General features: G+C 41.7%; 25 protein-coding genes across 36 annotated transcripts; 11 read left to right on the top strand and 14 right to left on the bottom strand.

The window, feature by feature from the left end:
* Window positions 1-16343: 16343 nt before the first annotated feature.
* Window positions 16344-27123, bottom strand: LOC141011648 (uncharacterized). The gene is made up of 15 exons (XM_073484874.1): window positions 27069-27123; window positions 23819-23872; window positions 22522-22577; window positions 21985-22051; window positions 21133-21258; window positions 20230-20426; window positions 19925-20065; window positions 19185-19350; window positions 18885-19071; window positions 18658-18802; window positions 17945-18547; window positions 17753-17851; window positions 17470-17607; window positions 16877-16931; window positions 16344-16783 (listed from the first exon to the last, which is right to left on the bottom strand). Exons 1-15 carry the CDS (start codon window positions 27121-27123, stop codon window positions 16344-16346), a joined length of 2529 nt encoding a protein of 842 aa, XP_073340975.1.
* Window positions 27124-34276: 7153 nt separating this feature from the next.
* On the bottom strand, window positions 34277-40151 carry LOC141011383 (uncharacterized). Its single transcript, XM_073484529.1, has 3 exons — window positions 40096-40151; window positions 36733-39111; window positions 34277-35337 (listed from the first exon to the last, which is right to left on the bottom strand). The coding sequence occupies exons 2-3, from the start codon at window positions 39085-39087 to the stop codon at window positions 34981-34983; spliced, it is 2712 nt and encodes a 903-aa protein (XP_073340630.1). The 5' UTR covers window positions 39088-39111; window positions 40096-40151; the 3' UTR covers window positions 34277-34980.
* Window positions 40152-40372: 221 nt separating this feature from the next.
* Window positions 40373-49825, bottom strand: ntd5 (ntl-dependent gene 5). The gene is made up of 8 exons (XM_073485360.1): window positions 49697-49825; window positions 47871-48005; window positions 47323-47514; window positions 43267-43390; window positions 42699-42775; window positions 42021-42203; window positions 41021-41218; window positions 40373-40913 (listed from the first exon to the last, which is right to left on the bottom strand). Exons 1-8 carry the CDS (start codon window positions 49761-49763, stop codon window positions 40831-40833), a joined length of 1059 nt encoding a protein of 352 aa, XP_073341461.1. The 5' UTR covers window positions 49764-49825; the 3' UTR covers window positions 40373-40830.
* Window positions 49826-50605: 780 nt separating this feature from the next.
* Window positions 50606-60552, bottom strand: dbpb (D site albumin promoter binding protein b). The gene is made up of 5 exons (XM_073485711.1): window positions 59937-60552; window positions 59473-59754; window positions 58339-58782; window positions 53923-54179; window positions 50606-53030 (listed from the first exon to the last, which is right to left on the bottom strand). Exons 2-5 carry the CDS (start codon window positions 59660-59662, stop codon window positions 52815-52817), a joined length of 1107 nt encoding a protein of 368 aa, XP_073341812.1. The 5' UTR covers window positions 59663-59754; window positions 59937-60552; the 3' UTR covers window positions 50606-52814.
* A 1889-nt stretch (window positions 60553-62441) lies between these two features.
* Window positions 62442-72230, bottom strand: LOC141011800 (uncharacterized). 3 transcript variants are annotated; one of them, XM_073485095.1, is made up of 4 exons: window positions 71915-72230; window positions 71388-71500; window positions 68191-68862; window positions 62442-66087 (listed from the first exon to the last, which is right to left on the bottom strand). In XM_073485095.1, the coding sequence occupies exons 3-4, from the start codon at window positions 68405-68407 to the stop codon at window positions 63713-63715; spliced, it is 2592 nt and encodes an 863-aa protein (XP_073341196.1). In that variant the 5' UTR covers window positions 68408-68862; window positions 71388-71500; window positions 71915-72230; the 3' UTR covers window positions 62442-63712. The 3 variants fall into 3 exon arrangements, with proteins under 3 accessions (XP_073341196.1, XP_073341195.1, XP_073341194.1); XM_073485094.1 differs by having other exon boundaries at window positions 71911-72226; XM_073485093.1 differs by having other exon boundaries at window positions 62442-68862; window positions 71911-72226.
* Window positions 72231-80530: 8300 nt separating this feature from the next.
* Window positions 80531-84287, bottom strand: shisa7a (shisa family member 7a). Its single transcript, XM_073484546.1, has 5 exons — window positions 83521-84287; window positions 82646-82800; window positions 82123-82188; window positions 81654-81839; window positions 80531-81444 (listed from the first exon to the last, which is right to left on the bottom strand). The coding sequence occupies exons 1-5, from the start codon at window positions 84285-84287 to the stop codon at window positions 80531-80533; spliced, it is 2088 nt and encodes a 695-aa protein (XP_073340647.1).
* A 6203-nt stretch (window positions 84288-90490) lies between these two features.
* Window positions 90491-94387, bottom strand: ube2s (ubiquitin-conjugating enzyme E2S). Its single transcript, XM_073484565.1, has 4 exons — window positions 94219-94387; window positions 93095-93242; window positions 91466-91656; window positions 90491-91378 (listed from the first exon to the last, which is right to left on the bottom strand). The coding sequence occupies exons 1-4, from the start codon at window positions 94219-94221 to the stop codon at window positions 91019-91021; spliced, it is 702 nt and encodes a 233-aa protein (XP_073340666.1). The 5' UTR covers window positions 94222-94387; the 3' UTR covers window positions 90491-91018.
* A 2419-nt stretch (window positions 94388-96806) lies between these two features.
* Window positions 96807-102235, top strand: josd2 (Josephin domain containing 2). The gene is made up of 5 exons (XM_073484895.1): window positions 96807-96985; window positions 97256-97384; window positions 99235-99360; window positions 99929-100123; window positions 100427-102235. Exons 2-5 carry the CDS (start codon window positions 97263-97265, stop codon window positions 100536-100538), a joined length of 555 nt encoding a protein of 184 aa, XP_073340996.1. The 5' UTR covers window positions 96807-96985; window positions 97256-97262; the 3' UTR covers window positions 100539-102235.
* Window positions 102236-102295: 60 nt separating this feature from the next.
* Window positions 102296-129314, bottom strand: ttyh1 (tweety family member 1). 3 transcript variants are annotated; one of them, XM_073484890.1, is made up of 15 exons: window positions 127809-129314; window positions 123418-123582; window positions 121787-122016; window positions 118139-118250; window positions 115396-115733; window positions 110494-110589; window positions 110299-110371; window positions 108795-108870; window positions 108542-108597; window positions 108190-108282; window positions 108012-108104; window positions 107784-107923; window positions 105957-106124; window positions 104378-104456; window positions 102296-103387 (listed from the first exon to the last, which is right to left on the bottom strand). In XM_073484890.1, exons 2-15 carry the CDS (start codon window positions 123550-123552, stop codon window positions 103304-103306), a joined length of 1773 nt encoding a protein of 590 aa, XP_073340991.1. In that variant the 5' UTR covers window positions 123553-123582; window positions 127809-129314; the 3' UTR covers window positions 102296-103303. The 3 variants fall into 3 exon arrangements, with proteins under 3 accessions (XP_073340991.1, XP_073340992.1, XP_073340993.1); XM_073484892.1 differs by lacking the exon at window positions 127809-129314 and having other exon boundaries at window positions 103304-103387; window positions 106064-106124; window positions 123418-125034; XM_073484891.1 differs by lacking the exons at window positions 104378-104456; window positions 127809-129314 and having other exon boundaries at window positions 106064-106124; window positions 123418-125034.
* Window positions 129315-129383: 69 nt separating this feature from the next.
* Window positions 129384-137383, bottom strand: leng9 (leukocyte receptor cluster (LRC) member 9). Of its 2 annotated transcripts, none has more exons than XM_073484893.1 (8): window positions 137292-137383; window positions 136845-136997; window positions 135475-135568; window positions 134641-134765; window positions 134200-134526; window positions 133862-134090; window positions 132740-132863; window positions 129384-132637 (listed from the first exon to the last, which is right to left on the bottom strand). In XM_073484893.1, the coding sequence occupies exons 2-8, from the start codon at window positions 136987-136989 to the stop codon at window positions 131981-131983; spliced, it is 1701 nt and encodes a 566-aa protein (XP_073340994.1). In that variant the 5' UTR covers window positions 136990-136997; window positions 137292-137383; the 3' UTR covers window positions 129384-131980. The 2 variants fall into 2 exon arrangements, with proteins under 2 accessions (XP_073340994.1, XP_073340995.1); XM_073484894.1 differs by lacking the exon at window positions 137292-137383 and adding an exon at window positions 137209-137253.
* A 214-nt stretch (window positions 137384-137597) lies between these two features.
* flcn (folliculin) lies at window positions 137598-145814 on the top strand. 5 transcript variants are annotated; one of them, XM_073485588.1, is made up of 13 exons: window positions 137598-137861; window positions 138028-138240; window positions 138383-138529; window positions 138654-138875; window positions 139008-139174; window positions 139581-139672; window positions 140928-141091; window positions 141268-141381; window positions 142187-142310; window positions 142415-142540; window positions 143780-143882; window positions 143991-144207; window positions 144676-145814. In XM_073485588.1, exons 2-12 carry the CDS (start codon window positions 138028-138030, stop codon window positions 144196-144198), a joined length of 1680 nt encoding a protein of 559 aa, XP_073341689.1. In that variant the 5' UTR covers window positions 137598-137861; the 3' UTR covers window positions 144199-144207; window positions 144676-145814. The 5 variants fall into 5 exon arrangements, with proteins under 5 accessions (XP_073341689.1, XP_073341691.1, XP_073341688.1 ...); XM_073485590.1 differs by lacking the exon at window positions 144676-145814 and having other exon boundaries at window positions 137600-137861; window positions 143995-144625; XM_073485587.1 differs by lacking the exon at window positions 144676-145814 and having other exon boundaries at window positions 137600-137861; window positions 143991-144625.
* Window positions 145815-146139: 325 nt separating this feature from the next.
* On the top strand, window positions 146140-150212 carry LOC141011391 (uncharacterized). The gene is made up of 5 exons (XM_073484537.1): window positions 146140-146671; window positions 147039-147145; window positions 147574-147645; window positions 147929-148075; window positions 148326-150212. Exons 1-5 carry the CDS (start codon window positions 146659-146661, stop codon window positions 148677-148679), a joined length of 693 nt encoding a protein of 230 aa, XP_073340638.1. The 5' UTR covers window positions 146140-146658; the 3' UTR covers window positions 148680-150212.
* Window positions 150213-151367: 1155 nt separating this feature from the next.
* Window positions 151368-159361, top strand: grwd1 (glutamate-rich WD repeat containing 1). The gene is made up of 7 exons (XM_073486189.1): window positions 151368-151614; window positions 151707-151824; window positions 155130-155292; window positions 155409-155619; window positions 156747-156892; window positions 158142-158333; window positions 158791-159361. Exons 1-7 carry the CDS (start codon window positions 151392-151394, stop codon window positions 159097-159099), a joined length of 1362 nt encoding a protein of 453 aa, XP_073342290.1. The 5' UTR covers window positions 151368-151391; the 3' UTR covers window positions 159100-159361.
* A 1134-nt stretch (window positions 159362-160495) lies between these two features.
* cdc42ep5 (CDC42 effector protein (Rho GTPase binding) 5) lies at window positions 160496-163286 on the bottom strand. The gene is made up of 2 exons (XM_073486035.1): window positions 163157-163286; window positions 160496-162343 (listed from the first exon to the last, which is right to left on the bottom strand). The coding sequence occupies exon 2, from the start codon at window positions 162339-162341 to the stop codon at window positions 161439-161441; it is 903 nt and encodes a 300-aa protein (XP_073342136.1). The 5' UTR covers window positions 162342-162343; window positions 163157-163286; the 3' UTR covers window positions 160496-161438.
* Window positions 163287-166489: 3203 nt separating this feature from the next.
* Window positions 166490-176793, top strand: leng8 (leukocyte receptor cluster (LRC) member 8). Its single transcript, XM_073484611.1, has 15 exons — window positions 166490-166847; window positions 167569-167701; window positions 168029-168238; window positions 168394-168471; window positions 168606-169035; window positions 169839-170007; window positions 170087-170257; window positions 170459-170704; window positions 170793-170957; window positions 171093-171387; window positions 171586-171687; window positions 171807-171875; window positions 171965-172094; window positions 172183-172390; window positions 172483-176793. The coding sequence occupies exons 1-15, from the start codon at window positions 166807-166809 to the stop codon at window positions 172643-172645; spliced, it is 2610 nt and encodes an 869-aa protein (XP_073340712.1). The 5' UTR covers window positions 166490-166806; the 3' UTR covers window positions 172646-176793.
* Window positions 176794-179421: 2628 nt separating this feature from the next.
* Window positions 179422-194285, bottom strand: rbfox1l (RNA binding fox-1 homolog 1, like). Its single transcript, XM_073485474.1, has 12 exons — window positions 193856-194285; window positions 186984-187220; window positions 183161-183340; window positions 183010-183063; window positions 182493-182585; window positions 182340-182409; window positions 182197-182256; window positions 181965-182100; window positions 181829-181868; window positions 181673-181740; window positions 180625-180706; window positions 179422-180524 (listed from the first exon to the last, which is right to left on the bottom strand). Exons 1-12 carry the CDS (start codon window positions 193940-193942, stop codon window positions 180480-180482), a joined length of 1152 nt encoding a protein of 383 aa, XP_073341575.1. The 5' UTR covers window positions 193943-194285; the 3' UTR covers window positions 179422-180479.
* A 521-nt stretch (window positions 194286-194806) lies between these two features.
* Window positions 194807-197139, top strand: rps9 (ribosomal protein S9). The gene is made up of 5 exons (XM_073485170.1): window positions 194807-194831; window positions 195597-195709; window positions 195824-195946; window positions 196123-196309; window positions 196878-197139. The coding sequence occupies exons 2-5, from the start codon at window positions 195613-195615 to the stop codon at window positions 197053-197055; spliced, it is 585 nt and encodes a 194-aa protein (XP_073341271.1). The 5' UTR covers window positions 194807-194831; window positions 195597-195612; the 3' UTR covers window positions 197056-197139.
* Window positions 197140-197366: 227 nt separating this feature from the next.
* mboat7 (membrane bound O-acyltransferase domain containing 7) lies at window positions 197367-206398 on the top strand. Of its 2 annotated transcripts, none has more exons than XM_073486210.1 (9): window positions 197367-197498; window positions 199010-199089; window positions 200059-200188; window positions 200563-200689; window positions 200780-200936; window positions 201293-201488; window positions 202263-202415; window positions 202554-202730; window positions 204199-206398. In XM_073486210.1, exons 2-9 carry the CDS (start codon window positions 199014-199016, stop codon window positions 204608-204610), a joined length of 1428 nt encoding a protein of 475 aa, XP_073342311.1. In that variant the 5' UTR covers window positions 197367-197498; window positions 199010-199013; the 3' UTR covers window positions 204611-206398. The 2 variants fall into 2 exon arrangements, with proteins under 2 accessions (XP_073342311.1, XP_073342309.1); XM_073486208.1 differs by having other exon boundaries at window positions 197409-197498; window positions 199007-199089; window positions 204199-204702.
* Window positions 206399-208019: 1621 nt separating this feature from the next.
* tmc4 (transmembrane channel-like 4) lies at window positions 208020-215327 on the top strand. The gene is made up of 16 exons (XM_073485553.1): window positions 208020-208192; window positions 208388-208574; window positions 209813-209961; window positions 210062-210211; window positions 210892-210977; window positions 211174-211319; window positions 211430-211577; window positions 211715-211873; window positions 211959-212116; window positions 212653-212779; window positions 213451-213548; window positions 213644-213827; window positions 213904-214034; window positions 214243-214398; window positions 214535-214613; window positions 214707-215327. The coding sequence occupies exons 1-16, from the start codon at window positions 208144-208146 to the stop codon at window positions 214797-214799; spliced, it is 2100 nt and encodes a 699-aa protein (XP_073341654.1). The 5' UTR covers window positions 208020-208143; the 3' UTR covers window positions 214800-215327.
* A 78-nt stretch (window positions 215328-215405) lies between these two features.
* On the top strand, window positions 215406-219747 carry leng1 (leukocyte receptor cluster (LRC) member 1). The gene is made up of 4 exons (XM_073485554.1): window positions 215406-215975; window positions 216762-216950; window positions 217627-217934; window positions 218694-219747. The coding sequence occupies exons 1-4, from the start codon at window positions 215844-215846 to the stop codon at window positions 218911-218913; spliced, it is 849 nt and encodes a 282-aa protein (XP_073341655.1). The 5' UTR covers window positions 215406-215843; the 3' UTR covers window positions 218914-219747.
* Window positions 219748-246269: 26522 nt separating this feature from the next.
* prpf31 (PRP31 pre-mRNA processing factor 31 homolog (yeast)) lies at window positions 246270-252102 on the top strand. Its single transcript, XM_073485256.1, has 14 exons — window positions 246270-246426; window positions 247781-247996; window positions 248086-248146; window positions 248267-248350; window positions 248450-248547; window positions 248758-248864; window positions 249025-249194; window positions 249323-249480; window positions 249585-249674; window positions 249987-250114; window positions 250307-250379; window positions 251045-251173; window positions 251279-251377; window positions 251798-252102. Exons 2-14 carry the CDS (start codon window positions 247781-247783, stop codon window positions 251909-251911), a joined length of 1527 nt encoding a protein of 508 aa, XP_073341357.1. The 5' UTR covers window positions 246270-246426; the 3' UTR covers window positions 251912-252102.
* A 1259-nt stretch (window positions 252103-253361) lies between these two features.
* cnot3a (CCR4-NOT transcription complex, subunit 3a) lies at window positions 253362-262047 on the bottom strand. Of its 2 annotated transcripts, none has more exons than XM_073485308.1 (18): window positions 261957-262047; window positions 261233-261303; window positions 261033-261100; window positions 260867-260941; window positions 260691-260780; window positions 260459-260587; window positions 260098-260193; window positions 259761-259980; window positions 259533-259666; window positions 259287-259343; window positions 258083-259004; window positions 257869-257974; window positions 257623-257764; window positions 256679-256787; window positions 256015-256213; window positions 254522-254654; window positions 254277-254402; window positions 253362-254176 (listed from the first exon to the last, which is right to left on the bottom strand). In XM_073485308.1, exons 2-18 carry the CDS (start codon window positions 261255-261257, stop codon window positions 254078-254080), a joined length of 2730 nt encoding a protein of 909 aa, XP_073341409.1. In that variant the 5' UTR covers window positions 261258-261303; window positions 261957-262047; the 3' UTR covers window positions 253362-254077. The 2 variants fall into 2 exon arrangements, with proteins under 2 accessions (XP_073341409.1, XP_073341410.1); XM_073485309.1 differs by having other exon boundaries at window positions 253982-254176; window positions 256688-256787.
* Window positions 262048-262472: 425 nt separating this feature from the next.
* On the bottom strand, window positions 262473-266154 carry tfpt (TCF3 (E2A) fusion partner). Its single transcript, XM_073486157.1, has 7 exons — window positions 265966-266154; window positions 265020-265121; window positions 264343-264465; window positions 263874-263944; window positions 263723-263792; window positions 263261-263419; window positions 262473-263083 (listed from the first exon to the last, which is right to left on the bottom strand). Exons 2-7 carry the CDS (start codon window positions 265119-265121, stop codon window positions 263009-263011), a joined length of 600 nt encoding a protein of 199 aa, XP_073342258.1. The 5' UTR covers window positions 265966-266154; the 3' UTR covers window positions 262473-263008.
* Window positions 266155-266248: 94 nt separating this feature from the next.
* ndufa3 (NADH:ubiquinone oxidoreductase subunit A3) lies at window positions 266249-267597 on the top strand. The gene is made up of 4 exons (XM_073486158.1): window positions 266249-266281; window positions 266543-266617; window positions 267211-267288; window positions 267404-267597. The coding sequence occupies exons 1-4, from the start codon at window positions 266275-266277 to the stop codon at window positions 267493-267495; spliced, it is 252 nt and encodes an 83-aa protein (XP_073342259.1). The 5' UTR covers window positions 266249-266274; the 3' UTR covers window positions 267496-267597.
* A 3637-nt stretch (window positions 267598-271234) lies between these two features.
* LOC141012331 (BAR/IMD domain-containing adapter protein 2) lies at window positions 271235-279038 on the bottom strand. The gene is made up of 14 exons (XM_073485781.1): window positions 278991-279038; window positions 278779-278854; window positions 278610-278696; window positions 277485-277546; window positions 276591-276662; window positions 276123-276260; window positions 275403-275555; window positions 274487-274663; window positions 273718-274357; window positions 272935-273136; window positions 272480-272542; window positions 271833-272001; window positions 271673-271713; window positions 271235-271307 (listed from the first exon to the last, which is right to left on the bottom strand). Exons 1-14 carry the CDS (start codon window positions 279036-279038, stop codon window positions 271235-271237), a joined length of 2001 nt encoding a protein of 666 aa, XP_073341882.1.
* Between the last annotated feature and the right edge of the window lie 1049 nt (window positions 279039-280087).

Raw genomic sequence — 280087 nt, 5'->3', positions numbered from 1 at the left:
CTGCAAGCATGTCCTTGTTGCAACACCATAACAGCTCCCAGCCCCAGACCACAACGCGGCATAAACAAACATACACCCTCGCGCTCACACAAACATGTCCACGGACTGTTTCCTCTCAGTCTTTCATTTGTGCGGCAGCGTTGTACGCTCATTATCTACACTTAAATATTCACTCAGTTCGCTTGGTTGACACCCAACAGAAAGTACAACCGATATTCCATTCTTGTAGCGTAGCGTTGCAGCCGAGTATAACACAGCTTTTTTGGGTCTGACACCTCAGTCAGGTGGAATAAGGAGGAAGAATGTGCCTGCAGCCTGTTCCTCTTTAACTGTCATAGAAAGGGACAAACGATGTCAGACTCTGTTGCCACTGCCTCAAAGATGCACATGTCCTTTTAAAAAGCCCTGGAGCTCTGGCATTTAACATTAACACAAGACAGGTGCCGTCATGCATTCAGCTCTGTGTCACCAGCGAGTCCTTGTGTATTTATGCATGCAATCTCATCCGCTGATGTACGATCACGTGCATACTGTATGCGTGAATGCATAGTTATGTGTGTGTGTGTGTGTGTGTGTGTGTGTGGGTCTGTGCTGCCATGGCATAAATCACTGGAGCTGAGCAGGGGGCTGGTGCTGCTCCCTCCATCTGTCTCTGTCTGCAGGGGTGAGGTATTTTACACTGATGATAGGGGCGAACGGAGGGAGGCGAGAAAAAGTGAGCCATGCTCGAGTCGTGTGGGATGGACAGAAAAATAAATGCTGTGGTATCGAAGGGCAGCGGGCAGCATGTGCATCATGCGAGTATGTGGAGAGACCTGGGGGGTGGGGGTGCGTCGAAGCCTTTTAGTTCAAATAATCTGCATCTCTGCAGGGCCTGTTACTCACCACCTAAGATCTGCTTCTGTGAAACAGACTCTGTTATCCAGCGCTGAGAAATAATGCTGCCCATATAATGTCTCTGCGAGCAGTCCTCTCTCTCCTGCTCACTGCCTCCTGGATACATATGAATGAATGCACCTGCAAGCTGGAAACTCAATATCTGTTTGGTTATTTCGAGTCAGTGATACAAACACATTATAGGGCCATTTATGAGCTGCATTTCTTGTTCCATCTACATGCAACATGATTCTTAAGCCTTGGAACTGGCTCCATCTGTGGGAGAGCAACTGGCTGTCCACTGGATTCCTCCCCTCCATCAATCCTGCTCACCTCCTCTTAACAGGATAAACCGAAGCAGAACAGCTCCTGAACAAATGTATCCAGTACTTCCTAATCAGGTTGTCACACTGACGAGGGAAAACACCCTTCAACTCTGAAGCACCGGGATTTTAACCGGGATTGTTCTGCTGAAGTGTCCTTGAGCAATCCAGAGATTTTTTCCAGACTGACCGCGCAGAGAGATGGCAATCGTGCAGAGAATCTACATGTAACAAACTCCCTCGCAGCTGGTCTGCACATCATTCAGCTCTGACAGCAGCACCACTGGACACTTTGCCTCGTTGAGCAGCCTGAGCTCCAGATACACCCACAAGAAACTGAGAGAGCTTACTGGAAAAACAATTCAAAAGCTGGAATGGGTTTTGAGCCCCCATTTACGACTCATGTTGCATTCCTCATCCCTCCTATCAATTTGGATTACTGAGTTTCGAGACTGAATGACAAAGACAGACACGAGGAGAGAGCGTTGGCATATATGGGCCTTCCATTGAAGGGGAGGGGGTCATGCTTGGTTGGCTTGGTTGTTAAGGTAGACGGAGCAGAGTCTCTCCTGACAGACAACCAGTAGCTTGCCACAGAGCGAGATTTGGTTCTGGGTTCTGAGATTAGCTCAAGCATGGCAATCTCTCCTTGGAAGCATTCTGGAGGGCTTAAAGAGGCAGCCATGGAGCAGCAGCACGACTGTGGAAGAGACAGAGCCATGCCAGGATTTTTGTTGCACAAACTCAGAATTGGCAAATGAACACGGCATAACACGGTCGCACGGCATGTAGCCTGGTGCTTAAACAAATAGCTCAATGTTTTGGGAAATAGGATTTTATTTTAGAGTGAGATAAAAGGATCAGTACCACACTCATATCTGTACAGTTAATATGAAATTACAAGCTCGTAGTTCAGCTTAGTATTAAAAAAACTGGAAACAGAGAGAAGCAGCTAATCTGGATCCGTCCATAGTTTAAAAAAATCCACCTACCAGCTAAGGCTCTAAAGAAATGTCTTATTGTTTTAAATGCACAGTATGTGATTTCTGCCACCAATGATCTTGGGATCATGGGAGCTGTTGTCTTCATTGCTAAGCACCCCCCATCACTGATTTAAGTCTATCTATGCAACTCAGACGTGTTCAAGGATGAGGTAAGGTTTTAAAGTTTTATTCAAGTCACGTTTGGTCATGTACGCTGACTTCCTTCCGCGCTTTCTGACTCTCTCCTGGATGTTATACAAGAGGCCGTCTGTCCTGGAGAATATGTCTTCAAGAAAATGCAGAGACTGCAGCTTGACGTTCAAACGAGTTTATTTGCAAAGAAACTGAGACAAAGTTGTGCGTGAGTTCCTCTTATACAGAATTAAACAAATGATGATGTGATCATGGACAAACACCTCACATGTTTTTAGATCCCAAAGGCGTAAACTCCCTCCCTGTTATGCAGCCAAAAGGCCCAAATGAAAGGAAACAAACCTTCATGTTCATTTTGCTTCAGCTATTTTCTTACATGATATAATCCTCCACTTGACACCCAACCAAACAGTCAGTGCAAGTAAGGGCAACAAACCTAACTATAATATCCTTAGGAAAATTCACTTACGACCCCCAAAAGCAGAAGTGTGGGTGATCACGTTTCTGCTTGCACTGATTAATATGTAGAGTGCAGCTTTTGCACACCTTAAGGTCGACAGGTGCGTAGGAGAGATCGAAGGCCGACAAAATCAGGAAAAAGACTCTTGCACACTGTCCTCTTCACTTGCAATTAAGTTTATTGACAACAACGTTTCGGTACTTAGACCTTCATCAGGTTATCTTTGAAGAAGCGAGTCTTTTTACTGACTAATATGTAAAATATATACCTGATATAAATTGTTCGAAACATGCTACAAATGCAAATGAAATGCACCATTACCTTGAATAAAATTATGGATTTCTCTGGGTCTGGCCTTGTAGTTACGTACAGACATGTGACTGGTATCTATCTATTCTTTCATGGCTATGTTGTTTAAAAGGAGTGATGTCAGTTTGTAAAATCTCAGTTTGTTCCCTGTTTTATACATTTACGCACTCACATTTACGATGAAGAGTGCGATATACGTGTTTGCGCAGACAGAAACACAGAAATCGACAACGTCAATCTAATCAGAGTGCCCACAGTCATATTCAGAGCAAACGAAATAAGGATGCAGGTGGTAGTTAATCCCTACAGTACCTCTACAGTGAGTCTGACCTTGGAGGGATGGGAACCCTTATCCTCATTAACATGGATGAAGCATGGCCACAGGGTGAACACATCTACCAGCTCACCCTGATTCCCACAACCAACAGAGGAGGTTAACGCTTGTACATGAACGCACATGTATACATGCACACACACTCAAAGGAGCAGCCAGGCATGCACAAACCCCCAGCATCTATTTTTCATTATTACAATACAGTCAGCTGGAGGCAAGGTTGGGCTGTGTTACACTGCAGCTGTACGCAGGCTGAGTGTGCAAGGTGGGCTGTCACTGACACTCGGCCTCAAACATGAGTCGTAACGAAGAAGTACAGGAAAGACCCAGCGGGGAGCAGAAAGAGAGCAAATGTAGTCTAGTACACATCCCACGCTAGGCCTCAGCTGTGTCCTTGTGGAAACAAATACACTCAGTCAAACACACACAAGACTGCTTGTGGCACAGGCTTTGTTTTATCTGATTTGGCTGTAATCTTGCTTCTATAAGACGATGGCCCAATCAATCCCAATTTCCAATTTTTACCCCTACCGCTCATTTTCAAGCCCGTCAGAACAGACTAGTGGCTGACATCTCAGTTTCCACCTGTAAATCTAAAAATGTCTCAGCAAACTGTTTATAATCATATGGATGCTGTGATAAGGTGTTGTGATTGAGATCCTCACCCACCATGCATTGTGGAAAGTAACAAAGATGAGTTTTTTGCTCTAAATTATATCACATTATCCCCATCAGTCGATCGGAGGGATGCTGTTCTCCGGGAGGAAGTTCGCTGAAGACTCGGTCGGGAAGAGCGGACCATCGCGGTGACTTTTCCTCATTAAATATGGTGATTTTTTTCTATTTAAGTTGCCATCGACTACAACAACACAACAGTGGAAGGCGACAAAGACATGGTGAGTTCAAGTTTTTTGCTCTAAATTACGTTACATAATCACCGCCATTCACCTGCTGGAGCCACCTGGCTCTCGCTGGCGGGGACAGGCGCTGTTTTTCGGGCTGAAATGTGACAAAGAGTCGGTGGGACAGACAGGATGACAGCCACTTTACCACGTATTTGATGAGTGAAGGATCTGTTTAGCTGTCAGGCTAACTTTTGCTCAGTTACCTGCCTGTTTGTCTTGCGTTTGGGTCCCTTTTAGTTTACACGTTAACAAGAAGCAAGTAAAGTAAGTAAGGTAGAAGTGACAGGCATGTAGGAAACAATAAGTTAATACAGCTGTTAAAAAATGCACTTTTGACTGCTGGAAGAATGGGACGATTGTGACGTTAGACGGGCTGTGGAGTTAATAAAGTAACGTAAATAATGATGATGAGAATGAAGTGTCATTTCAAAAATCTTTCAACTTTGATTGTTGGAAAAAGTGCCAGCCCTAGTTAGCTAACTAGCTATGTAACTAACGAGACATCAGCAAACCCCAATACTTCACCCTGCCCCCCTATTCTAACAAGAACAGGTACCCTAGGTGTAAAGGCGGGATAGGGGTGTATTGGGATCGGGCCAATAACTCTCAAGAAGACAAATCTACACTTCTGGTGCAGGCAGTTTGACAAAGTCTGTGTCATGATGAGCCACTTTTTAATTAACTGATGTGACATGTCTAGTAATAACCTGCATCTGTTTCCAAAACAGGTGACGGAGTAGAGAGGACAGAACACAAAATTATCGAGCAGAACACAAAATGCAGGAAGATACATTTTCTGAAACCTAAAACATAAAAAACATCTGCCGCAATTACCATCGTGCATCATTTGTTGTCGCAATTTTCATGAAATATTGGAGCAAGTGCTGGTGATTTAGAGAGTACAGTACATTATTTGTAAAGTTAGACCTAATGTGGGTCACTTAGATCTGCACACACACACACACACACACACACACACACACACACACACACACACACACACACACACACACACACAAACACACACCTCCAAGAGAAAATTGGTTCTGAACACTCCCTCATGTGATTTTTGAAGTGACTTTACAGAGACTTCTGATGATTTTTGTTGGATCTCTGCCCTTTATTATAAAGATAAAATAACTGCATTATTAAATTTGGATTTCAATTTGGACTAAATTGACTCTCATGGCCGTGGTTTCTAAAATTAACATCATTGTTATGCAGAGTTAGTTGACAAGAAGAACTTCAGCACTGAAAAGAAGGAAGAATCACCTTTGAGGATACACAGCACCGCAGTGATAATTTAATGTCATCTTTCTTCCTGTCAGCTCTAAAATAAAAATGTCCCAACCTGTTTGTTTGTTTCTTTGGAAACAAAATTCACCTCCTGTCTGCTCTGGTTTCTAAAACTTGCTTTTTATCTGGCTACTGAAGACGGAGGTCATTGACTCCAACACGGCGAAGCTCGGCATCTGTGGAGCTTTCTTTCCTCCCAAGGCTTACATAAATTGTTCAATTCAAAAAATCAAATTACTCATCCTCCTGTCCTTCTGCTCGTTGACCTTCTTCCTCATGGGTTTAAAGAGATTTGGGCCTTTTCACATGATTTGAAAGGCATTTAAATTCTTATCACAAAACAGAGCAACAACAGGTTCACCTTGTTGGATGGCTAGTCATTTGACAAGATTATGTATTGCTTATGTCAGAGTGTATGGTCTGACATCACAGAGACTTGGGACGCAAATGAACATGAATACATTATTCGGTTATGAAGCGATAATGCGGTAGAACAGATGTGAGCAGCATCCAAATATTTACAGTGATATTCAGATTGAAGGAATCCACCATGTCCAAACGTAACGGTAGGAAGGTACAGCAGCCAATATTTGGAGGGCGATGTCGTTTGTGGCACATTTCTAAAACCAAAAACACCAGAACAACAGTGCAAGGGATTAAATAAAGGTATAGTCATTAATGCTAATCTAATATGCTGTTTGTCAAATTCAGCGTATATCTCCTTATGGTCCGCTAGCTCTCCGTTCTGTGAACTGAAAAAAAACCCAGTCTTCATACTCACCCCTGGCTCTGTAAATGGAAGACAAAACAAAGTGGCTCGGAGCGGGCCACTCCGGTCGTACCAGCCAATCAGCAAAAGGGGGGTTATGTACTCGTGCACAAGACATGGGGGAGGGGGAGCTGTGGGAAAGCCATAAAGTGAGTAATTGGACTGGCCGCAAGGTACCGCGTGTATGAAGACAGAGAGATGGCCGAAAAAACGCCAAAGAGGAGAAGGTCAGAAGAACAAAAATTGAAAAAGACGGACTGTAATAAGGCAAGAGCAAAGACCCGTGTCAACATCGGCGGGGCTTGACCGGTGGGTAATTTTTAATGTTGCGATGTTTCACAGAACCGTCCATGAATTTGGGTTTCTGAATGAGCACTGATGGGATTGGTGCGTTTGTTTGGCCACAAATTCAAATCAAAGTCTTTCCCAAGAATCAATGACTTATACCTTTATACTTTGTTTATGCTGTGATGTGTAAGCTGCAAGCGTTAGCATACCTGGCCAACGGGCTATGGTGGTAACTTAGTATTATTCCCAAAAGAAAGAGGGGAATGTCATGAGCTAACTATATTATTATGAAGGGTTACAGGTTAGAAAAACACCTCCTCAAAGCTGGATAATAGGTAGCAATGATTGCTATATTCCAACAGCTCTCCGAGGGTCCTGTGGCGCTTGTGACTATTAACTAACAAACCAATACCAGCTCTGTCCTCGTCCTATTCTGTGGAAGACTGGATTTAAACATGTAGCTACATATGAAGAGTGTTTATATGCCTTACAGTAGAAAACAACTGAAAACCTCTGACACATGTTTTTATTACATAAGCAGATTCAGATCCAGACAGTAGCTTTGTGTAACACCTCCACATCAGTGCACTGAGGCTCACAATCACGCTGTACTATCGGTTTTTAATTGCCTTATTTTACATAATACAGGTCCCGTCACTGGAGCAATGTCCTGAAGAAATTATTTTTTGCAACAATGTCAATTTTATATTTAAATATTCACAGGATCCACGAAAGCTTCTCAGTCTTTTATATTGTAATGAACCACTATAATGGAAAGTACTGTCTATATTTGTCCCACGCTAAGCCTACAGCATGCTTGTAAGATTTTCAAGATAGAGGTACTTACCAAAAACCCTCTGGGTCTACTTTTTTTGTTGGTGCGAGACAATGTAAGCGCTGCACAGTGGAGTCATTTTGGGGCTGATAACACAAAGCTCTCGAGCAGCAAACAGTGAAAATGAGGCACAAAATCTTCGGGTGATCCTAATACTGATTTTATGTGTCACGTTAGGGAGTAGCCCTCACATACATACTGCATAAACAAGCATTACATGGTGTACTTGTCCAAACTCCACTTTGTGGGTCTATATGTAGAGCTGTGTAGTCTTCATGAAGTCTTGGGATTACAGCTGGAAGCTTCAAAGATTTTTTTTTAAGGTAACACAAAGCCCAGAAAAAAACCACAGTTCAGACGAGGAGAGTGTAAAGTTGTGTAAGCTTTCATCCCACAGGGTAGTGCGCCTCAACTACTGACTGTCAAGAAGCTCAGTTGGAGTTGTCGAGGCTCCCGCTATTGTGTCAAAGGTCAGTTAAAAGCACCAGTACATCAGAAACATGTCTCCCCGCCCGCTTTGTGCCTGCACAGAGCCCGAGATTGCCACACTGGGTTAGCCTTGAAAATGAGGCTCTTTTCTTCCTGCGTCTTTTTTTCAAACTAAAAAGAGGCAAAACATCTGTGTTACAGAAAGACTGTTCAGTCAAGCCTTGTTTTGGTGCTAATTAGTCCAATTAGCCTGCCCCATCTCACATAGTTTTAAACAAAGACGAGCAGCAGCTCTGCTCAGCTTAACCAGCCCTGCAGTTTGATGTGTGGTACAGCGCTGGAAAGCTGCAGAAGCCCCTAGTTACAGACAGAGACGCAGGCTACTTTAAACAGTTTGAGGGCATCCTTGCTTCACAGGATAAAACTGCACCATCCCATGTCTTTTGAAATATTCTGTGTGTGTCCCATTAGCAAGATTTTAGCACAGAAACATGTTTTGTGTGTGTGTGTGTGCAGAAGGAGTCAGACTGCGGTGTGGAAGTAAAATTCCCACAGCCGTAATTTCATGATTAGCGATGCTGAAGGGCAAGTTCCATATTAGTCGCGTGTGCTGTGTGATTACAGCTTTCAGGGGGAGGTGTAAATGAACCAGTTAGATACAGTTGAACAGAAAGTACAAGGAAATTAGTTATTCTGAACATAAGAGGAATAATTAATCATTCCTCAACAACAGCCTCTTCACCGAAGCAGTTTATCATCAGGAATCAAGCCACATTTTCTCTCAATTATTTCTGTTTTTAAATACAAATCGTACAAATTACTGTTTAAAATTATATCAATTACGTACAGTAACAGACGCTGCTGATACGGGACTGCTGTCACAATGTTATTCCTACCTTCTGGAGGCGCAGAGAACAACAAGCGAGAACAACATTTGAATTTTTCAAATATTTTCCTCCTTCAGGCAGAGCAGCAGTAATAATTCACAAGTTTTTGCAGCAGCAGATTTCTGCAGTGGCTTCATTGAATTCCCAAGTTTTTAGGAAATTAAACATTCAGATGTTTTTTTTAATTTTCTTTCTATGGACTTGTAGAAGCAGTCTGAGGCTCCATAAAAAGTACAACGCCGTATCTGCAAAGAGAGGTCCACATCAAAATCTAAGACCAAGAATCTATCCAGCTGTTTCAGTTTCTTTCTTTTCTTTCTTTTCTTTCTTTCTTTCTTTCTTTCTTTCTTTCTTTCTTTCTTTCTTTCTTTCTTTCTTTCTTTCTTTCTTTTATTATTGAAAAATGGACTGTTTTAAAACCATTGCATGTAAACATTTAATGTAAATACAGCATATTATTTAGTTTTTGTTGTGTCTTTTTTGATGCTACAACTGGGACATTTTCAAATTTATACACAAATAGTGGTTTTAAATAAATTAAAGGGACTTTTTTAACAATTTATAGCAGTAAACATAAATTAATCTTCTTTTTTTTGCCATATAAGAGCAGATTGTAATGTATTGTGAAAAAAGAGATCTATAACAGGTCTCTCTCGGTTGTCTATACAAGCCGGTGGACGATTTGTTGAAGTTGTTTAATGCTGCTGGACTGTGGATTTCTTCTGAAGGACGGTGTCTCGTCTCAGTGCCTCTCTCCGCTCCGCTAACAGAGAACAACAGTCACTCACGTTAGCTTAGAAAACTAACAACCGGCTTCCGACTCAACAGGAACGTTTCACAGAGCACCGTTAATAAATAATAATAATAATAATAAATAGTTCATGGTGTTAGTATGTTATCACTTATACAGTGGGTTTATGTATATTTTGCTTGTGTAGTGCGTGATGGCTGCAGTGCTGCGGCAGCACGGTTCCTGCCTGCCCCATCTGTTGACATGGAGTTTGCCTTTGATAATTATCAATAAATATGATGATGTGATGAGAAAGCGGGAGCGGGAAGAGACGGAGGGAGGGAGAGAAAGATAAAAACACCCTTCACCTGTTTTGTGTATTCTCTTCATGCCTGTGACGTATTTTACAGATACAGACGTTAAAAACTGTAGTGAAACGCTGGCACGATGTCGACATGTGCATTTTTGCCAAGAAAAGCGCTTGTCGCATTAAAAACAGGTGAGACTGGGGCGCTCTGGTAGCTCGGTTGGTGGAGCGTGCGTCCCGTAAACAGAGGCCTCGTCCTCACTGCAGCGGCCAGGGTTCAAGCCCGACCTGCAGCTCTTTGCTGCTGGTCATTCCCCTTCTCTCTCATCCCGTTTCCTGTCATCTGTAGAAGCTGTCCTACCAGTAAAGCCATGAAAAGGCTAAAAAAAAAAAGAATAGGTGAGACTCCAAATCTAGATGAAGCACCACGTGTTGACACACTCCAGCGCTCTAACCTCTAACACGCAGAAATGAAAACGATGTTACGCCACACACGTGCTCCTCACGCAGCCAGTGTGGCCAGCCTGTAATGCACATTTGCGATTCTCTTTACGAGCTAGAACACAGGTGCATGTTTTGTTATTTTTCATGATGGATGACGGAGTCGTGAGGCTGTTTATTGTAACAAAGTCACAACTTTACTGTTTTCGGCTCTCTCTTCGCCTGCAGAAGGCATCTATTATCAACAAGAAAGCTCTAAAAACTCACTTTATGATGCCTGCCGAGCACCAAATAGTAGAGGGACAATGTTAGTGATTAGCCAGTGAAGACTGTGCGTCAGCAGCTCAGCTTGCATGTGGATGTTGGACTTGTATTCATTGGTTCGGCAGAAACATGACACGAATGCTAATGTTTCTCTGTATCTGCTGGTGCGTAAACAGCAGGCTGTCCTCACCAAAACTACGGCCAAATACTGTAAGTAATCTGTGCAAGCAGCTTTTTTGACAGGCAACAAAGCCTGCATGACAAGGAGGTTGGGGTGGGTAGATGGGTCAAACACATATCTGTACCAAACCCACAGGAAGAGTGCCAGGCTCTGAAGCCAGCGTTCATCGTGGCCAAGCTATGTAATTACAACGTCACGTGATGCACCGCGACCCAAAAAGTCCTTTTCCCATAAGCTTATATTGTGAAAGAAGCGTCTGTAAAACAATGGATATATTTGTATCACAAGTGCCCCCCGCGAAATGACTCGTTTGACTGTTGCCATTAAAATTGGGAAAGTGTCGAAGAGCCACACGATTCCATTATTTTATCCCCATTAAAGTTAGCCGGCTCGGTCGTTGGAAGCTCTATGGGACACACAACACGGAAGATCCGGGTAATTTCATGCCCCGGAAAGTCGAGCTTTTTGGCTTCAAAATGCCTCTGAGCAGCTTTCATGAGAATGAAAGCTCTGCCTCCAACGCTGTGTCCAGATTTATTGAAACGTTCTTGATCTTCTTCTCTACCTGTATCCGTACTGACGATCTGACATTAAATTAAAGCCTGAAATTTAAATGGGTCAAAATCAGAAGTTGGTTGGCAATAATTTATTAGAAATGTATTGACGGACCAGCCCCAGAATTGAGCCTCAGATAAATGCTTTTTATCACAACTTTTTAATGAACTTGAACAAATAAAATTCAGTCAGCTACAGAATGAGGATTTTCCCCAATAACTCGGATGACACTCGTACTCTAATGTAACTGCGGTGTTAAGAGCTTGTTTTTGCTGACTCTAAGAGTCCATAAAACCAGTTATTGCAGGTTTAAGTAAGTACTTCATGTTATCTACAGTATGTACAGTGTGGAGCTGAGGATGGGGAGCCAGCAGAAGTTCAGCGCCTCATGCTCGTAAGTCCTCCAGTGAGTCTCTTATAACCATACAGCTCACATCGTAAAGAGACTATTTAATGGATCTTACATCCCATGTATTGGTTGCTGTGGTGCCAAATGCCTTTTTTCTGCCTCATACTGTAAATGTGATTCATGTTCACTGTTGGCTAACTGACACACGGGCTACAGTAGCTGCTGAGAAATTAACATCCCTCTGCCTTCTCTCACATGGTTTATAATTGCAGAGCAAACCTCTCAGAGGAACGCCACAGAAATCGAACCATAGCGACCTTCTGCCAGTGATCAAAGCCTACCTCAACCAGCCACCCCCAACACCCCACCCCAACCCCGACCCAAGAGACGAAACGAGAGAGCGAGCAAGAGAGCGGGAGAGATGCGGGGAGGGAGGGAATGCACACAAACCATCTCACGTCTCAGCAAGAGCTACCTGCTTTACATATGAAACACACCTTTCTCCCTTTAATTCCCATGAAATCACGCAGGAAGCGGTTATTGCAAAGGGGGGACGAGGAGGAAGTGATGTGGAACGGCTAGAGGGGCCATTACAGAGAATCCCTCATTACACCCTGGTCACAGCTTTGGAGTATTACCCCTGTGAAAACACACTCTTGCCCCTGGGTGGATAAGTCAAAGAGAGTAGATTGTCTCATCTTATTTCTTCCCTTTGTGCCTGGTCTCTAGACAGGTACTGTAGGGTTAAACTTATCAACATATGCAGCTTTAGCTCGCTGTAGAAACAGCAGACAGGCTGGTCTAAATCTCTCCAAGCTGTAAGTGAGTCTGAGGAAATGTCTGCTGTATCTGAAAATTCCCGTCTTTGATAGGAAATGGAGATGGATCCTCTCAACACATCTGGGTCTCTGTGATCAATTAATCAATTAATCAACCAACCTGCTTTTGTAGAGGTAGCTAATTTGCACCAACTGTGTCTTAACAACTGAAGAGGACTATATGAAGTCATCAAGCCCGATGAGAAAAAAGGAGACTCTTAAGTTGTCTTCTTGCATTGCAGAGCAACATGAGTTGTTTGTTAAGACATCAGAGAGGAAAAACATCCTGACTCATCCATCAGATACGTGTGGATCCATTAAGCCGAGTTTCTCCGTTCATTAGGAGATGCAGCTCACAGTTCAGGCAGTTAGCAGGAAAACTGACAGCTGCAAAAAAACATAATGGATTATAAAATACAGAATATATCGCCATCACGAAAAACACATTTATTTTATTCAAATTTTTAGTCATATTAATGTTAATCTTCAGCAGTCCCAGTGGCTTCTGTGGATGGCAGTGTGGGTCTGTCCGATCCACTTCAGTCCAGACACAAAGATCTAAACAACTATTGGATGAATTTCCATTAATTTTGGCGCCCAGAGGATGAATCCTTCTGACTTGTCATTGTGAGTACGTCAGCTAATGTTAGCATTTAGCTCAAAGGACCACTGTGCTTTAGTAAAGTCTAAGATAGCTGCTGGCATGGCTGTACACTCATGTTGTCGCTAAAGTTGACCAAGCTACCATGATGAACCCATGGATATAACATTGAACGAACTGCTTGCTCTCTGCTGCCACCCACTGGGCAGTGGTGTGTAAGTTTAGATGGTGGAAAAATGTGACCAACAAGTGAACTGTGTATGTACAACTTATTATTATAAGGAGATGGGAAAGATTTTTGCGCCACTGGTCGGTAATACGTCTCCTATATCTAACTTTAGAGAACGTAGAACATTTTTAATTGACATTTTTACTGTAGATTATACGCTCTTCTCACTAACTATGTCATACTTACATTACACATTTTAAAAAACATGGATCATAAAGCTATTTACTAAACTCTTATTCAATGAAGGTCTTTGTAATTCTTCTTGTGGGGAGAGCATGGTCGTAAGGGGGAGTCCGTCTTCCAGCACCCTCATTGTGAAGATTAACCATCAAGCCATGTGGATGTTAGTGCTGTTTAATGGATATTTAGGCAGCATATTGGTACAAATGAGTATTTAATTTACATTGTGATCATCAATATTTGAGAAGACATAATTCTGGACAGTTTCTTGTGAAATATATGTTATCAGTTCAGATCTTCGTGAAACAATCGACATGTTAATCCTTTCAGCGTGCCATATCACAATACTGCTAACTTAATCTAGATAAAAACAAACAAAACACATAGAAAATCTATTAAGACTTTAATTTTCTCAATCTTTTTAAATACATTTTGGACAGGTTGATATCTTTTGCAGTAATAAGTCACATAATAAATAAAAGCAAACACATTTATAGCAGCAGAAGTGGCCAACAGAGTCTCCGTTACCTCAAACACTCGACTAACCACTAACCATCTACATCAGGTCAGTTTTAAACCATGTTTACAACAGAAACTCTGCACCAGTGTTCGGAAATTAAATTAAAAAAAGAGGAAAACACTGGTGTTGGCCCTAAAGCACTGGAAGTCACAGGAGGTAGCATCTTACTCTCCTGCCTATCAATTTTCATTTTTTCTTTTTTTTATTTGTGCAGCAGGCAATGTTTATTGATCGCTATGATTATCAAAGCCATCCATCCACATTTAACTGCACTTTTCATAGTCTGTACAAGAATTGCTTCAACATAAAGCCGTGTTGAAGTTTGCATATAGACAGATACCTTCTTCCAAAGATTAACCGTCTGTCTCCGGCTAATCATCAGAACAGGACCTGGCCGGAGCAACGCTAAAAAGTGTGCATACAAAAAACATGACATGAACATACTCAGTACTATGACCTCAGATCTGCCAGTTTATGTGCCCTTTACACAATCATATTGCACTCAGCACTTTTATTAACACAATACTTTGCAGACTGAGGATAAACCTCTTGTTTTTTAAAATAAAGTAGTCTTATGGAAGGACTTCCAGTTAGTTATCAAATTATGAAATGAGCCAATCAGAGCTCTCCAACGTGATTGATGGAACATGCAGCCAATTAAGGGCAGAATATACGTTCATGTAGATGAGATCTTCTATCTAAATTACATTTATCTGTCAAGGCAGAGGTTAATGGCAGCTAACCCCTGTCAGATTTTTTTCATTAATGTCATTATGTTAAGTGGGGTTGAGAATGGACATAACTCACTGAAAGTCTATTAAGCAAACAAATAATGTACCCATTTCTGCATGAACACTAAATCATGTAGAATATAAAAGCAAGATCACTGTCACCATTAAGAAAATGTGCAGCATTTACTGGATCAGCCTCAGCTGACGAGCTCACCTCTGGTCATGTGACATGTTACATATTCTCCACACATATACATTATGTTGCATTAATTCTATAGTGCATTTTCTCATAATTAAATTAATAAAATTGTAGTGTACAGCAATGATTTAACAATGTCAAATAAAACATTTGTGGAATTAATTTACACTAAGTGAACAGGTGTGGCCGTCAGGTTCCGGCTATAAATTGTGCTAAATCTAGCTTTCCTGGTAGCAGAGTAAGCACCGTGCTGCGGGCCAGACGCTGTTGGGGGTTAATCAGGGAACAAAATGACCACCTGTTTTTGCAAAGCGATGAGGAAACTCTCACTTGTCTGATTGGTGCATTTGTATGGGGGGCTATTTTTGGGGCGGTTGCCTGATTGCTCTTCCTGGAGAACGGTGACTCGAACAAGGTAATGTGGCTGTTCTGATGATTACACTGGATAACTACACTGGAGTTACTGCCCGCTGGCAGTGAGACTACAATGAAATATCTGGTCTGAGATGTGGACACAGAAATCCACAGCGTCTTGTCCGTGTCGTTCACACACATCCTCTCACCGATCAATCATACCCCGCACACACAAACACGCACACTTAATTGTAAGCAAATAACCGCAAGTGCATTTGGCATTACCGCTTATAAATATACATGGAAGCATTTGGCTGCTGACAAATACAAACAAAAGCAGCCTTGTTTGCGCAGTCACACACAGTTACATACTGAACACACACATACTTAACACACAAACGTACACACAAGCACGCCCTCACACCGCTTGTTTGTAGCTTCTGCCAGCTCTCTCCCTCTGCATGCCGACTGTGTGTCTGGCACCGGGGTGAAGGTCTGGAGCCACACACAAGCTGTGTGCTCTGTCTGGCTTTTACACACTCTAAATGGGTTTTATGAATGGCTAGGACTCAATGACTGAGTCAACACCAGGGGCCACACTCAACCCAATCCGACAACGGGTTTTGGAGATAAGTCAGAAACAACATTCTCCCAGCGCAGCCAGGAAGCATGTTTAAATTAATATGCCACCAGGTTTCCTTTTGTTTTGCACTGCAAACATTGTGCTGTGGAGTGTGTCAGTCCACAGATGTGTTGCTTGTTTGCTGTTCCTGGCTGAGCCCAAGTGCTTTTAAACAGCGCTCTGCAGTGTCTGTGTGTGTTTGTGCTCTTGTTGCCCCCATCAAAGCTCGCCATGAATCCAGCTCTCGACATTGCGTGGAGCCAGAGACTCTGACAGCCTTTTAATGATGGAGGCCACATTTCACAATCTTGTGCCCTCAGTGGGATGGATACAGTTTTCCCCATTCATGACCAAAAACAATACAACACTCACCCACTGTACATACAGTTACAGACAGATATGCGCACACTAGTCCTCACCACTGCTCTATCATTAGATCCAACACCCGACTGACATTCAGATCTGAATCCAGACTGAAGTCTGACTCAACAAAAGGAGCTGACGGCGGAGTGAGAGGACGGAGGCCAGATGTAAGAGTTTCAAGCCAGTCGGCAGCGTCAAACAGTGTCGGAGCCCGTCGTTTCCTTGATTTCCCACTGGACGACAGAGGGGAGGTGCAGATGGAGGGTGGGGGAGGAGCTGGGATCACCTGGCTGGGGTTTATTACAGCAGGAGATGGAGGGAGCTCCAGCAGGAGAGAGGAGCAAAGAGGTGAGGGCAGGAAGTTGTCATCCTTGGGCGGCTGGGAAGCCTGGGACTGATCAGCTTGAGGAGGAGGAGGAGGAGGAGGAGGAGGAGGTGACGGGCCGAGGACTGAGCGCTCAGGGGATTTATGATCAGAGACATTGACAGAGTCTGGAAGAGAGGTATTTAAAAGGATTAGACACGGAAGAAATATGAGCGCCATTTACTGCAAGTTTTATTGTTTATTAATTATGAGATACTCACCGACACAAGTCATGGGCTCATCCAGAATGTCGTCTATGGACTGCCGAGGGTCCATCTATGGCCAAAAAAACAGAAAAACACTTAAATGCACAGTATGCTCTGCTGAGAAATACAAAACTAAAGACAAACTAATGAAAAAATGAAACACGGGTACAGAGAAAGAGGCCAGGAAACAGATAAAGACAGGAAGTGGAAGTAAAAGATGACACATAAGGGTATCCTTTCAACATAAAACAGGAAATTGAATTGAACTAAAACCCAGGACCATGACAACTCAGGCAGAAATGTTCCTGGAGGAGGTAATGTATTACAGTTTTATGCTGTGTTGAGTCACGTTAGTCGACTTCCTTCCTCACTCTCTGACCTATCGTCTGATGTTCTCCTGGAAGTTATATCAACAACGCACCGTTACCTTGAATTAAACTATGGATTTCTCTTGGTTTGAACATTATTGTAAATATGTGGCATCATGCAAGTAAAAGTCTTACTGTTTTTAGACATTTTATGCAGAAGTGTTACATATTATATCTCTAAATCCTGCTGTAGAAAAAGCACTCTTAGTCATCTCTTTCTGTTCATCCACAGACTCTAACCTGAGCTTTCTGGATCGCCTCCTGTAGTTCTTCCTCCAAGCTGCGAACACCGGGCAAGGTCTGAACAGGACTTGCTGTAATCTGCACTGGCAGCTCAAAATCCTGGCCAATCACATCACACGGTTGGCAGCAAAACACCTGATTAGAAAGCAGGGGTAAACGAGTTGACAGATGGTGATGACAGTATGCTCACATGTCTGACCAGTTAACAGATTGAAGGTTCTGTAGTGTACCCTTAAAAAGTGATTATCCCAGATATGTGTGCATTGATTAGTGTGTTTACCTGTGTAAACAACACCTCTGTCTGTGCGTCCATCTCTGGTTTGCCTCTGGAGCATCCAGGATCCTGTTGCAGGAATGGATGAAGGGATCCTCCACAAGACTAGAGGATTAAAAAAAAAAAAAAAGTATTAATAGTGTCTGTTAAATGAACTATTCTCCAACACATCTCAGATCAGAGGCTGTGATTGTTCACCTCATTGCCGGTGTTGGTGGAGCGGTCCCTGGGCCTGCTCCTCAACCTCTCCCTCATCTCAAGCTCCACACTCAGCTCCTGCTGTTGCTGCTGCTGCTGCTGTTCGCTCTCGGTTCTCCACGGAGTCCCACACTGCAGGGGCGAGGAGGACGACATGGGTAGACTGGGACTTGGAGTTCCTGAGGCGGTGCTGGCAGAAGTCAGGAAGACAGCGCTGGTAAGACCGCACTGTTCACCTGCCAAACTGACCGACGCAGCATTCGAGAGACCATTCGGCACAGCGTTGAGAATCACATTCGGAACTCCATTTGGAGCGTCACTGAGAATCCCATTAGGAATTCCTCTGTCCGGGATGTACATCTGTTGGTTCGGGCTGCTGCTGGGCGAGTCTAGTCCAGAGCTGGAGCTTGAGCCCGGGCTCTGGCTGGGTGGGAGCGGGGGGCAGGGGGTGATTGGCCCCAGGCTGGTACCCAGCTGGCAGAGGGGAGCAGGGATGAGTTGAGATTGGGGAAGCTGAAAGGGACGGAGACGCTGCAACAGAGCGGGCTTCGTGCCGGAGACAGGAAGGCCACGCTTGCGCAGCTGCTGCCGCAACTCTGACACCTGAGGGAAGGGAGAAGGGCACTCAAGAGTTTGTCTTCACCATGAATTGTAAATAATAGTTATCATTTATCTGCATTTTCTGCCTTTCAGTGTTTTCATGCTTTTCTTACTGTAAGGTCAACAAGATTTGCAGGGAGGGGTTCAGGTTTGGATGCAGGGTTTGTGTCCAGAGGGGTGTGGCTTGTTGTGGCAGGAACAGGTTGGGGATTCAGAGGCATGGCTCCAGAGGACTTCACAAGATCACTGTGATCACCACTGGAGGAATGGCAGAAGGATTTATTCACCTAATCTACCTGAGGGCTCTTGCTGATAAAATGTTGACGCCATATCAACATACCTGGGCACAACCGCGAGCTGTTGTTGTGGTTGTAGCTGTTGCTGTTGCTGTTGTTGTTGTTGTTGTTGCTGCTGCTGGTTCTGGAGGATTTGCAGCTGAAGGAAGACCTGTTGTTGCTTCAGGATTTGGGAATAGGCCGGGTCTAAAGGCTGGGCAGGGGCAGGGCTCTTCTGTTTGGCTCCCCCACCTGAAAAGAAAAATGTTTTTGGCTCATTGAAGCCTCTCAACACAAGACCAAGTTGTGATAGGCCAAACAAACACATTTTTGATCAAGGCAAAAAAAAAGCACTTTATTAGTACCTCCTGTCCCAGACCCTCCTCTCTGGTCTGGAGGAATGTACTGGTGATACTTGAGTTTCTTCATTTTAGGTTTGGTGTCCCGCGGTTTCCGTGGGCGGGAGAGGTGACTAAAGGTGAGGGAGGTGGGTAGGGAGGAGGAGCAGGCGGGACTGGGAGGCCGAGCTGTCTGTAAAGACACATAATGACCACATAGTTAGTAATTTCAACAATAACGCGTAAAATATCACAGAGAAACTGTCAAGTCGTTTCCCGTTGTTGGACAGTATTTGCCCCGTGTCAAGGTTAAGTTCTTACATGAAATGTACAAATGCCTCGCAAATCTCCAAATGACAGCATGTGCTGGTTCTGTCATAGAGCCACGCTGCTTGTGTGTGAATGTGTTAACCTACAGGGCAAATACTGAGCTCCCCCAGAAGTGCAAATTGACAGTAATGAATGCAGAGCAGCTTAGAGCGGAGCATTGTGTTTGACGAAACAGAGGAGTGACCATCCTGTTAGGTTGAAGACCTCTACAATGCTCTTTTATCGCTTATGCTGTATACCTGTCACTGTAGCAAGCGTGCGCACACACATACGCAATCTAAATGATGTTTTACAGGATGAAAATGTCATATTACCACATTTTTATCTGCTTGCATTCTTTGGTGTTATAATTTTTATATACAAGATAAAAAAGACCCTTATAAAATTTAAATGAGATAAAAAATGCAGGGTTTTAGCATGAACTAACCCCACATTACCTTTGGCAGCAGGGGTGTGGTCTGAGAGGTCAGATACATCCCATTTGGTCTCCCAGTTGTTGCCATGGAGCTTGACTCACCCAGCGTTACACTCATTGGTTGTCTGATGCCCTCGGTTACCGGGAGCAACGCCAAACCAGACTAAAGGCAGAATATTAGATGATAAGAGTTGACATAGGAAGCTATTTAAAAAACACATCAGCCTATTAATATCCACTTTGATGTGTTTAGTAGAGGTTACTGGTGGGAAGTGATCACAATGTATAAGTCTTAATCAAAAGCAAATGTCAGTGTTGTTTCCTCACCTGAGCGTGACTGGGGCTGTGGTTAAGAGGCGGACCCACAGCTGAGAAGTCACTCAGTAATTGGTCGCCTGAGAGCCCTGGCAGCGAAGAAAAGGCCGGTGATTGGTGTACGCCATGTTGCTCAGTGGGCGAGGAGGAGGAGCAGGAGGAGATGTCATCTTCGAAGACATCAGATGAAAGGGGGAAAGCGGCAGGACCTGAGGACATGGGAAGAGAGAAAGAGGAGAATGTCATGGTTTTGGTTTAAAGTTAATCGTTCCCTGTTTTATTTTGTAGGTTACGTCCCTGTGTGTCACTTCCGACTTTACACTTCCTGTCTTTGTCTTTTTTCCCTTCTGTTTTCCTGTTCACCTGTGTTTCATTTGCTAATTAGTCTTTGTGTATACTTTGGTGTGTTCATTTGCGTCGTGTTGGAATGTGGGAGCAACATGGACGCTAAAAAGACTTTATTTATTTATTTTATTTACTAAAGATTTTAGTTGAAATCTCTCAAAAATTAACAGCAGAATGTGAAGGAATCACAGTTTTGACTCTTTTGACATCTATGTATCGTGTTTTATATCTACGGCAGTCAGTATGCTAACCAGCTTCCCAGTCGTTAGCAATGTAAACACCAACACTCCCCAGGTGCTCCTACACAGTTAACTGAGCTATCTGGCTAACGACAGGTACAGTTGGCAGCAGTTAGTGGTGATATGCTGCCCCCTATTTGTTTTAGATATGAATTTGGCAGGTGGCAGATTCTTACATATGGCACCTTTAAAGCTTTTTTTGTTTAGCCTCTTTTGTGTTCGGTTCCTTTTTTGCTTTACCACATCAGAGAAGAGGAGATTGCATGGGAATATTTTTTTTTAAAAATGTCCGTCTGTGTGTTCCAGTGCGTGCCGATGCATGTTGACTCACGGTTCTCCAGGGGCAGTGTGTGTTCGAGCTGTTGCTCCACTGGTCCAGGCGGTCGCTGGATCCTCTCAGTGAGGTCCTGCGCCTGACGAGCCTTCTTCTGCCTGTGGGCCCCACACACAGTCCTCTCTGCGGGGGAGGGAGGAGCGGTGCAGATAAGTGGAGAGAAGGGGACAGATGGGAGAGAGGCGAGAAGATGGGAGAGAGAGAAGCAACAGGATTTCAGAACATATGTGATGTGAGTGTGCACAACAGTGTTGCCACGGGCTAACAGTCCCAATTCAAACCGGCAGAGGCATCAAAAAATAGTAAACACTCATGCCCAAGGGAGATGTATTATTACCCTTGAGATTAACACACAAACACTCACACACACAACATTTTTAAAAGGGCACTTTGGGAAATCAGACTGTTCGAATAGCCAGATATTATAATAATAGTCTTTTGAAATTAAAAGGAAGGTCAGAGGGTGAGGAGAGCAGGAGGAGAGATAAAGGTAGATGAGAGGGAGAGATGTCAGTAATGGCAGAAAATGATGATCCCTGGATGGGCGGGTTTATCATGCGCTGTCAATCACTGATATGTTTGCAGGCTGCTTAAAATGCCGAGTTACAGCGTGCAACAAGGTCACATTTCTATTTAACTGACAGCTGATGAAACACTAAGCCCAACGCCAGAGTTACACGCTTCATTTCCTCGCACAACTACTGTACAACAGGGAGCGGAGAGCAGCACAGATATGATACAACACAGACAGAAAGAGAGAGAGCGGCAGGGAAGCACTGCGCACTTTGCAGGGAGCATACAGGGTGAAACAGGAAGGAGACAGCAACATGACTGTAGGCAGGGCATCACCTTGTGCAGTTTCAGTGTTCAGACCACTTGGGGGCAGCTTCTGAGCGGCACCGTCGTCAGTTAGACGCTGCATCAGGAAACAGCAGGTCAATCCAACAGCCAGGGCCCAGAGATTACAATGCAGTTCATTCAGGGGGAAGTTAATTAAAAAGTGTACTTCAATGTCAGTGTAGCCCAAAGAAATAACTAATTTACACCAGAGTTTCCCCAGAACATTTGCAAGGTCTTTGAAGGAACACTTGGATCTTGTGCCTCAAAGATTCATCCATAGAAATGTGTTCTTTCTAAGGTGAAGTGGCACCACACAGGAGACCACATAACTCATTCATTTCATTGGTGATCTACAATTATAGATTCTCACAAAGGTCAAGTAAACTGCAGTCTCATTCTGTTCTATCAAATATAATGTATATAAATGAGAAAGATGTGACATGTGGGGGGGAAGTGTCTTTACATGGAGGCTCAAAATCAGTATTTGATCTATAGTGTGGGATTTTCATGCTGTTGTTTATTACTGAAAAACTGGATGCTACTCACCAGAGCTTCACTCTGGTCTTTTTCTGCTTTTGGAGTGGGACAAGTAGATTTCAACCCTGTAGAGACATGAAAAGTTGTGGTTAAATTACATTGCAGTAACATTTTTTTCCTTTTGATAAGACTAGCCTTGTAGAGGGGCAACTGAGGTGAACTAGTGCATCAACAAAGCGCTTTGAGCCTTCAACTCATCCCTCAGAGTTACAGCACGGAGGATCTCAGGTGCTCTTTTGTGTCGGCAAGCAACAGAATGCTAGTTGTGCAACCTGCTTCAGCCTCAGACAAAGAGGAGGGAACTGAAGCAAGAAGCTCTGCCTGTCGACAAAGTACCTGAGATGGTTTTTTTGTTTGCTTGTTTGCTGCACGGATCTGGATAAATTATCTGTGTTTTGAACAATTTATTAACACCTTTATCTTAGCATGATGCATAGTTTTAAAGGATAAGTTCACCCAAAAATGAACAACCGAAGTAAATGGGGACTTGTTTTAAAACCTTTAGAAAAAACAACTGAAAAAAATAATAAATTATGTGATCTCAGGGCTTCCAGAGACTTGTATTACATCAGATGAGCTGCTTGGAGCCTTTTTATGTATTTTATTTATTTATTTATTTATTTTGTTTGTTTGTTTTCTGTCTCCATCTACTTCAGTTGTTTAGGAGAATGCTGCAACACAGTTTTGCTGTGAAGCTCCAGAAATGTTTCGTGGACTATGAAACTTCAACTGACTTTCTAGTGACTGAATTTTCATTTTTGGATGAACTTTATTAAAACACTGTTGTTTTTGCACATGCATGTACGGTACCTCTTTGTATTCACGCTTGTATCCACATTGGCAAAAAACTTTTTTTCTCCAAAAGCTTTACTTTTAAATTTCCGATACCTGATGAATGTGTTGCCTTGTGGAGACTAATTAATGTGAAGATAATGTTCATTTTGCACATCATCCTTATTGTTCATAATGAAAAGTTTGCATTAACAATGCCTGGTTAATGCTGGAATTATTCGGATACACAGTTGATGTAACAACCTCTATAGATTTAACTAAAGTAGGCTCTTATAATCTTAATCTTAATCTCAATCGAATAATCAGAGGGTTTAAGGCACATAATTAAATACAAACTTTAGACCCCAAAACTAAAATCAAAGGAAAGTAAAAGCTGGTCGATCCAGCAAAAGCTACAAAGTCAAATCAATAAGCAATCATCTATCAGTGGAAAGAGGTGACCTGAAGATCATTGATATGAAACCCAACCTGCAGTCAGGATCAATCACAATGTTAATGATACACGTAGACTAACCAGAGTCTGCATTGATTTCACTCTGCCTTCGGTTCTGAATCCTCAACTGCAGAACTGAAAGGAAAGAAGAAGAAAAGAAGTCACACAGATGGAACAGTGAGTTAGTTTGATTTTCTCACTGAAGGACAAAATGATCTAAAGCTGGCGCAGAGATGTACAGTAAGAGTTGAGCAACACAACACAGCACGATCTCTGGTAAACGATATAGTCTCCTAACTTATATTACCCCATGACTTTGCGGTGCTTGTACAATATATATCTCCTACACACAACATGCATGCACATTAGCATTCAGCACACACACAAACAGGTGACGCAGGGCAGGGCTGGGCCCGTTACACCGAGTGCTCCCCCCCACTGAGTTTTGAGACCTGACGGGGGGGGGGGGCTGATGGCTATTTATCTCTCAGTGTGTCTATTTCTGTTGGTCCCATCCCCCCTTCAGCTGTCCCACTCTCTCCACAAACCTCTCATGCATCCCCTCCTCCTCACGTCATCCTCATTCGCACTGCTAACTATACTCTTCCTGCTCTCCCGTCTCTCTGACAACTCAAAACAAAAGTTAAACGTTGTCAAAATGTGGATTTAAAGCAGATTGACACGCTGAGCGCTGTCAACGTGACAATGCAGGGAAGCAGTGCTAATAACACCAGAGACTATGTTTGATTTCACTGTGTGTGTACCATTAGATTGTTTTGTTTTCAAGTGGAGGCCAAACATAAGTCTTAAACTCCACTTTAAAGGTGCACTATGTAATTTTGGGAATACATTTTAATCAGAAGAGAAAGAGCTTCACCGGCTTATTTTTTTTTTAAATGCCTAAACAAACTAAATAAACAAACTCTCTTTGTTTTGATAACTGAATAAACAAACTGACCTTAAAGGACAACACAATTTCATGTTTTACTTTTACTGTTTATATGTGGCGGACCCTGCCACCTTTCTAGCTTCAAACAGTGTTCTGGGGACCTTATTTTCCTCAAATTAAACAATGTTAGAAGGATATTTTGGTTAAAAGCTCAGACAAACACAATGTTTTTGAGGGGTGTTGGAAACCATTATTTAAACATAAGGATTCACACCTTTTCCTTAACATTGACCTTAACTTCAATTTATGTCAAAGGTCAACAAAAACTGATAAAATCAGCTTGTTTGCATTAAAACAATGACTTAACAATTCAAACAAACAAAAACATGATCGTAAACATCAGCTGACAGCAGCTCATGTTTATTTCACATCAGTGTGGTGTACTGTCAGACTTATATATTCTTCCAGCTCAGCTATGTACATACATGATTTCAAGCAGAGCAGCTGCCCGAAAGAATCACGTTTTCCAGCAGGTGTTTGCACACCTAGGGGACTGTCTCCATGTCGTTTCCTCGCCTTTCTATTTTACCAGCCGTTAACGACAGCTGCCTGGGAACACAACAGCAGCCGCTACAACTTGTAGGGAAACTTGCATTATGCATTTATAGGGTGTTGTTAAAGTGCTGTTCGTCACAGAGTGCCGGGTGTCTCCTGAAGGCTGTAATATATTGGATTAGTAAAACTCAGCAACATTATTTAGAATTCATTTCAGCTTTCTTGGACTATTATTTACGGACTGTGGTTCGATGTCATCAGTCTATTCTACTACAGTATTTACATTTTTATATACAATAACTCAGGATCCTTTTTCCAAACTAACTCTGACTGTTGCTTATTCACAGATAAATATTTATTGTTATAGAGATGGTGACATACTTTACTTGTATATATTCATTTTATGCTACTTTATACTTTTACATCTACATTTCGGAGGCACATTTTTTACTTTTTACTCCAATACCTTTATCAGCTGTAATATTAAAGTGATGTACACATTGTTTACAATGATTTGTTTAAGTTGCTTAATGCTGCTGGACTGTGGATTTCTTTGTAAATGACTCGGATCAGATTTTCTGCGACAGTCCAATAATGTGACTTTATCTCAGAGAGAGAGCAACAGTAGCTAACGTTAGTTTAGAAATGGAGTCCGCTAACATAAAGTGACAACTGGCTTCCAGAACAACAAAGAACTAACACAGAGCTCCTTTAAGTACATATTGTTACTAATACGTTTGTACTTTTATCTAAAGCTGCTACAAGGAACTTTCAGTTTTTGTCGATTCTGGCGACCCTGTGGACAAAAGCAGTTTGAGCACCTCCGCCTTGCCTCAAAACATCTCGATCTGGCTAGCGCTTGTATCTGTTTTAAAAGCAAGTGAAAGAAAGACACAAGTATTTTTAATAGGCCTACTATTTTTCTTTTTATAAAACACATCACTTTACAGGATGGATGGCGATGACCGTGCCTCTAGACTACAGAGCAGCTTCTTTCCTCAGGCTGTGAGACTCCACAATTCATCCTCGGCACTCCGTAAATTTAATTTAATTTAATGACTTAATCGACCCAGACGCGTCGGAATGCAACCCGATGACATTAAGGATTAAGAATAACGTTTACACCTATGAATAGCCAGTCTTCTTGCTGGTGGTCTTGTTTGCTTATATAGGTCAAATAGATGCATCAGTATTAAACTGTGACTGTGTCATAACCGATTAAAAGTTCTGTGCAGGACGTTTAAAAATGACATTTTTAATAAAGGAGTTGATTATTTTTAGTAAAAGATTTGAGCTCTTCTTCCGCCACTGGATTTGAAACATCTCAGTCAAGATAATGAAGACATAAGACAGGGTTTGATGATGTCATGAAGCACCGTGGGGTCATGGGAGCTGGTGAAATCCTATCTGATGTGAGTCAGGCTGAAATGTTCACAGACGAGATAATGTGTTAAAGTTTAATGTTATGTTTACATTAGCCGACTTCCTTAGCCGACACATCTCACACGTAAATGTTACATATTATATCTTTAAATAAAAAGGAGTCTCCTATTAAAGGCCCTCTGTCTGTTTTAAGAGGCATATCAGCATGTTTTGGTTCCAGCGTCACACTGTAACATGCAGAGATTTCCCAGCTGTCCTCACGTCCATTCAACACATCTGTCTGTGGGCAGCGATCACTAAATCCATTCACCATGATCGATACCTTCACTCAATCGATCACATGACTGAAAATGTGAGTGACCGGCCAATAACCTCCAGAGACACTTCACCTCTGCATATCGATGCTAATGTTGCCAATTATGCCTAAGATGTAAAGCCATTGTTGTGGGAAAATAAATCCTCCTCTCCTTTAATTGGCGTGAGTTGAGACTCCAGGATCCTCACCTGAGCGGAACTTGTTCCGGATGAGAAGCGACCTCTCGGAGGCCAGCAGCGTCATGGTGGTATAGAGGTGAGGGAGGGAGGGAGGCAGGGAGGGTGGTGGTGGAGCCCGGGAGTGGAGCAAAGAGAGAGAGGAAGTTCCTGGTGTCGCTCTACCAGGAGGAATGGCCCCCTCTCCTTCTGTCTCCAGAAAGAGGAAGCAGAGGAGGGAGAGAGACAGATGCTTGTTAATCCACTGATAGACACAAACCGATATTGATAGAGGCACACAAAGCACAGCGGAGATAGATTGAGGGGGAAATAGAGACACGAAGCCTCTCAGACCTACAGGCAGACTGAACGCTGCGGTGAGCTGCTCTGGCAACAGCAGGCCTCCCTATAGACAGCCTGTCATAATCACACAGAGAGTCACAGAGGCCCACCCACGGAGACAGAACTAACGACACAGAGAATTAAACAGACAAGGAGGCTTTTGGAAAGACAGATCGAGGAGGAAGAGGAGGAAGAAGAGGCCCGGCAGATACTCAAGACGTCAGGACTGGGGGACACTGATTGTGGCGGACAAACATGAACTGGCAACACCTCCAGCATGGCTCCAGCACACTTGCACTGTGGCAGCAGGAGCAGCGATGTGTCATGCACTAAAAGAAGAGAAGCTGCCTCTGAAATAGAGCGAGAGAGCTGGGAGATCTACATAAGCTGCATTAGTGCACACACACACAGCCTATTAACAATATTGATTTGAACTGGCCGGCCACAGAACACCCAGAGGAAGCCTGTTTGAAGGGAATGGACAAACACATACATACACAACCACCGCACACACACTCTGGAATAGCTGAGGTTATGCATACTAAATCACCACAGCGCTCGTCCGATTCCCAAACCCATAAACGCACAAACACACACACACACACACACCTCGCTTATTTACAACAGGAGGAGCCCAGAAGAAGGCCACCCGAACTCATGAATGCAATCAAATAACGAGCAACTGATTGAGATTTCTTGTCTGGCACAGGCATTATTTCACACTGAGGCACGCCGACAACACTGAGAGAATAGCAGCAAGAGAATGAAAGAGAATACTTACAGGAAGAGAGAGAATTGAGTCCCTCGGGGGAAATTGGAGTGGATTTAAGATTAAATTGAGAGAGGTGCGAGACGGAGGAAGAGAGGGGAAAGAGAGAAGTTCGTAGTGCGTTTAATGACGATTTCTTTCTTTCATGTTCTTTTCTTATCCTTTTTTTTTCTTCTGTCGCCTCCTTTTTCCACACTTCTCACTTTCTCTTTTTTTTGTGTCTTCCCAAAGGTGAAATGCAGAGAGGAGAAAATCTGTGGTTCCTTCGTCCCCTTGCGATAGACACTCACCCTCTCTACCTCTGCCTCGCTGTCTCTGCCCCTCTCTCCCCCATCCGCCCCAAAGCATCCTGGATCCTTGGTGCCAACTGTGAGCGACTGTCAAAGTTTACCCCCCCTCCCCCCACGGCCTCCCTCTCTCCCTCCCCCTCCCTTAGCCATTAACTTAACCCCCCTGATATGTGCTGACTGATTGACTGAGGGGTACATTCAAAGACAATAAGCACTTTTTTCTCATTTGTTTGTGCACGTCTCTGACAAGAGTAGAGGAAGTTAGTGCAGCTCCTTAATGTTTGGAGCTGTGTTGCCACATAATGTGACGGATCGAAAAGTGAAGGCAGGATAAAGAGACGGTTTATTACAAGGCAGCGAGAAAAGCCCGGGAGTGTTTTGGACTCACATCAAATCATGTACTGCAGCAGGACTGCAGGCTCATATGCACCTGTCAAGATACCTTTGGGTCACCCTCTTAAAGTGATTTAGATCTGTTTGCGTGCAAGTATACGTGTGTGTGTGTGAGTGTGTGTGTGAGCGTATGACACCACAGAGTCACAGGTCAGTAAGCCAGTGTCCGTCAGCATATAGTTTACAGTAGGTATCAGCACCTCAAGCCTGCAACGCAACTTGGGTGAACATGTAGGAGTGTTTGATTATGTGCGCATGCTCTCTACATGTATATGTGTGTGCGTGTGTGTGTGTGTGTGTGTGTGTGTGTGTGTGTGCCTTCAGGCTGCAGAGAGGGGGGAAAAAGATGGGGGAAGTGAGGTCGTTGCTGGAGCACCTGTTCTGTCGATTTGACAGACAGGCCGGTGTGTGCTGGTTCAGCAGGTCATAGAGAGGGGGAGACAGAGAGGGGAGGGAGGTAGAAGGGGTGAGGCAGAGGAGACTGCAAAAGTTGGACTCAACACAAGAGGGGGAAGTCTTTAGGAGGAGGACAGGAAGAGAGCTGCGGCCGCGGGGGAAACAGTTAAAAAAAAAGAAAAAGAAAAAGAAAAGGAGGTTGCTGCCATTTTATCTGATGTGGAAAAGAAAGAGCCCGACGTCGAGGTCCACTAATCAGAGGAGAGATAGCACCGCATGGGCCTATTACGGTTGCCATGGAACGAGATGGAACAACTAATGGAACGCAAAGTGAATGGGAACCTTAATTTAATACGTGGTTACAGACGGACGGCTCTTTCAGGTGCCATTTGCAGTTTTTTTTTTCATTATTATAAAATCTCACCTTTGACAGCCTCTCCTCTTGTGCAGTGTAAATACATTTCACACACACTCGTACACACACACACACACATATACTGTATAAACACAGACTGCATGACAGCGTGGCACATTATTGAGGGAAAGGTGATGTAATTGGTTCCCCCTCCACAGCTCCTCTACAGCCTGGACTCCCTTTCTGATTAACACCTGTTACCCTCCTTCTCTCACTCACTCCCTCCCTCCCTCACACACACACACACACACACACACACACACACACACACACAGACTCACAGTCTTAATCCTGCACTGTGTCTGGTGAGCGAGGCTTGCACGCTGTTAACCTCTCCCTTGTGAAATATCATATTTCTCTGTGTAATTCTGGACACACATGCAGCACACAAGCTGACAAGCATCACATAGCTTTGAATCAAAGTGTGCTAAATGGTCGATTTCATATTTGTGTCAAATCTGCCTCCTTTCCTGCTGAAGCTGCAGAGTTTGAATGTAGATCCAGCTGACTCTCTCTCTCTCTCTCTCTCTCTCTCTCTCTCTCTCGCTGGGCTCTCTGTCTTCTGCCTTTCACCCTGGTGTAAGTATCCCTCCACCTCCACCATTTGAGAGAGCTGAGAGACAGCACAGGGAATAAGGCAGCACATCACAAGTGTGAGTGTGCCCTCACATGGCCGAGCTGCGCAATGACAACGCCAAAAACAAAATCCATCCACGGTTAGTTTAGCTTTCCATCATTTTGCCTCTCAGTGGCAATAATGGGACGTCTGTGATGCAACAGAGCGGATATACAACAAACATATCAAAGTGGCGAATGTATCAAAGAGAATAAAAAGCTGAAACATAGCAGTCTAACACACTTCATTACATCTGCTGCCTCTCCCTGCAGCTCGTTCATCACTGCATCTATTCCCGTCCCCTTGCTCCACTCCTCCTCCTCCTCCTCCACCTTTATCACTTCAATCACTTGGCCGTGTGCCTTGTGCCACTCAGAAGCCCTGCTGCCCGTTCCACTTCACGCAACACAAACACAGGCACACACACACACACGCAGAGAGACAAGGCTAGATTTCAAACACACACACAGACTCCACAGATTTCTGTCCTCTCTGTCTGTCATCCACCTGTCTGTCTGTCTGTCTGTCAGTCACTGCACTTTGAAGCTCAGTGCAATCTGGACAGCTACCAACTCTGCACACACACATATATATACAGTACAGTACACACACATCTCCAGCTGGACTGCTGATCTCACACACACACACACGCCGGTTGAATATTCATCATCATCATCGTGCACTGAGGACCTTGTAGGCTCAGCGACGGCCCAGTGGTGTCAATTAAGGGATCAGAATCTGTTTTGTGTCAATTTATTCTCTTTTTTTTTTTTTACTGACAGAAGAGCATTTATTTAATGACTGAACCTTCAGAGTGACCTCAACAATATGTATGAAACATTTCAATGAGCCTCAACAACAGGAAGGTGAGGAGCATTTGTTAGTTCAGGCTTCATCTTTCATGGGATAGATGAGGGAGACATGGCCTTGTAGGGTGAGTGATGAGTGTAAAATGTTCACGGGCAACATAAATAAAATCTATCGTGGTATGAGTGACATTATAACATGATACCAACATACAGTATACAGTGATGCAGTCAGCTATTGACAAAATAACCAGATGGGAATGTTTTGTTTTCTTCGAAGTAACATATGTATTCACGTAGAGAAAATCCTTCCTCTATTAGTAAATAATAGAGGAAACCTACAGAAAGTACTGACGTGTTTATGTCTGTAGATCATAGAAAGTTTATTAAAAGACATTTTTAATACTCTGGTTCATTGACTTACAGGCAGATGTGGACCTTTAATAAAAAGGGATAAAAACAAGTTTGTGTAGAAGTATTATTTGTTGAGAAAAAGGACCCAAATGCAGCTTTAACGATAAGCTGATATGAAAAAAAAGAAACAGGAAGGCAGCAAAAACTAAGAAAACAGGTAGAACCGAGGAAGAAACACAAAAACTGTGCCAGGCATATGCCAGGCACAGTTTTTGTGTTTGTTTCCTTGTTCCCTTTCATCTGCATGAACTATGTCATGCCAAATAAAGCGTGGGAAACACAGGCGGGAACGCAGATGAAACACGAGGCACAAACTCCAAGTCAACACAGATGAACTGACAACAGCAAGAGGGAAAACACATGGGCTAAATACACAGGAGGCTAATCAAGGACAGTCACAAGGGAGGGACACCAAGACAAGACAGGAAGTCACAACATGACACATGAGAATCAACCTTCCAAAATAAAACAGGAAACAATGAAACAGGATCCAAACATCATGACAGTAAGTAGTGAAGCTATGTATTTTTTTTACAACCTTGAACTGTTTGATAGTAATATTTTTAAAGGTGATTATCACTAAAAATGTGTATTTATTTATATGTGCCTGTGTCGTTTTTCTTCATATTCTGGGTTCCTGGCAGCTTTACACTTTGTTAAACTGATGAAATGATAACTCAGACTTAAAACTGAGTTTGTACTGACAACAATGATACCAGTGTGGGTTAGGATAGTTTTAAAAAAAAAGGGGCTGCCCAAACCTTAAGGCAGGTTATAAGGTTCAATTTGGCCCACTAGATGTTTGTGTAAAAATTATTAAATTATAATCTTTCTGCTCTTTTGTGTGTATTTCCTGTGAGGTAAAAACAGGTAGGGTAGGTAAATATGTAGGATTTGTAATTAATACTTATTTTAAATGCACGGCACAGGATCTTGGTCAATTAAAGCAACATTGTGTAACTTTTGTACCTTAAAAATATCAGCTTCAAATCATGATGATGGTAACATGTCATGTAATAGGGTGAATGGTGTCTCTGTCTCAGCCACCAAAAGTTTGGGCATCCCTGGTTTAAAAGGAGCTAAACAAAGAAAAAAATGAATAAGTCGAATAAGTTTGCAAAAATGAACCTCTACACCTCAAAATCAAGGTATTTCAACACACTGATGCAACAACCCTGTAAGTTCAATCTCGCCATAAAGCAGATCTGCTCTGTTATTGGCAACTTTACCTTGAACGGCCTATAAGAATAAAGGATAGGTTCACACTCCTTCAAGTCTATCCAAAGCCCATATGTAGAGAAATGTGTTTGTTGCCTCCAGTGGAAGAGTTCGGGGATAAAACTGCTTTTTTGTACAAAAAGTACTTCTAAACTTCAGCTGGAGCTGATAAAAGGCTTAAACAGACTGACTTAGTCAAATCAAAAGTTCTTTTTAGTACACAGTGTCTCCTTATTGAGTTATGGCAGTAAAACAAAGAGGAAATGGTGTGCCAAAAACGACTGTAACTTTGATAGATACCCACTTGTTTTATCACACACACTGCTGAAGATTTATCTCACTTTCCGCTGAAGTTGGGAATGCATTTTTTGCACTAGATCAATTTTTTTTCTCCCTTTTCGTACTTGAAATCACATTCGGAAGGAATCCTGGTACAGCGAGTACGGACTAAAGAAACAATTCTAACAAATAAAATGTACATATGGGCATGTGAATACTGTTTTAAAACTAATGTAATGTAAACCAATCCATTACATGACGAGCTACTTTGCTTTAAATGGCAAAATCTCTGAAAGTTGAAAATGTTTATTGTATTTAACTTTCATTTGTCCCCAAAAATATTTTTGCAACTAGCATGATTAAGGTAAAATATGCATTAAAGGGAAACTACGTAGTTTTGTAGAAGAAATTCAAACTCAGAATTGTAATATTTATAATATCAATGAGGTAAAAATACAAGCTCAGGTGGCAGGGTCCGCCAAATTGTGTTTGTCCTTTAAGGTTAGTTTGTTTATTAGAGTTTATTAGATTGTATAGGCTAAAAGAAAAACTGTCAATGAAGAGCTTTCTCTTCAGAGTAAAAAATCATCCCCAAAACGACATTGTTCACCTTTAAACGTCTGCTCTTACTGTTTAACCAGAGAAAATAGTCCACTATGTCCCAGAGAAGGCCGTCTCTCAGCACCACATGCTCCATTCTCACACAGACTTGCTCGGTTAATCTTTGATCTGCACCTCCTTCCTTCCACCGACCCAAACTCAGCTACAATGGAGCTCAGTGCAGGCCCTTTCAGCATGCTAAAGCTTCTCTACACACACAATGGCCAGTGCAGAAATAAGGAATTGGACGGCCATGAGGACCCAGTCAGGTCATTTGAGCGATACAGTATTTAATAACTTATCTGGAGCTTAGCTCTGTTAGGCTCCGTGGCTTAAATGGAGCAGAAAATTGAGAGAGTGCAAAAAACAGAGGACTGTCTTACAAACTCAATTACTCCCTGGAGGCAGTCCAGCAGATATATATCAAGTATCTCCTCTTTTTTTCTTCTTTCACAAATATCCGTGTAAAGTCTGGTCTCGTCTTTGGTGATTAATGTAGAAAAGAGAATCAACCGTGAGGATCAGCTTAAATTAAAGGACAGATATGGACCCTGGCCCTCGCATTCATTACCAAAGAGTTATATTAGATTAAAACCTTTTCATCAAAAGCCAATTTAAATATAATTCGGTTCTTTTAACATCGGCATACAAAAAGACACCAAAGAGAACGAACACTGAAGAAGAAGATGGGACAAAGATTCAGTTATAGTTGACAGAATTTAATCCAAATAAGTTAACATAATTCACATTAAACAAAAAAACTCTGAATATAGTGTTTGTTAGAATAAATCAATCTCTTACATGATATGAATCAAATACATAAAATCGACAGCGGCAACAGAAGAAGAAGTAAGCAGTTTCCTTCACAATATAAAAAAGTGAACATTGAGTTCAAATATAACAAGTGCAAATGACTCACAGTGTCTCTCACGGTACGAAAGATAGATCACATCTTTCACATAATATAGTGCAGAAGTGCAGCTCTTACAAATAGTTCTCTTCATATTTACACAGCTAGAGCAGAGAATATTTTAGAGTTAATAATTTATCCTTCTTTTTCTGAGCACTTGAGGGTTTTTATCGTGAATTTTATGGGAATGCAACTTCGTGTCGGCGCGTTTAATTCTCATTTTGAACTCTTGACTTCAAACATGAGCTTTCCCCTTCAGCTTTTTTCTCACGGGAAAGCTCGAAATCATGTATGACTTTTTGAAGGCTGTATTTTTGGACCACCAAAATGGAATGGGAATAATATACATTCTTATAAATAAATTAAAATTATAATAAATATTGCAAGTGCTCCCTTCTTTGAATGTTAATAAACGAGGACAGTTTAGGGTCCAACCAGAGTTACATATGATCGCCCTGCTAATCTCCTCCTTCCCTTCACTATGTGCAGACAACTCTTTAAGTTTCCACCTCAGAGTCTGAGTTATCCAGATGAGACACAGTAGAGCTGTACCATTCAGCGCTCTCCTCTTCCTCCTGCACCCCTGACCCGCCGCCGCCCCCTCCGTCTCCTCGAGCACCTCCTCTTCTCTCGTTTAGCATTTCCATGGCTACTTGGTGGTAAGGGTGTTTGCGTTTGGTGTGTCGGCGTAGCGTGTTGCGCTCGGCAAAGCGCGTGTGGCAAAGTTGGCACTGGTAGGGTTTCTCTCCGGTGTGGACCCTTTGGTGGCGTTGGAGCTCACCGGCCTCCCTGAAGCGTTTGGCGCAGATGGGGCACACGAAGTTCCTCTGGCCTGTGTGGATGTGCTTGTGTCTCTGTTGAGGAAAAAGAGTAAACATTTTACTAAAGGATCTGTGAAAATATCACTCAACATTTTTATTTATTTATACGGTACAAAGAAAAAAACGGCGACCACAAAAACTGTTCAAATCGCGATGTTGTGGTTTGTACCAAACAAACATGTTTTCTTGTTCATCTGAAGAACGAGATTTTAAGGCAACAACATCTCTGCAGTGTTCAGTTCTTCATTTTAACGCTGATTTGTCAGACATTTTTCCCTAGCTGCGCCTACCAATTACTTTCAATTAATCTTTTAGTCTACAAAATGTCAAGAAATTGTGAGAAATGCTCATCGCTATTTTATAGAGCCCAAAGTGACGTCTTAAACTTGCTCCTTACAGTCCAAAGACTCTTCATTAATTCTAATAAATTGCAAAAGACAATTAGCAAAATAATCTTGAATCAAATGTTTGAGATTTTTGTTTGAAAAGTACGTGAAACTCATCCAGATAGCTGGGGATTCATTTTCTTACAGCATCGAGCATGCACGCAGCGGGCAGCTATTTTCAGCTAAAAAGCTCTAAAAACCCAACTGTTCCCCTCCTAGTGAGTATTTAGTTGCAGACAGACACGGTTAGCAATTAGCTGGGGAACATTGTGGAGTATTTCCCAGCTGGAGAGCCAAATATTTCCCTTAAGAGTTTGTGGAAAAACCAAATCCAGAGATAAAAGGAGAGCAAACTTATTTATCAGATGGCCACAAACTTTTTTTTTTGTTTTTCGAATGCATAAGTTGAAAAGGGTACATCCCAGTACATCTACAGAAACTGAAGACATGTCATCATGACGTCCTCGAATGTCCATAACCAAAAGATATTCAGTTCACTGTCATAGAGGAGTAAAGAAAACTGAATTTTGACTCAAACCAATTAATCTATTATCAAAATAGTTGGCAACTAATTTAATAGTGGAGTGTTTTTTGCAGCTCTAGTGCTTTCGTTGACAAAGTAGTTCTGTTATTTTGCCCAGTAAATGTGCACGTTTGAAAAGCAGCAAAAGTGGGGCGGTCATAATAACATCTTACTTCCACTACAGGAAAGACTTGATGTTCTCTGCGATCAGGTGAAAGAAATAGGTGCGTGTATCAGTATCGGCATCAGCAGTCAGCCGAAGTTAGTTGGAAAATATTGGCAAAAGTCCAACATTGTGCATCTCTACTTTAAATAACTGCTCGTGTTGCTCCATGTCTGCTCGGTGCGTAAATAAGCAGCTGTTTGCCAACATATCAGCTCAAAAGGTGATGAAATGTCAGAATTGTGCTCACAGCTTGAACAGTCACTGCACTAATCATTTGTAACATCTGCTCAGGTGATTTGTGTTATTATTTAATACTGCTGATGAAATGATGGTTGTAATTAGCTCGCACCGACCTGCAGATGGCTGGAGCGCTTGAAGGCTTTGCCGCACTGCTGGCAAACGTGCGGCTTCTTCTGCGAGTGAGTGATGGCGTGGCGCTCCAGGTCGGAGAGGTAAAAGAAGACCCGCGGGCACAGCTGGCAGTACAGCACCCTGCGAGGGCCCATGGCGTTGGGCGACTCCTCCGGAGAGAGGGGATCCAGCGGGTCGAGGGGGTCCAGTTTGCCGGAGGAAAGAGCGGGTCCGATGGGAGGCGAGGGAGGAGCGGCGGCGTTGGAGAAGTAAAGGTGGTCATCCAGAGGTAAATGTTGTGAGTGCAGGTCAGACGGGTCGAACTGGGGCTCGGAGGCTGGTGACTGGGCCTCTGAGCTGGGCTGAGCTGAGGGGTCGTAGGTCGAGCTCGCAGACTGCGGGTGCGGAGAGGATGCTGTAAAAGTTGATGGCTTGTTGTTTTCGTTTGAGACTTCTTCAGCAGATATGGCTTCGCTTCCAGAGTTTGAATCGGAAGAACTCATTTGAGGATGAAGGAGAGGAGTCGTGCTGTTGTTGTCGTTCTGGGACGTGGTGAGAACTGAGTTTACATTATTCACTCCTGACAGGATGACGGGGGGGTTGTTGGGGCTCAGTCTGATGACGGGGTGGGAGAGAGGCGATCCTAGCGTGCCGACCTGACCGGAGGACAAAGGGAGGGAGACCGGGGCTGAGGCTGCTGTGATCTGGGACAACTGACCAGTGGAGGGGTCGAGGACAGCAATAGGGGTGGAGGTAGTGGCAGCGTCGCCGGAGGAAGAGGGCACAGATGAGAGGAGGAGGAACATGGGGGTGGAAGCACCAGGTGAGGTAACTGAAAGGGGAAGTGTGAGACCCATCGGAGCCGACGAAAGCTGGGGGGAGGAAACGGAGGACGACAGGAGGAGAATGGGAGCGTTAGCCGAGGGGTTAGTGAGGATCTGAATGGGCTGCGTGGGGACTGATATCCCAGAGGAAGAGGACAGAACAGCATTAGCCTGAACAGATTTAACACTTGGCTCTGCGGCTTTAGAGGGATCTGAGTTTGGAGTCAAACTCGTGTTGACTTCTGGAGTCTTTGTCTGATCGACGACTAGTGATGGAGAGTCATTCGCAGGGGCGGGTGAGGGGGAAACATCATCAGAAGGTGCTTTTAGTGCATTATCTAAACTTTGGCTGAGGCTAGGATCACGTGGTGACCCCCTCCCCTCCACCTCCGCTGCTGAATTAGCCTGATCCGACTGAGGATCCTCCGACGTGCCAGCATCAACTTGCGGCACTTTGAGTCCGTCTGGACTGAGAGTGTACGGGATCCCCTGGTCGTCTATGAGAAGAAGGTTTTCAGTGTCGCCGTCAATCGAAGAGAGGGAGTTGAAGACAGAGGAAGAAAAGAAAGAGGGAGACAGCAGAGAGTCTTCGAGTGTATCTGTGCCGCCACCCTCATCGTCCTCTTCTACTATGTCTCTGTCTCCTTCGCCCTCGTACTCATCAACCTCCATGATCAGCGAGCTCTCGCAGCCAGAATCATCCAGAAAGCGTCCACACCTCCTCTCTCGACTTTCTCTTTTCTTGGGCAAACTCAGGTCCAGTGGTTCTGTCTGTTCCTCATCAACACTTTTACAAGACTTCAAATCCGTTTCTTGCAAAATCAGGGGGATGCTGTCCTCAATTTCTCTCTCTGTTGTTTCCTCTTTAATGGCTTGCTTGCTCAGTATCTTAATTGAATGTGTTTCTGAGAGATCAGTGTGGATTTTAGCACCCGAATCATCTCTCTTTCTGCACATTTTCTCCTCTGTCTCGTGGAATGATTCTGGTTTACTGTCCTCAGTCTTTTCATGAGCCACTTCTTTGATATCTCCTTCACTCTTCACAGCAGATATTTGGATTTTACTTCTGTGTTTGTCTGTGCTCACCGCTCCAGATGAGACCGAAACAGGTCTTCTGACATGTGAGCGAGCAAAGTCTTTGGTCAGGCTGATGGCAGAGTTTGTGATTGGCCTCTTGCACCGTGGGGGGACGACAATTTTGAGTCTGATTGGTCGGCTGCGCGACACAGGCACTCCAGTCTTGACTGTAATTGGCTGTCTCAACCCACCAATCTTGCTTGTTTCCTGAGAGGCTGGCTTAGAAGTCCCACCCACCTCTGGCTTTTTCCCATTGATTGATAGAGCATCTTGCCTGATGGTCACTGCTGCTTTGACAGGGCAGGGCTGGAGGTTACCTGGTACAGTACTGGGTGAGGCTTTTTCCTTTGCCTCCAAAAAAACCTCTGTCACTGGCCCTGATCCCTCTGTGCACTGGCTGCCATTTTGGACATCCAGGCTGCCACTGGTCAGGACTGAAGCCAACTGAGAATCCATTTTGGGGCATACCCATTTATATGTCTATAAAAAAAAAAAAGGAATAACATGATGAATTAGAAAAATCAGCATTGAAATAAGCACATTTAATGGAAGCAAAAAAGGGGATTTAAATAAATATCCTGGGATGGGAGGATAAGCTCAGTTTGAGTTGTGATTATTGGGGTCAAGTTTAGTGCAAAAGCCTTTTTTCCCCCTGATTTGTCACATTACTAACAGCCTGTAGATGAGGCAGACTGTGCCCCCTTAACTCCTCACTCCGACATGATGATCGACTCATTTGACCCTCCTCCTCCTCCTCCTCCTCCTCTTCCTCCTTCACACACCGTCCTGTTAATTGTTACCTTGCGTGATCTTTAAATTCTAGCTCAGCGGATTTCTTCTTCTTCTTCTTCGAGCCGAGCCGTCGATCATTGAGAGAAACCGGGTCCGAAAAAAACAACATTTCCTGTCTCACATGCAGCTTTGAGATATTATCACGGCGTCACATTTCAAATTGAAACATCAATACTGGTCCGATTTGCAAAAAAAATTAAATTAAATAAATTAAAAAACACACATGCCTGCTCTGGATAATATTTGAGAGAAGGAACGAGCAGCTCTGTCCGCGGAGGACGCCATTACGCACAGTCCCCGGTCCGAAAACGCCAATATTATTACGGTGCGTGTGCGCCGTGACAGCCCTCGGACCTGGGACAACGCCACCGCTAAACGCGCACGGGAGCAGAGAACCGTGTATATTTACAGACGGTCGCGGTGTGGAGCGGATCCGTCCCTTTGCTCCGGAGCTTCCTCGGACCTACAGCCAGCCATTTTAGAGCCGAGGGTCCGAGACAGCGAGAGCGCAGCCCGCCGGCTTTAGGACAAACTTTCCCGGCGCGCTGTCATTCCCCGCAGCCCTGCTGTCAGAGCCGGCGTAGGACGCGCCGGACGCCCTGTCGATACATTTAAAAACTGTATTTTAAACTATACTCCACCCATACACTCGCTGCATAGGGACTGGCTTACCCGTGCTGAGGATATTTCCGGAGGACCAAATATGACTGTGCAGTGTAAAGGGTGATGCTGCGAATGCCGAGGGAGGGAGGGGTCAAGGGGAGTTGCTATGGTGTCGCAGCCTACCGGGTCCGACCAGCAGCCATGTTCAGCCTATGAGTACGGTTGAACCTGCAGCCTGCAATGAAAGGCTCTCTGTGCGCCTGAGAGTCAGAGAGAAGGGAGGCAAAACACCCCGGGCACAAAGAGGATGGAGAGCAGTGAACTTGAACTCACACAGCCTGCATGGTTTTTGTTTTTTTTTACTTTACTTTATTCCAAATGAACACTTACAAGCCTCGAGACTTGGTGCGTCACGTTCAAACAGAGATCACACAGTGAAACATCACAGAGTCATTACAGGGAGGTATCATCACATAGCATGTGTTAATGCATCAAATATACATCGTGGACTGCATCTACAGTGTGCTCAAGCAGGAGGAGGATCGGAGTAATACTTGAGAGGTTTTGCAGATTATAATTACGCCCCGCAGTTTGGAGAGAGTGACAGCGGGGGCCACGAGCACAGGATAGACAGCTTAGCCTGCTGATCCACGAGAATGTGTCAGCGTCGTAATCATTGCATAGATAGTGGAAGCAGAAGCTGCAGAGTGGAGAAGGACGCCGCTGCGGGCGATGGGTGCTGCTGGTGTGAGTCAGGAACGGTTTAATGAGTGTCGGACGGGTCGAGGTCACGCGTCCAGGTCATCACTCCACATCACCAGGCTCACATGCTTCAATCTCTGAGACCAGCCGGTGAGGGAAGAGTTTATACTGCAACCACGTGGGCTCTGAAAAACAAAGAAAAGTATTGTAAATATTGCAAAAATCTCCACCCGTCAATCGTGTTCTGAGACAGGAAAAGGACGGCCTGTGTGTCTTTGTGGTCCAGGTTTACCAAGGTAGCAGGCTGCTGGCTGCAGATCTCCGTCAAAGCAGGTCTGGTTTGCAGTGAAGCTGCACTGCTTGCGAGGGTGTTTGCAGAAGAACATCACATTTTCCCCGTGAGGAACCACGCCGTCTGTCACGTCGAACGGCCAGCGCTTCACTCCACCAATCACCACACGGCTTCGCCCAGCGGGGATGAGACAGCGAGCTGTGCAAATGATCAACAGGGTATGAAAGTAGGATGTAAGCATCACACGCAAAATGATTTGTGTGTAAGTATCTAGGAGCAATGTTTTTTGGGCTTACACACATCCGTAATTAAACACTGTGATAAAGACAACCCCATTCACACGGCGGCCATTTTCCTCTGACGTCATATTCAGGCTGAGAACATGTTATGTTGCTGTGATCCAGGTTGCAAGTCGTAAAAATGTAGGGATTCTGACAAGTAGTTTTCATTTCAGCACTTCCTGATTGATCACCAACTAAGAAACATGATGGAGAGCCAAAATCTGGAGGACATCGGGCCATATTTCAAAGTAAAACGACACATTTGATAACCCCTTGCGCTAATGTTAGCGCACAACCACTTCCTAGCTGATTTGATTACATCCAGTGCGTTTCGCTTCCAGGCTGAATTAAATGTGTCCAAGATGTTTGTTGATAGTTTAAGATGTATTTATGCCTGCCTATCTTATCATGTTATGCTATCAACAAGAGGTTGAATGCTAACAGAAGCTAACGGGCTATTGAAAATATTGTTTTACCTTGAAATAGCCAATGGCCGCCATGTGAATATGGTCCATGGAGGCAGGATATTTTACAGTTTAACAACTTAACTGAAAACAGTTCCCACCCCAAGCATCTTTTCTACTTTATATTCCTTATAATAATTATTATTATCGGCACATACTGGACAACATTTATGCTGATACTAATCTGTGATGAGCCAGTATCGGCCGATAATATCGGCTCTAATTTCTGGAGTGTCCTTTTGAAACATGCCTCACCTCTGCAGTGTGGAGGCGACGCACTCCAGTTGCCATTCGACAGGCAGGTGACCTTCTGCGGTCCGTCCAGCAGGAAGTTCTTCTTGCAGAGGTAGTGGATGTCAAAGCCAACTTCATATTCTGTCTTCTGGACGGCCACCACGTAGCCCTGCTCCACCTCTGGAGGAGGCTGGCAGTACACTCCTGAAAGAGTGAGAGAAGCAGATCATTCAGGAGATCCACACAGAAGAGTGGAGCTACTTCTAAAAGGCACAGAAAGCTTGAAACTGCAACGATGCCTCTGTCCTTCTTTTGTTATCCTTTCTCTATTTTGTTTCAACAAAAGCCAGGGTCATTATGGTGTGGTCTGTGGAGCAGGCCATGCAATCCCACATGTGGCCACAAGATGGCAGAAAAGCACCATGAAACAGAGCAGTAGATCTCGAAAAGACTACAGTATTCTTGAAGAGGTTTGTGTGTTTCTGTCTGTCTCCTTCTTTGATTCACTCTTTTTTAACATATCAGCACACACACACGAACACATGCACACAATGAATGCATGTCATCCCTTCACAATAAACACACGCAGGTCTGTCAGTCCAACCAACAACCACTCCATCTTCTCCTGCTAACCTTGAAAGACGCATGAGGTCGAAGCAACACACACGGCCGGTGCAAAACACACAGCTGCACACTTACTTTTACAGATGGGGTGAGGATACTGCCAGGTCTGATTATCCTGGCAGAAATTTTCACTGCTCCCCACGATATCCGCCCTGCAGGAGAGAAGGGAAAGAGTGATGGAGACAGATGGCCGTGTGACATGTACAGTATTGACAGCTAAGGAGCTCCGTCTAAATAAAAGTGATGAAAAAGGTGTAAATGATTCCCTTTTCCACTCTGTCTCTCTTTCACAGTGTCTAAATGTTGTGTGCACAGTTCTGGCTGACACATCCACTCAGGCTCATCTTATTCTGCGGATGAGTCAGTGTGTAAAGGGGAGTCAATACAAGATTAGACTGTAATGACCTAGTTAGCTCAATGGAGGGATCGTCAGCTGGGAGATCAAAATGAATTCCCTGCCATTCATCGCCCATCATCCGTCGTTCCCCAACACCTCTCCTGTAATCAAGCCCTCCCTCTTCTTCACACTCCATCCCCGTCTTCTCACTTCCTCCATTTCTACCTTCGCATCATTTCAGGTTTTCATAGCCTCTGCCTACACACTCCCAACTCTAACCTCCCATCGCCCCCCTCCCTCTCTCACCCAGACAGGCAGCTGTAGCGGATGGATGTTCCGACTGTAGCGTCGCCCTGGATGCTGAAGGTGTCGGTGACTTCCTCAGGCAGAGGGCAGGTTCGGGCAGCGGCAGGTTTGGGTGACTCAGCCTCTGAAGGTCCAAGCAGAACAGAAGGTTCAAAGATCTTTTATTTAAGTAAAAGTAGCAACACCACACTGCAGAAATACTCCAACGCAAGTCCTGCATTGAAGAAAAAATACCCAAGCCAGAAGAAAAACAGTCAGACCAACCTTTTGTTTGTTACTTTTATGCCAATTCTTCAACAACAAAAAATGCATCCCCACATTGCAATGGTACATTTACTCCAGTACTGTACTCGAATACAATTTTGAAGTGCTTGCACTTAATACTTCGCCTCACTTCTCCTAAACTTCAGATGCAAATATTGTACTTTTTACTCCACATAATTACTAGCAGGGTTGCAGCAATATACTGCATTCAAGGTTAGAAAAATATTAGATAGGTTAACATGCTTTAATGCTAAAAAATCACATCAGTCACATCAAAACTATAACACTGGCCCATTCTGTGGTTAATACTTCTCTACTTCTACCTTAGGAGAATCTTTTTAGTAAGTAAAAGATCTGAAAACTTCTTCCATCACTTCCCTCTCATGACAGTAATGTGTGTAAAGCTCCTCAGATTGAAATGCAGCAACACTCAGTGTGCAGAAGAAGTAAACACATCCCAATATATTCGCACAATTACCCACACAAACACAGAAAACACATTAGAATCGGTGTGTAACTGATGGATGATGACGTGATTTTACAGGCAACATCCATTAGCAAGAAAAGAAGGAAAGAAGAATGAAAGGAAATGTGACAGAACATGAAAGAAGGGAAGAAAAACGGATGGATTGAGGAAAAATGTCCGTCTTGCTACCTCATTTGACTTGTATTAACCAAGGTTTGTATTTAGTTTGTGACCCACAGAGGCGTTTCACCCAATGTCTTGTTCTATTTAAGTTAAAACAACTCTTCTTAGGTAATAAATCAAAGTTCGATGAGCAGGTAAATCGCCGCCCCACACCTCTCTCCGATCTCACAGCTATATCTGTGATTGTATAACACCTGGCACTGTTCTTTCCTGGATGTTTGAGTACCTCACGCTCGTGGAAATATAAATATCAAGAGTGGTGCTTGGAGAGAGGCTGGAGTGACCCGGGCTCCATCAAGCGCGGGGTTTCGGAGCTGAACGCGGCTTTGAAAGGCAGAGACAGCTCTCGCCTGAGGGCTGTCTTAGGTATCTGAAACCGAGAAACGTTAATATAAGAATGCAAAGGGACCTAAGGGAGAGGGAGAGTTACGAGTCTGTTTGGCTGTGGATGAGAGCCCGAAGCCGAGTTCTGTTTTCACATATCGCCCCTTCTTCTGCCTCGTACTGCTGCCACCCACACAGGCTGCAGCACCAAACTGCTATGAAGCAGGTACATCAAATTCATCTTTTATTTAAAAAATTACCACACAGTCATTTTGTGTGAGCCACCATGTTAAATATGCAGCAATCCGATCGAGACAAAGATGTAAAGGTTGTGATTTTTACTCTGTTTTCCTCCCAAAAACATGCACACAGATGCATGCACACGGCACAAACTAAATAGCCCGAAGCTGCATGCATGTCCTTGGCTCCCATTGTAGAGAGAGACCTTATCAGAGGCCTCAGATGGAAGAGGATGAGAGGAGAAGGAGATGAGAGGAAAAGAGGATGAGAGAAGAGAGCAGAGGAGAGGAGAACAGGGAACAGAAAGGCCTGGAGCAGCATGAGCAAGAGAGCTCTCTGACTCTCCTGACTGTGATGTCGCCCACACACACACACACACACACAGAAACTCTGTAACACATGTGCAATCCGCCCCCTACACATACACATCTAATGTATACAGAAAAAAATCTACCTCTCTACCTCTCTCCCATAAACACACATTCTCCCGCACTCGCTCACACTCACACTGTGTGCATGCAGCTCGGTGCCACTTTGACAGTGATCTGCCGCCCACTGCCTCTCAACAGGCATGAAGGAGCTCGACTCACACATGCAAAGGACACACAATACAAACGCTCTCACACGTTCAAAGCCCACCTACCTTCTGCCCGTCTCTCAGCAGGAGGATACACTACGAGAGAGCTGATAATCGTATCCTTATTTCACATCTTTGTAAAGATACAAAAATCTGAGGGTGACACAGGGACCCAGCTGGGTGGAGGATTCCTAAGAAAGCATGTTTACTGTAGCTCCAGGTGTCTTTTAAAGTTGAAATTGTATTGTCTTGTTTTTTTTTTTACCCCAGCTGTTAAGCGATAAGCAAAAACCATATTTCCAGGTGCTGTATGATGATGAGATGTGTTGAGATACAAGGAGGAATTGATGGCATTACTTCATGTACTGCTGTGCAGCCTTACAGCACAGCGGTAGAAGTAATAAGGCTGCACAGCAGGAAAGCACATTTTGTCTTTTGAGAGCTACATATTCAGATTTATCATTTTTGTTCTATATTTAGAGCGACAGAAAGAACAAATGTTTAAGACTGTCTGGGGGCACAGTGGTACTTTGTAACTTGTAATCACTGTAAAGCCCTCTGTAGTTTCATGAAGAATTGACTTCAGCTGCTCGTGCATTTGTTTAAATGTGATTACAGATCTGTTCTGGCCACTGCAGCCTGTGTGAAGTAGGTGCATTTTTAAAGCAGCCCTGGTGGTCAGATGTCAGTTTAAGGTCAATAAAGAGATTGCAGAGGAGCTCTAACACAACACAAGATTAGACACAACATGAGTGAAGCCCATAATGATCGTATAAACTGTGTTCAAGAGGCTGTAATTTGGGTTTTTGTTGTGTTGTATTGCTTTATGCAGTACTGTTTAGTATATTTAGGATGGTTTCCTTATGGGGGCAACTTTAAAAGTAACTTAAATTAAAATATCACTAGAAAGAGAAAGAGAAGAAATAGCAGTTTTGACATTATGATATCTATGTATTGTGTTGCGGAGATATCAACTAAAGTGAGCATGCTAGCTAGCTTGCCCAGGTCCCCTGGTCCCCGAGCTCCCAACACGAACTGCTAGCTGCACAGCTAACTGAGCTACCTAGCTAACGGCATTCACAGCTACAGTTAGCGGTTACTATGGTGATTGACCTCTATTTGTTTAAGTATGATTTTGACAGGTGGCTGATGCTTACATATTGCATCTTTAAACAACAAAACAATATTACTTTCAATATCAGATGCAATATTACCTTTTATTACTCCTCAGTATCATTGTATATACTACCTTCTCTCTTTAGTTTTTATAGAGTACTTATTTTTGTGTATTTTGTTTTATTTGTATTGTTATTCTATTAGGCATTGACGTCAGCATGTACTCTTTTTACACTTTTTTTATTATAAGTCAGATTTATTCTGATTCTGTTTCGAAACACATTACAATTTAATGTTGTCTTAGAGTAGACTACATAATGCAAGCTATTGTAATAGCACCACAAACTATGAAAAAACAAACACATATAATTTCCGTGCCGTGGCGCACATACAAAAAGCACACATAAATGCATGTTCATCCATGTGATTTTCATGAACACACACGTATGTGTATGCTTAGTTTCCCTCTATTTAAACTTATCAGCAGTTCACCAGTGAAATCTGCAGACAGCCAATATGAACAACTGAAGCTCTGGTTGCTATGGCAATGAGAATAGGCCCCAGTTGTGCAATGTCTCAGTCGGCACAATCACAATATCTCCCTGTGTCTATCTCTATCAGTCTGTCTGTCTGTCTGAGTGACTTGCATAAACCCAATAAATAAACCCAATAAATGTTCAATTCTGGATAACTTCATTGACGCAAACACACAAACTGTGCACACTCACATGCAGTGACCTGCTGATGATTCTGTTAAATAAGAGAGAGAATATTTAACACAGCAACATTCCTCCAGATGTTCATTACCTGTGGTGTGAATTCCCTGTTATAAAAGAACAAGAACACGCAGCGAGAAAGAACATTTTTCTGCTCAACTCAAACCCACCTGTGCAGATGGGCTCATCCCCACTCCACTGTCGGTCACCTTGACAACGGCGAATAGTGACATCCAAGCCGCTGGGCAACGTGAATCCGGGCTTGCAGCGCACTTCAAGCAGGGCAGAAAAGGACTGAGTGGGAGAGAGGAGACGAACCACTGAGTTTTCACTGGGGGGTAGAGGCCAGGGACAAGTTCGACCTGAGGAGAGAACCGAACAATCCTCAGATTGTGCTGGATTGTTCCTTGTATAATACAAATTAAACACTTAGCACTAAAACCACTAATGAGGTTGTATAACCAGACTGGATCCATGCACACTGCCCCCTCTTACAGTGCACAAGCATAATGACAAGCTTCGGTTCAGCCCTCACATTTTGAGCCCAGATTTTGTGCATGAGCAAGGCTTTTATTTCATCCTCCAGGAAAAACACACACAGATGTATGTTGGCACAGCTGTGTATAAACACACACACAAACACATTTTATGGCTGACTCCACAATGCTGCTCACAGTGACTACTGAGGGCACACACACACATGCACACAAATAGGTACCTGGAGCCACACAGCTGAGACCACACTGGCCGTCACACAGACACTGCCGTTTGTTGCCACAGTCTTTGTCAGCTTTGCAGGGCCGAGGGCACGTCCTCCTCCTCTCCTCTCCCAGGAGTCTCTCCGGACACGACCCTGTTGTGACACCACACACACTATCACACCTTCAAAGTAATTGTCCCTTTGTTTGCTTCTACTCCATTCATGGCCCCTTGTAAAAATAAAAAAAAAACGACACGTAAATGCTGAGGGCCGTAATAGAGATTTTGTTTGCCAGTTCTGCCTTGTTTTTGTGTTAGGAGGAGAGTAAGTTCAACGTGGGTGGCCGGGCAAACATTTGCCACCTGGGTTGCCAGATAAGTAAGTATTTAGACGACAGGCTTTATCACTCTTTGCTATTCAGCTATCAATCTCGTTTTAATAGAAAAGTGACTGTTCTGTGAGTAGTTTCTTTGAGGGGGGTTTCTCACTGGAGTAACTTTGTCTTGAAATGCAATTCACATTTGAGCAGTATTCTTCAATAGGCGTTGTATAGTGTATTGTAACAACACCTCCCCATTTCCCTCACTTCTCCATATGTATCCCATCACACATCATTAAGTTATATTACATTGGACGCCAACATCGACACACCCTCAACGTCCAGAACATTTGAGGGGGAAGAGGGGGTAGGAAAAGGGGGCGTTCGAAAGGGTTCCCCAGTTTTCATCTCTCAGAATGAAAACATGTGTGTTACTGTATTCAGTCTGCCCACAGCACATGTCAACACACATGTGCAGCACTCCTGGAGACATGGTGTACAGTACATACTTGGCATATAAATAACGACTGCATGTCTTAAGTATGGAGGACCCAGAATCACCTATGAAGGTGTGAGAAAGGTCGGAGATGACCCTGCAGAGGTATCTGCATTAAAATGTTTACCACAATGGAAAGACTCAAAATCCTACGAAGGATTTTTGTCTAATTTCAAGTAAAAAATATCTCATTACACCTAATATAAGACACACTCACCTAAAAAGACGCATTTCATGGAGATAAATGGGACTTGTGTTCAGAGGTGGCAAGAAACTCAGTGCAAATAATTCTTTACTGTACTTAAGTAGATTTTTCAGGTATCTGTACGTTACTTGAGTATTTATTTTTCTGACAACTTTCTACTTTTACTCCCTACATTTTAACACAAATATCTGTACGTTCTACTTCTTATTTCTTCAAAACAGGCTCTTCACTTTTGTTTTAAAGCAATTGAGGGGAATTATTTATGGCACTTTACTGACCCAAAATGTCTGTATTTGACATCCTTGAAAGAGGACTCAACAATCAACTATCTTTCTGGTGTGTTCACGAACAGCTCGGACAAATCCTACTGATTCCACCTTTAAGATTAATAGTCTGTGAATGACATTAATATGACGTGAGGTTCAGTTAGCTTTGCACATAAATGACCGGTAGAAATGTCCTTTAGAGGGATACTTTTTACTTTGAGACTTTGAGTGCATTTCACACTCATACTTTCTTACTCTTTTTTCAATATCAACCATCCAAAATGCACACATATATTGCACAGTCCTAGCATAAGTCATGCACTTGCATTTTAAAGTCCTAATGGTAATGAGTGCAGCTGTATAACAGATTAATTGCACAGTTGCATGATCATCTTTATATTAGAATACAATCTATAGAGCAACTAAGCATGCAGGGGAAAGTGTTTAATAATTTGCACTGCCTGAGGACGCTCACTTAGCGCTGTGTTTATTGTATATGCAGCGTTCAGTGACCTGTATCTATCAGGTGTGAGTGATGAACGCAGTCAGAGGGCTTACCTGAAGCCTGCGGGGACACGGTTCCAGTCAGAGCCCACAGGGACAGCAGCAGCAGTGCACAGTCCATCCTTGAAGCCAGGCCTCAGACGATATGAGGGAGGGACGCACAGACACAGCAATTTAAGGAAGGGGGAACAACGGGTGGGAGGGGGTGAGAGCTAGAGGGTGGGGGGGTGTGGGTGATGGTGGGGGAGCTTGGGGGAGAGAAGTGGATGGGGGCAGAGCCCAGGAGCACACATCTGGTTTGCGTTGGGGAGGAGAGATTTGGGGAAAATTCCACTCTGAAGGACCTTTCACCCATTTCTGTTGAGACAGCAGATAAAGGGGATGACATGTGCACACGCACACCAAACAGACAGGAAATGCTAACCGGAGGAAATTGATGGACTTTACCTGAAGTCATGAGTGCTCCTCTTATACATCCAATCATGCCCCGACCTCTGACTTCCTGTATATCTTTCACTGTTACTGATTTACAGGCCAGTCCATGCTTTTATTATGTAATCAAACCTGCTTCTCTTAGAGATTTCATCCTAAGCGTGAGGACCTTATTCAGGGTGCATTTAATTTAGAAATGTGTAAAATACTCCTTAAATATCCAGGGGGAGCAGCATTGCCTTTTGGTGTGCAAGATTGCATATTTGGAGCGCTTCGTCCATTAAAGGAATGTACACAATGTGAACAAACAAGGAGGATTATCAAAACAACTGGTCTCATGACATTTCACTGCATATTCTAGTCTTGTTATCAGGCTTAAGTAAATAAATAAAGAAGTACTCCTCTGGAAATCTGACCTCTGTTGCCCATTCTCTCTGTTGAAACACTGGCACACAAATCTGAAGAGAAGCATGCAGAACCACTAACAAAACAACAAACATGCGACGAAAACACCTGAGAAAGGCAAAGCAGTAGTGAATGAGAACAATCTTTTATTGGTGTATTTGGAAAAATCTCGACTACATCCAAATAACCAGCACCGAGTGGGGCTGGGCACCACGGACACCACTGATGCAGCAGGGCAGTTGTAGTTCAATTAGAGTCACTAAAAGATTTATCAACCACATCTGTGAGGATATTAGAGACTAAATCCTGTTGGGAGAGCAAACAATCACTGATTGAGGTGATCAAGGCGGAAATAAACCAACAAAGAGCATATTGATGGTGTGCATAGTCCGTACACCGCTGGAGGAACAGAGGAGGTCATCATGAAAGGTAAAAGTAAGTCCGCGTGAACATCATGTTCAAGTTACTGAGCCACGCTCATGAGGTCCATGTTCAGAGAAGGTGGAAGTAGTGTCCGAGTAATGTCTGGAGGTCTGAGACGGGATGCAGATAGCGGACAGTGAGGGTTTGTTTTCTTTTTGAATAGTCTTTCTGAGGAATACTGGAGATCAAAGATGTTTCAAGGTGCAACAGATAATGTTCATCCAAAGAAAGAAAATCATTCGATAATATAGAACAGCAACAACAAGAGGGATAATCATCATAACCATAACAATAATAATAGCAGAAATGGTAACTATTCATCATGGTCGTTAAGGGGATTAAAATCACACTCTATTACTAGTCATCCCTTCCCCCAGAAACATAACATAGTGTACCATGCCCCTGTGTAGGTGTTGTGGGTACACAGAGAAATTTATAGATACAGTTAAAAGTAATAACAGGAGTAAACAGTAAGGAAAAAAAGCACTAAATAGCAACAAGCTTTGTGGATCAACATAGGAAAATTTTGGCTTTTATTTCTCCCAGAAATCTGAGAAATTAACACCATTCCACTCAACGGGGGTATTAAAACCCATTTCCTGGAATACATCAAATACACAAAATAGTATAGGCCTATCCAATATACACAACATTCCTCCCCCACCCATAATAATGCTAATTAAAGTGTGTTCATGAAAGTACAGTAAAGTAACAATGTGCGTTTTACTGGGAAGATTGGTTACTTTTTCAGAATACGTCTACAACACTGAGATTTGAAGTACTCTGCACCGTCGAGGTACAAGAGAGACACGGGGACAAAATGTTGTGGGAAGAGTTTGCACATAGCTGCGAGGGGATTGGCTGTAAGTGAGAGCGGACAGAAATAGAGCGGTTGGATTATAGAAACAGAGGAAAAAGAGAGAGAGAAATGTCCCAACAATTCAAAGAGAAGGATCAAGAGGAGCAGAGTCACCCGGGGCATCACAACAGCAGGCTTTCACCAGCTTAGGTAAGATACGAAAAACACCAGAGCAGATTAAAAGCACTCAACTGGGATAGAGAAAAAGAGATAGAGTCAAAGATACAAGTATGGACTAGAGGAAGATGTACCAATCGCATAAAGTTAAGCTCAAAGTACAAAGAACTAAAAATTGTCTGGGATTTTAGTTAGAAAGGATGAAGTTGTTCTATTAAAAAAAAAAAAATGCACAAGACGAGTGCTGAAGATAGTGCTGGACTGTTTACATGGTGTCTCCCCTTGTCTCTCTCTAGCATGCCCCATTCCCAGTGACAGAAACATAAACAGGAAAAAAAATTAAGTGCTTGAGTAAAATCCACAAAAATGTTGAACTATACGATTATAAGATCATTTTTGCTCTCTATATTACAATTGTTACATGCGTCCTCGCCCCCACTGCTGCATCCTGACTACGATAATCAAGTCGAAAAATACCCATCGATGGCTGACCACCTGTTAAAACATCTCCGGACTCATCTATAATAAAAAGATATTCACCATAGCTTTGCCCCCATCTCTATGTCATGTAGAAAATATACAAAATTATTCTCCAAATTTGCTCTCCCTCTAATTTTTCTTTAAGTATTATAAAAATATACAATTCTCCAATAACAAAACTCTTAAAAGTCACATCTGTTCATCTGTTAAATTATTCTCTCTGTCTTTCACTTTTAAGAGCCGACACCTCAACGAAACAAGACACCTGAGCTTCATTACACAAACTTTCCTCCTTGTCTTATACATTCATCATCATAATCATCAGCTTCGTCATCATCATCATCTCCATTTTTCTTCACCCCATTCTGTCCATCGTGCCACCCTGCGAAATAGTCAGAGTCTTAAATTTAATCCAGCTTTTGCTCCTCCTCCTCCTGATTTCGCTCCACGCCGTCATCACTGGTCAGCAAGACGGTTCTCGTATTTACTAAGGATGTTGCGACAGCGGCCAAGTTCCTTCCGTATCTCGGCCACTTCCTGTCGGAGGGCGGCGTTCTCTCGCTCCAGGTAGGCGGCGCGCACGGATATCTGGTTCTCCTTGAGACGGCGAGCATCTCGGGAACGCTTTGCTGCCTCGTTGTTTTTATATCTCCTGGTCCAGTATTTCTCATCCTGAGAGAGGACAGACAGAAATACCACACACTGATTAGCTCGGTTGATCAGGATATTAAAGCAGTTTTATTAGAAAGTACTTCAATAAAATAATCAATGAATGGTCAGGCTTCTTTCTGAAGAAGTGTGTAGTACTCCTGTACAGCTTAACTTTTATCCTGTTCTTGGTATTGTGGGTGTTTTGGCCGTGAATGAGCGTGGGACATGTTCCTTTCAGGTTCTTCAGTTTGGTCTGTACTGAGTTAGTGTCTGAGAGCAAATAAAGTATGCAAACAAACTACATCCGACAACTGGAGAAATAACAAACACCTTAAAAACACTGAGTGTATTTTGTGCTTTTCCACCATTTGTCAAGGTGTCTTGTGTTTTTGTTTTCTGTTTGTTACTATCCTGCTTTGTCGATATTTAATGTTTTTATTCTGAATCAGTTTGTAATTTTTATTTCGAAAAGGGTTATAATAGTGTAAAAAAGTGTTATAATATAAGTTAGTCTTTACTTCCTTACTTACAGCTTTTTGTCAGTGCCTATATTGATAAAAAGGTTCCTCAAGTTTGTTATTTCTGCTCTTGTATTGCCAATTTTTCTGTTAGATATGCACGCTTCCTTTAATCAGGTCATGTGTACCTTAGAATTGGAGCTATAACAAATAATCAATTGAAAGAAACTCAATGTGCATCACTTTTCATTATCTGTTTAAATTAATTATCAAGAAAAATAATAAACATTCTCTGGTTTCAGTTTCTCAAATGTGATTGTTTGCTGCTTTGTTCTTTTTGACATCATTCTAAATTAATCATATTTGAGTTTTGAACAGCTGGTTGGACAAAATAAGCACTTTAAGACAGAACTAATTAATTTATGATGCCCTCAATAATCGCAGTGAAGACTCACCTTCAAGCTGTCAGGCACCAGGATCTTGCGGGCCTTCTTGATCATCGGCTGTGGCTTGAGCTCCTCTTCGCTGAAGGAGTGCCTAATGCCGTCAAAGTTCTGCTGGCCAGAGGAGTTGGACATGGTGTCCGAAGTATCCATGTCAAACAGGCCAACAACATCGGGCCCGCTACCGGTGGGCGTCAGCAGAGGTGGACAAGAGGACCCGGAGGAGGAGCAGGGTGACTCACAGGAGTCGTTCATACTCGTCTGACTCCCTGAAATTAAAAGAAAGAAGAACAACATGTATTACAAGCTTTTCACTGCACTGTGTTGAATAACACTGTCAGACTTGGATGGGGCAGCTGCTCAATGAGACAGCAATATAAACAGATGCAGTATTACATGATGACGGCCACCAGATGGAAGCAGAGAGCTACTTTCTTAGTGTTATAAACAAGCAACAACATTCCTTTGCCCTTCACTGCCTCCAAAGACCTGAGGATGTGTTTGTATCTGCTATCAAAGACAGGACAGTTTTTGGGGAAAACATAACTTCTAAAGAATATTTTGTCAGTATACCCTGCAAATACATATATTACATTACATCTACATTACATTTTACCATACAGGTCAGCAGATAAAATAGAGTTACAGGTTGCTGTAGTAAGAAGCTTTTAATATACTTTTCTAACAGAGCCCCTCTACCTCTTTATATTGAGAATCATTGATATACATAATCTATTACACACCTGCAAGCAGCAATGAAAACCATAATCAGAATGGTTAATGTATATCTCTTATTGTGTGTACTACTGTTAAAGAAACATAACTACAGTCCTGAAGTTCCCGTAGAATCTCCTGTGTGCATTAACAAATCACAACCACATGAATTCAATCGGTGCATGATATTGGCTATTATCAATAATCAAAACCACAAATTCTGGCAGACCACAGCCAACATCCTGTGCTAAACAGGATAGAGAAATCTAAAAGTGGAAATGTTATGTAACTTTCTACCCCTCCCCTTTCAAACCAGTTTCTTTAAGTGGGGCCACTATAGGGCTATACCTCACCCCACCCCCTTTAAGGCCCAATGCACCTCACTGAACTGACTTTCCTTCCCTGTGAGAGCACAAATCTCCACCCCTCCCTGTTTCTTATCACAGCTCAATCAGCACTCTTGTCAGAAAAATGATCAAATTACAGACTAATGCTAGTCAGGAGTGGTGTTAACCTAAAATGTATCTGATAAATTCAACTTATAACCATTTAACACACTTAGAAATGACCACAGGATTGCATCAGCACAGCCTTAACTAAATCTGTACTGTAAGTTCCACAAAGCTGGTGATTAATGCAGACTATGAGGAAACGCTAATTAAGAACAATATAAAAGCACACTATGTGATGTAATGTGCAAAAAAAATGCAATGCTAAGCACTGTTGGTTGGAGAAAAGCACCAGCATGTCCTCTCTATGTGATATGTGTTGCCGGATGTGTAGTATACGAGCAGCTATCACATGAGTGGTGATTGCGTAACGGCCAGGTAATAGAGGGACACCCAGCAACCAAGTGTTTCATTGTGACATTAACATGTTCCACAAAGCAAAACAAATGAAAGAGTGCCTTCAGACCCCAAGATGAAGTCAAGCACGTCCCCTAATAAATAATCAGCGGGTCTAAATATGGATGAGTCTTGGTGGGGAAACTGTAGGCAACCAAGTACCACCAACGATAGAAAATATGCATATTTTCCTTTGTATGTATGACAAAACCAGAAGATTTCAATCATTTCTGCTGCTTAAATCCCACAGCAGGAGCTCAGTGATGTGTTTTTGTTGAAATGAAAACCTGAAGCCTTCAGCCCACCTGTGGTAGGAGGTTGCCTCTACCTGCTTTTTGGGAACACAGACGTACTGAGTTGATTTGGCTCATTTCTGTCCACGTGTTTCAGCCTTCAGAGAACAGGAGGCTTTTACTTTTGGAGAACTGTCCAATACGTGACTACACACATTTCAGGACTCGTACAACAACATTCCTGACGATGTTGTGATGGCCAGAGGTAGCCCTGCTCCTTCCTCAATACCTAATATGACCATATGTTGTTAGGTGTTGCCTCATTCATCACTGACGAAGCAGCTGTGGGTTGGGCACCTTAATGACACTACAGATTAGAGTACAAAGTTGATGAGTTATTCACTCTTCAGCAAAGTCATCTCATGCCCTCAAACTTGCATTCTTTCCAATGGCCAGCAGGGGGAGGCCTCACTGGTTTCAAAAAGAAGTATGAGTGTATGTAAGCTTATGAGAAAATGACCCAACTTCTCAGTGCACATCTTCCTGTTGAGTTTTTGTCTGAATCACTAGTTTCAAGTCTACTTCAACACAACATAATTTTTTTTAAATCACGGTCCCATTTAGAGTAAAATAGATGATAAGGACAGGTTCTGAATCCGATCCAATCAATATCGTCCCCACCTCCAGCCTCTCATCCAAATATGGTCGCTTCTGGCTCCAACAAATAAGATTGCGATGGCTGTAATGTCAAGGCTTCAAAAAATGCCCTTCTGGCAGTGAGAGTGTTTTAACGATCACTGTCAGCTGTCGACATTCTTTACTGAAGAAGACGTGAAACTAGCACTTGAGACCAAAAACTCATTAGGAAACTGTTTACTGAGGTACTAACTCAAGTGAAAGTAGGGTCATTTTTTCATAGGCTTACATACAGTTGGGCCTCTTTGCCTCCAGATAATCACTTTCTATTTTTGACTGTAATCCTGTTCTATAGTTGCTTCCCCTTTCAGCTCTGTCAAACCAATCCTTGCTGGCTGATTTAAAAAAAGGTTGCTACTGATGCACCAGCATGAGAAAGTTGTCATGGATATTTTTATATCTTGATATGGCATAAGTGGGGGTTTTTTTGTTGGTTTTAAAGGCTGCATTACAGTAAATTAATACAATTTTCTGAACTTATCAGACTCTTCTCCTTTTTCTAATAGTTGACTTTACCACCTTCATTCTTCAACTTAAATACAGTCATTATATCCACATTTCTTTATGATTTTTAAATCAAAAATCTTGTTGTGTTAATATTTTGTGAAAGAACCAATAATCATCCCTACAATACTGTCGCAATATTGAGTTGTTAGCAGGTGCAAAAATATATTGTGATATTTAATGTTGTTGCTCACTCCTAGCATTTATGAAGTGCTATTGAAGATATTTCAAAACATTGAGATATATATTGCTTATTGCTAATAGCCTAAAAATATCACAATATTATTCTAAAGCCTTATCAATGAGGATGTTTTGTAATTATAATCTCAAATTTTAAAGTAAATCAAGTATTTTATATAGAGAGGTTGTAATTCGAATGTATGTGACAATATAAATGCGATGTCAGAGTTAATAAACATGCACTTTGACACTGAAAGACCGAAGGAAAGGTCCTGTTTAAACATCCCACACAGTATAAAATTATCTTGTGGATATCAGTGTACTTAATGTCATTCATTGTTGATCAAATGTTCTGTTTGAAGTCCAGCAGCAGCAGCAGCAGCACAGGGAAACTCTTCCTGTTGCTCCGCCTGTCCCTCCCCCTGTGGGCTCCTCCTCCCCGTCCACTGGCCCTGCCTCTAGTTCTCTCACTCCAGTACTCTCATCAGCCTCGGCACGTGTACTGACGCGTACACATGGCTGTGGCGTGTGAAGTGGGGAGAGATTTAAAGACACGCAACCGCACACACTCACACACATCTCTCTCTCTCTCTCTCTCTCTCCCTCTCTCTTAGTACTGTTTTGACCCTGCCGTACATAAATAATTGGCTGGGGCTGAATGCTGATTCTGTTGTACACTCCAGCACACAGATCACATGCCAAACTGAACCAAACCACTTTGTCATTACTATGACGTTGACTCATCAAATAGCTCAAGACTTCTTTCTTCACTGCACATGTTTCTGTCAAATCCTCTGCCTCATCCAACTTTTCAACTACAAAATGAAAAACTACATCTCAAGTCACTGCTCAGCAGCCATTTCAAAACTCTGCGTTTTCTCTGTCAAGTTGACTTTGCGTTGCGCGCCATGTGATTGTACCTCCTGCCTTCAGTTTGTCCCCACAGGACAGAGAAATGCTTGGTCACCATGGTGTTTGTGTGAGTTAAAATGCTGACTCACTAACCCATGGGAACATTGTAAGCACACCATCCTGTAACCTTGATTACATCTCACCCATTATTGAATTGTAGGGTCTACTAGTCTCATATCAGGGGACAATTTGTCTCTTTCAGCTTGTCAACTCTGCAACGTTTGCACAAGCCTCTTCCATGATATTGCTGCTTTGAGCTGATATGGATAAAAAAAAAAAACCTTGAAGAGTAAACTGTCCTTGTTCATATTTCACTGAAAATGGTTCCATGCAAGTGAACTCACCATGCAGACAGTCGCTCCCTCCCGAGAGGCTCTGCGGCTGGGCCACCTCCAAGCCAATGAGTGATGGAGAGGAAGAGGAAGAAGGTGATGAGGATGTAGAGCCTTGTGGGGATGAGGGCGGTAGGCACTGGGAGCTCTGGTTGGGGACAGCTGACTGGGAGCTCTGTGAGGGGATCTGGGCTGAGCTGGAGCTGTTGTTGTTATGCATGCTGCCCATTCCATTTTCTGTCAGAAACTCCTCCAAGTCCATGTACTGCAGCTGGAAGAGGCCCCCATCGGCAGGCAGGGTGCGATCCCACAAGAGGGGCCCCAAGAACTGGTTGAAATTTCCTGTGCCATTTCCACCACCTCCACAGCCATTACTGCTATTGGTGCCTGTTCCACTGCCATTCCTCATGGGGCACACTCCCAATGAGTCCTCATCAAGGTCCAGCCTCTCTTTTTCTGCCAGGGATAGAAGAGAAGGATTAGTATTAGTACAGAGTGAAGATGATGAAGAATAACTTTGGTGTGACATCAACTCTCCATATTGGTGGCAGGTGTATCCATAAGAGACGCTTGTGCAAAATCTCCCTGCCATTCTAAGTCTCACACTCACACAACCACACACAAAAACACACTCACAGATGGACCAGATGGTAGCTGAATTGCGGCATTAAGCAAGAGCCGAAACCAATTTGTTGTCATAACATATACATAAGCTCCTGAGCAAATCTCGCAATAGTTGAAGGTACGTTTTGGCACAGCCAGCAACCACAACGCATGCCTTCACAGCATTACAGCTAAACCAAAACATGTTATCACTCAGTGTAGTCTGGATCCCAATTTGGAGTCGCAGCAGGGATTATAATCCAGGTGACTACTCATCAGGGTCAGGGAGGAGGCAACATGAGTGTATGATTGTGCGTCAGACTTTTGTGTGGAGTTCTGTTCAGCAAAATATGACAAATGTAGTGTTTGTTACATAATTATGTTACATATTTGTATTGCAATAAGAGCAGCAGTGGGTGGAACAGCCCCAGTATGATTTCTTCATGCTCTGTCATTGCACACATTGAAGAAAGGTGCTGCTGCTGCTGCACATAAACAACACTGTGAGATAGTATTAAGTCATCAAATGAGAGATTTCCTCACCTTTTGCATCACACAGGGTTTTTAAGCGTTGGTCTCCCTTCATGGGGTGCTGCAGGAGGGATTTGAGACCTGTCATGGAGTTGAGATGTCCTCCTGTGAGGGAGCCTGCAGGCTGAGTACAACTTCCAAACTGGGGGCTTGCGCCTGCTGGGAGGTCGGGGGTCGGAAGCTGGGTGAGCTGCCTAGACATCCTGGACCAGTCGGGGTCGCAGAGAGACACCTGGGGCACTTGAAGGGGTGTGGCGAACTGACCGGAGTACCTACCAATAGTGTGCTGGATGACTGTGCGTGAGTGTGCAGGAGGGGTGGGGGTGGAGGGTGGAAAGAGAGAGAGAGAGAGATAGTTTTGAGAAGTGCCCGTGCAGAATAAAGCAACCATTGTAACGTATTAAGCATTGAATTAATGACGCAGTTTGATTACACTTTGACAAGTTCAGTTGAAAAGAATCGCATGCAACTTTTACCTTTCACTCGCAGTTGTGGAGAGTTGCTTATTTCCTCGTAGAAATATTTTCATCGAAATATTCCATTGCTGTTGAAGCTGCTCAGTGGATCAGGCTGTTATTCTCAGTGGACCAGTGTGGGAGGGACACTCAGACCATCTGAGTGAGAATACTGTCCATAATAAAATATAATAAAAAAGGCAAAAAGAAAATGCCAATAAAATCCGCACACTGCACGGACGAGAAAATATTACAACTTAAGGAGTAATATCCCGCGATATCGTCCGGTGATCAATAAGAAGAAGAGCCCCAAATAGTTGCAAATCAAGTCTCCGATAAAACAAAACAACCGAAGCGAAATAGTGTGTATAGAAAAAAAAACACACACACACTCAGCGACGAGGGCAGTGGCTGTGTTGGTCAGATGACAAGTTGTATTGGTGTTTCTCTCCTCTGCTGTCGCGCTCTGCTGTCCGTCGCAGGGGGAGGAGGGGTCGTTTCCTCTTTCTCTGTCTGTACTTTTTTTTGTATCCGGTGGATCCAGTCACGGGCGCACGAGCCTCGGTCTGTGTTTGGGCCGTGCGACGTCCACGTCCGACCGTCCTCTCTCTCTCTCTCTCTCAGCTGGAACGGACACGGGCAGTTCACGTGACGTCACACCTCGCGGAACAAACGAGCGAGGCGCGAAGGGGGCGGGGCCGGGCTTTAACAGACCCCGCTTATTATTTATGAGACACACCTACCCTCGTGCCACACTTCGAGGAGAACAGCGTGTTTGTTTTGTCTGACAGGTACCAACACTGTGACTGATCATAGTTTGTGTATGCTGCAGTGATAAAGACAAAAACACATGTCAGCCCTGATGTGATCAGAGACGATCTTTACACCAGCAGGCCATTATAAATAACTCGTGTGTTTCTGCTCGGTAATAACAACTCTTAATAATAACTCTTGTGATTCTGCTCAGTAATAACAACTCTTAATAATAACTCTTGTGATTCTGCTCAATATTACTGGTTCAAAACTTTGTCCATCTCCATTAGGGCAGAGTTTTGGCTCTCTGTAATAATCAGGTAGTGCAGCATGGCTTTTCCAGTTTCCTTGTAATCCACAGAAAACGTGAGTGTGCCGTTTTTTCAGGCGAGAGGAACGCTTCAGCACGTTGCCTCCCGGCGTACAATAGCTGTTCCAGCTCACGTGTATCCAGCACGCGGAGACCAGGCCTGTCCGCTCGCGGCGCCGCCTCCGATTGGCTCTGGGAGCTCGTCGCTCCGCCCACGACGAGCGCCTATTGGATAGAAATAGGTCGAAAAAACCCCCGCCCGCTCGGATCCCCCCCCCCGTGCATGCCACTGCCGCGTGAGACCAGTTCGAAACACAAAGAGCGCGAGGGCTGTCTCGTCTACTGTACACATGAAAAACATAGCGCAGGAATCCACCCCGCTGTTTTTTTCAGAGAAGGACTTTGCAAAGTTGATGTTTGAGTAGTTGACAGACTGCAACTCAAAGCTCCAGTGAATAATGGAGAGAAATGACACAAATAATGTAACAGTGCTGTCAAATTCAGTTAACTGTCCTGAGAACCCTTGTTTTTCTTTCAAATCAACCTACCCATGTGGAAGTCCACCTGTCTCCCCACCTCAAACAGCAGTCAGTGTGAATAATCAGGCATAACAGATGGTTTTTATCACCAGTCTGAATGCTAATGCGCAACCTTGTGACTTTAAAATTACTTTAACATGTGATACCAACACCATCCCTCACAGGATATTGTGGTAGGTGACAGTCACATAAATATCAAATTATCTAGCGTAGCAACTTTTTCCACCATATCATTCATTTGTAATCACAGAATTGGGTTGTCTTTAACAAATTATCTGGTTTTCTAATGTCCTGAATACCCGGTAAGAAAAATGCAAAAGTATATGCACTGAATTTCACTCTTAAACCACATTTCTAAACATTTGGTGGGATTACGGAGTGGTACTCAAGCATTTTGTTTACTTTGAGGCATTAATCTTGTAGTAAACAGCAGACAGGCGTATAATTCAGTCACACAACACTCAGCCTCTCCAGTCCACCCCCTATCAGTGCAGAATCCATGTGACTGCCACACTCATCCACACCAGGCCAAGAGTACAGTATAAATAAATGAGTTGCTTACTGCCATCTTGTGGAGCTAGGAGTGAGAGGTTCTACCCAGCCATTTATTTCAAGCATGGTGATAATATGCTGCAATTTTTAACTATCGGAAACAATTATAACCTTTGAGTAATCTGGCCAATAACATTGGAAATCCTAAGAACTTTAATGAAATTTATTGGTATATCAACTACATCCTGAAATCCATGTAATCCACAGAGTGATATGTAATTCACACAGGACATAAAGCTAAATCTAATTGTAAAACTTCAATACTGACTTTGGCTACAGTTACAACTTACTCGTATTCAATTACTAGCACTTTGTACCATCTTCTTGACGTTGCAGTAAGTAACTTTGAATGAAAAATGAAAGGAAAACAAATGATTACACTTAAGTTTTATTCATTGCTGAAATATAATCAACTACTGACTTCTCAGTAAATAAAGTGATAGAAATCTACTAAAACTATCATTTTTCTTTAGAAGAAAAAAAAAACAAGGCTTGACAGGGGTATGAACATTTCAGATGTGAATAAAGTGACATGATGTACTTAAAACTTATTTTTCTTTAGAAGAAAAAAAAAACAAGGCTTGACAGTAAGAATATGATTGCAACTCAGCAAAAAGTAAAAGGTAGAAGGGGTTAAGTATAAGATTGGCATGAAGACTGATTGGGTTACACACATAAATACATGGAATATTACATTTGTTTCTATTATGATAGGTCCTTGTCTTTAACACACCGTGAAGTACTGTAGAAATAATCACTGCTAAAAAGAGCATACAAATAACATGAGATAAACATGTGTTACAGTCCACTTGTTTAACCTGTTTTCAATCTCTTGGTATAAAAGCTAGTAATATCTCAAATAAATGAAGTAAAGTGAACATACTAAGCAAGGCTTTTTGTAAGTTTCTTCATTTTGGCAGGAGAGGGATCCTTGTAATGCTAATTACCAGCAACTTTGACATTTTATCTATATTTGATTCAATCACTAGGGAATATAGAGCAACCTTCAAATCAAGTTTAACACTACAAACTTCTGGGGATATACTGAATAAACCATCACATACTGTAGGAGTGATTTCACAACCTCAGCAAAAAACTTGACCAGAGAACAAACATGCACTGACAAACTATCAACAAAGGTCTTTGTCCCCCTGTCCCTACTCCTAATAAATGCACTTTACATTTTTAAAAAATCCTCAGAGCCTTTAAGTGAACAACAACAAGACAAAGTACACGGCAGAGACGTTTATCATACAGCAAGAGGTGTAGCAGGGATTCTAGTTATGGGGAAGAGAGATACATTAGCAGGTCATTTCACCTAAACTTGTCTATTAACTGCACAGTGTCAGCCAAGCATAGTGTCAATGCACTTAAGGGGTTAATGAACCTATGGAAACAGTCACGTCTTTGAAAACACCTTCCAATATAATCTGGAAGAATTTCTGGTGATATTTTATAGGATGTTCTACAGTAGTTGTTAACACACTCATTCTAATAGTCAGCAGAGTAGATGTCAACAGAGACATGAGGCAAATTCTCCTAAAGGCAGCATGTGCCTTTTCAAGTCCCTTTTTTTCACACCTTCCCATTTTAGAAATGAAATATCCCTCTTGTATGCCACTCTGTTTTCGATACCAGGATGCTCAATATCTGTATGGTCCCTGTAGGTATGGCATCTCCTCCTGACCCTCCTGGGTCTGTCTCTCTCCTGGCCTCTTTGAAAGCTTCAGCCTCTTAGCATCTCCTCGCTGCAGTCCTTTAGCCTTGCGGCGGCAGGATACCTTGTGCCTGTGGAGAAGTGTTGCATTCCAGAAGCGAGTGGAGCAGCGTCGGCAGGAGAAAGTCCCCTTGGCACGATGGGAAGCCCGATGGATGAAGGCTGCCAAAGGCCTGTGGGACTGCTTCCCACATACGCTGCACCTTAGTCGCTCCTGAGTGGTCGAGGCTTTTTGTGGGTGTTTTACTGCCATGTGGACTAGCAGTCCCGCTTTACGGGAAAACACAGAATTGGGGCACATAGGGCAGCCAAAGCGTTTCACAGGGACTTTGAGAGACGACAGGATCTGCACCTTCATCCCCCCAGTGTTGACAAGCTTATACCCACCACCACCTGATCCTCCTCCTCGCCTAATTGTCAAACGAAGAGAGCCTTGTTTTTTATTCGACTGCCCTCTTATTGTACAACTTATCTTTCTCTTCTTTCTGCTTCCATCGAATCTGACTAAATCTTGGGATTGCCATTTATTTTCCCTCCAATCTTTCCTGTTGGACTTTTTTTTTTTCTTCTTGTGTCGTCTCATGTCATCCTGTGATAACTGGATGCTGCTGCAGTCAAGGTGTTGGTGGGGCTGGGTACCTGACTGATGATGAGAATGATGGTGGGAGTGATGAAGATGATGATGCAGATGATGATGTTCAGTGGAGGGCAGTTCCGTGAGGGGCTGGAACGGGGCTGTGGTGTGAAGCGTACGGCTACGGGATCCAGCTGGATATATGTGCTCTCCTTTCACCCCGGCTGGGGAATGTGGGTGCTGGGGGGCCATGATTGTTGAGTTTGGAGGCAGAGGCTGCGAATAAGATGGAGCACCAGAGGCTGAAGAGTGGGCTGCATCATAAAAGAGAGGAGAGTAACCAGCTGGTGGTTGTGGGGGTGGCTGTTGGTGGCCATGAGTGACAACACTAAGACCCTGCCCTCCATGGGCTTCTGCAGAAGGAGCCATCTGTAGCAGGGCATTGGTGGCAGCCTCACTCTCTGATGCTGACTGATTAACATCACTCCCACCTCTGTTGTCTCCAGACCCACTGCTGCCTTCTTGAGGGTTAGACGGTTCAGTGCGGGTCATCCCATGCTGCGACTGCCTATGTCGAGTGAGGCTATTAGAGTAAGCAAATGCTTTCCCACACACCTCGCAGCAGAAGAGCTTTTCACCTCCATTTTCATGAACCGTCTGGTGATGGGCAGTCAGATGGAAGTGATGGCGGAACGACTTCCAACATATAGCACAAGTGTAGAGTCGAGGAGGAGTTGGGGGCTGTGGTTGGGGTGGGGGTGGAGGTGGCTGTGGCTGGGGGTTGGTGTCTTGAGGCTTGACGTCTTGAGAGTAGTAATAGGAGGAGGTGCTTGGTGCTTGGTTTTGGCTCCTGTCTTGGGCCACGCTACATTGAGGGTTTGGGTTAAAGCTGTTAAGGTTCTCCGCAGCTGGTGTTGTGGGCACCTCTTCCATCTCCCCTTTCTGGTGGAGTTTGCTGTGCCTCCTGAGGCTCTGGGAGTAACCAAACTCTTTCCCACAGATGCTGCATTTGTAATTCTTTGCCCCAGAGTGGACTGTTTGATGCTTGCTGAGGTGGAAAGCCTCTCTAAAATACTTTCCACAAACAGTGCAGTGATGGGGCTTTTCTCCAGTATGGATGCGGTCGTGCCTGCGTAGGGTCTCACGACGTGCAAATCCCTTACCACAGACACTGCAGAGGTGAGTGCGTGGGAGCCCACTGGGACCCATTCTGGGGGTGTATTGCCTACGTTTGGGGGCCTGGGGTCCACCAGGTGCAGGATCTTTCTTAGCTCTTGGTTTGCGGGGACGTTTTGGTTTAGCAGTAGGATTCTGTGGGTTGCTGCTCATAGCCTCCTGGCTCCCCACACCTCTGAAATTCTTATCCATACCAGATGTTGATGATGGTGAGCCCAGAGGACCTAAACCAAGACCACCTAGAAGACCTCCTATGATGTCTCCCCTATCATCCCCTCTATTTCCACTGTTACTAGCCGCTGTTATAGCAGAGATTGCATTATTGACAGAGCTAGTGACATCATCCTCTGAGTCATCCAGTAGAGAAGAAAGGGGCAGGTGTGGCTGTTGCTGCGGATGGTGGTGCTGGCTGTGGCTCTGTGAGTGTGGATGCAGTGTTGGGGCCAGGGGTGCCTTTCTCAGAGCTGGGCCCGCCATCCCACTTCCACAGGGGGAGGCACCAGAGTAGCATGGAGATGGATTACCTTGAGAACGGTGGTCATCATGGTAGCCTGTGTAACGATTCCGAGAGTAGTCAGTGGGGTATTTACCATCTGTTCTGTCCCTGTCATTTGAATTCCCTCCCCTTCCAGACTGAAACAGACCATCACATCCTAAACCTGATTTTGGTTCTCCTTCCCCCACAATGATTACACCATCTTCTTCCTCAGTTTTCCCATAAATAACCCCTCTATTGCTCTGATAAGTTCCCCCTCCTCCGTTACCTCCTCCTCCACCCCCTCCCCCGACTCTGTCCTCACCATCAGTTCCTGTCTTGCTGCCCCTTTGTTTGGGTCCCCTACCTGGCTTGCCGCAGGTGCCTGAGGCAGCATGGTTGAGTAGAGAGGTGCTCTCACGGAAGGCACGACCACAGGCAGGACATCGGAATGGCTTTTCCTCATGTATCTTCTCATGGCGTGTCAGTGACTCTCTACGATTAAAAGCCCGAGAGCAGGTGGAGCAGCCATATGGGCGGGCTGAAGAGTGTATAACACCATGTTGCAGGAGATGCCCTTTTTTCTTAAAGCCTTTGCCACAATCAGGGCAATGAAATATTTTGTCTGGGCTAGGACATGAATTGGGTGGGGGTTGGGTTTCTTGGGTCGAATGGGGAAGGCTTGGGTCAGGCTGTGTTTTAATATGAACAGGGTTTGGGCCAGTAGCGCTAGTATTGCTAGTACCTGCTGTGGTTGGCTCATGCATGCGCATATGCCTGCGAAGGCTTGAAAGGTGAGGGAAGCTTTTGCCACAATCTCCACAGCTATAAACGGGCTCTGAATCAGAGTCTGTGGGGTTGGGCTGCATTGAGCTCTGGTTATCAGATTTAGAAAGGTGAGAATCATTAGTAACTAGTACTGAGGCAGCAGTGGAAGAGGGAGCAGAGGAGGAGGAGGAAGAAACTACAGATGATGATGAAGATGATGAGGCAAGAAGGGATGACGGGTCACCACCCATATTTGACATACCAACCCCACTCCCAATTAAAGCTGGGGGCTGACCATGACTAAGCCCTCCACCATTACTAGTAGTGCTGGGGTTACCACTATGGCTGTTGTGGCCATGGTTGCTGGCACTATTGCTAGCGCTTTCAGATTTTCTCTGTGGCAAATAGCCGGCCATAGCTTTCTTCCTTCTACTGCTACTGCTACCGCTACTACTACTTCCACCTCCACTGCTTTCCCCTTTGCCATCATCCTTAGATAAAGATAAATGGAGTGGCAAGGGCAGGGGCAAACCTGCTTCCTGTTGCATCAGAGAAGCTATTTGATTTGATGAGAGTACAGGGATGCCCTGGAAGTCAAAACCACTCAGTGATGAGGGCTGGGAGCCTGGATGGAGCGGGTGGTGGTGAGAATGAGTGTGAGGATGAGAAAGGGCGTGAGGTGGAAGCTGTTGCTGCTGGGGAGGCTGCTGTGGGCCCTGCTGTGGCTGGGGAGTGGAGTGGCCATGTGAGTGAGAAGAATGCAAAGCAGGAGGTGAAGAAAGACTAGTACTAGGCTCCCCACCTGTCTGACTTAAACCAATCCCTAAGTGGTTATGTGTTCCCTGTTGAACAAGAAACTGCTCTAAACTAGCATTAGCAGGCACCCCAGAAAGGAAATACTGATTTGCAGCTAACATGCAACTAAATTGTTGGTGAAGACTCCGTGCGTCAGACTGGGCCCCAACCAACTGGTGTCCCAATGAGCTGACTGCACTGCTGCTAGGAGGATTATTAGAGGTGGCCACAGAGGTTGAAGGGGAAGGAGAGGAAGAGGAGGGACCAGATGATGCTTGGGGGACAGAGAGGCCGGGATGCAGAGGAGGAGGGGGTGGAGGTGCTGATGTTACTAATCCTCCTAATCCCCCAGCGCTCCCACTACTGCTACTTCCCCCAGCAAAGTGCTCAAAGCGGCCTACACCTGGGTGTAATTGCTCCTGTGCTAGTGCTGCCTCAGACGGGTGGAAAGAGCGCAGGAACTGTGGGTAGCCTGAAGAATGGCTTGAGCTGCTGCTGCTCATCTTGCTTGACTTTGAACGAGAGCTCTGAGATGAGGAAGGCTGTTGTTGTAAAGGTGGGGGAGGAGGGGCACTCATCTTGGCAAAAATGGAGGCAGAATCAGAAAAGGCGTTACCTCTAGACCCCTGCAGGGGGCCCAAGCCAAGTCCAGACAGAAGAGCTCCAGAAGACTCAGCCTGCTGCTGCTGCTGCTGCTGGAGTTGATGCTGGTGAAGTTGCACTTGCTGTTGATGTTGTAGTTGTCGATCTAAACCAAGGCCTTTGAATTGGTGGGCCTGGTGCCCACTTAACATCTCTATAATGTCCAGATTGTATTTTCCAAATTGGAACATTTCCCACTCACTGGCACATGGGGGTGCGGGGGCCAAACCTCCAGCGCTAGGAGCAGAAACAATGATCCGACCGCTGACTGGTGACAGTCAAACTTTACCCAAAGGGTGAGGTTATGATACTATATTTTCCAAAACTACTTGAATGTCTTAAAACTTAGGTTCGTCTCTCCAGATAGTTTACTTCTGGTGCTGCTACTCCCTGTTGATCATCCACTGCCCACACTCTACTTCCAAAATGAGTGGGGTAGCCAGGAAGAGGAGTTTATGATCAAAGGGTAAAAGTGTCTTTTTAACAGGTAGATGAGTTCCACCTTTTTTCAAAATTGCTTAGAATAGTTTTAATTGAGAAGCAGTTCAAATGACTTCTTCTTGTTTCCTTTGAGAGTTACTGCGTTGACATTTTCATTCATCTAAGCAAGAATCCTCATCCGTGTTCAGCCAAGAAGTTCCTACAGCTGGAAAAAACAAAATTCAAAAAGGGATGATAGTCATAGAGGGGAACAGGACCATAATTCTGAATAAACTCTTAACCTACTGTCCATTAATAATTTAACTTATAACAAAGTGTCCCATCCATTAAAGTGAATCTATATGGACAGAAACCCAAGTCTGTGTTGTAACATTACAAAACATAGAGATTTTTGTCAATGGCCCACATTAGGGGATATGACGTCACAATACTTATGCTACTTGATATATTAAGTGTTAGTTATCACTTGTTTCTTGTTCATGCTGTAATATTCCTACCAAATCTTTTTTTTGTGAGCCAATTAGCCCCTAAATTTAAGTGAGAAATGTGACCAATATGCAATTCAATTACTAGTCACACTGAAAAGATTGAACATTTTCCATTTATCTAAGCTGAAGAAATCTCTTGCCAGATCATTTTGCTTTTACAGCCACTTAAACAGGCTAATAAACATATGCAATCTCTTATATTTTGTAATAACTTACCATGATGTGGTTCTGCTGGAAGGAGGCAAATTGTCAACATTCTTACTGTCTACACAGTGAGAATGCTGTTCATAATAGGCCTCAGTCATAAAGTTGAGTTAGTGGTGAAAGGATGCATTGACCTAATTTCCACCAATGTTACATACTGGCTTACCTAACCCTTTAACCCCTTATAACCTGCAGAAATTCTTCAATCTCACACTGTATTTTTGTCCTCTAAGATGACATGTACAGTATAAATACAGTGTATATGTGGCTATTTCTGCAAGTACCAAATGTTTATTGAGGAAGAGGTTAAGACAGAACACGGAAGGGTGTGGGAGCACTGCATGAAAAACCACATTAGACAGCAGATGCCTCGCTTTTGGTTAAATGCAAGTGTGGGTATATAACTGATTATTTGCGTTCTATCCCGTAAAACTTACACAGGTGGCATCAATGCTTCATTTCACCACTTGTGCTGTTAGGAATTAGGGGTGGACCGATGTGTATATATGGGACCGATATACATTTGCAGTAAAAATGAAACTTTCATACAATCAGTGATCGAATAAACCTAAGTACAGTTTCCTCAAGAACTGATCTTCAGTACAATTTTCAGGTACTTTGAGTATTTCCATTTTCTGCTACTTTGTACTTCCTCTCCACTATAATTTATTTGATAAATTTAGGTACTAGTTACTTTGCAGATTCAGATTATTCAGTGTTTATAAGCTATTAATTGTGATGTGTTACCAATCAGATAGTGTTGTGGGCAGGACATTGTGTGAGAGGATGCTGCATCAGAGCCAAAGTAGCACATTTTCAATTAGTTCATTTAATTGACAATCTGATACTGATAATCGTAAAAATGCTGATAATCGGTCTACCCCTATTAGGAATTATTAACTAGTAATTAACACCACAAGGAGTCTGAAGAGTTTTACTGGTCTGCATTCTGTGTTAACAGAAGATCCACTAACACATACAAAAAAACTACACAATGCATTTCACAACTTACCTGCAGTCATTAAAATGGATTGATTATAAAAATTCATCAAATATAATTTAATTTCCATTCAGATAAGATATTACTCAGCCCTAAGAATCTTTTTAAATCATATTTCTGCATACCTTAAATTGGGGGAAACCTTTTTTCCTTTCCAATATAAAACTATTCATTGGTCATTACTGTGGGACTGCAAATCAGAGCATAACTAAATGTTTTGAAACGCAGGTCAACCTGTCCTGCCAAAAAAAGTTAATAACTTACATTCCGTCCTTGTTTATAACTGAGGTGAGCACATTATCCTGCCCTAACGATCACCATACTTGCACTGTTGACTTTTCTCATTTAATTTTTTTTAGGTTGTTTGTTATCAGATAGTGACAAAGATATAGAAGTAATCAAGTCATTAAACAACTATAAGTTAAATTCTTGGCCCAAAATCAGTCGGCATAATGTAAAATTACAGTATATTATGGGATTGTCTTTTCTTTCATAAATGCTCTCAGAGGAACGCTAGTAGTGGGCAATCACCTGGGCGTGATTACACATTATCAGTTGTGATTAAACAGATGACCGACCTGTAGATAACAAGTTACATCCATTCATACTGCACATATTGCTTATTGTTTGTGATTCACTCTGTACATTAAATCATGTTTATTTATATGTATAGCACTTTGTTACTGTTTGCACCATCTGGTCAGATACAAAACTGTTTTTGTACTTTCACCCACCATGTGCAGCAACAATGAAGTTGAATCATATCCAATCTTACTCCGACTACCATTAACAATAAGCTAAATCTGCAATTTAAGTACATAAATACAGTTAAATACACTTCTCACAGCTAAAAAAAAAAAGGCAGACTGGAAATTTTAACTTTCGCCTTATGCATGATTCTGTAACTGCATGACGAAAGGCAAATTGTTAAAGTTGAAATTACCCATTATTCTTCTCGTGAAAAGGCTGAAAGTGGATTGACTAGGGCAGGATCACTCACTGTGAATCTCATTTTGCTCACCTCTCTTCAAATCTTACCTTTTCCTCTAATCGATGCGATGAACGTAGCGGGGAGTGAGCTCCCCTGGCAGATGAGGGAGATAATCTATCGCATATTTGGCTGCCTCTCATTTTAATGTAAATCACCAACCCTGTGAAGAAAGGCAAGGGGAAGTAAAAAAAAAAATGCTCACATTAACACCAGTATCACACTCGCTGCACAATGTAAACATGAGCAGAAACCTTACAGGCGCAAGTAATAACGGATGCACTTGAGGTAGCATCCTGAAATAGTATTGGCTAGCATTTGGAAGAGGGAAAAAAAGGAAAACATTGGACGCGCTTGCATGAAAAACTTCACGGTTCTCCTTAGCATCATATTTTACACTGGCTCGGCGTGTTCAGCTACTCGGTGCCTCACGCAATCTAGAAAAAAAACCACCGTTGCTAACGTTAGCCATCCGTCCAAACCACAATATCATAAGCACGCCGACTGCCGCTAACATCACGATGCTAGCGTTAGCATATACATCTGCGTAACCTATATTCGGCAAATGTTTACCTACGCATCCAGTTGCAGAGCACAGTTGCAGATGGATGAGGCCTGTCACGCCTTCTTCTAACCGCCTAGCTAGCTATCGTCCGCGTCCATGTCTGCGTGCTGTTTTCCAGTCGTTAGCCAGAGCCATTTTCACTGATGCTGAGCTGGGTGAAAGCTTACACCGTTCCCCGCAGAAACCAACGCCGACGGATAGCGCAGCCGCCTCCTTCCCATTTGATTGCGACAATTTTGTTGCAGACAGAGAGCTTTTTTGGCTAAAGCTTTCGACGGCCGAGAAAAATTTGGGTGGTCGGTGATAATATTTTTGGGTAAAAGTGAGTGACGTGTGCTCTCTTAACATTGGTCCTTTCCGGCCCTTGTAATATTTCCGGGTAGCACTAGCGGGGCTCACGGGCGGTTGTGTCGGGCTCACAGCGGATTCGGTTTGGTTAAAGGGGGGATCCTCTAATCCTCCTCCACAAAGGTCACACATTCACACAATAAGTGCCCATGTCACTTCCTCAACCCTCTGTCCGATTATATCTAAAGATACCCAGGCTTAGCGGGAGGTTGATCACTTTTCCCCAGGCTACACATAATGGCTGATGCCTACAGGCCTATTGTGCCGTATGAATATGATATCTTCAGGGTATGTTCGTGAAAATACATAACATTAAGTGAAAAAGTGCATCACAAAGTGTATTGTTAAGGCATTTTCACTGTGTTGTTTTTGTCCAACGACAATCAAGTACCTTGAGTCTCTTATATTTTAGTTTAGAGAGGAAATGTTTACTAATTATTCAATATCTTATTAAAAAGGGTTATTAACAGAGTATATCCTCCTATGAATATTATATATTCAGACTATAGTCTGCAAAAAAAAGTGTGAAAAAGTGCATTATAGATGATTTTCATTGTGTTGTTGTTTTTGTCCAACGACAATTAAGTACCTTGAGTCTCTTATATTTTAGTTTAGAGATAAAATGCTTACTAATTGTTCAATATCTTATTAGAAAGGGTTAATCACAGAATATATCTTACTTTGAATTATGCCATCATGTATTTGTTTCTATCACTAATGTACTTGTACCCAATTTTGCTATTATCATTAGGCCTACTAGTTTGTTTTTACCTATTTATAAAGGAACTGTGTAGCTCTGTCCTCTTTTTCGTTGCTTTAATTGTATTTCCTGTTCATAGAAATGTTTTGAAAGCTATATTAAGTTGAATTATGAATTATATGAGTGCTCATTTGAATATACCATCATTATAATAACCTCTACATCAGATATAATCTCTAATATGTGTGTTTAGAGGTTTAGATAACAGGTTTTCAGGGTTATGAACCCAAGTTGGTTTGCATACAATCAGAATTAGGGGTGTCACAATATACACTTCTAAAAAATTAGTTTGGGATATGGGTGCATATATGCATGTGCATGGATATGCAATAAAAGTCACAAAACACAAAATAAAAATTCAGATATGTCGCAGAATAAACAATCAAGTGAAAAACTAAAATATCCCAAAATCCCTAACTAATTCTGAGTAGTGTGTACTGATATCGACGATAACCATAATATTAAAAACAGACATTTATATCATGTTATGTTAATAATACACATATAATAATATCCTGTAAATAATCCAGTGCAGATGTTTGGCTGTGTGGATCTTTTGTTTATCAGGTCATCTGGTTCCCTTTTCGCTATTTATTAAAGACTCCAGCTCCACCTCCCTTCACTGGTATTCCTCCCTCAACACAGTAAACAAAGTTAAACATGATAGCATTATTCTTTGCAGATTTTCCAGAAATATCACAATAATGTTGTAAACATGAATTAATTTTACCACGATAACCGTGTCGTGAAAGTCTGATCAGAATGAATAAATGTTTCACATACGTATATATGTGTTAAAAGATATGTATGGTGTATGAATGAATAAGATAGATGATAGAACATTAGTAGGCTTATTGTAATAAATAAAGAAGATCATATTTAAAAGGACATGTATCTCCTTGGACAGTCTACCTAGTCTTGTTCATTGGTTCTCAACCTGGGGGTTGTGAAATCATTTCCAGGGGTCAGCAGATGGTTGTGGAGACTAAAGTAATATTTTAACGGGAATAGTTTCTTACATTACATTTCCTGTATCAGTGATATGATTTGCCTTGAATTTGTGGAGTGTGCATCCACATGAGTTCTGATTGGAGAAACAAACCTCTTTTTTCCTTTTGGCCCTTTCAGGATGTTGTGAGTTCACAGAGTACAGCTTTTGCACACCTGAGGATCGACAGGTGCGTAGGAGAAGTCCCAGTGCTGGGGTCACAAACTGTTTTTTTCTCAAAAAGGTTGAGAACCGCTAGTCTAGTTTGTCTGGATATCATATAATCTGTAACATAAAATGGTATTCACAAAGAACTGTTACATGAAACCAAGACCTTGTAATTTCATTTATCTCTGGTCTCTTAGTCACAAAAATACCCATAATTCTTGGCTGTAAAAAAATTATAGTAAAGCTTGTAACTGGTGTATGAAATGCATTTATGAACACAAGACACACTCATTTCTCAAGGCCTACATTTACTCTCGTCTATCCCAACAACAGATCTATACAACTGAGCCGGTCTAAAAGTGATCAGCCCTAAATCAAGAAACTCCATTTCCAGATCAATGAGATGATTAAGAAATATAGATATGACATATGATTTGTGTTCTTCCTTTGATAAACGTCATGGATGACACGAGAACTTACCCTCAGGCTACATCGTCATTTTATCATCAAATACTTCTTTCATTCAGTCATTTTAATCACAGATGTGAATAATTTCAGCTCTGATTTTTAAGGATGGTAATCATGCCTGGGTTAGGATGCTAATCGTGTGCACAGAGCTCTTAGGACACAGAATCTTTTACCAGAAAGCCTTGACGCACACACTCTCATTTGCAATTTGAATATTAATTCGTCTTTTCTGGTAATTTTGCAGTCTTTCTCAGCTGTAGTCAGTGTCATGACCTGAGCGTAATATGTGAAAAACAGGGTTTTGCTTGACTTAGATGATATATGATGCATGTATATGAATGGTGACAGGTGTTGAGCAGTTTAGGCAGCTTATTCATCCATGATAATATCAGAGAATAGTCAAATATTATTGCTCTGCTGTTTTCATGAGGGCTGAATTATGAAATGTTGAGTGAAGGCTTAATGCAGGTTTTGCCTCAGAGCTGAGCAGCCACTGAACCTCCTGGTGGTGAAATGTGCAAATTACAATGATTGTAATGCATCAGTGGCAGCCGCTGCCTAAGTCAAACATAATAATTTTTTGTTCTCTTTGTCTTCCTCCTGTAAAAATTATATCTGTATCAGTACAATGCCACAGTCTGCTCTTTCATTTAAGCCCTCATACGTCTCAATGCAATAAATGTATTCACAGGAGGTTTTAAATATGAGCTCCATAGCCCTCACCTCCCTCTAAGGATCCAGCAGGTACAGTATGATATAACTCTGCACTAGAGCTGTGAATTATATGAAGACAATTTCACCTTTTCATTTCATTTAAAAGCACTGTTGTCCACTCCCACTGGCACCGTAAAGCCTTACTGTGGCTTATACAATATCTCACATCCTGTGTGGTGGGATTTTATCACAGACCTGCTCTGTGTGCTTACTAACCTACTGAAGACTAAAAGGCTTTTTGTTATTATAGAGCTGTTCCGGTTTGACCCCTCACAATTAATTTGTCTTGTGGTTATTTTTAGAATCTCAATTTCATAACATATTGCTTCTGACCAAGCCAGTGGTCTCAAAACTGTGTGGCTGGTTGCACAAACATATGTTAGGCATATGTCTGAAGTCAGTTAGAGATTTGCACAAATATTCCCCACACCTCAGCCTGTGTATGAACTATATATAAATATATATATATATAATCAGTGAGCAATGAGAGGAGAAATATTCTTTAATCAGTTTCCATATTCATCGCTGAATTTTTGTGATAAGATGTTTGAGTAACCAGGCTGTAAGTGCAATTTTGAGTTACTTTGATACTTCATACTTCTACTACAATCACACCTCCTCACAATTCAGAGCAGAATATTGCACATTTACATTTATTAGACCAATATAGTACTAGTTACTTCATAGATTCTGACTTTTCTCACAAAAATACGACAAGCTTATGAAATAAGATGCCTTTTTGTAGATTAAGATGCTCATCAGTTAAAATTAGTTTTACCTCAACAGCTACAGATGAATGCATCAGTAATAATAATCCAATTTTATAATATATAACACATAATATATGGATATAATAGACCATAACATTTGGTTACATTTTTTCTGCAGGACTTTTACCTGTAAGTGAGTACATGTATGTCTGTCAGCTAAATTCTGTACAGAAGACACAGATTTTCTGCTTAAACTTGATTCCATGTGTTTAAGTTTAAAAAGAGTGTCAATTTAACTAGATTAGATAGAAAATTAATCCTACTGAATATAGTCCAGAATTATCGGCGTGCAAACCATGAATATAGAAGTCTTAGATAGATAAATTTGAGCCTCCAGGCTCCACTGGAGAGTGTTTGTGGGTATCGCACCCTGCAAAATGCAGAAGAACAATTTTCCCTCAGAAAGTCTAATCAAAACATAATTGTAAGGCGTATGCAGTTTACATTGTCTTATCATTGTTTTCTTTTAATTGAATTACTTTTAGACATCAGTCTGTCCTGTTGCTAAACCAAATTCATTGTGCTGCTAAATAGATCTGGATCTGAGGATATGTTCCATGCTTATAACTGCTCAATGTGCTTTTATGAATACGTGCCATATGTGTAACTGTGTGTTTAATTTGTGTGTAAACGTCTTGAGCGGAGTTGCCTGAGGATGCAAAATTAATTTCAGTGGATAATGACAATAAAGTTGTATCGTAGCGCATATCATATCATTGATAATAATGATAATAAATATTTTCATTGTAAGTCATTATTATGGCACAAAAAGTCAACATTTAAAGTTGAAGATGACTTTTTATCTCAACTTTTCTTGACTATTTGTCTCACAATTTCAACTCTTATTTCTTTTATCTCATAATTTAGGCTTTTTATGTCATAATAATTACTTTTTACGCCTAATTTCTACTTTCTATCTCATAATTGTGACTTATCATGGAAATATATATGGAATTTTTTTTTATTAAGGCTAAGTTTTCAAAAAGAAATTCTTTAACTGGCGGAAATGGTCTTACATAGCATTCATCGATCCTGGGTAGAAGAACTACAGAGATAGCAACTAAGGTAAAACATAATAATTAAAGAAATCTCACACACTATAATGAAACACAAAACATTTTTTTTCCACCAACTTTATTATACAAATTCTTTGTAAGTCACTGTCGTATCCAAGGGGATCAATGCATTGAACAATAACAAAAGGGTTGTTTTTGAAATTTATAGGCATGAAAATAAATCCATGAATTTGATTATTGGACACGGTTCCTGTCCTTACAATTTACTGTTAGTGATGCTTCACATTTCAGGTGGCCATTAACCATCCTCTCTCTAAATGAATTCATAATGGTAAAAACACACACCATATTCATTCATTTCTTTCTGATAACAAGCTTGTTCGTTTTTTTTTGCTTACTTGTCTATGTATTAGATCTCAGTTGTGAAAAAGAAATAACCCCTGTAGTTTTGTAGGAGGCTATGACAATAGAAAGACAACAAAATGTTATGAGTTTGGCACTGTACAATTCATTAAATACTAACACATAATTTGTTGAATCCTCAAATTAATGCCGAAGAGATCACTCAAAATATTCTGATTGTACTAGCTATACAAAATACAATACTTGCACAAATTAGAATAACCATTTATAAAAGTGTGATGATGAGTTTCGATGGATATGGCTTGTGAGATATTACAGACTTTGCTACAGACCTTTTGTGGCTCTATTAAAAAAATCTAATACTACTGTATGTCGTCTGTCCTATTTCCCTGAAAAAGACACTGCACTCGAAGCATTCAGGTTTCCATTAGACCTCCATCTCTCTCCAACCTGTGTAATAAACATTCATCCGAACACACATACATTATGGCATCGTGGGTTTAGAGTGTACAACCCATTATAAGGTATTGGGTCAGGCTGCTGCAGTGGAGACCGTCTCCAGTCTTAATAACTTCTGGCCCGTCCCAAAACACATCTATCCCTCACCACTGTCGTCTACACATACGTTTAGAAGGCTGCAGATTTTTTCAATAGATGTTTTTTGTACCCGAGTGGAAACCTAAGTAATCACTTGAGATCAAGAATAAGGCCGATGTCTAGGCACAGTACATACAGCTGGAAAGTTGGCCATATAAGCGTCGATGACCCTGTAATCCAGGCATACTGTAAATGCCTCTCAATGAAATGGAGCTGGCATGCATCAAGAGTCAGAATGTTTTTAAAAACTTGAATTTATGACCAGATGTATGAAAAACCAACTAGTCATGAGAATGCTAGTTATCTAAAAACAATAAACACTTAAATCCCACCAAGTAAAAGAACATCACATCATAAGATAATTGTTAATAATAACCATAACAGTTATAATAATTATTAATAATAACACTCCATCATATTCATAACAACTACATGTAGCACTGTGTATAGGAAGATTGTCCGAATGAAATCTGTGTTTCTGTTTATCACTGTTTCATCTCTGTATCCTTTCACGACTGAACAAAAACCGAGCGGTAACAAGCTCCCTCTTTGATCTTCACAATTATCTCCGATTTCTCCTGATTCAAAAAATAAATAAATGAAACAACCCCCACGCTCGATACAATACCTTCCATTGATCAGTCACACTTTCAGCCGTGCTCGTACAGAATGTAAACCTCGAGGATGTGATACAAAGTAAGTCTGTATCTGGTGCAAATATCAGGGGGGTAGATTTGTGCAAAGTTTTTTGTCTCTGTGTTTCTCTTTGAACTGTGCTTAAATTGCTCTTGTTTTTTGTACACATTAATACTTAATACATCATGACAATATCAACACAAAATCAAGAGAAAGAGATAGCATTTTATATGGACCACAGATATCACATACTACAGTATATAGGATAGGATAGCCCTTAGTATTGATAAGCGTTGTTATTGATGATGATTTTTTTTTCTCTTTTCTGTTTTTTTTTTTTTTTTAACTCATACTGGCTGAAGTGCGATATGATACAGCAAGGTCTTCGTCTTGAGGATGGGCAGGGCTTCCTAACCCTCGGAGTCTCTTACGGCATTCGGAGCCATGCAGGAGGGGGCCTCAGGTGGCCCTCTTCTCCTGACTCAGAGGTTTTTCGGCTTTCTCCAAAGCCAATCCTTTGACAGAACAAAATATCACTGACTTGTATAATTTGTCACCTGGTGAGAATAAGAAAACGGTGATTGTCAGACCAGCTTCCTCTGTGGTATTTTCTTTGTATCTCCATAAATGGCTTTGAAGGACAGTTGTGTAAGTGCAACCGCTGCGTCACGCTCTATTCATTTGTGCTCTGTAGAAAAACCTTTGCTCTTTCGTGCACAACCTACATTAAAGCAAGTTGCCTTCTTATTGGTAAACTGAACACATACGTCTTTTCTGTTACCTCTTGACTCGTTTATGTCAAGATGTTTTTGTAATAACGTGACGGATGGCTCTAGATTATTTGGTAGCCCGTTGTTTTTACAGTTAGGTCCTGATCTATAAATGGAAACATTAGGGAAAACTAACCCATAATCTAACATTGGTGTACACTCGTGTGGTGTAACAGTGATCAGAGTCTGAGTTCCTCTGGGATTTGATCTAAGGTCACATGGAAATCTAGGCAACCCAGGCGTCAGATTTGTAATGTGGGTACGTCCGTTGTTTAAATCGGGCGCGGAGTCCTGCCAACAGTGTCAGGCTGCTGTGTCCCAGTCAGAAACAGCCCCCACCGCGGCGTCCGCTCATTTACATACTGTAGGAAGCGACGAAAATCAGTTCTGTCTCCCTGTGTGAGGATGAGGTTGTGTTCAGCTGAGCGTCACATCTCCAAAAAACCCTCACCAGGCACACAGACTCATCTGGTCCTTTCACCCATGAGATCCAGTTTAATAAATCATTGTCGGTGAGGGCTGACGGTCCAGCAGGTGGTTGGCTCAGTTCTCTATTAAATTCTGTGATACAATATTCCACATGGTCCCCCGTTTGATTCTCTTTTTTTTTAGTATCGTCTCGTTCCCTATCTAATATGGCTCCTGAGTACTTTTTGAAAAACATATATAAAAAAAAAATTATGAACAACACTTCTGTTGGTTTTGTTTCACCCTCCCAGTCAGTCTTTCTACAAGTAATGGCACCGCTGTATATGGCAATATGGCAACTTTTCTTACAAAATATGGCTGATGTAGGCTATCACATAATTGGAACAGATACTCCCCACTTAGATTTTTAATTAAGTAATCATATTTAAGCTATTTAATTACAAGATAACACTAATTTGAATAGCCTAAACAAGTTATACTGTTACTATACTTAATACTTCTAGTTTTATGTCTTAGTTTATCTAATAGTTAAATGCAGAAGGGTGATCTATTCCCAAACCTTGGATGAGGGGTAAACTCTACATTAGGCACAGACCTCACCTCACACCGTCACCTCATTTTTACTCCCCGTCCTGATCCCCTGACTCCCTCCTCCACTTCCTGCTGACCCCCCACCTCCCCCTCCTGGTATGAAATGTAGCTGCTCAATGGTGTTCTGCCTTTTCTGCGCAAAAGCCATCCTCCTGGCGCTGTGGCCCCCTAGTGTTCCCGTTCCCATGACAACTCCCGCCCCAGGCATCTCCCCTGCCCAGCCCATGCCCCCGCTCATGTGCCCCGTCATGGCCGTGCTCCTCTCCTGCTCTCGTCCGGACGTGGGGTGAGAGTTCATCTTGATCATGTGGTGGCGGTCGAGGGAGGGCGTGGCGCAGACGTTCTGCTGGGACTGGGCCTTTTGCTGGCGGGGCAGCGTGGGGACGATCCCTCCTGGTGTGTGGGCATATGGATCTACGACCCCCATCCTCTCCTCCAGATGGTCCGGGGACATGAGAAGCCGTTCCTGCTGCCTCTCCTCTCGCCTGTCTTGGGTCTTCCTGGTGAGGGTCTGCGTGTTGGAGTTCTTATTGGAGGCAGCCATGGCTTTGTAGTACTGGTGTTGCTGGTTCTTGGACAGCCTGGACAGGGTCCCCGTGTTGCCAGGGACGTCACCCATATTGAGCAGCTGGTCAGTGGACTTGACTTTCCTCGCAGGCTTGGAGAGAGTGTCGTAATTGGGGTTGTACTGCGGCTCAGGGGGATCCAGAGGGTAAGGATTTGGGGTGGGTGAAGCAGGCATGCCAGAAGGTGGCGGTGGGATCCAGGGACGGGCTGCATGCCTCGGGAGGGTTCCTCTTCCACTGAGGGTGTAGTCTCCACCCCAGTGGAGGTGATGCTGAGAGGACTGGAGGGCCGGCTGGGCTGTGTGAGGCCGGCGCTTGGTGGTGCAGTAACCAGACGAGTACTCATCAAGACCTTTTTCTGGAAGCCAAACAGAATTTCTCTGAATTGTTTATCACCACAGTAAATAGCCTCAGCACATTATGACGCATCCTGCACTTTATGCCATAGTGTCAAGAGTGTCACCATGCATCAGCACTGAAAAATGAAATGAAGCAGCTGCAGAAACAGAGCTGTAAGAGGAGCAAGGGGCAGACAGACTGTCCTCATTTCGAAATGAAGGTACTCACCGAGGCGTTTGAGCGAGGAGTATCTGTTGAGCTCCGGCTTGGTGGCGCTCTCATAGGAGGGCGGCAGCTGAGCCAGGTTGTGCAGGGAGTGGTGGAAGGAAGGCTGGGATTTGGTGTTGTTGTGTTTACTGGAGAGCAGGGTGCCTCCAGCTGCCAGCTGAGCATTGTTCATCCGAGGGGTGCGCTCTACAGAGACCACAGGGAGAAAACGACTGTGTGTTAAATGAGATTTGCTCCTCTGGATATTGCGCGCCGCATGTAGCGGTGTGTGAATCTGCTAGCATTCACTGGAACACACAGACTTTAACTTCCTTTCAACACCAACACAAGCGACCGCAGCTCTGATAATCATCATTATTGTTGGGATGAATGAGACTACTTTTGAGCTTAAAACTGAACGAAGTAAATGAAGCATTGTGGTGATTACATGTAATTTACATAGGAGGCCGGCTCTCACCAGCTGCCTTACCGATAGTTGCAGTGTGTTTGGGGCTGGTGCCCGACGAGTGGATGAAATTGTGTTGCAGATTGCCCACTGCAAGTCAAAAGAAGACAAGGTAATCAGCTCAAAATGGATGTCAGACAGCGATGCCAGCATAAAAAGATCATGGTAGCAACAGACATTTATGTATCTGCATCACATCAGTTCAAATGCACAGAGCTTCTCAGCATCATCATGTAAAACACACATATTTTAAAAGCACTAAACTCCAGATTCCTGTACATTTAACTACTTGAATCTTGAAGTCTGACTGTGTATTATCACACAAAATTAAAGATTTAAGATTGTGCACACCACCATTGAGGATTCTTGTTTCCATAATGATTACAAAGATATCTCGGTGGTGAGACAAAAGAAATAAAAACCTGCATTCACATCAAGACGTGACTAACACAACGCGCCTCAGCTTACAGAGGACGCAATTACAAAAGCTCTGATTGTGCCTCTGATTGTGCTATTCATCGGTGCAGTAAAAGCCCTACACCCTCACATCTGTTGTCCTTGCTGGGTAGTCCTGGGGCATAAAGATTTTTTGGAGGTCTCCCCAGTGTCCCTGTTCCGTCCCCTACAGTCAGAGCCACGCTGTTGTTTCTCTCGTCCTGCTGGACTGGGCTCGACTGGTGCCGCAACATGTCAACCAGGGCTCTAATGATATAATGAACAGGAGCAAAAAGAAAAAACACCAAATAAAATTCAAAATCATATTAATGAAACATGAGGTAATGCTTATCAGTCTATGTTTTTAGGTCTGGCACTACGGTCTGTTTATATTTGGCATAAATATTGTGATTTTGTTATATCACTGTATTTGATTCGCAACAGATCAACCATATTTAGTGAGGAAGAAAGATTGATGTGATGCAATTTATCAAGCATCCATCTTATATTTTGACAGAAATATACTATATTCAAATTGTGAAGGATTCAGCCAAAGCCTTTTTCTCAACCACTTGCCAATTGTTTGCATATAAATTTGTGAATAATAATGAAAAACAATACATTGTCAATCATTAGCATTCTTTAAGGGATCAACCAACGCTCAGCGACGGTCTACAAACATCATCCTCCACGACTGGAGCACAAGATAGTAAAATGTGACCTGTACAAAAATCAAAATGTAAATCTTTACTGCCAGGATTACGGGCCATATATGAGCTAAAGAGCCCAGGGGAATCCAAACAACCGTGAATTCTGCAGCAGCCACTTGATGAAGATCAAATATGTTTCAGCTGATGACTAACAACAGTATTCTGAGCCCAGAATGATAAATCTGGGCCATTTATGGAGTCCTGAAAACCTAATTTCATACATACAGTGAAAAATCCAGCTGTGAGAAAAGAAAGAAAAGAAAATCCAAAGCCTCACCTGGGCATGTTGAGGTCCCTTTGGTTGGCTTCCTGTTGCACCTTGTTGAAGACCACCTTGATGCCCACAGCGACAGCCACCATGAACACAATCACACCACCGATGACGAAGCCGGTGTTGTGGCTCTGCTGCTTCAGTGGATCGAAGTCTGGGTCGGGACCTAATTCCTCTGGTAACAATATGGAGTCTGTCTGTGGCTTGGCCCAGTCTGGAGAGTCATAGTTTTTACAGCTTTCTTGCTCCAGTTGCCGGCTTCGCTCAGGGCAGCAGAAGCGGTAGTGGCACGTTCCACAGCAAAAGACGAAGGTGTCCTTGGAGCAGTTGAAAGCGCTGTCAAAGTGTCCCATTACGTCATAATAACCCCGACATACATCCATCCATATATCCATCATGCGGGGTCGAATGGGCGCCACCTGGGCAGCACCTAAGGGAGGTGCGAGGGCCTCGGATGAGGTCACATTCTTGGGGAACATGACCTGGGGAAGGGGTCTTGGAGGCGTCTCTAGAACTCCCTCTGAGGTTTCTGGAAGTTTTTCAGGGGTTTTGGTCCTGCTTTGGAGAGCAGCTGGCCTGATATTGGCCTGCATGGCGAGGAGCAGAAGAGAGGTGCCAGGGGCAGTCTTGGGCTCCTCGGTGATCGGTCTCCCTGAGCGGTCTAAGTGCTGAGGAGGGGGCGATGGAGAGGTCTCCACGACAGTGGTAAGTGGGGCAGTAAGGAGGGAGAGCAGGGAGACAGCGAGGACTCGGAGATTGGTGGTGGGCGTCATTTTTACATGACTAAGAGATCTATTTTCTGTTGTTGAGTCAATGCAGTTGCACTATGTATCCGCTTTTGCAGTTTAACCCACTAAAACGGCATGTGAAATATTCAAGTAGCATGTACAACCTACTGGATATTGATGATGTATCAATAGTTTCATTCAGTAATGCAGGATGATGAAATCTGAAGCCTGTTTTTGTGTTTTGTAATAATAGAAAAGGTCAGGAACAATGAATATGAAAAGGACTAACACTATCAAGATCACTTGGTAGGTTTCAATAATTGCTGATAATGTTGTTCAAATGGTTTTAATTTGCTGCTAGAAAGGAACTCTGCATTCGTAATGACTTCATCTTTTGCCCTCCGAAAACACCTCTCCAGTCTGGAACACTAAAATGGATGCATCTTTGTAAAAAGGACAAATTGAGAACGACAATCTTCATGCTTTTATTCCTCAGTGCCTTGTTCTACATGTCCCACTGAACAAAAGAACAAATCTGACGTGCTGCTGGGGGGAATAATTTTCTCTAACCACTTATAAAATTAGTAGCAAGTACGTTTTAATAAAATATGGCAGTCCTGTACATTCCTGTGCTGATCGTGGCACTTGAACAGTAGTGTATGGCCTGTGTTTTGTCAAATGTAAACACTTTTGTCTGTTTTGTTCACTCCTGGCACTACATACATTCACAATTGGCACTTATTTAAGCTGCAAGCGATTCTTTTCTGGAAAAATGTATGAAATCTATAATTCATTTCTTGTATTTGGTGTTTTCTGGCAATGTAAACAATCACGGATGAACACTGTCTGTTAATGATGCCTAGTCTCTATGGAGCATCTCTCCATGTTAACGTGTTCTAGGCACATCTATAGATACACCACGCACTTTGTCTCAATCTCCGCTATGGTTGGATTAATGTGCATCAGTACTCGCCTGGCACGGACTGTTACTGTGATTGGGCCGGGGGGTGATAATGAGGGAGGCTCGGCTTAGGTGCTAGAAGACTGTAACAGCTGAATATTAGGAGTAAGCATAAAGCGAGGAAGCGGCTCCCAGCCTGTAAAACACATCTCAAAACGAAGCAAACGTCACAGATTTTAAAAGCTTTTGCATTCAGGCCGTGTCATTCAACTGTATCACTAATTAGACATGAACTGAATGGCGCGCTGCTTCTCCATGTGACATGTCTCTCTCTCGAAGTGAAATTATTCCTGATCTGTCTCCGAGGTTCAAAGAATATCACTTTTGTGGAGAAATATGTAAATGTGTGAAGTTATTGTGTTGGAGGTGTTGGCAATAATAGACAGAAGCAGATCTGTCTCCCACAGAAATTATAATTATATGTAATTATCAAAACGTCCCTATCTGTGGCGGAGAATGTAGGCACAGATGGGGGAGACAGAATGCTGAAATCACCGAGGGCTCCACTTGTTTCAGTTACATGCTCCTCTGACCTTCTGACCTCTGCTTGATTTTCAGAAATGTCTTCAGGTTTACGCGCCGGCAAACCTTGGGACGGGTTGGCCGAGCGTCCGCTGCAACACAGACGAGAGGCATGGTTAGAAGAGAAGCTCTCCTCCTCACTTATTGACACACATTCTGCCTGCACGCAACACTGTCGCTTTCATTAATTGCACGGCGAGTGTGTGTGTGTGTTAGTGTGCCTGTTTGGTTGCAGGAGGAACACGCTCCTGAAAAGCCAGAGAAAGAGAGAAAGGGATAAATGCAGGGTAGGGATTTAAATGAGCAAAGAGATTGTGGCGAGCGGGAAGAGCCAGAGGTATAGATGCAGAGACGACCATGAGTGGGAGGGCGGTGTGTGGGTGGCACAGAATCAAGTACATTTCTCCCAGCACTTACCAATACAACACAGCACATCACACAAACAGATCTGCAAATACAGTCAATGCCACACACACAAGAGGAGTGCTGATCAAGACTGGAGATCAGCTGCTGTTAGAAGAGTTAAAGGTGGAGGATTTTGGAGCTGTGAAGAGGCTTTGTGCATGTGAGGGCAAATTCTGTAAACCTCCTCATAGTCTTCCTCTCCTTTATTCCCTTTTGCTCCCCTCCTTCTCCTCTTTCTCCCTCGTTCTGCCTTTCTCTCTTTCTCAGATTCTGTGCGTGGGTTGAGGCAGCTAACTCTCTCAGAATAGCACTGCAGCTCTGTCTGTGTGTGAGTGAAAGAGGCAGTGAAAGAGAAGGGAGGCAGAATCCAATCTACACCCATTAGCCAGACCAGATTTCAAAGTCACATCTGCCCCGTCTCTTGCTCGACAAGATGACACCGATGCCTTCTATTACCATATTTTCTGCTCCGGCTCCATTCACTTCATGACTCAGGGGGCTCTCTCTGGCCAAAATATCCAAACCACTCCCAGATAAAGCTGCAAATGCAGCTTGAAAATTTCAAATGAGTCTCCTAAAAGCATGAAGTCTCATATGACATCTTTCCAGAGGCAACTGTTTTCCTGAAGGCATCTCTACATGGTGCTGCTGAAGCAATGCAGTAGAGAAGAGAGAGAGAGAGGGAGTGAGAGAGAGAGAGAGAGAGAGAGAGAGAGAGGAGGAGGAGGAGGATGGGAACCAAAGGGTGAAGGGCACACATTCAGAGCTGTGGAGATGCATCCCTGAGGTCCACGGCCACTGGAGGGAGAACAAAACCGTTTGCACGCATCCCCGGCTATCGCAAGCAACTGTGCCAAAGCAAAAAAAATGAACCAAACGGCGCCCTTACTTTCATCGCAGGATGCCACTGACCAGCTGTGCAGACGGCTGGGCATGCAACAATTTCAACAGGTGTTTGTTGGAAATGAAACAAAATGGCTTCTTTCTTTCTTTCTTTCTTTTTTTTTTTTTTTTTTTTTTGTTCTGGAGAAAAAAAGCTGGTGCAGAAAAAGCGCGCTGCGATGTGAATCAATGAGGGAGGGAAGAAAAATCCTTAACAGAAGTCATGTTGATGCAAAAGACGCTTAATTAAAGCGGCGGAGCAGCTTCTCAGTCTCATCTGTCAAATAGTTGCTGCGCAATGACTCCGCATCAGCCGAGCGATGTGGACACCGACTCTCCACACACACATCCATCCTTCATTAGGTTAATAAGTTGCAACTTGCAATGAACAGGCATGCGGGTTATGGACATGACTTGCATGTATCAGTAGGCTAAAAAGTGCGTGGGTGTATCCGTGCCGGTGCGTGCGTGTAGTCCGGCTGGATGTGTGTCTTAATTCCAACATGTTCTTAATGTCGCAGTGTGCTGCCAGTTATCCATAAAGTGTTTAAGTGATTAAAAACAACATGTCTGCCCAGCGTGAAGCCTCTGTATGTGCGTGTGTGTGTGTTTTCTGTTGCGCAGCTTTCATCCAAATGTTTTGTTTGACAGCCTCCCGCACAGCTGATGCATCTAAAACTCATTTTTTTTCCCCCCGCACACACACACACGAACACAAACACACACAATGAAGATATGAAACCTGTAATTGAGTGAGCGGTGTGGCGGCGGTGAAAGGTGCATAATGTCGTGTCTTACCTGTGCGTTGCTCTGGGGTTTGATGCTGGAGAGCAGCGCTTGGAGAGCCTGCGCACTGTTATCTCCGCGTCTCTCAGATGGCAGCCTGTTATTGTAGCGAGAGGATGATCAGGACACGGTGAACTGTTGCCGCACTTTTTGTTTTTTAAATGTTTTTTTCTACGAGCGCCGCAGATCTCGCTCGGTCTTCGTGCGTCTCCATCGGGCTGCTGTTAATCCATTCTCACGGCGAGCAGGAAAAAAGGAAAAAAAAGAAAAACGCGAGCGGGAAAGTGTGAGAGAGGAGAGAGTCGGTGCCAGACGAGATGTTCTGAGATTTTTTTCCTGATACATGTGACAAGGCGATTCACCTATAGTACACTACACTGGAAAATTCCGTTTGTTGTGCAGCGCAAGTTACAGCGCAACTATCCAAGAGATGCGAGAAAGGGAAAAAAAAAATCAACCCCCCCCCCCAATCTAACTTTTCTCCATCTAGAGCTGACTGAGGCTGGCTCCCTTCATAATTTCCAAGAGAGATAGGTTACACCGCCTAACTGCGACTGGCCTCACGGAGGTCCGCCGGTGGGGGAGCGCTGTGATTGGTCGCTCAGACTGGTGCTGATGAGACTCTCAACTCCGCGCTGCTCGGGCGCTGACGGTCATTAGGCCCATTCAACTGGTGGCGTTCATCTTTATTCCCCTCCATTTCATCCCCCTCTCTAATTCACTGACCCTGCTGGCCTACATTTGACTGGTTCTGACAGAAACAATGATCTCATTCAGGGGTTCCTCCTTCAAGAAAGTCAAAAACAAGGCAGAGAGGAGGGAGGGGGGGGGGGGGGGTCAAAACGTAGAGAAAATACAAATTTAAGCTCATTTAAATTCAGCGGAAGACCTCCGAGATCCAAAGTGTGTGTGTGTGTGTGTGTGTGTGTGTGTGTGTGTGCGTGTGCGTGCGTGTTTTCCTTTCTTTCTTTGTGTGTGAGAGAGAGAGAGAAAAAGAGAGACACGGTTGCCACAGCAACTGTGTCATTATGTTGGTGGCAATTATGAAAGCGATGAAAACGGGGAAGGGGAGAGGATTGGCGCAAAAGCTTTAACACTGGAGCGTGAACGAAACTGTCAATTAGACCCAGATCCGCATTGGCAATTCAGACGTTTCTTTAAGTTGAGGACGAGCAGGGACAGTCAGACATGCAGGAAACGTAAAGTGAGACGAAGTCACACACAGTTAACTGCAGCACATGAATGAAGCCGGATTTAGGTTTTTTTTTCTCAGTCGGTTTCAACAGAGGACTGTGCTGCATGAATCGGAGTGAGTGATCACACGTTGGAGCTCGGGGATGAATCATGAGTGAACACTGTATGTGGCACAGGAAAACAAGCGTGCTCTCCCTTTTTACACCTGACCCACATCAGACCAGATCCACATGAATCAACACAGGAAATGTCAAAGTGTTTGCTGTAACAAACTGAGGAGGATGCATGGAGGTGAAAAGCAGCTGGAAGGAGCTAAGCGCCTCCAAAATGCGGCTTGGGGAAGGTGTGAAGGTTTATGCGGAGCCCCAGGTGTCTGAGACGGGCCTGATAATTACCTGCATGGCAGGCTGCTATTTCTACACAGGTGGGTGGGCTGCTGCATGTCTGCAGCAGAGGCTGGTGGAGCCCTTCATTAGATGGTCCAGTGACGCTCTACCGGGTGCACTTTCACTCACTGGTTTGCTGGGGTGGATGCAATTACCGATTTCCTCATAATGGTTATTCCATCACTGCAGAACAGACCACTATAAACAAGATGAAGTGCTATTATACGCCACTGAACAGTAAAAGCTTCACCTTAGTATCCATTCTCAGCAGCTAAACTGATACACACACCTACATTTTTACCTCAATAAACAATTATGCATGTAAAAAAAAGACAAGTATGACTCATTTTTATTTCACTTCTCGTATTTCAATGTTTTATTAATTTAAATAATTTAAAATGGACACAAAATGTCCAGCCAACAGTCTGCACAATGACAGGAGTTTCAGAGGCACCTTTTCCATCCAATTTAACACAGTGCATCAGATGTGTTTCCTTGGGAAATGTAGGCCCCGCATGCATTTAGTACAGAGAGAAAACCTGCCCAGGAAACCTCCCCAGTGCAACGGGTCGGGAGACGAGTTCTATCAAACGTGGAAGTTTTTCCTGCAGATGTCTTCTCAGGTACCCACATGGCTGGTCGGACAGCTGGGTATGTGAGAGCACACGCTGCTTTGCATGGGAGCAGGGGTAGTTTCAACAAGTCACACCACTGTATGCTTAATACAGAGAATAAATTATTCATTTTTTATAGTCTGGCAGCCTACCCTGTTCCCTTAAAGCCACTGATCTAGGTCTTCACACACAACCACAAGACAGCTGAATATGAACATGTCGATTATAAACAACTTTTGAAAATACTGGACAGTGAAACTATTTTAGAAAAACTTAAAAACGAGTTGAGATTCCATGACGAACATAACAGACCTACCTCTTATACTCCACTGCTAACTCTTTCCATACCTTTACTTCATTCAGGTCACAATATGAAAAATACAATTTTAAAAGATGTTACTATTTTGCGCGACACTGACAACATTTCTCTCCCAATAGTGAACCCACCGATGTCTTGCATAATCTTTTTAGAAACTTCTACCATTATTTCCTTCGAGCTCAATTTGAAAATTTTATTTTAATTAAATCAGCATCCTGGTTTACACTCACGAGTGAGCCTGGCTGAGCAGTACACAGTACCATCACAGCAGCATTTACCAAGAAGCACTTTAAAAAGAGCTGAGACTGTAGCAGTGAAGTCTCGGTGATGGACAGACATTAGAGGCCATGTTTTGCACAGTGAAATCCATTCCCTGTATCATTCATTCACGCTAGGCTGAGGGCAAAATACAACAGATGGCATGATTTCCGCAGTGACGGTATCGTCTTTCCTTTAAAATCGGAACAGATATTTCTCATTGTGTCTTTAGGTATGGAAATAATTAACAAAACCTGTAATGCCAACAGGACAAAGTGGTGGCAAGACAGAAGGTAAAGTATGAATACCAAGTGGACAGTCTGGATAGGTGGTAGAAAGAGTCAGAAAAAAAGAAAAAAAAAAACATCGTCAGCACACTTCAATATTTATATATACACACTCTCGCGCTCACACACGTACGCACACACACTGAGAATTTCGCTGAGGTATTAAAGTCGCCTCAATGCACGCTTTTTATCTGCTTTCTTTTTCCCTGCTACATTATTAGAGCTACTACTACTGTTGCTATTGCTGCTGGTGGTACTGGCTCCATTAGCTCCATTACCCAGAGCTGCTGGCACAGCTGCTGCACTGGGTCCCGCTCTCTTCGTGGGGTCACCTGCGTGCTTCTTCGGCTGTGGGCCGTCATTAGGGTCCTGAGGTGCCCCAGAGGTTCCGCCCATGGCGTGGATCTCTGTGAGCAGACGAGCTCGGGACTCATATTCTGCATAGTCCTCTAACAGCAAACGGCCAGCTTCTTCGTTCAGTGCCGACTCTGGATTCGGATGGATGAGAAGACACTTGATCGTCTGCGGGGAAATAAAGGAGATATGTAAAAACAGCAGAGGCAACACAGGCTGACACTCAGAGCATCAAAGACTGATGGTCCCTCTTACAAGTAAGACATGTCGGAGGCCGAGTTCTGCCTTCCAGTCCCTCTTCAACACGTTGACACAGATCTCTCCCTTGTGGCCCACATTGGGGTGAAATATCTTGGTCAGGAAATACCCCTTGGGTGGAACCGCAGGGAAGTCCTTCCCGAGGACCAGACGCATTCGGAAAACGCCACCAGCAAACGGAGTTCCCTCTGTCAAAGCATAAAGAATTCATTTCATCAATTCTGCCAAACTTGCTCCATGAAAAGAAAGAGGGTCATAGAGCGGCAACTGAGTCAACTTACAAAAACAGAAAATGTTACATCCAAGTCAGCCATGGATCAGTGAGTTCAAACTTGTGCCTTTATCAGAATCCATATGGGTTTATGAAGAAAACTGTCACATACAGTCTAATGTATATATTAACTTAAATTTACTGTATTGCAACATGAAATATGTCAATTTTGGATGCAGTTTGTTTGCAAATAAAGTACGATACCAATACTAGTGTCTGACCTAATAAATCAAAGTGATGCACAGAAGTTGGTCTGTGGAGGAGTTAATGAAATGGAGAGAAGTGTCTGGCTCTTCAAGGCCTACTTATCCATAACAAGGCCTGAAGCAATGAGCTCACAGTGACAGGATATCATGGACATTGTTGGCTGTGTGGTTTAAGTGGGTTATGTGTCTCGCATGTAATCAGCTACATGTACAAAATCCAGGAAAAGTGCCTATATGTATTAATATGTTAATTTTCAAGGAGCCATGGAAAGAACTGTTTCTATGCATTATTGGATGTCTTAAGGAGTTTATAATGAGTAAATGATGTAATGATGGTAGTTCCATGAAGCTGGTGGCAGAACTTAACATTTAAGCACCAGCTACCTAAACACAGTGGAACAGACAAGCCATCATAGGCAAGCGAGGTAAACAGGTGAGGGCTGTTATTACCGAAGGATAGTGTTAAAAGGTTTGTCATTGAGTGAAATCGCTCTTCGCCGCCAAATAGTTATCAACCTATTAAAGCCTTTATACTGAATGTGTAGTGGCGGTATGACACAGGCACAACATTAAATCAGTTACAAGTAGGAGTACACAAGAAACCATAAGATCAACGTGAGCAATTAATCCACAGCTGGCATTATAAAAGGCAAGAAGTGCATAGGATATTATTTTCTCAAGAGTGGATGTGATACAATTATGGAGCATGCCAACTTCTCTTTATTTATCTAATTTTTTAAAGTTGACCTTTGAAGTGTATGGTCTACTCAAGGATCATTTGATTTTTTTCCCTAATGGTTTGCATGCCCAATCAATAAAATGTCAAAGTACATGATCTGTACTGACCTTTCAGTAATTCCACTTAACCTGGGTTTCAGACGTTTTAATGGACAAGTGAGACAATATAATAAGAAAACTGTCTCGTGGACGGACAGAAACAGACCCTGAGAGGTGGAGGACACTGCTGTGTAAGATTCTAAAAAAGGTTACATTTTAAGTGTCTGAGTTATCATGCAGCCATTTCTTACTTCACACACAGCGAGGTGCAGACCATTGTGAGCTTCAATGCAAAATACAAACATTAGTAGCATGACATGTTTTCATTTTAAAATGTCTTATCATTGGATGACACCATATTGCTATCCTTACCAGGTCCTTCGATGGCTGTATGCAGTTCTGTTATGTCTTCCTCACTGGGATAAATCTTGATACCCTCAGGCGGGTCCGCTGCTAAAGCTGAAACCTCTTTGTAGACCAAGCGAAGAACATGAGGAGGTAAATTCTCCACATTGGAGTTCTGTGAAAGAGACAGAAAGATGGTTTAGACAACTGTGGTGTGCAAACATAATCCTACAAAAAGGGAAGATCTCAAAGTCGGGTATTTTGACAAATACTGAGAAATGGTCTCATTGAAGACTGTATCTAGTATATATTGATAATGGCCCACAACTACTTACAAAACGCTAAATAAAACTTTTTTGGTTGTGATTTTCATACACCATAATATCTCATGCGACTACCAGAAATAAATACCATACTGGCAAGTGTTATGGTCTTATTTCCTTGTAATACGCAACCCGTTTTGCAACTTCATTTTGAATGTGGCTACACAAAACTGCCAATTAAAGTTTTGAAATGTACTTGTATCAGCTACTTTAAGCCATATTGGGGCATTTAGTCACGGCACACCTTATTTTAATGCCTTAAAAGCTTAAGTTATTATAAATAAAATACCAGGCGGACACACACATAGCTTAATTTCTTATATAAATACAGGCATAAGGTAAATCCAGCTCCAACATTAATTTAGACTCTTCATCTTTTCTTGTTTCAAACAAGTTTCAACTCAATTGTTTATGTAACTGCTTAGTTTATCCAGCATCAACACAATCACGAAAGCCAGGTATTATTAACCTTAACATTATCATAATGGTATTGCCATTGTGATCGGTTATCAGCCGATCAATCGATAGATAACTTTAGCGTTACGTTAGCACTCATTACTATTAAGGTTAGCTACTAGCCTAGCCTCAATTTGATATCGTTTATGTAAAAGCTGCTCGGTGGTTTCATAATGTGTGATACAGTACCTACTTATGACCAGTTCATTGATTAAATTACACAAATGTAAATGAGGGTTTTTAATTGACCTCAGAGACAATTAGACACACAAAACGGATTAAAAGCTCGACCGCTGGCGACGGCTAAACATCGAATCAAGCTAGCAGCTACCGCTGTTAGCCATTAGCAATAAGCTCGGTCATTCGACTTACCATCTTCAAAAAGAGTTCTGCTGAGGCGGTGTGTGTCCGGCTGGTGTCAGATATAAAGAGACTGTTTGGTTATGATTGGAAAAAAAACAATCTTTGATGAAAACTTAGCCGGGTCTCACTGGTTACTGTTCTTTTCTTCTTTTCGTTGACACAGGAACAAAAATACGATCCTCAGTTTAACCTATTACCACAGACCAATGGGCATCTTAGTGACATGATACGTCAGAAACTGTGAGCCAATCATGGCGCGTTGTTATCGTTTCGTCACAGTCGGCAGTCCAATCAGCCACGCAGAATCGAAAATATGACTGATGCGAGTCAGCTATTGGTCCGTTTAAAAAACTCACATCCCCCTCTGAACAATACTGTGAAGACACAGCTGTTAAAGGCAATAAAACTCTTGGTAACTAGAAACATTCAGCTTATATCACGAAGGTTTTCTTGTTTTAAAATGCCCAAATGTTTTAAACCTCCACAGACTGTTGTTGAACGTCATATACCATAAAAACCTAGGCTCCTTGAAGCAGTACCATATCTTTGTTTTAAAAAAATGTTTATACTTATGGTAAGAACTGGCCTCTTTCACAACCTACTCTCCAATTTAGTTCAGTTTAGTTTAGTTGGCATTACAAGAATGAGTTCATATAATCATCACACACAACAAAAAAGTCAAGTATACAACAAAAATATCTTAAAACGTATTTCCACTGTAGACTGTACCTATAACCCAGTTAAAAACAACATAACTCTGTTTAAAGGTGCACTATGTTGTTTTGGGGGATACATTTTTAATCATCATCAATAATCATTGACTGATTTTTCAAAGCCTAAACATACTAGATAAACAAACTCTTCATTACAAACACAACTTTTTAGCTTCAAACAGTGTTCTGGGGACCTTATTTTTCTCTGAGAACAGCTTGTTTATTCACTTATGGGGGAAAAAAAATTACATTTCTGAGTTTGTATTCTTAGCTCACTGATGTTTAAAATGATAAATTCTGTGTTTGAATTTCTTCTCCAAAACTACAAAGTGCCCCTTTAACTCGCTGCTTTGTTCTCACAGCAGCAGAAATACACAACCATGATTCAGTGAGATTTTTAAAGAATATCCAGTTTTGATTGAACATGATTTAAGATACTAACTTATATAACTCACAAGCAAGGTAATTAACCAAAGTGAGCTAAAACAACTATGGGGTAATTATTATATGCAATTGTCCTCCTTGGTCATATCTGTGAGCAAAAGGTAAATAGTGTATAGTGTATATAGTCTTATTATTTTGTATTATCATTATTATTATCACTTTTTTCACTTTATCTTTATATCATGCTTGTTCTGTTCTATATTTTTATCTATAACACTTTAATTTCCCTGCTGAGGGATTAATAAAGTCTTATCTTACATTTTGTTGAACAACCCTGTTTTGTTAAATGACAATCAAATTAACCTTTGAATATACATATAATAATAAGTGGTACACAGGTATGAAAATAAATATTTATACTGTGATGTACAAACATCTTATAACCAGTTAATGAAATAAACATAATTACTGTGATATGAGTAGGTATGAACAGGTAGTAATAAATATATATGCTGAAATGTAAACAGTTTGTAAACAGAAGGCTTTGTATCCTGGTAAGCAGGTGGAGCCAGAGTATTAGGATATGTTTGTACTGGGGGTAGACCGATTATCAGCCCTGGACAATTATCGGGGCCGATAGTCAGCATTTTTCTGATAATCGGTATCAGTGATTTTTCTGTCAGATTGCTGATAAAATAAACTAATTCAAAAATGTGCTACTTTGGCTCTGATGTACGATCCTCTTACACAATGTCCCGCCCACAACAATATCTGATTGGTGACACATCGCAATTAATAGCCCATAACTAATGCTAAATTTATTAAATAAATGTAGTGAAGAAGAAGTATAAAATAGCAGAAAGAGGAAATACTCAAGTAAAGTACCTCAAAATGGCACAAAGGTAAATTGTATTTCGGTTCATTCCATCACAGATTGATCTGGGGGGCGACTCGCTGCAAAGGGCCACAGGACAGACTCCGACCGTAGGCCGCTGCAGCGAGGACACTGAGATTTTCATTTTTACTGCAGATGAGTATTCGTTCCAAATATCGGTTATTTGTCTCTTTGATTTCTGATAATCTGTATCAGCCCTGAAAAAGCCATATCGGTCGACCCCTAGTTTGCACAGTACCATGAAGTAAAGTAGGCCTGTAAGTATTGTTTGTATCAATAATGTGAATCTGGGGTGTGTGTCCCTCTGAAATGTAGAGGAGTAGAAGTGTAAACTTGATTGAGTCCTTCAGTAAATGTACTTAATTACATTCCAGCACTGATGATTGTTGCAGCAACTCTTATCATCCATATTTTTTAACAGCAAAATCCAGAAATCAGCACCTCCACCATTATGAGCACCAATAAGCAGGCTGAACACTAGAGGGCGCTGCAACACAACATCCACAGTAGACATGAGACCCGACAGCCTGCTGAAATAAGGACGTCTGTGTGTGTATCAAGGGAGATACGTTCATTTATTGCATTTTAATTTGAACACATAAAACAGATTCACGGCCGACGATTAAAAGCGACGTTTTTTCCCAGTGCTGCTGTAAATACCGTAAATGGGCGTGCCATCCGCACAACAAAAACATCACAACAAAAACAACGGAACTGCTTCCGGTTTCTGGATGTAGCTGTCAGACTCCAGCATCTGTTTAACTGGGAATCGCTTCATCAGCAGGTCAGTAGCTTCATTTAGCTATTGTTGATTAATAGTAGTGCACTTTGCCGTTTGCTTTGCCGCCAAACTAGAGTGCAGTCACCAAAGCTGCCACACTTTAGCATCCGTTACGGTAAGCTAGCGACTTTTAAGTTACAGTTAGCCTGAATGGACTGCAAACTGTGCTAGCTAACACACACACACACACACACACACTCATGTGCTACATGCTAGGCTAGCCAATGTTTACTTTGTTTACGGTGCTTCTCCTGTGTCTTTGTGTGTGGTAAGCATTAGTATGAGCGAAGGAGAAGTGTTTCATGAGAAGCAACGATTGGAGCTGTGCGCGATTCATGCACTCAACAACGTGCTCCAGGAGCGGGTGTTCACCAAGGAGACAGCCGATGACATCTGCAAACGGTAGGGTAACATTGTGATCATGTGTCGGTGAGAAAAACACGTTTAACTGTACTTGAATTAACAGATGGGTTAATTAATGAGGAGCATTAGTCAAAACAATATGTCCCCTCACATGATATTGGCCCCTAGCCCTGTTCATGACCTCAGCGTGGCATGCATGAATCCATAATTTAGTCACACAGTGTTCCCCATCAGTATGTTATTTGTTACCTGTTAGGCAGCAGCTGGTTGCATCTTCAGTTCCTTTTTTATAACCCCACAGATGTCTACTCTCTCTCTCCAGGCTGATATAATGTTTCCCAGAGGTGAAACCAACACTTAAAATCCAGTATCTGCCCCCACTGTGCCGGACACTGTCAGCCTGCCATGGTTAACGCAGCAGAGAGGATTGGTACAGTCTTGGTTTGGCCCCCGGCGTACACTTTATGATGCCAGGCAGACTGCTAGACATCTGTGGGTTAATAGAAATACCTTTGAACATCTACCCTGCTGCTCGATAACAAGTGAAAAAGAAATACAGTGTGATTTTCTCCAAAGGTTTGCCCAGGGAACGCTTTGTAACTGAATTATGGAGCAGCGTGTGGATGTTCAGGTTGTTTTCCACACCCTGACCTAGTTTCACATGCTGTTAAACAGTGTGTGGGATGAAAAACTCTTCCAGAGACTAGTGTTGAATCCAGGAATGTTATTGCCTCTGCCAGTAAAGTCAATTCCACATTGCAAAAGCCATTGTACTTAGTGTGGCTATTGTACAAGGCGCCATTTACTAACCTAATAGACCATGAGATGAGGTAAGTCATGATCTGTGTAGCTCATGACCTTGGCTAAAGAATTGCGTGCTGGAAACCCTGTGACTTCACTGCCTCACAGAAACTATGTCCTGGTTGTTATAAACAAACATGCTTTATTCAAATGAAGAGCAATTCTGCAGTTGTATCTCAGTTAAAGAGTAACTCACCAAAGTTACACATTAAAGTGTGTTTACAGGTCTCAGGGAGGACTGCTGCATATGTGAAACAAGTGGTATAAAGCTCAAGAGGAAGCTGCATTTAATCTGATAGATTGCCTCCATATAAGTCACTCAGTGGCCCAGTTGCATTGTGGGTAATTTAGGCACAAGGTTTTGAAAAGCAGTCCTCTGGTCTAACATTGCACTCCTACAAATGATCAAAATTGATACAGCAGAACCAGAGATATCACCTTTTTATTCCACACATTCTTCTTCCTTCTCAAATCCCCTCACCTACATTACCCACAATGCAACTTAGCCACTCTTAGCCATATGCAGTCTGACTCCCCAAGACATGTAAACACACCTGAATGCGTAGAATTGGTGGAGTTACCCTTTAACTCACCATGGACAGCCCAGAATGTGGAGACGTTCATACAAAAAAAGGGACAAACAAAACCTCAGAGCAGTCATGGTTAGTGTTGTCACAATACTGGGAAGTCTAATGTTTTGGACGTGAAACATTGAGTACATGACATTTTAGATTTTTACTAAAAGATACAACTTTTCTTGGCTAGTAGCAAAGAACAGCAGACAGACTGTAGTGAACATTCAATATCACACTTTCTTAGAAATATTATTTTTTTGTCTTTGGATTAGGCCTCTAAACATTGTGTGTGTGTGTGTGTGTGTGTGTGTGTGTGTGTGTGTGTGTGTGTGTGTGTGTGTGTGTGTGTGTCAAAGGGAAGAGAAAGTGAGAGGTGGAGCTGGTACTGCTATATTAGTACTGTAGAAAATGTGTATTTAGTATTGATATATATAGCCACATTTAAAACTCAGCTGTACCAAATACGAGGTGGACTTTCCCTTTAAAACGTACTCTACGGCTCCTTCTCTGCAGGCTGGCTCCACAGTGTGTGGTGAATCCTCATCGCTCAGTGTTAGGCACGGGAAATTATGATGTCAACGTCATCATGGCGGCACTACAGAGCAGGGAGCTGGCTGCGGTGTGGTGGGACAAACGCAGGTGAGTGAGACGCTCTGCAGCTTCAAGCCTTACTGCACTTACATCTTTGTGGTTAAAGGACAAATCCATCCAAAAATATACATTACTTTGCATTTCTGGGCATGGCTTTCTTATTTGAAGGTGCAACTTTTATCTTTTGGCAAAAGATAAAGAAGTTTGTTTGTAGTTTGATGATTAGGAAGCTATTATGAATATCTCAAATAATCTTTGTGTGTGAACAAATGCATCTTTTTAGACTCACAGATAAACAGAGATATCCATTTCTGCACAAGTAGTAGACCATAATACTCGACCATCATGTAGTGCAACCTCAAGGCATGTTGCACAGTAATTAAAGGGGCTCCATGTAACAATTTTAGTAATTTACACTTATTTATCGCTTCTTTACTGGCCCTAATGTGATTGGATTGTAGCGTGACTTGACCTTTCCCGTCTCTCAGTTGCCTTTGCGAGCCTGCGGGCGATTTGTTTAAGTTGTTTAATGCTGCTGGATTGTGGATTTAGTTTCGTCTCAGTGCCTCTCTCTGCTCCACTAGCTAATATCCATCTCTCGCTATCTCTCCTGCAGGACAGTTCAGAGCCTCTGCATGTCAAAGGTGCAGGGTTTTATTCTCAATGTCCCATCGCGAGTATCTCTGGGGATAGTTTCCCTCCCGCTCCGACGGCGGCACTGGCTCGCAGTTCGGCAAGTAAACGGACAGTACTACAACCTCGACTCCAAACTGAAGAGTCCTGTCTGTATCGGGGGAGAAGCAGAACTACGGTAAGAATGTGCATTTAACATCTAGCCAGACATGTAGTCTGCGTGTGTGTGTGTGTGTGTGTGTGTGTCTGTGTGTCTGTGTCTGTGTCTGTGTTGGGCTCTGCTCTGAATTACATCAAAACTTGGCTGTTGTCTGCTGCTTGAACTGTGTCTCAACGAGTGAGTCATCCCATATGAGTGATCACATGGGGCTTACCTCACTGTTTGTTTGTGTTAGAACGCTGCACTCTACTAATCTGCCCTGTGTGTGCGTCCAGAGTTTATCTAACCCTTTCTCCCCTGTCGCCCATGTGTCTCTTTCAGCACATTTCTCAGCGAACAGCTTTCTCAGGACGTGGCAGAGATGCTCCTGGTCGTGCGGCGGGAGGTGGAGGAGGACGGTTCATGGCTGAACCCTGACAACCCCAAGAAGTGATGCCATGGGACAGGACGTACCTTCACATAGCATGGAAAAAAACTTCTCTAGGAAAATGACAGACATTTCTTTTGATAAACAAACACCTCATTACAGAAAACTCTTCAGGGAATGCACTAAAATACGTTTAATATCTACACACAGAGGAAATTCCAAAGAGAAGCAGAGACGGGCGTTTTACTCCTGAAACAAACTGTTTTGATTGTAAAAGCTGTTGCTCCGATATGACCCACGTATCTGCGTTGTCCTGCTCTTGGTACCTTTGTTTTTAACACTGGGAAGGTGCATCCATGCTAACAAAGCTGAGGGCAAATCGATACTTGAGTTGTGACATATGACTGAACTTTCATTGTTTTGTGGTAGGAAAATTGCAGTGTTTGTGCATGAAAAAAACCATCCACAATAATAAGGATAACTGGACTACTTTGTTTACTAAAACAATGTGAAAACGGTTTAACTGAATTTGCCACTTGAGATGTCATCGATCAAGTTACCATAATTAGAGCAGTGTATACTGTAAGTACAAGACGGTCGTGTCAAAATCCATCAGTTATCGAGCAGCAGCTGAGTGCACCATCTCTTCCCAAGACCTTTTGTTGTAAACCTTCTATGCACTGCGGAGTTAGACGTGTTAGCACTGTTCGTCTTTGTGTGTTCATACAGGCACAGGTACTGTGGAGGCATCACCCGGTGAGGCATTGAAGGACCACCAGTGTCTTTGCACGTTTACGTCCATTTACTACGACGTGTGCCACATTTTTACATTTCTTAGTGTGTTTTTGTTCTCCTCCATGCAGCCTGTTTTCTTTTCCTTCAGCTTCGGTTTAAACTTGCAGAGTGAACGTTGTGAACCTCCGTTTGTTTTTGCCAGTTAAGTTATTGTTATTGATGTGCGATAATGCAGCTGAATCCACACAGTAACGAAGCCTTGACAAAACAAACAATTCAGAGGTTTTAATGGAAGTCAAGGAACCTAATAAAGCAGGAAGGGTTATTACGTCACCACCTTTGATGCCAGAGTGTGGTGTCAGCTGTAATGAAGTCTGTAACACACTTCAGAGAGTAGGTTTACGACCAGTGATTGACGGGGCTGATAAATACTTGACCAGATGGGGTCAGTCTGATCTAATATCGCTGATGAGACTGCCATTACACTGCGAACAGGAGCTTTTCCCAAATGAAATCAAGGGAGGAACATTGTGTTGATAGAGAAAATCCATCGTTAACCTACTCTCTGAAGTGTGTTCTTTAATTTCCTGGAGACATTTCTTCATCAGAAGTTACACGACGTGGATATGTTGGGTTTTAGTGTGTTTCTCCATGCATCTCCCATAGACTTCAGTACAGCCGACAGCACAGTCGGGTCCAAAGCAGACCCTCCCTTCCTTTATAGGTTCCTTGATGGAAATTAGGAAGATCGCTTTATTTTAAATCCAAAAGGAAAGTTTGCAGGAATATAAATACTACTTTTGATGAGTTGTAAATGAGTCAAACTTGCAAAAACACTGGTGCCGTGACTGTATGTAACCGTTCATGTTTGTATTTTGTCTCTCCTATTGATCTATGCATATCCAAACGAATAGGAAGACTGTCTCTGGTACACACTAGTGACTAAGTTACACTTAAAGCTGAGCTCAGAGGTTCATAATATTGAAGCTTATTTATATTAAAGTTTGACCTCCTGTTTTAAGTATGAATCTGTTGTAAAGCATGCCGTGTGTGTCTCTTACTGACTTGCAGACACGATGAAGACGAGGTGAAGGTTATTGAAGTTATTTTTATTTATATTAGACTCTTGAGTGTAAAAGGATGCCATTCAAAAGGAGCATTGATAACCATACAAACTCAATTCAAGGGTTAACAAGGTCAGTTGGCAAGGACGGGGGATTCAATGAAATCTCCAACATACCATACCATATATACACAAAACATCTTGGAGAGATCTCAGAAACCCGATGCTATACATAGTTATTATTGCTAGTTACGGTAGGGCTACTGCAGCACCAGTAGCAAGAATCATATTGCTATGTACCTGCTGTCATTTGCATGGGATTTGTAGTTCTGCACTCTCAAGACTTGAGTGGCAGTTGTAGTTCTCCGTTCAATCATTAAAACAGGGTCTTGGTAGCCCTCGAGTTTTTTTTTTTTCTTTAAGAGCAAAGGTTGATGATTATTCAGATATTATAGACAGTGAGATATACAGAATACCATAAGGTAATACAAGGAAAATACAGAATTGCCACCTATAAAAAGTAATAATAAAAAAAATGATACCAAGTGAAGGAACTGCATAACCATTCACAGAAAAAAATGTGTCGTGTTGCTACGTGCCAGTGCTTTTCTACAACAATATTTATATAAAAACTTAAAAATAAATCGGTGGTACTGATACATTTAAGAATATAAAACTACAACGTAGTAACGTCAATACCATTCTGACTTGCCTCACCACTGTTCACAGTTTACACAGAGTTTGGACAGACAAGGGGGAAAGAATTTAGACCAAGTGGACTTGGTTCATAGCATTGCACAACCATCTTACCAGCATTATCACTGTCGTGTATATCAACAGTCCATGTAGACCTGTATCTTTTAAGTGCTTCTAATAATAATAATATCAGTGGTACTGACGTTACGCACTTTGAATTCACACCTAGCATTCATTGTATTTAGATTAGTTTTTCTTTTTCATTTCAGTAAAGTGTCCATTCATATGAAAACTAAACTTTTTTTTTTCTATACATTTCCTAACAAAAAAATAATAATCAACGTGAATACAGGTTCCGCGAATGGGCAGGATTGGGGTGTGATTGACTTCCCCCGTAACCAGTCAGCATGCTGGGAGAGTACTGCACGTCCAGAACAGACGGTTCAACAGAGGAGAGGTTGAGATGGTCCAAAGGTGTTTGAGAGAGAATAAAAGAGAAGAGAAGAACATTTATTATTCATGTCGAGTTCAACTGATCAGGAGCAGCTGAGAGCTCGTTTTCTCACCATCTGACCGACGGGCTTCAATGTATTTCTGCAGAATTTTAGATTTTTCTAATGAAACTCAAAAGGAGAGGTAAAGGTACTGCACTGTGTACTCCCTCTCAAAAGTAATTGGTTAGAGCCAGTTAAGAAGACTGTAATGCAAATAAATCAACTCAAGGTCCACTTACTAGCTGGGGGGGATCGCAACTCCAGAGGAAGACCATGAGATGCAACTGAAAGCTGCAAAAAAATCTAGTGAGGGGACCTTTTCTTCTTTTCTCCTTTTGTCAAACTACTGTTTCTATGGTCAAGAGTGAACTAGGAACAATAAGTAACGGTCCTGAATTTCATTTGTAAAGACCTCTTACTAGCTTTTTCTTAAGCTTGCAGCTGGATCTTATGGTCTTCCTCAGTGGATGGAGTTTGATAAGTTAGGTCACGTCAGAACTTTGTACATCAAATCGCATGGTCACCCACAGAAGAAGACCATGAGATATGAATGAACGCCTTGGAAAACAGTAAGGGGACCTTGAGTTGTGATTTTTTTTTTCTTCTCTTATCAAACTAGTGTTTCTAAGGCCAAGAATGAATGAAAATGGTCAGATAGTGAGGGAAAAACAGGAAGAGCTCTCAGATTGAAGTTAGTAACAAAGAGTTATGAACAAGTTCATTAGTAACAGAGAAAATGATCTTTCATATTTTTGCACGTGTTGAACAAAAAGGCCAGCCTACAGGGGTCCTGCGAGGTCGAAGCCTCGCCACCATGTTAGTCCGTTTGCTACTGATTATTGAAGCGAGCGTGTGCACTAGGAGCAGCGATAAAATGGCACAGATTGCGATGGCGTCACAAGTACAGAGGAACTCACAGAGGGGGGTGGGGACTGCCTGTCAGTCAAGGGGAGGCTCTCATAGCCAGGGTTGCCATTGGAGGAAACGTTTGGAGTCCTGTATAGAGATAGAAAGAGACAACAAGGACAGAAGAGAGAGGGAAGAGGAGGAATGGAAGGATGAAGAAGAGAGGGAAACAGGGGTGAGACACATTGAGAAAGACAGAGGGGACGGGGGGGGCCGCGGGGTGACGGGACCCAAGGACAAGGTAACAGGAAAGAAGGAGAAAGAGCGGTTAGAAATATAGTGCGGAAAAACACAGCACTCAGTATAACTATGAGGTATTAGTACTGCTGGCACCCAGCATCAGGCATACAGACCACTCCTGACTGATGATGCACTGCAGGATTTATACAATAATCTGCAATTACATGCATTTAGAGCTGGGGTGTGACTCACCAGTCCCATTTCAGCTGTAATGTTGTTTTCCTAATGAATCTGTTTATCTGCACGATAAACCCCAGAAAGCTTTTAAAGCAATCCCGAGCAGATTCCATTTAAGAGGAGTGGACTGTATTTTTAGCGCTAGCTGAGTTCCTGAGCCTTGACAGTTCAGTTTGGTTTAGACAGCATCCTCATCCGTATTTTTGTGTTAATATTAGATATGGGAGCAGTCAAGATGATCAGCTGGCGTTAGAATAGGAAGTCAAATAGTCCACGATTAGGCTTCTTAGAGCGCTAACTAAAGCTTAGAAACACCAGTGAGGGAGAAAGGGAAGAAACATAAAAAAGATGAGAAAACTGAGAGCGAGAGCCAGAGAGGAAGCAGGAGGTGTGATGAAGACAGAAGCAGCAGGGACAGATCCAGAGATTTGGACACCACAGTGAGGAGACAGATGAGAGTGATGCAGGAGGGTGTTTGGGCGGGGGTGGGGTTGGGGTCTGGGGGTTACCTATAGTGAACCTGAGCCTCACATCGGACCGGAGTTTTTACGAGCGCTGCCTCGTCAATGACATCCTCCCCCCAACACAGCAGTAGTCTTACTGCTGTTTAGGAGACAGGACGCCATTTGAGACAAGATCTGTGAAATGAGCGAGCGGCCTACGTCGTCTGTCCGGAAACACTCGACAGACGGATAGACAGACACACAGACAGACAGACAGACCTCTGGAGTTGTGTCTGTTTCTCTGCCTACACTGTAGTCCATATTGACCTGTCTGTGTGTCTGTCTGCAATGCATGTGCTGAACCTGACAGCTCTGTGGAGTTGGACTAATCCTAGAGAAGAAGTGTGTGAACCTAGCTGACTACACTGCACTTCCACTACTCTTTTGTGACATCTGTGTGTGTGTGACTGTATCTTCATGTCTTCACCAGAGAGACTATGTGTCTGCAAACAATGTCTCAGTCAGTCTCTATGTGTTGTTTGCTGGGTGCATCCTGGACTTTTTACAATCCCTGACCTGTATAAAAGTTGCCCAGAGATACAGACCTCGACACAGAAACACAAGCTGGGTGCCAAAACTGTATCTAAGAGCAACCTCCTCCTCCTTATGTAACATCTGGGGCGTTCTGTCTGTCTGTCTGTCTTTGTGTCTGTGTGTCTGTGTTACTCACGGGAGGGGCGGCGCGCTAGAAAAGGGGGGTGTCCACCCGGCCCCCGGGTAATTATAGAAGGGGGCCATGGCCCCTCGCTGAGACCCCGAGGCCGTCTGTCTACGTGCCTGATGGGAGGTGAAGGGGTCCTCACTCTCGCTGTCCGAGTCTTCGTACTCCTCTGATTCACTGTTGTCGTCCATGAAAGAGAGACAGAGGGACATGTGTGAGCAGAGACGATGACCACCACTGTGTCTTTATTAAACCGTTTGTTATAGTTCCACCATCAGTTTACATCAATATTTGTTTTTATTAAAAGACTTCTTACGAGACAGATCCAGTTGATCTCTTGGTTATGATTAATTAAAGAGTAATATTTAAAGAAAGAAAGGTATTAGATGGTATAAATTACTTAATTATTCACACAACTCCTAAACTAACAGCACCAGTCACACGCTTCATAATCCTGCTGTCGTGAGACTCGAAGAGGCTTCTTTCTCATAGATTTCAGCAAATCTGGAACAAATCTCTCTCAGCAGATCCGACAAACTCCTAAAGACCAAACTCAGTTAAAACCAGTTCACAAACAATAAATTTAATTCACTTTGAAGTGGACTAGGGAGAGCCAAACCTCCAGCTATTATTGGTCATTTTTTAATGTGATGCTGTTTGGCTAAATTTGAACCAACTCCCTCAAATGTACTCCAATATTTTTCCACGTTGCATGCCAGGCAGCATCATATGGCATGCAGAACCTCCAACATTTTGCAATCATTATCTGATTGAGGACCGTTTGCACATATTTTTTCATGACTGAAGGAGCAGAGGAGTACATCTCCTCCCCGGTGCTGTGAGACAAGATGGATTTAGTTCTTTTCTTTTCAATTTAGGTTGGCTCCCACCATCATGCTCTTTTGCTGCTTTTGGCAGTGGTTATGCAAAAAACTCACAGAGTATGAAGTGGTGCAAGTTCATGAAAATAACAATGTCCTGCATGTCCTTATTTCTATTAGAAATTGACAGAAACAACTGCAGAGTGTACAGTATTCCTGTGCACATTGGTGGCAAAAGTACAGATACTTTTGAAAAAAAGAAGGTCAAAGTAGAAGTACTGATTCAACTTCTTTATTAAAGAACAAGTAATGAAATTAACTTAAAAATGAACTTGTTTGTATTATTATTACTATTATTATTATTATTATGCATATTTCTGGACTTTGAATGGGAGCAGCTGTAATGCAAGCAATTTCCCCTCGGGGATCAATAAAGTATTTCTGATTCTGATTCTGATTAAAGTATAAAAGAAAACAGTTTCCCTCTGAGGGACATTTCTAAGAGCTATTTCTGTGCAAAGCTAACTAAACTTCAAGTCATATTAATATAGTTCAAAGAATCAAAGGTAGAATCAGTGGGATTTGTCCGAGCTGTTTCCTAAACGCACTCATTCCCAGGACTTCAAATACCGACATTTTGGGAGAATAAGAAAATACAGACAGAGGGCTGCGGGGTCTTCCTCTCTGTCTGTTCCTGTTTTGTTACGTCCTTTACGTCATTTCATTTTGCGTCATCTGTAGTACATGATAGGTTGAAATGAGTCTTGTGATGTTACAATAATCAATAATTCACCACAAATGCATTAAAACTAAAAGTAACAAGCCTGTTTTGAAAATGTAAGGAGTAGAAAGTACAGATATATGTGTTCAAATATAGGGAGTAAAAGTAAAACTTTGTCAGAAAAATAGATACTCAAGTAAAGCGCAGATACCTGATAAATCTACTTAAGTACATTAACACAGTATTTGTACTTCCTTCCGTCTATGCATGACACATTTATTCCCCCTCTCTCACCTGGGGAAGCTCCTCCAGGCACCAGGCAGAGAGCAGAGGATGGCAGTGAAGGCCAGAGCAGAGAGGAACGAGTAAAGGGAGAGGTAGAGCAGTCCCTCCATCCCGTCATAGCAAAGGCCTTTCAAAGAGTCAATGTAGTCCTGGAAGAAAATTGATAAATACACCAATGAAAATGAAGAAGCTCTTGAGGTCACGCCCTTGTCTTCATTGCACTGCACCTTCAGTTACCTTATTCAGGCCTCGGCAGTTCAGTAGTGCCACCAACTGATGAAAGTTGCCCTCTGTGGAGTTGAGTATCTGCTGAACCTCCCTGAGTGATTTCTGCGATGAAGAAAAGTTGCATCAACTTAGAGAAATTGCTGTAAAGGTGACGGAAAATGTGTTTTCATAAGCTGCGAGAACATACCTCAGCTTTGGGGAACTGTGTGAGAGCATTTCTTTCCAGGCTGGAGAGGTGTGTGTGAATGTTGGACAGTGCCCTCTGTGACTGGGTCAGCAGCTGAAGCCAACATATCAAGTGTGTTAAGAGCTTTTATGTGCATTATGCTCAAATATACCATTAATATGCTGAGAGTGTAGCTTTTTATCTGCAGAGCATATCATTTCAGGACAGGACGTGCAGCAACAGCTGTGCATCCCGTCCTCTAAATATTTGTCCTTAACCAGCCTGGAACAAGTCAGGCATACAATCTGCTCACATACCTAAATGCCTGCAATGTTATATACATAAGACATGTGACTGAAAGAGGTCACATTACCTGCTGGAACGGACTGTTCATGCGCCTGCTGCAGGTCAGGTAATAATCCAACACATCTGAATGGCCGACAAAACACCAGCGCACAGCAGATCAGTGCACAATAGAAAAGATGTGGGAACATTTAACTGTCATTATATGAGATTGTGCTGACACAGCTGGGAGGTAAATCAACGCAGAAATGGGAAAACAACCAGTACTTTCAGAAGTGTTGCTTGCACAGAGGGGGGGGGCGGGGGACAGGTTGGTACTGTACCTGAGCTGGTGCCGGTGTTGAAGTGGGTGGAGTTGAGGACAAACGTGTTTGGATCTGAGCAGAAGTCACTGAGGGCCTGGCAACGTAGCGAGAGTGACAGGGAGAGTGAGAAAGGATGACAGCAGGAGAGGAGATGAGGCAAAAGGGGGAGGGCAAGAGAAAACGATCACAAGGGAAAAGTTAGTAGACACACTGACCGACTGACATACTTTACCGCCTCAGATATCTGACAGCTGCTCACAAAACAGCCACAAATATCGATCTGCCGGCATCACACGCTGCCCTGGATACCCCTGACATCGGTTTCTCTTTCCATGAGCTCATCACTCACATCCTCCCCTGTGTTAACCTCTCTCTCCATATCACCTCTGTGCATTACTTTACACATCCTGGCCTATTTCTGAGTCAGTACACCCACAAACACACTCAGCATGAGATCGCCCCACCAGAAGAGGGAGTGAGAGCCACACAGAGAGCCCCAGCGCCTGACGGGAAAAAGCGGCGACCCGGGACAGAATAAAGTGGGCATGTCCACAGCTGGCCCTTTGTTTCCCTGTCAGTGACCAGGGACAGAGCGGCTCTGTGTGGACCCACAGGCTTTGGGACATCTCCCGCCAGCTCCACATGACACTGGAGCTCTTAAAGTAGGCAGCAGTGCAGAAAAACAGCCACTATTTACCCTCTTCACACACCCCCGGGCCAGACCAAAACAGTCTCCCCTTCAGAGAACAAACTGAGAACGGGCAGTCCTCTGTTTGAGACATTAAAATTTCCCTTTGATTTGTTCTTCATAAATGTCACTGCCTCTGACAGACACAGCACACTGGTGTTGTTGTCATGTTTAGCACAGTTGAGCATTGTCCAGCAGCATGTTAGTGAATTTTACTTTCACAGGGTTACACTCACACTTCCACCTCCTCGCCTGCTCAGACTAAAGCCTCATGGGGCCGAGGTACAGTAACAGCTTCGAGCCTCACACTGCTTACCACTTTCTCTCCCTCTCTCTTCCCATCACTCACTCTAGCTCGCTCGCTCTCTTAAACTGATCTCGAGATGCACTCTCCCCGCTCTTCCTCTCCCCTCCTCACTCTCGCTGAAAGCACTTCTCTTCATCTCCTATCTTTACTTCTCCGAGCCAAACGCCCACACACTCGCAAACACACTTACATGAAAAACACGCACTTTGATGCACAAACACACTTTGTTCACAAATGCGCTTGTGCACACGCATTGAATCTTTAATCTCTGCCCCATTTTTCTGCCTTTTTGGTCCTCTGCCATGACTGCAGCGTTCCCTAGGAGGCAGGTCTTTTCACGGTTTAGCACAATGGGCACAGAAATCACACGCACACACACACACATGCACAGCTTTAGCCTGCCATCAGGGCACGGCCTCCTATAGCTCTCTTCCCTCAGCTGTAGCCAGCCAATCCCTCCATGACAGTCCCATTCACTTCCTATTCCTCCCTCCCTCCCTCCAGAGCAGTTTTCTGGGTCTACTCACCACTACAGTGGCCGTCTCCAAGCCCAGGGAGCCCCAGCTTAGGAAGAGAGCCAGCCAGGCCAGCACAGTCATCCTGTGGGGGAACAGCACAAACTCTTCAGCCAAGAGGACACCCTGACCATCAATACAGCGTTGTATGGTTTCTGTCTAAAGATACAAGTGTGTGTGTGTGTGTGTGTGTGTGTGTGGACTCACAGGATGAGCAGCCAGCGGGCTTGCTTGGCCAGTCCCAGCAGGATGAACAGACACACTATGAGGTCGAGCAGCAGCAACAACACGTATGATAACCACCTGTGAAAGAGAAAAACACACACAGAGATAGTTAGACCCAACAAAAATGTTACTCAAGGTCCGCTTACAAGTTATGATAGCCTTTTATATTACAGCTTGATAATAACATGGTAATAGTTTGATAATAAGGAGGTTATAATTAGGTAAGAGCATTTAATTACCAAAGTAATAACCAGGTAATAGCTTGGTAACAACAACGGGTATATCAGGGTAATATGGATGATATGTTTTTTGTTTTTATTTTTATTTTATTAATTGATGATCAAACTATTTATTACCATCGTCTATTTATTATAGATTAATTTATTCCACTGAACTCAACTTAACATATTTCATTTAATTTTATCTTATTCTTATTAAATTATTACTCAGCTGTTTTTGTGTCTACATGTTACTGTATGTTTTAGTATGTGTGCAAGGCAAGCTGTTCAAATAAATTGCCTCTGGTGGGATTAATAAAGTTGTCTGAATCTGAATCTGGATCAGAAATTGATTTTTTTCAGGCGATACCAATAATTTATAATTCCCTGCCTGAAAAGGCCAATACCAATAATTTCATGTGTATTTTAAAAAGAAGTTCCTGACCTGTAGTTTACGACACCTGGGGCTAAGATGTAGTGCGCAGAGATGGATGATTTAATATTGCATAGCTCTAATAAGATGTTATTGTGTTAAAACTCAGATGTTTTGCCTCTTCTTGGAACATGTATTGAAAATTACAGTCATCTTTCTCTAGAACTGTAAAAACAAAACAACACACCCACACCAGTGACGACATGTTTGACTTTAATGTGCAGCTCTCCCCAAAGGCATCATGATTGTGAGAGCAGGGTTGTTCTTCTTCTCCTCCTCTGTATTTATTGGTGGATCGCAAAACAACTTTAAAAGTGCCAACCACCATCTACTGTATCAAAGTACAGACAAAGTGTAGACACTAAACTAGTTTAGATTTGTATCATCGGCTCTAATTTCATCATTGACCAATAACCGATAACATTAATGACCAATTATCTATCTATCTATCTATCTATCTATCTATCTATCTATATATATATATATATATATATATATATATATATATACATATATATATAATTGGTCATTAAAGGACAAAGGATAATAATGAGAGAAGACATTTAAAGATAGCAACGGGTCTAATATTACCCAGATATACCCACTGTCATTACCAAGCTATTACGTGGTTATTGCACTATTAGTGAGGGATATTGAATATATGGTTACATATATGCATGTGCATGGATATGCAATAAAAGTCAAATGAAATGTGTCGCATTATTTTTGGGGAGCAAAAATATTCACAAAACACAAAATAAAAATTCAGATATGTCACAGAATGAACAATCAAGTCAAACACTAAAATATCTCTAACTAATGTTGAGTAGGTAATTTGTTAAGAATAACTTCTTTTTTAACTTTATAATCAAAATAACATACCACTAACATCATGTTATTCCTGAGCTGTGATGTAAAGTGTTACCCAACTTTTTCCACAACTTTCAACTGCACTCCACAGTTTACATTTCTTTTTTATCATATTATGATAAAAGTGGGTACAACACTTTCACTACTGTTGTTTGTTCTACATAAAAAGGAGCAGCTGAGTATAAGACATGGGGCTGTTTGTCGTTATCATAGTCCAACTGCTACTCCGAGCTCTACTTTCTAGTTTCTCCTCTTTTTTTCACCATATCTATTGTGTTTCTGAAGAGGTTGGAAATCTACAGCGTTTCTTTCATCACACTCAGACTTTTCCACCTGACCTGGGATTAAAACTTGCTTTGTTTTTTCTCCACTGTTCCCAGAATTAAAACTGCTGAGGAGAGTAATAAGATTCTGGTAAGACGGCTGATCTGGGATATCGCTTTTGAACCGGGAAAAGATGAGACATGTGTCATCTTTCTCTGAAATTATAAAAACAAAAAACAAAAAAACCCACCCACACCAGTGACGACATGTTTGACTTTAATGCGCTGCTCTCCCCAAGTGCAGCAGCATGTCGTCATGAGTGTGAGAGCAGGGTTGTTCTTCTTCTCCTCTGTATTTATTGGTGGATCGCAAAACAACTTTAAAAGTGCCAACCACCATCTACTGTATCAAAGTGTGTAGACACTAAACTAGTTTAAATTTGTATCATCGGCTCTAATTTCATTATTGCCCAATAACCGATAACATAAATGACCAATTTCTATATATATATAAATTGTGCATCTGTAGTAATAAAGGGCCAAAAACAAAGGATTATAATGAGAGAAGACATTTAAAGATAGCAACGAGTCTAATATTACCCAGATATACCCGCTGTCATTACCAAGCTATTACGTGGTTATTGCACTACTAGTGAGGGATATTGGATAAATGGTTGCATATATGCATGTGCATGTACATAAAAAGGAGCAGCTGAGTACAAGACATGGGGCTGTTTGTCGTTATCATAGTCCAACAGCTACTCCGAGCTCTACTTTCTAGTTTCTACTTTGATTTTTCACCATATCTATTGTGTTTCTGAAGAGGTTGGAAATCTACAGCGTTTCTTTCATCACACTCAGACTTTTCCACCTGACCTGGGATTAAAACTTGCTATTTTTTTTCTCCTCTGTTCCCAGAATTAAAACTGCTGAGGAGAGTAATAAGATTCTGGTAAGACGGCTGATCTGGGATATCGCTTTCAAACCAAGAAAAGATGAGACATGTGTCTGTGAATGTACAAGACTCTTGTGAAGTTAGGATGAACCTTACTTAACCTCCAACTGTTTAAGGCCGGAGATAAATCACATCTGTTGTGTTTGCTGCGTGTGGTTTGTTAATGGGAGAAAGCACTTGCATATTGCTTTTACGATGGGAATTATTTATCAGCACTTTAATATAGTTATGTACTTTTATTAATCAATTAAATTGTGTTCATTGTGGAACATTGGATATAAAAGCATCCTATCGACCCATTATGCTTAAGAACATTTCTCCGTTGTATTACCTCAACAAACGCAGCCATCTTAATAAACATTCAACATTTATGAAGTGCTGGTGAGGAGAGTTTCTTCAGCCTCTTGTAACACTGGCAGCAGAGGACATAAACAGATAAATCCTACTGGATCCAGGCTCCAACTCACACAAAATGGTAGCTGTAAAGTGGTTACCTGGCTGTATTTGTATCGTATATTTGTATATGTGTGTTTTGTCTATAACTCTGTTGTCCTTGGAGAAGCGTTGATGTGAACTGCCATTTTTAGCACGGTTTCCTTCTGTTTTTGTTTAGCTAAGGGAGTTCGGTTTAGTGAATGTCTTTTTGTTTCTTTATTTTTCTGTTTAGGGCTGAGGTAGTTTTTAAGTCGGGGAGATTTTGTTTGTTATGTTGGCCTTTGTTCACCATAAAGTCAAGCTGCACTTGTAAATAGCTCGCTCACTGTATAAAGTAATAAATTGTTCACACTCCCGTCCTTATGTTGCTTTACTTCTCGCTCTAATTCCCATAAACAACTACTCCAGGACAGATTGTGTTAATTAACACCCGATGCTTCTGCTGAACAGGATGTAAATTGTGAATATGTTTCTGGCCACGATGTTAAACTTATTAGGAAACTGACAGATCGGTATTAGCAACAATGAGTTTTGTAAACGGGAGGAACAAGAATTCAGGTTGTTTTACGGGCAGAAAAGATAAGAATGTAGTTTGCACCATCTATTTCATTCATATAATTCATATAAAATCACAGTAAACTTTATTTCATATGTCCATAGTTATGTCGGTTGGGACTAATTATGGATACATCGCCTCACATATATGCCAGATCTGGATCGCCATACCCTTCGGGCCCCCACGTATCATTGCTCACTTCTGTTTTAAAACCTTATGATATCTGTGCTTTTTTAAATCAAAATATGTGGACACTTATATTTTTTGCTAATTATCTAGTGTGGCATGTCCTCTCCATGTCACCATGGTGGAGAGGAGGTCGTGTGGCGTAGCCTCGGACTGCTCTGTTGTCCTCCTGGATCCACATTCTTCACATGTTTTATATAATCTACTATTGAAATCTGTCTACTGAGAGGGATCCTTCCATGTTTTTCCCTGCTACAAGGTTGTTGTTTCTTTAATTTTAGGAAAAGGAAGTTTTCCTCACTCAAATCGAGGGTCTAAGGGCAGAGGGTGTTGTTCACTGTACAGATTATGAAGCCAGATTATGCTTTTGGGCTATAGAAATAACATTTTCCTGTTGTTTGAAAGAACTGCTCCACTTAAACCCGAGAAAATATTGCATTAATAATGCATTATTAATTAATGACTCTATGAATTTTAGGGATATTGAAAGTTTAAAACGCATGTTCAGAAGAAAAATGAAGCACGGTCTCTATTTTGTTCTTAACAGGGAAATACTTTTAAACTTACAACTTCCACCAGGGAGGTTATGTTTTCACCCCTGTCTGTTTGTCAGCAGGATTACACAAAAACTACTGAACGGATTTCCACAAAACTTGGTGGAGGATGAGTCACGGCCCAGAATAGATCCAATTATATTTTGGCGAGGATCCGAATAAAGAGACGGATCAAGGATTTTTTTTCTAACTTCCTTTCACATTGCGGGATAAGGCGAAACAAATGACACTGAATCAGCATGTGTATTGGATTGTGGGACCATATATACATGATACACACCCCTAAAATGCCTGTGTGAACAGATCCAGGCAACACTTACTGTCATCTACTAAAAATCATCCAAAACATAAAACAATTTCCAGTGTGTGTGTGATTTAAATTCAACATGTCATCAATCTAGACTGCAGCCTCACCTGTAGTCCTCATTGACCATCAGTGTGTTGGCCGCCCAGCCAGGTGAGAAGGGGTTGGGCATCAGGCCGCTGGTCGGCACCACTGTAGGAGCCACAGAGGGAGGGACTGGGGTCAGAGGTATGATGGACGCACCGCTGATACTACTGTCATTCCCCAGGCTGAAGTCCACACTGGACCGAGCCAGGGAGATGGAGGAGAGGAGGTTGACCACATTGTCAGATAACCTCCGGCAGTTCCGCGTCGACACCAGGAAGGGTTTACTGCCGGTAAATAGCTCCTCCATGGAGGTCAGAGGGCCAGAGACAGACAGCTGCAGCCCGGCGATTGTGTCTGAAATCTGGAGAGGGAGGACGGAAGAATGTGAGGGGAGTTAAGTGGGACGGAAACCACAAAGTAGAGATGATAATGCTCATAAAATTGTGGTAGGCGTTGATCGTCTGTGTAATGGACATCGAGAAGTGAAGATGGGGATTTTGGTGCCTCAGTCTGCTAATGCATGTCCCTCATAATCTATAACACAAGTAAAAGTGCTACAAGTGAAACTGTGGTCTTCACTTTAAGAAGAACAAAAGCTGTTTATCCAACTTCCTCTGACATGGAAATAGTCTTAAGTTGGTTAGGGGAACATAACAGTGAGCACACACTTTTTTTTAGATGTTTTGGAATGACCAATTCAGAATAGAGGAGTTTTAAGCCTAGTTTTTACAGCTACTGCTTTCTGTAAAGCTTCTATTTCACTATCTAACATCTAACCTGTTTAATTACATACCTGTGCATGTGTTTTAGGGCTTTATGGCTAAAAAATGGAATTGTGATTGTTTTGACAGATGATCACAACGTTAATTTTCACTGAAAACACTAAAAAAACACTATAAAACACTTAAAATCATGATGATGTGACAGTTGTTGAGGTCTGTGCCAAACAAATATGTTTTCTTTCATCATGAGAACAAGATTTTGTATGTCCGGACATCTTCGCAGCACTACAGTTCTTCATTATAATGCTGTTTGTCACACATTTACTAACAAAATTGCAGCTATTTCACTTGGCCATACTGTAATTTCAATTATATTTTGGGTAATTGTGCAGCCCTAATATATTTATATATTACCGGTAAAACATTCCTGTATCATAGATTCACTGTATAGTTATAACCAGTACTAATCTGTGCAATCCCAGTGAATCATCATCACAAGATAATATCTACTAGACTTGCCCTAACCATGTACCAGAATACTACCAAGTGCTGTTATTGTATACAGTATAATTAGAGTTAGAGTATAGTTCTAGTTTAATATCAGAACGTGCTCTTTATCAGCATTGTACTGAAGTCATACTATTTCTACTAACAGCAGAATTTGAGAATTAGAGACAAAAGGCCTAAATGAAAAACTGAATCAATGCATGGTGTCAAGCTATTTTTACTTTAGGCCTATATTGTTTCACTTAAAGGATAAGTTCACCCAAAAATGAAGACTGCATCATTATCGACTCCCCCCCCCCCCCACGCTGATGGAAAGTCAGGTGAAGTTTTGTAGTCCACAAAACATTTCTGGAGCTACACAGCAAAACAGTGTTGCAGCATTCTCCTAAACAACTGAAGTACAAGGGGCCTTGTTTTAAAATGGAAAAAAAGGATAAAACGTGTCATCCACACACTTTGTCTTTACTTTGTATTCCTAGCTGCTAAGCTAAAAGCGTTAGCCGACACCCTGTCTGAGGTGGGTGCATGAGCTCAACCGCGCGTTGAGGGTGTAAATAACATCTCGGGGCTTGCGGAAGACTTGGACTACGCCGGATGAGCTGCATGGAGTCCTTTTATGTTCGTTACATTTTTTAAGAAGTCCCCATCCACTTCAGCTGTTTAGGAGAATGTTGCAATGCTGTTTTGCTGTGAAACTCCAGAAATGTTTTGTGGGTCTTCACCTGACTTTACATCGATATCCAGTATTTCTTATCGGATGAGTAGATAATGATTGTATTCTCATTTATCCTTTAAAGAAAAGATAGTTGATTGTTTGAGTCTCATCTCTTATGGCCAGCCACCAACCCAAAGCATCAGTGTTTGACGGCCTGCGAATGAGACTCAAAAAAATCAGCTATCTTACATCCTGCAGTTTTAATATTGACGTTAGTTCATATAAATCACTTTAATCTGCCATCTTTAGTCTTTAAAAAATATTTTGTCTGCATTTCTCTGACCATGCATGTGATAATTCATGTGGTCACTTGAACAAATGCTCTTTTCACGTTTCTGTAAGCAGGACTAAGTTGCTTTTTAATGCTTCTTATTCTTTCCAGTGTCTGTCCACTGACACGGTGTCTAATGCTGTTGCTTTATGAGGGTCAGATTAGATATCATACTCTAATTTAATGACCTGATAGGTTAGTTTCTTCGGTATGAATGAGCTGGGCTGTGATTTCCCCACTCATTCACAGGTCATTGATCCAGATGTATATCATCACCTATATTGCTGTAGTTTCCCTGACCTGTATCCTCTACAGTAGAGGGAGGACATTTGGCAGTCTGACACATAAACCGCTGTCTGACCACAGGGAAGTCGATGACACAGAAGTTTGTATCTGATTTTCTTTCTCTCTCTCTGCGCACCACATCCTCTCTCTCTCCCCCACACACACACACACACACACACGCACACGCACACATACACATGCACATAACAGCGTGAAGCAGGCCAGATATTCTGCATGACAGTTTACTTGCGGAGAGCAGCACTCACCAGCAGATCGATGGAAGCTAGCGTATAATTGGCTGTGAGAAGAGACGAGGTCAACTGATACATCCCATCATTAGCCTCGCTGTTGCCATAGAAACCGATGCCTATGGCAACACTGCAAAAGGGGGGGGAAAGAAGACATGAAAACATTGTGGGTGGGTGTGCTGTGTGTGTGTGAGGGGGGGGATAGCAGAACAGATAGCAGAGGCATAACTGTAATGTTTAATTCAGTGTGTATGTACATTTTAAATGAATGTGACACAAGGAGATACAGCTGAAGAGGATGGGATGTGTGTGCTCTGGATGAGCATACCATCAGTGGAGCGCAGGGGAAGGAATAAACAGATGATGGGGGGAAAAAGCTGACTCTTAGCACTCAACGGTTAAGCTTCTGCGAGGAAAATATTCGAAATGTTAAACATAGCGACGTGTTTACACATCTTTCTGTTATTCAAATATTCAGATTAAGGCTCGGGCCAGATGTTCGTCAAATCCCCTCAAACCCGAGAGGAATGGTATGACCCAATCTCCCACAAAGTATGTGACCCAGATTAGAAAGCAGGGGGGAAAAGGAGGAATGTGTGTCTGCGTCTGTGTGTGCTTTGCATTTCAAGCTGCCAAATGTGAATGGCCGTCTAATGCAGCTGCATTTCAAATGACTGTTTCTGTGACCAAAGGCCACCATCTGGAGGAAAGGGTGTCACATGAAATATTTTCAAGAGGTAAACTGCCTTTTTTTCCATCCAGTCTGGCGCAGAAAAGCTCTTATGTCGAGCATCAGCGAAGGAGACGAGTGAATCACATTACATTACGCTCCATAAGGGGGAGACATGAACCACATCAACCTACAGCCTCTATATGATGACATCATTATGACAGCCAGAATCAGATCTCCAGTACATTATGTTCTGTGATACAACAGCAGTGCATATAAACGTGCTGAGAGAGGACTGGAATATAATAACAAGCACAGCTGAAGCATTAAATTGTATTATAATTTTATTACAGCACACAGCTGGGCCTGTAGCTTCACATTAAAAAAGGCAGCTGAGCTTCCCGTCACTGACTCGTGCTGTACAAGAGTGTGCAGGACAGACGTCAAGCAGCATTTCTGTTTAACGTACAGCACAATGTCCTGACTGGATGACTGCGTGGTCACCAGATCTGAAGGGAACACCGGTGGGTAAATGACTGTGCTGTAGGTGGGCGGGCTGACACACATAAAGACGGTGAAATCCACACACACAGACTAAAAAACACAGTGCTGTCACAGGCCCATGGTCAAGAAACAGCAATGCAACATGACCATCAGCTGTCATACAGGCCTGTTTTCCTCTGCAGTGACTGTGGTGACTGTGGTGACTGTGTGAGAGACTAAAAAGCACATGACGATGGAGAGGGTGACAGCTTGTGACTCACAGCCTTGTTGATGTTCTGGCTAAAAGGCTGTGGTGTGAAGTAATTTAGTACTTTTGTTTAAGTACTATACAGCACTACACTCAGAGTGTAATATTGTACTTTTTACTGCATTTATCTGACTATAGTTACTACTGGTATTACTTTTCAGTTTAAGGTTTCACCGAAGAAACACAAGATAAGCACATGAAATACAAAGTATCAAGATTAATCCAGTGGTTCCCAGTCTTTACCAGCCGACAGCGTCATGACCGATAATGTTTTCACCTTGTGGGTCTGTGTGTGCCATCATGATATAATAGTGTATGTTCCTGGAGACACCTATTGTGGCGGGAACTACCACAAAAGCGGTTTTGAGTTCTCTGGCAGGAGAATATATGTCTGTCTGTCTGTTTGAGGACAGATTTTGTCAGATAGCGTCACAACTGCAGCCATGAAACTTTACAGAAGTGTAGCTGAGTTTTTAGGGGCGCAGTTATTAGGACGTCTTCTGTATATATTTTTATTTTATTCTTATTATTCTTATTATTCTTATTCTTATTCTTATTCTTATTCTTATTATTATTATTATTATTATTAACATTTCTTCTATTCTAGTACTTTTTATGTTCTTTATGTTATTATTTGTCCCTCATGTTTCACTATAAAATAACATGCAGACTGGAAGGCAAAGGACAAATTCCATTGTTTCTTTAACTATGATAATAATTGCTTTGACTTGATTTGAGTATTGATGTAGTAAGTAGCAGCATAGTAGTGCAGTGGTTAGCACTGTTGCCTCACAGCATCACGGTCCTGGATTTGAATCCCGGCTGAACCTGCGTGGGATCACCCATACTTTTGATAGTTTACACCATCAAAAACATGTATATTAGATTAACTCTCCAGTGCCTTGAGCCTTGTTGGAGTTGGTCCCCGGGCGCCGTGCGCTGGCTGCACACTGCTCATCAGGGATGCATTAGATGCAGAGATGGAGTTACACTACGTTGTCTGACTGTAAGTGATAAATAAAGATTCTTCTTCTGATGACTACTGAGTAATCGTAGTTCTGAACATGATGTGGTCCCATTAAAAGATGGCCTTGTCACAATGTCACATTTAAGATCAATGAGTTGTTAGCAGTGTAAAAGTTTTAAAGAGTTTACTTTAAACTTCAAACAAGATTCATTTAAAGGAATAGTCCAACATTTTGGAAATTAAGCCCATTTACATTATTGCGTGTCTGTACAGTAAAGTACAGCTAGTCCGGCTCTATTCAAATGTAAAAAATGTGTGTTAATTTGTGACTTGGTTGATTTTGTTATTTAGAGCAAGGCTAGCTGTCCCCCCGTTTCCAGTCTTTATGCTAAGCTAAGCTCACTGGCTAATGACTACAGCTACCCTACAGACATAAGTGGCATCTGGGCGCTCCAGTAGCTCACTTGGTAGAGCCCCGCGTACAGGGGCTGTGTCTTCTTCACCTCAGTGGCCCAGGGTTCGAAAGTGACCTGTGACCTCTCTCATCCCATTTCCTGTCTCTTCACTTCACTTGTCACTGTTCTATCCAATAAAGCCATGAAAAAGGCCAAAATAATAGTGATAATAAAAAAAGACTGAGTGGTATCATCTGTACGAAAGCGAATAAGCATATTTCCAGAAATGGTCCTTGAATAATAGTTTCAGGCTCAACAAGTTAAAACAATCAATCGATTCACAAAAAAAGCACATTTTGTGTATCAGAGGTTTGTTTTGACCCCTCAGATTTATCTTGTGACCCACTGAAGGGGGCTGACCCTTCGGTTGGGAACCACTGGACTAAACTAGGTAAACTTTAAGCAGCTGCCACAGCATCAGTATGAACAGTCTAATAATGAATGGTTGAAGAAGTATTCAGATCTTTTTCTTTAAATACAACAATAAGACAATAATATACTACAAGTTAAAGTCCTGCACTCAAGTATCATTATAGTGAACTTTGAGTGTCAAAAGTAAAAAGGGCTCATTATAAGAAGAGATCAGCAAAATAACTACTTCTTAGTTACTTATACTTTAATTTAGCTGATTATAATTTTGTACTCTAAATTACATAAATGCAGGACTTTTACGTGTACTGGAGTATTTCTACAGTGTTGCAGTGGTACTTTTACTCGAGTGAAGAAGTAAAAACTTTTTCCTTCACTGATAAAAGGCGACTTGTGTGCGTCGCCATAAAATGTTTGAGCTTTGTGATAATGACGACTGCGTCCTACTCCTCACCAGCACAGCGTGACAGCTGCTACCGCCACCCACGTGACACAGCAGATGCCCCGCCCCTTCTTCCCGCTGTAACCGTGACCCGTGCTGCCATCTTCATCCTCCTCCTCCTCCTCTGATCCCTCGCTCCGGTCACCACGGTGACAGCAGCAGTAGTGTATGAGGAAGGAGAGAACCACCAAGAGGGAGATAACGAGAGCGATGGCCGATAAACTGGACAGAACCAGCAGAGTCTGAAAGGAGGAAGAGGAGGGGAGGATGAGTCAGTGGATGTGAGAAATGGCACTTTAATTCCATTTTTACAGGAGGGTTAAAATACCAACTAATCCTGTTAAATTCAATAGCTTGTCATATAGTCCTGCCCCCATTAGCAGCAGGAGATGGTGATTAAAAAAGTGAGAATAAAACTTGGAAAAAGTCAAGGATACAGATCGACACTACATGCAAAAGTACATTAACAAAAAGACGAATTTAACGCAATTAATTTGAGGGGCTTCTTGACCACTTACTCATTTCAAAGGCTTTGCCCCATCAATCCCTGATCTGTATATTAATGTCACTAAGCCATATCGGACTTTGATCAGGCTCCATGTCATAAAGTCAGTATTACTGGAATGCATTTCGCTCCCGACACATATCTACAGTATTATCCTTCATCCATCTGCCCGTCTGTCACTCCCCGTTCCTCCACCTTCTCTCCATCTCACCTCCTGTTCTCCGAAGCCCCTCCTCTACCCCATCGCCCCACTCCACCCATCCCTCTTTCCCCACGCTCTCACTCTCTTTTTTCTCTCCCCCACTCTCCCCTCGCTTTCTTTCTATCCACACCACTGAATCTCTATTAATAATCTGTGACCTACTTAAATACATTCACTGCCACTCTCTCTCACTCCCACTCTCATCTCTCCCTCTCCCTCCATGCCCGGTCCTCTGTTCAGCAACCTCCTCGCATTACTCATTCCCTCTCTCATTCTCTCTCTCACTCGGAGCACTTTCAGTCTCTTTTGTCTTTCTGTTCTGCAGGATAATTTGCGTCCCCGTCCCCGTCCCCCCCCTTCCTCTTTTTGTACCGCAGAGAAGTCACAAACACGCACTGAGACACTGCTAGCTGGAGCGTTTTGTATGAGCCTGTTGGAGGAGAAGGATGAAACCTTTTGCAATGTTGCAGCAGAAACTGCACAGTTCAGTCAGGAGCGTGCAGACAATAGCAGCTGTGGAAACCTGCTGGAGGAGTCGCACCATGTTGAATCTCGCGCACTATCCTGGAACCAAATGGTGTTAAATATCTCTACTTTGCATGCACAGAGGCAGAGGTGTAAGTGGCAGTTAAAAAAAGCATTGGAGCATCTAAAGCAAGGTGGGAGAAGATTAGATATGAGCTCAGGGGCTCTTGCAGGGGTCGTACCTCCAATAATCAGGTCGATAAATTGGCATGAAAATGAGTTTTAAAGGACTGTCATCATAGCTCTGCAGATTGCTGTTACATTAAAGGATTCAAGGGGCAGTTATACAGTCACTTAATACATCTGTACATTTGTGGAGCAACAGGGCTGCAGTCATTATGCAACACGGCCCCTCAGCTTGGACAGTTACAGTCGAGCATGTGGTTACAGTGTGCGGCAGGTGTCTGTTACCTGCTGGTACTCCCAGCTGTCGGGGACAAAGATGTTGTCCTTCATCTGCATGGTGAGGTCCAGCCGGGGGAGGGCGTGACACATTCTCACCCACAGCGAAGGGGTATAGCTGGGCACCGTTGTCATGGCAGCCATTTTCTACTGCCACTGGTCCCCTCCTCCACCCTGCAGGGAGGGAGGGAGGGAGGAGAGAGGGGTCAGAGCAACCAGGATGTGAAGTAAGAACAGCAGTAGGGGAGGAAAGAGGGTAAGGAGGGGTGAAGGACTTCCTGAGCCCCGTGGCTGAGCTGAGTGGACAGAGAGGTCACGGAGAGCGATTCAGCCACCTTGTTCCTGCTCCATCCGGGGACAAGGTAGACAATTTATGAGTGGTGATCACCTGAGAGAAGTCAGGGTCACCATGTCAGACGTAGTTACTTGAAATGAGGTCTCAAGAGTGTAAATCAGTGCGCACACATCAGTCAGAGAGGAGGTCGAAGTGTGTTGTTCTAGTTTTTGTTTCACTGATTTTAGATCTGTTCCTGACGGCAACATTAAGTGAACGATTTACATACAAGTACCAATAAATCAAATAACTGTCATTTGTCACATACATTCATATTATTATCAGCTTTACGTGTTATTATTTTTTGAGACATAATTCAAAACACAGCCTTCTTTCAATGAGCTTGTGATGTGTTAAGAGCTCAAACAGTTTGTCAGTTATTTGATTAGTCCGGCGATCGACTGAAAATTCAAACAAATTAAAGCTCCAGTGTGTAGGATTTAATGTGGATTGTAACAAATGAAATTAGAGCCCAATGAACCCAGTGTATTTGTTGTCTGATATGACCTGATATGAAAACAATTTTTTTTAGAGATTATAGTGCAGAAAAAAAGACGCTGGGGATAATTTTTAATGATTTCAGTACACTGATGTCATTTTGGACAATAAAGTTTATTGTTGAACTGTAAAATATAATGCCTACATAGTGTTTGATAACCACATTTGAGGGATCGTTGCAAAAAATGTGTATATTGGGCGATATATTGATATTGGAATTTTCTATTCCCTAACATCAAATTAGAGTTGGCCTCAAAAATCGAATACCAGTCGGGCTCTGAACGAAATACCTCTATTTCTACCCTGTCCTACAGTTGCCACTAAAAACTCGGCTATAGTCACTACTGTAGTAACACCGCAGTGCAACATGGTGGACTCCACCGCAGAGGACCGGCTCCCTCTGTAGATTCAAAAGGCTAATATAAGGGTCTGAAAAACACAATAATTCTTTGTTTCAGGTGATTATACACTAATTATGAATATTATATTACATTTACACAAATAGGCCCCCCTAAATCCTACACACTAGAGCTTTCAGTATTTTAGGCTGCATGTTTGTAGTGTTGTTTTCCTTTTAAATGATATCTTTGAGTATTATGAAAACTGCTATGTAAATAAAATGTAGAATTATTATTATTATTAGTGGTTCCAGCACTCTAAAGATTGTTTTATTATCTAAAATTGAATATCTTTTGGAATTTGAACTATTTCAAGATGTAACTTTGGGCTCTATTTACCATTTTTTGACATTTCATAACATAAACAACTATTCAATGATCAAAGAAATAATCAACAGATTGAACGATAATAAAGAATAATCATTCGTTGCACCCAGGGGGGTTTTGGCATCTACACAGGCAGATTACATGACTGTATATAACAAATGATTATTATTCACAGACCTCTCTCTCTTCACCTTATAAAAGAGGATATGCTATAGGAGCAGCGTGGATTATATAGGGGATATATGAGGTCTTTGAAGAAGTCTTCCTGCAGGAGAACACACACTGTAAAGGCATCAAGAAGACCACTGAACAAAGAGGGATGTATATGAGTCCATCATCAGCCACTGTTTGGTGTTACTAAAGCCGGCCAAGGGGGAGAAAGTAGGGTAAATACAAAGGGCAAATCCGGTTAGCCAAAACATACAGTGCAATCCTCATTACAATGACGGACCAGAGGGGGAACAGAGGGGCGAGACAAGAGCCTGGTAGGCCTCTGATACCGGCTGCCCAGATTAAGAGACCATCAGAGCTTTACTGTTTAAGAAAGGAGCGTTTTAAGACAGCTCAGACACGTTGACAACAACAGCACTGATGCTTAAACACAAAGAGTTATACAGCTGAGCTCAATGCTGATATTACACACAGATACAGTTCTTCTTTTGAGTCAAACAGGATCCAGTAATGTCTCTGAATTAAAGGTTTGTATTGGATTGTATTATCTTTTACTGCAGCTGTTATTTACTCAATACAACTTTCAATAAGCACAGTATTCCACTATCCCCATTGATTCACGCTGACAATCCGCTGCACAGAATTGTGTTAAATACTGTGCTAATGATAAAAGGTTAGATTTAGCCACATGCCCAGACAATTGTCCCCCCATTCAGATTTGGGGCAGTTATGGTCCAGAACAAGTTAACAGCTCGCCCAGAGGCCAGACAGGGTCTGCTCTAAGCCCATTACAATAAGCCTGTTCACCTTAATGGTCCCAGCAGCCCAACTGTCACAAATCGAATCATTGCCAACACTCCATTTCCCTTATTAAAACTGCACTGAACATGATGGTTCACACGCTGGGAGAGCTGCATCCATCCACCACATCAGCACTGTAAACAGACTGTGTGTGCGGTTATATTCATGATCATCTATCTCGAGCGAAATCATTAGATTAAATGAGGTATATGAGGACATTTATCAGACTTTGGAGAGGATAAAAGCGTAATAATCACGATGAGGGAATAGCTCCACAATCAAAGGAGAATCAAGTCTACTTGTTGTGCGATCACCACCAATAATGTGGGTCAATATAGAGAAGCATCTCCTTTGATATATGACAATACAGCACAAGCAGAACACACCACATGAAATCCACTATCAAACAGTTAAAGATATGGACTATGACAGCAGGTTATGTGTCTTACTGTAATATCTGACAATGATGGCAAACACCAGGTCAAAGTTCAGATAGGATCCTCCCACAACCCAGAAAGTTATTGAGGCAACCTAATGAGGTGCTGATGGACGTGAGGGGGGGAGAGGGGTTCACAGTCCAGGAGCAGCAGTTACTCAGCAAGTGTCACAGATAGGAAGCCTCAAGTTGACGTAATGTCCCCTGCCAGCTTGTTATCATGCGTCTTATCATTGCATAACTGAAGCCAAATAAATTTGATTTTTGAGCTCAGTCGGCGGAGAGAAGAAGATGAGGAGGAAAAAAAAACGGGAGAGACAAGGAGAGAGATGGCACCGACTCTCACCCAACCGTGAGCTCTTAAGGAAGAAAAAAAAAAAAAAGACAAGACGGGGGGGATAATTCTGCCTGGTTCAGTCTGCACGGAGCTCAGACGACACAGAGAATAAAATCAGTTGCATGATATGAGACTCCATGATGTCTGAATGTAAAGAAAAGGGCCATTTTGTGAGGCGGCTAATGAGAGCAAGGCTGAGGCATCTCTGTCAGCTGGGTTTAGGATCATCTTTAGCACAGGAGACTCATCTCCACCTTCATCTTTTTTTTACGACAGTGCAACTCTCTTGATCAGCGGATGTAATTAGTGTCAGCCCTTTTTGCAGCTGAAATGATGCACATTTCCAATTTGCCACATAAAATCCGCTATGATTCACATTACAGCCCGAGCAGTCGTCCAACAGCCTCTTAACAACAACCTTAATGACTGTAATTTATGAGGAAGCGTTACAGCCTCGTGATACACTACATCAGCCAGGAGAAATTAATTAACAGCTCTGTGAAGTTACCTTCAGTCTAGAATACCCTCAATTAAAATTCAATTTTCACTTCACGTTCAACTGCAAAATTAATGCCCAGTTCCAACAGTGAGCCTTCAAAGTGTGTGCAGCTGACCGAAGGTAAGTGAGTGCAGCTCATAGTCAGTAAGTCAGAGCGAATCAGTGCTCTGATGTGTGCACAGAGTCCAGCATGACAAGTTGATGGTGACAAAATGCTTCCACACTACTGACCGAATCGACAAATCCCCACAGAGCAAAGAAATATCATCTTCATGCAGGTTAAACAAACTGTGCAAAAGCATTTACAGAAAATGTGGGAAATAATTGGATGCAATCAAACCATTACAGCATCATCTGATCATTCACTTCTCCTACAAATGGGAGAGGATTCCTCCATTAGGTTTAATATCTGATAAGCATGAATCCATTTTTTGGCTGTAATGGTTTCATGAGCATCCATTAAGCATTTCTGAAAAAGGTAAGCATGGCTCCACATAAGCATAAGCATATTATATTTCACTTGATTGGTGATTAATCTCTGCAAGCACATCAATAATGAAAGCATCATTGAGAGGAGAGAGAGAAGATCAGTATCTTACCTCTGTCGGTCGCGTTGGGAGGTTTCTCTCTCCTTCTGTATCTTCTCTCCGCCGGTGTCCGTGAAATATTTACTCACTCAAAGAGGTATACTGCCAGCCATCAACGCTTGATGCTCTTGAAAAAACATCATCCTGAAAAAATGGCTTAGAGACATGCCAAAAATATGTCAAAAATAAGGGAAGGGAAAGGGAGGGGGGAAAAAAATAAGCCAATAAGTCTTGCAGGTATTGAAATATTAAATAGCCAATAATTGTATGGTTGTCTGGTGACAGTGGAGAGGTGCTTGTGTTGATGGATGGGAGAGGAGCTCTCAGTGAGAGCGAGCGTGCGAGAGAGAGAGACAGAGAGAGAGAGAGAGAGAGAGAGAGACAGAGAGAGAGAGACAGAGAGAGAGAGAGAGGGATTAAGATTGAGGAGACACCCCTAAGGGACCCTTTATCATTGCAATGTAGCCCGCCGTAGCTTAACGCCCAAGCGACTTCACAACAAGCCTGCAACACGATATTGCCCAAAGATAATTAATCTGTTAACGGGGATTAGCGGGGGTCTAACCCCTCACTCACTTCATCCTGAGATACCAGAGGCACACTTCTACTGCCGACCCCCACCTACATCCACGCTCACTCCCATCAACCTGACCAATCTCTGCCCAGACTACCACACTGAACCTTGACCAGATTACCGAGAGAAAGAGAAAAAAAGATGCCATCCACTAAATAGTTACAGTAGTTGTTGTTTTTTTAAAAATCCACTCACATGTTGGATGCAGAAATGGTGAACTCCTGCCTGACAGCTCAGTTAGGCTGCGACGTATCAAGGGCTAATGTGAGGAACATAAAATTGGAGTAAGAGAAGCATATAAGCACGCATAGATGAATAAGGGGAGGGGGAGATGCAGGGAAAGGCAACATAAAATAGTGAGGAGGGGGAAAAAAAGTGGGTTCCCAGGGAGTGATGCTGAGAGAAAGAGGAGGGAGGGAGAGAGATGGAGTGAACAATGAACAGAGAGAGAAGGGGGTAAAGCGGCATGCAATGGATTTTTTAGGCAAAACCAGTTTTCAGTGGAGGCTGCAGAGCAGCATTAACACTGATTCAGTGACACGGAGGCTGGAGGAGAACGTGGACGTGATGAGAGGGTGCTGATGGAGATGATGCTCTGTGGGTGATTTGGCTGAGGGATAATGCAAATTGGAAGATATAATGGCAAGAAAAGAGTAGAAAGAGTGTGGTGTTTGTCTGCCATTGGTGAAAGGGGGGCAGAAGCGAGCCAGCAAAGAGGGAGGGGGCGGCGTTAGTTTTTCTGTGTCACTGAAAAGAGAGTGGGGGAAGGGAGGCAGGGAGATAATGCGAGCGAGGGAGCAAACAGTAGAGAGCCACAGAGCATACTCACTGACTCATATAGCCTATGTATAGTGTGTATGTGTGTGTGTATCTAGGAGGAAGACAGAAAATTATATTATGTATGCAAGAGTTGTTCGGGGAGCGTTTACGCAGCCTGCGAGTGTCTGTATGTTAAACCACAGCAATCCATCCAGGCCATCCATCACTGCGCTGATAAAATATCACCACTCACATTGTTTAAAATAACCAATTCAATATTTAATGTCCTTGATAATCTAGTGCTTATAATTCATTGTAAAAGCATACAAAGCCATCGTTCTTGTGGAACACAGTCCATACATTATTAAACAGATGGTATAAATCGCAGAATTATGAGCTGCAGAATACAACCACTTGGGATAATTTGTGGCTGTAAAGAAAACATAATCTTTTCCCCTCATAGACAATTTATGTCTCATACATATGCTCTTATGGCAAGTGCATTATGTCCCGTCTGTTAAGATAAAACAGGAGATATCAAAGTAGAGCATACCCAAAGTACAGTCGGGCCTGCGTGGAAAAATTAGCCCTGATCACCTTGTTTGGCCCACGAAGATAATAAACAGAGAAAATAAAACTACTTAACTACTTAATATTATTTCATATTACAAGAAAGGAGTTGGTGAAAAACCTTACAACTACTCAAATGTGTGTAAAGGCAGGTTTGACACAGGATGTATCTCCAGCAGGCGATGTTTACAGTAGCTGTGTTCAAGTGGACAATATTTCTTCATTTTGATTTAAGATTTCGGGTCAACTGTTTACATGGGGTTGGATTAATAGGGTTTGGAGTTTAAACGGAACAAATAATTTCACCAGAACAGCTGTGTGACATGCGCAAGTGATGTTACGCCATGTATTCCTCTTCCTCGCCGGACATTTAATCTCTTTTGGCACATGTTTCATCAGCTCCCTGTCCTGAAGATGGATGTCGATCGTCATCTATGTTAAGTTCTCTAAGAGTTTGTATTGTTTGTAGAACAAACTCTTGGCAATTGGAAAAAACGTCTTTCACAACGCATCTTTGTCGAGATGGTGGGCACGCACAGATAAAACGCACCCGTAAAGTAATCAGGTTACATTGTTTACATTGAACAATTTTTGTTTTGATCGGTTTATGAAAAAGTTTAAGATATACTACCCCTCTGTAACTGATTAAAATCAGAATATTAGGCTCCATGATTCATACTGCTGGTTTCCATTTTGACTTGTGCAAATAACATTTATTGTGATCAGCAATTAATCTGTTGATCATTTTCTCAATTAAATTATCAATTTTGATCAATAGAATTTTAGAAAATAGAAAAAAAATGACAAAGTGAAGCAGCATCAACCTGTCTTCACAATGGACAAGCTAGAACTTGACTGAATCATTTATCAAAGCAGTTGCCACTTAATTTTCAGTTAGTCGACTAATTGATTGATTGACTCCTGAGCGAGCATGAAAGCACCCCGGACACTAAAATGTTCTCACACAGCATACTGTGAGCTTCCCCTGATGAATACATTAAACTTTCCGGCACAGTAATGTACAGCTCTTTCATTTAAAAAACATAATGTACATATTTTGAGATTTTTTTTTAAATCAATTTTCTATTTTCTTTTTATGCTTCTTGACTTGCAATTATTGCCTTTTATCTTTCTTTGTCTTTTCATTTCTAATTTTTTTTCTTACTGTATTTACTGTTACACACCAAAACACCAAGGCAAATTTCTTATTTGCCACCTTATTCTGATTTTGTTTTCCGACACATCATTTTAGTAATAGTTATGAAAGATGTTTGCAATAGCAAATATGAGCTTTATAGTGTATTTTCACTAATTTCTATCAATTAAATCAACATTATCTAACTTTGGTACATTTAAATAACAGCTTCAAAATCATGTTGATGATACAGTGTCTTGTAAATACGGTGCCTGTTGTCTCTGTCACTTGTTTCTGCACTAGGTAACTTCAGTGAGAGGGTAGGCTCACAGCGTTACATACATGTTTACTTCAACATACAAGTTTTCAACACATAACATTGTTATGATGTAATGAGTTTTGTTTGTAGTTAGCACCTACATTACATCTGACAGATTGCTACAGACCTGAGATTTGTATTTACGACAGTGGTGTTGCATTCAGAAACTGTGGGGGGCGCCAAATTGCACAATTTCTACATAAAGTTGCTTTAAAACCATTAAATAAGAAGACTGACTGATAAATCTTTATATTACATTATAACAAGAAAAACAGACTTCACAAGTATCATTAATCTACTTTGCCTGAATCTGTTTTTAGTTTTTATATTCTTCTGTTCAGCCAGGCAAAGTAAACATCTGTGCTTTTAGTTCTGGCTGTAGTGCATCAGCTTGCATTATGAATTCCCTGTATTATTATTTTGTACAGACTACATTCATCTCATCCTGAAACCTAAATATGACATACTGGATAATGTGATGGTGCTTATTGGATTAAAAGGCATAGATTGGGATAAATACATACATTTATAATCATATTATTTAAGTGTAGTTTGGTTTTGTGTAGTGTAGTTTGTGTTTGTGATTGTGCTGCAGTCCAGCATCAAGTCAAATTTTGCTCCCTTTTAGGCCTCCCTATAAAAATGTCCTTTACCCAAATATCTTTAAAAGTGCCTGAATAAACTAAATAATGTAAAACACAGACATCAGATTGGTTTGAAAGGCCACATTGATAGTGCAAATGTCAGAGGTATAGCACCCAGTCATATCTCTTAAGTGCTAACATACACGTGTGTTGTGTGTGCATGTGAAATAGCACAGTCTGCTATCATCGAAGAGTGACTGTGCACACGGTCTCATAGAAACCATCTATGGAACCTCCTATAACACAAAGGTGTAAGGTGTTTACTGGCAGACGGCCAAAATTGAAACCTTTCCCCACCTTCAGGTCCCCCACCCCTTCAAAAATCCTGTCAACCTCCCCGCCCACTACCTTGGCCAGTGTGAGGTGGTAGCGCGGGTTGTAAGAGTGCCTGTGGAGCAAGCCCTTCACCCTATAGGCCTCCTGCAGGCCACTGTTGAGCTGCTGGAGGTGGAGCTGAGGCTGGGGACTCAAGTACAGCACCCTCCCATTGAAATGTTTCAGCTTCACAGGGAAGGTCAGAGACACCGGGGGGTTACGATCCAAATGGGCGAACTGTCGGAGGATCTTCGCAGCAGCGTCCACCTCAGCTGGGCTGCGCAGCACCAGGAGGCACATGGTGACATGAAGGCAGGAGGAGGTCTGCCAGTGAGGGGCAGAGGACGGCAGAAGGGAGGTGATCTCCTTCTGCAGCTGCTGGAAACAGGAGAGGATGGCAGGAGTGTTGGCCCTGAACGTAATGAAGTGCGTTGGTCGTTTCTTCGGGGGGCGACCGCCACGTTTCTCCTCTCTCTGCTCCAGAGGTGAACCAGTCTGGCTGATGTTCAGGGCTCCGAGAAAACTCTGTGTTTAACAAAGAAGGGACATAAAGAGCATCACTGTATTAAATAGAAACTGTAATCGCAGAACAAGAAAGTATTTCAGCGTGAGTTGAACTGTACTCACTGAAGCGTCTTCATTGCCTTCCCAGCTTTCTTGCCATTCTTCTGTGGGCTCCTCCTCAGCATCCTGTTTAACAGTTGCTCCTTCTTTTTGGGATGAGGACGTTTGGTCTGTTGAATCCTGAGGTCTAAAATCAAAACAGATTAGAAAAATGGCTCAAATGACTGGAGATTACCTTGCAAATTTTTTTTCCAAGTCACACAACATAACATTTCATAAATGTAAAATGTCTTAAGGACACAGTGTAATAAATTTTTTTTTTTTTTAATTTCAGGTTATTATCTTATGTCCTCATGTTGATTGTTCTGTTATCTTGTTATAAAATATCATTTTTGAGTATTTCTATATCCAAACCCCTCTCTTTTCCTGTAAAATACTACAATATTTTGGAAGACCAAACTTGAACTCATGTTTCTCCAGTTAAACTGGGGTGACGAGCTAATCCGACAATGACATAAAACCACACTTGAGCGTGACCTTGTGGGTTATAGTAGCTAGCAGAGTGATATCATGAGGTCAGAGGTGTGTGTTTGATTGTTAGTTGGCAAAAACTTTGGTCAGATATCTTCTAGATTACGGTGGAGTGTTGATTCATTCATTTCTCCCTCATCCAGCTCCGCAGCTATATTCGCTAAGCTACGCACAATGTGAAGGATCTGATTTAAATCATTCTCCTCTAAATCATATTCTGTTTTAGGGCTGCAACTAATGTTTTTTTCCATTATCGATTAATCTACATACTATGTTCTGAACTGATTGTTTTGAATGATGTTAGAAAAAGAGTCTTCAGTCCAAAACCCAAAGATATTCAGTCCACCATCATCTACGACCTGAAATGGATCATACGCTGACATCTGAAAATATTTTTCTTGCTTAAAAAATAACTAAACTGTTATTTAATGATACAAATTGATCAAGTTGATACATTTTCTCTCAATAAACCAACAACTTGCAGCTCTATTCTGTGTCACTCTTAAATATGTCACATTGGGAAAGCTTAAGATGCTTTAACTTCTATTTTCCCTGTGACTATGTCGCACACTGAGTGCAGAACACCATTTTGTTTTGTACAGCAGTTGTTATCTGTTCTCAGTTAAATCTGAAGGGTGAACATGAACAGCGGACCTTGCTATTCCTGATTCCTGTTGTTCCTGAGAAGCGTGTACTGGACTCTTTGGACCTGGTTGTGTTGACTCTTGGTTGTAATCATCCATCTCAGTCAGCCTCTCCTCCTCCAGATGTGTGTTCTCTGTATGAGTACACTCCTCTGTTTCACTCTGCCCACGGACAACAGGTGGCTGCTCTTCTGTTGTTTCAAGGTCTTGTTGTTTCTCTTGGTCCTCTGTGTTTATTCCTTGTGAAAGAAATTATGATATTTGTTGAGTGTAAATCCTGTAGAGTGTACTGGCTTTTGTAAATTTTGTATATTCAAGGTGGGGTAGCAATAAAGGGTCCTCGCTCACCCTTTACTTCCTCCTCCCCTCCAAAGGGGGGAGCCAGAGATTGACCGGTGGAGCCAAACACCCTGTCAGTCCTGCTGTGGCGGTCCCAGACGCGGTGCCCTCTGTAGGTGAAGTACTGGATCCTGTGTCTGGGCAGGGCCAGCTCAGTGGAGTAATCACAGTCGCAGGGGTTGGTGTCCCAGTTGAAGTCATTGAAGGGACGCTCCAGCACACCGAGGAAGCGATCTACGTACCCCACCACAAACTCTGAAGCATCTACTGAGGCGTCCCACAGGATCCGAGAGATAACATCATCTGCTGTGCGCATGCGAGGCTTCTTGTTCACCTCTTCAGGAGAGGGAGATAGAAAAAAAGTGTTAAAACAGATTAATGTAGGACTGCTGGCCTCCTTAGAATATGTTGTCATTCTCAGATGACATAGAAAACTAAATATGGAGGTACCTTTTGGCTCGAATTTTAGCTTTGTTGCTTTGTTCACTTTCTTCTTGTGTGTTCCTGTCTTTTCTCCATCCTGTTTGTCATCCTGGTCAGGAGACACAGCCCCTGAATCATCCACTGATGGGTCACTATGAAAAGAGAGCCACAAGAGTGGAAAGAATGCTAATTATGAATGTGAGTCATGACAAAAAAAATGATGAAACCCTTAATAACATTTGACACAGATTCATGAAGCATGTCTGAACTTTGTGTTAACACCCATATTGAGTCATGGCTGAGTACAGAGATGTGGACTCAAGGGGACTCAAGTCATTGTGAATTGGACGCAAATCACTGATTTGATAAAGTGCAACTTGACCTAACAGAAAATTACTTAAGACTCAACACAGACTTGGAGGTTAAAGACTTTGGACTTGACTTATGATATGATGACTGGAATGAATTGTCTGTGTTCATTAAATGTTTTTTTTTTTATTCTGATGTCAGTGTTTCACTATTTAAAAGTGATTCAGGTAATCGTTATACATTTTTAACAGGTTAGATAGCTTGGCAAATACTTTCATTATTATTAGACAGGTACTTATAACTTGTATTTTGTCATTTACAGCGACTAATCATACATTCAGAGTTCATAGGGGCATGTGAGAATAAATACTTTTAGCACTCAGGCAGCCATCTATTTAATGCTAGCCTTAATGTCCTATGATAATTTGCAACCCAACATTTATTGACACAGATAATAAAATAAAGATGTACTTTTCAAAAGTCTAACAAGGAAATTAAAAGCTGTCCTTCATCCTGCTGGTTTGTTCACTGAACAAAATAAGGCGAGCAGACCTGTGAGACAAACGGCATCTGTTGCCAAAATGACACTTTCCCATCAGGAAAAACTGGCACACGTTGACTCCATCCTCATCCCGTTCTCCTGACTCTGTCAATGATAGAGACAGACACAGAGGGAAGGTGAGCAGAACAGACGTGTAATTAAACTGTAATGAAAGCCTGTACAGAAGGTGATCAGAGTCTCAGTGTCTGCATTTAAATTAAAATAAAGACTCATAGCAGTGACTGTTGGTCATGGTCACTCAACAGGTGATTCAACAGTTTGGGACGCCTGTCCCATAATTCCCGGATGTGTTGATGATCTCTAACCAGAACAGAAGTTATGTGTGCCAGATTACAGATAGATGGTAAATGCACCGACGTCGGGAAATATGATCCCTAATCGCCTGCCCTCAAAGTGTAGGACACCAAACAAAATGTCATTATGTTCATCTGATTCTTATCTTAAGCAGCTCTGATATTGCATTCAACAGTTCAAATCTGGAATAAATAAGTGATTAATCTCCATGAAAAACCTTGCAGTGGAAAAAATGTGTATAACACTGTATTTCCTCTCCAATACACTTCCATAGAGTGTAAATCATGTAACAGGTGGTAATGACTCGACCCGGAGGACTAAAATGTCAGCCAAGTAGTTGGGATGTGGTTGCCTGTAAACTCAAAACACATACCACACAGCCTGTAATGCTATTTCCAGATAGGAAGACTGGATGTGACTCATGTTCCAAATCTTTCAATTTTTAGCTGTCTTCCATCCCCCCGAGAAAGCTCTGGCTGTCACAGATTGATCACATCATAGTTTTAGTCTTCCCGACATAAGCTTTCAGTAAAAGAAACTAAAGGTAACTGGGTAAAATAATGACGATGAAGAAATGATTCCTTGGAAAGGTGAAACTGAGCCAAGAGTACACGCAAACAGTAAATATTTCTCTCACACCGGAGGTCAGAGCCAATACTCATGGCTCATGATTCACTTCCTGACTCTTGACACATTTCCAGCAGAGAAGTCTGGCATGAAGTAAACATGTTGGTAGCCATTACTGTGGTCTACTCATTCATTCAGCTCCCCCTTTTAAGGTTACCGACTCCAGACACATGATAACATAACCAGGACCTTACCAGAACTCAAACTGCTCACAGTAACACAGAAGTGTATTGTAGTGTATTGCTAAATAGGTTTACAAAATCGATTTCTTGGAAAAGATTACAGGCTGTTTCCAGCTACATGAGTTACTAACAGGTCTATTGTGGAAGTAAAAGTCTCTTGAGTATGTGATACACTATATGGACTTAGCTATGGCTATATATTGAAGTTAGTAGCCTTTTGATACCTGTTTTACGTGGGAAATAAAAAGCAAATTTACCTGTTGTGGTTTTTAGGGTGTCTTTGCCACTGTTAGGCTCAGAGGGGACCCTTGCCTCTGGGCTCGGTGCATCTGTCAAGAGGGTCCCATCACCTGTCTGGTCCTCTGGTGGCACTGAGGGCTCTCCTAATCCGTCTGATGCCATGCTCCAATCTGTGATATAAAAGGCAATGTTGCTTCAGAAACAAATCCTCTGTGTCTCTGTGGTGTTTGCTGCTAAACCTTTAGCTTTGTTTGACCTGAAAGAATGACTCAGTAAGACCGGACACTCCTAAAACTGAAATATTTACTTCCTAACTATGGAAATGTTCCCAACACGAACTTATGCGGAAGTGGTTAGTTAGCGTTTAATAATATTACAAACCTTTCAAAGTTCAACATAGAAAATTAACAACCTAAAATGTAGAAAATACGATTTCAACATAAACAAGTATTTTAAAAAAACACCTTGAAAATCTATTATTTTTCAATCTTTTACAACCGAAGAAGCACACGATTCTGACTCCTTCTCGCCCTTTGACCCGCGTTTGTTGTCTCGCAGGGGATCATGGGTAACGTAGTCTTTACAAGTCTTTCGTCGAAAAGTGCCTTTGTGGAAACATTAAACAAAGCCCGATACCAGAAAATAAATCTGGTATTTGATTACTTTCTTGTTGCTTAAAAAAATAATCAAGATTTTACCGATTTAAAGGTTAAAATTGAGGGGAAAGTAGCGCCGTTAACCGCCATGCGTCATTTGAGCCCGAGCGCGTGACTGCGCGTCACGTGACTGTGTGTTATTGTCAGTTAGCAGCTGCACAGAAAGAAAACAGAACAAAAAGTGAAGAAAACCTGAATATGAGACGCGGAGAGTCATGGATTTTACGATAACGGACTAAATGAAGACTTCTGTTTGTTTTGTGCGACTATTTCGATATGCTGCTTTGTGTAAAACGGCTTTTTTTTAACGTTGCGGGCGATGAGCGTCCTTTTGTGAAGCCGCGCTGAGCACCAGTCATTTGTTGTACTTGGCTGAAGGTAAGACTATCTGGTATCATCAGCTGTAATAACAGTGTAACCTAGTAATGTCAGTGACTCACCAGAAACAGATGTTATGTTATGACCTGCTTGTTACTGCACATATCAGTTTCAAACATATTCAGCGCTGTAAAAACCTGAAAACCGTGTTTTCTCCCTTCTTCAGATGAATGCTCTGGTTGCTCTCTGTCACTTCTGTGAGCTCCATGGCCCTCGGACGTTGTTTTGCACTGAAGCACTGCACCCTCCATCCCCGTCCCCTTCATCCCAGACAGGTGCCCCAGTGCCAGGGGACAGGGACCGTGATGGTGACAGGGAAGGAGAAGGGCTGACCATGAGGGCCAACAGCTCGGCCACACAGAGAGGGGAAATGTGTGACGTGAGTGAACTGAACCACCCCTCTCTTCACATGTCTTCTACATCGTAAAACTATAGATATACCTATATTTTTCTATGCAGTGAGTTCATAGTTCTGTATTCTGTATTAAAGTACTAATTTCCCTCTTCTCCTCACCTCATAGGGCTGTCGATCCCTTCCTGCATCTCACCCTGGCTTCATGAGCATTGATGACGAAACAGGCATTCGCTTCCTGAGCCACCAGCATCCCAGACAGCCGCAGCTGTTCAGCGTGGTCCGCCAGGCATGCGTACGCAGCCTCAGCTGTGAGGTAAACAGTGACGTACGTCTGCATGTATGTGTGTGTGAGTCACACATCCCATACACTGAATAACTTATTACATTTTCTTATTCCCTTGTTGCCACCCACTCTCTCTCTCTGTCTGTGTCGTCAGGTGTGTCCCGGCCGTGAAGGCCCGATTTTCTTTGGAGATGAGCAGCACGGTTTTGTGTTCTCGCACACGTTCTTTATCAAAGACAGCCTCGCCAGGGGCTTCCAGCGCTGGTACAGTATCGTCATGGTAGCAATGGACAGGATCTACCTTATCAACTCCTGGCCTTTTCTGTTACGCCACCTCAGACTCACAATCCAGAGCCTGCAAAGCACTGCCCTCAAGGTAGGGTGCCATGTCCACTTCATGCCTTTTTTTTTCAGTTTACTCAAATAAAAACATATTTAGAAACATTAACTGATTCCACAGGCATGTATCTGTTAGTTTGCCTAATGTCTTCATACTTTACTCCATCAGGTGTTTGACAATGAACAAGGAGTTTGTCCCCAGCGAGCAGTGAGGATGAACAGTGTCTTCTCACCTGCAGTGTTTCCACACCAAAGGAGTGGCAATGCAGCACGATCACTAACTTCTCTTACCCAGCATCCCAATCTCTGGGCCAGCCTGCACTCCTCCTTTAGCTGGTGCGTTTATATGCTTTCAGTTCATTATGAGTGGGTTTACATTCGCGTTAGTACCCCGTTTATTCTTGGGCATGTAGAGTCATATCCTGGTTTTGAGAAACCTGGATGTGCTAATTTGACTACTCATATAGAAACTAGGATACCGTGGCATGTAAAAACCTTATCCTGGTTTATAAACATACAGATCAGTGGTTGAGATGGTGAGAGATCAAGACATGCCTGCTGGCAGACAATCAGAAATGGATACTTTTAAGATCATGTATACAGGGACCATATCACAGATGTGATCAAAAATGGGATACGACTCAAAACTAGAATACTAATTTGCATGTTGAAGCACTTTATGGCATACAAGCTGTTGTCTTTTTTCCTGTATTCACTCACTTGGACATGTGGATGTCTCCAGGCTGCTGAAGGCCTGTGGGAGTCGTCTGACAGAGAAGCTGCTGGAGGGAGCCCCCACAGAGGACACGCTGGTGCTAATAGAGAGACAGACGGGTAGGCACATTGTCCCTAATCAAACAGGATGTTTTAAACTATTATGTAATGGAAACTTTTGTATTTTCCCATCTCACGCTTGTTTAAGCATGTTATTTTAGCAATGTAATTGTAGTAATGCAGCCCGTGATTTCCGGTGACTGAAAACTTGTCACAAAATGGAAAATCATTTATTTGGGTGATGCTTGGACATGTCTTGCCTTGTCCTGATGGAGGATGATATCAGACAGCAGATGTCATGTGTTTGCACAATGTGCCATGGTTTTATCATCAGTCTGAAAAGTCTCCTGTTAAAGTCTGATTCACTGGGTCAGTCAGTGCAGAGGCTCACTGGCTACGAAAACAAAGTGATTCATTTAACCATTGTGCTCAAATGTACAGCCTTTTCCAGATGGCGTTTACACAATATTTAGTCGAGATCAAGTGATTAAAAGATTTTGATTTCCCCGGCCAGCGAGGCTCTTAGGTTGTGGAATTTTAATACCCTGTTCCCTTATATCAATATTGTCATTAAATAAACTTTACTTCTGTAGCGCTTTTCAGAATCATAGTTACCAAGTGATTAACGGGGGTTAATTACAACACAATAAAATAAAAGTATTACAATTATCAATAATATGAAAGCAGTACAATAAAAAATGACATTTTTTTTTTATATAGTATATAGTTTTAATATTGTGCAGACTACAGCGGAGCTATTTCATTAGTAATCATAATAATAACTTTATTTGTATAGCACCTTTCATACATAAAATGCAGCTCAAAGTGCTTTACAGTATGGTGTTAAAAATAAAACACAATATGAAAAGAAAAAACATAAAAATAAGTTCATAAAAATAGATTTAAAAAAAACAATAAAAAGGCAGAGAAATACATTAAATGCAACTCAAAGTGCTTTTAACAATAACACACAATAGAAGAAGAACACAGACAAGATAAATAAGTTCAGAAAAAAACAAAAAAAACATCAAATAAAAAGGCAGGTACATAAAAGTAGTTTTTTAAAAAAAGATGCATGCCTGAATAAGTGCATTGTGTGCTGTGTTGCTGTAGTTTATTCTTTAGTGGGATTGAAATTAGTCACTGATAAGAGAGAATACTGTGCAACCACATTACACTATATAGAGAGCATGACACAGAGTCTGCTCTTTGTAAAATAATCTCCCTTGGAATTCCCCCAAATTTGCAATAAACCAAGACATGAAAGCATTTGGTCATCGCTATTTCTGTTCTGATGTCACTTTGTTTCCCAAAGAGCAAGAGGAGGAAATGAGCTGCTGGGAAGGAGCAGAAGGAGGCGCTGCAAAGTCACAGCGGCACCAATCAGAGAGCGAGCTGGGCCTCGACTTCCTGTGTGATCATGCAAAATTGGATGAGTTACCTGGTCCCAAATTTAGGTCACTGAGGCATTTGAGACAGGTAAACTTCAGAAATATATTAAGTTGACTATGTAAGTTGACAGAAAACTGAAAAAAGACTGAGATTCTTCTCCTTCTAATTATATAAATTTCGTACATTTTGGTCAATTCACACCTTTACATTAGCTCATATGTATCTGTGACATGCTGTACATCAAAGTCTGAATCGTTCTGCAGGTTCTCGGGGCTGCTGAGTTTCGTCAGCTGGTGTGGCATGTGCTCATGGGAAATCAGGTCATATGGAGAGGCGCAGACCCCGGGCTCATCCAATCAGCTTTTACAGTGCTCAAGGTACTCTACTACTGTTTGGCCTTTTCTGCCTCGTTAGGAGAGATATCATGTTAGGACAAGTGATAACACCTGGGAGGGTCTTAATTAGTTATCCACAATGTAAATAATGTGTCATTAGTAAAATGCAGTGTGGTATGACACAGTTGTAAACATTAAACACTGTTTCATGTTGCTGCGGTTGAAAAGTAGTTATGAAATATGGCTAATTACAAATATTGTCTCATGTGACAATGTTTGGTTTGGGTTTCAGATATTATTTCTCCATAAAGAGCCAATGCTCGCCTGAAGACATATTATTATTTATGCTAACATTACACGCCTTGAAAATGTTCTTTGCCTGTACATGCTCCCCTGAACTCCCTATGTAAGAAGCACAAACGAGACAGAGCATGCAGCTGTTTTTGTTAAACGTTCCTTTTTACTGTTGAAAGATATTTGAGTATGTCATCCATTTGACATTGTTATTTTTAATATAGTTTTTTCTGTCTTTTAAATTGGTTACAGTTAGATTGTTGCATGCTTTCTAATACCTCCCAGGCCTTTTCCACAGCGGACATGTTTACTCATCATAGTGGAAAATTGCACAGGTGTTACTAATAACATTAACAATGGCAAACCAGGACACTGAAGCAGCTAAATGGAATTTAGCCATCGTTAATTTTATTATTTACACCTGTGTATTCTGTGTCAAAATATCAGCTATAGAAGATACTTATCTGTCAAAATAAGTGAGTGGTTGGGAGGCCATTAACACGCTCACTTCAAGCATGTTTATAATCTGAATCTCTGTCCTGTTTCCCATCAGTCTTTGCTGCCGGTGGGCTGTGTGCGATCTGTGCCATACAGTGCTCAATATGAGGAGGCCTACAAATGCAACTTCCTGGGTCTCAGCCCAGATGTTCCTATCCCAACTCACGTCAGCTCCTCAGGTAAAAGAGAGTCTTTAAACTGTAATAGATTTCTGTATGTGCCGTTGGCTTGTGCATGCAGGTCATAATTTACTGATTTAAACTTCCTTTTGTTTGTCCTGCAGAGTTTTCAGTGCTGGTGGATGTCACTTCAGAGAGAGGCTGTCAGATCTCAGCCATGGGTGAAGACGATATCTCCTCACTTTATCAGTTCACCATCAGCAGTGCCAACTCACAGCCCACAGACAGGGGTGAGTGCACGTACCTTCATTTATAAATAGTCACTGTAGGTTTGCTGCCACTTTCACTTTCTCCTGGTTAAAGCTTTAAAAGCAAAGAGATGTCTTTGCCAATGCTGCACAAACTTAAAGGGAAAGTTCACCCCAAAATAAAAAATAAAATGTTTTCCTCTTACCTGTAGTGCTTTTTATCCCTAGATTGTTTTGGTGTGAGTTGCAATGTTTTGGAATATCAGCCATAGAGATGTCTGCCTTCTCTTGAATATAATTGAACTAGATGGCACTCGGCTTGAGGAGCTCAAAGCTCTAAAAATATACATTTGAAAAACTCAACAGTCATGTCTCTTTCCAGAAGTCATGACCCAGTTACTCATGATAATCCACAGACCTTGTTGTGAAGAGTTTCATGTAGGAACTATTTTATTTCTACCAAACTACACCCGGCAACCGTTCCACTACACAGAAGGAAGCGTGCATGTACTCATGGACAAGAGGCTCATTGTCGTGACAACGCAGGATATAAACATTAATGGTGCCCTCCTCAGCGAAGATATAACGTCTGCTAGCTTAGTTAGCTTGTCTCTGGTCCATGAGTAGTAGCATGCTTCCTTGTGCACAGTGATAAGGTAGAAAGAGAAAATAGTTCCTACATGAATCAGCTCACAACAACAGGGTCTGTGGATTATCTTGAGTAACCACGTGATGATTTCCACCTTCCACCAGAGTGCCATCTAGTTCCATTATATTTGAGAGAAGGCAGATATCTCCAAAACTCTGCAACTAACACTACAATCTAGGTGGATACATAGCCCAACAGGTTAGAGGACTTTAAACTGATTTTATCCAATCACAGAAAATGTTGTGACATTTGAATCTGATATCTAAATCCGCATCAAGGTACACATAATTATGAGTTATGTGGGACAGATTTCTTCAACCTTTAACTAAGAACAGAAGTGAGAGTGAAAATCAGAAAATGTTCAGACATGTCCCGGTCCACAATGATAAGGAATCCTTAAAAGACTCCCAGGATCTGAGTCCACCTGTAAAAACTAGTGTTTCTTGGCCTACCGCCCATCTTTTCACCAACTTTGATTCAAAACCGTTCATCCAGAAAGTTTTTGAGATTAAGTGAACAAAAGGGACCAAAAAACAACCTCATTGTAAATAAGTATTAAAACAGTTTGTACTTATACTGTGGTTTACTAATCATATGATAAGCTGTCAAACAGTCTTTGTCTCTTTTACCAGGTCCAACGTTATTGAACAAGCTTGAGGTGGCTCTGTCGAATGAGAACTTGTCTGTGGACGTCGTATCTCACTGCTTGTTGTGTCTGAAGGAAGAGTGGATGAAGTGAGTAAAACCCATTCATTCTAAATCAAAGACCACCTGGGTTTTTAGCAAGTTTTCACAAATTTCCCTATGAAAGCCCTCTAATAGCTGTTTCTCTTTCTCTTCCAGTAAGGTCAAAGTTCTATTCAAGTTCTCCAAAGTGGACGGGCGAGGGAGGGAGGACACCCAGAAGGTTCTGGCCCTCCTCGGCGCCACCGGGCCAGGCGAGGAGGACAACGTCAGGCTGCTAAAGTTCTGGATGACTGGACTCAGCAAAACCTACAAGAGTCATTTAATGACCGCAGTGCGAGGAGGGGAGAGGAGCCCCAGCCAGTGACAAAGAGAGGTGAAGAAAGGAGGAGGAGGAGGAGGGGTGAAGAGAAAGGGGGCTGAAAACAGGGGCAAATACTAAAGAAAGGAAAGTGAAAGCAAGGAATTTTCATCAACAGTTTTTTGGGCTGTTTGGGACTTTTAGTGGGATGAAAGAGGAATGTGAATGGATGACAGAAATGCTTTGGCTCATCCATTATTGTCTTTTTAATTAATGAGAAATCTACTGTTCCTAACCCTGATTATTATCCTGCACAGATTAACACATTCAGCCAGTTTGGATAATGTATGAGGCTGTTGTTTGTCAAAGGGAATTATTGTACCTCTACATATTAATATGTAAAGTTTAACTTATTACAAACAGACTTTGCACTTTGTTTACTCTTTTTCTGATGTTTTAAAATGAAATAAATAAACTGGAACGGTCACTCTGACGCCCTTTTCGTTTTAAATTCCACTATTGGCTCCATCTTGTGGCAAACAGGAAGAACATAAAGGGAGTGAATCGAAGGCAAGCAGCTTTTCTCCGCCAGCTCCCACTCACTTGTTTGAGTGGCCGGCAGTCAGCAAGTCTCAAGTGGTGTAAGACAACACTCTTTTAAGGTTTGACGGTGTCCTTAAATCCACAAAACGGTTGCATAACACGGCCCTGCTCCAGTACAGCCGACCACATCAGCAAGATTTTGGCTTCTTAATGAGCCCGTTGCACACAGATCCACTAAAAAGCTGAGGGGTTTTTTTTTTCATACCAGAGTTATTTGAGCCTGTTGCTTTGCTGAAGCTTGCAGACTTGAGTCAATAAAATTCAGCAACATACGGCTTTGTTTAAATTCAGAGGGGGGGCTTTTTTTTCTTACTTGTGTAGTTATTGTGTAGGTAATACAAATCAGGTTGCAGTCCAAATTGCAAGGAAAAGTCAGTTTGTAAATATTAGGATTGACTGTAGCTTTCCACTGCTCAGAATTGCAAATAGAGTGTGACTTGTTTTTTTGTTATTCTTTTCTGACTCAAATCTGGATTTCATTTTGCAAGTTTCACTAGAAAAAGCACAAACGTCATTTGCAGCAGCTCCACAGATTAGTTACATATTTACTTCCCTCAATATGCAAGTGATGTTTGAACAGGAAGACAGCACAATGACAGGATATTTGTAGCTATCATTAAAGCACATAGCGTAGGTGAAGAGGTTTGGAGTTGATGATCCCTCTGGGAGTGTTATAATATAGTGCTTGCAGTGAGGCTGCTGCTCTCTAGTTTCCTTTTCCCTGTCAACGGAGAAGGGACATTGGAAAACTGTCTTGTTTCCTTTGGCTTGTGTTCAAAAGAAGGACAAATACAAGAACAATTCCTCTGTGAAACGAGGAAAAAACTTCCTGCCTTTCATTAGTAATTAACTCCTCTCCTGACACCCCACATAACCTGAGGGGAAACAGCAACACATTACAAATAAGATGATGACAGCTATGCACAATATTAGACATCACACGATCACACCATCCACCTCGGTGGAGGCCATTTTAACAGTAATGAGTACAGAAAGCTGTCACACATGGTATGACTTGCAAGTTCTGGCAATGCAGTGTTGCAATCCTGTTTTTCAGGGAATGTGATTCTGTGATTTATTTAAAAAAAAAAAAAAAAAGAAGGCAGATCATGTGATGATTAAACAGGATGATATTGCGCACTGACTCTGGAGGGATAAAGACCAGTGGATCCACACAGGCACAGAGGTGTGGGGGAGAGTCCAAATGAAAAACATACGCTCCAACTGCATGACTAAACCTCCTTGGGCCTGGTTTGGAGGGGGGAGGATAGGGGCAAAGAGGGTGGGTGTCAGGGAATGTGGGGAGCAGGGGGGAGGGAGCCGGGTAAGTCAATAGTGAGGGAAAACGTGTGGCGGTGGGAGGGGCCGAGACTTAAAGGGAGCAGACAAGCAATCCAGCATAGCACTTTCACTTTGAGCTGAGTGTGGATACAGAGTGGCCAGAGGCAGAGACAGAAGAGCAGGCCAATGTCTCTCCCGCTTTATCCATTAACCAGCTAGACGAGTGATTCAAATTAGGCTGTTCAGGAAAGATTCTAGGTCAGTAGTGAGAGGGGGGAAAGGGAAAGAGAAATAGTAAAACAACAACAAAAGCTTTCATAGGAAAAGGCTGCAGCCACTCAGGCATTAGTGGGAAAATCCAAAGTGAGAGGGCAGAATGGCGTGAGAGGATAAATGAGGCATTTTTTGGAAAGTACCAAGGGAACTCAAAAGAAAGGAATGTATAAGGGATGTCCACAAGAGGACTGAACATCAGGCCGTGAAGGAGAAGAAGACACAGCAGTGCACCCTGTGTCAAAGACCTCAAGAAGCCACAGAGGAGGAAACTTTGCCTTTCACAGACTGACACAGAAACCCGTCTGCAGAGTGATTGCTGTCAACAAGAGAAATGGAGAAGTGTCCATTCTTAGAAAGATAAAAAGGATGTCACTGCCAGGTGAGATGCAAACAATTAAGATCATGGAAGTGTTTTTTTAGAAACTTTCTTCTTAAAGTCTGTAGAAAATATCAGAATGGGGTTTTTTTTTGGAGTCTTAATTTAATCTGTGAATCTAATCTGATTTGCTGTGTCACTTTGGTGTTACAATAGCATTTCCGGTGTGTCTAAAACGCAATTAGAGCTGTTGCAACGACGGACCATGTTTTCATGTTGTTTTCTGCACAAAAAAAGCTAATTGAGGCAGGAAATGATGTAACATCTCTCAGTAGGTTTTCAGTTTGAACAAGCAACAAAACCACAGAAAGTTTCCAACAATTATCTGAATGTGTTCTGTCTCTTTCCTTCTTACTCATGCCTCGAACAGTTTTGCTGTTGCTATCACTCTTGACTGTCCAATGTGGTGGATGTGGCTTTGAAATGGAGGGAGTGAAAAACATTAAAACAACCATCGACTCCAATCCGACTGGATTTGTAAGTTAAAAACATTTGATTTCATGATTTTTCTTCTTAGTCCTTTTGTTGTTTCCAAAATGAGAAGTGTCCTCTCTGTAGTACAGATATTTTCTATTTTTTCTTACCAAAGAATACAATCATTTCTTGATCTATTTTGGTTTGTATAGAGAGATAGTCAGAGGTGACGATCTCACTCGAATGATAATAATCAGCCCTACCTTGTCACCTGATAAGCTATCAGATGATAAACAGAGTTTACGACTGACGTGCGCGGCTCTACAAAGCCAAGGGAGTAGCTTCACCTCTGTAGTTAGTTATCAATCACACATTGTTCCTGTCAAACTCAGTTAGTACAGTTCAATGTGTTAGTCATTACAGTATAAACACTATTTATTTCATTTTCTGTGGGTTTATTCTCATCTTTCTCTTTTTCTTTTCTCTTCCAGCGGACAGTATTTCCTAAAGATTACTATCTAGTGCACCACTACACCAGAAACATGCTCTGTGACACTGATCCGGTGAGTTCCTTATCAGATAAAAAGGGGAAGTGAGGTTTCATGTACAGGCGAATTACCTCTGTCCTGAAACACACTTTTTAACAGGATAATCATTAACATTTACCTCATCTTCAACTACTGTTACAGGCCTCGTAAAGGCTCGGTTTAGGAAAAGTTTATTGTACCACTGAGTCGCTTCTGTAATTGAGCATTTGATGTGGTTCCTGTGGTGATTTGTCACATGTGTTTGGCACACTGAAACCTAACTTTGGGCTTGTTGTATTGCTCTACCTTTCCCCTGCAGTGTTGTGTGTTCCCTGCTGCAGTAGTCCTCCTGGATTCCTGGCATGTGCTCCTCAGAAACCTCTGGGACGAGCACCTAAATCACTCCTTAATCCTCGATATCAAGCAGACACTGGAGAGAATTATAAAGAGGAACAGAAATACAGAGGTAGGCTTTTCTTTTCAAATATATATTATCAATATGCCTCATTATATGTATGTCTCATTTTACTCTATTAAAGAAAGTTTAAAAGACATGAAGGAGAGAACTATCTCTGGTTATTTGGTATGTGATTGTTTAAATGTTGGCTTCAAACATTAATTCATGTATAAGCGTTGTGTTACTGGAGATTCTCTGAATGTGTCTTTGTTTACCTTTAATTGTAAATATTAATTTAATCCTTGTTTCCTTATCACAGAGGTTCCAGGAGGAGACGGACCTGGACCAGTTCTCCCCGTTATCTTCCTCTCCTGAAGAACTCCTCAACCTGACGTCAGAACTTTTTGCTCAGTGGCTCAAGGTTGGATGCGAACCTTCGATTGAAACTTGCTCCCTGCCCACTTTGCCCCCCTCTGTTGAGAGGAAGGATTACGGTCCATCGAGGGCCAGACTCTTGACCACCCGAGCTATCAGCGGTGAGGAGGAAGTACAGCCTGTCAAGATGATTGACATAACGCAGCCGCCGTCCAACAGTGGTCCCCCGCCCCTGTCGTATCGCGCTTCCCTCTGGAGCTCTTTGCTACTCAGACTCTACTGGTGGTTGTTGCCATAGTTACTGAAAAGGGTCTTTTTGATGATGCACACAAAATGCAAGACATTTCCTGGCACTGGAAGAAACTGAATGTTTTTTTTTTCTCTTATATTTGTGTCTTCGTGTGGTAATACAGTTAAGCTTTGTTATATGAAGTGACGTGCACCGGTTGCAGTTAATGTCCAAAGTTAGTTCACATAGCTAAGTCCTCTGTCCAACAGTGACTCTGCAACTCACACATATAAACGTATAGCCGTCGTCCTCCTTAGAGCAAGCCCCGAGCTCCAGCTAGCTATGCTCTGTACGCTAACAAGAGATAAATGCTGAGCAAGCCAGTGCACATAAGCCATCGTCTGCTGATGTGGAATTCATCACTGTTTACAATGAATGTTGTGTAAAATGTAAGATATTACAGTCTATGGGCGTTTACTTTTGTACATATTGTAAATTAAAAGACATTTAGATATATGCAGATTTTGGGTTTAACTTACCAGAACATAATATCCTGAAAGGTTGTAAGCTATATTTATTGTGATCTTTGCTGTGATGGACAGTATCTAAGTACATTTAACCCTTTCATGCAGATGCTTTGAAGCGATTTTGAACCATTTAAAGGTGCAATGTGTACGAATTTTAGTTGAAAACATTAAAATATTAACTGAAATTATCAAAAGAACGTCCACATTATGACATTATGACGTTCATGTATTGTGTTGCGGAGATATCTATTGAAGTTAGTAACCACCAATCTGTCTGGACTGCTTGCTGCAAAGCTAACTAGCTAACGGTAGCAACAGTTAGCTGTTATTTGGTGATCTGCTGCCCCCTATTTGTTTTGAGTATGAATTCGACAGGATGCCAGTTCTTGCATATTGCACCTTTTTGTTGGAGAACAATATCACAATTAGTAAATCCTCAAAGCCTGGTCCACAATTCCTGTTGATGACTATCTTTGTATGTCTTCGTCATTTTGACAAAGCCTCTGGTACCCCTGGAATAACTGTCAAATCCTCTTATTCACAGAAAAAAAATCTTTCAACTTAATAAGGTGTTTGAAATACTTTTATCCTGATTTTAATAACGTTTTTATTGTACTGTTTTTTTCTGTGATGGTTCAAAACATCCACCAGAGTGGACATATGTATTTTCAGACACAGAAAAAAAGGCAAATATTAAAATGTGGTTAAAAGTATTTCTGACATGAAATATTTTCTTGAAAAATATTGTTTTTCCATTTTATTCTGCTTTATATTTCTACTCCACCAGATTTCAGAGGGAAATGTTGTATTTTTCACTTTGCTGCATTTATCTGACAGCTGGAGTTACTGGTTATTTTAAATGTGTTGCATTGTTATAAATTGAACTACCCAGCAGTTTATTAAGCTGTTAATAATAGCTCGCTGGCATTAAAACATCAACAGATCTATAATCTAATAGAATTGAAAATGCTGTAAGTGCTTTTGATACTTACTCACATACTTTTTTTACTTGTAACTGAGTATTTTTTTTCATGTTATGGCTATTTTTGCTTCAGTAAAAACAGAGAAGAGAGTATTTCCTGCACACTCCACTGTTTGTCAGTAAGAAAACTTGCATACTTATATTTCTGTCCAAACTGCAAGAAGAGATTAGGTTTTGTTTATGATTTTGCAATCCTGCTACATGACACAGAGCTTGTGTTGGAGCCCACATTCGTGTGAGCTCAACCATCACTGCCGGTCCTTTTTAAGAGTCAGTCCCGGTGTAGAAATCTTTTACAACTATTTTGTAACTCTGATATAAACTGAAAGACGAGTTGCAGATGAGGGAGGAATGTGCCCTGAATGGGGGAAAAAAGAAAGACTCCAGAGAGGTTCTGACTTTTGTCAAGAGCAAAGGAGTAACAAAAGTGTAGCACTCGGTGCTCACACTTGCCCCTGCTTGTACACACCCACGCATGATATGTGCATCATTGTACTCACAGGAGGCTCCCTGTAATTTCTTAATCCTTAAAGTCTGGAGGTATTTTGCCTTGGCCACAATGGGAACATACTTTTGGCTTCAGTGACCTTTTTTTCCACTCAATTTGTGTTATAATTTAGAAGGATTGGATAAACGTACAAATTACAGAAGGGTTAGATAATCATAGTGTGAGGAGGGAAAAAAATTGGACAAACAAAAATGTCATAAAAGACTCCAAGTGCTGTTCTTCTGGACTGTGGACGGTGCTCTTTTCCAAGTAGCTGTCACTTACAGATAAATATCTATGCTGTGTGTTCATGTGGGTACCAGGCTGTACTACACACTGCGTTTACTAGAATTAAATGCAATAATCTGACTCACTGGGAGCACGCGGGATATCCTGTCCCGGGTCAGCACATGACCCCAAAATGTGGGACTGATCCATCTGATTACTGAAACAAATGTTGCCCTCCCAGCTGAGGAAGACGACCCTGAAAATCCACTTAACTCTCCTGATATCGGGCCGAATTAAAAATGTATGTTTAATCAGTGAAGTTTGGGCAATTTCCGAGACAAATATTTGCAAGTCTGATTTTTTCCTGGCAGCAGGAAGCCAAGAGCCAGAGAAGCCAGCTGAATTCCCGTAAACGGGGGGAGAGAGAGGGGAGAGAGGAGAGACAGAGAGGCAGCCGGGGGAGGAAGAGGAGGAGGAGGAGGTGGAGGGGGAGGAAGAGAGCTGGGTGTTTAAACCACGTGGCCGCGCAGCATACCGGAAGTAAGCAGACTGCCAAGATGTCTGCGCCCGATGAGGACACGTTTGCCGAGGAAGGAGGCGAGATGGAGGAGATGGACGAAGCCGGCAGCGACGAGGATGAAGGGGTAGAGATGGATGCGGAAGGAGCGGACGGAGAGGGGGAGAAAAAGGTGTACGTCCCCGGGATCGAGCCGCTGAAGCCCGGAGAGGAGCTGGAGATGGACCGCTCCGCGTACCGCATGTACCACGAGTGCCAAACAGGCAAGTGGAGACAGCTGTGGTGGATAAAGTTAGCGGATAGCTTTACGTAACAGCTTGAAACCAGCAGTGTTGTTTTCCTTGGTTGTGTTCAGGTGCTCCGTGTTTGAGCTTCGACGTCCTGAGAGATGGAGACGGAGACGGCAGGGAGCAGTTCCCCCTGTCCATGCTGCTCTGTGCGGGCACACAGGCGGACACAGCTCTGAGCAACAGGTACACAACATGACAAGTCTCATAAAACTGAGTCTGCAAGGCTGCTGCTGCTGCTGCTGCTGCTGGTACCATCTCACATTACATTAACTTACAACAAACCTCTCTGGGATGTGGTTACAGATGGTATCAATGAATATATTCAGGCAACAGGGACAGAAGTGTTGGGCAAGTTACTTTCAAAATGCAATACAATACATATTACTACTTACCTTCATTTTAAAGTAATATATTACGTAACAATGTTACTGTCTATGTAGAGTAATATATTACTTCATACACAATTTTTTTTAGTTACTTTCAACAAAATGCCCAAATAACCTCTATAGAACAATTAAATAGCCGAGATCTTTTTAAATAAACAAATGGCCTTGGACACAGGGATGAACAGGCAGATAAAGGATCAAAGTCTGATATATTATGAGATGGGGATGAATATTTTTAATTGTAGGCTCAGCCATATGAAACACAACAGACCTATATCTTCTATAATGTAGCCTATAATGACATGACAAGACCTAAATCTCTTTTTTCTATGCCTTTTTATTTTAGTCCACAGAACAATAAGTGCATGGGCATATGTGATTCAAGAATGTAAATTAAAGAGCACTCAGAGGATTAGGCTTCATCATTAGGCCTACGTAATACGGCTCATTTCAGTCACACAGACTTAATAAAGAACTTATAGGCTCGACTATATTAAACACACACACAGCCTATATTAATATGGTCATGTTGGTGTGGATGGGCTCTTAAAAACCAATAAACGCTTCACTTCGGTCAGTAACGCGGATTGTAACGCGTTACATGACGTAACTGTAGTAATATTCTGCTGCAATATTATTAGTAATGTGTTATATTACTCCATTACCACATAAAGAAATATATTACCCGTGTTAACCCCCAACACTGGTGTTCAGAAGGTTAAACCAGTGATGGAAAGTACATTAACTCAAGTACTTAAAGGTGCACTGTGTCGATTTGGAGAAGAAAGTTTAATCAGAAGATAAAGATCTTCACTGACTTTTTTTATGCCTAAAAAAACTAAATAAACTCTCAGAACAGTGTTCTGGGGACCTTATTTTCCTCTGAGAACAGCTTGTTTATTCACTTATGGTAAAAATACGTATTTCTGAGTTTGTATTATTACCTCATTAATATTGTAAATATTAGAATTGTGAGTGTAGCAAAATATAATTATCAAATAAATCATGATGTATTATTATAGGTTAACATAAGATAAGCTACCCTGTTGTATATAAAGTAATTACATTTAACAGCTCCAACATTGAATTGATGCTTACACATTAATGCATCAGCTCTACATGATGAGTATTTTTACTTTAGGTACTTTAAATATATTTTGATATACTTTTGTACTTTTACTTTAGTAAAATTTAGGAGTACTTCTTCCACCACTGGGTTAAATTAATATTTTAAGCCATATCGGGGAAAAAACTAATCACACACAAGAAAAAAATGCAGGTGAAAATGTGCGAATGAAAAAACATTTTAAAAAAGTACAATAAATTAAATTTAAATCAACAACTCAGTTTGAAACAATTATAAACATACACCTTAAATTGTTTAACAATACTGTCCGCAGTGTTTCTCAATACAAGGGGTGTGTAATAAACAATCTTGAGTTCAACACAAAACAAAATTTGGAGGAAACTGTGGAAATCTGGCTTTGTGAGCCTATAAACACAACAATTTAAATGTAGTTAGTCTCTAAATTCAAAAAGGAGACCACACTTTATGTGATAGGGACTAAAAAGTTTTCCACGACCAATAAAGCAATTGGAGTCTTAACTGTTAATTGCTTATGCAAGAGCAACAAAAGGGAGAAACGCTGGGTCATAAATTGTAAAAAGTTAATAGCAGTGCGTACATCCAAGAGTCATTTTCCAGACACATCTGATGAAGGGCTTGGGACAAAGCATCACATGTGGGATGTTCTTGGGAGCTCTAGTGTGCAGACTTTAATATGAATTAATTGCACAACTTGATATATGAATTTCTTTACTTTTATTAGAGAGAAAAAAAGTTGCATTATGTCAAAACATTTATATTAATGTTATGTTCACATAAAAAGTGGTGGATTCCCATGTTGACGCTGTGCAAGCCATCGTGTCATCAAGATGGTTTTATGTCTGAGTTTGTCACGTGAGGATTAAAATACTGTGCATTGAAATGACCATAAACATCAACATTTGGTTTGTATACAGCACGCTGATGGTCTTTGGCTGATGTGAGACGTGTTACATGTTTGGTTTTCCATTACATATTATGAAATGGCAAGTTGGACACATAAAAGCAACACAAAAAAAATCTGTTTTTCTAAAGCACACTTTATTTTGTTACTTTTCCAGTGTAAACAAACTACATACACAAAGTAGTATGAACTTTGGATGCTATGAACTTTAGTGAACTCCCAGCATAACAGCTTTAATAGAGCAGAGGTCCTTTAGCCAAATTATGTGAAAAGACCCATGTTTGAGTGCAGGTCAGTAAGCAATTTAGCAAGTCGCAGTACCGCATTATAAAATAGTCCATAACAAATAGATTCAAGCATACAAAATTATATTTAAAAAAAATTGTATATGCTACTGGAATGCAATGAAATAGATGTATAAAGAAGCAGGACATGGAAATGAGGCCAATTACCCCAAAATTCAAGTTTCTAGATGACATAATTAGAGGCACAGTGTTCAGTTACTCTTGTTAATTTATCTTAATCAATTATGAATTGATCAGTTTACTCCTCAGGGTAAACTGCTTGATTTCTGTCATGAGCTTACATCTATCTTACATCTTTGTATTTAAGAGGACATTAATGAAAAAGTCTTAGACATCATGATGAAACTCTTAGTTACTGTTTTGTAAAAAAGTAGATGAAAGAAGAAATCAGTAAAGGTGGCATGGTCAACAACCATATAGACAGTATAGCACATAATATTATGATTTTAGGGAATTAACTATTAGTGAATAATGAGTATTTTGTCTATTTGCTCACAGTGTTCAGGCATCTGCTGTTGCACTTTTGCACAGTTTCAGTTTTGTTTTGACATCGTTCCAAACATAATTGAAGAGCTGGTCATTTTCCCTTTTTATGGGTCACTTTCAAAACATTTTCAGAGATTGTGTAGGTTATTTTGTCTTGTACTGAAACGCAGCACTTGGATACAGATAACAGACTAAATTAGATTCTTATCTCTCAAGTAGTTTTCTTTTGCAGACTATACACCACTCTGAAACAATGTGATAAGACTCTCTGCTAAAAAAGGCATTGTTTTACTCTTTTGCAGACTTCTCGTCATGCGCATGCATAACCTTCATGGAACAGAGAAAGAAAAAGAGGGTGAAGAAAGCAGCGATGAAGAAAGTGATGATGATGAGGAGGATGAAGATAAGAAGCCACAGATGGAACTGGCGATGATGGCTCACTATGGAGGGATTAACAGAGTCAGAGTATGTTGTGTGTCATTTTCCATTTCTGACATTTGGATGAAGTAATACATTCAGTCTCCTGTATCAGAAAACCTTCTAAGGATCCAAAGTTTCTGACTTTGCTTCATAATTTTCAGGCGACCCGACGTGGAGAGCAGTCGCTGGCTGCCGTGTGGTCAGAGAAGGGACAGGTAGAAATATTTGACCTCCAATCTCAGCTGCAAGCCGTCCACAGTTCTGCTGCCATGGCTGCTTTCATCAGTAAACAGAAAGAAGCCACGGCTCTCTTCAGTTTCTCAGGACACATGAGTGAAGGCTTTGCGATCGATTGGTCTCCTACAGTACCTGGTAGGTGTCGCCTCTACCTGCAATGAAATTTCCAGGTGGAAAAATGACAAACTACTCACATACAGTCAGGCCTCTCTGGCATCGTGTACTATAAGTTGAGTAAAACTTAAATGTCGTCGTGGTTCAATTTGCTTTACAGACAGTAGTCCAACACAGAGGTTTCTGTGTAAATTCCCGAGCTGCAACTTTTCGATGCCACAGACAACCAAATCTCATTGTGACAACATCCACGTTTGCTGGTTATTTTATCTTCTAAATGAAAACCTGTCCAAACATCTTTCGACACTTTAATCCAGAGGCATCCAGATACAGTTTACCCAATTTCCCCCTCGGGGATCAATAAAATATTTCTGATTCTTATCCCTGCTAAAATCCCTTGCTTGGCTTTTAACCCATTTTAATTGAAACCTGGGTTATTCTGCTTAATATGAAACAGCCCAAAAAACAAACAGGACTCAAAAAACAATCGCCTTAGCAGGGGTAAAAAAAAAAAGACATAATAGTTTCCTTTGCAAAGATGGTCTGCTGTTACGTAATGGATAGCAGCAATGTAATTCTAGAGGCTAAAATGTGCACAACCACAACAAAGAAAAAAAGTGGGACTCATCAGTACCCACGTCAGAGTGTGTAGAAAGTGTTGGGACAGTCTCCATTTAATACAGATGATTCTATATGACCTCCATAAGCAAACGATACCATCAGTGAGAAGATTGGCGACTTCTGCATAGTTACATAATTTTTAATGCCTCTCCAACCTATCCAGGTTAGATAACTCATGAAATAAAAAAAGAGTTGAGTGCTGAGTATGAGCGATCTCACAGCCTGATGAAAGAAGCTGCTCTGTAGTCTGATGGTACGACAGTAAATCAAAGTTTACTTAGTTTCACCATCGTCATATTAGTTATTAATCTTACATAGCCACAAATGGAGAATTAACTCATTGACAACAGCTGTGTTTTTTAAAAAAAAGAAAAATACTCTTACTTCTTTGGTGCTCATACCGCTTTTGTCCACAGAGGCCGCCAGCGTCAACAAAATTAAAGTCCCTTGGAGCCGCTTTAAAAGAGAAGTGCCTGTGTGTCTGTCAACCACAAGCTGAATTGCACATATTTGTACTTTGTTGACAGGTCGTCTTGTCAGTGGAGACTGTAAAAAGAACATCCACGTGTGGGAGCCACGAGAGGGCGGGACTTCCTGGCAGATTGATCAACGACCTTTCAGCTCTCACACCAAGTCTGTGGAGGATCTGCAGTGGTCGCCCACTGAAGCCACAGTAAGTTTATTGGAAAATAGTGACGTAATGGGTCAGACTGAGGCACTGTAGATGTAGATCTGTCTGTGTTGATTTCCTCTTACACTAACAATACTTACGTGCAAAGAATTGGACATACCTATTAGGTGTCATTGCTCACCCCACTGATCCTAAATAGTCAGGATGGTTCAAATACCGAGGAAGAATTTTTCCACAGGGTAAATTACATGAAACTGAGCTCACCAGTGCTGTGCAGGCGTAGGGATGGAAGAACAGGGTGTGCTCAGAGACATCAATGATCGGAATGAATGAAACTATGTTCACTTTAAAAAACACCTGTTACCACTGTAGCTATGTGCTGTCACTGTGTTGTAATTAAGAAACAGACTAACATATGTCAGTTTCTGCAGCGGCTAACAAGTCACCTAACTCGTTAGTGGTATGTGGATCCTACCACCGCAGGTTTGCCTTGAGTGAAGCTCTTGACACTCTGTATAACCTTACTGGTGTTGACAGTAATTTCTCAACACAGTGAGGATTGCAACAAGTATTGAATACAAAATATAAACACAGAAAGCCAACTCTCGAACACTACATGGATAGAACGAAAATAAGTTGCAAGAAAAACAGTAGTTTTGCCAACGGCACAATCAAACAGGAACTTTGCCGATTTTTAACCAGCTTTGTATCACTACAATTTTGGTAGTATAGGCAGATGAACACTGATAAACTTCTCTCTATTTTGCTGACAGAAACCCACCAGAACGTGTCATCTGACAGATTTGAGGGCTTATCAAGATTGTTGTTCCAAATTTTGTAAATGTGCATCCACAGACACAAAGCGGTATAGTCAGATCTCGAGAGCGAGAGGCGCTGCTTTGAAACAGGCAACGATTGAAAACAGAGGCTGAAAAAACTCCAGTCAAACTGTTAAACAAGGCAGTGCTGATCCAATATGAGCCACAATCCTGTTCATTGTCTATTCTTCTCTTAAAATGTTCTCAACAACATATTTTAGAGTACCGTTTGGATGTAATACGATATCGCTCGTGTCTAGCTGGCCACCATAATGTTTCCTGTTCAAAAAGGTCTCCTGTCCAAGAATAAGACTGCCTTTTTTGTCTGTTTTCTCTGGTCATGTAGCACCAATTTCAAAAACATTTGTGTCTTTCTACTGCACAGACAGCCCAGTTATATGGAAGGGCCATCTCTCCAGTGGTGATATACTTAATGTGTGTTCTCAGACTCTGTACTCTCTTGTTGGCTGCAGGTTTTTGCATCTTGTTCGGTGGATCAGACCATTCGTATCTGGGATATCCGTGCCCCGCCCAATTCAATGCTCTCAGCCAGTGAAGCTCACTCATCAGACATCAATGTGATCAGCTGGAACAGGAGCGAACCATTCATCCTGTCGGGAGGGGACGACGGGCTGCTGAAAGTGTGGGACCTGCGACAGTTCAAGGTAAAAAACTAGAGCAAAAAGTTTAATTTGATTTTTCTCGAAAATCAGGTACCTTATGAGTAAGCAAGATAATTCAGGTGACAATAACACAGCTATGAGTTACGACATGTTGATGCATGACAGGGAGTGAAGATCTCATTGTTTGAGTGTGTGTCATAACAATAAAGACAAACAGTGTTACGTAGATGTATTATTACACCATCAGATGATAAAACGCCTTTACAGTTTGGCAGCCACGCCCAACCAATAACATTTGTCCATCTTGTGCCTGCTGCATAGTTGTGTATTATTACCGCCGTCAGCCTAATAATGAATACATTTTTTATCCACCAATTATTAAACACACTCCAAACCCTGTGTTTTTCTTGTTGCAACTTGTGAAAAATAAAGCAGAAAATACACAGATTAATAAATCAGTGTTGATCCTTCGACTGATACTGTCTTGCTCCACCTGCAGACCGGCCGGCCCGTGGCGAACTTCAAGCAGCACAGCGCTCCCATCACGTCCGTGGAGTGGAGCCCCGTGGACTCGAGCGTGTTCGCCGCCTCGGGAGCGGATGACGTCGTCAGCCAGTGGGATCTGTCAGTGGAGTCGTCTGACGTGGGCGCCAGGGTGGAGGGGCTGAAGGACTTGCCCCCGCAACTGCTGTTCCTGCACCAGGGTCAGTCAGAGATCAAGGAGATCCACTGGCACCCGCAGATACCTGGTGTGATGATCTCCACGGCTCTGTCGGGATTCAACGTGTTCAGGACAATATCTGTGTAGAGTGTTTGAGAAACATGATTTCTGCATGCACATGAGTACTACACATGTAATGTGTAATGAGCAATGTGCCCAAATATGTTTAATAATGTACATAACTCTGCTGTGTAGGCAATAACTCTTCTTCTTTGACGTTTATTGGCCGAGGTAGGCGCCATATGGTCTTAATTGTTCCTATTGAACTTTCAGTCTGTATGTTTTACAGAAGTGTGAACTATTTTAGGCATTCCTTCTTGTATGCTTAAAATAAATTGTTTCTAAACCACGGTTATGTTTTCTTTTATATTTAACGAGAGAGTGGTCTGTTCTATTTCTGTTTTTTATTTTGTAATTGAGGACAGCACAAATTACCACTGGTGGACAGAGTACTAAAAATCTGCACTCAAGTGCAAGTACAGTTACATCACTAAAGAATGACTCAATTGCAAGTAAAACTACTGGCAGTAAAATAATACTTCAGTAAAAATGCAAAGTATCCTGCTCTGTTCTGCTCAGTGGTCATGGTCACCTCTCCAAACCTGCACCTGCTGCAGAGTTTTGTGTTTTTCTCCGTGTTTGAGGGTTTTCATTGGTTTGCGATCGGTTCGCCTTACTGGCTACAAAAATTCAGATGAAAGGTTTAGATATTAATTCAAACTGTACTCGGTACTCAATTATGATTTTAAAAGTAACTAAGTTGATCATATGGTGTTAAGCATACTCAAGTACAAATAGAATTACAGACTTGAAAAAATACTCACTACAAACTGTTAAACAAGGCAGTGCTGATCAAATATGAACCACCGTCCTGTTTGTCTATTTCTCTCCTGAAGTGTTCAACAGCATATTTTATTGTATTGTTTACTTGTAATACGATATTGCTTGTGTCCTGCTGGCTGCCATAATGTTTCGGTTTCAAAACAGCCTCCCAGCCAAAACCAAGCAATATAAAGACGCCTTTATTCTGTTTCCTCTGATCATGTAGCACCAATTTAAAAAAATATTAGTCTTTTGACTGATTAAAAACTACTGTTATTAAAATAGTACTTATGTGAAAGTATTATCAAACACTACTGAGAGTATTAGTTACTATCAGTGGTTGCTTCCAGTGACTGAGCGTAACTCAGGAGATTTACTCAAGTACTGTACTTAAAGAACACTTAACTTGATTATTTCCATTTGCTGCTACTTTATACTTTCACTTCACTACATTTTAGAGGCAAACTTTACCCCACTACATTTATATAACTTTAATTACTTTGCAGATTACATGCTGCACCCCTGCACATTACTTTATTGAGGAAGTGGCTATAAATAAAAGTCCAGGCTTAAGGATATTCAGGTTCACAGTGAGTACCTTTTTGCTCTACTTTTGCCCTGCAGTCATTCAAAAAGAAAAAAAAGAAGTCATAGCCAAGGCTTGTTGATATTTTAAAATCCCAATAATTGTTTTATTGTTTTCTCTGAACATCCTTATTAAACCACAGGACAACACATGTTTAAACCAGCATTTTTCAACAGCACAATGAGCTCAATGGTCTCTCCCTTTTACAGCATTATGAAATATAACACTTCTTCAAATACAGGCATTATACAAGCAAAGAACATGTACAAAAATACACCGCTGGTCCTGATTAACTATTGACCTTAGAATCCCATGATTGTCTGAGCGTTTAGTCGCCTAAAGAAAATCTTTGGTGACTTGATAACATGCTGAATAACTGCAAAACAGATCTGATTTGGTCTCAGATTTGGAATGTGACAAATTCACAGTAATTGATGAGACACAGGTTAACTTTCTCTCCTGGGAGCTATTTGTAAGGCTTAAAGATCAAGAGAAGACGTGGAGATCGTAATAAACATGCAATATGAGAAATAGATATGAAGACATTGATATGGCACAGGGTACAATAATGTAAGCATACAGCTCCCTTTAAGGCACTATAACATACAGCTCAATAAACTTTACATGGCAAATATACTGTAAGACATGGTAAAACTTAAAATTAAATTTAGCCTGAATCAAACTTTCCACTGAGCATCAGTTTCATAGCAAAGCTTCCAGGTGAATGAAATAAAAGTGCTACAAATCTTTCACTGTAAGAACCAAAATGACACTGTTTTTTTTTATCTTAACGAGTCTTTTGTGAATCTGTTACCCTCATAGATAAAACATTAACTGTGTTTTCCAGTTGAGCAACATCGTCGAGCTGTGTATCTCTCACTGAGTCTTGAAGAATCCAGTTTGCACACCGGTTAAAGCCTCCCATTCAAATGACACTGACATGAGTTTAGGGAAATACAGTATATGTGATTTACTTGACAGCAAAGATGTGTTTTCAAGGGGAAGCCGTGCTGATCCCCTATAGACCGATTTCATCATCAAACTCGTCTTCAAATGTGTAGCCTCGTCCTACTTCCTCCTCCTCCTCCTCCTCCTCCTCTTCCTCCGAGTCAGAGTCTGAGTGGCAGCTTTCGACCCTCCTCCTGTCCAATGAGGTGACCCCTTCATACTCTGAGCTATGCGACGAGGCCGGGCTAGGTGGCAAATCTACTTTGTGATTGGTGAACTCGGTGCTCACCTCCTCCACCTCCTTGTCGCTCTCACCCATCGTTGGACTGCGACACGCCAGCTGATCTTCATCCTGGAAGTCAAACGCCTGACCCTCCTCCTCTTCGGACGCTTGGCGAATGATCTCCTCGCGTTTGTCGCTGAATCGCACCTTTGGTCGTAGCCCCTTTGGCTTGATCCCGTTGGCATCTGGTATCCTGCTGTCTCCCACCTGGTTTCCATCCAAACCGACCAAGTTCTTCCCGTTCTGCATGTTCACAGACACCTCTGTGGCTCCTTTAACCGAGGATGTGCTGCTTTTGGGACTGAACACATCCTCCTCGTTGGAGTCGAGCCCCAAACCATCCATGATCCCGAGTACATCCCCAAGCATAGACGGGCCTAGATCCAGGTCCAGGTCGAATGAAGAAACTGACTCAGAGTGCTGGAGCTCATTGTTCTGCGGGCTTCCTGGAGCATCTGTATAAAGATCACTGTGGTTTGCTGTCACCTGATGAGGGTCAGAACCTGGCGCGACCTCTTGGCTCGCTGCGTCGGGGCTCGGCTGGCTCGGGCCAAGAGTGGATAGGAAGGAGGTGTCCCCAAAGGCATCACCACCTCTCCCAATGTGCATGGTGTGGCGAAAGTCACCCAGCGGGGCCGAGATCATGGTGGGGTCCAGGCGAGGGGCCCGGGTGGATTTGTGCAGCGGCATGACTGTAGACAGATTGAGGAAGAGGTGAAGAAGAGGGTAAATTCACTTTCACTCTGAGCAAACGAGATAACATAGTGTAAAACCAAAAACTGTGCAGAAAGCAGCTGAAAAACTGGAGCCTGATAAGACAGGGCCGCGTCAACACGTCTAGTTGTGCAACATTGCAGGAGAGCAATGAGCATTTTGGCACTGGTGCGGCTGTGAAGGCCATGCTGAGACTTGTACTTGAAACACACTCATGCAACGCTAGCACATACTTTTCTCTACCCTCAGGGGTGTGTGCATGTGGACGAAAACAAGACAGTAACTGTCTCTACACAAAAAAAAAGCTGATTATGACACCTATGAGCTGTGACTTTAATGCTTAGAGCTTAAAGCTTAAAAAAAAAAAACTACTCCTGTTGAGACATTTGAAGTTAATTATTACACCATCTTTCCAGTAGTTGAGAGTGGATATCACCTCATAAAGTTATATCATGTTTGACAGTCTCAGTCATCTGATTAACAATGTCTTTATCAACATCAAACACCAGAGCACACATCTGAGAAATCTTTCTTTTTTCTTTCATGAGTGTGAGTCTGGGAGGGGAGGGGGCTCACAGGCCTACCCCAACCCTCAAGACTTCACAATCACAATTAAAGTAAATGCTACACGACTTCAGTGAAATATATAGTTTATTTCACGTCTTAGAGCCTACGTAGCAACACGTGAAGGCTACACGTATTGATCAAGCTGTGAGAGGATCAATATAAAAAAGTGATCAATTGACTTGACTGAGCGTCACCGAAACATTCAACAAGCGTGTGAAACTTACTTTTAACGAGTGTATTCTGGTGATCGGTGGGCTCCCTCCTCACTATCCAACTCTTTCATCTGGCTTTTTGCTTTCGCTTCCCTCTCGACTTTTCCCTCGCTCTTTTTCTCGCCGTCGCTCGTTTGTCTGTGTGTGAATTTTCTTTTTCTTTCCAAAGGGATGGGCATGGGCGAGGAAGTGACGCGGGGAGAGCTGGATCAAAGTGGCTGTCGACTTTACCAGACACTGTTGAATGTGAACGATCTAACAGTCACATCCACAAACACAGGGGGAGAGTTGTCCTGTTTGTGTTGGTTTTGTTACATAACGTGATGTTATAAGTGTAGTTTTATTAAATAAGCAGCGTGACTGGGTGACTGGAAGGTTGTGTGTATAAATATCCAGATGAAAAGTATCACAGTGTCACTGTCATGATGCCAACTTCACTTTTATGTAATAAGGGGAAAATAAGGCTGGAGCCAGGATTTGGAAATACTGAAATCACCAGTCAAAATCCTGCCACTACTAACAAGTAAGTTTCTAAAAATTGTTTTGATATTTGGGTTATGTTTCATTTATTCACAAGGCTGTTGTTTAAAGGATAAGACCAGCAATATTATATATTTTTTTTAATTAATTTTAACAATGTCTGCAGTGTTCATCCCCAGGATCATTAGTTCCTCCTGAGGACTAAATGTTTAAAAACAAATATATACATTTATTATACCCCAGGAAGGAAGTTGGGATTCTGTAAATTAAAAAGTAAATAAATAAAAAAGTATGGTCTTGACCTGCTCTAATTCAAAATGTCATTAAATAACTTTTGTTGTAATTCAGCGCTGTGTTTATCAAATTGACTTGACTTGATTTGTCTTCTACTTTCCAAAAATGTTAAATGAGTTTCTTAAACAGCTGGGTATTGTAGTTGTCAACAAACTTTACTCAAACAAGAGTAAACAGTGCATTTGTAGGGGACTATTTTCAGCTGAGGAATAACACACATTTTGTGCACTCCTCAGCTTTGACAGCAGTAGAACAACATATTCGGTCATGACTCAAAATAAACGACAGCCTGTGTTTTTGTTTCCAATAAGGGTTATTGTACTTTGTGTGTAGGTATATAATTTAGTTGCTCGTTTTATGTGTAGTTATTTCAGTCATGATACTGCAAAGTTATAATCTGTACTGTTTGTGGTTGTTGTGTTAATTAGGACGCCAGGAAGACTAGCAACCACTCTGTGGAAACTAATGGGGATCCCAAAAAAAAAGCTCATGTTCATGGTGATGAAGGCACTGGTCACCCAGTGCAACAGGCATGAATGATGTGTGTGGGACCACAATAGAGGGCAGGGGTTTGGCTTTTGTTACACAGACAATTCATGTTAGTAGGATCTTTCTAGGACTTTTTTTAATGGAAATTGATGCAAATATGAAAAAGTATAGGCCTCATATTTAGAAATACATGAAGTAAACAAGGTACAAGGTGAATTTAATGTCATTTTTTCAACAAGGGTTTAAAAAAGACAATAAAGATTGAGTCCTTTTAAGTCCTGCTACATCTACTTTAGATGATGGAGTCTTGATGATGAATTGAACACAACTCAAAGTTAATTGATAGTTCTGTCCTGTACCATTCACCATCCTTGATTCTTTAACTTTAATTTATTTGCTCAGTTTTCGTTGTCCTTGTTTCTAACTGTCAATTTATGTGTAGTACACTGATACACACACACACACACACACACACACACACATGAATGAATATAAACTCTCACAATTGCTAAAAATCATCAAATTCCTAGATAGAAAACCCATTTAATCTATGACCTCAGTGTCCTCAGTGGTCACCTCACTCAGGCTGCGGTTATGCTTAATGCTACACCAGTATACCAGAGACGTTTAATTTCACCCTGAAATTATTATGAAGGGTTTCATTTAAATTGGTGCAATTACGATGGAATGCAGTCAGTGAAGTTAACCCTCATGAGCTGCACCACCTAGCTGAAAATATTTTTAAAGGGCGTCAGACTGGTGCATAATAAACTCACACAGTTAAACCCACACTCAGCCACTTACACAACCAATAACTAAGAAAGTCTCTTAAAAACAACTGGGCGAAACCTGAATTTTAATCAACAACAGGAGTGGAGTTGGGATACTTTTTAAGAGTCCAAATTATCTGGCTTCCTGTCTCGAGTCAAAGAAACAGTAGCATAACCAAAGCCCAGGTATTCACACAATGGAGCTGGCTAGTGAGTCATTGTTTGTGAGATGTAGTCACAAATGCTCGACATATTTATGTGATGATGTAGCCGGCAAGACAACAATGGGAGCAAATTATTCATTGAGCAGGCACATGAAGTCATTCACTGTGAGAAATGGGCTGGAAATGACACCAATTACAGTATCTTATTTGTTTTGAGAGCTGCACACCCTGACATCAGAGAGGATAAAGCCCAGAAAAGTAAGACATTAAAAGGAAGGCGTCATGGTATTCACTTCATAGTGCGTCAGTATTAAAAGGCCACACGGCTCTCAAGTGAGCTCTGCTGGTCTTTTCTGTGCAGCAAAATACAAATTTCTTAACCTCACAACAGTTGCAAAGCTCACTTGCGCTCCACAGAGACTTCCAGAAAGCTTGAATGAATTGGGAGATCATGTGTGGGAGAAGACTGAGACAGGAAATGACTCTCCTCTCCATAATACACAAACACTCACTCAAGGTCACACAAACACACATCCTGCAGCTGTGTGTGCTTCAGAGGAAGACAAGCGGAAGACTGTGTAAACCTCAGTGAGTGAATAGGCCTAATATCTATTAAGTTTGACAGGACACAAAGTAAAAGCATGCACCGAGTTGTGGTTTAGGTAAAATGAAAGCCAGCCCAGTCTCCCAAATATGGTCACAGTTAAGAATAGTGTCACGTTGGCAACTCACTGACTAACAAGATGAGCTGATGTTGAGATAAATAATATACATTTGGGATTATATATATATATGTGTGGTTTATATATTATTAGTGATTAGACTTTTCTTTTCCTTTTCCCTTCTAACTAGACCCACATGAGATAGAGCAGAGTTTATGCCCTCAGTTTAGCCTCTCAGGCATCACAATACAACCCAGTCATTGTGATTGACAGGCTAGAAAGTGACTACGGCTCTGACTCAAACCCAAAGCTGGGGATTTGATTGGTGGAGGCTGCAGGGGGCGGTACAGAAGGTAGAAACATGGGCGAATAAACTCTGCCTGCAAGGGCGTACTCTGGGCAAACAAACCATTACTCTCCCCGCATAACGTCACTTGACTTGGCCGATTTTACCTTAGCTGCCATTTTGTATCTCCACAGTTTGGCCAGACGAAGTGGGTCCTCAACGAAGAAGGAAGCGAACATGCTAATGTTGACATATTTTTTTTTTATTTGCACCTTTACTTAACATATATTAAAATTTGACTTGTTTTGATAGGATAGCTTTATTCCCGATCGGCTGCTCTTCTTGTAGCTAATAAGACCGCTGATCGTCGAATCAGTCTTCATCTTGTTTACCTTTTGATGTAGCAGGAGAGCTAACGCTAACGACGTTAGCCGAGTTTCTCGCTAGCCAGCTAGCTTAGCTAGCGAAACACTGTCCTAGCCTTAGCCTCCTAACGCTAACTGTAGTCAGTGGCGAAATGGCGGCCAACACGACACAAGCAACCCCTACAACTAACTGGTAGGTCGCATTTTCTACACACAGAAGACCAACAACACGTGGTGAAAGACATAAATGTAATATAACTTAAGACTATAACGTTCACACATAGTGTAGATGGTTAGCTATGATATTGACTTAACCACAATTATGCTAACTCGGCTCCGATAGAGTGTTGACAAATGTTAGCACACCTAGCTCCATGCAGGCCTTCAGATTGATCAACAGAACGCTAATCAATTAACGTTAGGTAACCTAGGTACGTAACGATGGTAACTGAATCGTTAACATTAGATGGTATTTAATCATTTGTTGTCATCGACTGGAGGGTTTGGTGCAGCCAACTGTGATAGAAATGCCAATAATTAAATGTTAGCAGACTCTAACTTAATGCAACATATATTTAGGTAGTTATTTGTATAATTTCCAGCCGCAGACTAACATTACGGTAAGTCGTTGATTTGCTCCAACCAAGATGATGAGCGGTTGAATGTTACCAAGATGAAAACTCAACTGTAGGTGGAAGTTAACCTATATTAAAATTTCTAAACAAATTTAGCCAGTCATACCTGCTTTGGAGTAAGCTATAAATATAATATAACCTACAAGTCCTTATTGATGGATTTTCAAATGTGTGTCGCTCAACATCAAGACTTTTCAAGCATGTGTTCCTGCTGTTTATCAGGTTAAAGATTACCTATTTCAAAACCACCCTTAACTCATGTTGTTGTGTTGTTGGCAGGTCCTACGGTGCTTCTGGAGACAGCCAGGTTCACGAAAACCCGGAGTGGGAGAAAGCAAGACAAGCGCTAGCTTCCATTAGTAAAAGTCAGAGCGCTGCTAAGACTACACAAGCCAACCGGACCACAGCAGAGGTTTGCTTTTATCTCTTTGTTTTGTTGTGATTTTAGTTTATAGACCTGGAATCAAAATCCATCGTGGGGAATCTGATCTGAAAAATCACATCAAAATAAATCAAATTTTGATTGGCCACATCTAAAGATGGCATCAGAAGAAATATAATTGAATTCACATGCTGTCGACAGAATCAAAAGTATAACTCTGTGCATATGAATGTGTAAGTTGGGGGAATAATTTACAATGATTTATTTTTGTATCTTCCTGTAGCATTGTCATTTCTGTCCCTGTCACGTGAGATCCTTTCTGCAGGTTTTAAATAGCAAGGCTGTTTGTCATTTCAGGCTGGTCAGTTCCAGCCATCAGTGACTGACTCTGCAGCCATGCAGCAGCAGCAGCAACAGCAGCAGCAGCAGCAGCAACAACAGCAACAACAGCAACAACAGCAACAACAGCAGCAGCAGCAGCAGCAGTACTATCCATGGTACCAGCAAACTCAGCAGCATTATCCTGGATATACATACCCCTATAACTACTACTACCCCATGGGTCCAGTAAGTAAAGAAAATAATTTTGATCTCATCAAAATGTGAAGTTCTGTTAAATTACCAATTTCCCCTTGGGGATCAATGAAATATTTCCTCCTAAAATAACTTCTGATGCTGAGAACGTTGTGTAAAGACAACATGTGTTTCTCTGACTTTTCCAGTATGGAGCTGCATATCCACCAAATCAGTATGGTGTACCCCCAGGGCCTTACCCAGGAACTCCAACCTCTAATGGACAGGTACATAACAAGAATTTCTAGAATATTTAGAAAACTAGAACTATGAGCGCCTGACAAAATAATGCCTGAGTCACTGGACATGACCAGTGACCCTTGCAAACTCATTAATAATTTTCCCTTTTCTCTTTCCTTAGCCTCCTCCAGTGCCTGGAATGGAAGACCAGTCCCCCAACTACCCCTCTCAACCACAACCTCCTCCCCCTGCTACTCCCCAGCCACCCCAAAGCCCAACCACCTCAGAGAAACCCCCTCCTCCCCCACCCCCACCTATTCCTCCCCCTCCCAACTCCCAGTACCCCCCTCCGCCATCCCAAAATGCTTACGGCGCCAATAACTCCATGCCATACCCACCTGGAGACCCCAACCAAATGCAAGTTTACAATCATTCCCAGGGAAGGCCTAACTATGGACAGGGCTTCCAGGGCCAGAACACCTATCAGCCCCCTCAGAATACCTCCCAGCAACAACAGCAGCCAGGCCAGTATGTGCCAGGGCTTGGCAGAGGAGAGACCAACAAGAACAAAAACCAAAAACAAGGACAGCAGCTGTGGCACCGCATGAAACGTAAGATTTACTCTTTTCTGAGGTAGCTGATGTGCATAACATTATCTCAACTGAATTACTACAGACAGTTTCATGTAGGTGTCACAGTTAATCTCTGATGCACTATACACATGTCATTCCTATTATTGTTTCCATATTTGCATTTGAGGTCTCAAATTCTGTTTGTTTCAACTATAACCAAGTAACTGACATAGATAACATATTAGATCAGTAAGTAAATGTATTCATACACAAGAACCTAGAGTGGGAGAAATCATTTTTCCCTGTACATACAGAAAATATGTGTAATAAAATAACATTGTTGTTGCAAGAGAGAGGCAGAGAGCATCTCCATACAAGAAAAAACATCCACAGCAATGTAGGAGTAATACAGGCAGGCAGGCGTTTCACTTAGCAACAGTTGTACTGACGCACAATCCACGTCTCTGAATCATACCAATCAGAAAGCTCACGGTCTGGTTTTTGACCAATCAGGAACTTCCCTTCTTATTAGGAGGTGCTGATTGTCGGAAAGGGCTGTGAGGTTTAAAAATTGAGGCCGGTAGAAATGTTGTGGCTCTACATTCTGAATCCAGACCAATTCAAATATTATACTAAAGAAGTAGGTTTTGTTCTTCTGCATCTCTATGTTTGGTTCCTACAAACATACTAGTGGTTAATGTTATAGAGGGCTGAACAGAAAGAACATAAAACATGACTACAGAAGCTGGAAACTGATTTAGAGTTTAGCCAGTTTAAGTTATACAAAACATTCTTGTGGGAGTTTTTCTTATATCCATCCTTTTTCCATTTTTCCCTTACAGAGGCACCTGGAACATCCGTGAAGTTCAATATTCCCAAGAGACCCTATCAGGTTCAGTGTTCTCCCATTTCCAATCAGACTTACCCTCCAGGCGAGCAGCCCTCAGGATTGAATCCAACTCCTTCCTCCCCAGCTGGTGCTAGTGCTACACCTGGTGGTGCTCAGACACGGTGAGAACTGGTCTGTCTGCACTAATTCTGTCTCTTAAATCTTTGAATAGTGTGTTTACTTTGGATGCTTTCTCTCCAGACCCCAGGACTGGCCACAGGCCATGAAGGAGTACGTGCAGCGCTGTTTTACAGCCTGTGAGACGGAGGAGGACAAAGATCGTACAGAGAAGGTGCTGAAGGAAGTGCTGCAGGACCGGTTAAAGGATGGCTCTGCTTACACCATTGATTGGACTCGTGAACCATTGCCCGAGTGAGTTTAGTCATGAATTTGTGTTTGTCCAGGATTTATATTGATGTACTATCTTATGATGGGGTTTTAATAGAGAACAGAGGTGAATTGAAATGAAAAACTCGATTCTTAGCTCTAAATGGTTGTGAACATGTGTATAGTGTATAGTGTTGCCTGCAGGTTGAAAGCACATTAAGATTTGGTCTATCGTTGTCTTTATAGGCTAAAGGTCAAACAGTCTCGTTGGGAAGCTATTCCACAGAGGAACTCAGATGGCTCAATTAGCCGTGGTGGAAGCACAGCAGCTGCAGCGTCAAGAGGCAGAGGTGGTGGACACAGATTGGGGCACTACAGGAATATATTTTCTCAAAGGAGTCCATCTTCTAGTTCCTCCCGTTCCTCTTCCCGCTCTCCATCCCCCTCCCATGGCCGACACAGAGACCGCAGCAACCAAAGGCATAGACGCAGGTAAAACACAATTTCCTCTCCTTTTCTTTGGTTATGGTGGACGTCATGTGTATTTCGATTTCAAATGTGTGGTTCTGTGTGCTCCCAGTGATTCTGGCTCACAGTCAGACAGCAGCATCTCCAGCGACCTCCGACCTCAGCTGTCTCGACGGAGTCAGAGAGGAGCACGTGGTCGTGGTAATGACAGGGATAGAGGCCGTGGAGGTGGAGAGCGAGGACGTGGAAGAGGAGGAAAAGCCAACAGAGGAAGGCGGTAAATAAACATATATGAGATACTACAAACATTTAATCCAACCATATTATCAGGCCCCTACTCTTCTCGTTGAGGAAACCTCAAATCTTTGTTTCTTTTACTAGTTTGTAAATAACCTTTAACTTCCTCTCCCAGAAACATGGAAGACGCCAATTCAGCTGTTGGAAAGAAAAGGAAAGGCGGCAATGCTGGTCTGGATTTCCACGACCCCAACAGAGAAGCCAAGAAGCAGAGCAGAGCTGCTCGTTTTCACAAGCAGCTTCGCACAGAGCCGCTGGTTCTCTCCATCAATGCTCTGGACTTACCTGATGGAACACAGGAGGGCCTCAGCTGGGAGGACTGCCCCATCGTGGGAACATGCCAGGACATCACCAAGTCCTACCTGAGGCTCACCTGTGCCCCAGATGCCTCCACTGTGCGCCCTGTGCATGTAAGTCTTACTCAATACTGAACAAATGCGTAGTTAAAGGTTTCGTAAATCAGTTTTTCAGCATACTTTTTTAGACCGTTTAAATTGCATAAAACAAGGAAGAAGAAGGAGTGGAGGAGAATATTTATTTCTTCTTCTATATCACATAACATCCAGACTTTAATCTATTTCTGAACTTTTTTTTAAATTGTTACTCAGGTCCTGAGGAAATCTTTGCAGACTGTGAAAGCCCACTGGAAAAACAACCAGGACTACGTCTATGCCTGCGAGCAGATGAAGTCCATACGACAGGACCTCACGGTTAGTTATCCTCATATGTTTTGTTTGTCCTTCTTGTCTATTTGCCCAGTTAAGTTCTGTCTGGGTTTGTTCTTATTTTTTCTTTTATAATCTGTTAATTTTCCTACTTCAATATCCAGGTCCAGGGTGTTCGAACTGAATTCACAGTAGAAGTGTACGAGTGTCATGCACGCATTGCTCTGGAAAAGGTGAGTCTGTTTTGAGTTATAAATGCTGCATCAGCTAAGTGATAACAGTACATTTGTTTTAATACCTGCTGAATGTTCATTGTCTTCAGGGAGACCACGAGGAGTTTAACCAGTGTCAGACCCAGCTGAAGGCCCTGTATAAGGACAATCCTTCAGAGAACATTGGAGAGTTTACAGCATATAGACTGCTGTACTACATCTTCACTAAAAACTCTGGAGGTATGCTCACATTGTTTTCTTTACGCGTTCTCATCCTTTCGGCATTTCCTTCCACTTTTTAACCTCGGCCGTTTGTCTTCCCCTCCAGATCTGACCACTGAGTTGGTGTACTTGACCCCGGCACTGCGGGCAGATGTGTGTGTGGCTCATGCTCTTGCCCTCCGTGCTGCCTGGGCCTTAGGAAACTATCGCCGTTTCTTTAAGCTGTACCTGGAAGCCCCGCGCATGGCTTCATATCTCATTGACAAGTTTGTAGAGAGGGAAAGAAAGGCTGCACTCAGGGCCATGGTCAAAACGTAAGTCACGTTACAGAGGGCTCTTTTTGGAAATATTAAGTTCATATAACCTTTGTACTGATTTCTGTTTCTCTGCTTCCTCTTGTCTGCAGGTTCAGGCCCGACTTGCCGGTGCAGTATGTACAGTCCAATCTGGGCTACTCTTGTCTAGACTCCTGTATGGCCTTTCTTACTGGGCTAGGTGTCACGTTTTATCCCTCTGACCCCGAAAAGATAGACTGCAAAACCAGCACAGCCGCTTTGGCTGCCTCCTGAGGGGGGCTTAGTACCATGAAGGGAGATGCTAGGGGACCATCCAGGATCCTTACATACACAATTTACTGCACTTCAGACACCTCAGCCAGTTCAGATAGAGTAGCTGGCAGACTTACAGCCATTGAAGACCCATACATGGTAGAAAACCTGCTGCAAGATTCAGATTTCAGGAGGCAGATGTAATTTTCTGATACTCAGTTTAAAACATGAGGAGTCTGCACACAGTCACTCAAATACTATAAGTTAGGCTTGTGCCCAAGATATCTTACTACATTCATAATGCCAGAGTGAGTCAGTAGTTAAGATTTGAGATTATCATGTAATCTCAGCATTTAGAGGCCAAGAGGACCAGATCAGGGAGGCTCTCACCCTCATGGTTCCTGTTCCTTTACCACCAGCAGATGTCAAAGCTAACAGTGTTCTGTCATGTTTTTTCCTTCCTCAAGTCAACAGCTCCAAGACCAGAAGATTCAAGCCTTGTCAGCCAAAAAGGGAAATACAATCGGCTGTTCTTCAAGTCATTCAACACACAACTACAGAATCAGATCAATTTTACATCTTCCTCTAAGAGACTGAGATAACGAGGTGAGAAGACGCCAGCAGTTTGTCTGAAAGAAGAAGAGGTGGTGGTTTGTATGTCCTGCCCTGCGCCCAGTTCTCCTCAAGGTATCTGCAGTTGGCTGTTCGTCCTGTTCCTTGTATCCAGTCGTATACCCGTGAAAGCAATGGACTTAATTCTTAAAGTCTTGTTCCTGATTTAATTAAGTGGTATTCATTCGCTGGTCACAGTCATGAAAAGGTCGGCCTGCAGTGAGGAGAAAGTCTCAATCAGAAGAGCATTGACTTTGTATGATCATGGATACAGGCAAGTGTTCTTCATCAAGCTGATCCCCTCACTCCTCCATACCCTCGAAGCTGAGCTCCATCTCCAGAATCAACACACCCAGAGGCAGAGAGGGAATCTGCCTCCATCATCCTCAGGTAGAAGTCCTGCCAGCACCTGGAATCCACCACGCTGATTGATCAACACCGCAAAGTGGAGCAATGGAGCCCACGTGTCACCCACGTCTTAACCTCACAAGCTGTTATTCCAAAGAAACATCTTAAAATACAGCTGAGGGTGATTCAATGTGGTGGAACAGCAGCAGGAAACCAGCTGCTTCTTCCAGAAGGAATAACAACGAGTGGTTTGTATGCTACGTCTGGCTCTGGTTTTTGCGAGGCTGGTAAGAGAAAGGGACTTCTCTGGAAGGAGGTGGATGACGACCAACAGAGATGTTGCCTCACATTTTGTCTGTGTTAAATGTTATGTCTTGTGTTTTTGGACAGCAGTATCGGCCTTTATCTGGACAACAGGAAAAATAATTTAGATCCAAAGCAGATTTTTATGAAAACTTGAATAGGTGATTTAAGTATAACAGATTTGATGACATCCTAAAAAACACACTGCTGTCTAAATTAAAGAAGTTTAAATCAGAACACGATTTTTAAGCTGTCAGTAAATGAATTAAAAGGGAGATGTAAGTTGAGTGTAGAGGAGTGCTTTTATGTCCATTTTTCCAGCTGTTAAGATGCTTTTTTTCCTCAAATTTCGTCACTCTAGTGTACAGAAACTATTAGAACTAAATGAAAAGCAGAAGACTCCCTGTAAGTGGCAGTGGAGTTGTAGTGGCGTTCCCTCTGATGTGAGTTTGCTACATTTATTTTCAGGAGGTCTGTGCTTTTCAGGACCTAGAGTAATATTGGTATTGGTGCACAGTCTTGGGTGGTAATTGGGAAAAATGTGTTCTGATACTTAAAATAGTGATCAGACAGCTTGAAAATGTCAGGAAATGTACCCCTCACCAACAGAACTTTTCAATATACAATTAGTATGCTACGATATCCGCATTGAGCTGTGATTGAAAACACAGGCTGACATAATTTTTTAAAACTAATTGAACAGTATTAATTACCACTGTGGGACTATTGAACCTGAGGTATTGAAGATTGTGATGTAGCTGACCAGAACATGAGTTCTGAGAGTGGATGCAGGCTTTCTGTACAATCGACGTGTTAACATGTCTACAGTATATTTTTTGTAAATATTGTATAATATTGCTGTGGTTTCTTTTCAGTTAGTGCATAGTTTAGTGTTTTGTTCACACACGGGTAAGTGTGATATTTTTTTTTTCCTGGGTTTTGCAAAACTCTTCTGAGACCATTTATGTGAATATGTAAACTTAAAGCAGACAGGTCTGGGTCGGGTTAGGTGTTATTCTTTCGCAGTGAATGTAGAGGTGCAGTTGATAATTGCCAGTTTCCAGCACAGCCTGGGAACAATGCAGGCTTTTGAGATGTGATGCTCGATTTCAAGTGATAAGAAAAATTTGGTTGCTAAAATTGGCCCTTCAGGCAGAAAAACACATTGCCACATTTGTGTCACTTGCCTGTTTTCTGGCAGTTTTGTCTTGGCAAATACAAAACTGGCATATACTCAGTGACGAATAGGACCTCCACTGCCAAACGCACATGTTGTTAACGCCTTCCACTATTCAAAAGTTGACAAAACGCTCCTGTAAACCTGGATTTGTTTTCCAAACTGTCAGTTGTTCATAATTTCAGCAGATGTTTTGTAATGACAACGATCTCAACATGTTTTCTTTCTTCCCCCTTCATCTACCTGACCCCCCCTGTCCTCTTCGCTCTCCCCTCCCCTCACTCCCTGAACCTCTTCTCTCACACACCACCAGACTTCTCATTCTTCAGCTCGTAGTACTGCTGCATTGCAGGAGCACACGGAGTGATGATAAGTGGGCGAACCGCCTCCAGACGCCAGCCGGAGACAGTGAATTGTGAGCAATCCAAGTCTCTTGGTTTGACCCACTGAAGTTGAAGCCATACAGCTGATAAAATACATGGGAGCCTCACATAATGAAATGTGGAAAATGTTGATCTGCTGCTAATGTGATTTGCTGCTAACCCAAATATTTAAAGTCTTTCTGTGCAACATGAATACCTGTTTATTTTTTAAAGACAATGTTTGATGATTGACAATGTCACCATCTACTGTGGTTTTCTGTTTATCCAGATGCATTTATGTGATTTTTTTTTTTTTAACAGAACGCCCACAGTTGACATTTAGATTCGTCTTTCTTTCACTCTATTCACTCAACTGTAAATCCATTTATTTACAGTTGTGAATCATTTGGCTTGTGTTTCCTGGATTGACAGACCACTTACAGAGAGTTTAATACCTCATTGTCTAAAATGTGTCTGGACATACAGAACCTGCTCTTATCCTACATTTAGTAACATTTTTTCTTGGTATGCAGTCTTCTTTAGGCAATTTTTCCTTATTTGACAAGTGCTGGTTTTGTGCTCCCGTGCTAAGAAATTTACCTTTTGGTTTCTTCACATGTGACGAGCTTGACTGATGGTTGTTTGTGTAAAAGGAAGATTTCTCTACATAGTTAAAGTTTGTACATCTCAGGTTTTTCCGCATTGAAACAGCCTAGGATGTTTGCTTTGTCGTTTATTTTTTATTTTTATTTTTTAGTAGGAAATTCACCCCAGACAACTAACAATACACATTTTCATTTTGGATGCTATGTTTTTCCCCCCTCTCCGATGCCTGAGTCATGTTTTCAGTATTTTTTGCTCCCATGTTACTGTGAAACCTCCATCAGTCCTTGTAACTCCTACCTTGATATCTGACACTGGAACAACTCCCACCTCCCCTCACTTCAGCTGTGTTCATTTCCTGCCGTTTTCTTTTTAACTTCATTTGAATTTGTCTGTTCTCACTTTCTCAGATTTCCTCCCCCTGCATGCTCTCCTACTCCCCCTCCTCCCTCTCCTGTCTCCTCCTACAGATCTAACAAGTATTTTTTCTCTTCTCATTCCTATCATTTTCCTTTTATGTTGAGTATGTTTGTGACCGTTTGCCATGTGCAACTAGTCACTCTCTCTAGTAAGTATTGTATTGCGTTGGCAATGCTTTCATAGTTTGTGTTGCAGCTCACTAACAACTGAAGCTGAAGGTTTATCTGCAATGCCTCCTCCCCACCCCACCCCATACCTCTACAGATCTGACATGATAAACTGCCATTTTGTAAATTATTGTATATATATTTTGAAAAAATCTAATAAAATTCAAGTATAAAGAGCATGAAGTGTTGTTTCTAAAACATGAAATACATATTTGCAGTTTATGGTGATAAATGGATAAAATAAAAGCACAGTTTAAGATAATTGGTTTCAGAAATGAAGAGTCAAGTTTTGCAGTGACAGTTTATTGTGAAATGTCAAATATTGAGAGAGACACCTGTGACACAAGGTAAGTGGCTACTTGACATTTTTAGATTTTTTTTTACAGCTCAGTTCGACATGTTGATTTCAGCCAACACATTTGAGGTATAAGACGTTATTGAGGTGAATTGAATGGAGTAGTTGGAGTTTCATAAAAGGTGGAAAAACAATTTGAAAAGTTAAAGGGGAAAGGATAGAAAATACAGCAGCAAAGATTAATGTACAAGAATGTATAAAACTACATGTTGAAAATAGCAAAGGATTGAGCGCATGCATTTAAGAGAAAATAAAGCAAATGGACAAGTAAAGGAGATAGGAAGCAACAGGAAAAATAGTGTAAAGGCTGGAAAGCTTTAAAAAGAAAGTTTATTGAAAATGAAGAACTTAAGATATTTCTAGATACCACGAATGAAAGCCTCAAAATACAATGACATGCAATTAATATTTAATCTAATGACAAGATTATGGTAAGAGATCTTGTGTTCGTTGACAGTTTTTCTTAATGAAATCCACATTTATCTCAAACCTACAGCTGTGTAATTCATCTCAAGAGTCATAGTTTGAGAATTTGTAAAAATACATTTTTTTTAATTAAACATAGCCTGGCTGTCCAGTTAGAGAAAAAGAAAGTATAAAGAGTTAAAGGACAACTACTGGTGAAAGAGAAAGGAGCAAAACTGAAGCAAAGAATTATATAAATAAACTCAGTACAGTACAGTTAAAAAAGGAAAGAATAGCAAAGGATTGAGCTCATGCAGTGGAGTTTAAAAGTGTGAAATAAAGCATATGAAGGAGATAGGAGCAGCAGGAAAAATAGTTTAAAGGGTTGACGAGCTTTATAAAGAAAGAAAATGAAAAGAAACCACTTATTAATGTTACTTGATGTATTTGTTAAATAAACTCAGTACAGTACAGGAAAGAATAGCGAAGGGTCGAGCTCATGCATGTAAAATAAAGATAATAGGTGAGTAAAGGAGACAGAAAGCAGCAGGAAAAATAGTTTAAAGGTTGAAAACCTTTATAGAGAAAGTGCATTGAAGATGAAAATAAACCACTAATGAAAGCCTCAAAATACAATAAAGCGTTATTTACATATGTTACTTGTACCATAGTTATAAAAGGTACACATTTCTTTCATTTTAAAATCTAATTACAAGATTATGGTCAAAAGCTCTGCAAAACATCAGCAGATCTTGTACTTGTCAACAGTTTTTTTGAATAAAAACCTTCATATATCTCAAGTCTGCAGTCGTGTAATTCATCTCGAGTACACAATTTGAAAATTTGTTAAAATCTATGAATCATAGCCTGACTGTCCAGTTAGAGAAAAAGAAAGCATGAAGAGCAAAAGAAAAGCTACTGATGAAAGAGAAAGGAGCGAAGCTGAAGCAAAGACTCAGTACAGTACAGGAAAGAATAGCTAAGGGTCGAGCTCATACATGTAAAATAAAGATAATAGGTGAGTAAGGGAGACAGGAAGCAGCAGGAAAAATAGTTTAAAGGTTGAAAAGCTTTACAAAGAAAGTGCATTGAAATGCAATACAATCAAGTTTTTTTTATGTAACTTGATGTACTTATAGTAATAAAAAGGTATATATTTACTTAATTCAAAATCTAATTACAAGATTATGGTCAAAAGATCAGCAGCTCTTGTGTTTGTCAACAGTTTTTTGTGAATAAAATCCCAAATATATCTCAAATCTGCAGCTGTGTAATTCATCTCAAGTGCACAATTTGCAAATTTGATACAATACACTTTCTCGTGAAGCAAAGCCTGGTCGTCCAGTTAGAGAAAAATAAACTATGAAGAGCAAAAAAACAACTACTGGTGAAAGAGAAAAGAGCAAAGCTGCAGCAAAGATGTATATAAATAAACCCAGAAGCAAGAGAACAGCGAGAACTAAGCACTAACAAGCAAAAGAGCAAAAGCTAATTAAATGAAAATAAAGCTAGGCCTACATAGTTTACAGGAGCAGAGGAGAGAAAATGAGAAGAATTATGCAAAAAGAGAAAGTCATAAGCAAAGGTAAGAGTAAGCAGGAACAGATGAAAGTTATAAAGCAGAGGGATTAGTCTAATACTAGTACGAGTACACCTACGACTACTAAAGAAAAGAAAGAAGCCAGCGAATGTAGAAGAAAATAGAAAAGAGAACAGACTGGGGCCAAATGTCATGCACATGTAAATATGTGTTTTCTATAATGGTGCAGGGAAGGACAGAAAGAAGAAGAAAAAAGCTAAATGGAGTGAGCTGAATAGAAATTAAAGTAGGAAACAGGGTAAATACGTGCCAGAAATAGAAGGAAAGAGGCTGTTTCAGTTTTTCTACAAGGCCTGATGGAAATTAAACTTGTACAGGTCGAGGCTGCCGAGGCAACAGGGGTGAAACAGAAGAAGAAAAAAACCCAGAGACACTGTGAACAATGAGATATGGAAAAAGAGACAGGAAAATGTTACGAATCAATAAAGGACAGAAGAGGAGAAGAGAGAGAAAACAAGTTTTATTTAGAGGTAAACAACAAACACAGCAGAAAAGAGTGCAACAGAAACAAAGACTCTGAAGAAATAATCAATACGAGTCGAGAAGGCATTCAACAGCTCTGAGTGAAGAAAGGATGACGGCAAAGAGAGAAATAAGGCAACAACAGACGAGAGTTTGACTGGAACAGAATAGACCTGAACACAGTGGGCGGTTGTATGACATAAGATGAGAGAAGAAAGCCTTTGAGCAAGGCATTTAATCCTCAGTTTGTGTAGAAAAGCCAACAGCAAAAGACTGCTGCGAATGCTCAGATGCTTCCCCGGAGAATCATCATCATCAGGCTCATCAGGTGGTGCGGTGCAGAGCCGCAGACACGGATGTTAGTCAGGATTTATGGACAGAAAAGAAAGCTCACGGATACGGAAAAGATTGATATGGACGGCTGTAGTGAAAGCTAAAAATGTATGAGAGGTAGATTGTTAGAAAGGCAAAATAAAACAAAAAAAACAAGTGAAATTCCAACTACATCCAGACAAACATTAGTTCTGTGTTTGATACCAGTGTCGCAGCTGTCTCTCTCAGTCGACTGGAGGGTAACTGAACAATAACCTCACTCATATGCTCTCACGCACACGCACAAACACACACTCCAACAGAGATTTTGTAAATAATTATCATCAAAAATAAGTCGTTTCACATTGTACAAAACGTTCTTTTTTTGTACAGTTTGACCCGTGAAAAGTCTCACAAAGTTCATCCTCACAGTATTTTTCACCCTCCGTAGTTTGAGCTACATCAGCACTCTTTAAATTCAGAAAATTAAGCAACTCTGTATAAATTAGATAACATCCTATTTGTCAATAGAACCTACAGTATTTACAACTTCAGTCTGTTTAGTCTCTCGAGGAGAGGTTTGTGATGGAGACAGGAGGTAAAACCACATTTCCAAACTTTAAGGATCTCATTATCTGTCCTGCAGCGTCCATGGATCAGCCAGTCCCCCAGTTCAAGAGAGACGTCTTTACCCTCAGCGTCCTCCAGCCAGGCGGGCAGGCGGGCATCTCAGTACGGGGTGAAGCGGTTATATCCTCCTCTGTACAAACTGGCCTGTTGACAGAAGCAGTATGCCAGGTGTGACCGGGGTCTGTTGCCAACCGCACATGTAACAAGATAGCTTTCAACAGAGGCTGTGTGTGTCGGGACTCACCATTGTACCAACACCATATGTTGTTGTTGGTCCAACCGAGTGGTGATAGGGATCTGCAGCTGTGGCATAAACCCGTCCGTATCTGTTCAGAAACATCAGAAACAGATGTGAATGTCATCTGACGTCCAACCACTATTTCAAAATGAACCCTGTTTATTTATCAGTTCAGCTGCTCAACTCCCCTGATGACGCCCTGAAATGTTGAAATGTGACCTCTCCACACTCTTTGGTTACATTTCTTAAAATTTTTTCCTAAAAATGGTCAAAGGGAGAGACGTCTAGTCTGCAGAAATTGTAAATACACCATAATGAAAACCTGTTTGTGTGTAACCACAGCGTGAAGGCTACTGAGCAGGAGTAAAAGAGAAAAGTTTATTTTTTTCTGTTTTTACCAACTGATTGGAGGTAAAAGACTAAAACATATGTGTTTTTAAACTTCGGGACTGCGGCTAAAATTATTTTCTCAATTAATCGACAGAAAATGGTCAATGGTGTCGATCAGTGTTTCCCAAAGCAAGATGCCCTCCTTAAAGCTTTTGCTTTGTCCAGAACCAAAATGTATTCAGTTTGCTGTCATAGAGGAGGAAAGAAACTAGAAAATATTCACATTCAAAGTGGTAACAGACAGCTTCTCCTAGTGTTTCCAAGTGGTGTTATTGTTGGCGCTGCTGTTGCAAAGACGACTGGATCGTTTCAGTTTTCCACAGAGTTGCAAATAACAACAACACAGGACAAAATGTGAGTTCATCCAATGATTCAGTCTATAATAGAAATGAATCACCGCTTAACATTCATTTTCCCACAGTGACCATCTGCCGGGTGCCAGACAAAATTGTTTCGTGATATCAAGATTTACAGAGAACCAGTGTAATTAATGTATTGTTTGTAATTTCTGGCTACGTCATCTGGCCCTGGTCTAGCTCTTGAGAATAAATCCTAATAAACAGGAACCACTTCCCATCTTTTGACATTGTCACACCAGAAGTAAAAAACTGATTTGTGATGTTGATGTAAGAAACAGGACTGTGTGTGGTGTTTATGTGCCTACCCATCACTGTAGGTCGCTGTGGCAGCAGACGCTGATTGAGCCACTCTGTAAGCTGCAGGATATCCTCCCTGCACAGAAACAAAACAACACAAATAAAACTACAGCACTTTAAAATGACTTCAGGAGGAAATGTGTGAGGAGTGTGCAGTGACTTACATAGACTTCTGTTCCGTACAGACCGTCCTGATATACCACCCTGATAAAAGTGAGTAAAAGCAATATTACAAGGTTGATCAATGATAAAGTGATGGTGGTGCAGGTACTGGTTGTACCTAAGGGCTCAGAGTCTTACCCGGGGTAGGCGGGTACAGCAGCAGGTGTGGTTGCAGCAGAGCGAATGGTGTTGTAGACGGCTCGTCCTCGACCACGCAGCGCAGAGCCTCTGTAGGCCAAGGTGGGGGTTGCTACGGGATACGGGAAACTGGCAACTAAAGAAACAGAAAAACAAACATTAGAAAAAAGGAAAAGTACAACTCTGGTGATCTCATAACAATAACAGATCAGTGCTGGAGGGAAGAACTTACCTGTGTAGAGTTCAGGAGCGTACATCGCTCCCATGACAGGGTTGATCTTCCATCCAGAAGCTGCACAGAAAAACAAATAAAAGTAAGTTTCTCCTCCACCAGATATAAACAGAAGCCTCCAAGAAACCAGTGAAACGTCTTACTTGAGATTTCACCATTCACAAGAGGCGTCTGAGGCTTCTTCGTCACCACTCTGGCAGTGGCGTTGTTAACCTGGAAGACACCGAACACGTGAGAAGCAAAGTTAAAGGATGAAGAACATTAAAACCTACAAAACGTAAGAAAATCTCCCTCACCTCAATTTTTCGGCCTTCCACAATCGTTCCATTCAGCTTTTCTCTCGCCCGGTCAGCCTCAGCTGCACTCTCAAAGGTGACAAAGCCGAAGCCCTGAAAATCACACGGTCATACTGTTTGTTTAAACTCTGTTTTCATTCATTACAAATATTAGTTCAATCTTTATTTTTAAAGCACCAGTGTGTAGGAATCAGTGGCATCTAACAGTGAGGTAACCAGCTGAACACCCCTCTCTTCACCATCCTCTACGGTCACCATTAAAATATCAAAAAAACACGAGAGGCCCTCTTTAGAGTCAGGTTTGTTTTGTCTGCTCTGGGCTACTGTAGAAACACAGTGGATTCTGTGGAAGAGGAACTGCTCCCTCTACAGACATAAAACACAACAGTTCTTAGTTTCAGGTGATTATACACAACTGAACACATATTATATATATTTAATATTCCATTTCTGTCAATAGATCCTCTTAAATCCTGCACACTGGACCTTTAAACCTTAATGTTTATGTGATGCTCACCTTTGACCCCCTCTCATTGAAGATGATTTCTACATCAAGGATCTTGCCAAATTGCTGAAAATGTGAGAATATGTATTTTATGTGAACTTATACACGGAGGAGATGATTTATTCGACATTATTATTATTGTGTGATTTTGAGAAATTCTTACCCCAAACATCTGGCGGAGGTCTGGGTCTCTGAAGCGGAACGGGATGTTGGAGACGTGGAGGCGTTTCGGTTGGGCCTTACCTGACCCCTCCTCATCACTTCCACTTCCTGCTCCGCCCGCTGATGACACAGACACGCTCAGTGACTGGGGGTCAGAGGTCACAGGGGCCAAAGCGTCCTCCTGACAGTGAGAAAGTGTGAAAACAGCAGCAGGAGGAGGAGGAGGAGGAGGAGGAGAGGAAGCGTGCACATGGACAGAAGAAGAATGGACGAGAAAGAACAAAGATGGAAAACAAAAGATGGAGAAAGAAAGAGCATGGATGAGATGAGAATAGGTGTGAAGAAAAAACGGGGAGAGGGCATCAGTGGAAAAGCAAAGAAAGGAAGGGGGGGGAAGAAAAATCATAATTCAACAACGTCTTTCAGAGAATTCTGTTTGTGTAAAAGTTCAGTTGCGTAAGCATCACATGGCATTAGGCACAGATCATTTTCATGAAGTCAAGTGATTCAAACCAAAGGTCAAAGAGCATTCAGCAACCAGTGATCCCTCTCAGGCAAATGTGAGGAGGCATGAAAAGGGCTCCATTTTAGTGAGGCGTCTCTGAATACATGCCTGTCGGACGCTACGATTACAATAAAGACGATATATCTGATATTAAATCTACTTATGCTCACTCAAGCTGTGGCAAAGAGTTAAATAAAGTTTTAGCTCCTCTGAAAAAAACAAGAGTATTATCACATCATCTAAGCAGTTCTATAATCTGTAAAATAGACATAAAACTGTGGTAATATTTAACTAATTTAATTAAAATTGCCCCATGCAGGAAAATTCAAGGCCTAATGTGCCACAACCAAAACATTCACTATCCCACAATGCACCACGATGCTAGTGTGTGCATGTGTGTGTGCGTGTGTGTGTGTGTGTTGGAGCGCAAAAATTAAATGTTAAAAGAATGTTTTTAAGACAAATGAATGAGACCAAACAAGAAAATGAGAGTGAAAAGGTCTGCAAGAGTAAAAATACAGAGAGCTTCAGCAGTGAGAGCGAGAGAATGAGCGGATTGCGTTGGAAAGAAAAAGAAAAAGCAAAGAATGAATTACTGGAAAAAGTACTGATATGTGAAACAAATTGCAGTCTTTAATGCAGAAGTGACGACTCGAGTATTAGCAGTCTAGTACCAAGAGGCAGAGAGTGGAAAAGGCCTCAGTGCAGCAGTGAAGAGTAAAATGAAACCAAAGAAAACAAGGCAAAGAAGGTGCGCAAAAAGCTTGAGAAGGAAGAGGGTGACGGGGGCAGAGATAAATACTGAACAGTCCACAAGGGTCAGTCTGGGGTCACGGTGCTGCTTTTCTGCCAAGGGTTAAAGGTCATTTGAAAAGGGGCATCATTAATAAGTAGGGGACAGACAGAAAACGGTACACATTCACACGGGAGCGTTTTACAAACATAAACGCACGCGCACCACTGGATTACACTTCACTGGCTTGCCATCGCTAACTAGACAACATCACATCCTACCACACGCACGTACAACCACACACACACATCACAGACAGGCCACAGTGGAGGGGTAGACAGAGAGAGAGAGGGTTGAGCTGGGTGGTGGTGTCATGTCACGATGCAGAAATGTGTTTCTGGACCTGAGCGATATTTCAGAGGGGGGAAAGGGGGTCATCTGGTCAGCCTCCCCCTTTGACCCCCTCCCTCCGTGGCGACGTCTCAACTTTCTCCGAAAATCAGCGCGGACCCAAGTATGTCAGGGGCTCTAGTAATAAAATATATAGATGGGGCCACAAAACACCATTTATGAGAGGAGGCAAAGAGATGTGCTGCAGGAGCTGCCACACAGATCAGACTAAACACCTCTGTCCTCATCATAGTGAGGTTTTCATGCCTGAAGGAGGTTTGATCATTGAAAAAAATAACAGTTTTCTAAATGAAGCCTCAAGAACCTAATCATCTTATAGTTCAACCTGTTTCCAAATTACATAAAATGTTTGAATACTTCTCCAGAAATGTGCTACGTGCTACTCTAGCAGATCTTTGAGGCAAGTTAGCTAAATGCTACATCAGCATGCTAACATTCCCACAATGTCGATGCTAACATGCTGATGATTAACAAGTATAACGTTTACCCTGCTAGCATGCTAACAAACTAAATCTTACAGGTGCAATATGTAAGAATATTAGTTGAAAACTGTCTAAATGTATCAATTGAATGTGAAGAAATAACAGTTTGACATTATAACATTATAACGTGTTTCAGAGACATCTACTGAAGTTAGCATGCTAACCAGCTAGTCCAATATGCCTGTGCTAGCGGTGTACACATCCACACTCGTCTTGGTTCTCCGAGCTCCAAGTCTGGACCACTAGATGCACGGCTAACCAGGCTAACTAGCTAATGGCAGCTACAGTCAGTAGTTACTCTGGTGATATGCTGCCCTCTGTCTGTTTTGAGTATTAATTCCCCAGCTTGCCAATTCTTACACATAGCACCTTCAAGTTTATTGTGTTAGCACGCTAACCTTTGCTAATTAACTCTTAACACAAAGTACAGCGGGAGCCGGTGGGAATGTCATTAGGTTTGCAGGTGTTTGGTCATTAAAGCGTGTTGAATGAACTTAATTTTTGACCTGATGATGGCGCTGCAAGAAAAGCCAGACAATCACCATAGTTATTATGATTTTTTTCCTCAATAGACATTGAATATCTGTGGCAAATTTCATGGCAATCCACCCAATAGTTGTAAATATTTCACTGAAAACCAAACCACAGCTATAAACAAAGAATAATCCAGGTTGTTGGACATTAATGAAGAGAAAGAAAATGTTATTTTAGAAAAAAATTGGAACGAGTTGATTTTTTATTGGAACCAGGTTGAAAAGATTTTACTGCACTGGCAGATTTTTTTCACTAATTTAAGGAAATAAGAGTTTATGGACACAATTACAGAGAAAATTGCACCACAAGAAGAAGACTTTTTGCAGTTTGACAAACTGTTGAATTTACGTAACAAGACATAATTTCCATTCAATTTTCCACTTTGGCAAAAAGTCACTCCACTGTTGAGTAACAGTAAATCCTTTCATGCCCTCAATCAGAAATCAATCTGATACTGAGTTGGATTAACCACGAAAACATTGTTGTAAAAAGTACCCAAAATTCATACTTCAGTAAAAGTGTGTTAAAATATCACTTTGGTCAAAGTAAAAGTAATCTATATGAATAGTCTTAAAGTATCTGAAATTAAATGTACTTAAGTATCAAAAGTACAGTGTATACTGTATACTATGGGTTGGCCGATTATTGGCCTGGCTCGATATCTGATCTGATATTTTTCTGATCAAAATCAGTGTTTCTTTTATTGTTCAACTGCCGATAAAATAAATAGAAAATGTGCTTTACTTTTGCTCTACTACAGCAATCGGCAAAGTAACAAGTAACTAAAGTTACCACATAAATGTCACTTGAACACAGATCTACCAGCTGTACTGTGAAATGTGATTTGTGTTATTGCCTGCTAAATAAGACATAGGGGAGAAGGAAATGTGGGGATTTATTTTCAACAACAAATCCTCACTCAGCTGCCCCCCCTCCCACACTTCGCTGTACTGAATGTGAGCAGCATTCCCGTACATGGACACAACAGTGGAAGTGGGTCTCTAAATATAGAAGGAAACTCTATCTGGCCGTGTTCCTCTGATAGGACCTATGGATGAACTACCTGTAGCAGCAGGGGCCTTCTTCTCACATTAACTCCCTGAGGATCAGATTTTATTGGGGCATGACTTTCTTGTCATGATCTGAATTCCTGTCTTACCGTGTTACTGGATGTCAGAGCCTCCGACCCGTCCAGCTGAGGGCCCTGGTACACTCTGAGCTGGGGATGTTCAGGGTACTCTGAACTGGCATGTGCAGAGCTGAAATCCAGAGGTGGCAGTCTGCCTGCAGATGTTGGCGGACCTTGACCTGGCGGGGGGTAGGAGGGTGGTGGGGCATAGACCTGAGGCAGGGCAGGGTCGCCGCTGCCCGGGCCGGCCTCCTGAGTGGGGCCCCCCTGAGGAAGAGAGAGAAGGATGGAGGACAAGGTTTCAGATGTCAGAGGTGTAAACAAACTAAACACCATGTTGGTATGGTCAGAGCTGTTCTGCTTTCACAATCATCAGCTGTTGAATTTGAATAAATAGTTTATGATGAACAAACAAACATCAGATAAACATGACAGAAAGCACATCTACTCAGCTACAGATAATGTACTTTTTATTGGGTGGCTGACTGAAGTTTAGTCATTAAAGTTTAAACAAAAGAAAAAACTTTAAAGCAGCTTCTGATCAACACACATCAACTTCAGGCCTAAATGAACAACTTTCAGTTAGTCCCACCCACTTCCAGTTTAAGCCCATGGCCCATACTCATTCTGAGCACGGATACAGATAGTGGGGTACTCGCTCATCCTCTCTAAATGTCCACATGCTCGTTTAAGCCAAAAATGTTTAACTTCTATACGAACTCCAAAATTAAAAGGAGCTCTAACTGCCAGAGGTGGAAAGTAACTGAGTTATACTTTACACTTCTACTCCACTACAATTCAAAAGGACATTCAGAACTTTTTACTCCACTACATTTATTCAATAACTTTAATCACTTTGCAGATTTCGATTAATAACACAAAATATGATCACTGAATATGTTGTGACGTATCATTATAGGTGAAGACACAATAAAACTTTATTGATCCCTGAAGGAAAACTCACAAGCTAACATAAACATTATTAAAGCATAACGAGAACTTTTATTTTTGGTATTTTGAGTTTATTTTTCTTCAGATGATTTTGTACTTTGACAAAGTCGAAGTTTGATCGGAGAACTTTTACTTATAAAAGAGTATTTCTGCACTTTTGTATCACTTCAAGTCAACAAAAAATGTAGTGGCAACAATTTTGTTGAACAATTCATTCATTCATCAAATTTGCCAATTAATGCTGTGTTGTATCATTGTAACTTTTTTTTGTTTTATACAGTCTGATTAAAAAAAAAAGGGAACTTGTAATGAGTGTTTTGCACTACCTTCTGAGATTTTATAGAATAATACACAATTTGTTAATTGAAAAAACTAATAGATTAATCAATTATCAAAATAACTGTTAGCTGCAGCGTTACTAACGTCTATCAGAGGGTTTTGGTTTTGAGAAACATGAGAATATCTGATCAGTACAGCCTCATTTCAGCCAAATCACACAGAAAAAACAACCAAATCTGAACTCCTTCAAGAAAGAAACAGAGGCAACGAAGCTAAGAAATCTACATGTGAGCACGCGTGAACACAGATCCAAACAGAGATGAACAACCGTCCTTTACAGCCTTCATACAAGAAAAAGATCCAGTTTGGAGCTAAAAGCATTGTCTTACCCCTTTACCGCATTCCTCGATCTCTGATGCATTGTTCAACAACTGCAGCATGTTTTAATGCCTGCTGACCACCCGCCTACCGCACCATAAGTTCTACTCATCCACCAATCACATCAGGTGATTGCCCGAGCAAAAGGGACCAGGAGGCCACACCAGCTGTGGTCATCTGTAACTGTCAATCACCTCGTCCCCCCACACCCACACCCACACCCACACCGACTACACTTCACACACTCGTGAACACACACACACACACACACACTCTTCAGACTGTATAGAGCTTGAGGTATTTATGAATGTAGATGCTCCTTCAGTTGCAAGACAGTATATCACGCCAAAGGTCAACTCTAAGAATACCACGTTTAAGCAGCCAGCGTAGTTTTATTGCTTTTACAGAAACATTTTTTAAACATGCCTGACCTAATCCTCCTGACTTTCTCCCATGTTGAACATGCTCGGTTACCTTTCAAATAACTCAGCTTCACCTTTGAAATAATGACATTTTTCAGGTTCCTGTTCTGTCCTAAGTGACATCTATTGGATAACCAGTGATGTGAAACACCTAATGTTTGTCTGAAGACAACTTTTCCGGTCTTTTCCAGTAATATTTCTGACTTCTTGCTCAAATATTTAAGGATTATAAACAGTTATTTGGCAGAACAACACAGATAATCACATCATACTAAAAGATATGGTAAGTACAGTGACTATGTTTTGTTTGGAGCTGCACTTCGAATAACAAACTAAACAATTTCGAATTACAAGGAGGCTACTTTGTTAATATGTGTATCTTAAGACTGCTACCACATTTTGCAAGTTAAGATTTTACACACAAGAGGAAATAACCTCTTAAAATACAGCTGTTGTTTGCTTTATGTGAGTGAGATAATAGATGTGATGGAAAAGATGTGAGAAAAGCTTGTGGAGAAGTCGTCTAAACAATCCTTGAGAATCCAATCCTGGAAAATCCCGACATTTTTACATACAAACATCTACAATATGACACAGTGAGTCTGAAATCCCCTACAGCAAACTAGTCGGAGGTCGATCCATCTGGAACATTCAGAACATTGTATTCATGCTCAAAATGGAGCCATTCCTCCAAAAAAACAACCTCTGAAAACATTTTAGTACTTTTTTGACTCATATAAGTATATTTTGGATGCAGAACTTCACTCCAAAAGTTAAAGTTTAACGTTTTGTGAAATATCCTTATTTGCCAGCAGTTAGATGAGAAGCTTGGTAACGAGGAAACAGCTAGCTTAGTTCACTTTACACATTTTTGCTTGAATTAAACAAACAAGATATAACTCGTTAATAATTAGGGATCTTTAAAAGGTGCTGGTGGGTTTCCCCCTTTTTAGTATTAATGCTAAGCTAACTGGCTGCTATTTTATGGCAATGGACAGACATGAAAGTGGTACTGATCTTTTCACCTCTTCAATTTATTTCCTAAAAGGTCAAACTGTTTCTTTAATTGTTCTATTGCAGTATTAGTTTCATTTCATTGAAGGATTATAGAAGTTATTCTGCCTCTGAGTCCTGTTAAGCTTATATCTGTGTGCTGCCTCCCATGCAAAATACCACAAGTTTGTCAGCCAGCTTGAGGATCTAGAAGGATTTCTTATAATTAAAAACTCTCTCCACTATCATTTCATAACCTCTCACATATCTCTGGATCAGCTGTCTCACTTAGACGTGTGAATAATTAGAAGTATGTAGATGCAGAGAGGACAATAAAGAAGGAATTGGAGGATACGTGGTTGAAGGAGCATTGATTGTGGGTCAAGTTCTCAGATTGCATGCAGTAAAGGCTCTGGCTGACTGGCAGCATTAAGGTACATCACACTCATCTTGTGTTTCTTTTGTGAATATCAGCAGCTTAGACTGAACAGATCAATGAACCTTTGAATCTCTGTCTGTCAGTTTGTTAAATCAGAGTATTGCACCTTAGTACAGGGGTTGTAATACACAAGGGATCTGATGAAATGCACCCAGTGTGTCTTCAGACCTGTGTAAGTGGAACAGCTATGCTTTGAGCTAAATGCTAATGTCAGCATGCTAATATTCAGAGTACAATGTCAAACTGCTGATGTTACGCAGGTATTGTGTTTTGCCACGTTAATCATTTCAGTTAGCATGTTCACATACTAACATTTGGTCATAAACCAAAATGAAGTAAAGAGATTTAAAACGGGACCCTATAATGGTAACTGACGCGCCAGATGGTTTGTTAGACAGAACCATCTGGGAAGTCGTCCTTGGAAACTGTTTGGAAAAGAGCAGGGACTTTCAAAGAGTACTTGTCAGGTGATTGGAAGAACCATCTGTCTGTCGCCGTCGATCATGGACCAACAGTAAGAGATGCTACCAGCAGCATGTTGGTAATTCAAACTCTTGCCGAAGCCAGTTGAGATAAGAGCGAAAACATCTTTTCCATTATGAAAAGCCATCAGTGCTGTTCTTTGCTCATCTTTGAATAGAGAAATACTCTCTAGTTCAAACAGAACTGATGCTATCGCAACATCTATGCTAACCTCTTGAGGGATTGCCATTGTTGTTTTCAAATGAAGAGTCGCTTTTCTCGCTGGCTGTCACACCTAAATCACGCCATAGCTGCCAGGAGCTCCTCGTGGGGCACTGATTGGTCTGAGCAACTCTGTTTTCGGCCATTGGTGCAAAGCTTGAAGCCTGACAAGGTGGATTCCTCGAGATCACATGATCGCGTGATCTTGCGAATCCTTCTGCCTTGCAAGGTAGGCAGTTAATGATGTTATGGTGATCTATCCAGCAGCACCAAAATGCCTCACGATTCAAGATTCAAGACCCTTAACTGTACAAAAACTAAGCCAACCTGAGAAGTGCCTGAAAAAAGAAAAATGGATACAAATACTCAATCTGCCGTAACTACCTAATACAACAATCTAAGTGACTTAAAAAACAATAATAACTTACAAAGACATTGAATAACTAAAGAACAAAAACTGCGCCGCTCAAGCGCGTCGCTCTTCTCTATGGCGCCATCTTAGAGTAGGTTTTGGCAGCGGTGCTAGAAGATAAATCAGAGGATCGCATAAGTCAGTAGATTTTATCTCCTGGAGACCATGAATGTCCGTACAAACTATCACAATCCATCCAACATTTTTTGAGATATTTAAGTCAGCACCAAAGTGGTGTACCGACCGGTGAGTAGTGATGCTCGTGAGGCTAAAGAGGGTTTGCCATTTGATGCAAGACATACTGGAAATTAACTCAATTCATTTCTACCCTGCTATCCTGTTTGCTGTTGTCATCCTGTCTAATTCTGGAAGTACATGTAATGAGGGATCCTCCAAGGTTGTGATTCTCCGTCATGACTCAGTCTAGTCATTCATGGCAGTGTTAGCTCCAGTATCATGCTGGAACATGTTTCCAAACACTAACTCGTGTCTGTATTGTATCTCATTTATCTCGAGGAACAACCAATGTGTGACTGACAGATGACTAAAGATAACTCAATCTGTTAGATATCACGACCAGTCCTCTTCTCTTGCTTTGTATTTCCCACAGACTAACTACCAAACACCACCTCTGATTCAGTGTCACAGTGTCAGCAGGCGCACAGACTCCGTGGCCCCCTCTCCTCCTTGCAGGCTTTTTTTGATTTCCATTTGTTCCCTCTTTTTCTCGTCTCACTCCTCAGCTGTCAGTTTGTGGTCAGAGGTCAACGGCTCTGAGCCAGGTGCCTGCTGGGACAGCTGCCACAGGATTTACACGCAGACGACACTAACTGCAGATGTGGCCTTTTAGTGCTTGCCAAGTTACAACTGTTGACGAACATGTAGGTTGTTGAATGAAAGTAAATATTACTTTTTTCACTCAATCGTCTCATACATCCTGTTTTCTCCTGTTCTGGTTGCTGTAATAACATTTTAAAAGATATTTTTGGCTTTTATAAGGTAGTTAATATTGAAGAGAAACAGTAAAGACAGGGGAGAGACAGAAGGCAAAGACTGACACGTGTTAAAGTGACACATGTTGCCCTTCAATCATGCAGAAATGTCTATGGAAAACTGCTGAAGGAGGGCTCAGTCGTTAACAGGAACTGTTAAAGTAGTGAAAAGTTCAGCATGTGCCAACGTGCTTCGTAGAGGAATCTCATTCTTAAAACACAAGCTTGGAAATCGTATTTTTTGGCTCCAAACAATACCTTTCCCTACACCTGTTTTCTCAAAAATAAAATCTAAAATATCATTCTTAAACAGCTAAAATACTCACTATTTAAATGCACGACAGGCAGGTTTCACACCGATTTTAAGTACAGTTGACTGTGGACAACAAGATAGGTGACAGAATCTCCTGCTGTGATTATCTGCTCAGGAAAGGAGGGCTAAAAATACAGCTGGTGTGAAGCACAGAGACAAGGTAGAGACATACCAGATGCATGGTGGCATTAGAGGTATGTCAGGGACACTTAGACACACACACACACACACACACACACACACACACACACAGAAAACAGACACACACTTGTAAAGCTTGCTGGCATCACTGCGACCACTGGACTAAAGATAACCCCTAATGTCATACTAATCCTTACTATTAAATAAATAAGATCTTTTGCAATCAGTGTACTTCGCCTGGATACAATCAGGTCTTTTTGATTGCTTCTGTGCATGAGATATTCAGTCACTACTGTAATAAGCAATACACCACTAAACTAAATTAAATGCGAGATGTGACTCATTAACTCGAGGAAATAAAGGCTCTTTGGTTTCATCTGGTGAATTAAAAGCTTTCCTCCTCACAGGGAACGTGTTATCTTGCTGGTCCGTTGGCAGCACTGACATTAATTTACAATAAAAGCTTTCTGATTTTGATAATCAATTAATTGTTTCTAATAAAGAAAAAATGCAAAGAATTAATTGGTTTTACAACTTCTTAAATGTGAATATTTGCTAAACTCTTAAATTCCTTAGCCCTCCAGTGAAATTACTATCTTTTGGTTTTTTACATTTTGTAAAATAAGCAGTGACATTTTAACATGTTAAAAATGATCATAATCAGCAGACTAATCTGTAGTGAATGTGATTTTGTAGCCCTACACTCATTAAACAAAGCAATTTATTGAAATTCTGTTTAGTCTTATTTCCTACTTTGAATCCTGTGTCACATTATATGAAGACCACCAGCAGCCTGACAGACTGGACATCTGATGATGCAAGCTTGTGGAGACAAATATTTATGTGCAATAACTGAGAAGATGAAGACATTTTGGAGAGTAAATCAAGGAGAGTTTACCTGAACTAGGCTGGGGTAGCATGTGGTTGTCTGTGGGTAGACAGGGAGTCCATAAGGCTGGAGAATCACTGTGGGTGAGGAGAGCATAGCCCAAAAAACACTCACAAGGAGACAGGTAACAGTGGAAGATGGGAGGAAAAGGAAAAGGAGAGCAGGGGAAAAGGAAGGGTTGATATGCTAACAGGAGAGCAGGCAATCAGGCTTGGAAAAAAGAAGAAAAAATCCCCAAAAGGAGAAACCAGGAGATCCAAGATGGTGAGTGGAGAAAAGGTTAAGACTCTGTTTAACCTCTCAGATATATCTGAGAAGAAAACACCATGAAAGTCCACAAAACAAGCAGTGTCCTGTCCGGGAAAGACAGGATATAGTGCAGTGAAAGAGAAAGCAAGTGCGCTTCTGTGTGTCCATCAGTTGATCATGCAGCCTGACAGACAGAAACACATGCTCAGGGTCCCATTTCAGAGTTATATAAATAGTCGCCCATGTCCTTCTCTCTGAGTTTACCACCTTACCACCCTCACTCTTACACACTTTGTAATGCAAGATGTCTCCCTACATGTGACACACTTGTACAATAACAACTTATTTAACAGGGGGGCAGTTTAAAGGAAAAACCCTGAATCAACAGCAGGTCACTTGACACCTTGTGTACCCCTGTATGCTCCACAATTTAGTGTAACAGCTGAAAAACTGTTATTATTTTCAAGTATATGACGAAATTAATCATATTTATGATGATTACAAATCTGCAGGCAACTAGGAACACACACACACACACACACACACACGAAGCTGGTACCATCTGTTTTCAGCTGCTGTTTTTCTGTTTGACCAACAGAGTGCGACAGGACCAACATTGCTACTTCCGTTCGGGTGGAGAGGGGCATGACGGGAGATGTAGTGCGTGCGTCAGCCCTATAAGTGAATGGGAACTTCCTTGAACGTCCTCTTTACTGCGCGAGCCTGAGCGAGACAGGTACGGGAACCGCCTCATGCCGCATTACAACACAGACTCACAGCATTTTTAACTTGAAAATGTACTGAATTACATAGGCAGTTTAACGAAACGTAGAAGTACGAGCCAAGATGTATTTTAAATAAACAGCGTATCGTTTATAATGGATTTAGATTAGAAGCTAATTCGGCTAAGCTAACGTTCTCACGTTGAACAACGTGGTGCGGCGTAGCTGCGGCCTAGTCGTATGGCTGACAGATTACCGGTTTCTAACGCATATTTACATGATTTGTGTAATTACAAACACATTTAATGCATATTCTCTGGCCTAGCGGTGTCATGAATGCATTGATTTACACACTACATGCGTTTTCTTGAAGCTGACTTCTCGCAGAGCTAAATGCTAACGTTTTTTACAGCAACCATTTGTGTTAGAGGTTTATCAGCGACCACAATGACTTAGAATAAACACTCCTGTGGACTTGTGACTTAAAGTTTGAAAGATGTAATGCTAATGAAATGACATGATTTTAAACTAGGCTGTCTCAACCCTCATTTATTCACAAACATATCACATCAGTTTATAAATTAATTTGGATGCAATTGCAGTGCTGAAGTTTTAATCAATTAGGGCAGTTCAGTATGAATGTGAGGAGGATGTCAGTTTAAGATGAGGGCTTGGGGACATGTCTAGTTGCTTCTAATCTAATGTATTCGCTCATCTCTGATGTACAACTGGCTTTTTAATTTGCACTGACTAACATATCGTTTGTCCTGATGTTGCAGGCACTCCTAAGCCGCCATGCCCGTTGCCAGGAGTTGGGTTTGTCGCAAGACATATGTCACCCCCCGTCGTCCCTTCGAGAAGTCCCGTCTCGACCAGGAGTTGAAACTCATTGGTAAGCTTGTGATTTCATGTTCACCAGTGTGCAATAAATTGTCATAAGCCATCCCCTTGTTTGCCATAGAGGGCACTGAATTTGAGGTTTGACTGTTTACTCTCCTCTCTCCAGGCGAGTATGGACTGAGGAACAAGCGTGAGGTGTGGAGGGTTAAGTTCACCCTGGCCAAGATCCGCAAAGCTGCCAGAGAGCTGCTCACTCTTGACGAGAAGGACCCCAAGCGTCTGTTTGAAGGTACATAAAATGATGTTCAAATGCATGTTTGATCAGTATATGGCCTATGATTTAACTATCAACTGTCAGACTCTCTGTGGTGTCAAGAATTCCTCGTCAATGAGGCCAATATAGTGTAATTGTCATATGCACTGTGTATGTCTCGGATTGTAAATGGCTCCTGTTTTTTTCCCCAGGTAATGCTTTGCTCAGGCGTCTGGTGAGGATCGGTGTGCTGGATGAGGGTAAGATGAAGCTCGATTACATCCTGGGCCTGAAGGTTGAAGATTTCTTGGAGAGGAGGCTGCAGACACAGGTCTTCAAGCTCGGACTTGCCAAAAGCATCCACCATGCCCGTGTCCTTATCCGCCAGAGGCACATTCGGTAAGCTCAAAGGCCCCTGGGCACCAAACATCATAAATGAAGGGGTCACAAGTCTTCTGAGGGACTCATGAGATTTTCTCAATGCTTCCTCTTCCATCAGAGGACCATGAAGTTATAACGCTGTCCGATGAGATCAGTTAAAAATTTCAATAAGGTCAATTCGGTATCAAAACCGTATACCTTGTCAGTAGACATTGCCCAGAGCCAATCCTGCCGCCAAGGGCTTGGACTGAGGTGTTGTGGCTGTCAGGTAAGGAGTGGGGGATTGCACCTCGGGCAATTGGTACTATTTACTACACCTTGTGTGATGTGCAAAGTACTCAGGCTGATGATTAAAGATAATGCATTCAGATTTTCTGTGGTGTCAAGAATTCCTCGTCAATGAAGCCTGCAGTAAAAAGATAGCACTAGCCAATCTATGTTTTAAAATGACTAATTCAGGATGCTATTCTCACTCAGTCCAATACAGAGAATTTAAAAATGAGATTTATAAAGAATTAAAAAGATGCAATATGTGAAATGACTTTAAATGTTTTTCTAAAGTTGCCCTCATTATCTGTCTTGGCAGTGTGCGCAAGCAGGTGGTGAACATCCCCTCCTTTGTGGTTCGCCTGGACAGCCAGAAGCACATCGACTTCTCCCTGAGGTCTCCATACGGTGGCGGACGCCCAGGCCGCGTCAAGAGAAAGAACGCCAAGAAGGGCCAGAGTGGAGCTGGAGGAGCTGACGATGAGGAGGAGGATTAAGAAGGATGTCGTCCAGGGAGTGTGTCCTGATACTTCCTGTTCTGTCAAAACTTTTCAATAAAAATGTTTGGTCTGACCAGAGAACTGAGTTGTTTGGGTTTTTTTTGTTGCTCTCCCTACGATGTTTTTAAAATGTTTGACTGTTTAGTACTGGGGGTTTTTTTAATAGTGCAAGATAATCATGAACATTAAGTCAGATATGTAGTGTTGTGTCGAGGAAGGTTCAGTCTACCAGAAATCAATGTACATGAACTAAGTCAGAATGGTACAGTCCACCCCGCTGCAGTTGGGACGTACCATACACGCCCACTAGATGACGTCATTTCTCAACACGGAAGTACATTCCTCCCGTGCTTTGCTAGCTGTGTGTGAATGGGTAGTCATATGTGCAGGCTCTACTGGAGACCGGAGTAATTATACTGGCGATTTAACACATTTTAAATGTAAGTACTGGAAAACTTTACGACCCGCTCTTGTTCATGTATCAGTCGGTCACTGATAGCTACTAAGCTAATGAGCGATTAGCTTGTTTTCCCAGTGCTAGCGTTTGTACAGCTCTCGTAACTACCTACATACTGACACAGGTACATACAGCCACGATTACAGTGGTTTAACCTCAGTTTTACATTTACTGTGCTGTTATTTTTTTTATAATTAGTCACAATCCTGTCGTCGGGCTGTGCTGCTGTTAGCTTGAGTGAACGTAACCGCTTAAAGTCAGTCGCGTTGACGGTTAACGTCAGCTTTTAAAGGCGAGGAAGTGGTGGACGCTTTTACTTATGAACTGGTTATTTTTTTCGAGTTATGATTAAATTTAACAACAGTAATTTATACTGTTAAAGTCTTTACACCTAATGAAAGTGATCATATACGTAGTTGTTAACCTCTGCTTTCTCCTGAGTTCAAAAACAGCCAAGATCCCCTATGGCATTATAGTCCAGAGCAGCAAGTTTCCACATGTTATTCCATGTTATGCAATATCAGCATGCCTGTTGTGCCTTGTATTTCATCTCTTCATGAACTCTATAGTTTCATTAGCACCGTTCAAGAATAATGTTGCTTTGTGCTGCAGCTGTGTTAAAACTTATAAGGTGCTGTTGCACACAGCTCGCCGGAAATTGCTTCTCACACGGATGAGTTACTGTGAAACACACCCTGAAGATTGCTAAAGATTAATCCAGCAGCACAATTCCTGCTTAAGTTAAATAAACTTCATCACTTCTTACAGTTGAAAATAAAAATGCTGAGTGAAATGGAGAAAAATAAATGAATGTCTGACAAACCACTTTCATATAAAAATAATAGTAATTCATTTTATTTAAAGGCGCCTTTTAAAAGCACTCAAGGACACCTTACAAAAACACACATAACAACAGTACATCAAACAATATAATCAGGTAACATTAGTGTGGAAGTTAGTGCAATTTTGCAGAGATAAATAAATATACAGTATAAGTAAGATGTGCCTGCCAAAAACACTCCTACAAATGTAAAAATGGAGATAAATGATTGGTCATATTAATGATACGGAAAATATAGCAAAGACTAAGAGGTCAGATTTCATTGTAATAAAAAATCCATACCGCTCAGCCCTTGGTGGTGTGTGTAGTCACTACACCCACCTTTCACTCTTTCCAACTGTAAAATAATTACCTCTGCTTTGTATTATGATCTTATTAATATGTGATCTTGCGCTAACAACATCCTCAAAACCTACTATAGGATTTAATCAGTATATCTGTGATGCAGTCATAATGAAAATAGCAACTATCAGCTCCGCCAAGGCAGTGTTTGTTGCAGGGTATCGGGCTAGATCGTGTTGTACTGCCAGATGGGTTGCTTTTATTGTGTCTATCATGTTGTTCACACATAATTTTGGATTGTCAGTTAATGATGTTTCAAGTGCATATGAACATTATTTATATGAGCTGTGTTTGGTGTTATGTGCCAGCAGAGCGATGTCTCCTGATGAGCTGGTGTACCTGGGAATTCTCGCTGCCTCCATCCCTGTTGGATTCCTCTTCCGTTACCTCAGTGAGTCATTTGGTCCACGCAGACTTTCAACACAAGTTACAAACATGTATAGATTTCAAACATAATCAGCACAATATGCATCTATTTTTCTATTTGACTAATAGTGTTGCTTATACCCAAATGGTTTCTGTAACTGACTTCTCTTTATGTCGTCTTCGAAGCTAAAATTTGGGGGGAAATGATCAAAAACCAGGATTTGTTATTGTTTGTCCATCCCCTACACAGTAGAGGATGGACAAAATACTAAACAATATTCTATTGTTTGGTGTTTATTATATTATATTATATTTTAACATTTTGTAAGGCGAAGGGCTGCTCTTTATCTACTGCCTCATGACCATACGTATCCTGAAATGTGTCTAATGGGATACTGGATCATTTCTTTACAGGAAATCCTCCTGTTGTATGAAGGGATGAAGGAAGTTGAAATCTGCTTAACAGTCTCTGCTCCATAGTATTAAGGATTAGTGATGATTAATCTGGTGACCATGGATGACAGTGAAAGAGGACTTTAATTAATCTTTTCTTTTGTTCAGGGTTTTGCTCTTCAACCTAATGTCAAGCCTTTCAGTATGCTTCACGTCCTTGGTCCTGTGTTGTGCTACTGCAGTTTATATGCTGTCCCGATTTTTTAAATGTTCTCTTTTTGTCGTATAAAACAGTTCTGCAGGTTTTCTAAATGCTGTACCTGCAACATTGGCTCAGATTGTCCTTTTTGGGCCTCCATTAGCTATACTTGCACTTTTGAGAGATGTTTATAAGCCTGTTGTATTTTCGGTTGCACCTCTCCTGATTGACAGCGGCAACTAATTCAAAAGCAGTAGGTGGGAAGTGATGCGTTTTCACACCATGTTTGTATTTTTATTCACTGAAGTTGATAGCACATCCTGTTTATGACATCAACACAGTCATTTGGTGTGTCTCGGGTGCTGTTCCCACCACATGTAACTCCTACTACTTTTACTTTAGGTCCTCCAGTGAAACAGGGGGCAGCTCTTCTTCTGGGCCTCTCCATCACCATTGCCACCTGCCACATCCACACACTCCACTCTCTGGTGACGGTGATTGGAACATGGATTATTATAAAGAGCAGCTGGCGGTGAGAGATGAATATTCGTGCCTTGACAAACGTATTTAACTGTATGACACAAACACACAGTTAGTACCAAAGTCATGACATTTGGTCTGTGACTTAAAGCTATTTTACATTGATCCATCTGCCCGTTATTATTTTTCTTAAGTACAGTAATTAATAAGTATACGTAGGTAAGCATGTTTGTGTACATGTGAATATCTTTAAATGAATAACATCTTCTAATGAGTGACTAATCAGTTAATCAACTAATCGTTTCAGCTGTAGTGTGCAGTAAAAAGCTGGTGCACACAACAGAACTAATAATAAGTGCAACGGAACAACACAGTCTAGTAAAGTGTAACACATGTAAACTCACAACATGTGTCTCTGTCTACCAGGCTCGCCCCGGCTGTGAGTCTCAGCTGGACCTTTCTCTACCTCCTCTTCTTCCGGCTCATCACTTGGTTCGGTCTGCCACAGCCAACACCTTTCGCCAATGCCGTCCAGCTGCTTCTCACTCTCAAGGTAGAGAGACCTCATCAGTGGATAAATCAACTGCAGCGACACAGCAGCGTCTTTGTTGATGTTTGATGCATCTTTCTGTTTTTAACTCAGATGGTGAGTCTGGCCAATGAGGTGCAAAGCTTCCACATAGAGAAGAAAAAGGAAGTGAGCTCTTTCACCAAGTCTCCTGTCATCGGGGGTCTGTTGCAGGAGCCCTCTCTCTACGATATCCTGTCCTATAGCTACTGTTACATCGGTGTCATGACCGGTAAGTCTGTGGAAATGTACTTATGCACTTATCAGAATTATGTTTGTGTGTCAGCTGTTACATTCATGTGTGCTGTTGTTGATGTTCATTTGCTTTTGCATGAATTTTAACTGTTGTCTCTCTTTGTCTCACTCTCTGCTTCTTGTCCAATATTGTGTGAGTCCACATCATTTTCAGTATTATTGAAAATTACTGCTGACTTGTTTTCTTATCCCCCCCTCCTCCTTTCCAACAACACCTTCTCCTTTTTCAAACCACACTGTCCTTCGCTGGTCCCTTTTGTGTCTTGCATTATCCCGATTCTCCATTTTTGTCATCTCAACACTCCTTTATCTCATCCCTCCATCTCCTCAAAGGTCCGTTCTTTCGCTTCCAAACATATGCCGACTGGCTGAAGCAGCCGAGCCCGCAGGACCTGCCCGGCTGGGTGCCGTGCCTGCAGCGATTGAAGCTGGTTCCTGTCTACGGTGCTCTGTTCCTGGCTGTCAACTCCGTCTTTCCACTGGCCTACGTTCGCACTGAGGAGTTCCTGGATCAAAACTATTTCTTTAGGTATTGTGACAATGAATTACTGCCCTGATAATCTCTTTTAATAACGGTAACAATGTCAGTTACAGGAGCTGTAGATTTATAATATAATGGCCATATCATATCATATCATATCATCAGTATTGCCTAATTTTGTTGTATTAATATTGTAATTTTCGATCAATCAAAACATGAGCATAAATAAAATTGTCAGCAACTTCACACTATTTAATCATTTAAATGCAAAGAGAAGAATAGATTGCATTGAATCTAAACAACTAATGTAAGATGATGTAAGACCTGCCAGCTAAAAACAAAAGAAACAAGCAAGTGTTTTTTGGTGGAAAATTAGATTTTTCTTTTAATCTATTAGACCAAGTTTAACTGTGGCATAACAAGAAGACCGCTGCATCAATATTAGGGCTTAAATCTACAAGCTCTTGTCAAAGCTGTTTCTTAAATGTGGTGAATAATATTTCAGATTTTTTCCTAAATTGTACCAGGAGCCAATTAACTTAAACTGCAGTGTACTGATTGTGCAATTTGTCTACTCACTCTTTGTCAGGAGTCTGGGTACAATGAAATGAGATATATGAAAGCAAACAGAGCTGAGATTAAAATAAATACAACAGCGCTGCTGTTTAGAAAAGTAAAAAGATATTCTTATCAAATCCAAGAAGATTAGAAACTGCGGAGGGCCCAGTAGTTTTTTTTATTTAATTGTCTAACACCCCTGCAGTTGTTTGGTAATATTAAGATGAATAATGTATTTTTCTCTGTCTCTCTTACTGTCACCAGGTTGTTCTACATGATAGCAGTATTCTTCGTGTTTCGGATGCGTTTCTACGCAGCGTGGTGTGGAGCTGAGGCTGGTTGCATCAGTGCAGGTCTGGGCTGTTATCCAGAAAAGGCGCTGTCCAAACCTGGAGGAGGACCCACTGTCAACTACAGGTAAATGAGCACAGGATTAACACGTATATTAAAAGAGGATGCATCAGTAATTGCTCACTCACTATCTTGGTTGGAGTTCTTATTTTGTTGTTGAAAGTTATTTTTTTTCTTTTTCTACATTTTCTCCCTTGTGACCAGCGCCGATCCCTCCGCTGAAGAGAAGTACGACTTCAGAACCATCCAGAACATCGACTGCTACAACACTGACTTCTGTGTGAAGGTCCGACATGGCATGCGTTACTGGAACATGACTGTGCAGTGGTGGCTGCATCACTACATCTACCCCAATTCCCCCTTCAAAGCCTACACGCTCAGGTAAGGGTTTATGTGTGCAGCAGTCTCTGCCTTATATGGACGAATCCCTGTGCTCATCCATAACTCCCTGTGTGGTGTGTTCAGGCATTAACCTTTGGCCTTCGCAGTGAGATAAAACCAGTGAGGTGGCAGCAAGCATCTCCAGATTTTCGAGCATGTTGTCTAGTCAGTCTCTCTTCTTGTAAACATGAATTCTCTACAGGGATACCAGTGAAGCTCTGTCTCTCTCTAACATAACATTATTTTATTTCAATTCAAACTGAAATAAAAAATGATTTCCCACATTTTCAGCTAATTCTAGCGTTGTTAGATACTAGACGTTATAGCTGTGATAGCATATGTTAAAAAATATCAACATTCAATAGCACAGTGGCATAATATTTTTAATTGTCAGTAAAAGATAGAGAATTGTTGTGTTCTGTGTGTTTAGAACAACAGCATCTAAGGTATTTTACTTCTGACCCAAAGTATTTTCCTATCAAATGAAACTCTGCTGTGTGAGATTCCTCAGACCTGATAGCCCTGAGGGGGGGAGCTGAGCTTTGAGATTTACAAATGGCTGTCGGTCCAACAACAGGGCAACAGACTTATCAACAACCGTTTACTGAGCCGTCTTCTTTAATACTTCAGTCATGTTTCAATGTGAGCCGTCATCAAGCTGGGTCTGCGTGTCGGTCCTTCAGGTGCTTTGCTAAATTTAGCCCCGGTCTGTACGGCCATGCTTGTATCCTCTGCCTTTCCTGGTTCATTTGCCTCAAATGCAAAGTATTCCCAAACAGCAGTCCTGTTGTTTTATTTTTTTTTAACCAAAACCGCTCACAGAAGCTCTGCACTTGCGACACCATAACAAGCAGACTAAATATACAAATCAATAATAAAAAAACATCAGTAACATATGCTTTTATTTAAAAATGCTTAAAACAGCTGGACACTATAGTTTTTAGCAAACAGTACCTGAAAAGGAGTAAATAGGGGACTTTTTTAAGCCATGAATTTGTTCATTAGTGAGTATTAATGCAGAAGGATTGATAGCAGTCTAACAGTGTGCTTCATTTGTGTTTTTAATCATTTTCTGGACAACATTGGATGTTTATGGCACAGAGCAAGAAGCTAAATCAGACTTTGGCTACACGCAGAGTACGACAATAGTCAGCAGGATCAGTTCATTGTTGTTTTGTGGTCTTTGAATTGTTGGGCAAAACTTAAAAATCCTTTCAATCTCTTTTTATAATTTCATGAAAGACAGAATACACGCAATTATAATAATTTATTATTATTATTATCATTTTAAGTATTTAATGTAAAATTTGCTGTAAAACTGGCCCATTTTTGCATACAATCTTCCATGATCCTGCCGTAGCATCTTCATTTTTTACCTTAATTCAATCAAATAACAAAAACAGAAACCCTCACAGTGGTGTGTCTGTTCGACTTCAACATTTCTCCTTTTTTTTTCTGTAATTCTCAGGGCTGGCTGGACCATGTTCATCAGCGCCTACTGGCACGGACTACACGCTGGGTACTACCTCTCCTTCCTCACCATTCCCCTGTGCATCGCAGCCGAGTCCGCCATGGAGGCGTCAGTCAGAACCAAACTGGGTCCTCGTGGACAGAACATCTTCGACTGGGTTCAATGGTTCTTGAAGATGAGGGCTTACGACTACATGTGCATGGGCTTCGTGCTGCTGAAGGCCTCTGACACCATCAACTACTGGACATCCATCTACTTCATCATGCACATTATCGCCGTGTGCTGCATAATAGTCGGCAGGGTCCTGAAGGGAGGAAAAAGGGAAGGGAGAAGAGGGGACAAGGAGGAGAAAAGAGACGGAGAGAAGATCGAGAACGTGAAAGAGAAAACTGGAGAAAAAACAGACTGAATGGAGGCACACAAAGGTGGTCGGATACTTTTTTTGGGACGTGACGGGGAGTTACTTCAACATTGATCGCACCAACACTCATTTTTCTAGCAACAAACAGGTCGAATAAGATTTCTTGTGGGAAAATGTTAAAGTTCAGCTCGATCTTATTAAAAATACAGTAAATCAGGCAAAATGTGACGTGAAAAATATGGTGACAAAGGTTTAAAAAAGTACTGTGAACACTGGGAGAGGAATGTTTGAGCTCTATGAATGTTACTTTTATAGTGTGAGTGGCAGCCGGGTAAATAGATCGTTCACTCTGTACAGTATGTGTGCTTTTCAACTGCACCCAGTTTTAAGTGTCTAAGTGAACTGCATTACTGGTCAAAATGAGGTCGTTGAAATGTCAAGGCGAGTCAAACAATAGCCCTCATAATGACTATAAATAATTAAAAGAGAAGCTCATTGAATGTGATTAAATTGATGCCCAATGAGCTTTCATAAGTAAAAACAACAGTCCTCAGTATTATGTTACAATACCATTATACTGGAGTACAGAATGAATATATTATGAGGGTATTGACATTAGGGCTCGGCTGGCATTTCCTGTGTGATGATCCCATTTTTGTGTGTGGGCTCAAAGTTTTCTATTCATTAATTGGATCACATTAAACATTGTAAATAGAATTTTTTTTTTTGTAACAGGGGAGACACTTCAGGTAAAAATATCCACAACTTCAAAGAAGTATTTATTTGAGTAAAGCCAGTCTGATCTAGAAATGTAAGAAACTTAGCACATATTTCATTAGATAATGAATAATTTGCAAGTAAGTAATGTAATGTAAGTAATCAACTCAGAAGGTTTGTGAAATCTATTAGTTTTTGTGTTTTTTACCTGTAGTGTCTCCCCTCATCCATAGTAAAACAAACTGCAGCCATTATTATCTGCAGACATTATTTCCTTCAGAAGCAGAATTACAAGCACGATGATGCACTGTGAGATCCAACTGGTTTAGTTTTAAAGCAGCTACACAAGGTCCAGATTACATTTGTAATTATATTGTTCACTTGTTTTAGAACTAGTCTTAAGCAACCACAAGCTTTTCAGCATTATAACATTCCCTTATTTTATTTGCTGAACATGTCTGCGTTTACTCCCTTGAATCCAGTGAATCCGAAATGTTTTTCTCTGTTTGAAGGTTTTTTCTTTTCTCCTTACTGTTGTTCTGCCTGTAACTGTAAGTGATTCAGATCATATCAGGAACATTATGCACTGACATCTTGATAGCAATGTCCTGTGAAGAGTGTGCCATGTCAAAGATTTCACTGCCAACATGTCTGTACTGCCATCATGGACCATTCAGGGTTTGGACCAAACATTTGATACGAAAAAGTTGCAAGTTTCACATCATACTACAAGCTGCCAACGTTAAGTCATGAATAACAGCACAGCTGGGGCTGGGCGATATGGTTCACATCATTATTACAACAATAATTTGGTTATTTTCCAATATGTGTATTGCTATATGGAAAATGAATACAACATCGTATATGAAATAATCCGACTGATGTTACAAATAGGGTTGAGCGAGTACGAGTATCATTAGACGAAAACCCTAAATGTTCTGTTACTCTTGTGATCAGAAACATCAATCTGAAGCTCAATTCGGAGGCTGTTCTGTCGATAGTCTAAACGATAGATCTAGCAACTTCTGATCAACCCTTATTAATTTCAGGCTCCACTTCTGGTTTAACAGATACAGATTATTTAAAGGTGCACTCACTCATCCCTATTTAAAGGGTAAGGCCACTTATTTTTACACATTAAAGTGTGTTTACAGGTCTTGGGGAGTGCTACTATGTATGTGAAACAAGCAGTAAAAAGCCTTTTGTGGCTCCAGAGGAAGCTACATGTTATTGCCTCCACTTATGTCACACCGTGGCTAAGTTGCGTTGTGGGTAATGTAGGCACCAGGTTTTGAAAAGGAAGAAGAATGTGTGGAATAAAAAAGGTGATATCTCCAGTTCTGCTGTATCGATTTTGATCCCTTTTTTTTTTAACTGTCCACAATAAGTCCAACAGTGTTAAAGCAGAACTGGTGCCTACATTACCCACAATGCAACTTAGTCACTAAGTGACATCACTGGAGGTAATTTGTCAGATAACATGCAGCTTCCTCTGGAGTCACAAAAGGCTTTATACTACTTTTTTCACATCAGCAGTAGTACTCCCCAAGACCTGTAACCACACTTTCATGTGTAAAATTGGTGGCGTTACCCTTTAAAAAAACAATAAACTGCCACAGTTTTATGTATTATCTGTGACCAAATGTGTAATATGTGTAAAACAATGCGATACACTCCTGCTGAAAGTTGAAAATAATCAAACTAAAATGATCGCCCAGCCCTGACCACAGTAAACTGTATTTTAGTTGGAAAACATGCGGAGAGTTCTTTAACTCACTCCTGTCTGTGATAACTGCGTCTCTCTTTTATATGAGCATGACTGACAGCAGAAATTAAATCTCCAACTGTGTTATGTTCTCCAGATTTTACTTTGAAATGAAATGATTTGAATTACAAATTGGTTTTGTGTTATGCCTCTACCTTTATCCTCTCTGTGCCAAGACTGAGTCCTTTGGTTCCCTTTCTTTCTTTTTTTATGATTCCACAGTGATGATTGTGATGGTTCTAGTCCTTCTGTTGACTGCTCGCCTCCAGACTATTTATTTTTCAGCCTTTTGTCTGTTCTCTTGTGTTTGGCTTCACATGCTGCTGTAACACTCCCTGCTTTGTAAAAGTGTTACTTGTGGAATACATATCAGCATTTCCTCATCACTTGCCCTGTCTTCTTCTTTCTTTAAAACCCTTCTTGATGTGATGAACTGTGAATTATTTGTTCATTATGAGGCTTGTGTAAGTCGTTAAGATGAAGCTTGTCGAAAAAAGGCTTTTATACATCACATCTTTTTAGTTGTCTGACTGGGAAATCATTAACTCTCTGTCATTAGTCAACGCAAACACCCACAGCATTGAGTTTCTGATGAGCTAAAAGCCAGTATACGTAGTTAACTTTGCTTTGATAAAACATTATGTGATTGTTGAATTCATAATATGAACTTGTACACGTTTATATGGTATATTTCATTTGTTCTCAGCGCTGCCCGCAGTTAGAGTTCAGTAAAATAACTCCTGAAGTTTCCAGTACACTCAAAAACAATAACAGAAATCAATTAAACCTGTTTGCTTGCTGTACACTTCTTTACTTGCTGCTGCTTATCAGACTGTGCAAATTGTAAATGACTGGTTACCGTTCCCTTGGAAATAATGGGTTAAATCATACAAGGAAGTACCTGTGTGGTCATTTACAAAGGGAGTAAAGTCCGTGAGAGAGGACAACAAGGAAGGGTTGCTTGGGTAGGCAGCGTTTCCTCATGACGGGCTGGTTCATGTTTGTTTCATTCTGGACTTGTCTGTGAGAAGTCTTAGTTTTTAGTTAGCTTTTTAATTAGAAGTCTTTAAAGGTGGTCGTGTCAAACTGCTTCAGAGAAATGGACAGTGATCCACGAGGCTTAAGTATGCTGTATGACGATACTGAAGGTGTGTCTGTTCTTACCTCTGATCACATTTACTTATACAGATTTGTACACACACTTAAAATATGTAGATCGCCTGAATGTCTGAGTATGTTACAGCTGATGTGACATCTTTTAATCTGATTGAACTATCTTGACACACATCGCTTCATCAGTTCTTTGCTGTTTTTCTGTCTTTTCTCTGACCACTCGCTTACAGGTAATGGTTACCTTGGTGACCAGCCTTCACTGAGGTCACGACGGGCTTCATCTCCAGAGTCCAATCAGAATCACCCTCAGTTCAACTGGAGCTCGACACCCGCAGAGAATGATGAAGAGGACAGCAGTGGGATGCCCCGGGACCTCAGGAGCAGTCCTCTGCCCATGGCGCTGAAAAGAGCTGTGCGGTATGAAACCTGCTTCAGGAAATGTTCTTAGACAAGGATCCTCTCTAGACATATTTCACTACGTAAAATATGCTTTGAAATGTAATTTGAATCAACTTTAATCTGTATTAGAGCTGACCGAAACTTGATACTAATATTAGGGAGCAAAACATTCCAATATGGATATTTTTGGCTGATACACACATTTTTTGCAATGATCTCTCAAATGTGGTTATCAAACACTTTATTGTCTCAAATTACATCAGTGCACTGAAACAATAAACTTTATTGGACAACACATACACCGATACCGATATATCTGTAGTAGGCCAATATCAGCCCATAATGTCAGCCAACCCATATATCTATCAGGCTCTAATCCATATTTTATAATAACAATTAAAAAAAAAGTTGTCACCCAAATCTACAGATTTACGAAGCTTTGTAGCAAGTTTTAGCTCATTGTTTTGGTTTTTACGGCAAAAAAGCAAACTTACAAAACCTAGGACGTATCAGTAAGACCATTATGGTAAAGCTTTATTTTATAGGTTTGTAATTTTGAAAAAAATTCCCATTAATTGCAAAGACATTTCTTGGAAAAAAGCAATCTAATTTGCGACAAATTATTGAGAAAATATGAATGTTCTTTACCAAAAAAAGATCAATTTAAAAACCAGGTAAATACTAATTTGTTCTTCATATGCTATTTTTGCAAAATTTCCCATTTTTTGCATGTTCAGCCTTCCTGCTATGTACCATATAATGACACTCAAGGTTAGTTATTAATTTAAATTAGTTAATTCCAAATGTACCAACTTAACACTATCTCTATAATTAGAACTAGAGCTGCAACAATTATTCGATGAATTGATTAGTAGATCGAGAGAAAATTAATTTTCAACAATATTTGTAAGCAAAAATGTCAAACAGTTGCAGCTTCCAGCTTCTTCCTGTATGGATCTGCTGCTTTTCTTACTCAAGAATGATAGTAAATGAAGAGTTTTTGGGTTTTGTACTGTTGGTTGGACAAAAGAAGCAATTTGAAGACGTAATTTTAACCGCTGGCAAATTGTGATTGCATTTTTCATAATTTTTTGATTTGTACCTGTTGATTGTAAAAATAATGGGCAGATTAATCAATGATCATATTTCTTCTAAGGACATTTTTTGAAAATTATGACTATAAAATAAAGTGTTGCCATTACTTACACCACACATTAGTATCTCGGGAGTCATAATGTGTAACTTGTCCATTGCAGGCAGGTGCAGCAGATGCAGGTTCCTGTTGTTTCCAGCAGGGAGTCCTGGAGACGGAACAAGGCCAAATCTCTGCATAAACTCAAAGACAGCATCAGAGGATTTCTCTCCTTTTTCGCACTGTGGAGCAAAACGTTGCAAAAGATTGGAGGTAAACCTTTAATCACTAATTTCAGGTGGACATTAAAGGGTTTGTTTTTATTTTTCAGCATCTCAAGCCTTTAGATTATGCATATGCATTGTCCCAACAGGTAACTTTGGAGGTGGCGTCCAGTCCTTCTTCCTGTTCCTGAGATTCTTGGTGGTGCTCAATTTTGTTTCCTTTCTACTGATTGCTGGATTTGTCCTCATCCCCAGCATCATCTTCAGATCTGTCGGGACAGACCTTGTTAACAGCACTGGTAATGATCACTTGTTCAGGATACAGTTTGTTAGCTCACAATGTTCCAGTTTGCTTTAACTTGAAGACAACAGCTGACACTGGTACATTATGTTTTCATGGTACCTCATTTCTCTGGAATTTAAACAGGAAGCCTCTTCACAGCCTGATCCAACAGTTTCCAGGCAACAGCCTGTTCATAAGAGTCAGTGTAGAGACCGCAGTACCAGCTGTGGCGTTCCCCTCAGAAATTAAATGAAGAAATGGTCACTAGTGCATGAGCAGAATATTTATTCCCACGAGGATATCTAAATATGCATGTAACGTAATTACCTGAGATTTGTGTAAAATATTGATTATATAATGTTAGAACATTTGATCATGCACGAACAGGAACTTACTTACCTTAAAATAGTGTTTTACAAGAAAATGTCGAGAAAATCACCATTTTAAAGCTGTGAGAGGACACTACATTTATCTAGGTGACAGTGTAAGGATTAATACCCTCCGCTTCTGCTGTCAAGTGAGCCGAATGCCTGAATTTTCTCACCACTGCAGCTTTTATTCTTTCAGATACACACTAAACAACTACATGACCTGTACTGTATGTTCAGAAAAGTGCAGGGAAACCTATAGGAATTCTCTAATCTCTGGGAGTGTATGCAGAGATCATAAAGCTTTCCACTTTGTGGTGTTTTCCAGGTCCAGAGGAATGCATGCAGTATGACCCCAATCCTCAAGGCTTGGTCTTGTTCTATAATTACTTCCTCGACTTACTTTCGGGAACGGTGAGGAACTGCAGCATCGACTTGCAGAACATGCAGTGAAACAGATATTAGTGCTGTTCATTACTGGAGTTCATTAGAGTTGTGCCTCCACATCCTCCTACTATATCCTCTGTTGGTAAAAGCATATTTAAACCACATCCAGGGAACTTTTATTACATCAGACATGCTTAGTGACTATCCTCTCCTCTTTGTTCAGGGCTTCATGGAGTATTCATGGATGTTTTATGGCTACTACAACAACACACTGGTGGACGACAGGAACTTCTCATACAACATCCCACTGGCGTACCTCTTCACTGCTTTCTTCTACTTCGCCTTTTGTTTCATTTGCATCATAGCACGGTCAGTCTGACACCAAACTTGTGTGAAATAAACAGAATGACATTTTAAAAGCTTGAGTTGAGAATTCAGTCACTTTGACTTGCTTCTGTTTCCTCTTCCCTGACTCTCAGCATGGGGACCGCAGCTCGAGTTGCTGTGGCAACGGGAGGCAGGGCTGTGGGCAACTACAGCATGATAGTGTTCACCAGCTGGGACTACGGCTGCCTGGGAGACCAGGCTACCAACCTGAAGCAGAAAAACATCCACTACCGGCTGCAGGTCAGTGGGGATCTGTCCTACTTAGAAGGATGGAGGACAGTCAGGAAGAAGAGAAATGTGATGGCAGTTTTTTAATCATTCCCTGTGAGTGGCATGCCCTCAGATGACCCCTTGTCTCATTTCTCTTTCTCTCTCAGGTGGATCTGGAGGAGGAGAGCTTAAAGAAAAGGGCAGCTGCTCTGACTACGAAGCAGAAAGTTATTTTATACTCTCTACGTGTCTTTATGAGTCTTCTTTCCTTTGGGTTCATTATAGGAGCCTTCTACGGCATCTTCTTGGCCACCGAATTCAGCCAGGTAAATGATGTGAAAGGAGAGTGATGATGCATATGTGGTCTGAAAGTCTTTGGTGACCTTTTTCCATCCCCTCTCTTACAAACAGAAAAATAGTGGGGTGCAAGGTATCCTGGGTTTGATTTATGAGTATCTACCTTCCATCGTCATCACTGCTGGAAACTTCCTGGTGCCGCTGCTGTGTGACCAGATCGCCTTGGTAGAGCGATATGCCCCCAGCACTACTGTCATAGTGGCACTGTTAAGGTTTGCATCAGTGTTTATGTGAGAGTATTTGCTTTTGTAAATGATGAAATACTGAAAGATAAATTGAGAAACAAACTATAAAGTAATTAGAGATTTTAAAAACTTGCTGCAAATAGAAAAAAATGTCATCCAAGCTTAGGGGTGGAAGAGCTCAAAACCCTGACTTAATTAAAAGCACCAATACAGGATTGTCTTAAAGAGACAGGAGCTAAAACAGAGCGTTTCAGAAAACAGTAAACATATTCTAGTAGTAACCCAAAATAAAATCATGAACCTTAAAATGAACATAATATGTCTCCTTTAACTGAAACCGTCTTAGAGGTTTAGAGGTGAAATCTCCAACAACTCAGAGGCATAGAAACCTGTGACAAGCATCGGTGATGTAGAGGCATACACCAGAGTGTGTCAGTACGCTGTGACATTCAAACAGCCCTGAGATTTTCGACCAGGGAGGGCAGAAAACACTTGACGCTTTACCACTTAGGGTTTAAAGGGTTTCACGACTGGTTTGATAATGACTTCTCTTCCATGTACAGGGCAGTGTTCCTTCGTCTGGTGAGTCTGGGTGTTCTCCTCTTCACCCTGTGGAGTCAGATCACCTGTGACGGCGATGCAAATGATGTAAAATGTATGCTATGCCAATACAACTATATAGGCTACAAGGTAATTATACCTCTTGAGTGCATGTGAATTATTTTTAAAGATGCCGCTTCTTCACAAACAAGATCGAAGGAGACACCAAGTTGTGAGACAAGTACAACCCTGATTAAAAAAAAAAAGTTTGGACGCTGTAAAATGTAAATTAAAACTGAATATCAAAAACAGTTTAAGAAAGTGTTTCTGAGCCCAAGAAGTAATATTGTTTATACAATCATGTGTCTGAGCGTCCCAACTTTTTTTAAATGAGGACTGTACCAACAGCTTCAGATAAAATAAAGAGGGACTGAGATAGCAAATACATATCTGCAGTCAGGATGATAAAATATTTGTTTTTCTAATCTAACATCCCTGTTATGGCTGTCGCTTACATGAGCAAAGAATTTCTGCTTGCACTTTGTTTTTGCATCAGTGCATTTCAGAGACAGAGTAAGCTTTAAATCAGCTGGATCAACTGAGGATTTCAGGAGATAACAGCAAAACTGCAAGAATGAAAAAGAGAAAGAAACAGATCAGAGTAAAGAGAGAATATGATATGATTCTCCCTGAAATACAATTTGATCTGATTACAGGAAATAATGTGCCAACATTGAGCAACATAATTTGAGAATTTAGAATCCTTAACACTGAAATATTGTAAAAGAGGTTCATCTTTTCATGTTTGTGTCCTGATGCAGTGCTGGGAAACACGAATAGGACAGGAGATGTACAAGCTGACACTGTTTGACCTCCTCATCAACATCGCTGTGCTCATCCTGGTGGAGTTTCCACGCAGGTACAAATCACTGTGGGAACAGCTGGTCAGATCACGTTGAGAGTGAGACATTCAGCCGTGTAATTGGGTTGTGTTTTTATGTGTTTGTGTTTCAGGATGGTGGTGGACAACTGGTCCTGTAAGCTGGTTCAGTGGGTGGGTCGACAAGAGTTCGTAGTTCCCGCCAACGTGCTCGGGCTAGTTTATGGTCAGACTGTGGTTTGGACAGGAGCTCTTTTTTGCCCTCTTCTGCCTCTCATCAACACTGTCAAGTTTATCATCCTCTTCTACTTCAAGAAGGTGACACAGCAAACAATCTGCTTTGGTTTTGTCCCAAACGCTGTCCCATGTCTTCAATGCCTCTTTCCCTCCTCAGATCACACTCTTCCATAACTGTCGGCCAGCACTGAGGACGTTTCGCTCCACCACCTCCGCCTTCTTTTTCCTGGTGGTCCTCCTGTTTGGCTGGGGCCTGGCCACAGTTGTCTTGGTCTACAGTGTTGCTGAGTGAGTGCTTCTCCCTTGTAACAATAATAACAGAAGTACTTTAGTTTAGCATTAACAGTGACAATATTGAGGCTTTCTGCAAGTCAGAAGGTAAAGCAGTGACTAGCAGGAATAGGTTTGATTTAAAAAAACAAAAAACAACAACAACAAAAAAAAACAGAAAAGACTTTGTTAGACTTTACTGAAGTGTTTCTCTCTTTCCACGCAGGATTCGTCCCTCTATGGCTTGTGGTCCTTTCCGTTTCTTCCCCAACATGTGGTCGATTGTTCCAACCACTTTCGCCAGCCTCTCTGAAACTACACGGGAATTTCTCTTCTTCATTGGTTCCCAGGCATTCTCCATCCCTCTGTGTGTATTATCTGGGTGAGTGAGCTTGACTAAGCTTCCTGTAGGATCCTTATTCTAGTATATACAGGGAGGCTATATTTTACCTGTATATAATTTGATCCTTCACTGTCTGTTTTATGGTGTATAATCATGGGTCCTTTCTCCCTGGCAGTGTGGTGTTGTGTTATTTCGTGGCCTTAGCCTCTGTCTATGGGAACAGTGTTGCTCTGCTAAGAGCTCAGCTAAAACTGGTAAGTTGTTGGCATTCAGCTGAATGCTGTATTGTAAAGCAAATACTTAGTCACAGTGATTTCAGTTTCACTAATTAAATCTTTGGTTAACAGGAGGGCCGTGACAAGCAGTTCTTGGTCAAGCAGATCGAGATGCTGGGTCAGCAACTTCATATATCAAAACCCAGTGCAGGAGCAGAAGACTGAACTTAGCATAAGGACCATGTTGAATTTTTATGACCTTCTTTATTAGCCTAAACATGAAGCAACATGAGGAGGCATCTGAACAGGGCTGTACACACCATATACACTACTCAAGATTAGTTAGGGATATTGGGATATTTTAGTGTTTCACTTGATTGTTTATTCTGTGACATATCTACATTTTTATTTTGTGTTAATACAAACCATGCATATGTGCACCCATATCGCAAAATCCCTAACTAGTTTTGAGGTGTGTATTTGTAAAGTCAGTGTCTTATAATGCTGGCTGGAGTGACGCAGCAACAAAATTATTTATTTACAGATGTGTGGCTCTTGACAGATGAGGCACAGATGAGTTCATTATTAGTTTAATGTAGAGGTATGTGGTTAAATAATGTAAAGCAATGAATAAATGCAATGCAAAGTTTTCCCTTTGTTATAAATGCAACTTTGCACCACGTTTGTCTGTTCATGAAAATATCGTTGTATGTCTTGTTGTCCTTTTACTTAATAAAAATGAGAGGACCTGTAGCTCCCTCTGGTGTCAAAATCATGGTGTTGCTAAAATGTGTAATGTTTACTTCCTGTTTGTATCTACTTGTTCCTGTGGGCTTCAGTAGCCACCAGCAAGAGCAACTTCTCCCCCAGCTAGTTAAGGACAGTACTTACGTCCTGTTTTTTGTTTTTGTTTTTATATTAAATAGTCGAAATTACGAGTTTGTCGTCAGGGAGCGTGTTTAATGTCTCTGCTCGCAGCTGTGTCGTTTACGTTAAAGTGTAGTGTAGAAGTTGGAAAATAGCAAACCTTGGCTAACGTTAGCTTAATTGCTAAAAGGGATATCGGTGGAATTTATCTTTTATCTGTCTTCATATTTGACCAGTCTTCATCCATCTTCCTCTTGCTACTGTAGACATTAGGGTTAGGCTAACCCTGACCCATAAATAAAGTTTCTGACCGTGCTCACCGCTCATTCTGACTTCAGTCGACGCTAGCCTGCTCAGCTAGCCGACTGCTAACGGACAGTAGCAACAGTCGCCAAGGCAACCATGAATATCCTCCCGAAGAAGAGCTGGCACGTGCGCAACAAAGACAACGTCGCGCGCGTGCGGAAGGACGAGGCCCAGGCGGCAGAGGAGGAGCGCGAGGCCCAGCGTCGCGTGGAGCGAGCTGAGCAAGAGGTAACCCCGGTGATGTCACCTTACCTACAGGGATGATGATGATGTGAGGGTGCTCTCTGACCCCTTTTCAACAGAAGCGAACCAAGTGCTGGTTCTGGGCTGGTGCTGGTTTAAAGTTGTTTTCAACCAAGGTGGTTCAGGTGCTGGTTCGGAGCCGGTGCCTACTCTGGAACCAGTTCTTTGTGTTTCGACAGCTAGTGTAGCATGTTCTGGGTTATCGAGAGCCAGTTCCAGAGTAGGCACTGGCTCCGAACCAGCACCTGACCCACCGTGGTCGAAAAAGTAACATGTGACAAGTAGACCTACAGTGTCTCATACTGTGCCGTCCAAAAGTCTCACCAACAACACGTCGCTCCTCAGCTCCACAAATGATGTGGATACAAACTTACATGTTCTGGTATTTTCAGAAGTTCCTCTCATAAAAGCCCTTTTAAACTTCAGTGACTTCTAATATTGAAGGTAAACGACCAGGATTGCTCACACTAAGGCTGCAAGTAATCACTCATTATCAATCACTGAAACAGTTAGTCGCCCAGTAAAACAGTTTCTGAACAGCGACTCTAACCATTTCAACTGTAAATCACACTCAACAGCCATGTGTCAGTACAATCCAGTGTCACTGCAGTTTCTTAAATAGTGATGATATGTATAGGATTTGTTTACATGGTCATGAATTGCTCATTTTAGTGAGAGTCTGCACGAGTCCATGTGCAGAGTTTGTACACAAAGAAGCCTTTATTGTTCATTACGTATTTAGTTTGGACTGACAACTATTCCTCTCCACAGGCACGTACAGAGTATCTGAGAAGGAAAGCCCGAGCTGCTCTCCAGTCTGAAGGAGGAAGGAGCGATGATCATGAAGAAGAACAAAGGGGAGGAAGTGGAGCTCTGGAGCATCTTAATCTTTTTCCTCTGGAAGAGTCGTCCGAGAAGAAGGGAAATGAGGAGTATCTCAAAGAAAAGAAAGATGAGAAGGTGATGGTGCTGCTTCTTATGAAAAGTTTGTATCCAAAATGGCCATCAGCGATCGCCTGACAGGCATTGTTTCCTTCCTTATAACCCTCTGAGCCATTATCTCTGCATGTCTCAGTCACGAAGATGCTTAAATAGGATGACACGGTACCACAAAATGATATTTCCATCCAGTGGGAGTGGGGTTGTGATTCAAACTCAGATTGATGACATTTTAAATAACTAGTGCCTGTCGTAGCTCATTTATCCATCAAAATGTTTGGGCAACACTTAATCAGTCAATGTCAAGATGCTGGGATACTGAACCAGGTATTTAAAAATCAGCTGGAGCAGCCAGACTGTTCTTGTGGTCAAGAAGCACAATATATTCTGGATGCAGTCCAACCACAATATGCATACAAGCAATGTAAACAGATGGTGCGTGAGAGTCAAGGCGTTAGATAAATACTACCACAGACGACACAAAACTACTATTTCAGGGCAAAGTGTTAAAATATAAGGATGTGATCCAGTTTTATGATCAAAACTAAATGTATCTGATTTTATCTAAATGAAAAGTAAATAATTTTACTATTTCTGTCCTTCTTTACATTCAGAAGGTTTATGCATCACATTCAGAAGGTTTATGCATCACACAACAACTCTAAACGACGTTTGGTTGTCCTTGTTTTTATTCCAGGAGAAGCAAGAACGAGCCATTGGCTTGCTGGTGTCTCTCGGACCCCAACCAGGGACTGAGGTCACTCCGTGGTACATGAAAACAGGCAAAGAAAAAGAAGAGTTGAAAGAAAAAGAAGAGAGGAAAGACAAAGAAAAGCGGAAGGGGATAAGTGAAGAGGAGCGAGAGAAGAAAGATCGCAGATTGAAAGATAGTTTAGATCCACTTAAAGATATGAAGAAAGCACTCTGCATAAAGGAGAAAAAACACCACAAGAGCAAGAAACACGAGAAAAGAGACAAAGGGGAAAGGAGAAGCAGTGGAGAGAGGTAAGAAAGTCTGTTGTTACCTGTAATATTTGAATAATAACTTAATATATCAGTTTCAGCCCATTTACTCAGAATATTTAATAATGGTGTGGGTTAGTTTTCTGTCTTTGCTGCTTAGTTCTCTGGTTTTAAAGGAATAATTCAACATTTTGGGAAATATGCTGACTCGCCTCGTCAGTACAATAAATATGTAGCTGAAGCCAGCAGCCGGTTAGCTTAGCTTAGCATAAAGACTGGAAACAAAGGGAAACAGCTAGCCTTTCTCTGTAATAAGGTAATGCTCACTAATTAACATGTTATATAGATATAACTGTTTGTTTAAATTACAAATACCAATGTGTGAAAAATTGCAATTTTCCATAACTTCCTGGAGTCTCAGCTGGTTGCCTAGCAACTGCTCCAAGCCAAGAAATAGTTTTTGTACAGATTAAACTAATGACATATAACATCTCCACTATTTAGTGACCTTTGGAGGTGCTGGTAGGCCGATGTTTTACTTTGGAAAGAGCCTGGCTAGCAGTTTCCCCCTGTTCCCAGTCTTCATGCTAAGCTAAACTAGTCAGCTGCTAGCTGTAGCTTCATATTTACCAAACAGACATGAGAGTGGTGTTGATCTACCACTGTACTAGAAGGCTCTCGAAGTCTCATGTCAGTTTCCTTCTAATTAGGGTTTTCAAGGCTTGAATGTCATGATATAAATAAAAGGCGATAACATTGTAAATAGCCTTATGTAAAATCTGTCTCTCCTGTCTTTTCCAGCTCCATCGAAAGGTTACGTGCTGAGCGTTTGCAGAGGGAGGCCGAAGAAAGGAGGCGAGCCCAGGCAATAATCGACCAGAGGAACGGCAAAAGGAAGGAACCGGGGAGTGAGATAACTGAGAGGGAGAGGCCGTACAACAGTGCATACTTCCCAGAACTTGCCCGAAAGCGTCAAAGGCGGGATCGAGACAGCTGGAGAGATGAAATATTAAAATCATGAACTGTCTTTATCTATCATTTGAGGACTATTATCTGAGATGGATGGCTAATGGACAAATATTGTGATCCGTGTGTTTACAAATGAAGCAAATGTAAAAAGCCAAGAGGAAAGAAGGTAACATAGAAAGTGTGTCAAAGCAGGTGTAGAGATATAAAACCTTAAGAACATACTTAAGGTCGTATTATTGTCATTATTGGCAGCTTGTAGGCCACTTTATGTCCATTTTTGCTCACCTGATTCACTGAGGTGAGGGGTCAGGTTCAGATACAGTTACTTCTGCTCCTGCAGCATTTCACTCATGGTCACATCAGCAGGGCAGATGGTCGCCTCACAGGGGGCCAGAAGCTCCGGCTTGCATCAAAGGAACGCTCTGTGAAAAACTGTTTTATTGTGTTGTGTTTAATTTATATTGTTGCAAAAATCTAACTTTTTTTTTTTCAAATATTCTTTATTACACAAAGAATGATTACAGGAAGAGATTAGATTGATTAAACGACCAGTTTGATTAATCAATCAGCCGATTAACTCTGTTTCCAGCTTCTCTAATTTGTGGATTTAATGTTTTTTTGTCATGTATTACTTTAAGCTGAATCTCTTATGGGTTTTGGACTGTCGCATGAAAAAAAAAACAGTTTGAAGATGTCACCTTTGGCTCCAGGGGGAAAAGAAATTCACCAATTTTTGGCATTGTATAGACCAATTTATACATCTATAATGAGGACTTGCTATTTGCATCCCTAGGTGAGATCATATAGTACATGTCTGCTGTAAAAGATGATGGTAAGATGGCTTACATAATTTCAGAAAGTAAAACATTTTTTGTGTGAATTTGAATTTGATTTCTATAATTTTTATTTGTATTTTTAAAGCCACAGAGGTCCCGTTAACAGAAGACATTTAAACATGTCACAGCAGGAAAGCATTTTGTGTCTTAGAACTAAACATGTAAATATCTTAATCCGATGGTAGCAACAGACCTATTTCAGGCAGTTAGCCGAAAACCCATTCAAAAAACCTACAGACTATGAGATGAGGAACCAGAAGGACAAAGATGCTGACTGATTTCCAGGTTTTAGGACTCATTACTTCATCACTTTAGAGAGCTGAGGTCATGCCTCTTCCGGTCTGCTCCACGGGACCTTATTTCAGAAAAACTTTGTATGGTAGTGAAGTAGAGAGACATGGTTGTTTCATGAATTGTGTCATGAATCACACATATGATGTTTGTCAGTTTAAAAGATAACTTTTTCATCTTGAGAAAGTCGCCGTTTGTCATAAAACCAATGAAATACAAGACTATGAAAATACGTAATTATTAAGACCACACAGCCAACAGTTAGTGACGTCTCGTTGAATCATCACCAAAACCCGTAACTTAAACCTTGTAGAGCTGCTCCTGTATATTAGCAGCTCACAAAACTGGTGAAAACTGAATAGATGTATAACATAAAATAAATATTAATGAACATAATAACAGTCGTGTTGCAGGGGTGTTGCATTTAACTGCATTAGTTGTGGTTAGTAGGGCCGTAGCTACCATCGAGGACACTGAGGTCATGTCCTCTGTATTTTTTCTGGGTCTTTGATTTCTTAATATCTTAAAATAAACAATTATATATAATAAAAAATGGAAAATTTATAGTTAATTAAACTTTAGTTAATAGTTATTTCACCATCAAGCAATGAAATGCTTTATAAACTATTAGCAAGTGTTCATTGAAAAGTTCCCATTGATGTTCATAATACTTTGTAAACTAATAAATACTGTGTAGTTCATTTATAAACATTACTTGGATGGTCATTAGAGTTGCAACTAATGTTTTTAACCTTTATAATTGCTTAATAAATGTTTTATGAACCATTTCATTGTCTCTTAACAGTGAAATTACTTAAAGTGACTACGATCATATCGCTTTTGTCCAAATGGGTGCCAAAGTTTCATGTATTCACTAAATCTAGTAAACTATAAATTTACCATTTATTAATGATGGTTATTATAAAGTGTTACCCACGTCAGTAAGTTCTTTTTAGCAAAGAAATAAGTTTAATACATTTAAGTAAAAATTGGCCATATTTGTGACATATCTTCTTCTTCTGTCATATTTTAAATCCAATTTAAATGTATTTGCTGGCACTGATATTATTTCCTGAAGATAATATTTTCTGGATGGATGGATGGAGGTGGAGGTGGAGGTGGAGGGGGCATGACCTCAATATTTCTAAAATCCTGGCTCCAGCCCTGGTGGTCAGGCGTACCTAACAAACTTCATTTTCATTTTCAGCCTGGGGAATAAAAAACTGCACACAAAAAACGCGTGTTTGTTTTGTTTCCAGGGTGAAGGCGCTTCTTGCTCTCTTTTGGTAGGCGCGGCCAATTAACACGTAATTCATATGACTTAATAGGATGCCATGGTAATATGCTATGATATGAATATGAAGTGATCATTTAAAGGGATTAAAAATCCAATATGAGATCAATATAAACCCACTCCTGAGCAGCACACACACACACCATTAGCTCCCAGTGGGAATATTACCACAGATTTTTTTTTTCTCCCCCTTTCTGGAGCAGGATGATGAGGATCAGGCTGGACCATGACAATGCGCGCCGTGTGTCTGACGTAGGCTGGCGGAGGAGAAAAACACAGACTACCCTCCGCCGCTGAGAGACAGATGAAGGGGGGAGAAAGGAATATATTTATTTATCTAACGGGAGAAATAGCGGGTGGTTGTTTTCAGCAGTGCTCCACACAGACGGAGGTGATGCATGCAGAGGAGCGGCGGGCTGAGGATGCACAATAGAGCATCACACACACCGTGTTTAATTGCGGATTAGAGCAAAGGGGGGGAGGAGGAGGAGAGAGGTGGCGGGGAGGAGGAGGGGAGGGAGCACAACAAGGAAGGCGAGGAGACGCTCTTTATTATTGGGAGAAAAAGCGGAGAGGTGGGGGGAGACAGAGAGAGACAGCGTGAGCCCGGAGACGGCACAGACCGTGGCGGGGGGACGGGAGAGAGGAGGACACCGACACCGACAGTCGGCGGCGTCGCTCGGATGGTGTTGTTGTTGCTCCGGACGCGGCGACGATGCGGCCACACTGCTGGACGATGGTAGCGGTGGCGGGGATCATGTCGTACTTCAGCCCGGAGAGAGCCCTCGGAGTCCCGCAGAGGGAAGGTGAGCGGAGTCGGAGGTGGTGGAGGAGGAGGTGGAGGAGGAGGAGGAGGGGGGTTTGAAAACCTGTCAGTGATGCTGGAGAAAGGAGCAGAGAGGAGAGAGGAGAGAGGAGGAGGGGGGGATGTAGTCAGTTATGAAAAGGCCTCTCCACACTGATGCTATATTATCAGCATGTATGGCTGAGACATAATGCGAATTATTATTGCAGTACGTGGCAGCAGACTTAATGAAAACAGCAGCGAGGCTGGTCTGGTGATGGGTAGGGTACCATATTTGCATACAAAATATTAGGGGGGGGGGGGGTGTTTCGATCTCGGGCCTCACATCGATGGCATTTTAAAACAGCATATACTGTGTGAACAGCAGGATAAAATCGTCGACCAGTGCGAGATATTTAGTCTATAAATAGCCTCCGCTATGCACAGGAGATGATTTCGCCTATTAACCAGTGCTGGCATCTTTATTTTTCTCAATATGCCTTCTCTCTCTCCCCCCCCACCCCCCCTCCACAAGATCTGGCACAGTGTTGTGTTTGTGTAATGTGTGCAGTCATTGTATTGTGGTGGTATTGTTTTGATAAGAGCTGCTGGCACCGGGTCTGGTGGAAAAGGCCCCGTGTTAGGTTCCTATTTATATGCAGTGTCTGTCTGGACATCTGTCTAGGGAAAGATGAAAGAATAGCACTGCTCAGGAATTGTGCATCAGGATTGGAGTCACCGGTTTATGTGTTTGCATGATTATGGGACCACACTGCCACAAAAGGTCATTTAGTTTTCATGTTTTGCAGGCACGGTGATCAACAATTAGCTGTATTTCTCTGTGTTTCAGGGGCTAAATCGCATCTTATATTAAATTTATTGGAATCCAGAGTGCCAATTTTCTTTAATTAGCAACAGATTGGCTCACTCACCAGCCTACTCTTTGAAGCTGGTTGTATATGCTGAACACATCTTTATTTACCTTTGCGCAGGATGTGTGAAGCAATCATGTTCTGCCTGTGTTGCAACTTTTTTGTAAGCAAGACAAAGACAAGAAAATCAAAATGAGGCTCAGATATCTTTCAAATACAACAAACATCATGTTTTAGGTTTTTGACTGGAATGCTGTTCCTCTTTTTACAATATTTATCAAGTCGGTTAATTATTAAATATACTTTGAAATTTATGTATGCAGTGTTGACAATATCATGACCTTATGAATGAATGTATTTTTAGGATTTGTGTGAGGACTCAGACTGAAATTGAGATATTTTAAGACAGCAGAGACTTGAATCATAAATGTTATGATGCTGTTTGAATATCACTGTTTATGTAACCCCCTTGGGTTTATATCATTATTTTCCCGAACGCAGAATTTTGTTTATTTCTTACGCTTATTTTAGTTATTTGAGTTTGTAATATTTTTTTTAGTGTCAACAACTATTTCACGTGTTGGAATATCAATAAAATGCAGCTTTAAAGGATAAGTTCACCCAAAAATTAAAATTAAGTCATTATCTTCTCTCAAGTTTCATAGTTAACAAAACATTTCTGGAGCTTCACAGCAAAACAGCGTTGCAGCGTTCTCCTAAACAACTGAAGTAGATGGGGACTTGTTTTAAAATGTAAAAACCAACTGAAAAGAAACATACAATGACTTCATACAGCTCTGCTGGTGTAATTAAGTCCCCGAGAGCCCAAATTGATTGGAAAAGACGTTATTTACAGCGTCGACCAGCGGTCTAGCTCATGCACCCACTTCAGACGAGGTGCATGCTAACGCTTTCAGCTTATCAGATACAGTGAAGATTTTGGATTAAAAGAGTTGGTAAATAACATCTTTCCAAATCAGTTTTGGATCTCTGGGCTTCCAGACACTCATTTCTCCCTCTACATATGCAGCCATTTTATGTTTTTTTGTTGTTGTTTACATTTTAAAACACATCCCCGTCTACTTCAGCTGTTTCGGAGACTGCTGCAAATGTTTTGTGGAATACGAAACTTCACCCGACCGTCCATCAGCGTGGGGGTGACTAAATTATGACTGAATACTCATTTTTAGGTGAACGTATACTTTAAAGGTTTCTCTGGAGAGGGTTAACATGGGGCGAAATGTCTTTTAACTAGCTTGTTAATGTTATTTTCACAACCTAGAATGCTGCTTTGTTTACACAGACTTAGAAAAGATAAAGGTTATTGTTATTGTTTATATTTAATACACAAGTCCTTAACTATGTGTTCAGTGGTGAGTCGTACACCGTCTGACAGTCTCAAGGTGTCATTGTTCCTCTCTCTTGTCATCTGATGTAATGTTTGACGTATTTTGGTTATGAAACCTATAGATAATACCTGAAGGGTATTTAACCACCCTGCCCTGCCCCTTTTCTTTTCTACAGATGGTTCACTTCCCACAATCGACTACGTTGAGGTACAAATATCAAAATGTCCCAATCCCTCCCCTCTCTCACCTGAGTAGTAAACCTTCCTGATTTGAGTAATTCTTTTCCAGTCTCCAACCCTTCCCAGTTAGCGCTCCTTTTTGACCTAAATGACAACCAGCCACCCCTCCCCTGCTTCTTAACTGTGTTTCCTGAGTGGAATGCCATTTCTGATATTTCCCCTTTCTCCCATGCTTTTGTCCTTACTGGAATGGTATATTATCCCACTTTCAAACTTTAATTCCAGTCTCTTTTTTCTTTTACTGGTTCAGACAATCGTTTTTTATCTTCAACTTTTCTTTACCTGCTTTTTTCCCCTCTCAAATCCCTGATGCAAGCTGTCCATTGGGGTTCTCCACTGTGTCCCAAACCTGCCGCTAAAGAAAACGCTCCAATGGTTTCCCTCTAAGCAAAACACCTGTAACAAGATTTTACACTTCTCTGATTCAGTGAAGTCTCTTTTCCTTCTCACTGACTCAAACCTAACAGTGTGCCCCCCCTTATAGAAGCACAAAATACCCCTGAATTCCTGTATTAAATCATTTCCTTGTATTCTCTCCCTCTCAGTTTCTCAGTCCAGGGCTGCTTCCCTCTCTCCTCCACCCTACGTCGTCATCCTCATCTCTTGCTCGGGGCTCGTCTCTTTTGTTCTGCTGCTCCTGACCTGCCTGTGCTGTAAGAGAGGAGGAGTGGGGTTCAATGTAAGTCTTCAACATGTAAGAGAATTATTCACCTCCCTCTGCTTTTCTTTGTTTTTTTCACACCTATTGTGCATGCTGGTATGTTTTGTTCTTAAGTTTGACTTGACAAACTGTATGGAAATGGAAACAGTCAACAACTCCAATTTAATGAAGTAGATATCGTCAATAATCATCTCTCAGTCTAATCTTGACTAAGCCTCCGTCGTTTGACCTGACAGTGTTGTTGTTGAGCTGGCAGACAGGGTGTCATTAGTTCAGAACGGCTGCTTTCTCATTGTCTGCCCTTGATAGTCACTGTTAAATCCAACCGTATCATTAAGCGAGAGACTATTTTATATTTTTAATCACACCGGTGTTGTGATTTTCCTGTGCTGCATACAGGAGTTCGACAATGCAGACGGGGAGGAGTGCTCTGGAGGCTCCAGTCCCATCCAGGAGGACAGCCTGTCGTCATGTCCCTCCCTCCCTGAGGTCTACACCTTGCCAGTCAGAGACAGGCCCAACTGCCCCGCCCTGCAGGATGGAGCAGGTAACAACCTCAAACAACTCTTCTTTTCTCTGACTCTACCTCGAGGTTCAAATCCGCTCACAACGAAGCTGAAGTGCTGTCCTGCACTCAACTCCCTCAGGGCCTGTTGCCTGAGTCACTGATGTGGATCCATTAAAGGTCTCAAACTGAGTGTACAACCTGCTGCTGAACTTCAGTGAAGTGGAAACTATGATCTGAGAAAATTCTGCATCAGTGCTCTGCATGAGCTGGACAAGTTGGACATGTGACCACAGACAGGGATGGTATCCGCACACGTCAGGGTGGAGTGTATGAATTTCTGTCTCAGGAAGGGGATAATGTTATTCATTTCAGTCCCTCTCCACTCAAAAAGGGGTTTTGCTTATTGTTTTTATAAATTTTTTTGGCCTTTTCTTGCCTTTTTTTGACATGAGGAGTTCAGGAGTGAAAGGAACCAGGGTGTATGGCAGGTAGATGGGTCACATGCTCTACCAACTGAGCCACTGTGGTGCCTCCTTTGTTTGGATGTTTGAGCTTCACTGTGAAGAATGATGTTTTCATGCAGTTTGACACTATGATTCTGTTTTCAGATTCATCTGCTGAACGTTTCTCTGAAACAGAGTACTGCAGTGATGACGTATTTTTGTAGGCTAACCCGGAAGTTAGCATCGCCCCGGCAAGAAGCCTATGGGATTTTTTAACTGGATTTTGGATTATTGCCAAAGAACAGAAGTTTATGATACTTACATGTTTTGTTCAGGAAGATAATCTTCACAGATGAACAACATTTGCCTGAAGTTAAAAGCTAACGTTATAGGCTTCACCATCACCACCACTAAGCATCTAATGCTGCATTCACTTGCTCCTCGGATGCTCCCATTTCCCGACTTGGTAACTTGTTCTTCCGACTTCGGTGTGTTCATGTGCATCATGCATGGCAGAACGTGGGAGCAACATGGCTGCCAAAAAGAAGTTGTTTTGTATTTTATCGCTCAGAGAGTTTAAACAACACGTTGACAGCTGTTTACTGTATTCAAGCAATAAGGAAGAGCAAAGGAAACGATACAGTGATGATACAATACATGACTTAGGTAAGGTTAGGTTTCTCTGGCTTCCCAAGTTGTTGTTCCGACTTGAAACCCATAGACTTTGAAGCAAGTAAACCGGAAGTGCAAAAATGCTAACTTATTACCAGTTTTTAGGACTCATTCCTGTGGCGCTCTATTCTGAGCATGATTTTGTGACATCACAACTACTTTGAAAGCCAATTGTGGTACGAAATGCAACTTACAAGTGTGATATGGACCAGGGAACCTTCCATACCGAAATTGACTTTTAAACAGAGTGGGGGACATTTTGTGTCTAGTAATTACATTTTGAAATGACAATATCTGCAGATTCATCGATTGTAAAAAAAAAGACTACAGATAGATAATATTATTCAAAGCACAATATCTGTTTATGTCTTGAAACACGTAGTAGTTTGTATTTAACTGTGCCTGTGAGCAGAACTGTAAATAATGTTTTTCTCCTTAGTGTTTTAAAAGTGATTTCTGTCTATTGTTGTGAGATATAATGTTATAAAAGAACATCAAGTGCTGATGTCTGTGTGACCCTGATCTTTTTTTATTTCTCTCCTTTCTCTCAGATTCCAAGTCTCAGTGCTTCAAAAGGCACACTTTAAACTACCTTCAGGAGATTGGAAATGGCTGGTTCGGAAAGGTAAACGATCGTTATCATTATTGTGTTTTCATGTAAAACATGACTCACATCATAGATTTTCTCTCTAACAGCATGATGTTCTGTTATATTTAATACTGGCTACCAACCAGATTAGGAAACTTAACTCAAAATAGCTGTTTTACTGCCGGACTCCTTCTCCTGGGCACTCTTCCATATTATCATCCATCGATCTCTCCTAGGTGATCCTGGCTGAAGTGCTGTGTGACTGCAGCTCCTCTCAGGCCGTCGTGAAGGAGCTGCGCGTCAGTGCCAGCCCTCTGGAGCAGAGGAAGTTCCTGGCCGAGTCTGAGCCGTACAGGTGGGAGAAACTGCTGGAACTTGGTTATCCTATTGGGGACTTAAAGCAACATTATGTAACTTTTTTACCTTAAAATAACAGCTTCAAATCATTGTGATGGTACAGTGTCTTGTAATAGGGTGATTGGTGTCTGTCTGCCTCAGCCACTCCGCCCCCCCATCACTTGTTTCTGCACTATGTAAGTTCAGTGAGAGGGTAGGGTCACAACGTTACATACATGTTTACTCAAAGAAACAAGTTTTACACAACATTGTTATGATGTAATGAGTTTTGTTTTTTAGTTAGTGCCTACATTACGCCTGACAAATTGTTACAGACCTGGGGTTTGTATTTACATTAGTGGTGTTGCACTGTAGGGGATGCCAAATCACACAAAAGCCAATTTCTACATAATGTTGCTTTAAAGGGACAGTTCTACTGAAAATCAAAAATATTGCCTGTAGTGCTATGTATACATCATAACTGTTCTGGTGTGAGTCGCCAAGTTTTGGAGATATCGGCCGCAGAGATGTCAACCTACTCTTGAATATAATGGAACTAGATGGCACCCAAGAAATGTATTTGACAAACTCAGTGATGTCTCTTCCCAGAAATCATGACCTGGTTACTCAAAATAATCCACAGACCTTACTGTGAGCAGTTTCTTGTAGGAACTATTACATTACTATTACTAGTACGCATCCACTCATGGACAAGAGGCTAGTTAGTTAAGAATGCCATTAATGTTTGCGTCTGATGCTTTCACGAAAAACAAGCCCCTTGTCCGTGAGTAGACACACAATCTGGCTTAAAGAAAGAAAGGGTGTATCTGCTCTACTAACTACGCTAGGTAATGTCACAGCTCGGCCGAGGAGGAAGCCATTAACGCTTACATCGTTGTTGAGCTTCCTTCAGGGATACGTTTGGCGGGTGTAGTTCGGTAGAAAGAAAATAGTTCCTACATGGAACTGCTCACAACAAGGTCTCGAGTAACTGGTTCATGATTACTGGAAAGAGACATCGCTGTTAAGTCTTTCAAATGGCCCTTTGAGCAACACAAGCCGTGTGCCATCTTGTTCCATTAGATCTCCAAAACTCTAGGACAAATAGCACCACAGGTAGAAGGACAAATATGTATTTTTTATTTTGGGGTGAACTGTCCCTTTAATGCAAGACTGTGTGACTTTGCTTAACAGTAGCTACAGGTTACAATTATGGGATAATAATACATTTAGCACAATCGTAGCACAAATAGAGAAAGGAGTTCAAGTCAGTCTGTGTTTGCTAACATTAGCTAACATTAGCCACCATATGCTACTGTACATAACAGACCCAGTAAAGCTGTATTAGCATTTGATTGGAAGATAAAGTCTGTCAGGTCTTCTTTAAAAAAATTACATAATATCATTTTAATCAGTGATAAAAGGAGCAACAATAGCTTGAATCGAACCTGTTTACTGTCAGGACAGACTTGACAACAAACCACACGAACTACAAAATGTTTTGTTGTGTTTTTAGGTGTATAATGTCACTGCAGATAGACGGGAATAAAACTTGTTCTTCATGATGAGAACTGAACCGACCTATTTAGTGCGTTTGACTCAGAATCTGAGGAGCATTTTGGCTGTCCTCTCTAACACACACACACTCGCAGAGGAAGCATCCAAGGACAGGGCTGTCTGTTCTTTTCCTCTATTCCTATCTCTGGGCAAAACCCACAACAACCAGCACCCTCCCTTCACACACACACACACACTAATATACAGCCACAAGGGGTCATTTTCACACACATTCATATGCTGTTTACATCTCCTGTTTCTTCAGCTGTTGCTGAGGCACAAACTCTCCCCTTGTCCACTTCTCTTCTCCTCTCTCGTGTCCCAGTTTGTGTCTGATGCAAACACACCTCCCCAACAACAAGCAGAACACACAAAACACCCTTTACTCTTTTTATTTCCATTTTCCGACTTTCATTCACACTTAATTTGGCTTTGCTGCAGTGCCTCACACAAGTGCCTACTCTGTTTTTCTCACTCTACCTTTGTGTGTTTGGTGCAAAGACTGCTCATTACTATATATCTATCTAGATATCTATCTTACCATGTCTATCTTTGGTTTCTCTTTCTCCCCTCAGGAGTCTTAAACATCCCAATGTCCTTCAGTGTTTGGGGCAGTGCAGTGAGAACATCCCCTTCCTCCTGGTTATGGAGTTCTGTCAACTGGTGAGTACATACTGCCATTTGAGCAGAGGTGGCAAAGTACGCACAGTTTTACTCTAGTAGAAGTACAGATACTTGTTTTAAAAAAGTAGTACTGATTCAAAGTCTTTACTTCTTTACTAAAAGTAAGAAAGAACAGGCTCTGACATGTTCTCAAAGTATAAAAGTAAAAAGTATCCCTCTGAAGGACATTTCATTTCTGTGCAAAGCTTAATGAACCTCACGTTATATTAATGTAATACAAAGACTATCAAACTTAAAGGTAGAATCAATACGATTTGTCCGAGCTGTTCATAAACGCATCAGAAAGATATTTGATTGTTGAGTCTCATTCCCAGGATGTCACATACTGACATTTTGGGTTGGTAAAGTGTCTCGAGCAGCAACAAACCAGTTCAACCCTCAAAATCCAGGCAGAGGGCAGCAGGGTCTCTGCAGATACGAGACACTAAGATGCACTGACAGGTTGAAATCAGTCTTGTGATGTTGGGAAGGCAATGTACAATGACGCAAAATGAAAATACTCTATGACTCCCCTCAAATGCATTAAAACTAAAGTAACGAGCCTGTTATGAAAATGTAAGGAGTAGAAAGTGCAGATATTTGTGTTAAAATGTAGGGAATAAAAGTAATTATTAGACACTGTAGTGTGTCATTTTAAGGTGAACATAATTTTAGCTTTTATGGTTTATTATTCTGACATCTACAATTTGTGCACAAATGATTCAGCATGTTTGGAGCCGTGCTGGTTGTCTCACTTTGCTCTAAAAACTCAAAGTGCTAGTTTACTGATAAACACTGTTAATCAACATGAAAGCCATTATGTTTCACCTTTGCAACACTTTTTCACTTGTCAGATGTCAGATGTTATTTTATTTTCACGAGGCTTTTACTTAATTTCCTCTTTGATTTAATGTCATCCCATGCAGATTATTTGCAGCAGAAATTATAAATTATTCGAACTCCAGGGTCACTGAAATCTGTTTTGCATCGCTACAATCTGTTTGTTTTCCTTCCCTCAGCTCGCTTAATCACTGACTGATTAAGAAAACCATATGAGTGGACTCTCAGAGCCAAACAAAGACATAAGCAGATCAATTACAGCAACACGGCGAGAGAAGCCAAACAACATTGCAGTCCTTATAGACTGTTTGATAAAGTCTCCTATTGTCCTTTCCTCGCGAATATTTTTCATCCTTTTATACGCTCCTCATTTTATTTCCTTGCCCTTCCTGAAGCACAAATGACTAATACAAAGGCTGGCAGCTCATTACCAATTCCCCTGCTGCTTTTGAGGCTCTGTGATGGAAAACACCTAAAAAGGGACATATTTACTGCAGGACTCACGATAACTTTCCGCCTCTATGCTGCTGCTTTCAAGCTTTATCTATGTTTTAGGAGAATTGTACAAACACTTGGCTCACACACTGATGGCTGAACTGGCATTAACCCATCTTCGACTTAAGTCTGCATGCAATTCACTGCTTGTATTATTGTTGTGATGTACGAACAGGGTGATCTGAAGAGGTATCTGAGAGCCCAGCGCAAGGCAGACGGGATGACCCCTGATCTGCCAACCCGGGACCTCTTGACTCTTCAGAGAATGGCTTTTGAGATCACCTCCGGTCTGTTGCATCTCCATGAAAACAACTACATCCACAGGTCAGTCAGTAAACATGAGTGTATCTCCCAGGAAGAACGAGTGTGTCTGTCTGTTCAATCTGACTGATTTTCCGAGGATGTGTTCTGCTCTCTGCAGTGATCTGGCTTTGAGAAACTGCCTGCTGACCTCAGACCTCACTGTTAGGATAGGCGACTATGGCCTTTCACACAACCATTACAAGGTACGTGGGTCTGTGCTTGTATTTATGAAGAGCACATTACTTACCTGAATTTTTTTATCATTTATTTTTAACTTCAATTAACCATAAAGCCTTTGTTTTGTCACTGTATTTTGATGAAAAATTATATAAATAATGACATAATTTTCTTCCTTTGTGAAGGAGGACTATTACCTAACTCCAGACAAGCTATGGATCCCACTACGCTGGATTGCTCCTGAACTGCTGGAGGAGTACAGAGGATCTCTCATTGTTACTGACCAAACCAAGACCAGCAATGTGTGGTATGTTTTAAAGCCTGCACAGATGTTTATATACAGGGCTGCTGAAAAGTGAACATCAACAAGTCTGGCTGGTCATGGCCAGTTCATGTGGGTCATGCTTGCTTATCTGATGTCTGTCTAAAGCCCTACTCGCACAGGAATTTGTAATAATTGCGGAGGTCGTCTATGTTCTTAATCCCATGTGAATCCGCCATGTCTGTAATTTATAAAGTGAAGATTCCTCCATATATAACCTATTGTATTTGGCCAAACACAGTGTTCCGTGCAAATCGGCATGTCTGTGATCTGGGATTGTATTTCTTTTTAAACATCTGTTTTCTGTGGTCAGCAGTAAGAAATTTGATTGCAGCTCACAATGTGTTGAACAGCAGTAAGAAAGAGGAAGAACAGCAAGAAAGTAGGCATATCAGCTCTAAACTATGTTGATAATGTAGTTGCTGAAGAACAGACACTTCTGAAATGCTGACGTTACACAGGGACATAATATCCAGTAGACAATGTTGGTAAAGGTGATACAGATTTCGCTTATCCCGTGCAGATGCACCACACAAAACACCAATGTAGGGGGGGTGTTTTCTAAAACACATGAGGTGACCTGGTAATACTACTCCTGTGCAAACAGGTCTTCAGTATACACTCAGTGGCCACTTTATTAGGTACTCAACAGCTCAGACATGAATTATAACTTTACGAAGATGATAATGTTCAGTTTTGATTGACAGCGTCAGGGAAGTATTCATTTAAAGGTTTTATATTGTAGAAAGTGAGATTTCCAGGTGGTTTTTTCTTGCACTCTTTGTTTGTAGTCAGCACCTACTGACAAATTGTTACAGACCTGGGATTTGTATTTACGGAAAATGCCAATTTCTACATAATGTTGCTTTAAAGCATGTAAACATTTTGTAGTGTACACACAAAATAACAGTATGAACTTGAAAATAAGCATTATATAGAACTTTAACTGAGGTAGTAGTTTGAAGTGATTTTGAACTGGACTGCATTATATCGACGGTGTTTCTCATGTTTTGCCCCCAAAAATCCACAAATGTAAAGGGGCCCAACAAAATAAACAGAAACTGGCCATTTTAAGCTTCTGTAAAGGTAAAATACCTGTCAGAGCTTTTGTTCTGGATTGCATTAGATTGTATAGGTGTAGCTTATAAAGTGGTCAAGGACTCTTTCTTATTCACCTACTAAACCAATATCAGACCCTGTCTTCTTTTTAGTCTCAGTTTAAAGCTTGGATATGTCCCAACATTTCAAAGTCTTGAACTCTTTTGAATCTAAAATACAATTAGAGTGAACCTAAAAACACAAAGGCAGCTGTGCCACAAATAGTAAACACAGTCAGTGTGACCTCATCAGTTTGTCAGCAGTAATATCAGAGGTGGTAATAGAACAAGAGCCTGAGCTGGACTGAACCCTCAGGCTCCAATACTACAAACTACAATCTGATGTTGAATGAACCAACAAGAAAACATTCTGGGAACAAAACACACACAAATACACATAAAACACAGAGGAAATGATGGCTTAAGATTTTAAGACAGATATTTATCATCTTATTCCTTTTCCAGACAATGCTTTTCTTTGTCAAATATAAAAACAACCAACAGACTTTCTTTTCACCTGTTTTTCTTATTATGCCTCTCAGTCATGTGCTTGGAAGTCAGAGCTCTGTATAAAACAAGATGTTGCTGTAAAAGCATTACATAACACAAACTAAGAGCTCTGTGAAGATTTTTATCTCTCACCATGTCTGCTTCTTTTCTTTTTTCCCAGGTCCTTGGGGGTGGTTATATGGGAGCTGTTTGAGTTTGGCTCTCAGCCCCACAGGCACCTGAGTGACGAAGAGGTGCTGACCTTCGTCATTAGGGAGAGACAGATCACCCTGGCCCAGCCCAGACTCAAACTGTCCCATGCAGACTACTGGTCAGTACTCTTCCATGACTGATTACGCTGATGAGAAGTAATAATGCCCTAATTGTGTCTCTCCAAACTTACCTCCTCTCTTCGTCTCTCCTGCCTACAGGTATGAGATCATGCAGTCCTGCTGGCTACCTCCATCTCAACGCCCTTCTGTAGCAGAGATATTCCTCCTCCTGTCTTCCCTCCTGGCCGCTGAACGAGGGATAGCGAGGGGAAGTGTCGGGGAAGAAGATGAAGAGGATGAAGAATATGAGGAGGGCAGAGGAAGGAGAGGGGAGAGCGAGGAGTCGTTTGAAAGACGCTGGGACTTACTGCGTCCACCTGCCTTCCAGACTGCAGCAAACGAGCGGCAAAGGGAGAGAGACTATGGCAGGGACGACAGAGACAACTCCTACCCCCTGCTGGACCCTGTTGGGAACTGTATCACCCCGTCCTCGTCTGAACTGGATGACATCCTGACTGTCACTGAGACTAGCAAAGGGTTGAACTTTGAGTATTTCTGGGAGAAGGCTCATGCCAGACGAGGCTACAAACCTCTTCCTCCTCCTCAGCCAATCCCGACTGTGAACAATAACCACAGACAGTCGTTGGACACTCCCACAGTGGTGCCAGTGATAAGCGCACGGAGTCCGTCCCTTGCCAGCGAGTACTACATCAGATTGGAGGAGCACACTCCCCAGGACAAGTCGCCAACTCTTAAAGGGAAGACCCACTCCTCTTTCCGTTCTGACTCGGTTTGCCCTGGAGACATGGAACTGGTGGAGATTCGCAGCGGCTTGCTCGGAAAAGAGCGAGTCCCTTATTGCTCTTCTGACAAGTGTGGGAAGGGCCTCCAGACCATCAGATCAAGCGAGGTTCAAATCCAGGTGCCCAACATGGGTGTTGCTGAGTTCAAAGACACTTCGAGCAGAGTGACTGACTTCTCAGTCGTCGATTTAGGGGATGATGATGAAGACGAGAGGAAAAAGAGCAGTGAGGTGGATAAAAAATCAAGTTCACAAGCCCCGGTCCTTCCTCCCAAGCCTCGCTCTATGTCTATGTCATCCGCAAACCACCTTCACTCGCGCCCCCTCCCAGCCCCTCCGCTCGGATATAGAGGACTGCCTCACTACACCATCGCTGGAAAAATCGAAACAGACCCCCATCACATGAGCAGCTGCCCCCCCACTACCTTTGATCACCTGGGGCTGCATCGGGCCCGACAGACTCTGCCCCCATCTCCGTCTCTCTCCCCCTCCCTCCCCCCGTCGAGCCATCCAATTTACCCCCAACCTCCTCAAATGTGCCCTCCACCTCTCCCTCCTCACTCCAAACCACAAAGAAGCTACAACACAGTTGACACTTACTCAAGATACAGTAAGCCGCAGATGCAGAGATCCAATAGAGACCCACTAACCTGTGACTCCGACAGAGACGGTGGAACCAGGCACTCATCGTTGCACAACTCCAAGGAGACTTCTCATTCTCGTGCAAAAGACTTTGACTCCCCTGTTCGCCGGGAAAACCCATTGCGCCCTATTTATCGCAACTTACCCCGACCTCAGCCCACAAACCCACTAATTGATCGACAGTCTTCATCCAGTCCCACCTACTCAGATGAGGATGACTCTCCCTTCATGTCCCCTGAGAGACCCAGCGGTGGGACTACTGTCACTCATTCCAGCCTATCTGAGGATGCAGACCCAGGCTGTGCAGAGCTTTTCTCCAGGGGAATGAAAAGGACTCAGTCACGCCTTGACACCATCCTGCCTACTATTTGGAAGGAAGACGCTGAACTTCAAGCAGAACGCGTGGCAGCTGCCAAGAAATCCCCCATGCATCTGTTTCTGACAGAGATATCTAGTGTGGCAGAGTCTAATGAGTCCAAGTCAGAGGCGGCATGGGAGGAGGAGAAGGAGGAGAAACGAGATGGAGAGAGATGGGGGAACTTTGTGCTGCCCAACAGAGGGATGCGTCGCTCCCGGTCGCTGATCACAGAGCTGGGGTCAGCGGGACAGTCATGGGTGCCGGAGAAACGTAGCAACAGGACAGCAGCTGAGGAGGACAGTACAGTAACTAAAGAATCATTCCAGAGGGACCTTTTCCTCACAGAAATCGACACAGGAAGGATGGACACAGATCTGGAGGGAGGATCAGAAAGTGATCCAGTGAAATACCTCTACCCTTCAGGATCCAGATTGCGACCCTATGTCTGCGCTCCAGGCCTTCCCTCATACACCGAGGCTGAGGAAGCCTATTCGAAGGGCATACGGAGATCGCGCTCTCTCCTCTCCGAGATCACCATCGGGAAGCAAGAGTCTGAACTGCAGCAGACTGAGAAGGAGCCTCGGAGAACGGAAATGACCAGAGAAGAGTTCCTGAAGGAGATCCAATCAGCAGAGACCTTCCTGACTGAAATCATATCAAGACAAAACGCTGCCGCAAACAAAAAGGAAGCGGACTCATCTTGCTCGCCTACGCCGCTGTCTCCTGAATATGAGTCCATATGCATTGACCCAAACTCCGCTCAGACCATCAGGTTTCAGTCAGAGAGCTCCATGCGAGCAAAGTGCAAAGATGATATACAAACTGAAGCCATTTACGCCCAAGTGACCAAGCGTGCGAAAAAGAGCGAGATAAAGATTTCTATAAGACCCGAGATCCCGATCCTTCATATAGGATCGAATAGACAACCTATTAAACCGGACAGCCAAGGACGCGATGGTGACCACTGCCAATCTGATGAGTTTGTGTTTTCAGAAATCATGCCCAAAAACGGTCTTCTGCACAACCAAACACTTGCATGTGAGAAAGAAGCGGAGGAGTGTTCAGATGGTCCGGCCTTACCTGCCAGAGGAGAGCACACAGATCTCATAGAGCAGCCTCCTCCTGAGTCCACTGAGAGCGTTAAAGACAACACTGTGCTACCGCATGAGAACAAATCACGAGTTACAAATGAAACAGATACACAGAAGGCTGCTGTTATAGGCAATGGTGTGGTAATGAAAGAAGATGTGCAGGCCAGCAGCCCCGAGAGAGGAGATCAAACATGCCGAGAGTCTGATACCAAGTCATATGAGCATGTTTTTGCAGTGGACTCTGAATGCATCACAGCAGATGATGATATGGAGAAAAATGTAGGTTCTCAAAATCATGATGAAAGCTTTGCAGAGACGACAAGAGAAAATTTAGCTCAAGAAACGCAGTGTCACATTGGCCAAAAGGTGCCCACTCCTGCCTGCACTCCAACCACTCCAGACTGGGACCCATCCTCTGATGTCTCCCTCGTCACCCCCACTGACTCGGTCTTGTCACCCATGACATCCAACTCAGCCGACTGCCTCACGCCTAGTGACTCATGGACGAGCAGTGGAGGAGGAGGAGGAGGAGTGGGAAACGGCGGGTGGAGAGCTTTGGGAAATGAAACACCACATCGAGACTCTGCCTACTTCTCAGACAGTGACTGGGAGGGGGACGGGATGAACAGGAGGAGCAGTGATGGACTCATCGCCTCCAGGCCGAGCAGCGGTCGAGGAGGCGGAGGGGATCGGGGGACGCTCACAGGGATAGAGGAAAAAACTGAGGAGGAGGGAGAGATGAGCCCCTTTAGAAAGAGCACACACTTTTTAGATAACAAAGGTGAAAGTGGACAGAGGAGTGAGGAAACTCTGTATCAGATTGCTTCAGAAATCTCTCATTTAGGTGATGACAAAGATATTCTAAACAAAGGGCTGGAGTCAACACAGAGAGACGATTCTGGCATTTTCCCAAACGAGAGCAAGAAGTCAACACTGCTGTGTGACGATCCCCAGGCCAAGGACTGCGTCGACTTAATTGATAAGTTGTTTTCAGACTTAGATGACGAGCCACTGAAAGGGCTCCCACACAGCACTGGGTATCCGCTAGACAACCACTTCACAGATGGCATCGTCTCTCAGATAACAGATTGCATATACCAGGACTCTGCAGAAAATGATTTAAATCTACATTCCAAGAGTATCGCTGAGACAAATATTTTGATCGAGTCTGTATCTGGCAGCCAGTCAAAGGACTGCGTGTTAAGGCCCAGCAACAATGAATACACAAGCGCTACAGAGACGGATATTGATCTCTCGGCAATGAACTCCCTCAAATGTGGAAATGACACTGTGGAATCTGTAACACTGACACAAGTTGACAACAGAGAGTCAAGATTATCTAAACTGTACGGCGTTCAAACCGCTGATGCCACACTAAGTGATGAGACCCTGTCAGTAGTTGAGCCAAGTGATGATGGGAAGCCTGTCTTTGATAAAGTGAGCCCCTCTTGGGCTGCAGAGCCCGAAGAGAGCCCTGGACTAGACCACAACGAGCTGGGTTTGAGAAACCTGCGCTGCGAGGACAAGAAGGTCACGACAGAGACGGAGAAACAGCTGGCTGCCTCAGAGCTGAGTAACGCCATGAAGGAAAAGTCGCCACTGAGAGGAGGAGCAAACCAGATGGACTCGAATAATGTGGATAAGGACTCCTGCGAGGGCCTGGACGTGAAGACTAAAGAGTTATGGATTGCCCTGGAGGAGGATGAAGAAAGTACAGGATCTGTTAGAGGAGAGTTTGACTGCAACCGTTTTTCTCAGTCGAGGGATTTACGCTTGTGGCCTGATGAAAATGACCAGTGGGCCTCTCCAGAGAGACGATGCCAGGACTCAGACCTGAGATCTGAATTTTTCTCTGGGTTCAGTAATAAAGCCTGGGAGGTCGGGGAGAGGCTCGTCGTGGGTCAGGAGTTTTGGGAGACTGAGGAAAACGATGAACTTGCGGGAAGTGAGCCTCACCCTGCCGTCCTGGAGGGCTGCGAAGAAATCTGGAACGATGAAACACAAGGAGTTACCGCGAAGGAAACGTGGGACTCTAAAGAACAGCAGACAGTCCAAGTGGTGGACGTACAACAAGAGGAAAATATTGAAAACCTCAGAGAAGTTAGCACCTTTAACAAAGAGCTGAAAAGAGATGTCTCAGATATTGAAGTAGAGAATGTAGAAACCCCAGTGCAGGAGAGTTTGGAGAAAGGAGAAATTTCGTCATGCACAGAGACAGTCAGGGACAGGGCGGGTCTGCTAGACTCCACAGAGACGGAGGAGAATCAAAATTTTAACAGATGGCCTCAGAATCACCTCTGCGAGATCCAAAAAGAGGAGCAGACAGCAGCTGAGCGTGTTGACACAGAAACAGACTCTAATTTAGAGAGCGACTTCAGCGGCACTTTAGAGAGTAAAAGCTCGAGTGTTACTATTTGCATCACCGAAGCTCCTCATGTGAACTTTTCAGACCTGGAAAATGTTGACTCAGCCGTAGATTCAGAGGCTGAGACGAGACCATGGCTCTCCAGACAGTGCATAGAGGAGGGAGTGAGCATTATAAACGTAGAGGAGGGTTACAGAGACATGTCCCTTCCGTCCAATCCCAGTGACCTTGACGAGCAAGAGGAGATAGATCAGGTCGACAATTTCAGCTCCGTGGATTTTCCCAGTCCTCCACCAAGCATAGACCTTGATGTGCAAGATGATAAATTGGAGAGTTTAGATGACTCTTTTCCTAGTCCACCACCATCTGTTATCGAGGCAGAAGAGTTTATTAGTCACATTAATCTGGAGGATTTTATAGCGAGCACTGAGACAGAGACGTATATTTCCCCAACTCACAACACAGATGTCTCAGAGCCACCTGCTACAACTCAGAATATAGGAATCTCAGCCAATCTGAACCTCCCCTCTGTGCATATCACACTGGCCGATGAGAGCAACTTTACATCGGACATAGAGGAGCAGGATGAACACAATAATCTATTCCAGAAAACATTGTCTGCCACCACACCTTCTCCTCAAGTCCCCCTCAACAATCTCCCTGAATTATTGATTTCTGAGTGGAAAGATCTGGACGAGGAGCCGCTGGAAGATTTTGAGAAACTTGAACAACTGTGCTGCATATCAGGAGATGAGGAGGACCTTTTCTTGGGAAATTTAGAACTCCTGGAGTCTTTGAAGAAAACACCTGACCAGAGAGGCGGCAGTGATAGTAATACAGGTGAGGAGACATGTGGCTCCTCGACTCCTGAGGGGAGCAGGATCGATTTGAAGGAGGACGGGATCTCTGATGACTCTGATAAGCTGGAAGAGTCCGCACCACATGTGATCCTGGACCCGCAGGACAAACTGTCATCTGAAGAGGAGAGGGATGACAGGCAGAGATCCCCGGGCCAAACATCTGAAGGCAAAGATCAGGGATCTCTCTCGAAGATGACAGCAAAGAATGGCCTCATGATGCAGGTGAGCGTGTCTTCTTTCGTAAAATTAATGAGCTCCTTATTCTGCTTTTCTGAGTTTATTCACCTTCATTCATTGCTGTGTTTTGTTGCTTCAGGTGTGCGAGGAGAGGTTGCAGTTCTCCCTCAGTGAAAATGTGAAAACAAATGTACTTTGGGGGTCGACAGTTAAAGACACCGTGACACTGCGGCCCTGGGGGGAACAAATCACAGAGAACAGCACTGAGCTGGTCCCTGTGAAAGAACAACAAGAGGAGGAAAGGTACAAAGAAGGCTGAACTTGATAATCTGAGCACATGTAGTGGTTTCTTCTGGAGCCCTCAAAGTCCTGAAAGATGTATTTTTTCTTTTATTCACATAAAATATCCTAGTAGTATGGATTTTCATTTTCAGGGCTCAGAACAAAACAACAAAAATTGATATCTAAATAAAATCAAAATCAACACTTCTTTTCACAAACTCTGGATAGTCGACAGAACACACTGCGACACATTTTCAGAAAGACTATTTTTTTGTAGAAAGTAATTCCAATGAAAACTGGTGAGAGCAACATCTGGGGATCATCTCAAGAAGAGATATTGATTCTTTAAATGCAATTTTTCAAAGTTGTGAGCACCACAAAAGAAATTACATTACGCTCCATCATATTGGGGGTTGCAGCAGAAATTGCACAGATGAATATTAAAAAACCTGGACAGATAGCACCAAAACAATCTGCATGGTGAGATTAATTTGTGATTTTGGTGACCTGAGTCTTTAATATTTATGTTTTAATGAATTGTTTTGTGTTTGTCGTAGCCACGAGGAGTATGAAAGTTCCCCGAGCGTGGAGCTGCACACCGAGTCTGATGAAACTAAATCTGAGCCGCTCACTGTGATTGAACAACCTGAGGTCACAACCCCTCAGCTGACTGCAAACCAGGCAATGAAAGGTACCTTCATGTTGCAAGTACAGAGATAACTGCATACAAGTTGTACATCTCAACTGTTTCTAGTCTTTTAAGAGTAAGAGTCAGTTACTCCTCCTCAAGCATTTTTATTTGTTTTTGTCATGTCAAAGTTTGTTTCCACATTGATTTGTGTTTCCTCAGCCCTTCACCAGAGCCTAACCTTAGCTCTAACCCTCTGCAGTGCCTAACCACAACCCAATGTTAAAACTTCCTGCCCGTTTTGCAGTTAGCCATCCCCTCCCTCCTCTCTGCGTCACCACACTTGCACAACTCCTATCTTTTTTCTTTTCAAAGCAGCTCTCGTTGCATCTTTCTTTTCTTAAAGCATTTTTCATCTCTTGGCCTGTTTAGTAGTATAAGCCATCAGGAGTCAGGAGTGCTGGATTTGGTAGCTTTCCCTGCTCCACATAGCTGGTGTAGGAACCAGAAGGAGGATCCTGCTCTCTGCGTGTTCATGAGCAGGCAGGATCACCTCTTAATGGAGTTTTCTGTCGTGATTGGATAAAGTGGACAGTAATACCAGAAAATGTCTTTTCTCTTTTCCTTAATAGTGATTAACGTTGGAATATAGAGCTATTTAATAGTTATTTAATAAGAAAATAATGCTTACATTAGCTTTAAACTAAACTAATCCCCTATTCGAAGGGAAATCAGACCTCTGCAAAGGAGTTTTTATAATATACAGTGAAGAGAGACAGAAAAAGATGAAATAGCTCGGACCATTTTTACACCATTAATAATGTACACCGAAAACGACTTCATAGACGCCACTAAATCTTACACGCTACACACTTAACTACTTCTCTAACCCAGTTTGTACAAGTAGGGTCGGTTGCCCACTTCAAGTCAGATGAGAGCTGGACTCTTATCTAACATATTATCTTCCCTTTTCTCATTTCACAGCTAAACTAGCTCGCCTGTCCCTCGCCCTCCCTCCTCTCGCTCTGACGCTTCCCCTCACCCCCACCGGTAAAGGAGGATTCGGGGACGGTGCGATTGGAAACCGTATCGGCAGACGGAGAGGTCTGTCCTCGGGAAGCGACCCTGACGATGAGGAGGACGATGAGCAGGAGGATGAAAGCTCCCGGAGGGTGATCGTTGTCACGGAAACAGACGTGGACAAACGTGTCGGGCTGAGGAGTCTGCTGAAATCACCCAAGGAGTCGATGGACAGGGAGAGGGACAGAGGAAGAAATGTGTCCTTTTTTGATGATGTCACAATCTATCTTTTTGATCAGGTATTTCCCATACTCTCAATAACTGATTTATAAGAGATCATGTTAGATGCAACAACAGGAAGCCTCATTCTTTTGTTTCATTTCAACAGGAAACTCCAACAAATGAGTTGAGCAGTTCGGCGCCCACCAGTCCAGCCCCAGTGTCTGTCAAAAGCACCAAGCTGGATTTACGTGGTAAGATCATAAATACCTCACACTCATGATGAGACACAGAATGAGGAGGGGACATTTTTAGCCATGCTCGCATGCTATTTTCCATAGCCCATTTATACCAGTTAAAGTCTGCAGAATATCACCAGAGTAACCGCTAACTACTGCTAATTGCTGTTATCTCAGTTAGCTGTGCAACTAGCAGTCTGTTTGGTGTTTACATCACTCGCACAGGACCATTGTACTAGCATGGACTGGGGCTAGCTGATTAGCATGCTATCTTCCGTAGCTATCTCTGCAACACAATACACAGACGGCATCATGTCATAACTGCTTATTCTTCACTTTCTGTTGATAATTTTAGTTAATTTTTAAGATGCTTACATATTGCACCTTTAACTAAGATGGTGAACACGTTCAACATCTTAACCTCAGCATGTTAGCACGTCCAGAGTAGCATCACAGAGCTGCTAGTCTGCTGCAGACAAGTCTTATCAGACTATAAAGATGATGTGACAAGCCTAAAATATGTTCCCTTCTAAACATGCATTATCACTCCGTCCCCACCTTGAGTCGGAGAATGACGTAATAAAATCTGACAGCCTCTAGCTCATCCCCACCCGCCGAAATGGAAAACCCTCAGTTCAACCATCTTGTCTGCAAATATGCAGCCAGAATTAATCTTCTATAATTATCCCCCTCGACATTGTGACATGTGGAACTGAGCGGGGACATAAATCCAGTGCTCAACAATGCAACCCTAAGCTGTGTTTCCCAACACATTTTCATATGCTCTCTTGACTTCCTCTCTCCATCTCGCACACTGATCACCTCATTTCACTGAATAATGAAAGTTTAGGCTCAGAATTTCCTTCGGGCTGTGCTCACATACAGAAATGAAGAAACTCCAAAATTAGATGCTTTTATGATCTCTCGTAGCCTTTAGAGTTGAAACATCAAAGCGTTGACAGAAGAGACTTTGTCTCTCTTTGAGTTATTTTTAACTAAAATCTGTCTCGTATTGCTTCAGTGTGACTATATTAATAGATATAGATTACAATTTTATTTTCTGACTTGTATTTGGTTTGGTGATGATATCTCACTGCACGTGTCAGTGCTATTGAAGACACGTGTCACAGTCATGAACAGATTATGAGACAACTGGCCCTGGCCCCCTGTTTATGATGGATATTTGATACTGATTTAAACTGCTTTACTAATTTTATTTAATAAAATGATACTGTAGCCTGCGGATGTTGTGCAGCTGTAATATGAAGGAAAAAATAAACAGAAACAATTTGTTGTATCGGATTGTTTGGCAGATACCCTTAAAAGAGGAGCTGACGAGGACCTGGAGCAAATAAACATACTTTTAACTGAACTCTGTGACTTTTCAACAAGAAATGTGAAAAGTCACTTGGGATATAGCCTCTAGGGGCCCCCAGTCTCCTTGGGGTGCTGAGCCTGTACCCAGTAGGCCTGTTCAGTCATCCATCTGTGATCCCATTTTTGATGCCTTTAACATCTGGATATTTGTGACTCAAGAAGCAGACATTAAGGTGATGAAGTTATAAAACAGAGGTTGTCCCTGTGCTTTTCTTACCCACAGCCTGAAAGGAATTCAGCTCATTAAGATTAAAGTTCATAGTTAACGTAACAAATAACCAACGTTACTCAGGGAAAAATAATGCAGATCTTTCTAGCTTCCTATGAACTGAGGTCCAAATCATAAATTGGGTTACAATATGAGCTATAAACACACTGAAATGACTGACAAAGAGACGAGACAATGAAACTCTTTAATCCACAGTATTACTTGGAGTTGTAAGATTTAAGAATAGATTTTATATTGAATAGCACATTTGAATTTATAGCCTAAGTTCTGGTCTCCCCAATGAATCCAGGTGAGTTTGTTCTGACCTGCTATGAACATCAGCTAATGATAAAATTGGGGTAAAATGATGGTTTAGGGGAGCACATCTCATGTGACTGGGTCTTCACACAGTGCTTGATTTTGTTTTTTCTTCCCATCAGGGCCAAAGAGCAAAGAATCAAAAAGAAAAGAGGATTTATCACACAAACCCAGGTCGCCTGTGGGGGCCAATCCAGTGACATCATCACGCTTCACTGTCAGCCCTGCCAACGACCCCCACTTGGTGTGATGTTACACGTCATTGTGGGAACCTTTAGAGCTGAACCCTCTTGGACTGGCCAGTGAATTAAACCCAACAACCAGCCATTCACCCAGAGGCTATTTTTTTATTGAATAGGCAACTGAAAGAATGAGACTCCCGTTCTAAAAGCTGGACACATTCCAGGTTTTACCAGCGACAGGATTTTGTATGACGGGGTTGTTGTGCTCCTGCCTGCCACTATTTACAGAGTTTATTCATAGCCCCTCGGCTACAAAAGTCTTTGGAAAAGGCAGCGTATGTTAGGAGAAGAGGAGCCTGGAGCTTTGTAAAATCTGAAACAGATTTGACAGCTATGCAGTGGGAGTCTTGCTGTGTACCAGCTTACCTTCTCTTTTTCTGCTTCATTTTGTTGTATTATTATTCCCCAGATGTGCAGGGGAATGCACTTTCTTTAGTCATTCATCTGTCTATGTAAACGCTTGGATTCCAGCCCTCTCTTTATTAAAGACGATTTTCATTGCAGTCAGTCAGTTGTTCTTGTAGGCAGCAGTTTGGGACAGAAATCACTCGACTCCTGTATTTGAGAATACTCATTTGCATTTGTACAAATATCATAATACAAGTGTATACAATATCATTTTAGAGCTGTTTACTTTTAGATGTATTCTTAGACTGCACGAAAAATGAAACAAGCTATGCTTCTTTATACTTTCAGTTCTAAAAAGGGTTTCTTTTATTACGATTAATTTATATATTTATTACATTGTTTTATTTATGTAAAGCCAGTTTCCATGCAATATTTTATTTATTTGGTTATTTATTTACTTATTTATTAATCAATTTATTTATTTGCTTTTCTGCGATTAATATATATTAACTTAGCTATAATTTGTTTGGGACAGAATGCATCTAGGTTATACCTTCTCTAAGATCTTCATAACAAATAAATCAAAATATTTTCCCAAACGTCTTAATTGCTAAAAAAGTATTTTGTATAATTTTACTTGTTAATATATGCCAATCTGTATGGAACAATGTCCTGTAATGTGTCATTATTTTCCACTGTCTATGAATTTTTAGCTGTCTTGTCATTCTTTTACCTTGTTTAATGACCGTTAATGTAGCTTAGCATGAAAAATCAAAGCCTCTCATCAGTAAATAACTCCATTTGTTTGTGTATCTGTTAATTTACCCCATTTTCTACTAATAACAGTCCATCATGCAGTCGAGATCCAACTAGTCCATTTGTTTAGTCTGTTTAAATGTTGGTTTAAAACCTGTATTGTTTAAAGAATGGTTTTCAAGGGATAATGTATAAACAAGGGGAAATAAAAACTTCAAAATGTGAACCTCTTACTGAACTGTTTCATGACAATAAATCGTATTGTTTTGTAATCGTAAACTGCTGTATTTATAACCAAGAACACCCACGTGCCCGCTTTCAAACACACCTTTACGTTTGTACAGTGGGTTTACACCATTTCCCAGAAAGCCTTGCGGAGGTTGTGACGTATTTAGTCTGCGACAAAACGATACAACAGTTGACTGCAGATTGACGAGGAGTACAGCGTCTAACGACTCGTTTTAACTTAACGCAGAAGGAGTGAGAGCCTCCATTGGACGCATTTGTTTTTGTTTCTGTAGTCGACCGGAGGTTTGACTCAAAGGTAAGTTTGTTTCACTTAAAAAGCGTTAAGTAACCTGGCCGGCTGCGTCAAGACAACGTTTGCTAATGCTAGCAAACGTTAGCTAGCCTAGACCGTTCGCCAGATTAACGATACAAACACTGTTGGACTCGTCTTTCACTAAAGGCTACAAGTTCACGTTTCCTCTGCCCCATACTTTATTCTGTGTTAAGTTTGTTGATATTGTTTCATGGTCTGAACAGGACCGTCATACCGTGAGATCATGTGAACTCCAGCTAGTTTTACTAACAAACCCCACATGTGTAACTACATGTTTTACTTGCATAAATCCTATTTTATGTAAAGGTTTTTTTTTAAAGAGTTAACAGTTAACTTGAGTGATGTTTATGTCCTAAAATGTCCAAACCTATGAACAGTTTTCACAAAAACACAAATAACAAATTACATCTAAATCAAGCATAGAAAACTAGCAATTATTTGCAGTTGTGAAACAGTGACTTTTAGTATATTTGGCTTGTAATCCCTTTAAAGTAAAGCAATTTGTACTGTCACAGGTTATCACTTGTCAGATTGAGTCATTTTAAGGGATTTTGGGGAGCTGAAGTAGTAAAAGTAACCAGTATTTCACAAGAAAAACTCAGAAATTAGAGAGGGCAGAAACAAACATAACCGTGTCACAGAAATGTATTTTTGCTCTCTGCTATGTCCAGAGTCTTTAAAGGTGCACTATATAAAGAATTGACCATATGTTGATGTCATCCTCAAAACATATAGTAGAGTATCAGTATCAGTAGAGTAACCGCTAACTGTAGCTGCTGTTAGCTAGTTAGCTCAGTTAGTCGCGCAGCTAGTGGTCCAGACTTGGAGCACAGAAGCTTTGGGCCAGAACCAGCATGGTTTAGCTGGTTAGCATGCGAACTTCAGTAGATATCTCTGCAACACAGGACACAGATGCCATGACATCAAAGCTGTTTTTTCTTCCCATTAAGTTGCAAATTATAGTTACTTTTTGAATGTTTTCAACAAAGATTTTACATACTGCACCTTTTTTAATTAAATTTTTGTCCCTCTAACCAGATTGTGATTCCTCGGATTTATGTATAGTCTGATTTTGATACTTTTTTATAAAACATCTTATTCATAGGTGTCGCTTACACTGGGGACGTGAAAAAATAAAACCTTGCACCCAGAAATATTAGTGAACCATATAACCAGTATGATTTGCCATTATGCAGTCCTCCCCCCCGCCATACACTCAATAACAGTCGGGACCCCTAATGGTCCTTGGACTTCGTTTTGGAAACTGATCTTTGTGCCAAAAAAAAATCAAGCCAGTTACCTCTAACATCCTGAAACTATATGCTGCTGATTTTAGATGTCCCTGGCGGACGAGCTCCTGGCTGACCTGGAGGAGGCTGGAGATGAAGGGGAGGACGGGTTGTATCCAGAGGGAGAGGAAGGGGAGAGTGATGGAGAGGCGACACAGGGAATGGCAGAGGGAGGGCTGGAGGACATCCCAGAGGAGATGGAGGTGGACTACAGTAAAGCTGAGAGTGTTGCATCCATTGCCAAGCTCCGCAATAGCAAACAGGTGAGTTATAATATGAGTGTGTCACACATGCGGATGTTTATTATAGTAATGTGTCTGTTCTGGTTATAATCTTCACTTCTTGTCTTCAGTTTTCAGAGATTATGGACAAAATTTCTGTGTATGTCGGAAAGCAGCGCATGAACTCTGAGGGTGAGTGTGACAACATGCTGTATGGTTTAAGAAGATACTCATAGCATTTTATTCCAGTTGGAATTTAACCAAGAATCTAAATAAACTTGTTCTGATTCTGTTGTTTTTGTTTACTTTTAGTCTCAGGTCCCGTCGAGTCTGACCCAGAATACAGACTGATCGTGGCAGCCAATAACCTCACAGTAGAGATCGACAATGAGCTCAGTGAGTTGACTGTTCACGGTTTTGTAAAATAAAAACTAAAAATGTAAAGGGTTTAATGTTGTTTTGATCTCTATAACAGACTTTTGTTGTGTTTTTCAGATATCATTCACAAGTTTACACGGGACAAATACTCCAAGAGGTTCCCAGAGCTCGAGTCTCTGGTGCCAGATTCTCTTGATTACATCCGCACAGTCAAGGTGAGATGAGTTGAAATGTTTATTTGCCTTTTTTAAACAAACATAAAAATCGTGTTTCAAAATGAGAGTGAGGCTCTCTGACCTTATGTCATGGGAAAGCAGTTTGAGTTTTTGTTATCAGTCATGCTGCAAAGGTTAAATGTTATGATTAAAAGTAAAATAGCGGCACCTGGTTTGAGCATCATTCTCGATTTGTCTTTCCCCCTTTAGGAATTGGGAAACAATCTGGAGAAGTGCAAGAACAATGAAACCTTGCAGCAAATCCTCACCAACGCCACTATTATGGTTGTCAGCGTCACAGCCTCGACCACACAGGGGTGAGTCGACCGACCTCTGTGGTTTATCAATTTTTTTACATTTATTTATTTTCTATCGCTCCCATCCAAAAGAATGCATCCTCACTGTCACTGCTGAGGGTGATGGTCACCCTTTAAATACTTCTCCACACATTGACTTGGTGTATTTTTGTGGTTTTAGGTCACAGCTAAGTGAGGATGAACTGAAGCAGCTGGAGGAGGCTTGTGACATGGCTCTGGAGCTGAACCAGTCTAAACACAGGATATATGAATATGTCGAGTCCAGAATGTCATTCATTGCCCCAAACCTGTCCACCATCGTCGGAGCGTCAACAGCAGCCAAGATCATGGGTGAGAGATGCAAATACACCAGATTTTAACATTTCTTTTCTTTTCAGTACAGTGAGATTACAAATGTAGATTGTCCTTGCTGTCTAACCCCAATATTTTTTTTCCTCTCTTCTCTTTCTGGTTTGCAGGTATCGCTGGCGGCCTCACAAACCTCTCCAAGATGCCCGCCTGTAATCTGATGCTGCTGGGAGCGCAGAGAAGAACCCTGTCTGGCTTCAGCAGCACCTCCCTGCTGCCCCACACTGGCTTCATCTATCACTGTGATGTTGTGCAGTCGCTACCGCCTGTGAGTAAATTTATTAACAATAAACACACATTGTAGTGTTTTTGTGCATTGAACCCAACACAGGGGCCTCGTAGCTAATACCTGTTTTTCATTCTTGTCTTCAGGACCTCAGGAGGAAGGCGGCTCGTCTGGTCGCTGCAAAGTGCACTCTGGCCAGCCGAGTGGACAGTTTCCATGAGAGTTCAGACGGCAAGGTGACCATCCAAATACACATTAATGCTGAATTAATTATGAGTTGTAAAAAATGATTAAATTCTATAATGTTTTCTCAACCTTGTTTATGTATGCGGAGGACCAACATTTAGCAAATATCTTAAAATAAAACACTAAAGCACTCCAAAATTAAAGCCTCAACCATTTCCATATAGTTGAAATTACACCTCTCTAACACTACCAGTATTAAATTAGGTCTCGAAAGCATTTTAACATTAACATTGCTGCACGCAAAAACAATAAAGACAATTTTAATTCATTTCTGACTCCTTGCATGAACTTTTTTTTTGCAGGTTGGTTACGATCTAAAAGAAGAAATCGAGAGGAAGTTTGATAAATGGCAGGAGCCTCCACCGGTGAAGCAGGTCAAACCGCTGCCAGCCCCGCTGGACGGACAGAGGAAGAAGAGAGGAGGAAGAAGGTTGGGAATCTGTTAGCTCAGCACATGCATTGTCCTGCTGAACAGGCCACAGATTTAGAGTAAAGTGGAGAGAGCTGCACGTTGGAGCATAACAAGAAGCTTACATAACATGCATAGCCAAGTTTAGAATACCACCATCAACTCTAAATATATACAGTATAACCACCGCTGCTCTTTTCTTTTTATCTGAAGGTATCGAAAGATGAAGGAGCGTCTCGGGCTGACTGAGATCAGGAAACATGCCAACAGGATGACCTTCGCAGAGGTCAGGAGATATTTTCTGTCTAGTCTCCTATAGCTGTCATCTCTTGTTTAACCGTGCTTACTGCTGTTTAACTCAGGCGATAATATGATCAGCATGAATTCTGTTTAACTGTGACCTACATCATTTGTTTAGATCCATCACATCTCATATGCAAGAACTGTGCTTTACATAAAGACACAATATACAGAAACATCACATCGGATGCTCTTCCCTTCCAGAGCGTCTAAATATAAACGCACACAGATTCAATCTCTTTGCATGAGGCTTGTGTTTTTCACCTCAGTTCCTCTGGTTGGCTGTTCTAACTCCTGAGAGGATGATGGCTAAAAGCAGCTTCTGATTTCATCCATTTACAACAACAAAACAGATACTGCACCAAGACCTGAGAGACAAAAGTCTGCTCTAATATTTCAGCCTCGAGGCAGAATCGTAATTTAACCTCAGATGTTTACGGCAAAACCACTGCAGCAAGATGAGGCGTAATGTTTTCATCCTCACAGGAAGGGAAGTTCTCAAACACTGCAGTGTTAGAGCTCAATTTAAAAATCAAGTTAGATTGCATCTTAGTTGGCACACGATTCTATATTGTTTTACATCAGTGCATTTCTGGTTGGAGAAGCGTAAGCAGTGAGACTTGAAGCAGAATTTCTGATGTGTTGTTGCAGATTGAAGACGATGCGTACCAGGAGGATCTGGGCTTCAGTCTGGGTCAGCTGGGGAAGAGCGGCAGCGGGCGAGTCAGGCAGGCTCAGGTCAACGAGGCCACCAAGGCCAGAATCTCCAAATCCCTCCAGGTAAACTTATTCATCACTCATTTTCACTCCAGCATTCAGAAACAGATGCTGTTTTTATTTCAGATTCTTAAGCTTAAGTCTGAAATGTTTGGTTGTCCACAACAGAGGACGTTGCAGAAGCAGAGCATGAGCTTCGGAGGAAAGTCCACAGTCAGAGACCGCTCCTCAGGAACCAGCTCCAGTGTAGCCTTCACTCCTCTACAGGTAAAAAGAAGTCCTCTTTTTTTATATTGATACTTTTAAACCTAAACTTAAAAACCTATATAGTCAGTCTGGCTTTATGTTGTGTCTTAGAATTTTATGGTTTTAATGTTAATACCAACTTTAATTTGTTTTTTTTAATCATAAATATTTCTTCTTCTTCATCATCATTATTTTATTAACTTTTTAAACCAATTTTTAAGTGTAATATTTTACTTTATTTGTATTATTTCTTTTGCTTTATTTATCTTTATTCCTTATCTTTTATTATTTTAGTCTCAATCCCTTTTTATTTTCTTAATATTCCATATTTTTTTCAGTCACTTTTAAAGCCCTTTGAATTGCATTTTGATTGGTTTGAAAGGTGCTATATAAATAAAGATTGATTGATATTTTAATTAATCGTTGTGCTCTCCTCTGCAGGGGTTGGAGATCGTGAATCCACAGGCAGCAGAGAAAAAGGTGGCTGAAGCCAACCAGAAATACTTCTCTAACATGGCAGAGTTCCTCAAAGTCAAGAAGGAATCCAAGATGTGAACACACACACACACACACACACACACACACACACACACACACACACACACACCATCCCGCACAGGGACAGCTGCACTCAACACTGCACCAATAGTATATTTTTAAATTTGTCCGACATTGTGCTGTCGTGTATTTTGTTTTTGACTTTATCTGATTTTTCCATTTTAATAAAATATGTGAATAAAATATGATTTCATGTCTTCCCTCGAGAAGGAAAAAATGTTGAGTTGGTGTGAAATAAGTTTGTTTTAGCCATTTAACAGATGGTCCACAGTAAATGCATGCATCAAGTCTTAAAACGTTAGCTTGACGTTGGTCTTGATTCTCTGCCACCGCGCTCGGCAGACACACTTTATTTTATAAAAGAATCTGTAGTCAATCAAAACCATGCTCATCTAAAATTAGTGGAAAATAAGTGAAACCATATCCTCGTGTAGGAATGACAGGACTTTACACGACACACTGACTTGTAATTTCTTAAAAGTATTTATTGAAATTTTACAATCCTGTTATAACCCCGTTTTTATGACATCTCCCATGCAGAACTGTGATGAGAAAAAATTGTAAATACGTCTTGAAATTCACATTTTATCAATTTCTTAGCTGACCTTCCCTTTCTGAAAACCTCAAAAGCCCAAAAAATAGAATCTATAAAAGGCAAATCTCATAACTTTGCTGTATTTTCCTTTTATTTTCACTTCTTTCACCCCCCCTCCCTCCCAAATAAAGCCTGAAAACTAATTACACACAACAGAAAATTGTAATTGCAGTACAGATCTTGAGTTTTCATGGTTGCTTGAATGGAAAAATCTGATTCAGTTTAATACTCTCCCCATTCAAACGGCCAAGAAAAGGTGGGATCTGTCCCGCTCCAGATTCAGAACCAGATTAAATCTTATTGTTCTTCAGGAAAGCACATGAACAACCACGGCAGATGAGACATTTCTTACTGGATCCACAAATTAAATCTACCACCGGACCTTTAGGATTTGTGTTTTCGCTCTACATGTAAACAGTTTATCAGTGCACATTCACTGTATAGGGTCTTCACTCCAAATATCAGGTGGTAAATTGAACACAGTGGATTTTAGGATGAAGTAACATCAACAGAAGAGAATAAAACTTGAAACTATAGGTGGGAAGTTGACTCAAACCAAACTCAGATTCATTATCTAATACGATCTGTGTATTTTGAGAGTAATTAAGAGGTGATTTGGGTACAGGTACATTCACTACGCTTAGCGTGGCCTTGTGCATTGAGGATGATGAGAATTCCTCAATGGCGGAAGAATCAAATATCTAATAGATTAATGTCTCAAACCCTATTTTTAAGATTTATTTTACAAGTTTATTAATTTGTCACAAACATGAATGCGCCATAATAATGCATTTTCTTTGACAGGTTAACTTAAAAACATTTTATTTGTAAAGAGAGGGAGTCAGAGACAAGTTCAATTGCATAGCAATTTAATCCATGTCCAATAAGGACTCTTTCCCTGTCACAGGGAGAGGCCCTGCGGTCACTCTCAATCAGCGTTTTAAATCGACCAAGACAATATCAATAAAACTATTGATAAACGCTCACTATCTCTAAAAGTGACCATATTCAACAGGCATCGTAGGGTCTTAAAAGAAGCCAGTCCTACACACCATGACTAAATGTCCACTGTACCTCCCCAGTCTAAACCACCAAAATTACAGTAAATACAAGAAGGGCAGTTTACTCAACAATCAAATCCAAGGTTTGTTTTGTGTCAAGTCAAAGGCGTTCCAGGCTCATGTTGGGTAGGTGGTACAGAGAATCTTGTTGAAACGGAAAAAGAAAACAAAACATGAGAAACATGCATGGGGTAGGCTTTCCTAATGCCACATACTGAGTGTGCACACAGACAGGCACAAACGCAGATCTCTAATGAGAGCCCTTCCAGCTTCTGCAGCGCGACGCGTTTGATCGGGCCCATGGGGCGTTTTTGTCAAAAGCAGAGTGCTGCACGAGCAGCAAGGGCTTCACGCCGAGATGCAGCCTATACAGACACCAGTCTCCATTTTAGGAGAGGGTTTCTACTACACATCACAATCTCTATCCACAGTTTTGAAGTTCAGTCTCGGAATGTCAACAGCAGCACGTTTTGTCTCTCTCTCTGTCCTTTCGCGTCCCTCTGTCAGTCACTGCAGATCTCTGTCTTCGAGGTACCTGTACTCGAAGGTGAACCCCTCCTTCTTCCTCTGGCCCCATTTCTCATAGTCGAAGTAAATGTAAGTGCCCTGGAGGAATGGCAGAGAGGAAAGAACAATCACTCAAAAGCTCAAACACAGGACCCACACAGTAGCCTCTACAGACGAAATGTGAACTGTGAGTCTGCACCTGTTCAAACTCATCAGTGATAGTCTTGGGCTCCTCGTGCCTCTGGAACCACATCATGTACTTGGTGTGAAACCTCCATGACTGCTTCTTCAAAGCCTTGGCAGACAAATACTGAGCCTTGGTGCCCTGAAAGAGGCAGGACAGATACACCATTAAGCTTCAAGAAAGACTTTCATACATCACTGGGAGATGAACAGTGAGGTTTAAACATGGAGCGGGTGGGGTGAGTGTGTGCATGACTTTACCTCCAGGTAGTAGAAGATGAAAAAGAGTGTTTCTGTGGACAGTCTCTGGTAAAACTCTATGGAGTCAGAGTGGTGCGGCGGTATCTGATGATGGAAGGGCAAGGTGGGACACGGGTTCCTCATCAGGTATTGCCTTCAGGACAGAAGCACAAACAATTATAAATCCATAGCAAAAGCTCAAGGGGCAACTGATCAAATAAAGGGTTCAATCATGAAGGAAACCAGCACCCCACCATCCAAAGCAACTACATCTATCCATGCATCCACACCCTAGTTAAAATACTGACTAAAGTCATTGTTTGGGTGTTTACGGTCAAAGTTGCATCCACTTAAAGTGCACATTTTTGCCACTGACAGGCTGAGGTTGTTATTCTAAGTGTCTGACAACATAATGAAGCGATTCCTGTGGAGAAGTCTCGCTTGCGAAGAAGAGAATTGTTGCAGCAAGACAACAGCGGAAACCTTTAGCCAGAGTTGGAGAGAGGAGCTTACCTAGAGGAACTGCCAACAAGAATTTATTTCCTAAGTCATGACTGAATATTTAACTGATTTTTTACAATCTAGTTGAGCCAACATCTGCAACAATGCACCTTGTGAGCTTTGAAAGCAGGACTTCTGGTAACAAAAAGGATCTTATTATTAAACAAAAAGGTCTATAATTTCCATAACCTTGTCAGATACTTAGAATAACAACCTCAGCCTGTCAGTGGTAAAAACAAACACTTTTGTGGACACAACTTTTGATGATTGGAGTTTCCCCAGCCGTGTTGCGGCTGCTGAGGTGATCTGCAGGACTGATTCCAAAGCCTTTGGTCAGTATGAATCACTTACACACCAAAACCTGCAAATAGTCTAAATCCAGGTTTAAAAATACCAGATTGGTAGGTTGGCAATATTCTAAATTTTTGTTATTGTCTACAAATTCCACAACAGTCTGTCCGTCAAAACTTTACGTCTTTGGCTCTCAGCCCAAAGCATATTATATCTTACTTAAGACTTTACATATTAGTCACCTAAGTATGCTTTAAAGGATAAATAATCTCCTAAATCAGATGGATGTTAGTTTTTAGGAAATATTACTCAAAGAGGACAACAATGGAGCTCTGTGGCAGAGATTATCAAATGTATCAAGCTTGAGTTACAAACGCATCACCTGTTAGTAGGATCAATTAACTGGTGGTGTTTTTATGTGATTTTTTGGGGGAATAATAATATACCATATATTACCAAACTTGTCCTTGAATTAGGTTATAACAGATGTGCAGATTATGTAATAGGCTTTCTTTTGTCCAGGAGACATGAAGATACACAGTAAAAATAAAATCAAAGACATTTAGCATTTATAAATTTAATTATGAATGACTTTTTTTTTTCTTTTTAATTACTGTAAAGCAGATTTAAAGCCCGGCACTGTGTTTTTCCATTTCTCAATTCATTAATAAACCATGGAGGATGCATCATCACTGGGTTATGAAAAGACGTGGCGCCCTCACCTGATCCTCTCAGAGTCGGAGGGGTGTGGCATGTGTGTCCACGCGGACTCCTGCATGGCCTGCTGGTAGAGCTGGTCTTTGGGGAGAGGGGTGGGGCCAAGTGGACAGACCCCGAGCGAGGGCGGGATGCTGACCTCCGACACGGACGGCTGAGGGGCGGCGGGTGTGCCGGGCGCTGCAGATGAACCAGAGAAGATATCTACAGAGAAACAAAACGACAAAAAAAGAAAAAAGGATTGAGTTAGTGACAAGAATAGTGTACAGACTCTCTACAGTGTTTGTACAACTAATGTTTGTAAAATACTTCATTTTAATCGATATATTTTTCCAGGTTGTGAACACACGAACGAATACTGACCCTGTAAAATTGTACCGTACTTAGTAGTAGTTGGTTACATTCCATCACTGGTCATTCTCAAACTTGAGACTAAGATTTTAATTTTTCCTGTAAATGTATATTGGTTGCAATTATCAGTCCTGAAAAAAACATATTGGTCGACCCCTAGTCAGCATCATCTACTAAAGAAGCTCTTACAAATAAAAACATCACTTATTATTGATATAACACATTCACTTCATAGTCACATGCAAGTGACAGCAGGTTACAGTGTTAAATTACGAGCTGCTTATTCTTCAGTAAGTTCGTGAAGAAAAAATGTCTGACCGTTCCGACCTCGGTCTGTCAGGTGCAGGTTGGGAATCTCTCCATCCAGGCCTGATCCCAGCGCTGCTCTCTCAGCCATCGCCTTAAGAGAACTGAGAGGCTCAGGAGCCTGAGGTGGAAAAGAGACGGGAGACAACATGAGAACAGGGTGGCTGACTCAGTAGAATTAAGTTGAGGAGTGAGGAAAACCTCATTATCATGTTATGGTCATTAAAGAGCGGAGCATTAGGAAGAAAATACCAGTCCAGAAAATGAATTATGCAAACGACTACTATTATAGATGCTACACTGAGAAAACAACAATCCTCTTTCTCCTGCGTAAAATTAAAGACATGCAGCCAGCAAAATTTAGACAACATGACCTGTATGTACTGAGCATCGTATTCAAAAGAGACAGGATTCAGTTTTCTGGCACAGCTGACATATTTTAAAACATTGGGCTTCTGGTTTTGGTATACATGTGGCCCAGGGCAGAGCTTCATGGGCAGCCTGGGATATTTTTAATAATGCTATTTTTCAGCAGAGCACATCAACGTTCTTCAGTCATGTACCAAACAAAAATACCTAAAGAAACTACCAATGCCAGCATGGTCATTTGGTAATAATCCACATTAGAGTTGCAAAGGGTTGGTAAATATCCAGAACATTTCCAAAAATGAATCAGCTCACTTATTTTAAGTTCAGCTGAACTACACTGTTGATTTCTATTTGAAGGGTTTTCAATTATTTCAGATTGTGATTTAGTCAAAGGTTTGTTTCTTTCCCCATATGACATGGTAAATACAGTCTGAGCAAATAAACCCTTATATTTTTCTGTCATTTCCCCAGATTTCCGGTTAAATAGTATCCACAAGTATTCCCAAAGTAGCAAATTCTGACTACTCAATTAGACCCTCTATCACAGTCAACGTGCCCCTCTGTCAAAACTCTGCTCGATGCCTCACCTTGAGGCTCTCAGAGGCCTGTGTATAGGAGTGAGGCCCGTTGAGGAGACTCCCTCCTCCAGGTGTGCTGTCTGAGAACGAGGGGGACGGAGAGCTGGGAGGCAGCGTGATGGAGCTGATTAAACTGGGACCATTGTCCATCCTGCACCGAGAGAGAGAGAGAGAGAGAGAGATGAGTTACCACATGAAGAATGAGAAGAAGTGTGCAGAGTTTGCAGTTCAAGCAATCAACGACGGATAACTCACGGCTGACTTGTTGAAGAACTGAGAGATGAGGGTTGGCTGCTTTGTGACTGGCTCGGTGTGCTTAGAGCTGATTCTGTGGAGCTCTCTGCCACTACAGCACTGTAACCTGTGGGCAGATGAGGGAAAAGTTAAAAAACAAACACTAGAAAGAGAACACAATGTTGACTTAAACAAATAAAGAGTCACACAGGGCAAGCGTGACAAGCTAACATACTTGTGCTTCCATTTTGCTTCAGTCCACTGGGTGGTCTAGCAGGAGCAGCATTCACCCCTACTCCTCCAACCACGCCGACATTCCCTCCATTGCCTCCCATCATGCCAACTACTCCGGGGGTAGTGCTGACAGAACTCGGGGGCACCTGAGAGGCACCGGGGGCTACATTTTGCCCAGGAACCAGACTCAGAATACTCCCACTCAAGGAGCTGTGGGCCGGGCTGGAACCTAGCAAACCGAGCCCTGTCCCCGCCCCGTTGGTTGTGACTCCACTGGAGCCAGAGGTGGGGATGGAAGTGCTGCTCTCCACAGAAATGCTGGACTGGGTGGTGCTGCTCAGACCCAAGCCTCCTGATGCTGCTGCCTGAGCGTAGGGGGCAGGTGTGGAGCCCGAAATGAGCCCTGCCATTGTGTTTAAAGAAGTGGGGTGGCCACCCAGGCCTAAACCAGCCATTTGGTTGGTGCTGCTGGTACCCGTCATGCCAACTTTGCTCAATCCCAGCCCCAGGCTGAGTCCCAAACTGGATGTCGGGGTGGGCCCAGATGTGGGCTGAGACTGAGAGATGGGAGCAGATAAAATAGGTGTGGTGGGCGTGGATAGAGAGGGGGCAGTTGAGGCTGGGAGAAGAGGGTTGCTGGGCGGGCTGGGCGTGTTGTTTGAGGGGACAGAAGGTTTTGTCTGAGGTGGCTGCTGCTGTTGCTGCTGTGGTAGGATTGGCGGCGGTTGTTGTTGCGCAGGTTGATGCTGATGTTGTTGCACTGCGCTGCTGAAGCTCCCTATAAGACTGCTGCTTGTGGGGACCGCAGAAATGCCGCCGACTACACTCGCCATGGATACAAGTGAGGAGGACGAGGAGGACCCAGAGGTGGTGGAGGAAGAGAAGGAAGATAGCAAGGATGGCGTGCCGTTCTTCACAGGTGACTGCAAATTAAAAAAAGCACCAGAAAAAAGATATTTCAGACAAAACTGTCCTGAGGGCAGCCACAGCTGTACAAAGTCTATGAGGAGCAAAGTTAACTGTGAGCTACTGAGGCCCAAATATGCAGGAAAGGGTACAAACTACATCAGAAATCTCCAACCATGGTCCCACAGAGAAAGCGTGTGTTCCTTAAACCCGGCCACCATGATTCTCCAGGACCAAGGATGAAGAGCGCTGTACTAAACTGTTCAGCTACTGGCACAGCACAGATGAGAGCCTCTCACCTGACTAACTTCACTGTCTGTCGATCGTCCTCTTTTCTTATCGTCCTCTGAGTTCTCCTATGGGAGGAGATACCTTGATATGACAATCCACTTTTGAAACGTTGATTCAGCGGATTATAACACAAAGCGTCTTGTAGAAGGGTAAACTCAATGCAAAATTATGAAAGGAGAATGTGCAAAATTATGTCGGAAACATTAACTTTACACCCTGACCCAAGATTTCATTAAACAGAGACAAGAACTTACAGCAGTGCAAGTGGCCGGGGATGGAGGGATGGGTGAAGAGGAGGTGGTGGAAGTGGGAGTGCTGCTGGAGTGGAGATACATCTCATCTTCCACGTTGCCCTGACCTGACGGAGAAGTTGCAACTAATGCTGCAGCTGCAAGAACAAGAAAGAACAGAGACAGGTGATTTTGTTATTAAAGCCCAGGATGTTCACCACCTAAATGAATCAAAACATCTCCACAACTCACGGATGTCTTCCAGGTCTAAGTCATCATACAGGAACTCGTTCTCCTCAAAGTCTGGGTCTTGGGAGGAATCGATGTAGTATTCAACATCATCTTTGATCTTCTGTATTGAATCCACTGCTATCGAGTCGTTGTCCAGCATTCGTAAAATGGTCTCCAACATGCGAATGTGGAACCTATGCCTCTCAATCAACCGCTTGAGCTCTTCAATACGATCTTGTTTCTACATGAAAGAGAGAGGAGACAAGCACGTGGTTTACGGCAAACATTGAAGCTAATTTTTTTACAGTGGATGTGTAAAAAATAAACATCCTCACAAAAATGAGAAGGGAGGACTTACCTCTTTGTCACCTTTCTTTTTTCTCGTCTGAACTGAAAGAGACTCCACCTCACTTTCAAACTGATCCACCTGCATATTTAGAGTGTCTATCGTGTTCTGCAAGAAAAGAGGAGGAAAAGGATGTTAATGGATTTGATTAAAAATTCTTCCTAAAATAGATTTTTTTATCAGACTGTTTTATTTATTAATACATAGTTGATTAAAATTGTAGTTAAGTTCTTGATAAATAGATTTCAGGAATTCTCTCCTCTTGATTTTTTACACTTTTTCTTCCCTTTACAGCACAAGGTAGAAAAGCTCATCAAGAAACATTCAGGCAACCAAGACGTACAACAGGTATCGATAATAGAGGATGTATTACTGTTAGCCACTGTCCCGTTTCCTCCTTTTCCCTCTGAGCTGGATCCACTTTCTGTGCGAGCCCCAAGCCTTCTTTGGAGTAGGCTTTTGTTTTTGTTTCCCGTTCTACAACCTTGAACCGCTCCATTTGCTGAGGAAAGAAAGATCGCAAATGATTTGTGACTGTTTTGATGGGCTGAGATACATTACAGAGGCAATATTAACCTAAATTAGCAACTGAGGGAGAAACATACCGTCTCTATAAGTTTGCGGTTCTCGACTAGCTGCCTTTTGTCTTTGATCTCGTTTGAGGCCACCCATGTTTTTATCTGATCTCTCAATCGCTGGGAAGACAGATGGTGTCAATAATAAATCACATTATCACTTTCAAAAAGACACAAAGGACAATGTGTTCCTTAGCTTGTCTTACCTGTAGTTTTTTAATCTCTTTCTTGAGGTCAGCCTCGTATTTTTCCTTCTGGTTTGCATTGGCTGCATTGTGGAGCTACAATATAGACAAATAAATGAGTCTCTTTTTGATGCATCAATTTTGTGATGGACTATCAGACAAATGCAGGATGCAAAAAATCTCTCACCTTTTGCCAAATGTCTTCAAACTGTTCTACACCTTCTGCTACTTTTTTCAAACATCTATCGATTTCCCCTGTGGAGATGAAAGATGTGATCCAACATCACTGCACATAAATATCCACTAAAGTTCTGGATCCGTGTGCAAGATGCCAAGCAGCTCAGTGCGATGGATCCTGTGCAACATTAGTTTCATCAACAGTCTTACCTTGAAGTTTTCTCTTGTCAGCCATGGCTCTGACTACGACAATGTCCACATTCCGTCTGCCACAAAGTTAGCTGTGCACAGAAACCCAAACGTGTATGAATACATCGTTCAAACAATACACAAATTCCTGCAACAGAGCCATCAGCACATCGGTTTCCTGAGAGTGGAGCTGACGTTACTCCAACTAGCTGGCCAGTAAACGTTAGCTGCACGAACAACGTTATCTCCTCACGATGTAAAGGCGCTTCCTGCATTAACTTCTGTGCACCCGTTTGTCCATCGTTATGTTTTCGTGAACGTAGCCGATCATGCTATCAGCAATATGACTGACATGGTTGTCAGCTAAAATTAGCCACCTAGCCTGCTAACGTTATTGAGCTAACGTTAATACTAGCCAGTCTCTTAGCTCGTCCACCTCGCTCGGTTACTATCTGGCCCGCTTCACAACAAGTACCACGGAGCATATAGATGGTCATATGTCATATTCATGCATCATTATTTTGGGGTCCAGTTTAGCTTTCATATGGTGGTTTAGCGTTGTGAAAGGCACAATATATCAGAATCCGTTCTTATCGTTAACCTGCAAGCTAATATAGCTAACATTCTGGCTAGCTAATGCATAAAATGCTAGCTAGCAGCTTAGCTAGCCTGCTAGCCAAATTTAGGAAAAAGGGAAACTGGGTCAACCCGAGCATCTAGATTTATACTTGTTTACGACATTTACCTAGGGTATGGGCTTTCGTTTGTCTTTTTTCAAATACAGCCAAAACTAATTCCAGAAAGTCTTCTTTACTTCCAAATTGTGTTTTCTTTTCGACAAGCTCGCTCACTGTAATGTAGCTGAAGATGGACGGTAGCTAAAATCCCACCTCCGCGTTTTGGCTCCGCCCTAAATCGAATCCACGACATCTGATTGGACAGAACTCACGCCTGTCACTGAGAGACATCCGCTAGACAAGACACAAAACCACAAGTGCATCCCATCATCTCGTTACTGGAGCATCTTCTCACTTCATCTTTATTATCCCTTGAGGTGGATAATGTCACAGATTTTTAATTAAGATAAATATAGATTTCCACAATCATTCATGGTTACAAGAAGCTTGAAATTGATCTCCACGACAACTGAGGAAACTCCATCCTCTGTGGAAGACTGACATGATTAATGACTTTGAAGTGGGATGTTTTTTGTTGTTGTTGTTGTTGTTGTTGTTGTCGTCGTCAAATTAAAGAAACTAGGTGAAGACACACTTCTTTTTTATTTCTGCCTGTCACAATTTCAACTATGGTTTAAAAACAAAAGAAAACAAACACATCCGACTGAGGCCGCATCAGTTCTTTTAGCTTAAATTGTTGAGGCAGATGTGAACACACGAGTGAAAACAAGAGTTTTCAAATTTAGAATAAAAAAAAAAACACATCATAAATAACACTCTGCAATTCTTCAATACTAAGCGTAAGTCTGCTTGCTGATATAAAATCATGAGATCATTGATAGATCCGGGAATGTGTTGCACAGTTTGCCACAATATTGTGTTGTCATAAACTCTGAGTACAAAATATGACAAAAGAAAATAATCTGTACAAAACAAATGTATATATGTACCAGGTGAATAACATTTCATTTGACCTTACATGATTTCAATCTGTTCTCAATGTTCAAGTAAAACTACAGACAGTGCAAAACCTGGCTAAGAGATCTACTGAACAGTTAAAGAGTCTGGGTGCTACTTCATCATCATCATCATCATCATCATATCCAGGGCAGTGCAACGATCAGTGAGACAGAGAGGTTGGGCTGGGCATTTCTCCAAAATGTGTCTCTGCCAGCACTGAAATGTCTGGTTCAGTCTGCAAAAAGAAGCAGAAACACGAGTCATCAGGAAATCGGTTCTTCCACACAGTCACAACTCTGCCTGCTGACATTAAGGGGACCCGTCTGCATTTACAACTTCACACACGACACGGATAGTAAGAAACTGATATGCTTGAAAGGACAGCAGCACTCCAGCAGAGTTCTTCATCTACCTGTTGGTCTTTATCCTTTTCTTGTCGTGGAATTCGGTGCCTCCTCTTCTTCGGTCCAGCAGCGTGATGCAAAGCTGCAGACGAAGTGGAACCAGACACACCATTGAGCTGCTCATCCTCCACTCCTGCAGCAGGATCTAAATGGGCTCCAGACTCCTCCTGAAATAAGACAATGTTAAATGTAAAAGGCATTAAAGAAGCTATATTAGTATATTTATTTATTAGGACCTAAAGCTCCAACTTAACTTTGTATCATCTAAACTGGAATACAATAAAAACTAAAGTGAGTCCTGCATTGTCATCAATTTTGTTGAACGGGTCCTGTGTCAATATCTAGATTAAAGACCTCCATCCTACTACTGATAACGTGGCGTGAAAGACAAAAAAATACTTGCTGCTTTCTACTCATTTCAGAAAGAAAAACAAAAAAACAAAACTGATACCGGTCTATCTAATTCTCACCTCTAGAAGTATAGTGAGCTGGGCGTTTCTGTAGTCATCCCCATGAGCGTCTAAAGTCTTCATGAGAAATCTGTAAGATAAACATAATCTTCAGATGGGCTATCAAGTCGGGAAACGTGTCAGAAAATGAAAGAAAATGGAGATACTGTACCGCCTCTCTTTCTTCAGGCGCCTTGTTATTCTCTGTACTTGGTGAAGGCGACCAAGAATCTTCTGATTCACCTGAAAAAGACACATTACAGTGTGAGAAGGGACTGATTACAGATACATATATTTGGTAGTATTAGTTGATTGCTGAATTGACATGTTAGGAAAAAGTTTTCTATACATATGTTACTTAATAAGACAACACAGAAATAGAATAATCAGGAAAATTCATAGTCTTTATTTAAAAAAACATCATATTGCAAATGCCTCCCTGTCTGTTCTGCACCTGCTCTGGCAGTAAAACAATAATATCAGCTGATCTGGAAGAAAATATATTAGAAATTAAAACATAAGTACTGCACCAAGAAACTAAAGTCAAATAAAACCCATATTCACATTTCACAAGTCACACAGACAGGAAGTGTGTGCAAGATAACACACATATTTGCATGCACATGCAAGCTTGCACACACCTGTTCAATTTCTTTACATCTCCTGCTCAGAGCCAGATATTTCCTCTTATCGAGCGCTCTTCTCTCTTCATCCTCTTGTGCTGTGCTCTCCAGCAGCTCATTTCCTCCCGGACCCAGCTCCACCTGGAGAAAACAACCACTGTTTCTGTCTTGTGTTTGGCTGTCTGTGTGTTTTTGGTGGTGTGTTTCAAATGGAACAGTGGAAACTATTTTAATTTAATGTTGTGGCAATATTAATGGAACTCAGAAAAACCTTTTTACAGAGATCTTTTCTGTGTGTTAATGGTGTCTTTATGTACCTACTTTGATCTGACATACCTCTCCATATTATTAATGCACACAATACCAGTCGACTCTCACAGATCCTTTCTCCAACCATTAATCTACATCAAAGAGTTTGTCATTATCTATAAATTAAGATTTTGACCCCATTTTTGCACATAGATCACATTTATGGCATATTTAAGTTAAATGCTGGATCAGTGGTGTGACTGTAGCCTCTTTCTTTAAAGACAGGGCTAAGAGGTGGTGTTAAAACTGGGGTACTGGTACAATTAGTACAAAGGCAGCTGGATACAATTCTTCTCATGACTTTGTGGCAAAGAGAGGACCGACGACGTGTTCCCACTTGCTGGCATCAACATTACTATCACCATAACTGTGATCATTAACATTACCTCTCCTGGCCCCAGCTCCACGCCACCAGGCTCCAGCTCAGCCTCCAGGATGTGTCCTCCAAACAGAGGAGGCAGAGCCAAACCAGAGAAATCCTCCATCATCTGGAAGAGAGAAGATTCTGTTTTCATATACATATGAAAAAAAAACTCTGAAACAGAATAATGTATGCACATACAGTATGTACAGGTATAAATTCACAATGCAATGATCCAATCTGCTTGTTCATTTGTCTTGTACTGTCGTGCAGTCTCCATTGTTTACACTGATAGATAGATAGATAGATAGATAGATAGATAGATAGATAGATTCATAATGCCTGTTATACAACCAAAAAAGGAGATGAATACTGGTGATAATTTTAAGCCTCTTGCCTCCTATTCACATAGTTTAGAAAACTGAAGATGCTGTTTTCACTGTGGTAACTTGTGACGCCCAGAAACAGACTCACACACAAGGAGTCTGACTGGTTTGTTGACATAGTTCCAGGAACAATTCACATGAGGAAATGAAATAGACATACAGCTACAACAACAACAAATCTGAAAAAGATATGTAACAAAAACAACAACAACAACACAGAACTATTATGTACAAACAAGAAGGTGTATTTACGAGGCAAAATGTTTGTGTAAATTGTAAACAATAACACAATAGGGCAAAGGGTAGGGAGAGTGAGACTGCTGGAATTATTATTGAATGGTTAGTGTAATAGATTACTTTATATGCATAATACAGGTGGTTATGTGTAGTTTAGAAATGTATACATGTCTATAAACTGTGTATACAGCGCGCTTAGATTCATAATTGACAATGATGGTGACAATATGTACATAAATAGCGACGTTTTATCGAGTAAATTATAGTAATACTGAAAATAATCAGATAATCAGTTAGATCCAGCTCTGGTATCAGCAATGACGTATTATACATGTACCCAGTACTTACATTTATAAATGATAAGTCCAGAAACACTGGTGTCTGCTCCTGCCGGTTCAAGCTCCACTACAAACTGTCCAGTTTCCGGTTTACACCGTCAGTTTAGCTAAGAGCGTTTGCGAACATTATACAATCGTTAAAACCAACCTGTACATGACCTGTCTGTGCTGAAACCAAGTACAAAGCAACGCTACGACAACTCCTCATTCACAGCAGTCGCCGGACTACTGTTTATATGCGACGGACGCAGAAATTATACGTCATTTTGCAGTTACTTCATTTCCCAGAATCCCTCGCGCGGTAACTACACAAGACAACATGGCGGGTATGTGAACGTTTCCCATTTTTTGTGCATCTGCCTGGTGAAATTAGCTTTAACAAGACCTCCAGATAGGATAAATAAACGATTTAAGCGTTTAACATAGCGCTAGCTAGACCGCAGAGTTGTTTCAACACAGTTATATCCATCCGAGATAAAACGAAAAACATGACCTTGGATGTGTTGCTAGCGGTGGCTAACGTTAGCTAGTCGTAGGTTGGCTGTCTGATGTGGAGGATTTTAACCCGCCCGGTGTTTTGTCTGCAGGAATCGGAGCGTTCCTGAAGAATGCGTGGAACAAGGAGCCTGTTATCCTGGTGTCCTGTGGTATTGGACTGATAGGTCAGTGACCAGCCTCATACATTTAGCTCATGTCAGTGACAGCAAGAGAGCACAACCTTTACATTACGTACACATACTTGTCTAACACCGGCAAACCTCAGCTGACAGAATTCACATTTCAGGATAAAGTATTTACCAGCTGCCTTTTTATAAAACAATTTAAGTTAAATTTAGTCAAAAGCCTCAGCATGAGGTCAAATCTACCTGAGAACATACAGTATATTATGTTTACTGCTGTTATACAACATGTGAAGGTGAATATGATAAAGGTTAGATAAAAGAAGGAGACCGAAAGCACCTCAAGAGTCAATGGGGTGTCCATTCATCTTCAGACTCCTGTGGTTGGCTGTACCAAAGGTGAGGGCTCATAGTGACCGGATGCTGCCTTTCAGTAACTTTTTATTTCTCAGCACCAGACTATGTCTAGGCTCTGCAGGGAACTTGTATGAGCCATTAAGTTGATTCTGTGTACTTTAGGATGGGAGTAAGGCGTCCCTCTGTCTCTCTTTCTTTCCCGCTGTGACCGTGAATATGCAGACACAATACTAATTAATATATTACATGTAAAGTTAACTAAACCTTTGCTTCCTCAGGTTTTGTTATTCCATTCATCAGCCCCATCACAAAGTATACAGGAATGATCAATGCATCAACGCCATTCAGCTACCCTGGTAAACGCTGTTGTTTTTATTTTTACAGCAGATTCTGTTTGTCATTGAAAGCTCATTACTTCAACCTCAGTTTAATCAAATATTAATGCTTCTGTTCTTTATTCTCCTAATGCAGTCCCTGTGCGAGATGACGGAAACATGCCTGATGTCCCCGACCATCCGCGCGACCCGAAAGGAAACAACTTGGAATGGCTTAAAAATCTATAACTTCTCATTCTCAAAATCAACCCATGTGCTGTTCCTCTTGTTCAAATGTGTCCACGTATCTGCTCCACTTGTCCCAAAATAAAGATTGTCTATTTAATTCTACATGTGTCGCATTGTTTTGTTTGAGTACATTCAGTACATTCATTTTTTACATTATACCATTTCATAAGTGTAATTGTCTGAATTGACCAAGACTTAAAACTAGAACCACTTGTTTAACAGTGTTTTGTGATTCAGACTTTGAAAAATTGTAACTAAAAATGACAAAATTGTCTCTATGATTTTCTCCCCTTAGACAGTTGAAATTTGAACTCAAAGCTAAAAACTTCTTTAATCTTTTCTTAATTCTTTTCATATGCCAGTTAAATGACCTGAACTTGACCTAAGACAAAAAGCGTGGTTGTTACACCACCATCTCGAACACCCGCAAATCTGCAACTAATCGAATCAAGTTTTTCTGTCAGAAAACTGTGTTAAGATTTCTGTTTGATTTAGCGGAGCAGATCATGAGAGTTTTGAAACTAAGCTTCCGCACAACCCTGATCCTTGAGAAGAGGCTTAACTTAACAGAGCTGAAATCAGATTAACAGTGTTTAAAAATGAATTCCTTGTTTCATACCAGCATGTTTCTACTTGAGTGAATAAGAAAGGTAGTAGAACGATATGTGGAGTCGCTTCACAGCCATTTTAACACCTTTGTCTCTGCTCATATGCATCTCCACAGACCTGCTATATTTGATATTATGCAATAATACGGTAAAGGCACATTTAAAAATGCAGTTTGTTTTAAAAGATAAACATCAAGAGAAACTGAACAATAATTTCCTTCATAGAACTTTTATTTCACAACACGTCAATATTCAGTGTTTCAGGTAAAGAATGTCTTCTTCAGCAGTATTCATCATCATAATATAATATCTTCTGCAGTCACCAGGATTTCATGTCGTTGCAATTCAGAGAACAGACTGACGGTCTGTTTAAGTTGCTTCATATTTTGTAGAGAACCAAGAAACTGTAAACTGAGTGTGCAATGTTAAAACAATATTTCACTTTGGAAGAAGAGTTTTGGACTTTAGTGGCATCGTTCATCGAATCAATTAGTTAACAAATATCTTTTAGACATCTACACACTTTATGTACACACATGCATCCTTTAACTGTAAATTTGTCTGTTAATTTTGCCATTTTATGTTTCGTGTTGTTTCATATCTGTAATATTCATATTTTTAATAAGGTTTCCAAGTATTTCTGACAACATATTTCACAATTCAGACTTATTTCTATGTTGTACATATAGAAAATACAAAATTCTTCCTCTGTATCAATAACTTCTACACTCAATTTCACACACTTTTCATTAAACGGGCAACATGTAATTCTTTTTTTTTTTTTACCTAAATTGTTAAACTGAAGGACTTCTAGACAAGCAATGGGCTCTTTTTGATTCCACCACACCAAAACTAAAACAAATAGCCTGTTTTGCTCTCATGTTTACACGTACAAATGTAAAAATATAACTTTGAGGTACATCTAAAACTCAGGTTAGCTCTTGAAAACTGCTATACCTTGTATCAAGAGCTCTGTATCTGTTTGTTTATAGGCCTGTTAAAAAAAGTACATAACGCACTCTAAGGGCTTAATTATTATTATTTTGAAATATTTACTATATACTGTCACTTTCACTCTCGCTACTACTGGCCACTACAACAGCCACCAGATGCTCACAGTTTTCAGTCTGGTTGAATCAATATTCTCAGTTTAAAACACATTCAGGGATATGTAAGTGAATAATATGTCATTCTGTGTTTGTAAGAGGTCTTATTTCCTGTTCAGTTTGAATACCATGACTGACAGATGTGCAGGGTTTCCAGTATTGGCAGTTTTCCTTCTTCTACAAAGTCAAAATGTTCAACCAAAGTGAAATATCATTATAAAAGGAAGTCAAATAAAAGTCATACAATCACACATGTTTTAAGCACTATATACAAGCATGAATAAGCATTAGCTCTATAATTTTGCTGTCACCTTTATAAACTAAGCCATAATGCTCAAAGTAATAATATATGCTGTTAGAAATGATTTACTAGAACCCTTGTGGGCGATATGTTGAGTCTTCAAGGTGCTAAAAGGTCACAGAAACTCAACAGGAACATAAACCAGATACAAATTTTTACCTTAAACCACAGTTTTCTAGAGGCGACTACAGAGCTACAGAATATTACTTTGGATGTCTCTAGTTTACCATAAACACTTGCTCAGACGTTGGCCAACTTCCCGTATGCTTTCTTCATCACTTTCATAGATTCATTTCCCCAATAAAACTCAATCCTATCGTCTGTCTTGGCTTTCACATCTCTCTTAAAGATTCTGCTCAGTTTGGTTGGTAAACATACAGCTACAATCAACTAGCCTAGATGTTGTCTAGCTTTTGATTTGGGACTGAAAAGGAATCAAGAAGACATCAAATCCAAAGACTAAGCTCGCAAATCTCTCATTCTTAACACTTTGAACCCTCCACGACTTGCTACTTTCTAAAAAAAAAAAACACTTCTTTCAATGATAACACCCTCCAACCGTTCAACTATTGACTGTCACAGTTTGTGTCTGTGAAGCTCATGAGCTTGTCTTGCTCTGCATCAAATAAGTATTCCACTTAAAAACAAACAAGTCCGACTGATCAATCATTTGAATAATCAGATTTAAGGTAGAATTTGTTTTCCTTATATGTATTTTAAGTCCAGGTAAAGAGTTACAAAAATCTACATTCATAAAATACTAATATGTAGCTTTACAGCAGCAGAGTAGTGTCGTGTTAACTGGAATAAACACAAGATATAACTGACAGGGACATGATCACTCAAACAGCACTGCCCATGTTCAGTAATTTTAACATAAAAATGACACAAAAACAACTCATTGCGCCAATTTCATTGAAATATTCCAAGTCTCTCTCGACCAAACAACCTGATTTAAAATAGAAAAGACACTTTGAATAAATTTAAAAGTTCACCTCCGCTGAAACCGAGAACAACCTTGCAGCTCTCCTAAAAATATAATATTGTAATAGCACTTTTAGAGTAGGAGCCTGTCCTTTTCCCATAACACTTTGTTACAGTGAAAGTTCACAACCTGCAATTAGGAGCCAGTCCCTAGATCAGCCGAACACAGAAAACCTTTCTGAATATGGCACAATAAACAACAAAAATCTAGATTCTGGGTTATGCAGAGAAAAAATTGCACTGTAAAACAAAAAGAGAAATAAGAGGCATCTTACATACGCCTAAAAATGTTAGTTATTCTGGACAAGCAAGACTCAGTATATCAATCTCAAACACTAAGCTAAGCAAAGCCTATGGCCTTTCCTCTGTTTCATAAAAACTAGATTTTATTTCAATGCCCACGTTTCACTCAAACTGAATTTTCAGATATTATAGTGGACAGTTTCCAGTTTTTTTTGTGTGTTTTTTTTAAGTAGTTCAAAACTCAATGAACTGTAATCATATTTATAACAGATCAGCCTTTACACATTAACTTTTTATACTTTGATTTGAAAAATGTTCTATTCCTGCACATGAAACACAATCTGTATTTGATTAACTTGCAAAAAAAGAACGTACAAAGTAAAGTACAGTTTAAAAGAATCGACATGAACCAGTGGGCTGTTTCCAGGATTCATTCTGAGGTTTGATGGACTGACACCACAGAGAACAGGATCGCTGCTGCTGTGGGAATAAAACTCTTACTCAATGATGGGAGCTGAGCGATCGTTGGTGACAGTTTTTCTGAGTCGGATGTGGGCAAATGGATTGCTCCTGAAAGAAGGAAACAAAAAAATAAAGGTATGACAATAGCACATTACATAAACTGGTGATTAAAGTGGTGCTCCGGCAACTTTTTGTGGTAAGAACAGCAAGAAATAGATTTATAAAACAAGCCTCCCTTCAGAGCCACTCTCCCAAGAAGACTGCAGCACATAGATGTCATCGATAACCTCATGTCTCATTCACGTGTAAGAAAACGGCTTACATTATCATAACAAACGTAAACAATGAACATGACTATTGGTAGTGGTCACACCTGTCAAGCTACTACGTTAGTTGGGAAATTTCTGCTGCACTTTCTCTGCCATTCTTGTGCGACAAGCTCGCTAATAGCTTTAGCAATAGCAATAAGTTACCTGGTTGGGGAGTGTGGTGGAGAGGCCAAATCTGAGGTGATCTGTAATGTAAAGAAGAGATTATATAACTGAGATATTTTGACTAAATTTCCAGGATTATGAAGCATCTGCATATCTTCCATGAAGAGCAATCTCCTCCCAAAGTCTTCATGTTTTTGACCTTGTTGCTGTCGGCCATACTGTACGGGCGTGGGCGGAAGGTGCTGACCCTCTGGGGAGGAAGGGAGCGCTCCTCCTCGGACTCGGGGGTGAGGGCTGGGAGACCTGCGGACCCCAGCTTGTCAAGCTGGCCTGTACTGGTGCTGTTCGCCTTAGATAAGAAGAGAGAGCTAAAGGAAAGGTCACAGACAGAGAGGAAAGAATATACAAGAAAAAAGACAGAGGAAACATTATGAGAGTGGAGAGACGTTGGTTTTGTGTTAATACAACAACAACGCTGTTGGTGTTGGAGAGCGAGGTGAATGTGTTGGGACGGGGCGATGGAAAGACTGAGAGGGCAACAGTAAGTATTATTCTGCAGTTTATGAGCTCCTGTGCACTTTCTGTGTATCTGGCATGAAAAATGTTTTGATTTATTGAGAACACAGATGGAAAAGGAAGGGTGTCATATTAGTTTCAACATGAAAATGTGGAAGGATTTCTTTGAATACTCCATTATAACTTCCTACATTTAAAAGTATTGCTGATATACAGAGTTGTAAAACAGCTAAAGGGAAGTGAAGGAAGTATTTCTGTCAGGAACAGTGTCTAAGTTCAACAATAACTTAAAAACCCAAAGATTTCAGTGTTTGTTCTTCTTGGACTTACTTCTCAAGGTGATCCATCTTACTGTGGTGTGGCTGAGTGTAAGAGAAAGGGAACCAGCCTTTCCTGTGAAGGAAAATTTTACTTTACATGACTGTTTAATAAAATGAGAGCTTCAAGCAGTAAGACAGCAGTGTTTGTCATGAAGAAAACTCCCTTTATCTTTTCTTAAATGAATATATATGTTAACCTGGTGCCAGGGAGAACCTTGCACACAACACGACATATGTGAAGTCTTCTGAAGCAAGAAAGAAAAAGCTGTTCTACTTAGTGCGAGCTAGAAAGGAGCACAAGGTTATCGCCAGAATTTAATCTTGACATTTCAGGAAGACCCAGCTTCATTCAACCTTGTCTTATGGCATGGGGCCATTTCAGAGTCTTCTAATCTTAATGCTAAACATTGCAAGGTTCTTTCGAGTCATACAGAACATAATTCAGTAGGATTTTTAACAACTCACCGTCCAGTTCGTTCATTTTGACCGTAGTGCCACCCGTCTCTGGGCTCAGAGATGAGCAGGGTGATGTTGTCACCAGGCAGGAAGTGCAGTAAGCAAGCTCCGCCCCCTAGACCACCACCCTCTGATGCTCCAGGAGTGTGAGAATACATGGCTTCCACACGTGTAGGTCCAGATAAAGGCAGCATCCTGGGGAGACTGGAGCCTTAGTAGAGGAGAAAGAAAAAAATGTTTAAGATTTTAATGAAATCCAACCCTCTGTGATACAATTAATGGCCGTTCAATGTATTTATGTTCAGTGATTGTGTCTATACATGATGGTTTTCATTGTTAATGGCTGGGTCCGACAGGCTCAGGTTGGATTCAAATTGCCAACTCACGCACAAGGGATTTGAAATGATACATGAATGTAATCCAGTGTTACTGTTTAGTATTCACTCTCCTATCTCCATAAAACAAGCATTTGGTTTTTCCTGTGTAACCACCGGTGTCGCCAAATCAATGAGGCCTAAAATGTTAAAGCACCTATAAGGAACTTTCATTTATTGTTGATTCTGGCGGCCCCTGTGGGCAAAAGCTGTATGAGCACCATCGGTGTTGTAAAGATCTATAATAACTATATAGAAAAAGTCAGTCTTCTCACTGATGGTCTCGTTTGCTTATGTAGGTCATATATAGAGACATCAGTATTTAACTGAGACTGCTTTATAACTGGTTAAAAACTCCCTTTAGTACATTTAAGATGTACAACTTAAAGAATGTGGATAGAGACTCATCACATCATACCCTGAAAGCCGCCCAGCCTCATTTCACTGACAGGTCTCCTTGGCAGTGGAAGCGTCGCTGTTGCACACATATCAGAGGCCTTCAGCAGCCAGGGATTATGTGAGGGTGATGAGGTGTTGCTCCCTCCCGGTCCCACCTGTTGGTGCAGTAACTGCACAGGAGTCATGGCCCTGGAGAGAGGGGCACTGTGGGGCAGTGGAGGACTGTGAGGAGCACTGTGGGGGATGGGGAGGGTCATGCCCTGCAAGGAGCTGCTGGTCGGGGAGATCTGGCTGAGCGACATCACCGTGGAGGGGATGAGGCACGGGGAGAGGTTGGATGTGGCCAGGAGTTGAGAGCTTTGCTGGGCTGAGTTGCTGGACGTGGAGGGAGTGGATGCAGCGGGGCTGGCGCTGTCACTGGTGCTGCTGTCAGGGAGGGGGCTGGCTGATGCACTGATGGGTGTGCTGGTGTGCTGAGGAGACGCTCCTAGTGATGAAGCTCCAGCAGCTCCTCCAGTGGCAAGAGAGCGGAAAGTCTGGGGAGAGCCCTGAGGAGGACCAGTTTCACTCTGGGAGGAGGAAGAGGGGAGCGAGCGTTGCTGCTGGGAACGACTGGAGTCTCCATTTAAGAGAGGAGGAACTTCTTGAACAGAGAGCCTCTAAAAAAAACCAAGGACAGATACTGTTAACTAAAATACAGGTCCATGAAGAAACTCTAATATTGTCAGTGTTATTTATCAATCAAATCAAAGTACACATCTAAACCAGTATTAAACAAATGATCTGACCTGTTCTGGCTGAGCAGAGCCAGTCTTGGTGTGGCGGAGGACCTCAGCCATCCCAGCAGCCCCTGAGCCTTGAGGTGCAGTGTGACGCAGCAGATTCAGAGCGCGCTCCGGGAGCTTCGTGGGCTGAGAACATGACTGCTGCCAGGATGACAGTTTCTGCGACAGGAGCTCTCTCACCTAGGTTAAAGAGAAAACCACAACACTGTTGAAGGACAAGGCTGCAGTCATTTATCGGAGTTATTTATTTATTTTTAATCTACTTTATACTCCATTGTTTTAATTTTTTTCATATTGGTATTTACTCTAATAAAATATTTATCCTGTATTTTAACTTTTAGGTATAATGCATTGTTGTCTTTGTTGTCTAACTGTTTTGTTCTACATCTTGACACAATTGTAAATGAGCATACGTCCATAACATAAATAAATTACATTTACTTTTTACTGTTCCCTACGTGTCTTTAGCCCCAATTCCATTTAATCCCAATGAAGATGTAAATCTTGAAAAATGGGTCCTACATATTTATGTTAATTTTTCATGACAAGTCTCAGCAAAACAGCTGGGTACTGCAGTTTTTAGCATTTATTGGGGACCACTTTCAGAAGCACATGAATACACATTCTAGGATCTCTAAGTATTTACAGCACCAGGACGGTGCATCACTTCTTGTGACAGTGTGGCTCATTTATGTGTTTTAATAGTTTTTGGACAACCATGAAGGTCTGTGACACAGAGGGATCAGCCATATCAGTGTTTGAATTGTTGCATTGGGGCTTGAAGACAGAGAGAGGACATACTTATCCTTTAATTTCAACAGAAAGACCAACCACTTAAAACATCTGGATTTTAAAATCTAAACATACAAATGCTGAAATGTTACAAAGCTGAACCCCTAATTAAATGTGAACAGATCACCTTGGAGTGGTAGTTGATGAGCAGCTTGGTGACACAGCACTGTCGGTCCACCAGGAAGCAATATCGTCTCCTTTCCTCAGTGAGCGCAGACTTGTAGCCCGTGGCAACCAGTGCGTCCAGCTCACCTTGGCGGCGACTCATCAACTCCACAAACTTAAGAGAAAAAGTCGAGAGATCTTAGTGCCAACTTGCACATCCTCAAACATGCAAGCACAGCCCTGCATCACGTAGTGCTAATAGACGGAGTGACCTTTAATGCACATTGTAAGGAAAGAGGAAGAACAGAGAGACCTGGAGGAATGTGTGACATCATATCCTGTTGCTGCACAATGATAACAAAATCCAAGTCATAAAGCACACTCCCCTTTGCCCTGGTGACCTTTTCTTCCACCCTAACCCCCTTCCTCACCTTTGATTTCTCATTTTTACCCTCCAAGTAGCTAAATCCTTCCACCCTCTTATATTCATATTTCTTCCGATACTAAGGTGCTTGTTTTCTGAGAAATCAGCTGAGGCAGATCTGCTCTTTAATCTTATTCACACTGACCTATTTCTTACACAAACGCCCACATAACTCTGCTTTTTAATCTGCTGTAACGCTGAGTGTGATGTTTAGCTTAAATGCATTTGAAGGATTTCTGTTTCTCAAAGGAAAGAGGTCACTGTGTCGTGCTGACTTCAGATTACATGTTTGTGCATGTTGCTCTTTGCTTCACTTACCTGCATCTCTCTGTCTCCATATTTGTTCGGGTGACGACTGCCCTGGCTCTTCCTGCGGAGTTTCTTCAGCTGGGACTGGCAGCGCTCGATAGACTCAGATTTAGACCGCCGCTCACTCTGATACTTCTTTAGGGTGGCCTGAGAGGAAAGCAGGATAAAAGTCGGAGGATTTATTCAATAAGTGCTGGATGAAATATGGTTTGATAGAGTAAGATGTAAGATTGAAGTGTGGTTGCCAAAAAATCTGATTTTAATAATCTTGTGAGTGTGTTTTATCCAATGACCAGTTAAATTTTACAATTATTCGTATGTATTATTCCATAATTTCCCCAGTAAATCCATTATGAGGCTAAGTGCGAGCCTCACACTACCTCACATTCCAGGCAAATAAGTAAAATGAATATTTTAAACTAAGCAAAAATCCAGCAAAAAAAATTGTGAGATGTTTCACTCAACATGTTAACTTACTGTGAGGTATTTAATATCCAGCTCCAGTTTCTGCTCCAACTGGGCGAGCAGCTCAGAGTGAAACAGCTTCAACTGTTGATGAAAACATCCATGTGCAGCAATTATACAAAGTATACTGACACTACAACATCCACATCTTCCCAAAACATAAAAATGAAACTTTGAGTATTACAGGCTGAAATAACATTTTCTACACAGCCTCAAGAAATGGTACTCTGGAGCTGAGTCCAACTTGAGGATACTTCATAAAATTCATGACTTAAACATCCAGTGCTGTAAAAAGTACCCAAAAGTCATTCATGAGCTGCATGTAATCCGATAAATTGCCTCCAGTTATATCACTTGGTGTTGCATTGTGGGTAATGTAGGTACAGCAGAATCAGAGATATCACCATTTTTATTTCTTGCATTCTTCTGCCTTTTCAAAACCTGACGCCTACATTACCCACAATGCAACTTAGCCACAGAGTGACATCACTGGAGGCAATTTATCAGATTATATGCAGCTTCCTCTGGAGCCACAAAAGACTTTATACTACTTTTTTCATATATGCAGTAGTACTCCTCAAGACCTGTAAACACACTTTTAATGATGAAAATGGGTGCAGTTGCCCTTTAAGTCCAATTATTGAAAGAAAATTACTTTTGCTGCTAAGTACATTTAATATCAGATACTTTAAGTACTTATACTACTAGTAGTAGTATACTAGTACCTCAAAATTTTGAGTAAATGTAACATTCCATCACTGTAAACATCATATGGTATTTAAAAATGGTTGCAAAAATCCCCCAAAAATCTCTGTATAATGTATAATAAATGTGCAATTTAAATAATAGGTTTAACAGCCAGCCAGACGAACACGATGTCATTATTTCTTAAATAATTTGACTCACCACATCTTCCAGCTGCACCTGAATCTGTCTGTGGACCTCGGCCATCTGAAATAGTGTGTCTCCTGTGAGGAGCAGTGAAGCACAACAGTGAAGACAATCAGTAATACATAAGACTTTCAGATAATAAAAATATTCAGCTTCTTTTATTAGATACAGTTCAGAAACAGTACTGTGTTTTTCTGCGACTGAATGCTATTTTACATTATTTACATTTTTACTTTCGCGTTTCTTCTTGTCATTGTTTTAACTTTTTTTTGCTTTGTTTGACTCGATGTCATCGTAAAAGAGAATCACCCATCAAGGATCTCTCGAGGATAAATAAAGCTTGATTGACTAATTGATAAATATAACCAATTTTCACATGAAGACCGTTTTTTAAGGAAAAATAACAGCTTCAGAAGCTTTTTCAGACCGCTATACAGCTATGTACTCAAGGATAAGATTTTTTCTGTACTTACATTGCTCTACAAACTAATTGCAGGGATGTCACAATCCAGTAGCTCATTATGTGGCAGCGGAAAATTGGTGTGACATAACAGATAATTGGCCTCTGGTGTTGTTGAATTTAATTTTATTTGCCAAAAGGCCGATAGCTGTCAACAAGGTGAATATCAGCCGATAAATCAGTGCATCCCTTACTAAAATCTGTGCTCTAATAATGGCTGCTCACAACAGTATCAACATCAGCATACATGCAGCAGCACATCAGTAAAAATGTTGCTGTTTGAACACAGTTTCTCATGTACAAAGTGTCGGTCAGCTGTGAGTCTCTCCCTCGGTCACACAGCGCTGTAGTATGTGGTGGCTGGCATCTCGCCCTCCGACTCTCCTGCCTGCCTCCCCCGCTGTTTTCAGCATTACAATGAGATCATGTGGTGTTGTTAATCTCCCAACAATGACCCTACTCTCTCCCCTTCCCTCTGTTCTCTCTCCCTCTCTCTCCACATTTCCTCATTCCCTCTTGTCTTCATCCTCCCCTCTCCGACACACACACGCAGCAGACTATTTTGCAACTTCTCTCCAGCTGTCACGTCGACTCTCTTCACTTTATTATGTGCCACCGCCAATTTGTTTTTTTATTTGCTCCTCAAACCCCGGCCCGTCTCCACCAAGCCGCCCACTCACCCAGCTCTTTGGAGCCTTGGCTGTCGCTCGCCAGCTCTCCAAGTTTCACCAGAGCATCGAAGTACCCTTTGGCAGCCACAGTTACTCCTGAAGAAGAGTACATTTTAGATTCAGTGACGTAGCTTCACCCAGATAAGACGACACAATCAAAGGCCTGTGTTTCACTAACCTGTCAGGGCTTTCTCGTAGTGCTTCCCCATGGTCACAAAGTTCTTCAGACTGGGGTTGAACTGGTCCAAAATCCCCTGATGCCGACAAATAACAGGACATTTCTAACAATTTCACTACACATTGTGCTGTTTATGATTGTGTCAAACAAATATTCATTCATTAAATCAATAAAACCAGATCATATCCTTAGGAATTTCACTTTTAGGGTACCTTGTAGACATTTTCTGTCATCTTGTTGACCTCTTCTGTCCGAGACATTTTTCCTTCTCAGTTATGTCCTGTCACGATGCGTTTTTATTGTCTTTTCTTCCTCCTTTTCAGGGCTTTAAGCATTAGAGTAAACAGCAACCTCCTAAGTGAGAGAAGACGAAGGAAAAAAGTAGTTTCGTGGGAGATGATCCATCAAAACAACTCAAAACGAAAATCCCCCAAAACTTGAGGAGGAAGCACCTTTAAGGAGTAACTCCAAGATTTCACTGCACAAATCTTTTTAAATCTCCAAATTTACAACCTGTACTTGACTATGATGGGCTCAAAGTGTGAGATTTAAACCAACCGGAGGACTTTAAAGGCCACTGAACCATCACAACAAGTGCTGAGGATGTTAGACCATCTTGTATCTGAGGGCAACAGCAGTGTTATTTTCACATGGATCCCCTCTGTGTCTCAGCTGCCAGCTTCCACATTATCGCCTCCCAACATTGTGGCAACCCAAATATTTCCCCAAGATTCGAGTGCCAGACGAGTTCTACCATTTCAGATAAGAACAATGGGCTCCTCCAGTCCGAGTCACAGGTGTCAGAGCGCTGAATAAACACGCGACAACAATGTTTCCTCAGCAGAGAGGATGATCAAGAGGGGGACTGGTCCGGGGGTCAAAGGATTTCCAGTCTGGGTTTAATCGCAAAATGCTCCCTCGATTTTCCCTGCAGCCCTCCTTTGTTATCACAGCAAGATTACAGAGAAAACGTTGACCCAGATCAACTAATGGTATATGACACAAAGAAAACATTTTCAGACTCTTGCTCATTAAGGCCACCCGGGTGCAGTCTGTAATTTGTCAGAGGAGCTGGACTAGTCTGCTGATCTGCAGCAATTCTGTCTTTTTTTCAGCCTCAAGCGCTTTATAACATTCTTTGAAATGATGAATTGAAACACTGACGCGAGATAAAACGTTTATTTGTGTATATTCTCAGCTTTAATTCTAAGAAATAAAGTGCTGTTTGTTTCAGGATGCAACAGGAACAGTCTGCAGGTGGTATGGACACTGATACAGAAGGTGCATTCATGTGCTTTGGCCTCTTTAA

Source organism: Pagrus major, chromosome 17 (assembly GCF_040436345.1).
Source record: "Pagrus major chromosome 17, Pma_NU_1.0".
Taxonomy (NCBI): Eukaryota; Metazoa; Chordata; class Actinopteri; order Spariformes; family Sparidae; genus Pagrus; species Pagrus major.
Note: the sequence above shows the minus strand (reverse complement) of the source record. Positions and strands in the feature narration are given on the sequence as shown.

What these genes read in the sequence shown, in the direction of transcription:
- LOC141011648 (XM_073484874.1), bottom strand. Translation starts at nt 27,123, where the DNA reads ATGACGCTGCTGGCCTCCGAGAGGTCGCTTCTCATCCGGAACAAGTTC. An exon ending in CACACTGCCCCTGGAGAACC is followed by an intron (nt 20,427 to 21,132) that starts GTGAGTCAACAT and finishes CCATGTCCTCAG; the next exon opens with GTCCTGCCGCTTTCCCCCTT. An exon ending in CCACACCCCTGCTGCCAAAG is followed by an intron (nt 19,351 to 19,924) that starts GTAATGTGGGGT and finishes GTGTCTTTACAG; the next exon opens with ACAGCTCGGCCTCCCAGTCC.
- LOC141011383 (XM_073484529.1), bottom strand. Translation starts at nt 39,087, where the DNA reads ATGGATTCTCAGTTGGCTTCAGTCCTGACCAGTGGCAGCCTGGATGTC. An exon ending in AGCGCTCCAGCCATCTGCAG is followed by an intron (nt 35,338 to 36,732) that starts GTCGGTGCGAGC and finishes TTTCCTCAACAG; the next exon opens with AGACACAAGCACATCCACAC.
- ntd5 (XM_073485360.1), bottom strand. Translation starts at nt 49,763, where the DNA reads ATGGACTGTGCACTGCTGCTGCTGTCCCTGTGGGCTCTGACTGGAACC. An exon ending in GTCGCCTCCACACTGCAGAG is followed by an intron (nt 41,219 to 42,020) that starts GTGAGGCATGTT and finishes TCATTTGCACAG; the next exon opens with CTCGCTGTCTCATCCCCGCT. An exon ending in GCCAGCAGCCTGCTACCTTG is followed by an intron (nt 40,914 to 41,020) that starts GTAAACCTGGAC and finishes TTTGTTTTTCAG; the next exon opens with AGCCCACGTGGTTGCAGTAT.
- dbpb (XM_073485711.1), bottom strand. Translation starts at nt 59,662, where the DNA reads ATGTCTAGGCAGCTCACCCAGCTTCCGACCCCCGACCTCCCAGCAGGC. An exon ending in AGGGAGCGACTGTCTGCATG is followed by an intron (nt 54,180 to 58,338) that starts GTGAGTTCACTT and finishes TTTTAATTTCAG; the next exon opens with GGAGTCAGACGAGTATGAAC. An exon ending in TGGTGCCTGACAGCTTGAAG is followed by an intron (nt 53,031 to 53,922) that starts GTGAGTCTTCAC and finishes GTCCTCTCTCAG; the next exon opens with GATGAGAAATACTGGACCAG.
- LOC141011800 (XM_073485093.1), bottom strand. Translation starts at nt 68,407, where the DNA reads ATGTTCCAATTTGGAAAATACAATCTGGACATTATAGAGATGTTAAGT.
- shisa7a (XM_073484546.1), bottom strand. Translation starts at nt 84,287, where the DNA reads ATGACGCCCACCACCAATCTCCGAGTCCTCGCTGTCTCCCTGCTCTCC. An exon ending in AGGGACCTCAACATGCCCAG is followed by an intron (nt 82,801 to 83,520) that starts GTGAGGCTTTGG and finishes TTATATCATTAG; the next exon opens with AGCCCTGGTTGACATGTTGC. An exon ending in CTCCTCGCTCAAACGCCTCG is followed by an intron (nt 81,445 to 81,653) that starts GTGAGTACCTTC and finishes TTTGGCTTCCAG; the next exon opens with AAAAAGGTCTTGATGAGTAC.
- ube2s (XM_073484565.1), bottom strand. An exon ending in TACAGCCATCGAAGGACCTG is followed by an intron (nt 91,657 to 93,094) that starts GTAAGGATAGCA and finishes ATGCTTTGACAG; the next exon opens with AGGGAACTCCGTTTGCTGGT. An exon ending in GCCTCCGACATGTCTTACTT is followed by an intron (nt 91,379 to 91,465) that starts GTAAGAGGGACC and finishes ATTTCCCCGCAG; the next exon opens with ACGATCAAGTGTCTTCTCAT.
- josd2 (XM_073484895.1), top strand. Translation starts at nt 97,263, where the DNA reads ATGAGCGAAGGAGAAGTGTTTCATGAGAAGCAACGATTGGAGCTGTGC. An exon ending in GTGTGGTGGGACAAACGCAG is followed by an intron (nt 99,361 to 99,928) that starts GTGAGTGAGACG and finishes TCTCTCCTGCAG; the next exon opens with GACAGTTCAGAGCCTCTGCA. An exon ending in GGGGGAGAAGCAGAACTACG is followed by an intron (nt 100,124 to 100,426) that starts GTAAGAATGTGC and finishes TGTCTCTTTCAG; the next exon opens with CACATTTCTCAGCGAACAGC.
- ttyh1 (XM_073484890.1), bottom strand. Translation starts at nt 123,552, where the DNA reads ATGGCTGCCATGACAACGGTGCCCAGCTATACCCCTTCGCTGTGGGTG. An exon ending in TGAACAGTCCGTTCCAGCAG is followed by an intron (nt 108,283 to 108,541) that starts GTAATGTGACCT and finishes TGTTGGCTTCAG; the next exon opens with CTGCTGACCCAGTCACAGAG. An exon ending in TCTAGCGCGCCGCCCCTCCC is followed by an intron (nt 104,457 to 105,956) that starts GTGAGTAACACA and finishes ATCTCTATACAG; the next exon opens with GACTCCAAACGTTTCCTCCA.
- leng9 (XM_073484893.1), bottom strand. Translation starts at nt 136,989, where the DNA reads ATGGCATCAGACGGATTAGGAGAGCCCTCAGTGCCACCAGAGGACCAG. An exon ending in CAGGAATCAGGAATAGCAAG is followed by an intron (nt 132,864 to 133,861) that starts GTCCGCTGTTCA and finishes TTTTGATTTTAG; the next exon opens with ACCTCAGGATTCAACAGACC. An exon ending in AAGGCAATGAAGACGCTTCA is followed by an intron (nt 132,638 to 132,739) that starts GTGAGTACAGTT and finishes TGTTAAACACAG; the next exon opens with AGTTTTCTCGGAGCCCTGAA.
- flcn (XM_073485586.1), top strand. Translation starts at nt 138,028, where the DNA reads ATGAATGCTCTGGTTGCTCTCTGTCACTTCTGTGAGCTCCATGGCCCT. An exon ending in GCTGTGAGGTAAACAGTGAC is followed by an intron (nt 138,542 to 138,653) that starts GTACGTCTGCAT and finishes CTGTGTCGTCAG; the next exon opens with GTGTGTCCCGGCCGTGAAGG. An exon ending in CTCACAGCCCACAGACAGGG is followed by an intron (nt 142,541 to 143,779) that starts GTGAGTGCACGT and finishes CTCTTTTACCAG; the next exon opens with GTCCAACGTTATTGAACAAG.
- LOC141011391 (XM_073484537.1), top strand. An exon ending in ACTCCAATCCGACTGGATTT is followed by an intron (nt 147,146 to 147,573) that starts GTAAGTTAAAAA and finishes TTTCTCTTCCAG; the next exon opens with CGGACAGTATTTCCTAAAGA. An exon ending in AGAGGAACAGAAATACAGAG is followed by an intron (nt 148,076 to 148,325) that starts GTAGGCTTTTCT and finishes TCCTTATCACAG; the next exon opens with AGGTTCCAGGAGGAGACGGA.
- grwd1 (XM_073486189.1), top strand. Translation starts at nt 151,392, where the DNA reads ATGTCTGCGCCCGATGAGGACACGTTTGCCGAGGAAGGAGGCGAGATG. An exon ending in GTACCACGAGTGCCAAACAG is followed by an intron (nt 151,615 to 151,706) that starts GCAAGTGGAGAC and finishes GGTTGTGTTCAG; the next exon opens with GTGCTCCGTGTTTGAGCTTC. An exon ending in GACACAGCTCTGAGCAACAG is followed by an intron (nt 151,825 to 155,129) that starts GTACACAACATG and finishes ACTCTTTTGCAG; the next exon opens with ACTTCTCGTCATGCGCATGC.
- cdc42ep5 (XM_073486035.1), bottom strand. Translation starts at nt 162,341, where the DNA reads ATGCCGCTGCACAAATCCACCCGGGCCCCTCGCCTGGACCCCACCATG.
- leng8 (XM_073484611.1), top strand. Translation starts at nt 166,807, where the DNA reads ATGGCGGCCAACACGACACAAGCAACCCCTACAACTAACTG. An exon ending in ACTCGTGAACCATTGCCCGA is followed by an intron (nt 170,258 to 170,458) that starts GTGAGTTTAGTC and finishes TTGTCTTTATAG; the next exon opens with GCTAAAGGTCAAACAGTCTC. An exon ending in AACCAAAGGCATAGACGCAG is followed by an intron (nt 170,705 to 170,792) that starts GTAAAACACAAT and finishes GTGTGCTCCCAG; the next exon opens with TGATTCTGGCTCACAGTCAG.
- rbfox1l (XM_073485474.1), bottom strand. Translation starts at nt 193,942, where the DNA reads ATGCTCTCCTCACCCACAGTGATTCTCCAGCCTTATGGACTCCCTGTC. An exon ending in TGGAAGGCCGAAAAATTGAG is followed by an intron (nt 182,410 to 182,492) that starts GTGAGGGAGATT and finishes GGTGTCTTCCAG; the next exon opens with GTTAACAACGCCACTGCCAG. An exon ending in GCTGTACCCGCCTACCCCGG is followed by an intron (nt 181,869 to 181,964) that starts GTAAGACTCTGA and finishes CACTTTTATCAG; the next exon opens with GGTGGTATATCAGGACGGTC.
- rps9 (XM_073485170.1), top strand. Translation starts at nt 195,613, where the DNA reads ATGCCCGTTGCCAGGAGTTGGGTTTGTCGCAAGACATATGTCACCCCC. An exon ending in CCAGGAGTTGAAACTCATTG is followed by an intron (nt 195,710 to 195,823) that starts GTAAGCTTGTGA and finishes TCCTCTCTCCAG; the next exon opens with GCGAGTATGGACTGAGGAAC. An exon ending in CCCCAAGCGTCTGTTTGAAG is followed by an intron (nt 195,947 to 196,122) that starts GTACATAAAATG and finishes TTTTTTCCCCAG; the next exon opens with GTAATGCTTTGCTCAGGCGT.
- mboat7 (XM_073486210.1), top strand. Translation starts at nt 199,014, where the DNA reads ATGTCTCCTGATGAGCTGGTGTACCTGGGAATTCTCGCTGCCTCCATC. An exon ending in GGACCCACTGTCAACTACAG is followed by an intron (nt 202,416 to 202,553) that starts GTAAATGAGCAC and finishes CCTTGTGACCAG; the next exon opens with CGCCGATCCCTCCGCTGAAG. An exon ending in TTCAAAGCCTACACGCTCAG is followed by an intron (nt 202,731 to 204,198) that starts GTAAGGGTTTAT and finishes TGTAATTCTCAG; the next exon opens with GGCTGGCTGGACCATGTTCA.
- tmc4 (XM_073485553.1), top strand. Translation starts at nt 208,144, where the DNA reads ATGGACAGTGATCCACGAGGCTTAAGTATGCTGTATGACGATACTGAA. An exon ending in AGACCTTGTTAACAGCACTG is followed by an intron (nt 210,212 to 210,891) that starts GTAATGATCACT and finishes GGTGTTTTCCAG; the next exon opens with GTCCAGAGGAATGCATGCAG. An exon ending in TTCATTTGCATCATAGCACG is followed by an intron (nt 211,320 to 211,429) that starts GTCAGTCTGACA and finishes CCTGACTCTCAG; the next exon opens with CATGGGGACCGCAGCTCGAG.
- leng1 (XM_073485554.1), top strand. Translation starts at nt 215,844, where the DNA reads ATGAATATCCTCCCGAAGAAGAGCTGGCACGTGCGCAACAAAGACAAC. An exon ending in TGGAGCGAGCTGAGCAAGAG is followed by an intron (nt 215,976 to 216,761) that starts GTAACCCCGGTG and finishes TCCTCTCCACAG; the next exon opens with GCACGTACAGAGTATCTGAG. An exon ending in AAGAAAAGAAAGATGAGAAG is followed by an intron (nt 216,951 to 217,626) that starts GTGATGGTGCTG and finishes TTTTTATTCCAG; the next exon opens with GAGAAGCAAGAACGAGCCAT.
- prpf31 (XM_073485256.1), top strand. Translation starts at nt 247,781, where the DNA reads ATGTCCCTGGCGGACGAGCTCCTGGCTGACCTGGAGGAGGCTGGAGAT. An exon ending in TTGTGCAGTCGCTACCGCCT is followed by an intron (nt 249,481 to 249,584) that starts GTGAGTAAATTT and finishes TCTTGTCTTCAG; the next exon opens with GACCTCAGGAGGAAGGCGGC. An exon ending in AAGAAGAGAGGAGGAAGAAG is followed by an intron (nt 250,115 to 250,306) that starts GTTGGGAATCTG and finishes TTTTATCTGAAG; the next exon opens with GTATCGAAAGATGAAGGAGC.
- cnot3a (XM_073485308.1), bottom strand. Translation starts at nt 261,257, where the DNA reads ATGGCTGACAAGAGAAAACTTCAAG. An exon ending in AAGAGATTAAAAAACTACAG is followed by an intron (nt 260,781 to 260,866) that starts GTAAGACAAGCT and finishes CTGTCTTCCCAG; the next exon opens with CGATTGAGAGATCAGATAAA. An exon ending in TCCGACTCTGAGAGGATCAG is followed by an intron (nt 254,655 to 256,014) that starts GTGAGGGCGCCA and finishes TCTGTCCTGAAG; the next exon opens with GCAATACCTGATGAGGAACC.
- tfpt (XM_073486157.1), bottom strand. Translation starts at nt 265,121, where the DNA reads ATGATGGAGGATTTCTCTGGTTTGGCTCTGCCTCCTCTGTTTGGAGGA. An exon ending in TGGAGCTGGGGCCAGGAGAG is followed by an intron (nt 264,466 to 265,019) that starts GTAATGTTAATG and finishes TGTTTTCTCCAG; the next exon opens with GTGGAGCTGGGTCCGGGAGG. An exon ending in GATGTAAAGAAATTGAACAG is followed by an intron (nt 263,945 to 264,342) that starts GTGTGTGCAAGC and finishes TGTCTTTTTCAG; the next exon opens with GTGAATCAGAAGATTCTTGG.
- ndufa3 (XM_073486158.1), top strand. An exon ending in CTGTGGTATTGGACTGATAG is followed by an intron (nt 266,618 to 267,210) that starts GTCAGTGACCAG and finishes TTGCTTCCTCAG; the next exon opens with GTTTTGTTATTCCATTCATC. An exon ending in AACGCCATTCAGCTACCCTG is followed by an intron (nt 267,289 to 267,403) that starts GTAAACGCTGTT and finishes CTCCTAATGCAG; the next exon opens with TCCCTGTGCGAGATGACGGA.
- LOC141012331 (XM_073485781.1), bottom strand. Translation starts at nt 279,038, where the DNA reads ATGTCTCGGACAGAAGAGGTCAACAAGATGACAGAAAATGTCTACAAG. An exon ending in TGACAGAAAATGTCTACAAG is followed by an intron (nt 278,855 to 278,990) that starts GTACCCTAAAAG and finishes TGTCGGCATCAG; the next exon opens with GGGATTTTGGACCAGTTCAA. An exon ending in CCAAGGCTCCAAAGAGCTGG is followed by an intron (nt 277,547 to 278,609) that starts GTGAGTGGGCGG and finishes TGCTCCTCACAG; the next exon opens with GAGACACACTATTTCAGATG.